The sequence below is a fragment of the Chlamydotis macqueenii genome, chromosome 4 (genome assembly GCF_036417535.1).
Source record: "Chlamydotis macqueenii isolate bChlMac1 chromosome 4, bChlMac1.mat, whole genome shotgun sequence".
In the NCBI taxonomy this organism is placed as follows: Eukaryota; Metazoa; Chordata; class Aves; order Otidiformes; family Otididae; genus Chlamydotis; species Chlamydotis macqueenii.
Genome location: NC_141559.1, coordinates 53,502,898 through 53,748,789, shown reverse-complemented (window position 1 = coordinate 53,748,789; position 245,892 = coordinate 53,502,898). Strand labels below are relative to the sequence as shown.

The window sequence follows — 245,892 nt, the reverse complement described above, 5'->3', positions numbered from 1 at the left end:
GTATCAGCAGAAAGCAGCTCTGAAGAGAGGCTGTGCTGTCGTAGTTTGGTCTCCCTCCTGGTTAAAGGTGACTGGGTGCAATGCTTGCCACCAGCAGCAAGACACTGCAAGGCAGCTGTCTTCTCTGAAGGCACCAAATTTAGGCACAGGTTGTAATGGCTGTTTTTCCAGGCTGACAGAAGAGCAGGCTTTCAGCCGGTTCATTGCCAGAGCGGGTCTCAGTTCACCGAGAGCAGCTGAGTCATGGTACAGGGCACATCAAAAGCCAAAGGTTTCTTGCTCTCAGACAAAACCAGTCAAATACCTTAGAACAAATACTTTTTGATGATCCTCAAGTTGTGGGTGCCTTTTTTTATTAACTTAATCTCCATACTTGAAAATAACTAGCAAGGCTTGTTCATCATTTTGGATCAAGTTCTGATCAAGTTCTCTTGTCCCAGCCAGGGAAACTTCTGGACAATCCCTCCTCTTGCACAGACATCCCTCCTTAGGCATTTTAGGGGAAAGACTGGTTGTTCAGAGCCTGAGCTCTCCAAGAGGGTGATGACAGGCCCCTTACCTCCAAGTGTTGCTAAACATAATGTAATCTATAGACAAAATAGGCCACCTTGCCTGAGCTGTGCCTATGCCTGTGATTGGGAAGCATTGGGGGGATTTTGGGTGCTTTTGTGAAATGAAATCTGCCTCTTTAAACCACATACAGTATGCTTGATTGACACTTAAGGTAAAGAAAGAAAACAGTATTTTTAGTGGTGAGGCCTAAGGAGCTCACCCCTTGGAAACATTTCCTTACGAAGAGTGTCTTGTAGGCTCTTCTGTTTCATGGCTTAAATTACTGTAAACAATTGTATTTTTTTTTTTTACCCCATTTTAAGACCCCCTGGAGTGTTCTAATGTGTATAAAATATTAATCTGATTTGTTTAAAAGTATTAATCCAATTTTTTGTTTAGTGGTACAAATCTGGGCACAACTGATAACAAAAACTTGCAGGGTCTTATCTCTTCAAGGAGATAGCTAAATGTGATGCCATTCATCAGGGTGATAAGTGGTTCCTCAGGCACAAATACGCACGTATCACAGTCCATGCATGATGACGACCAGATCCAGCTCTGTTTTCTGTCTGCTCTCCTGTGTGGCGCTATCGACAAAGAGCTATGAGCAAGGGCAAAGCAACGCTCTTGAAAAACCCTTCACACACGGTTGGGCGGCAAATTTTAACAAAGGCTAGAAATTTGTGTTAGCCACAGAGTACCAGTGTAGACTGCAAGTAAGACTGCTCTGTTACAAGCAGTCTAACTTTTTTTTTTGAAGTTGGATGTCCTGTCTTTTGGTCAGGCTAAAGCTGATGACTGAGCAAACGCATCCCCAAGGTTCAGTGCACTGAGAAGAGCCCTGGCAAGCAGAGGGCACCTGCAGCAGCCCAAGGGGTGCATGGGTGATGTGGTTCCTGTGCTGGGTCATGGTCCCAAGGCAATGCCGCGTTTTTGTCAGCCAGTGCTGACTTCAGATGCAGTAACAGCTTTAGGGTAAATATCCATCTGTGGCTTCAGCAAGATGGGACTGCTATGAATGGATATTACCAGAGAAATGTGGAAATACTTTAAAAAATAATCCTCATAATCTTTTGAATTACTGCATTTTCTTTTTTTTTCCAGTTTATCTAAGCATTCTTTAAACCAAGTTTATCAGCTCTGTTATGTCAAAACTTGTTACTGTGATTAGCATGCAACGTTGAGGTTGTTCTTCAAATACTTTAGTTGCATCTCTAGTTCCAAAATCCTTTATGGTCTAGCTCCCTATCACAAAATGGAGTTAATAGCACATCTGTTCATCTCTTGTCTATCAAAAGTAATTTGATTTAGAAACCCTTTGGAGTTGTGTGTAGGCAAGAAGCAGCTCAAGGGAAAACGTGTTCTCAGATTGGCCTCTAGGTATTTTAATTTCAGCTTCTTGCAAAACTTGCACTTTCAATTTGTGATTAGTGAAGCACAAAAATCTATTTTTTTTCCCTTGAAGTTCTGGGGAAGTCTGACTAGGGAAAGCAAGACACAGCGGGCGCGAGGTCCACGTGGGAAACCAGACTGAGGGACAGGCTTAGGCCATACAAAGAGCCTGGGCTGAGTTCCCATTTATGCCAAAGGTTTCGGATTATTCATTCGTGTCTGAGGCTGGGGCAAAACTGGCAGGGCAGTGGGAACGGAGCGGGTGGGGAACCAAGTCCTGCACAACCTGGGAAATACCCTTGCCCCAACTGCTACTTCTGGGTCGGATTCCTGTAAGAATTAGGCAGAAGGCAGAGTGAGCTTGTTTGTTTAGACACACAATGTTTGCCTTTATTTCCCTCTATCTTTTCTAAGGGCCGTGACGGCACTTCCTTCCTAGTTCATTTGTGTGGCTGCCTGAAAGGGATATGTCTAAATAGGGGTCAGAGAGACTGCAGGGCAGTTTACTTGTTTGTTAAACAATATGGGAAGAAAATAGAGGCCATGAAGAATACTTCCCTCCCCTCTGTGCCCTGGGGAACATTCTTTATAAAATTTGGCAGCAGCTCTTTAATCAGAAACCAGCAAACCACCGCGCAGAGTGGCTGGCCCTGGAAACGGTTTCAGCAGTTTAACAAGAGAGGAAGAGGAGGCACAGGAAAGAAGCTTTAAAAAAAAAAAAAAGTTTTATAAAGCCTCTTAGAAATATCTCTAAATCAGTAAGATGAAGTGTTTAAAGAGTAAAAAATATGTGGCTGTTTTCAAGGAATTAAAGAAGAAAAGCCTGTTGGGCTTGCCTTTCTGCATGGTGCATTATAAGCAGAGGCACAGTAAGCATCGTGTCATGTCCCAGATCTTGCTGCTGTGCTGATCAGTTTAAACAAATACTCTCTCTCTCTGTCTCACAGAGACCATTGCAAGACTGTTCAGAAAAACAGCACAAGAAACTTCCTGCAGGCTTCTGTGAAAAATACGTCCAGAGGTAAACTCAAGTGGCCAGTGCAGAAACTGAAGCATGAGAAAAATAGCAGGAACTTTTGTAAACACATTTGTTTCCAAGCTCTGCAAAAACCCCCACCTCTGAAGAAAAGTAGTGGATTCCAAATGTTAATGGCATACTGAAAGGAATTACTTCTGCAATAGAGCTGATGGTGCCAGAAATCAGCTTATTTTGCCTTCCTTCCTCAGGCAACTTGGTGCAATTTTGAATCAGTGCTTCTGGGCTCTGTCTCTAGCAGTAAGCTGGGGATATGGTTCTATCCAAGCCTGAAACTTTAGACACTTAAAACTCCCCAAGGCCTGCCAGTTGCTTAGGTTTTTATCAAATACACGTCTAACAGACTAGCCTGCTAAAACCTCTGTATGCAGCAGTGGTGGGGCCTCTGAACTCCATCACCGTTCTTGATGGGTCGTTCATTCTCTCATCGATCTCACCTGATTCGGTAGGAATGCTTGGGGCATAGCCTTTCCTCCTTCCCCAGTCCAACAAGTTTAATGAATCGAACCTAGTTTGATGACTATTCTGCCTGATCTTGTTTGCAACTAGCGCCACAAGGCGAGTGCTTTACCTGGAAGGTTATATGCTATTTTTATACACAAGCATTTATTCTTCTCATAGGCTGGAAAGGGGAAGAAAGCAAACATGATTTTTTTAGACTATGGTTCAGGCATTAGCTAGAAAAACTCTACTTTTCTACTTGCTTAAGGTCATTTTTAAAAGGCCTCCAAACAGAATTTTATGTGTTTTCAGGGGCTTCCAAAGCCAAATCAGGGAGCCTGCAAACCAAGCACTGTGTAGTGTTAGTGATGCTGGGTGCACTGTTACGGTCCTGGTATTCATGAGTGGTTATGACCCCTTCTAAATGTACTTTGTTTCCACCTCAGTTGAATACTTGCCCCATGTTATTAGGAATATGTGTTTCTATGCTGCGTGTACCATTTGATCCACTGAGGAGCGTGGCACAGAGATGGGATGCCCTTGGGGCAAGAGAATCCCTGTTAGTTCTCACCTCTGATTTTGTCTGCCTCTCCCCTCACTGGGAGGTGGATACTTCGTGGCTGACAAAGATTTACAGCAGGCACCAGTTTCAGTATTCTGTATGTGCTTCTCCCAGGCTTTAGACAACGGAGTATAGTGTCTGTGTAGAGGGAGGGCAGGTGGTGTTCTCCAGACACATTACCTTAATGGACCTCCTTTTATTTTTAAAAAGGCCTAGCAAGGCTTTCAAAACTGCTTTTCCATATATCACAAAGCAATTTTCACTGTTACCTACTGGTGAACAAAATTGTTCATGGGTAGTAAAGTTTTGCCATTTTCTTGCTTTTACTTGACTGCCAATTTTAAGTAGGTCTAGCTTTGTAGGCATGTCACTGAAGTGCAATATTCAAGATCGATTTGGATTATTATTTGTATTATCATTACTGAATGCTTTATTACTTCTTATATGCTTTAGAAGCCCTAATTGATAAACTAAGTAGGTGACAAAAGCTTCAACAAGAATTCTTATCCTGTGGGCAGTAGTAGCAAGGACATTTTAGAAATGTTAAGGGCAAAGATTACAAAATTCCCTAAACCATTTTTATGTTCCAACAAAAAAAAAACCCCATGCATTCCTGTAGTTCAGTGAAAAACCCCATGTGTGCTCTTAAGAGATTCTGTTGTGCTGCTGTGGTGTTGGCAGGTATTTAGAGAAATGAAAGGAGTACAGACTACTGGAGACTAAACGATTGAGTTAAAACAAATTATTTTGGTATCTTTGCATTCCTTTTCAAATGTTTAAATGGACTGCTTAAAATATGCTCTGTTGTACAACTTTCCCTAGTGTTAGGGGTAAAAAAAATGGCCTACAGGAACTTTGCTAACCATATCATCAACATTTCTATAAATTTGAATTATATTCTAGATGAAGATTGCATGTTTAACCACCTTACAACACTGCCTTGACCAAAATGTATTTTCTTTCAAGTGTTTCTGAAACAAAGGAGAACTCTTACCAGATGATGTGTTTTTTTGAATGGATATTTCAGACTGGTATGTCACTAAACATATCAGAAGTGTCTGGCCAACTGGCTCTTCTTCTCCCTTTGAGAAGAACCCTTCCTCTATTACCCACACTGTGCATACCATCTTAGTCTGGGCTGTTATGCATGTGATCTGCCTCTGCTACTAGCTGGCTTATTTTAAAAAAGGCAGTTTTCTAAAACGACACTCAAGTCATTTAATTGAGGCCAACATTTCTTGAAATTCCCATTTCATTTGCTAACAGTCTTCCAACTACTCTAACAAATGAGGCACAAGCCCCCTCAAACCAGAGCCATCTCAGCTATACTGTCCTATCATTATGCTTAAAACAGGCTTATGTCATCATATCATGGAAAATGCTATTTAATTTTCTCCCTGGAACACATACGTAACAGCACTGGCACTTCTAACACACTACCTTTTGAATATTTGATTTTTTAGACTAGTGATATTATTTTATTCACTGAGAATTCTATTCCTAAAGGGCTTTTCCATTTTTAGTGTCATAAAATACATGGAAATGTCTGTGTGGGTCAGGAGCAACTGTGATGCTCAGACCCCCCACATCACCCTTTTATTACTTGAGCTAATGAAGTGACTAGTAGAAGATTGGTACCTGGAGAAGCATATACAACACACTTGCTGTAGGGCTTTTTCTTCTTGTGACAAAATAAAATTGAGCCTATGGAAAAATGGATTTGATTTCTGCTAGGATAGGGAAATTGTACTTATTAATTATAGATATTTCTGGTTTTGAGTAAATGTCAGAAAAGCAGAAGACTCTCCCAGTTGTCAGGTAACCTGCCCATGCTGACCTTGATACTCTTGGCCCATAGAGTGAAGGCACTGCATCATCTCATTTAAATGAATATCCACTTCTACAAAACATAAGCAAACTGCACTCCACAACCTCCAGTGCAATTCTTAAAGAAAGACTTGCTCATTAGCAACTTCCAAAATAATTGAGTTACCTAAATTGTTAACTTATTTTTGACACCATATTGTTTCTTACTCGACAAGGCATTGCTACCTGACACTTCCAGGTAAAAACTTGTGGCATATAAGTCCTGTAATCATGTCAAATAATGAAGCGATGACCTTTTTTAGATCTTCATGATGCTTTATGGAAGCTAGTGCAGGAATGATTCCAGGGTTTTAGCCAGCACAGTTTTAAATGACATGCTTTTGCTGCTTCTCAGGGAGAGATTGTCCCACAGCCTCAAAGACCTCTTGCTGTGTGGAAAATGCCTTTTCCTTTCCTTCTGCCTCAAATTTTCCATTAACAAATTTTTCTCCCAACTTGTACACCCACTCATCTTCTGTGTTTTTATGACCTTCCAGTGCTAGTAGACATTTACTACAGCCCTCTTGTCTAATGGCCAGATTATGTGTATTGACTTTTTCTCTATAAATGTGCCCCTTCAGTGCCTTAATCTCTTTTGATGGAATTTTTTTCTTCTTTGAAATCTTTCCCATCCTTCATTGCTCTTTACTGTCCCTGGCCTCAGTTAGGAAGTTCATTTCTTGCAAGAATTCTGGATGCCTCAGGCAATACAGTAAAATACAGTAGGATGGTGCAGCGGAGAGGAGAAAGGGAGCAAGCTGTGCCTGGAATAGTGCTCAGTGAAGAACAAACATGGATACCAAAAAAGCCTGAATGCAAAAGTTACATATTAGCATCAATAATAAGAACAGTACTTCACCTTCACCTTCAGTGCTATGCTACTCATCATTTTAGACATTGATACCTCTCCTTGCAAGAGAATTTATATAGTTCTGGGCTCGCAGATGAGAAATGGTTGAAAGTAATATTTCAGAAATGTTTAATATGTCCTTGCACAATGGACGCTGTCAATGGCTGTGTTGACAACTTATGGTTTAAAATAGCCAAAGGAATTAGCATTTTGTCTTTGCAAATTTAATGTATTAAAACATTAAATACTATTAAAACAATATCTTAATTTCATTCCTTATGGTTGTAGGACACTGCTTCCAGCACTTAGCAGAAGATCTGTGTATAACACCTATTTCTCATGTGTCTTAAGTGGAAATTTCTGCCTTTTATTATGTAGCTCAAGTCATGGATACTGTTTTTGTATATCAACTTTCTCCTGGCACAGACTATTATGGCTATATACTAGGTCCAGCTCTTTTCAAGGTCTTGTAGCAGACTGCAGAGGTACTGTTCCGCATCGTTTCAGGCTCACTTGACTGTGTGTGTCAGTGACATTGCCTTCTGGCCTTTAAGACGAAGGCCACTATTTACAGCTTCGTAGATACGTAATATGTGGAGTGCATTACTTGAGGAATGGCCGTAAAACGTGACTTTTTCTATTTGAATGTGTTAGAAATGCTGTACTGAAATTCAGCATTACTGACACACTCAGCAGGCTCGACCCGTGCTGCACCGGGGATGCCATGGATGCAGCTAGCCATACCAGCACGCTGCTGGAATTGAACGGGGGCCCAGTCTGTGCTCTTATGAGGCAACCCTGCTTAAAGCAAGAGTGGCTGAGCAACAGCCAGTGCTGCTGTCAGTGACACTTGACAAGACATTTCCAGACATGGAAACTTGAATTCTGTTGTCCAGCTACAACGTGGGCACCTGCAAACGAAGGTGCCAAGAAAACAAACATTCAGGAGCTTGAGGCTATTTAGAAGAGTTAAAATTAACTCATGTTTTAGAAATATTAAGGAAAATGGTGATTTGAAAGTAACCTAAGCACATGTTAAACAAAACACAGAGTAGCCCCTTGAAGTGCCTGAGGCGTCTATTGTGCACTAGTTTGCTTCAAAACACAAACAAAACCATAATTACAGAGAAAAATAAATTAGCTCTAAGTTTGCGTATTCCAAGGGCCCAAAACTGTGAACAAACCTGTTTGCTTTTGTTTTTGTTTTTTTTTTTTTTTCAAATTGTGTAATTGTTTTATATTAACTTGGGAAGACAAATGATCCTGTAAGAACCAAACAAAGGACAGTCCCTTATCAGAAATGTTCTCCAAAAGACTTTCTGGTGTGTGAGAACTAGTCCCCGAAAGCAAGAGGTTTGCTTTTGCCAGACTGTGAAGCAGCATCCCTCACTGCTCCTTGGGGAACATCGGGGGAAGTGCTAGTGATCAGGACTTCGGGATGCTCAGGCAGAGAAAGAATACGATGATGTTGGTAACTGAAAGGCAGCAGGCCTCCTTCCAACTACTGTCAGACAAGCCTCACAAATCAAAATCCTCTTTCAGATGCCCAAATTATATTTCTGTTGGCTAAGACTTTAAAAACTTTTAAAAGTTGCTTAAATTAACAGCTGTCTTTGGCTTCATGTTTCACCTTAGTCAGTTGTTTGTATATCCTTCTGGCCTTCTCTTTGGTTTCATTTCCCTGTTGTGTGTGCTTTGACTTTCTCCAATTACTTTCACATTTGCATTTTTTAAAGCAAACCTATGACTCCACAACTTGCCCTGCCCTCATTCTCCTCATAAAAAAATAGGAAAGTGGCAAATTATTTTTCAGCATTGCATACTGTTGCCTATCAAGTAGGAGTTTGCTTTGCTCCCTCTTAAATTCCAGAGTATCATTCCACAAGACAGTAGCAACATGGAGGCTGCTTCTTACTTTTAAACGCCTTAAGAGATTGCCTGGGGAGTATTTCTGTCTAGCTGTCTGCCATCACGAAGGTCTGTCCCCCAAAAATTTTGAAATTGCTTTGATGCCTGCCTTTAACAATGCTAAAGGGAGAGGGCAGGGGTGGCTATGCAGTTGATAGTAGCATGTAAACAACTGGTGGTTAGGAAAATACCACCTCCTCTGGGCACGAGAGCAAAGGAAGCATGCAGAATAAAATAAAAACCATTGCACTTTCCCAATTTTAAACATTTAATAGTGCACTTATTGAGTATATTCTGTACAGATATCTATAGCAAGTTAAACATTTTCCTTTCTCTCACGTAGATCATAGTCATGTAAAGCACATTTACAATAGAAAACATACTTGAGGTACAAAAACCCAAAAAGAATATCTGAGGTATAAATACAGGTATATTTTAAATAATCTTTATCATGCTTTATCTATGTTTGACAGTACACTGTGGGCAAGTATACATGTTTACAATAGAATGGTATGTACAACATACAATTTTACAAATTCAAAAGTGTTTGATGTAGAAGAATATACAAGGTTTTCCTACTCACGAGGAACATTGTTACTGGAAGTACTACATTATTTGCCATAATAAAAAAAATCTTCATCAAAAAGCTTAAAATAATACTGACAATGGTAACAAAGTCTCAGTCAAAATTCCATCTTGCAACTCATTCATACCCTAGCCACAAAATACATTTATCACTTAATACTGCACCTCAAAATCAAATCTTTACCTTTACAGTAAAACCTACAGAAAGACACCTTTCCAGAGGACCTCAAGACTTCCTACAGTTCATACAAGTTGATTCTCAAGGAGGGGGGAATATCCCAAAGGCTTTTAAATGCAACAAAATCCAAGACAAACTCCCACTCTCCTCTCTGCCCCCAAATACAACCCTCCAAATTGCTCACATCCAGGTTCTGTTCATGTTAATGTGCAGCTTTTAGGAAAACAGGCAAAGGAGGGAGAGAAAGAGAGAAAGCTCACATGATGCTTCCTAGCCACCTCACCCCACCTGCTGCTGCAGGAGTTCTGCCACCTCCCAGCACCACAACTCCAGTGTTGACTTTTTCCTCTTGGGCCATTAGAATACATTAAAAATATACAAAAGCTCATTAAAACACTTACAGTTAATGCAGGTAAGAGTAAAAGCAACAAATATTTTTTGGCAAATTAACAACTGACATTACTGGCTCTCTTCACCAATGCATAGACATTTCATTTCTAAGCTGCTACGTTGCTCAAAAGTATATTTACTTAAAATTGCTATGGAATTGCTAATCACTCCTAAAAGATCATCTAGATAAGGAGTGGGCAGTAATCGCAGCAAGCCTCTTGTAACATCTGCTTGAGGGTTTTTAACAACGTTAGAGCTGAGGAAAATGCAGAACTGGCACATGGGAAGGATGGCTACTCCTAGGTCACAGGGGAGTCCTACTCTAGGTTGAACTGTATCCAGCATACTAAAATCCATTCTGGTTGCCTATCAGTGTACCAGACACATTTCAAGTTCGACTTCTGCTATCCTTTCAACCATTAACACACTCATTCACACTTTAATCTCTGTGCAAACCTTTCTCTGCTTATCTCAGTGAGAACACTTTGAAGAGTACCAACTATTCCAGTGGATACACCGGTCCCTCAACGCGCTACAAATAAAATGTCATGGGTATGTACATAAAGCTAAGTATTTCACATGGGAATGATGAGCCTTCACCATATTTCATAATATATTTTGCATTTAAAGAATTTTGCTTCTCAGAAGCAATTCAAACCATCTAATAGTACAATACTTTTTTTTTTCTTTTTTTTTTTTTTGCACAGTCCTCCTATGTATTCCAGTCGAGGTCTACACTATAGACCTTACACAGACAGGAAGCAGCTTTAAAGTGTATGGTATGGCCACAGTCCTATAGTAATGCTCACAGTCAAGTTCTCATGCTGTCATTCCTTCATGACATGGCTTACAGATGGTACACTAGTCCAGTCTGCAGGAGACAAGCCTCAGTTTTGGGTAATGTCTACGTTGCTGAGGTGTGGAGCGCATGGCTGTTCCTCTTCAGTAGTCACCTGGATTTCACTTCCTTGCTCTCAGGACTCTGATGACTGAAAGAATCTCGTATCTTAACAACTTCAGATGCACACAAGTGTCCAAAAGACTTGGTGTACCACTCTGGCATGTGACCCCTGATGTGTGAAGAAAGAGTAATGATGAAGTAGGTACCAGTAACTTTGTTTGCATTTTATTAGTCAGAATCAAGTACATATCTAGTTGGTTAAACACCTAACTAGGGAATCTTCTCGTTACTGTCTACTGCTCAGCTCAGCCTTACTAATATATAGACTTGCTCAAAAACAAGTTTGCTGCAGTGAGGAAAAGTTATCAGAAGTTCTGTGAGAACTTTGGCCTCTTTACTAACTTAACATCTACTAAAATGTCCTTGCACCCAAATACATCTGTCACAGGAAGGGGTGGGGTTATATACCAACAGCTATGGTGGAGCACATACCGGAGGCTTCTAATGCAGCAAACCACACCTGCTATTAGATGTGCACTAAAGTCAATTTTCTGTGACATCTTAGAGGCCTGTGTGCATGCCTTTGAGAAGTATATACTACTGGCCAAGCTAAAGCCTATTCAACCATCTAAATTTTGTGCTGACTACACGGAAACTATACAAGAAAAGTTACCACCAGAAAAGGACAAAGTGGAAATTCATACCTTAAATCAATTCTGCACATGTAAGTAAGTTTAGATTTTCCTGACCCGCAGGGCTCAATCAGATACCTAGACAGGAGCACATTGACTCTAACGCCTGCCACTGGAGCACGGTCATGGTCCACTGAGGTTGCTAAAAGCACACAAGCTCCTTTGGGGAAGTTTGTCCTCCATGTTCTAAGAAAAAAAAAGAAGAAAAAAAAAAAAAAAAAAAAAAAAAGAGTCTTATCTTTAACAAAAAGTAGTTCAAACATCTAGTAAGACTTAAAATCACACACCAGGAGATATTTACCTATACAAGCTACATTCTACTACAGAAATTGTAGGCAAGGTTGCCACATATGCAGGATATAAACACCATCGTGTATAAAAGTCTTACCTTAAGACTACGAAGTCCCTGGCTGGGTGAGGTGCCATGCTGTTCTGGACATACTGGTATATATCTGTCTGGCTATCCAATGGTTCGATTACTTTTGAATCTATAAGATCTTCATCCCAAAGATGCTGCTCTTTGAGTAAACGATTTAAAACATCCTCTGGTGTGGCTGGGATTTCAATGGTAGTTTTCCATAACCGGAGTGGAGGACCTTCGCACACCTGGGTAAAATCGGCACAGAGTCCTCAGTTTTATTCTTCCTTAGACTTTCTTTTCCTTTCTATTTTAGTGTTGGCTAAATACACCAAATTAAATACACACATATATGTATATATTGTACTAAGCTTGTCGTAAGCTCAGACTAAGGTTGCTTTCCTAACAGCCAAAGGCATCTGCACACTGACTTCCAAATTATTTTTAAGTTACAGTTATCTTCTCCAGTATGGGCCACTATTAAATTGTGACACTACAGAAAAATATCAGCCTGTCAAGGCTTTGCACATGTAAGTGAAGGCATTTAAATGCAATACAGCAAACATTCTTGGGTTGGATAAACAGAGGAACACAAATCAGTGTGTGTTACCTGACTACTGCTGGAGGACACATTGTTTTCAGACGTGTGCAACTATGCCAAAAGATTAAGGGCTTTTTTTTTTCTTAAATCTGTCTGCAAAGAAAGGTGTGCACTGAACCTCTGTAATATCCTATGTTGAAAGCCTGCTTATATTAGAGCAGGTGAGCTAAAAACTAGAGCTGTGGCATGAGTGACAGTGTACATACCTTCTTGTAGGCCAGCTCTGCTTGCTCTGAGGTGGAGCAGCTGACCCAGCCTTTAAACTTCTCCTTCATCTCCTTCAGCAAGTCGTCTACGCAGTCCTGGAGGTAGCAGTGGTAGTCGGATGGCTCGGCAGTGCTGCTGCCACCTCGGAGCTCCTCCAGGCTGAGGGGACGCAGGTCCTGCTCTGTGTATGAGTTCCGACCCCTGCTCATTTCTTCGGGTATCTGATGGACAACAAGGGTTAAATCATCCTCTTGCACTCCCTCCCCAAATCACAGAGTTCGTTTAGGAGCTTGACAGCCACAGAAAGACAGGGACACTAGTTTTGTAAGTGGTGGGACATGTACATGTCAGGTCAAGAGCTCAACATGAAGAAATGCAAAAATTAAGTTTGTGACTTTGATTTAAGTCAAATTAGTTTCTCATTTATGAGGTGTCTTTTTTATTTCCAGTCTTTTTCTTTGTTTCTTTGCTACCCAATTCAGATCCATTCCCACAGCACAGTTTATCCTGCAGACTGAACGAAGGAGGGGTCAGTTGTCAGCCCCAAGAAAAGAGACAGGCACGTCTTAAGTTGTGGGCTCTGAAAAGATTTGATGACGGTGAGGAAAACCAGGACTCAAAACATGTCTGGTTCTCCATCCTGGGCCCTAGAGGGAGCATGCTTTAGTTCCTACAGACCCTTCAACCTACAGTCTGACAGTGTCATGTTCCAGGATGCTTTTGTGGCCTCCTCTTGCTAACTCCTGGGAATTTAAGCACTGAAATTCCTGGCAATAACTTCTTGCTTTGTAATTAGAGCAGAAGTTCACAGATCCTCATGGCTGCACAATAAAAGCTTGAAAACATATTTCAAATGCAGCTTGGATGTAACAAAAATGTCCCAAATCCCACAACTGCCTCATGACTTTTGAGAGCCACTGCCAACAGAACAACCCTCTTTTCTTCTGGCACCACTTGTAATTCATGTATGCACCCAGATCACGATGCAAAGTTTTTTAAAAATGTATTAAACTTTACTTAAATAAAGAGATATTCCTAGCTCTCCATTATACAGCAGATCTAATAAGCCATGTTGGCCAATACTCCACCCATTAGTTTTGCAAATAGGTGTTTTACCTGAAAGAGCTTCTTGCATTCCGCAATCATATGAGCCAGCCCTTGGGTTGCAGCCAGATTTTCATTTAGGTCTTTCTGATCAGGTTTTCCCAGGCTTGGTTTTCTTTGCATCACCCTTCACAGGGAAAAAGAGCACAGACACACACAAAAATCCAGTTATTTAATGGAGAGCAAGAGAGATGCTTGGTAAGAAAACAGTAGGATTCCTAAATCTGCTGGTGATTTAGAGCACTGCTGCCTGGGACCAAATCTTGGCATGGTGTTACTGACTTCTCTTGCTACTCTCTCTAAACTTTTTCTTTGGAATCCCCCCACCCCCGCCCCCGTTTCTTCCTTCTTGAGGAAGAATGGGTAGGATCCCATAACTGTTCTACACCTGGTGCCCTCTGAGGTGTCCAAGGTGATCACAACTGGTTGAGTCAATGCTAGACTTTGCACAACACCCCTATCTGTGGTACGGGACCAGCAGCAATAAGCCCTGCTCCCCAGAGACCTACCTTGGGGAAGAATTCTCTCTTTTGAGAGTGTTTAAGTGGAAAAGGGAAGGTGCTAAGCAGACGGCCAGGTTTGTTGGTGTCATCTGGTTTTCCTTCACTGCAGCTGTGACATCACTCAGGAAATACAGAAGAATCTGGAGGACCTCCCTGTTCTCGTCGGGTAAAAGCATAATGGCAGCCTTGATAGCCTGGAGACGCTGATCCTTTGGCACATCTGCATAATATTAGTAATTCTCTCATCAGCTCATTGATTTTCCACACACACAGCATGAATACATCCCAAAGCAAATTCCAGCTTCAAATATTTGACTCCAGTTTGAAGTGATTTCCTTCAGGATGCATGCCATTCGTAGGAAACATGAAGGAATTTTTTTTAACCCACTAGTTTAAACTACCCTCAGCTATTTCCTGCCTCACAAAAAATGCAAGCAAGAAGAAGTTGTGCCTAGGCCAGTGTTAATTTTAGATTTAATTTGAACAGCTATATGCTCCTGCAGATGCATTAAAATGACAGAAGCCTGGAGTCAGGCAGTGAACAAGCTAACAGTCCAGCCAATTTAGAAATTCTTTGGCTTTCAAAGAAATTCAAAACACAAATGCATTTTAGAATAGGTGAATTAATTAAATAAATTGGCTAGCAAAGCTTTTCAATAATGATGTCATAAAATATCCAGAAAGCGCATTACCAAACACAGAGGGTTGCTTTATTGAGCAGATCATTCAAAGTCATGCGGTGGAAAAAGAAAGTCAACGCTGTGAAGCCCCATACCATTAAACAGCTCCTTGGTTACTAACAACAAACAGCCATTGGAAAAATTTGACGTGTGTCTTTATATAAGGCCCTCTCCTCCAAACTTGAAGGGAACAAAAAATGAAATAACCCAGATCAGATCTGCTTCTTATAAAGGGATTTCCAACAAGCCGTCTCTGAAAACAACATCAGAGTCCTGGAGCATTTATATCACCATTAGCACCACACCACCCTCACTGCACGTCTCGTAATACAGTGCTAACTAGATATTTAATTGGTATTTGCATTGGGCTTCAGCAACTTTGTAAGGCTTGCAGGTGAGTTTAGAAAGCAATTTTAAACAAAAGTCCACTGTTTTTCACACTCTCCCCTCAATTAGCTCAAAGCACAGTGAAGCCACATGCGGACAATTCCAGTGCGCAGCCTGGTGCGTAACACCGAAGCAAAGGGAAATTTTGTCCTTTGCAGGAAAGCAAGATTTACAGCTGCTTTAAGGCTCTTTTTGCTTTACACAGGGATAAAACTTCCCAACCACCTCTGGGGATTCCTCAGACCTACCGCCTGCAAAAGGAAAGGAACAGATACTTCTGTAGTGCTCTGTCAAACTCTTTCTGTCACTGAACCCACATAGACTTGCTGTTTAATATGCACAGAAGTGGAGAGTCTAACTAATTTTCTCCATAAACCTTCCTGGGAATCCAAACACACATAAAAAATGCGTACACTGAAGTAACAGTATGTATGTTTTCATTTTAAACTGTCACCTCCACCTACGGAGCCCTGAAGGAACTTCCTGTGACCTTTTTGTAGCCATCCTCATAAGCACGGCACAAAATACAGCAAGGGCTCAAAGAAGGTGTTTTTGCAGTAGGTTCTGTTGTAGCTGTGCTACCAGGGGAAGGATACATGGCGCGGGAGCTGGGCTGGTGTTAGGAAGAGAAACCACAGGATCAGCAAGGTGCTCATAGTGCTTGCATCAGTTTGGATCCCCATGAAAGCTTTAAATTTCCGGTCACCAAACATTAATTCATCTTTGGCCATTTTATAAAGTAGATTATTCCTAGTGAAACAATGTTGAAGAAAACTTCTGAAAGACAACGTGTTTTTTTGGGAAGATCCAGAACAAAATTACCATCCACACAGAACTCAATTTACCTAGCTCCCAAAACAGAATGTCTCCCTTGCTGGAGTTAAACCTGCCATCTCAGAAAGATTAATTATTTCTTTGCACGTGCACTGATAAACTCCATTTTTGATGTGACTTATTCTAAGCACTTTCTGTTATGGTACCTATCAGTTAAGTAGCTACAAGTTGGTAACAGAAAAGCCTTCAAATCAAAGGTTGTTTTCAAAACTTGTGGTGAAGGATAGAAGAATATGAATTATAAGGAAATAGGTATTTTTTGGCAGCCTTGCTCTTATAAAAAAAAAAATATCTCAGTAAGTTAGTGGACATCAATCCCCTCGAAAGCTCCAAACTCTGTTCGTGTAATGCTTGCACAGCTCCTTTACCTAGCCACATCAGATGAGGCTTATTTTCCAACTGTAATATCCAGTATGCTCACAGAAGAGAGGAAACTTTATAGCAAGTGATGGAGGATTTATATTTATTCCCAAGCTACAGAGAAAGATGAAATAAAAAGAACTTGTACTTGTTATACAATTGGAACATCAAAAATCAGTTCCTTATGAGGCAGCCTGAACTATAATGGCTGCTAGAGAAAAGCAAAAGATCAACATATACAACACCTGTAGTGCCCAGAGAAGCAATATTAGAAGGTTCCACCCTTGCCACACAACTGACCATTTGCCATCTAGCTGTAGAAATCTCAGTACTTACATTGGTATATCTGTAAGAAGGTCTCGGAGAGTTTGTTGGTCATGAGAGGCTCAGGGAGATCACGGAAGTATTGCTTTAACATGTCTGCTACATCATAAGCAGACTGGCCTTCGTAGTTGACGCTGTCTGTTGAATTCTCATTCATTTGACGCAAAGCCTGAATTCTTGATTTGACTCCAGATTTCCTAAACAGTCCAACCTATATATATATGGAAAGGTAAATACATTTATAATGAGTCCAGCAAATTTGAAACATCTAAGTATCATAAAATCATAGAATCATTAGGGTTGGAAGGGACCTTTAAAGGTCATCTAGTCCAACCCCCCTGGAGTAAGCAGGGACACCTTCAACTAGATCAGGTTGCTCAGAGTCCTGTCCAGCTTGGCCTTGGATATTTCCCGGGATGGGGCATCTACCACTTCTCTGGGCAACCTGTTCCAGTGTTCGACCACCCTCATTGTCAAATTTTTTTCCTTATATCAAGTCTGAATCTGCTTCCTTCTATTTTAAAACCGTTACCCCATGTCCTATCACAACAGGCCCTGCTAAAGAGTTTTTCCCCATGCAGTTTTTCCCTAAAGTATGCTCTTTAGCTTCTTGTACGGGTTCTAATTTCATGGAAAGCTTTCCTTGCATTAATTATCTATTTTGTCCTGTTTTGAGTACACTTTTTCAGTCTAATCCAGGAACAATAAAAATTAACGGAAGGCTGAGTTTTGGGTGCTGCATGCGTGTGGGATAAGAGTACAGCAAAACCCACCTGATCCAGGCAGTGGTTGCGGAGGTACCGCATGGCTTGCTGAATGCTCTGTGGAAGAGGCTGCCCTGTGCGCTGGACGTTGACTTGCAGTGGTACTCCAAACACATTTCGGTCTTTATAATCTGGCACCTTTATCCTCTTCATAAATTTCGGTACTGCCCTATTTAAGCAAATGGAATGACAAAATTAAATTACACCTCTGTTGACCATTTATCTTCTGTATTTCCAGTAATTCAGAAAGTCAGTGAAAATAAGTGAAACATTTTAGTAATATGGAAAGCAGTGACAGTACAAAATAGCTAATCCATTTAGGGTTGGGAAGGGGGAGAGGACAGAAAACAGAGTTTCTCTAAGAGAAAGGCTTGACATTCAGGGCAGTATGCTGCCTGTAAGTATTAATGTGGTGCTACTCCATCAATATTAGTAGGACAAAAGCTACAGGGTAAAACTGCAGGGGCCAGATTGAATTGCAAAAGGAGTCAAAATAAATTCTGCGGTCAGTGACCCCTTATAACACTGCTTCTTTAGGTTTCGGGAAAGATGGGCATTTGAACAATGAGCTTTTGTATGTCAACTACTTGTTCTGCAAAGTCCTCAAACTGGGTCCACCACCCACCAGTGTGCATAACAGCAGGAAACTGATGTAATACATTTGAGTTTGTCAGCTAAAAACTTCAGCTCTATAAACAAGCCCTTTAAGGGACCCCCCTCCTTGTCAGCCAGTGACTGTTTTTACCCCCACCTCCCACTCCAGTTTCAATGAGAGACCTTTCCATCTGCTTATGACTGCAAGGAAGAAGTTACTAAATTCAAAAGAATTATTTACCCCCAGGTCCCCGAGAGTATTGGTTTCATAAAGGGAGGAAAAAAAAAAAAAGCCATTAAAATGTGAAAATATTGAGATCATTTTCCTAAACAGGGAGAAAACCTAATGTCCAGTGCAACAACTAATAGGACACAGTAGCACTGGAAAACAGGGAGACCTATTTAACATTTCAATATACAGTACAGCTATACAAACAGCGCATTAGATTTACAGCTGACTAATCTGTTACATAGTAAAACAGAACCAATTTGTATTGCCATACGGTTAAGTTTAGGGCATTATTGATACATGTATGAATAATACTTGCTTTGTCAAAAAACATGCCACTGGAATGTGAAAAAACACATTGCGATCTCCACCGAGAATCTGAAGCATGCAGGGATAACCGGTCAATACTTATTTCTGTCTTTCAGAACAAACAACTTCTGTATTTAGAAAGGCTGACATAATAACAGCCTTTGAACAGGAGGTACTTTGATGCTGAAGCTAAATACTCTCTGTGACTCCTGGGGAAGGGAGGAGGCTGGCCTGTGGTAGGGAGGAGAAAAATTCTATTGCGTCTTTTGCATCCTGAAGGTTACACAGGCTGCACTGCAGATACAATATAAGCGCTTTCTATTTCATTCTTCTGACAAAAACCATTCAACTGGGTTACAACCACCTGGCCACAGCAGAAATTGCTGCCCGCAAAAAAATTCCACCATTCTCCCAGCTTTTCTTCCTCCTCTCATCTTTTTTGCAAGTTAACTGGATTTACAGAGGTGGATTTATTGTGCTTTAAAGAGAGGAGATAGTTTTCAGCTAATGAGACACTAGAACTAAAGGCAATTTACACTATTTAATGACATAATCATATAGAGAATCTAAAGCAAATATTTAAGGAGTAACTGAAGAAAAGCAAGCATCTACTGAGATCATCTGTGGTTTGTGCCATTGCTCGCTAACTGCCTCAATATACAACTAGTCCTTTTTTCGCTATGGATAGTGGACATCTTCCTGCTCAGAAAGCTGGCCTGTACTTAATTTCTCTTACTCCCTCACATGCCCCCTATAAACTTACTTCTCACGCCCAATAAGATTACACTTTACGTAAAGCGTTAGTGATTTTAGCCCCGTCTTAGGAACCACAAATCACTGTCAGCACAGGCTGGAGGAAGAAGTGCAAATATGGAAATAGAGAGATGGGGGGATTTATTGCATCTTTCTAAAAGTTGCTTAGGATGAGTGCAACTGTTGTGCTTGCACAGCCGGACTGTCTACACATGGCTCTGTGCCCTTACCAACTGAAACCGTGTTTGTTGGACGGTGTGTACTTCTCCAGGAGAGCAGTCAGCTTCAGAAGAGAGTACTTCTGCAGCAGGTTCATCTGCGCCACAGACTGGCAGTTGATCTGCAGCGACACTGAGCTGAGGCTGGGCCGGTGGGAGCTCTGGAAGCTGTGCCACCTCAGCCTGTGCCTGCAGAGAAGATAGGGGACAGCGTGAGGACCGGTCACTGAAACATCTCTATAGAAATTACCGCAAATGTACTGCTAAGCTCCTGCCCTTGGCCGCTGCTGTCTTCTGAGATTTCACAGCCATCAGCATCTCTGCATCACCTGGTGCAATGCAGCATATGCAGGTGCTTCAGATGGCAACCTGCACTCTGAGCTGACCCACAACTAAGTGTTAACCACACGGTCTTGCCCTATCAGATATCCTCTGAGGGCTCCAACACCCTTTTTCAGAAGCCCTTTCAGTATTAATGCAATGGGAATAAAAAAACTCCATTAGGAAAAAAATGGCCCACATTTTCAGGACACATCAAATGGGAACTAAGCGCTTCTAAAAGTCCCATTAAGTACACAGTAGCAGCTGTAGGCAACTAAATGACAGCAGAAACCAGGCCCCTAAATGACCTGCACCAGTTTTAAAGGAAAACTGGAAACAAAGCTAGAAAGAGTTCAACTCCTTGCTCCACTCACAATACAAAACATAGTAATCCATCCCACAGTAAAACTCCCAGCAGAAACTGGGTGGCCACTGGAGCTCCCCCAGTTCCCCACTGTGCTACAGTGATCAAGAGAAAGTAAACAAACCTCATTTTCCCCACAGATTTAATGCCCTAGCATGCTATTAAGAAACAGCTTGCTACCGAAAAGTGCAATTTTTTGAAACAGTCTAGAAATCAAAGCCTGTACTACACACTGACACAAACCAGACCATACTTACACTGGTTCTCCTAGCCAACTTAGAAAGTGAATAATCCTACTTGAAGTCCCTCTCCCTCCCATACACTGTTTCAGTTTGAAGAACCACCATCCCCCAAAACTGCCTGAACTTTGCTCCTAATGCTGACTTGCTGAGAGGGCTGTTTTTCAGTGACAACTCAGGTTGAACACACAAACATCTAGCTATGAAGTGTGAGAATCACTTGTCTATAAGTCTTGCACAAATATTGCCTTCACCTATAATTGTTTTGGGAAGCAATGGGAACAAGCATGTGTGTGCTTGAATGGCCACAACTTCCATTGCACCTTAACTGAGTGTGGTGCAGCCACCACACAGGCACTTGGGCCAGAGGGGACCTCACTGGGGCCTCCTTAAGTTCCAGAGTTCATGATCTCACCTGCTGGACCGTGTCAGCGATGCACCCACCCCAGAGTCCCTCCTGTCCTGCATCCCCGAGGGCTCTTCTGTTTCATTCAGTGAATTCCCAGTACTGTCAAGGTCACTCGGTGTTGTTCGATCGTTATCTACATCGAGGTGGATCTGCTTTGGAGAGGAAGGACACGGGGAGATGGAGTCGAGAGCCGAGTCGGAGTCCCCTTCATCTGAGAACTTCTCTGACCACTGATTTACTATTCTCTGCATCCCTTTGACGTGGTACAGGATGTCATCTAGTTCTGGAAATATGTCTTCATTTTCAAGGTCTGCCAGGTCACTCGTACTGGAATACAGGATTGAACCTGGCACGTTGTCGTAAATACTCAGGCGGCTGCTCACTGAGCTGGAGGAGTTTCGTCTTTTCCCCATGCCCAGCTCTTTTGAGCTGTCGCCGCTGTTTTCCCTCTGAAGGGTGAGATGGCCATGTCCGTGGAAACTCCCTGTCCTCCAGTTCACAGAGGCATTGCTTTCTGTCGGGGAGAAGTTGCCATTGGAGAGTGCTTTGGGAAAAGTGCCAGGCTTATGATCTTCAGGGATAAAAAACACTGTGTCTTCTGCAAAGCTTCCCCGGTTCTTGAAATTCTGCTCCATCACGTCACTGAACGTTGACTGGTTGAAGGGGTCAAAGCCTTCCAGGTACATGCCCACCCTTTTATTGTAAGCACTGAGGCTGCGTGTTCTCGTGACAGGACTGGGCGTGCTGACGGCACTGCTCGTCTCAGACTGACTACTGCTGCTGCTGGTCTGGGTCGAATTTGAGACGCTCCTCTTTCGTACCATGGGGAGGCTGATGTGATTGCCATTGAGGGCAGAAATCTCCACACAGTTAAGTTGTTTCAGTTTATCTTCATCCATGCCCTCCTGCAGGATGGGCCCGCTAATAATAAGGCCAAGCTTTGAAGGAGTTTTGCTCTTGCCATGGTGAGAGCTCTTGATTTTCAGGCTCTCCATTCTCTTGAGTAGGCTCTTTGTTTTGGACTTGGTGTTCTTCTCATTGGCTTTTGGGTTGAAGCTGAAGCTATTCAGCTCCCTGGGCGAGGGCAGGCTGCTGAATGAGTCATCATTAGCTATGAAATTGCTCGATGAACAAACGCTCACAACCGAGTTTGTCCTGGTGGTAGATGCCTCGCTCTGCAGGGTTGGTTGGTGGCTGCTGGTGCTGCTGATGCTCAGAATGGAAGCCACCTCCTGGCGTTCACTGAAGTCTGTTAGCACACTCTCACGGCTTGCCGCGTTAGTAAGGTGAGGAGCTTCTGGGGAGGGGGTATTCAAGTCTGGTTTTGGAGGGAACACATCAAACTCTTCAAGCCTTGACCATCTCTTGCTGTCCCTCTGAAAAGTCCATTTGCCACTTATTGCACAAGGTTCATCTTCATCTGAATCTTCGCTCTGCAAAGAAGAAAAACCCTGAAAGTACTGCTTACAAACTTCCCAAACAGCAAAGGCAGTTGCATTTAAATACAATGCCCACTAAACTGCTTTAAGCATGACCTGGTTCTCAGTGAATTTAAAGTGAAAATAGTCTTTTACTTCAGGGAAAACAAGATTAGGCCATTAAGCTCATCACAGGAAAAGATAACATGGGACAGGCAATATAGTTTAACAGTTTTTAAATACAAAAGATATATGCTTTGTAAAAAGAAACAAACAATACAATCTGCTTTAAATTGCTCTTCTCTAAAACCCCTAGTATCCATAGACTTTTAATTAATTGGTCACAGTGGATAGCCCTCAGATCAATGGAAATTCCTGGCATGCATAAAATTTTAAAATGGAGTCAGTCAGGGGTTGAGGTCCCTCTGGACTCTCTCCAAAGTTACACTCTGTTGATAGTGGCTGTGTGTTTATACTCCTCTTTGCAATTACAAGATGTTTCTCATACATTATGAATTGTAGCAGCTTAATTTCTTACCCATTTGGGAAGTCTGAACGGTCTCCTCGCTGTGACTAATGGGAGAGCAGAAAAACCTCTGGCACTGCAGGAGTGTGATGCCTCCAGGCTCTTACCTGGTCCACTCTTCCTCCCACAGGCTAGCAGCTAACATTTTAAGAATGTCCTGTGAAGTTTCTACCTCAGTCTCGCTCCAGGCAAACTTTAACACTCATAGATAGTGAGCAGCAAGAGCTCACTGACAGTGTAGCACGTAAGTAAATTGTAAATAACGTCTCCACTGATGATGTTTGATGTATGAGTAACGCCTGAGGGCACAATTACACGTACATCACCTACGCCTACAATCTTTTCATCTAAATACTGAAAGGGGATGATCCTGGGACTGACATCTTTGGTCTTTCACATATCTGGAAAATTTCACGTTGGAAGAATAAAACCAATTAAGATATTTTAATACAACACCATGAAACCACAAAATAACCTTTGGTGTTCAGAGTAGGAAACGCTAATTGCCACTCAGCTCCAGGAGTTACACTCCATTTGTTTAGATTGCTTTAATTTAAAAACAAACACACATGCCTGCCCCAAACTGTAACTATTTGTGTGCCACGAACACAAACATTTATTCTTTGAAAAATAAGTAAATAATTCATATTTCAAGTATTTTATTTATGCATACTTCAGCTCCTGATCCCCTCTTAGTTTTTTGGGGGGTGTTGGTTTTGTTTTTTTGGTTTTTTTTTAAACAGTACAGTTCATCAGCTCAGCAAAATAAGTGAAACACCATATTTATTTTTTATAACCAAATACACATGGGACACAGAGCAAATGTCATTTTCTTTGTTTCCCAGCTACTGCAAACTACTTCTGTCCATGACTCAGATGAAAACCTAAGAAGACTCACTTGCTTATTTAAAGTTTTCAGGCAGAAAACAAATCACCTGAAACTGCCAACAGATAATAAAGATGGTTCAGTGGTGAATGTAGTTTGACTGGAAAAAAAGGAGCTGTAAAGTGATCTTAATTTGCAAAGAGGTTAATGCAAACATAAGGAAACACATGTTTCTATCAGCACAATTTTTCCCTACTGTTAAAAAGCTTTAAAGGCTAAGTATTGATTTTAATTAAGTTAACAACAAAAGGGAAGAGGATCCAAGTCCATCTGCCAGAACATGGGTGGTGAATGAAAATCAGGAAGGACTGAAACAAAAGGTAACATCCAGACTCCGGAAGATCTGGTGTTTGGACCTGAAGTCGGGTCTGGTCTGACCTCTAACAGCAATACTGATCATTCCAGTGTTAACGAGGTTCAGGAACAAGGAGGAGGAATCTTCTGGTGGTCATAAACGGCAATCCAGCTGTCTACTCCTACATTTAAAGAGTTCCTATATATACTGCCTCAGAGTGTTATCTTCTGGAGCTTGGATGCTGTTTCCAACATACCACAAACAGACAGGGAAAGAGGGGATTAATTCCTGGTAAACAACCTCAGAGCATTTGTATGCATTCTTGTTAAGGGCAGGGCAGCATTGTATTGCCTTAGCTCAGTCATCTTTATCTCCAGTTGTCATATCCCTGGGGATGGTATCAACTACTGATCCTAGGACACACACACAGTTTTAAGGCAGCTATCGAGTGGTACCTTACTAGCAAACCCCAGCAACTCAGCTTTCTGTTGGCACCGCCTTACTGAAATTACAGTAGGGGCTCTCTTATTTCTCACCATGCTCCACGGGGATCCTGAAGAACTAGGAATTACTTATAACTCCTGCTGAGCTCCCTGGAAACATACACACTTTTGGAAAAGGTAGCTGATGTATTCTGTAAATATTTTACTTTAATTTTGAGCGATATAATTAAAACCCAAGAAAATAACGTGCCAAATCCTACAAAGGATTGGCTCTTTCCTTTGCAGGCCAAGTGCAGTCCAGTTGATCCTGCCTACATTATAACAAAATAATAAATTTCTAAAGTGATGCCAAAGAACCAAAACTGTGACGATGACACCAAAGATGACACTCTAATCTTCAGGTCAGCTCATCATGGCTGGTCAGGATCCAGCCTCCACCAATCTTTACAATCTTTACCTTTACCAAGTGCAGGTAATACACTACAACATGGACAACCTCACTGGCAGCCAGAGAAGCCCAGTGTCTTTCAGACTGGGAGCAGCATCCCGAGAAGAGTTAGCTAGACAAATAATCTTTAGCTGCAGCCAAGCCCTGAAGTTTTCATTCAACGAGAACACAAAATGAAATGTAAGCAGAGTTTTGACTGTGTGTCCTACTCAGATGCCATCCTAGACTAGCTAAGCAATCTGCTAGATATTTTTTCAGTTTTATTAACATACAGTGTTGTAACAGAAAATATTAAAGGAACTTACCCTTTTCCTGTGGGGACTAATTTCTAGCTTCATCACTGCACATTTGTTTAAAGTATTTAAGCGCCTGCAAAGCAAAGGAAACCATATTAAGAGAACACCCCGGTGTTTTGACACAGGCTATTCCAGTTCAGAAGCTTTTGTGAAGGCTGTCCCCAAACTGCTTTGCATACAAATAGCCACAAGCAGAGTTTCAATTAGAACCCTAATTAGACTTAACCATTAACCCATTACATTTAGCTCTATTCTAACTTCAGAGAGAGGGATAGGTGACTATTTGTCACAATTACCTGAATCAAAGTAAAGAGAAGTGAACGGAAACTTAGACTAAGTTGAGAAGTGCATTATATCCCACGAATTGTAATAATTACATCTGTTTAAACAGGAGACATCTGAAGCCTGAAATAGTCAATCTCGACAGACTGAAAATAAGGGAAAAGGCTTCTTATTTGATGCTGTGTACATGTGCCTGCGTGAAACAGTATGTTGCTTTAAAATGTACTTTGTAAGATAAAACCTCACAGAGAAACACTTATTTTCCACTTATTTGGTGTCTGTTTTGTTTGTGAACAATGATTATTTTCAATACAGTCCTAGGACAAGACAACTCACCAGATAAAAAAAGAAAACAACCAGAGATGTGAAACTCTCTAAACTTAAACGTTTCTTTTACACCTAAGAATGTTAGTCTAAAGGAGTAACACTTAAAAATAAATTGCTGCAGCAATAATAGTTACTCAGCCTCCTTGTGAAACCTAAGAGCAGTCTGGATGCGTATCTTGAAGTACTGTATGAACGTAGAGAAGCATCCTTCTAGTCCCTGATGTGAGCTAATGATCTGGTAGGTATCCCCAAAACAAAAACAAAAACAAAAACAAAAACAAAAAAAAAGAAAAGAAATCTTTCTTCTCCTCTCTACCCCAGAAGCTCAATGCACAGTCCTGAGCACAAACAGCTTAAAGCAGAGCAAAACCTGGCATTATTAAACACATGGCTCCATGGCAGCTTAGGCACAGCCAAGTGCAGGCCGCTCTGGTCTCCTGCCCTTCTCCCAGCCCTTGCCTTGCCAGAAACTGCTCCAGGGAGATGGCTCAGCTAAAATCCGCACTGGTAAAGTGTGGTTAGAAAAATGCTGGTGCTATGGCAAGGCAAAGTGCAGGAACAGGCTGGGTGCAATGCAGAAGGCGGAAAAGCTGAAGCAGCAGCTTCCTGGAAGCGACAGTTTGGTCCCTTGTGTTAATACTTCCCCTTGTGAGGCTGTGCTGACGGCTGGGTGAGGAGACTAACTGAGCTGAAAACTAATCTTTCAACACTTTGTTGGGCTGAATTTCTCCCAGGTCAGTTCTCCAAGTTGTGTGAAGGGTGGTGTGCGCAAAGGGGAGGCGGAGGAACAGAGCCACCCCTTTCCTTCAGCTGGACTGCAGCCCAAATTCAACAGGAGCAAAACTGAGCTGTAGAAAGCCTAATTCGTTCTGAAGGAAGTTGTATAATTTTCACATAAGTGTAAAGAAGAGCCTGTATCAGCAGCTTTGAAAAACTGAAACAAAACAAAAACAAAAAAAAAACCCAACCAAACAAAAAAGAAATGCTGAGTTGCCTTGTTGCTTCAGACAAGTCTTTTCAGATTCATTAAACTTGTAACTTGAATCTAGAAAATGTGTGCACAGGAAGAATTACTAGTTTCCGCTTTTTCCCCTCGCCTTTTATGCGAAGGATTGGTTGCAGATGGTATTTACACAGGGCTTGATCCTGAGGCTATCAAAGAAAATGGAAAAGCTCCTACTGGTGCTTTTGCTACAGTCATGAAGTGAAAAAAAAAAAAAAAATAAAAGGCAGTTTGATCTATAATTAGACCCAGCCACAACACAGCAGAAAAGAAGAGAAACAGGAAGAATTGCCATGGGTCAAACAGTAGGGCAGTGGCAGGTTAGGAAAGTTATCCAGATCTCTCTATTTTCATCTTTGCTCTCACTTCAAAAAGGCAGAAGGCTCAGTTCTGTTGGCTGCAGTTGGTGGGCACATGCACAAGTTCAGTGAATTTCAGAAGAACTGCATTTACAGCACGGCTGAAGGGTGAAAGTACCATCTACGTGCTACACAACAAAACTGCTATTTTGGTTTTTAAGAGGCTACACAGCAGAAGAAAGTCGGCTCCCTCTCTCTGCTGTAAAAAACATTCTCCTCTCAAACTTCTGGGTTACAAGAGCAGGGAATATTAAACTCTTTTCAGTTCTATATTGCGTAATAATTTACAAATTTCACAGTGTTGCAACCTTTGACTTAGGCGAAGTTGCCACCGAATCCCTGTATCAGGCTTTATCTAGCTCCAGCGTGTCTGACCGCTAATAAAGATGGTCTCTGATTTCACAAAGATTACATCCACAGACTTTTCTCCTACTCAAATTAAAACCTTGAAATAGATGGAAAAGGGTAGAGCAAAGACCTCTGTTTCCGCAGAGGGTGTTTAAGAAAAAAAATCCCCCAGCACACACCTCTCAAAAATGAGTACGAAGGCAAGATAAGGTAACCTCCAATGAGTGAGGTTAAATAACAATAGCAGCAAGGCAAAAAAAGGCTCTGTTACACATCTGACATGATTTCATCACAAACCTAGTTTCCCTTCTAAAACCTAAATGCTCTTCAGTGATTACCTCAAGTCTGCAACTTTCATTATATACATCACACAGCTCGCTTCAGCTTCCGCTTGACTTTAGCAGTGCCCAGTTCCTTGAGCTACAGGACACTGAAAACAGTACAATATGCAAAATTGCTTACCTATCTAACTGTCATTAACCTTCACTTCACATATGTTTTGCAATACTTTTTAAGCACAAAAGCACACATTCATTTTCTACAGATCTTCTCATCAAATTCAACTGCAATTTTCTCTTCTGCCTCTGGACCTTCTTCTTTGGTAATTCCATTCCTAGGTATAAATTCAACTTATCATTTCCCTACTGACAGTCAACAGGTCTGCCTCATTCTTTAGCTCCGTCTTACTTTGCCCAAACCTGTCTCAGCGACACCTTCGTGGGGACAAGATGGGAGACAGAGAGATGGGGCAGGATTGCTGCAGACAGCGGTTACAGCCGCTTTCACCGTCTGGCTATCTCAGTATCAATTTCTACAATGCCTCCTACCGTGGCCACTTTCTGGATGACAAGATAATATTCTTTCCCATTATTTAGATAAATGCCTTAGAGTCAGCCCTCTCGCTGTACATCTTCGCATCCAGATGGTATCTTACTCCTGTGGAGTGTTATGTCTCCAAAACGTCACTTTTCCTCACCCTCCACGTACACAGAAATCCTATCCAAGCTCTCATTCTCCTTCACCCTGGATCTGCAAACCCCTTCTTCCTAACGATGACCAACACAAGAGGACCTGCCTCTCAGTCCCAGACCCTGAGTGGTGACTGACCCATACCAGCCCAGAGCAGCAATTACACTGGAAGCCTGAACCTGCTGCACTCAGAACACGAGGCACTGGAGCTTCTCTCAGAAAGTGAGCAAACAATGTATTTTTCCTAGTCTTCTCCTCAGAAATGGCCAAGCTAGTTTAGCCTGAACAAGACATTCACTATCAAAAATTTCAACTTGAACACCTAACTTCAGCTAATTTAGAAAATAAAATGCAGCTTTATAACAGAAAGCCTTTGTTAATCTAGAAAACAGTCAGTTCTATGCCAGCGGTAACCACTGGTAATTCATTCTGTTCTCACTAGCAGGAGAAAATTCTCACCCCATGCACCCAAGAAAAGTTGCAGCAATGCAGAATATTATATTTATTCCTTTTAAATGACAATTTTCAATCTGAGTAACTGTATGATCTAGCTTTAAAGTATTTTCTTGATGGATTTAAATTCTTAATTCCTTCTTACAGGGCAAATTCCAACTCCATTACACCCGAAACTAATTGAAGACACAAGGGCTTTCTTGTCTCACTGCAGTGGACAACCTCTACGCTGGCTTCTGGGGTTCATCTGCATGTTCTAACCTGCAACAGAGGACAGCTCCATACAAATCAAATTATACGAGCAGTGGATGTTGCTCATGCCAATCCATCACAAATGACTTCTTGGATGAGAAGTCCTAATGGTAAAAGATTTAAGAAACCTCTTGCATAGATAGCGTGGCAGTTTTCTAGCTATGTGTAAGGAGATTAAATATGACTTCCATCATGGTTTGCTATGTATTTTGTACTTAGCAACAGCCTTTAAGCATGTTTCAGTACTTAGTTTCACCAGCACATAATGCAGCCAGTTATCCTCTGGAGATAAATTCCCAGTTATTAACTTACATAACGTCTTATGAAGCCAAGGCCAGCAGTACTTTGCACAGTCACTACATGAAGCATACTAGCAAATTAAAGTAGAGTCACGGTTCTTATGTTTTTAACCTTACATTTAATGATAAGATCACTAAATGACATTTCTTAACCATCTATCTTCTACTGTTACCATACGCTATCTCTGTAATTCAAGTCTCAACCCACTTTTCACTTAAAATTTTTCCAGAAAATTCTTAATGGGGTGGCTATTGATACCTTTTCCATTTAGAAAGGAATTTGGCAAAACATTTACTAATAAGCTGCTTTTAAAGTTACATTAGTTTTCCTGCTTCCACTAATAAGATTATTAAATGATAATTTACAATACTGTTCAGATGTAAGCTATCACTTTAAAGGCTTCAATTTTTAAAAAAATCCCTCATTGTGATTTCTAAAGTCTTTTTAAAAATTATTTCTTCACATGCAGCAATTAGAACAAGGTAATTAGAACTGCTGGCAGAATGTTGTTATACATAAAAGCAGATTCTCAGTGTTACCATTCACTGCATACAGTGTTCATTTAGCTATGTGCTGAAAATGCAAATAGTTCTAAAACTGTTCCGATTTTCAGTCAAGAAATAGTGATAGATTTAAGGTTGTGAAACAGCTCTAAGTCTTTTACTGAGTAAAACTCTTTCCTGGTTACATACTGTCTATGGTATGAGTCAAAATAAACCCAGGCTTCAGGCAGAAATGCAGCATTCCAAAGGATGTGCCTTCTCCATGTTTTTTAATGAGCTTTGCAAAATTAAACAAGGAGATGTGGAAAAAATATCAAAAGGTGGAAATGTTGGGATAATGTACTGCTTTGTCTAACACAAATGGTAAAGGGCCAAATTCAGACATCCAAGATGATTAACTGAATTACTACAGTTTTATTCTGAATGCTTCTAGAGAAACACCAGCTTCAGTTTTAAAGTTACCTTCTAAAAGATAACTCCGATATATACACCACAGGCTTCAGAATTATAGTTTAATATTTAAAATCTTTGTCTCAAACTGCAGTAAAACCCATGGATTCTTACACATATTAAACAGAAAAATTGAAGATGAAAGCAAAGAGGCTATTTTACAATTAGCAGACTTACATAAAACTTCCTAGTTTCACAAAATATCTATATACCCACACCATTTTGGTTTGCTTACCTTTATTAGAATGCTTAAAATATAAGCTTCCATTCTTAGGATACAGATCTTTTTACTGTTCTCTATGTTCAGAAAAAGTGCTAACTGCTTTTATCGATCACACTAGCAGCAAATCTCAGAGAGATATGGAGGACATATTCTTACTTGCACCAGTGATAAACAATCTACTACCTTTTTTTCCCCATATAAATAAATAAACCCAGGTTAAAAAGTATTCTTGCAGACGAGCACTACACTGAAAATATGCTGGCTTAACTGTATTTTGTTTTCCTGGCAAGGGAAGACCATGCTTCTGGGAACCAGCATTTATACACGTTGCTGTACTCTCTGTTCAATGACTTCACAAGTTCCAGAGCACACAAACAAGCACATCAGTGCATCACATTTTAACAGAGGGGACAGGTGCCCTACACTTGCGCAGGGCACATCTTGAGTGTGAATTTAAAATTAATGGGATTTTTCCCCTCCCAATGACTGGACAACAAATCTGTTTTCTTAGTTTAAAAATCTTGTAAATATTTCTAAAGAACTTAAAATTCCAGTCCCACTCTTTTCCTTCCAAGTATGGCAGTGACGGCATGAGAACACTATAAACTTAAAGCCTTTCTTAAAAGGGTTTTGTAATTCATTAGAATTACTGACATTTAGAGTTGCAGACATCATGCATGCAGTATCCAAAAGCATTCATTTTGCAGACAATTTGGAAAGCTGCCACAATGGAGGACAGAGGCAGAAAACTGCACTCATTTCTAGGTAACAGGAGACAGGAAAAGTTAAGGCATTTTTTTTTGCCATTTAAGATTGTAGACTCACACTAGAGGAGGTAACTGATGGATAAGTAACTGTCAGGCGGGGCCACTGCAATTGCTCTTATCATAAGATTGGTAATGCTGAGGCTGGAGATCTGTAAAACCATGCTGCCACACACCAAGTCTTGCTCCCTCTTTTTCGCTGCCCATCCCTCCTCCTGCCTGTGGGGTCCTGCCGCATCCTCTGCGCCTATTCTGAACTTCCCTATGCCTCTCCAGGGTCTGATCTAATTTATTAAGCCAGCAAAGAACTATCCAGACCTTTTCTGCAGGGTGAGTTGAACTGGTTTGTGGAAGGAGCCCATAAACAACAAAGATATGCAATGGGAGCACGTGGCTGAGGGCAGGTCAGCCTTTGCAGTGGTGGTAAACTCTTAGTATGCACTCACATTATCCCTTACAGCCATACCCACCCTCACTTTGCTGATCACGGTGCACACAGGGTGATGCGCTGAGGTCAGCATGAGGGTTTGTATACATAGCTGCTCATCAACGTAAGACAAAAGAGTAATGGAGTGCAGCAACACGGCTTTGCTAACACTGCTCCCAGAAAAGCATCAGTGCAAACTGATGCTCCGGTTGTACATGCAGATGGTTGTAGCCAGCATAGCTCTGCTTTTGCATGGCCAACTATTTTGGGAACTAGTAATGAAAGCAAATTAAGAATAATAATGAAAAACAGGCCTATGAAATACCCGTCACAAAGACTGCTGCCACTTTCCTCCCAACTTTGTTTTAAATAAGATCCCCAAACATTACTTAGCCCAATGTCTTATTCTAATGAAAACAGCATCCTGATAGTGGATAATAAAAAGGTCTCAAGCAAATAGTTATTTAATGGTACACAATTCAGTTGAGGTTATGCTTTTCCCAGGTTATACTTTCTATGACACAGGAAGAATTTTGTTTCAAAATGTAGTGTTATTTCTTTTCACCTACCTGCATAAGGCCTCAATAGCATCTCTGTCCAGAAAGTCATGCTCTCGCTTGACTAGAGTGATGTCAATTGGAAAAAGGAGATCTGTAAGAATAAAGACAGATGAGAAATCAAAATGACTCTTACTCCCAGCGATGAGTTATTTCAAAACGACTATCTGCTTCCAGTTGAGCTCACCAAGCTGCCGGTGATTGGCACTTCTCAGGTAAACACACGTTACCATCTCAAATGCCAGAGATACTGCCTTTTCTTCTACGAGGTTTTGATGTGCAGCTTTGATAACTGGAAGTTCATATGCAAAATGGGGGGAAAAAGGAGCAAAGCAGAGATGAAACAACCAGAGAGGGAAAGAGGCAAATGCGAGCTCCCTATCTGACATCAGAAGCATAAACTGACTCAGGCTGGCTCTATTTAAAATAAATACACAATCTCCATCAAAGTACTAATATCTCACATAAAAGAAAAAAGGTCAGTAAACTCCAAATATCTAGAAAAGAATGAAAACCAGAATCTCCTTGGCTGTTAATCAGACTATTTAAAAGTTTGACACTGTTATAGCATCAATGAGATATGGACTGAAATGAAAGCAAGCCAAGCTGCGCAGAGGCCATACCACCTCCTTTCCTTAGGAGATTATTTAGGTAAACAACTGGGAGACTGAGGGGGAGGAAATAATGTTGGCAGAGAGCTGAAAATTTACTATAGCTCTGAAGCAGTAACCACAATATATATTATTTACTGTCCTCCACAGATTCCTGACTGTCATACAGGTCCTGATCTGGCATTCCTTGCACAGCCAAAACTCCCACCAAAGCCACCGGGTGTTCAGGGCACACAGCAACACAGGGACAAACTACAAATACACTGCTGCAGTTGTGTACAACTTTGCTGGTCTAAGGGATTGCCTATAAAACATTTTCATTTCCAGAGACTAGGAAAGAATGAGCTGAAATGATGAAAAGAATAGGACCAGTGTTAATTTGCAGAAAGATAGCTAATATTCTGGGTTTTCCATACCAATAGAATATCTCTCAAATGAACTACTTGTCCTGGTTTTGCCTCAGGAATAAACAAATTATATTCCGCAAAATGCAAGAAATTCTGTCTTTTCTACAGAAAACTGCAGTTTTAGCAAAGCAACTGATGGATTAATCTCCATTTTAAATGGTACTGCCTGGGACCATGCCATATAGGTGACTTCCCAATTCTTCCATAGGTCTCCCCTTCACTATTTTAAGCCCAAGGTGCAAGTAAAGAGGGTGAGCACATTCAAATTATATTTTTCACCAGTGCTGATCTAAGTTTTTCCACTGAGGAAGTTACTACCTTAGAATGCCCACAAGAAAACATACGGGAGAACTTAAGTGAGAGAGGTGACTTGGAAGAAGTTCATAGTCTGCATGAGTCCTTTTTATTTTTTTTAATGCTTAATTTACACTGCTGCTGTTTTTGTTGTTGCTGCTGCCAGGGAGGCTTGCAAAGGACAATGGTATATTGTTTTCATATAAGGACAGCTGTCTTTTCAATGGGTATGGTTGGCCTTGCTCTCATCTCTTGCTCTCACCTCTGTGGTCCTTTTGATGTTAGGCAGGACATTGTCCTACGTTAGAAACTTTGTACCAGTTTAGAGTCTCTAGGTAGGGATTTTTCATTTTTTTTCTGAATGTAAGTAATTTCTTAGCAGATTTACAGCTAGCATAACATGAAACTCCCAAGCTCACATCTTCAGCTGAGAGTCTTGTCCCCAGTTTTAACAAAGAGTGGAAGTAACAGTCCCAGCCCTGCATCCCAAGAAAATCTTGGCATCTCCATTAGCCCAAAAAAAAAAAAAAAAAAAAAAAAAAAAAAAAAAAAAAAGGGAAAAAGAAGGAAGAGAAATAATAAAAGGAAATTTAATTTCTGAACAGGCAAAGAAAACTTTTGCCAAGTGCTGCTTTTGAAAGTGCTATTATCATCTCATATTGCCAATGCAGCTGCAAATCAAAGCTCCACAAGATCATTTTTCAAGGAGGTCAGCTCAGCATTTGCTGTAATTTCCAACAGTTATTCACAGTAAATAATGGACCTTCTATGCTCATTCTTACAAGCAGCAGCTGGAGTTTGTTTTATAAAAAGGAAGAGGCAGATAAGGGTGCATAATAAGTTCACTACAACACAAGTAATTTCAAATGGTGTGGGGGGGAAATTCTGAACAATAATATACATATATAAAAAGGAGGTCACACTTTAAAACAAACTTCTGTATGTTATTTTCCATCTGAGTGTTAAGAACTGTATGCCAAATCTGCAAGTTCCTAGTAGGTCAGAGAGGCAGTGAAGACAACAGTTTTAATGGAGCAAAACCTTTGTAAAAGTGGACAGGCGAAGTGAATCCATCCCGCAGAAGGCCCAGTGAGTGCAAGAGGCAGCAGTCTCTTCAAGGAGCTGCTGCACATCTGGCAACAATGGCTTGTATGTTCTTTTTTCCCTTCATAGCGAGCCTGTGTCTAACACCAACCCAAACTATTCTGAATAAACCCACACAGGACTTGGGAATCACAAGGTGCACAGATGCATCCATGTATACGCAGAATTTCCTACCTCTGCTCCATAAGGAGAGCTGGCTGGTGGAGCTGGACACAGCTTCTGTGCTTCTCTAAGACTGGGCTCGTAGCAGTGGACGATTACATTAATGAAAATATAGTTTGTGTTTTAACTACAGGGAATGTACCATGGTGTTGACGTACCAAAAGTGTTTCAGAGTCTCATTGGGTTTGGTACATCTATGTGTGTGGTGGGTAGCAGAGAACAGCCTAGACCCTAAAAATCATTGCAAGGGCTGAATCTTATTTATTGGTGAATATTACATCTTATTGCCCAGAAATTGCCAGGGGATGATCGACTTGCAAGCTCGAGTGCCTACCTTCATAAAGCTGCGCGTACTGTGGGAACCCAGCAGCCCGCAGCCAGTCACAAGCTTCTTTGGCCTCGATTTCTGGAAGAGGACAGAAACAAGACACCCTCTGATTAGTGATCTTCAAAGCAAAAATATCCTCTCCACCATTTCTACTATTCCTGTTACAAAATAAGCATGAAGATATTCAGCAACTTTGAACTGAGACACACGTTTGCTTATCCCAGTTTGCTTTTATTCTTATGATCAAATGTATCTCAGACTCTGCAAAGTCACTAACCTTCACCCATGATTTATCAACAGCTTGTAATTTTAACAGAAAAAACAGGCACAGACGAAAACTGCAGGAGTTATGGATTATTCCATACAGGTTTTGTTAATACTAGGGAAACCAGCACCACAAACAACTTGAGCAGCACTTGTTTAACAAATCTTATGATCCTCTTGGCACAACTACTTTGTCTGGACAGAAATTCCTAGTAGAGCTCGTAATACTGTGCACTTTAACATCTTGTAGATAGTATTGACAGGCCCAAGCCCAAAAACAACCAACGCACTGTATTGCAGCTCACTCAGGCGCGTATTTGCTACCCAACAAGAACCCAGTTTCACTGGAGGTCTTCAAGGCATTTATGAGTCACTTCATACATTACAGGAAATTCAGCTAACTTTCCCTCACACTGCCCAAAACAGCATGCCGCAAAATGAAATTATTCATATACATATACATGACACCGAAAGAAAGGAAACCTTCTAAATATGGGTTATATTAGTCTGTGAATAAATTATACACAAATTAATTTTTTAACTAATACAAGCAGAAATCAAGAATACGTTATTTTAGTAACTCAAACTAGGAAAATATAAAATGTATGTAGGGTATTCTCCAAGTGTTCAGGAAATGGATTGGGTTAACTTTGTTCTTCTAAAAATTCAAGAAAGTGCTACTGGGAATTTAGCTCCCTGCTTAGAACTGATCAAACAGACAGCGAGCAACCAGAAACTCTTAAAGTTCATCTGGCTTTCATTATATTCACTGTTCTTGATGGACCAGAACAGAAAAGCTTCATTATGTACAACTCAGTAGACAATTTTGCCACCTACTTGGAGAGGACAGTATAGCTACCTGCTGCAAAAGCCACGTGCAAAGGGTTTTGCTCAGAACTGCTCAGAATACAAGCAACTGCATACAGGGCAGTGAAGAGCCAAACATAACACAAGTAAAATATCTCAAGATTTTGGCACATTATGAAACATTCCCAGTGAGATATAAGCACACAGTTAAAATCGGATGAAACGGCCGGCACCTTTGAGCATCTCCAAAATGACGGCAACCTCCCTCTCATTTTCCAAATTGCGACAACAGGGTTAAAATATTTGTGCTTTGCCAGACTACTTTGCTAAGATACATACCCAAACCAAGGGGTTAAGGTGAGCCAAAGCACAACATTCCAGATAAATAAACAGCTAAAAATCCACTCTCGCTGAAGTCAGGACAAGCAGGCATTTGTGTAACTTGTGTTTGCTTCACCTTTGGGTTACGGGACCACATGAGAACAAGCACGTACAGACGTATTGACTTAGTCACTCATTAAGAAAAAGCATTCTTCAATTCCAATTGCAAACGATTGCAAAGTTTTGCTTAAAGTAGTATTTTAATTTCAGTATCCTACGGAAATACATGAGAAAGTTTACAAAGAAGGAAAAAAAAAAAGAATCTAAAATACATTTAAACTTGTACTGCTAAAGCAAGGACAAACAACAGAATATTACTGTGTCAGAAGCAATGAAAATACTAAAGTAAAAAACCCCACAATTAATTTTTAAAAGTACTTAAAATAATATGCACTGTCTTACAGGTCACATCCTGCAGAAGTGTCTGGATTGAATAAGAATTTTTCTTGATTTAAAACTGAAAAAAAAATTTATCCCCAATAACCAGTATTTGCGTAAAACATAGGTAGACGTGCAATTGAAAAAAGCATCAGATTCCTTACTACTACAGTGGCTCTTAAATGTGTTTAAATATTTGTTCGCAAGTCCTTTACTAAGCATCCCAGGTGTATGACCTGTATAATATTTCCAGGGCTAGAAAATTATGAAAATGCATTTATCAGACTTTTTTTGTTAAGGTTCTCTACGGAAGCTTTGTGTATCTTTTCTGCAAATGCACACGCAAGTTATGTGGAAATCATATTTTATGGGCATCCAGATGTCAGGTGCCTTTGGGATTTTCTAAGCATATTTGCTTTCAAAATACCTTTCAGAATCCCCTAAGAAGTCTATCTAGGCAATGAAACACTGGAGTTATTCCTGGCTGGCCACAAGAATTGCAGAGAATAATAAAACACCAGTGCACTTGTTCATCGATTAGGCTAGGCAAATGCCTAGGGCTGGGTACCAGACAGCACCAAGGGTTTAAAAGCAGTATTTGCCCCATTTCCACCTCAAATATTTTGGGAAAGCCAGGGCTCTAGCCTCTGACTCCTGTTGCAAGTCCTTGGAAGGCTGAGGGGTTTGGAGAGCTGTCTTGAAGAAGGGGCTAGAGAGTCCCCTGCAGCCCAGGCTCTCTCCATGTCACCTCCATCCACACAAAGCGTGTGCCAGAGAGGGACGTGGCAGGGGTATGGGCAACAGAGCAGAGGCAGGACCTAAAAAAGCAGCTCCTTTCATTCAACTCCAGTTGACCAAACCCAGGATTGCTCCTAGACTGTACCGCTGCAATGAACAGAAAGCTCATTTCCAATCCAGCTTCCGCACCTCAACCCTGCTGGTTACTGAGGAGCCAGAGTGTGAACAAAACTGTGTATGTATGTGAAATTCAGGCAGATCAAAATACAGCCGGAGAGAGAATCCAGCCCAGGGCTGCACAGAAAGCTGGGTACGCAGAACAAGCTTCCTCACATGAGAGATATAAACTTAAACAGCTGAAAGCTTGTATAGGTAAAATGTTCATTACTACAACTTAACTGGAATCTGCCTTTGGGAATAAAATACATTAGTTAAACCTGAGGTTCTGGCCAAATCATTTAAACTACGCTAGAGAAGAAAGCTCATTCCCACGCTTTCCAAATACCAACTTTTCTTCCAGCTCAGGAGCATCAGCCCTGGGACTCTTGGTTTGCCAGCTGCCACCGTTTCATATCCAGGTGGACATGGGAATATGTGCAAGTCCTTGTCATCTGGATCAATGGCAACTGGGATAACGAGGGACAAGAGAGAGAAGAACAGAGCTTCCAAAATCAGATTTTTCCACTACTTTTAAAAGTTTCAGAAGCGACAGGGCACCCAGAATCCTTTGTTCAGTCTCTCAGGGGACTCACGTTACAGATCATCACCTGAGCTATGAACTCACTGCTGAGCACAGCATCTGCCTGGTTGGGGCCAGCTGAGAGCCACAGGGAGGAGAGGAAGCTTGCAGAGGAACTCTACACTGCTTTCCAACCTATTTTAGGGAAGCCCTACTTCAGCCCCAACTACATGCAAAGCAACTTCCCCATCGTGAGCATTTTTCCGGTGGAGACCTGGCAGCTGAGCTGAGATACAAGTTGCTGCAGGCAAGGGACTGGTCTCACTCCCTCCTCCCCGCTCCATCCCTGCGGTGCCACTTCCTTTCTGAACCAAACATCCTTGCCAGTTAAAACCTTTACAATAAACTACAATTCAGTATACATTCCAGGCAAGAAATGTATGTGCAGCTTCTCAGATGTGCGTCCTGTGCCCTCCCCCAGCAGCAGGAGGTTCTTGTATGAAAGAACCACTGGCAAGAAAGTAACTGTGCTATTATTTCTAAATGTCCTGATACACAAAAAATTCTCTTAGAAAGTAAAACAGCAACAACAACAAAAAAAAACCCAACCCCAAAACAACAACAACAACAAAAAAAAACCAAAAAGGAGTACAATGAAGCCTTTATTCTTGGTGTCGTGTAAGCAAACAGCAGGCAAATGTGTTAAAGAGGAAACAGGAAATTTTTATTGGAAACAGCTTTATTTGTTAGTCTGTTTCACAAAGCAGGCCTCCATGCTTAAATCAAGGCTAGGAGTTCCTTTTGTGTATGGTTGGGAACCATTAGTCCTTATTTACCCACTTCCTGGGGAGTTAGGAAGACCCAATTCTTCCCCAAACTGGTAAGTGAAAATGGATATGTCTAACTTCCAAGATTAACCAAAGTTAAACAAAAAGGTTCCTGATCCTGCAAGTTCGCAAGTTTAAAACTTCATGGCAAAAATATCTCAGTTCACATCTTGTTTGATGGTGCAATTGCAGAAGGGAGAGCTCTAAGATGTCTGTAATCTTTGATTGGATAATACCCTCCTTCCTATAGAAAATAAAACCCACAGAGTTTGATGCTGCAATAATGCTCTTTGAGAAAAAAATAATCATAGCAGTCTAACTAGGAGCAGTAAGGTCTATTAAAAAGTTAGATGGGTTTATTTTTCATGTTCTTGTTCTTCCTTGCTTTTTGTTTCCATAAAATAACATTAAACTTAAGCACCAGGTCTTTCAGGGTCTTCAGGACAAGGTGCAAAGCAGATGTATCTTTGTACAGCCATGTATTGGCTCCATTTTCACCTAAGTGCTAAATATCATACGAACATGTCTTCCAAGCAGATGGTTTCCTCTTGCCTCCACTCAGACACCTTTATAGCCTTATTAGCACCTCCACACATCAGTTCTACTCATCTCACCTTTTGGCTCTGTTAACGGAGTAGATTGTAAAAATCTGTAACGAGAGTGGTCAAATCAACGCTGCTAAAATAAAATTTCAGCAAAAATGGGCTTCACTGCTGAAGGTCCACTCCAATGCCATACCTAACAACCAGTTTGTTTAGGGTTCTTTTTGGTCTTAATTTTTGACCAGGTCATTCTAGCAAAAATTAACTATTTTCCTTTTCCAGAAAATAAAATTAAAAAAAAAAAAAGATGAATACAAAATAATCTTCCTGAATTAGTTTGCAGGAGAGAGTCTCTCCCATTAGATACAGAGATTTCTTACCATGAATGCTACAGATGAACCTGATCGCTCCTTACTGCAAAGCATAAAACAACCTGCATGTTTTCTAAGGCACAGACGGAGCAACAAAGAGGATTCTTCCCCATCCAGGACTGATTCTCCAGTTTAAGGGCTTCAAAATGGCTTACATGCTCAGAAGTTTGTCCTCTTTTTCTGTCTTTATCAGAAATTGCCTGTCCCCATGTATGCCCCTCTGAAATTTCTGGTGCTTTGCAAAATTTGTGTTCAAATCCAAAATACTGTCCTGAGCTATTAAGAAGCTTGAGATCATTTAGGATCATTTTTTTAAAGACCATCTGTGGTATATATGAGAAATATTCTTCTCTGGATAGAATTCCACTGCCAAAGTACAAGCAATAATTTTTTCCCAGTGCTTGAATTACATCCCTGACATGTGAATTGTGGTCCCAACACCAGACTTGATCACACTATTCCAACCACTCCACCTACAGATGCATGAACATGGATGTGAAATCTGAGACAAACCGGGGAAAAAAACGGCACCATGGCAGCTGTCTACAAACGAGCAGGCTAGGCACTAAAAATGACAGATCAGTTCTGTGTAATGTCATATGCCTGCAGCCCTTTAAAGTTGGGACAGTATGACTTCCTAAGAGCTAGTCTGCTATGTGTCCATGACCTCAGATGGTTTTCACTTTGAAGACATGTAGCTCGAAAATAATTAAATTCCTTTTCATAAGTCCATTTTTTCTCAAACCTATATAGTTAAATATTCCTTAGGCAGTATCATTAACTTAGTGCTCCACACTTTTCAAGAAAGCAGCACATAGCAAGGACTAAAGAAAGTAAAAAATGTAATTCATGAAGAGCAGCATTTTATAAGGATAATGTCCTTAAAACAAACACCAAAACTTGGTAGTTTGTCAATAAACATTTAACCGCTAAAAGCTAGAGAATTCTGAAAATCCCATTCAAAGCTCTTGCCAAATGTTTAACATGGTTGGAATCTCTTCTTATCCAGTCTTACACCACTATCCTAAAAATATTAGTCTGACACAGTCAGTCGATGAAGCATTCATTTTTGGACGAACCAGTGAGCCCAACAGAATAATAGGCACGGCTTTTGAACTGATGACGAGCTTGCAAGATTTGAAGCGAAAGCTAACCACCGTCCCGAGGGGGTCCCTTTTCTCTTTTCACCTTTAAAGTGCAACTTACATTTGCATTAGCAGCTGCCTATTTTTATGTACTACTGTATTTAATTGGGCATCAATCTACCTTCCACAGTCAAATGATGCATGTCGTGATTTCCACTTAACGCTGCATGCCTCAACAGGCAACTGAAGCACATACAGATGCATGCAAAATTTTAAGAAAATATTTCTTACAGAAAACTTTGTGGGGGAAAAGAACCACTAGTTTTTGAAAGAAACCATATACAACACCAAATATATATATTGCTTTCTAGTCATAAAAACCCTAGAAAGAGATGGTGGTGGGGAATGTTACTCAAGCATTTCTCAGCTATGCGATGATGACTGAAAAAACACTCTCCTTGTGTTCCTGCTGCCTTTAGGTTAAACATGGGAATAGCTTTTTCAAGTTATGGAGCCTTGCAGCAAAACAGTAACTATGCTGCTGATGTTATGTATAAGCCACAGGACACTGGGAGAAGAAACAGAGTATGTTTGGAATTTCTGTGGGAACAGATGAAGAAGTAGTAAGGAAACAGATGTTTAAGATCATATATTAATATTTTCTCTGAAAAAAATCAGGAAGTTTGAACATCATTTTTTTTTTTTTTAGCAGTGCTTTTGGAAGGAGCAAATGGCTTCCACTTATGGGGTTTTAAGTTTGTTTATCCCCTTAACGATGAAAGTTAAATTAGGAAAAAAAAAAAAAAAGGTTTCCAAAACATCCGCATAGGTATATGTTGCCTGTATGCAATTTTCCTCCCTAATAACTGTACCAGGTTACACAATATAGAAGCTTTAATAGCTCACCAATCCTCTTGGCTAGCACAGGAAACACAATACCACTTTTGTGAACCAAAATCTAATTAACTTGAATCTCCTTTTTGTAGTCTTCAGCATACTGAAATTACTTCAAAAGTTTTTCAGCTCAAAACTTAACAAGAGAATCAGCATTTGATGAAAATGTTTAAAATGTTTAGTGATTGAGCCAACAGTTACTGAAACCTATGGGAGCCTCCATGAATTTCAGAGGAATCAAGTCCTTTCCAACATGGATCCATGGGTCTCTAAAACCCAACAATATTCTTTTTTCAGGAATAAAGGCAATTAGTTTCACAGTTCTCCTCATTATTTTTACCCCAAAAATATTTTAAATGAGACTTCTGCTTTCTCTAAGTCCAGTTTTGCTGTAAGCTCCATCTCAAGCATGTGGAACACCCCAGGTTTTTATGAAGGCACAAGGAAGGACAGTGCCTGATGGCAGGAGGGCAGAGAGGGGACAACCACCATCCTCAGAGCACCCTCTTCTCCTCTGTCAAGAGGATCTGGAGTAACTGTTACACTCAGAAAAGCATCAAAGTAGCACCATTTCACGATTTAATACAGGAGTACAGGGATAAAGGATACTTCCCATGTCTTTGTCAAGCACTTTCCCTATCCACTCTGTAAGACATTGCAATTACTGCTTATTTTCATGCTATTAAGTACGCTTCTAAGTGTCCAAAGTCAGCTGCATTGCTTCCTAATTTGCTGAAGGCTTTAGGAAAGCATATTCTAGGACACAAAAGAACCATCACAACTCCTGGTTTACACTGTAAATCATATTTTATTCCTAAATGTTTTTTGCATTTTGAGTATATGCAGGAGGATTAAGAAAGAAATTTAGAAAACAATGCAACAAAGTTAAAAACTAACTTTGTTTAAACAGAAAACTAAAGCTTCATACGGCAATTTTTCTGCCGAAGAACAATTCTTTTTATAGACTAAAGACAGTCTTCTCCCATTCGTTTTTAAGAAAGTTCAGAGATGAAGAGCAACAAGATGTCAAGTGACTTTAAAAAATCTTAAGAAATAATTGGGCACGTGGGTTATTTATCTGGCCTGATTAACACAGGGTGGTCTTGGAGGAGGATTATTTGGGGCAGAGAAAGCAGTTAGTCAAATCCTCTGAAGTAGGTCATGTTGACAGATTCCAGAGTGAGAAACGAATCCTCCTCCAAAGACTGGGAAAAGAAGATGACTTTAACCTTCTCTTCTCTCAGAAATGACTTGGTTAGAATGACCTTTGAGAACACACTGAAGGGCAAACATTAACCATTGCTATTCTTCCATTAATATTCTTCCATCGCACCCTGCCTGCAAGCTAGGAAATTTGCACATTGTATGCAAAGCTCAACTCAAAAGCTCATTGAACTCCAGAGGTAGGCAAAAGTGAGTGGGTCCAGTGTGACAAACACTACCCCTAAAAATGCCCAAAGTCTGGGTTACCTGTTCAGATCTATGAAGCAGCAATGGTGTGAGAGCTGATCTGAGCTGTCTCAATGGTTCATACAGAGGTAGGTAGATTTTATACAGTTACTTCTAGCTTGTTAAGCCTCAACCTCAAAACCATCCACACACATAGGAAGAATCGTATGGAAGAACCTTTGCACCATAACCATTTGGTGCTTACCTCACTGATGACCCAGTCCCCAAACTGCACCCTGCATGGATGATGCAACACTGGGTAAGAAAGGTCAGAAACGCCTGTGGCAGGGAAGCAGCCCAGCATAAAGCTGCCAGCGTCCCGGCTGAATGCCTCCTTCTCTAAATCAGAATTAAAGACGCAAACCTGGATTCTCCCAAAGCAAGTATTACTATGAACTTTCTATTTCCAGATACTACAGACAGTTACAGTATTACATCTGTGATACTGCACACTTGAAAATGCTTTTCTCAGTTCCTGATCACACCTCGCAACTTCAACTTTGGGGATAAGAGAATAGTCTAGATACAGCAGAGCCATGGTAGCACTGCAAAGCCAATGGAGAAGAAAGAAGAGAGATTGTGTATGGAAAGAAGATGCTAAAACATATCATGAAGCTTTACACTGGAAAAGTTTCTGGTATCTTGTAATGTACAGGAAATCTCTTACCAGAGACACATACAGAGAGCAGAGGGAAAGGCGGGCTGCAGAGCATCCAGTTCTATGGGCCCATAGGGTCACAGAAGTACCATCCCTAAAACACAAGAATGCGGGGGGATATATTTTTCTTAATCATGAATCTTCAGCAAATGACAAGAATAGGTTGGGGAAGCTCAAGCTTTGCCCACCACTGGCTTCAGCAAAAAAGTCTTTCATGTATCTCCTCAGGAAGTGTTCTTTGCACAGGCCAAGATGAGCATTTGAATAGACAGTTTTACATAAATATATTTAAAATCAAGTCTAAGGAATTCTGCATCACTTTGGGGCTTTAAAAGAAAATGTCCCCACCATAAGTGGGCCATCATATTGCATCTTCATTAGAAGAGAGACCGGATAATATTTTTCCTGATTCAGTCTCATCTAGCACAGTCCTCAAGGGAAACAAATACTTGCCAATATTTGAAAGAATATCCATCCTAACAAATAACAACATTTAGCATGCTCTTCTAAAGCCACCAAAGTACTTCAGAAAGGTGTGTAGTGTTACCTGTAACTTTCAGATAATTAAACTTGGTGAATTAAAGCTAGCTGGTTGAGTCATTCTTGACTTTGTTTTACTTTCACCAGTTATGTCAATGGTACAGTGTACCACGAGACCATGGTGGTGGTCAATGTATGTGGTGTGGGACAGGGTAGTACTCAGTGCCAGCAAGTACGGCAGAGTAAGTGTTCAGTGAAAAGAACCAGAAAGCTCCAATTGCAGCCCAGTCCTGTGCTCCTTTCATGAGACTTGCTTGTCACAGGTGGAAGACAGACTTTGTTTTTTCCTTTAAATAGAAGAAGGGCGAAAAATAGAAAACAAAAAGGAAAAAAGAAAAAAACTTGGAAAACACTTCAGAAATAGAACAAACACACAAGACGATTTTGATACCCTGTACCAGTCAGAATTACCAATAGCATAGGTACAAGCAAAAAACACACCTGGAATTGCCAAAATCACCACATTTAACAGATAACTACACTCACTACATCACTGGAGAGGATATAGTGATCTGTAATTAATTTGCCCTGGAACACTGAGAATTAGACTGTATACGGAACAATATGATACCCAATGAAGAGATATACAATATATAGAAGCATCATCTCTGTAGTTAGTGGAAACCAAACCAGCAAGTTTTCTGTGAACTGGAGATCATTTAATTGCTGTATTTCTATAACATGCACAGGAAGGAAAGGGAAACATCTGAAGTTATTTTTATTTCCCCAAGTCTTCTGGCTATACTGTATGAATGCTAGGGTGGGTCTGGCATTGTCTGAAACGTGTCAGGGTCCTTTTGCATAGCCTCATTTCCTTCTTCCTGTTGCTAGGAAGGATAGTTAAGCATGCAAAGCACTTGTTTACAGTACAGGACCATCCTGTTAAGCACATGAGTTTTCTTCCTCCATCTCCTTTTAACCAGCCAAGGGGGCAGTTGTGTTTATGCTGAAGCCAATAGCACAACTCCAATCAGAGGGGAATTGGAAGAGAAGTCTGAATCCCTAAAGAAGCCCAAACATAACATGCTGTGGTATTTTGACCAGAAAAAAACTTTATCATGCAAACTGCATCTCTAAATATTTGCAGAACTCATAAATCCACATGCCTCGAACAAACCATTGCCTAGAATGTAATGAATTAGAAGAACCAGAAGAGTAAAACTGAGTCACCTCTCATCCCCTTCTTCTAGGAATCCTCATATAAACATTTGAGTGCATAAGGACAACTGTAGCACTTTTTTCCTGCCCCCAGCAGAGGCAAAATACACAGGGCCCTTGTGAGTTTCCATGAGTAGCAACAGTCTTTCTCTCTGGCCCGGCAAGGGCTGCTGCACAGCGAGCTGGGAAAACCCTAACTCAGGAATTAAAAAACCTAGACTGAGATTTAAAACCCAAATAAAACCATGATAAGATATATTCTTGCTTTTAACTACCACTTAGAAATGAAATTTAACAACAGCTCCATGGTGTTTAAAACAATGTATCTGCACTTCCTTTTGAATAATAATAAAAAAAAAATCTATTAACTACGTTATTTTAAGATACAATAAAGAGATCAGGAAGTCCTAGAGATTACAAAAGGTGGCTCCAAATGCTTTGATTTCTATGAACTTGTAGATGAAAGGAATCTTCTCAAAACACCATCTACATCTTATTTTACATAAACTATATTCTGCAATCAATGCATCTCAGCCCTAATCAGGATCCCACAAGCAAACTGAAGTAGTAACCCAAACCCATTTCCTCAAGAGACAAGGATCCCACTTCCTGGCCACCTCAAGCCTCTCTCTTTTTTTTTGTTGCTCCTACTGGAGATGCAGATCAGGATGCCTACAGGACATCAAGGATACCTGGAAGCCAAGATAGCAGGCTACAGCTGTGGAATCAACAGAGGTGCCTCACAGCAACTTCGTGTGCTGTCAGCCAGCAACAGCCTGTTTGCCAGACGGATGCTGAATCCGCCTGGCAGTGAACTCCTGATAGATTCACACTCAGAGGCTTGAATGAAATCTGCTTGTCTATTATCTTCCTCAAGTTCCCTACAAAGAGCCTTAAAACATAAGCTGACTCAGAGCATTGCTACTGATTTGCTGCTGGGAATTTCTTAATCAGGGCAGGGCAATGCAAACAGATCACACTTACTCCTGAAAAAAAAAATATAAAAACATCTATAATCGATGGCTAAGAGAAAATTACATTACCCAGTCTTTCAATTCACATGTGTTAAGTACTGCGACACATCAGGCAGAACCTCCAGACCTAGTTAAAATGTATTGTTTAAACGTAGTTACTTCTTCCAGTGAATTTTCCCAAAGAGAGTAGGAGGGAATAAAAAATAAAAATAAAAAAAAAAAGAAGAAGAAGAAAAAAAGATTGTTGTACCAATAGCGAGTGCCCTTGACTGGCAATTAGGGCTCATTAGGCTAATTGCAACGCAGCGCTCAACAACTTCACAGTTACGGTGGAAAGAAGTCATCGGCGGTGGTTTGCGAAAACGGGGAGGGCGACAGGGAAGGTAAAACCGCCCGACGGGAAAACGGCATCGGTTTGCCTCGAGGGGTGGGCGGGGGGGGAGGTGGCCCCCTCCTCCTCCCCGACCGGCAGGATCAAAGGCTTCGGGGGTGACACCAGGGCTGGCCACCGCCGCTCGGCGGGAGCCACCGGGCTGCTGGAGGCCATCGGGCTAATTACGAAGAACTTCAAAAGAAACTCGACGTTTCCCGTCTCGCAAGGACTCCCCAAAGAAAAAAAAAAAAGAGAAAAAAGAAAAAAACCCGAAACACCAAAAAAGAGAGAGAAGAGACGGCCACGGTGCCCTGCACAGAGGGAGGCCCCATCCTGCGCGCCGCTCCGCGCCCGCGGCCCCTCCGCGGCTCCGTGCCTTAGGTCCAGCGGGTGTTAACCCCTTCGGCCCACGTCTCCCGACCAGAGCCGCACCAGACCGCCGCCTCCCGCCACGCAAGTCACTGTGGGCTCCCGCACCTCTCCCTCCTCACCTGGCGCTGCTCCCGCCCCGACGGCCGCCTTCTACCCTCGCAAACGCGGGGGGGCCGGCGGGGCCAAGACTGCACCGCACCGCGGGACGGGATGGGGCAGCCGCCGCCCCCGCTCCTGCCAGCGCTGCCTTTCCGCGGGCTGCGGGATCACGAAAGACGGACCCCCGTCCCCTCGAACCCCACCGCCTGCCCCATCCGGCACTGCCCGAGCTTACGTGTGAGGATCATGGTGTCCCGCCCGCCGCGGTGCCTCCGCGGGGGTGCGCGCCTGCGGCCCAGCCTCCCTCCGCGGCGGCGGCTCCCAACTGACACCCGGCACTGAAGAGCAGAGCAAAGCGCAACAGAGCGGCCGTCCGCCCCCCTCAGGCGCCCCCGCCCCCGGGGCCCGCCCCGCTCCGCGCCCCTCCGCTCCGCGCCCCGCCCCGCGCCCGGCTGCGCGCCCACCCCTCAGCCGCGGAGGGAAGGAAGGTTTGCGCGCAGGCAGGCGGAGGGCACGGTACCGCTTACCTGGTCACGACGCAAGTACAAGCAGAAAGCGACGTACACACACATACACATTCATACACACGCACTCTCCCTCGTTGCACACCTAGGGGGTCAAGGGGAATTGACAAACCAAAGGTGTCTTGGCTGAAGAGGATCTAATGGCTCATGTCCCCTTTGCTCCTTTGTGATTTTTCATGGCCATCAGCTACTGCGATGGCCTTTCAGGCGATAGTGATGTTTATAAAAAGCAGCCAGCAAAGCTCTAAATACTTTTTCCAGGAAATGTACAGAAGAGCGCTAACAGAGAAGGCAGCGTGGCTCCTTGGTGCGAAAGACTGGAGAGGGTGGGGAAGGCCTGAAGAAAGCCAGTGCAGGGTGGCCAGGGGATGCCAGTGCCACCAGCCCTGGGCAGCATGCCGAAGAGCGCTGTGAAACGTTGAAAATGCCTGCGCACCGTCAAAAGCCTCAAGTATGGGCCTGGATGGAAACCAACAAGTGTTTTCCCAAAGAGGACCACAGCGCAGCCGTAGGCACGGCTTGCAGGGAGCAGAGCAAAGCCTGGCTTCACAGCTCTGTGCCTGGGAGTCACACCCTAGACCATTTACTCCCCCGTACATTTTGCAATGATTGTTCAAATGGTTATTTCTTGGTTGATGCTCACGTTCAGGGCTTTAAAATGGCAGAAAATAGCCACCTTTGAGCAGCTGCCAAACTATCAGCATGGAAAAGAGTACTGTGAAATTTTGAAAATATCTGGGTCCCATCAGAGATCATGATTGGTGCATTTTCTTCCAAGCTAACATCGTATTTCATACTCACTGGTGTTATTCTAAGATTCAGTTGTCGTTTCTGCACTACGATCTGTCAGATATGGAGTATCTATAGTGTGGTGCCTGAGCAGGCAATTTGCTGAAGAATAAACATCTCCCCCTTCTATAGGCTGCAAACTGTGGCCAGTTGGCTACTATAGTGTTGTTTCTGGAAACCCCTACGTGGCTCCAGGTCATTAATTTACTTTAATAGCCCAGAAGAGGATGGAACTGCACTATATCTTCTAGCTTGTCTTTATGTACGTTACCCGCTTAATCAATTACCTCTTCATATCTAAACTCACTCCAGCTCTTTTTGGCACAGACACATTTAACCTGCATTTTTGAATGCTTCTTATAAAGCACCAGGATTTATGTTTACAAGGTAGGTCAGGCCCATCGAATGTGAATTCTTAACTCTAACACAGGGAAGACAAAGATATGCTACACCCCAGCTGTTGGACAAATGAGGTAATCCCAGTCTAACTGGCTCTCTGTCTTTACTGTCTATACTTTTGGGTGCTTGATAGACTAGGCAGTGACAGAATAGTCATGACAAGAGATAGAAAACTCTGGTTGCACATTGTGTGTGAGCTGTAGAGTCTGAATTCTAGAAAAGAGAGAAATTGTTTCTCCAATAAGCATCCTCAAAAGGGAGGGGAGAAAAAAAAAGAAAAAAAAATATCCGAAACTTGTAGGAAAGCACGCTGGTACTAAGGCGTTTCCATCACAATGATAAAGCTGGAACCAGAAGAGCACGTGTGTCAAATTAATACCCTCGGTAAAAAGCAGGGTTTGTTCTTGTAAACATGGGCTGCCTAGGCTGCTTCCTGGACCAAGCCTGCATCTCTGTATAGGAAGCTTTTGTATAGGACCCACAGGAAGCTTTTGAAGAAGGAAAGAATGGCCTTTTACTCTGCAGAAAAAAAAATGGGAGAGGTTTGGAGGAGTCAGCCGTGTGCAAGGGAATTAAAAAGAAGCTAAGAATAAGAGGAGGAGGTGTGTGAGGCGGTGAAGTAAAATCTGAAGCGAGATGGCTGTGTGATAGATGAAAAACAACAATTTGAAGCCAGAGTTTTGTTTGAGGATTCTGAAAGGGGTGAGTGACGAGATCGGTGAATACACGACAAATGTGGCCCAGACACAGGAGACGGGAAGCTCTTGGTAGTTAAACCAAGGGTTGTCATTCTCACCTCTACCACTTTGTAAAATAGTAAATGAATGATGCTGATGATAAAACCCTATGTTTGTGCCTTAGTTCAGCTCTCCTGCTCTGCTTACAAAGCTAATCAGCTCCTGCAATAAAGGAGGAATCTCCATCCTCATTTAGTCTTCGTGGATTCCCTCAGCAATGTCAGAACCAATGACTTTTGTGATGGAGCAGTCTGTCTGCTGGGATCATTGCTAAATAGATGGCGGAGGATTATCACTGACCTGGATTAGATTCTTGCCAGTAATCTGAAAGAGAAAGGCTTTGATTCTAGTTTGTTATCAACCCTTGAAGACATGCAGTCTCTCTGGCTTGCATTTTAACTTGGAATTCTATAGGGCTGCTTAAGCAGGCGTATTTTTGGAGCTGAAAAGCAAGGCACCAGTCTCGCATTTGCTGTAAGATGTGCTCAGAGGAGCATTCCACCTGAGGCATGGGTGTTTAGCCAGGCTACAACCGCTCTAATCACTCATCCGGCTTTAAAGAGCGTTGTGAAATCAGTAGAGGTTTGGCCTTTAATATTTTTATTTCTTTATCTCTCTGACTATTCAAAGAGCAGGCAGCTGCCTGACAGAGACACAGGATTTTAGAAACAGCCTGCCTAAGAGGATTGTTTCTGTGGAGTACTGTTATCCTTAATTCAATCAATGAGCTCTCCCTGGATGGTAAAATAATTGTAAAGGATTGCCCTGACAGGCACAATTACTCACTTTAAAAGGTGAATTCTCCTTCTGTTGTAACTGCATAAGGGAGTGATTCGCAGGACCCGCATCTAATAATAAGGACTTGATTGTCCTCTGTTTTCCCTCCCAGGCCCAAATGCCTTAATGGTTAACTGTACCCTTGTCATCCTTTTTCTCCTAAATAGTGCAGTACACAGAGAAAGTCCCGATTTGTAATTAGTCAACTGATCTGCTGGTACAAACACAGGATTGTCAGACACATGATTACAATTCTAAACACTAGTAATAATATCCTCTTAGCAACAGCGTGATAGATTATAGCGGAGTTTCGGCCCAAGTTTCCAGGCCTCTGGCTCTGGGCTTGGATTCCTTGTCGAGTGGGGTATTTCTGTGTAGCATTTCCACAGTCCAAATGACCTTCATGTTCCAACCATTGTCAGCGAAATAATTAAGTTTGCATTTTCTAGCACTTGACTTTACTGAAAAGTCATTATTTAAAGGACTCTGTAATTGTTCAGGCCTCTTGACAAAGAGTGTTTGCACTATCACTTCTCAGAGATAAGCGGTATTAACAGTGCCTTGCTTTCAGAGAAGGAAATCTATTGTTTCACCTACCAGAGAATCACAAAATGAAATAAAGCATCTTTCCAAAGTACTTTTTAAGAAAATACGTAGTAAAGGCATTATGTTGCATAAACATAGGTGCTGCTCTGCTGCTTATAGTTGATGAGGTCTCTGCTGTAGAAATATTCCTTTAGAAATAAACAGTACTAGAAATATTACCAGCTCGCCATGTATAGGGGACTCTTACTTGCATTTGATCCCAGGCAACATTTAGGGGTTTTTTTTAATTTTATTTTCTTTCTTTTAACAGCAAATAATAAAGAAAATTAACTTTGCTTTATTCTTTGTGGTGCATCTAACTGACTATTTTAAAAGGAGGGGTAAGTGAGCTCTATACATTTGTCTGCTTTACATGCCCTCAAACACCAAGAGTTCAACAGCTCAGGCTGAAAATAAAATTACCAGGTTCACACTGTACTTAAGAAAGGCTCTATTATAAGGATGCACAAACGGATGAGAAATAAAAATTGATTATATAATTTGACAAAGATACAACTTTGTAAAATATAAATATAGATAAACTGAAATAGTAGGAGGAGAGAAAATAAATATTTTCATTCCATTTTAAACACAGAAGGTAAGCTCCTTAGTTTACATGGAATACCATTGTTTTATAGAAATTGCTGGAGAGGTGGAGTATCTTTTTCATATTGTGTTTAAGACACTGGCAATGATTTATTTTTTGAAGGCTGCAGAATTTTCTACTGTTAATGGGTCTGCCTTCTCTTCAATTAAAAGCTATATTTTTACATTAAATAAAGTGATTCACCATTGGAAAAATAACCAACTGAAATTAACTTTCAAGAAAGTAGGGAAAACAGATTTGGGCAAACTTATTTAGAAGTGCTAGAGGAGGGTAGTTAGAATTTCTATACCTGTGATGAAGGTTCAGAGATGATCCAGAGTAAATATATAGCTTGTGGCACGTAGAAAAAAAATCCTCCTTCCTTTTACTCCAAAAATTCAGAATAACTGCTCGTTTACTGATAAAGACAACATCCGTAATCGATCGCTGCTTCACAACAAGGAATCTGAACCTGAAATTATCAGGACTAAAACCTCTGCATGTACGTGGTGGAAGCGGTCACGTCAGTGAGACCGAATGGATATGCAAGTCACAGGGGACCAACTCTAAAACACTCCATTAGAGAAAGCTGTAAGAAAAGTTTGGCCCTGACAAGGCACCATTCCTATGTTTAGCTGTGGTAGCTACCTTGGTGGCTGTGTGGCAGCAGAGCTCCATGGCACCAGGGGTCACCCCTGGCTCCTCTCCTCTCTTTGTGGGTCTTTTGAATGGCAGTGACTGTGCCCCGATTCACACCCTGGCTTCTCTTCCTCTGTGCTTACAAGTCAGGGTGTGCAATGAAGTGGGAGAGGAAGACAGCACAAAGGATCCATTTACTCAAAGTATATATTACAGAATGATCAAAAGATGAACAGCTTGATGATGGTCTATAATGGAGGCAGGAGGCTCAGCTTTGTGTTGCTTGGGAAAGAAGAGGTTTTTTCTTCAGACCAACGCTTTTGTTTTCACTCTGTGTTCACATTATATCATTACTAAATCAACCACTTCTTCCCTCCTCATTTTTAAGCATGTAGATTGTAGCTTCCACCTTTAAAACCACCAGTTTCCAAGGCATTCCAATGGTAAGATGCTTTTTTTTTAAAAAAAAAAATCTCATTCTGTGTTCACGCATGACCTCCAGTCTGATGAAGAAAAAAGGTCAGCTTTCACAGAGAGACAACAGTAACCTTCATTAAAACAAGATGTAAGATGCAAGTTGCCCAGTAAAATAGATGAAACTGAGAGACTGGTGCCTTAAACATGTCAAAACAGTGATTAAAGATTGGTTTATGAAGCAGCTGTGTTGTTCTAATACACAAGATGCTAGACTTTTCAGCATGATGCCCTGGGACAGACCATGCCATCCATGTGGTGCCCAGCTGGGGTTAAAAGGAGTAGAAGGGAAGGAAAGAAAGTGTTGTTTTTTGTTTTTTTTTTTTTTATCATAGTAACTAAAAAAATTATGAACAATGAAAAATTTCCTTTCAAGCACAAATTTTTTCTTACTTCCATCTCCCATCTCGTGTGATCCAAGGCTTTTTAGTTAAATGAACTCTATATTCATTAAACTTATTTCCTCTGGAGGAAATAGGCACATGCATCCACCTGGACCAGTTGACCCATTATGTGAAAGACTGCTGCTGTTTTAGCCTTGGGGAATCTCCAGAACTCAGGAAATCATTTTAAACCCATGACTCAATAAAGCATGATAACTATGGCAACTAGAACACTGTGATGGCTAATTTCACCTCAGCATTCATCAAGGGAGGTACCGGCTTGATGCTATAGCCTGGAGAGTAGCTATTGTTAATGTAATGTGAAGCTAGAGAGACAGGGAAGAAGGAAAACACATTAATAAGGCCAGTGAACAAAATCAGGCCTGATGTAAGTCAGGACAGATTCATAATCCTTGTTGGTCCTGGTCTTGATAGAGCACTAGACTGAGACTGAAAATATCTGCAGTCTTGTCCTGTTTTAACTTATTGGGCAGCTTTGGTCTATCCGTTCCCTTTCTCATACTTTGTTTTTCCTTAGATAAATAGGGAGAATAATATGTGCCTCACATGAAAGCCCTTGAGATGTACTGTGTAAAGAGATTATTATGCTGTTACTCTGCCTAATAAAAATCCTCTTGCAGATTGCCCATTTGACTGCATCTTTCATTGTCCAAGCCCATGCTCTTGCTTATTGTGACTGAAAAACAGCTTACAGCAGCAATTACCTTGCTTTTTACTGGGAGGTGAGATAGATGCGTACATGCAGACAGTTACTTAAGGGCACCTTAAGTAACTTGCTGGAGTGTCAACACCCGTAATGATGTCTGAGGAAAGACGAGAGAACTGGAGGGGGAAGTTAGCTGTCTTGACAGCAAGAACAAACTGAGTTGGAGAAGATTTATTAGGTGTATATTACTCAGATAAATGTGATCCTGACTTGAATGAGAGCCAGCAACAGCAAGGGGAGAGGGTCAGGCAGAAAGAAGTGGCTGTTTGGCCTTCGTCAACAGAGTTGAGACCTGATGGGGATTAGAAGGAGTAACAGAATTGTTTGGGTGTTCATTCGTCACTCTAAAATTAAGGATTATGAATTCTAAATGAATGGCCAGTTTGGCTGAAAAATGCTTCCACCTCCTCCATGCTACATTTCTCTTTTTATGCTGGCATGTTACAGAGAGTGAGAGTACCGTATGATATTATTTGTGAACATGATACGATACACAGAAGTGACTGACAGGTTAATAGGAGCTTGCATGTTTTAAAAACAAAGACACATATTCTGTTACACGACCACAAGAAAAAGAAACATGGAAAGTGGTTAGTTTGCTTTCATATTTCAACACTGTCACATTATGAAGGGCTACCTTTTTTACTCTGCTTGTTTCTGAGGTTTTACTTTTGCCTTCATATCATTTTACAAAGAGACATGGTAAATGAGTTTGTTCTTATAAGAGCAAATCTCTTCTATCCAACCTTAGCCCAGAGCAATTTTTAAATATCTAAATTCTAAATAAATAAAAAATATAGATTCTTTCACTATTCCTTATTATTGGGAATATATGAAAGAACATTATTTTTACTAAAGCAAAAAAAAAAAAAGTCAGAGTCCTCTCATATTGTGAAATGCCTTTTTCTTCATCAGACTTCGAAATGCAAAGACAGGTAGCAGTGACTGGGAATGCTTTTACCTAGATCTGTTTGTTCAATACACCTCACAAACTGAGTTTACCCGCCTGTTAGATTAAACTTTACAGTTCTGTCACTAAAGCAACAGAGCCAATCCTTCACTTGCTTTCTGATATGGATTCTATATGGATTATTTGGGTCTTCTCTTTCTGATGGTTTTACTGAAGATTTATTAACATATATGGTGGGTGGTACAAAACAATAAGCTTTAAACAGATATAGAATCTAATTATTTTGTCATGGACCCCAGTCAAATGTATGAACAACATTATTTATAGGCTGTGGTGCCACCAAGGGTACGGATCATTTCTTGGCTTGTGCTTCTAAAATGAGAAGGATCTGATTTGAGAAAAGCAACACAGGAAAAAAAAAAGTCTGATGCAGCTAACCTGCTTTTTGTTTGATCACAACTTCAGAGAGTTCAAGGCAGCCAGGGACCTGTGCTAGGATCAATGGGGCAAGTGATTAACAGTGATAGGACGCCCTGCACCTTTCATGCTCAAACCAGAACTTTCTCTCCTATGAAACAAGAGCCTTTACATCACTCAGTAGAATTATATTTCTCATGAGCAGTGTTAGAGTTCAGAAATAGTGTCAATTTTCTTTCCTAGGAGATCTTTATTTTTTCCAGATACAGAAAGTCTATTAAACTTCAAGATTAACAGTGCTCCTGGCATCCGATTTTCAGTCAGGAAGTATAAACAATTACTTGAAAGGTGTATATGCAGAACTTTCCATCTGATTTACCAGCAGCTCTTTAGAATCTGTCATGCATGTCATATTGACCTTACAAACTTAATTACCTAAGCTCCAAGAAACCACATGCTTGCCTCTCAGCTCCTTAACGTAAATTTGTGACAGTGCTAAGAAAAAAACCTAAAATAAAACATCCTGAAAATTTATTTTATTTTATTACAGGTTAGATTATAACAGGTCAGAATATGGAATTTCTTAGCTGATGAAGTGAACTGAATTCTTTGAAAATTATCTGGAAATAAAAGCCACATCCCATTTGGCCTAGGGTGCAAGAATCCTGTGTGTTAAAAAATTACGAGCCAGATACCCCAAAATCATAGACTGCCTTGAAAATAATTAGTTTTAAACATACATTGTAGAAATTTACTGTTTCTACATCAAAACCAAGAATTTTATGCAAAATCTGAGTCATATGCAAAAACTAGTGTTTACCTCTATGTTAGATAGGTATCTGAAGAGTTTGACAGCTTATCTGCTGTTGGTATTTCTGTTGCATTTCAGTTGACTTCATCATGCGATTTGGGTCACAAAGGAAACTTCCTGGCTAGCATACAGAACAAGAACGAGGAGAATTCATCCTTAGCCTTGCCTCTGAAGTAGCTAGCTATTACCCACCAAGGCAAGCTTTTACCTAACCTAGGATTCTTGGGTGCTCCGTCTGTTTCCAAAGGGCAGAACAGCTTCCTGCATTACCTTTTGGTAACACCTTTTTTTTTTTTTTTTCCCTAAGCCATGTAAAGAACTCAGCACCTAGAATAAGAGTTTCTCATCTTTATGTCTGTAGCACCTGTGCTGGATATTTCTTTCACCTGCTGCCAGTTTCGTAACTTCTTTTCTTTCTTTTCTTTTCATTCTATTTCTCTCTTCCTCTTATTTTCCCTCCTCATAGCTGGCTGCTACCAATAGCGATTGTGAGGGGTGGAAGTGCCCTTCTTAGCTCTTTTCTTCATCTCTTTTTCCTTTGGCCAACGCAAGTGAAAAGCAAGCGCAACATTAGATCCTGTTGAACAGTGTTCCCCAATGAGAGGAAACTGAAAGAAAAATATATCTAGTTGCCAGCAGGAATTGGAAATCTAGAACTCAAAAGGTAAAAATAGGAAGAGTGAGAGATGAGATCACTACTAGACTGAGTGAACTATGACTGAGTGAACCGTATCTGCAATTGTACAACTAATGCAAATCTAGTAACTAATTTAACTGTTCCATGGAGCCAGGTGATACCCAGTGCTCAGAACCCTTGGATATGAACAAACGTAATAAATGAAACAGGAAAGAGAATGATCTCCAAGTATCCTGCTGAATTTCTGCTAGAATTGCTTTAAATAGCAATTAGGGTGGAAATCATCAGAGCATACAAAGTAAAAAAATTCTGAGAGCTACTGATCATTTTATAGCTATTCTATAACCTAATGCAGAGCAAAATTGAAAGCTCAGACAATTAAGATGCGTTGATCTACCTGTTGTGAAATAATATTTCTCATCTTGCACAATCTCCTGCCTTGATTAGAAAGGGCTTTGTTTATTTCAGGGTAGAAAGGAATTTAAACCTCGTTCCTACAAATTCATGTATTCAACTCTATTTGGGTTGAAGGGTATATTGAAATTTGAATGCATAAATGCTTGCAGGATCATGGCCTTATAGTGTTTAGATGATGGATTTTCAGGGTCTTTCACAGACCATTTTTGTGATCTCAACCACACTTCATTTGAAACTCACATACTCATTGCATTAAGAATAGCTTCTCAAGAATAAAAAGCTGATGCTTTATCCTCTGGCCACTTGTACCTACTATTTCTGATTTGGCTGATAATGCGAGAAATCAAAGTACAGATTCTCGGAACAGTGAGGCTTTTCATAATGGTCTCTGCATGAAAAGTCCATGTGTCAGCTAAGAAAATGAATTTCTAATAATACTTGGCACTGAATGAGTGGCTTGTCTCAAAGGAGTGCACCAAGCACTGTTTATCTGATCTCTGTAACACTGAAATAGACTTAACCTATTTGAATTATCTTTGTCTTAGCCATCTTTATATCAAGAAGCTTATACTGGATATGATAACCACAAAATCAGCACAGGGATTTTTTTTTTTTAATAAAGAAATAAAACACACTGGGGATATTTGCATTGGTGTGCTCAATAGTGTTTCTCTGTTGGACAGGGAACAAAATTCTCTGTGCCTGTTTAAATCTTTGGAGAACTTTATGCTACTTTTTAAAGCCAGGCAAATATTATGCAACTTTCTCTATGTATGAGATCTTTAAAAGATGTTACCTATGAGTGTGATGTCATTTTCATTCTATACTTAAGTACTCAATATAATTTGCAGAACATGCTACTACGCAAACTCCGTGCAATGCTACAAACTTGTGAATGTGGTTCTGCAATTTGCAGTGTTGCCAATAAAGCCTCTTAGTCAGATTTCTTTGGAGTACTTTGACATAGACTGTGTATGCATATTCTGTAAAGAAACAAATATACTCTCTAAGACTGATTTAGAAATGAATACCTCTATTTTGCTTTAGATTTGAAATCGTAATCTGAAAAAATAAACATATGCATTAAAAGGCTAATTAGTTATTCTTGGTTCATATAGCAGCAGTTTTAAAAGACAAGCATTCCTTCACAGGCTAAAGATGAATCAAAGTTCTCCAATTCCTGTAAAAATGCGTGTCTCTACAGTCACAGTTTGTTCTGGATCAATTCCAGTGCATTGTGACGATGGGAGCTAGAAAGGAAAACTCAAGAGGGTATTTTTAATCACTTTTACCTCTATCAACAATATGATGCTATTTCTATTGTTCCTGTTATAAAAATAAGTAGCTGACATGTTCCCCAGAATTGATTATTGTGTTGTAGTCAACAGATCAGCCATCAAGACATTGCAGCCTATCAGGAAAGGGAGTGGAAAGGAGCAGACAGAGAAACCTCAAAGGAAAGGACAACACACTGTGTCTTTTGTCCTTTGTTCTAAGATGGAAATAAACTGTCTCCACTTTTGATAAGCTCTTCTTTTGATCTTTGTTTGCAATAATTAGTGTCAGGCACCAAGTTATTTTATGAATCCTTTTAGGTTTATCCTCCTCTAAGTTAAATGAGTTATTTGTCTTCCGCAAACAACCATATTAATTAACTTTTTATGATTAACTTTCATGGGGATTTTGCCTAATATGCAATTGAACTAGATATTGATAGATTTGGGGAAGATGAAAAGTATTTTTTTTTCTGTAGATTTAATCTCACTTCATGTTTTACAAGTATGTGAAAACATAAAAATGCATATAAAATATATAAAGATCTTTTTACTATCTGTCTGTAGTATATAAATATATAGAGATCTGTATATCTGTCTTTTTGCAGGGGGAGTCAATTTAGGAATACCTGTCACACTGTGCTCCCATGTATTTTAGATGGTCTGGAAAATTTGCCCCCTACTGGGTCTATAGATCAGTGCCCTCACTCATGAGTATGGGTAAGTATGATGTCAGATACCTTTGGCTCCAAAGAGAGCAGAGTTGTTACTCTAATTCATGCTGAAAGACAAATTGGTTTCAGTCACTAAAGGAAATCCTGGGAAATAAGGATTTGGGATTCAGCTGGACTATGTTAGAAACAAAACTGGAGCATTACCTGCTTCTGCTGCAAGCCTAAGAAGAAAATAAGGTGTTAGCTTAAGAGCTTAAGAACAAATGTGGGGTTTTTTTTTTGTTTTCTTTCTTTGTCCTAGGTAAAAAAAGAAACCAATCCCCAAACAACTCCACAGGAAGGTAAATGAAATTAATTGCAATCATCTAAGAAGTTAAAAACATTGTAAATCTACGCAGTTTTCACATATATGACCAGGAGCAGGGTACTACAGAGTACAACACAATGTTCAAAGAATGCAGGCAGCAAATGTGTTCATGTGTAAACATATTTGTGGTATATAGTAAGTTGTAATATCAGAAAACAGTTCAGAACTAAAAAGTATACATATATTTTCACATAACTGTCAATTAATAGATTTTAAGGATCATTGCAACAACCTAAACTACAAATCTTGCTCAGGATTCCTGCTTGAAGTTGTATCTCTGGCATTTTTATAATGACTCCCCTTGCTAATAAGATTTCAAATAAGAAATAACTTCAAAGTTTAAAATGTGACAAATTATTTCAGAGGTTAAAATATGTGCCTTAATCCAAACTTTGATTCTCTTAAAATCAACGTCTAGTCTTTCAATCTCTTTGTTTGCCAGCCCAGGTTCTTCTTTTGTGTCCTGAAGATCATGATCAAGCTGTGGGATTGCAATAAGAACTACGTGATGCAAAGCTGTAACATGTCTCCTGCTCTCAAGGACAAAAAAAAAGTTATCTGTGCTTTGCTGAGACACATCATTGCATGCAGTTTCATACTTACAGATTTAAAAATTGTCATCATTTTTAGTAACTTCCTGAAGCATGTAGAGGTACAGCTGGGAAATACCGAATGCTCCTTAAGGGATCTAAATTGCTGAATCTTTGTATCTCCAGTGGAATATAGTCTACTCTTATCAGCTGAATAAGTGATATAGTCTAAACAAAGAATAATAATGTTCAACTGGAATTCCAGGAAAGGAAGCTTAATGCGAACTTCCTGATTTAATCTTACAAAAATAGAAAGGTTGATAGGATAAATGAATCACTCAAAAGAGCAGATTTTGCTTCGGTTAATTAAAACAGACTATAAAAATGTCAAAGTAACCCCTTTGTAACATTTGAATGCAAAATTTGCATACAAAACTACTTGGAGTATTATTTTCATGTGTGAGACTGAGAAGAATCTCTTCAGAGAAAAAACTCAATTTTCTGAAAATTTCTTCTCATTTTCCAGCCTGGAAATCATGGTGACAACTACAGACATTTCTCGTACAATTTCCTGTGTCTTCTGCTTTTGATGGGCCAGGAAAAGTCTTCTCAGAAGTAAATTTGGAACTTCTGCTTCTGGAAGCTATCAGCAAGTCAGAGTTGCATGGAAATTAAAGAAAAACAAAACAAATGAACTATTTTGAGCCCTAAGAAAAGGTTTCTGTTAGGTTCAATTTGAGTTCACATTCGTTTCCTGCCAATGGTAGTCACTCAAGTGTGGAATAAACTCACAAGCAAAGTGGAAGGAACACTTTTTGGACAAGATACCTGGTAAGTTGCTAGGAAAAGAGCAAGAGAGATGGTCCTGCACTGCTGGGAGAATGGAAATGACAGTATTGTAGGCCTTCTCCATCTCTAACTTCTGCAAATTTGTCACCCACCAACACTTTTAAATATAGCCAATATGAAAAGTGTCTAAAATCCAAGTCAGGCAAGTGACAAATTGTGATTACAACTTTCTTCTTTCCCCCTACCGAATCAAAGCAGGAAAACATGTAAAAAATGTGTGTGTACTACCACAACCCTCATAGCAACAACAAGCAGGCTATCCATGGGACTGCCAGAGGCCATCCATTTTGGAGGAACGTGCTATGTATGTCTTAAGGTCCACCCATGATCAATCCTCGCCTTGAGTTGAAGGTGTTTATTTCACACTTGGGCATGAACATCTAATCTTCTTAGAAACAGCTTTTTTTTTTTTTTTTGCAGCAGCAGCCTAATAATTTTCAGTTTATAAACTCTTCCAGGAAGGAGCCCTGTTTAAAGGTGGATGGGAGTCTTTTTGTTCTCTTAGGCAGAGCCTCGACAAAGTTGTTGGCATTTTTTTTCCCTTATCATGGTTTAATCCCAAGTTTTTGGTTTGTTTGTTTGTTTATTTGTTTGTTATCAGTTTTTTGTTGCCTTCCAATTTGTTACTTTCTTCTATTTTGTTTGTGGTATTGTGGGTTTTTCATCTCTTTCTTACTAGCATATGAAGTTGCTCAGAGTGGGAGATCAGAGAGAGATGTCATACGATAGGGCTGCTGTGTGCTTTTATGACTGAGACAAGTGCCGCCAGAAGAAAACAAGAAGAGGCAGACCTGGTGAAACCACGCATGTAAAAGATCTTCTGAAATGTGCTAAGGGTGGATATGGATGACTGATAGCATCTGCAGTTGGAAGAGGAGCAGCTCCAAGTTAATATTGAATTCTAATTTATTAGCTAACACTGACCTCTATTTGATCCATTCCTGATCCCTTGGACAATTCAAGGACAGGATTAACCAAGTTTATGATAACTACTTTGATTTTATTTTTTTTTTATGCCAAGAAGTGAAGAATAATGTGAGGAATCACTTCTACAGATAGAATCACATGGGAAGAGGAAGAAGGAAGAGGTGAAAGAGTGGCACAAAGGAATCCTAAACCATATGGATCTTCTTCCCTTGCCTGGAGACCAATTCCATAGTGAAAGTTAGAGATTATCTCCCACTACAGATTTAAAAAGAGATAATCCTGAATAATTCTGGAAATCATGTCAGTGTTTTGAGAAGGTGGGAAATAGATACCAAAAGAAGCAAGTTCATACTGATCAGCAAACAATGCAGTCTCCTCACTCCCTGTTGTGCCTGAGCTATCTGGGTGTTTCAGACAGCTGTGAGTGATGAGGCATCCATCTGTGATGAGCTAAGGATGGGATGTGAGCCTTGGAGTCAAAATGGAATTGCCTACTTTTGACCAAAATGTGCTTTATGGGCGGGTGTGCTTCAACTGCCAACTATCTGTTTTGTTTTGGCACTAGAAATAACAGTCTTGGATACCTCCCTTTGGAGGGTTAGCTGCAATTACAGATATGTTTCAGAAGATTCTTCCATTTCATAGAAAAAATTGATGAAAATTAGGAGGAACATGCTCATCATTTGCCAGACTTGCAGGATATGTTTTTCCTACATACTTAGTGGTTTGGGTAATTATTTTCTTAATGAGGAGACTTGTCCAAACACATTATGGTGACTGCTTTCACATCATCACTGTTTTTCCTAGCAGTTTCTGATTAGTGATTATAGGATACAGGAAAACACTTATTTTTAATTACTGCCAGTAATTTCTTAGAGATCATTAACAGCCAAACTGCTATAGCCTACCTAAGTATTTTACAGTTTTCCTAGGGAAAAGAAAACAAAAAAACAAATAGCGCTTTTTTTTAATTTTGGTTTATAGTTGTAGTTTGAGTTTAGAAAATGGAGTGGTTCTGTGTTTGATTGTACATTAGGAACTTAAAGGCAAAAGATGATGAAAAAGGCCATGTCTGTGGTTACTGGACTAGGGAGCCTACAATACTGTACGCAGAAACATGCTTGTTTGCATTACTGTGATACCTTTCAACTGAGGTTCACAAAGCATGCTGCAAACAATGTATTTAGTAATTTTAATGCATAAACTCTCATTTTACAGTTAGAGAGACTGAAGCATATCACAGAGTATGGGTGTTTTCCACAGCTACGTTCTGAACTGGCTGAGAAAACTGTGAATGAACCCTGCAGGTTTTTTCTCCTTTCCTGGGCTTTACCCTTTGACACCACTCACAGCATCACATAACCCCCCAGGATGCAACTGGCTCGTGCATCACTTTTGCACCATTTTAGCAAGAGGAAAAAGCTCAACTGATCCCAGAACACGATCCAAAATTGCTGGAAGTTTCTGTCCTCAGCATGGATCTGACTACTTCTTCTACCACACTTCCAGGGCTACCATGGCCCAGAAAAGGGAGCATCTTCTTTATCTCAGAGAGGGGAGCTCATTGCTCCTAACACAGGTCAGTGTCTTGACGGTGACATTAAATATAGTGGTTATACCTAGTATGCCATGAAAGAAATTAAGTTCTGTGTTGTTTTAGAGAAGGAGGAGAAAATACAGATTGCATTTGTTGTATGGGCTTGTATTTGATGTATGGTATGTATTCAGTTATACATCCCACATAGTTTACTCTTACCTTTACACTAACATTCATAGTCTACTTGTTCAGGAATAACCTCTGTGGTTACGTTATGTTATCTGAATTCCTTATTGTAAGGCACAGTCTTGCCAGTGTAGCTATACCATTCTGTACCACTTTACCAGAGCAATTATAAGTATCCAAGGATATGCATTTTTGGTCATTTTAATACAACAGTTATCTGCAGCTTGCATTCTCTGCTAACAGATGTTTTGTTACTAGTGTCCAACATTATGCAATAAGACAGTGCTCCCAGAACTCCCTGTCAGGAACACAAAGTACTCTAAGATAGATCACATTCATATTTTCTGGCATTCAGTGATGGCTAAATCTCCAAATGGTTTGTAGGTCCATTTAGTTTAAACTAAATATCCAGAGCTCAGATTCCTAGAGCTCAGTTTTCTCAGACTGCAAAACCAGACTAGTTATCTAATGGGGGTAATGGTACTGGTAAGATAAATGAGAGAGAAAACCACTTTTTCATCTTTTCTAGAACTGTCCTGGTTCAGCTTGAAATCAACAGAAAATTTCCTTTCCTTTTCTTTTTTTTCTCTTTTCCCTTCTCCACTCAGTTTTTCACTTTCTGTATTTGCTGCTGTTCACATATTTGGGATGCAGTTCCTCTGAGTTACTTTCACATGACCGCTCTGAGCTGTACCTTTCATTTATACCTATATGCATAGGCCAGTACCAAAGACTTGTTCGAAAATAAAATAAGGATTGTCTGAGACATACAGGCTTCAAATTTACCTTGATCATAATATTTCTAAGGAAGACAATTGAATAGAAAGGACTTCATTTAAGGTCTGGCTGAAGAAGTCTTCAAAGTGCCAGAAACCTTCCTGTTAATAATCACCCATGTCAACTGGGAAGAGCACAGGCTGCAAAAATATTTTTTTTTTTATTTACAACCTCAGTGGTATCAAATATTAGGAAAATGAGAACTGTTCTATTTTGCGAGAGTAGGACAGCAAAACAATTTCATGTATGTTGACTGATTTTATCTCCTTTGCACACATAGTATAGTACATTTTCTTGAACGATTAAGCTTAGATAAATAAATTCTTCAACACAGGTGTATGACTGTATAATTGACATTTTGACACCTTCACAAAAAAAAAAAAATTCCTTACTGAGGCAATTACATTTGAAATACTGTGTAGCAGATTTTTTTTTCTTCTAATGACCGATAATGAAACATAATTAAATTACAATTTCCTCATAATTTTGCAATACTAACATTTTAAAGCCTGTGTCATTTGCTTTTTGCAGCTGTTATTTTGTTCAAGGAGTCAGTGTATGACTTGACTTTTCTGTAAGATTTCCAGCTAGAACCACTTTTACTTCCTTTAATGTTACAATATTTGGCAGTCTCATGTGAATAAATGAGTGAAGAAATTGCATAAATTTAAGTGAAAATGCAAATAATTAATTTTTCTTCAGATTGGAACTTGTGCTAAAAAGCATCAAGCACCAGGGGCTAACAAATGAAACTAGCTGTTTAATGCAATACCAAAATATAAATAGAGTAATCAGAGTTAATACTGCAGAAACTCTTCAGGGCACAAGGAAGAGTAAAGAAATTATGGAAACAACAGAGGGAATTTTAGATGATGGTTTAAAGGATGTGAGGAAGGACGCTGAAAGCATTTTCTGTAGCACAAGCAGAGGCAAAGGCTTTCTCTCAGACTTGCGTGGCCTCTGGAGATTCTGTGGGAGGGTCATCCATGACAGCAGTCATGCAGGTTGTCTGCACAACACTTTCAGGGACAGGGACCTGCAGTGAGCACTCGTAGGGGGCACCCAGAAGAAACGGCCAGCGGAGAGATTACAAGGGTTGTATGATTTCTCCTGTCATTGCTGTGTGTACTGTAAACACCCATGAAACAAACCATAGCGTAAGTCCAGACAAACCAGAGTTTCTTTGATAACCTTTTCACCCTTTACCTTCAAATTATGTAGGGAAAAACAATCTCTGCCTCCTTCGCCTCCATGATCTACCATGGACTTCAGATCCTGGTTATTAATTTACTCCAAACTCAAGTGCCCTCCCCTCCAGGCGCTGCCTCCCAGCCATGTTTGCTGTCTTCATTGAGTCTTCTTGCAGCTCAATTGCTGGAAAAAAAATCTTCTCTATTTCTGGACTCCTCCTTGGTCAGAAGGAAAGTGGCTTATTCATACTCTGCTGTATTTTCCAAGCAGATGTTGCTGACAGCCTGTAAGTCCCACAGAGGCCTTGCAGGAGCCTGTATCATTGCTCAGGGTCCTGTGCCCCATGCCACTGGCTGAGAGGTCCAGGTACTGCTTCAGCCAGAAGACTTGCATAGAAAGGAGGGAGAGATAATTGCACAGCAGACTGATTTACTGGTGCTGGACCTTGGATTTGTATCTCCAGCCTTCACCCTCCACCCTCACAAAACTTGGATTGTAGGAGGAATGCCTTTCTCCCTTACTGTGTATGTCCTCGGGGTTGTATTTGAAACCATGCAATTTCCATGAAGTCATTTCATGGCACCTAGCTAACGACTTTTAAAAATGTTGCCTCCTGTATAAGGAGAAAACAAAATTAAGGACTCTCTCTTGGGGCTGGTGTGCAGCTGGGTTTCTGTGGGAGCTGATGCGTGAAAATCGATGCAAATATGTCTGCTCTCCAACTGGATTGAGAAGCATAGGACATAAACATGGGAGTGGGAAAAGGCAGAGTGAATAAAATAAATGTGCTTATTATTCTGCTGTTCAGGGCAACATTCCAGTTTCAATCCCTGAACTGTCTATTCCACTCAACCCAAATACAATTCCAATTAAAATGGAGATTTTTTTTTTTAAGTGCAAGGAAAGGTCATCAAACCCTTGTCACAGGCCAAGAGATGGCCACAAGTTAGGAACTGAATGGTAACATGTTGGGGAAGGAGAAGAAATCTCCTGTAGCCATTTTTGTTGTTTAATCACACTGGTGTGGTCTTCTGAGGGCTACAGCAAAATTAACATGGGCTTACTAATAATTGTAATTTATCCTAATAAAGTCCAGAAGTAAGGGATTTAGTTATATTCCCTATTAGACTGCACTGGCCTGGGAGAGAATCTAGCTCATATTGTTTTATTCACCTCAGAAAGAGAGAACTAAACACATTTGCTAATAGAAAAACTTGACCGTGACATTACTCTGTAGCTTATGTTCAGCTTTACTATTTTTCTAAAAGCATACAGAAATGTTTAGTAGGAACAGACAAAGAAATTATTTCTCTGGAACAAAGATCCCAGAAAAGCAAACAAGGAAACTGTTCTAATGAAAAACCTGAGATGGGAAATGCTTCAGCACGTATCCCTTTTCCACAACTCTGTTCTCTTATCTTATGAAACAGACAGGTGCTGGAAAAAGTGAACTAAAAATGGGTTACTGAGAGTCGTGCCAGCCCATTCCTTGCTGATACATCAGTGAGTGCTTTAGAGGAAGCAGAGCTTGATTCTGCTAGGTTTACATCCAGATTATTCCAGAAAAGGCAAGGACTCCTTCCTTTTATAGACTGGCAAAAATAAGTAGGCCATGAATATTTTCTCTGATAAGCTTTAGCCATGCACACATATAATTCAGAGAACCTGAAAACAGTATATTTGCAAACACATATGCAAGTTGTCAATATACCCTCTGGAAATTCTGCTACAGCTGGCTGATAGTCTTACAATATTATTAAATGTGGTGTTATTATTTCACTATGTTTAGGTCACTTTTGGATACAACATACAGGAGAGGGAAGTATTTGCCATATTATATTAAGCAATGAACTTTCCATATGTTGGAAATAGCGTCATGAAAAGAAGCTGCCCAGAGAAAGAAAACTTGGTATTTATGAGAGGGAGTGCTCAGAACATCACCAATGATCCCATCCAGCACAGATTCTCAGACTCTGCCTGTTACCATGCTGTCTGGTCTCAAAAAAGGAGAGGGATGTTATTTCTCTTAAAGAAATAAAAAATAAAAATAGTTAGGCCATCCATCAACTAAAATCAAGACAAGTCTTTGGTTCTCACTGTTGAAATGGAATATTATTATTCCCGTGGGGATTAATAAGCCTAGCTGGAGGAGTCTGACCCTTTGGGAGGTCAATAGAGGAATGCTTATGATTAATGTTTTGGTCTATGGTCTATCTCTATGCTAAGTTAATAAAGCTACATCATCTTTTAATATCCCTTATTAACACAACATTAAATTTCTACTAACATTGATGTTGCAGACTGCCCTTGGCTCCATGAAGTAAAATAATATTTTGTGGAAAAGATTTTACTGTACAAATAAGCAGATTTAACATCCCAGTTTGTTCCCAGCTCTCAGATGTCAGCATTGCCTGTAATTAGCTGTGAGCTGGAATGCGTGTTGCTGTGCAGTAACCACACTAAGCATCTTCTTTCACATCTTGATTTCCCATTTCAAATATCCTCGTAAAGTTTAGAAAATGACTTGTGGATGCAAAAGAGAGCAAAGGAGAAGAGATGCAGAACCAGTATTTAAGGTGAATCTAACATAGAATCAGCCTGTTAAATAAATACTTTTAAAAAAAATTCACTTGGCTTTACAAAAAATCCGAAGTGTTGTAGGAAAGCATTGCTTAAACAAATAGATGCCTTGAATAATAGTCACAGGTATTTGGCAGTTAAAAATATATTTAAAAGAACAGTTTCCACTATGAAATTCAAAATTCTCAAAATGAATGACTGGAGATTACAGTGACATATTTCCAGCTGCTTTTATTTTTTATAATCAAGATTAATCTTGATACGAAAGGTGAATGCTTGCAAGCTCTGCATGAAGTCCTCCTGTTTTCTCACCTGACAGACCTGAGATGCCTGTGTAAGCCTCCCCAGGAAATCCAATCCTAATCAGTTGCTATCATGAGGCTGCTAGAACACGTTCTCCTATTTAAAGCAAATCTAGTTTTCAGACTGCCATCATTCTCCTGACTTCATAGAATCATAGAGCAATTCGAGTTGGAAAGGACCTTTAAAGGTCAACTAGTCCAATCCTCCTGCAAAGAGCAGGGACATCTCCAACCAGACCAGGTTGCTCGGAGCCCTGTCCAACATGCCCTTAAATGTTTCCAGGGATGGGGCAACTTCTTACAGTGTTTCACCACCTTTATTGTAAAAAATTTCCTCCTTATCTCTAACCTAAATCTACCTTCTTTTAGTTTAAAACCATTATTCCTTGTCCTACTGCAACAGGCTCTGCTAAACAGTTTGTCCTCATCTTTCTTATAAGCCCCTTTTAAGTATTGGAAGGCTGCAATAAGGTCTCCCTGGAGCCTTCTCTTCTCCAGGTGGAACAACCCCAACTCTCTCAGCCTGTCTTCATAGGAGAGGTGCTTCAGCCCTCTGATCATCTTCGTGGCCCTCCTCTGGACCCGCTCTAACGGGTCCACAACCCTTTTATGTTGGGGGCTCCAGAGCTGGACCTAGTACTTCAGGTGGGGTCTCACCAGAGCAGAGTAGAGGGGCAGAATCACCCCCCTTTGACCTGCTGGCCACACTTCTTTTGATGTAGCCCAGAATGTGGTCGCCTTTCTGGGCTGCAAGCACATGTTGCTGGTTCATGTTGAGCTTCCCATCAATCAACACCCCCAAGTCCTTCTCTGCAGGGCTGCTCTCAATCCCTTTATCTCCCAGCCTGTATTGATACTGGGGGTTGCCCTGACCCATGTGCAGGACCTTGCACTTGCCCTTGTTGAACCTTATGAGGTTTGCACATGGGCCTACCTCCCCAGCCTGTCCAGGTCCCTCTGGATGGTGTCCCATCCCTCATGTGTGTCAACCACACGACTCAGCTTGGTGTTGTCTGCAAACTTGCTTGAGGGTACGCTTGATACCACTATGTTGTTGATTAAGATATGAAACAGTCATGGTCCTAAAATAGACCCCTGAGGGACACCACTTATCACCTATCTCCATTGGGACATTCAGCTGTTCACCACTACTCTCTGGATGTGACCATCCAATCAATTCTTTGTCCTCCAAACAGGCCACTCATCAAATCCATACCTCGCCAATTTAGATAGAAGGATGTTGTGGGGGACCATGTCAAAGGCCTTACAGAAGTCCAGATAGATGACATCTGTAGCTAGCTCCTCCCTTATCCACTGATGTCACTCCATCACAGAAGGCCATTAGGTTGGTCAGGCAGGACTTGCCTTTGCTGAAGCCATGCTGGCTGTTGCGAGTCACCTCCCTGTCCTCCATGTGCTTCCACAGAGGTGCTCCATATTTGGACTGAAACTTCAGAGCAGACACAGTCTCCCTTCACCATTTTAATACTAGGAACAGTAATGTCAGCTACTGCTATCAGTGAGCATGAGAGATCTGTTGATTAATTTCCCAGTTTTATTCTGCCACTTGCCAATAGCCTACACAAATAAATGCATTTATTGCCTATAGAGAAATGTAAACAACTTATGATATGGGCTGTCATTACTTCCTGGCTTTATTTTCCAAATGAGCAGAAAGACAGTCCTGAAAGCAGCTCTAGTTTCCACCGTACTTCTCTGTGCAAATGAAGATGCTCATTGAACTCTTGAGGTTTTAATTGCGGTGACACTGGATATCCCAAACACTAGCACTCCTGTTAGATGCAACTGTTATTTTTTACAATAATTAAGGCAGCAACACTAATAGCCATTGCATTTAGTCATGTGGGAACTGTAGAAGTGCTTTCCGTAAAGGTGTCTTCTTTTCCTTGCTCACTGTTCACTTTGAGCTATCTCTGCAAGGCCTACGTGTTCTTCTAAATTTTCTGTGAGAAATCTAAAGAAAGGGGGAGGGGGACAGGAGGCAGACGTATGCTCTGAACTCACTCTAGTATTGTACTAATCCTCTTCTCAGATTGCTAAACAGGTATATATTTATTAAACAGAAATAAATTGTAAAGTAAAATCCTTAATATCCAAACCTCGTTACAATGAGTTCTTTAAAATATATTCCTATAAATGTGCTACATACACATCATTTTGGGAAAAAATGGTAACCAGAAAGCTACCAGCAAGATGACAAATGCTGTGATGTTTACAATACACCGTCTAACAGAAGGAGTGTTAAATACTAAAGCAAGCACTGACAGCCTCCAATAAAAATTGCAACAATGCTCAAAATGCATTGCAAAATACATGTATTTTCCAAAACTGGTTAGGAATTGCAGGCCAAGCATCCAACAGCTTTCTCAGGAAAAATAGTCACCCGAGGGGCTGCTGCTTTTGCAATCACAATAACCTTCCCAACACACACAAGCTGTGTTAGCGGCAGAGCGACTAAACTCGAGATTTAAATGTACGGCTGTGAATCATCCCCCAGCCTCTGGACAGAGCATTGCTAATCTCTCTGGAGTATCATGTTAAAGTAATACTTTGCATTTCCATGCAGATCGCTCTGTCTGACAGAGGTGGCTACTCCCAGAGTAGCAGTGGAGCTGGGCTAGCCCTGCATTTTGAAGTTGGAGCAAGGCCAGCGTTTCTCCTCATGCTTCTCAGAGAATGAGTCAACACACCTGCTCTAAAAATCTGGATGGAGCCAGCAGCCAACGAGATCATCTTTGGCACAGTCACCAGAACTCCATCTGAATTATGTTCTTTAATTCAAGTTTTAACGCTTTTAGTACAAGACACTTGGAATTTTTCATGACCTGAAGATTTTTTTTTCCCAAAAGATGTGCAATAAGAAAGTGAAAACACTGCTTGCCTTAGCTAAAAATTTAATCTTTCTTGTGAAAACTATCATAAATGTTACTTTTAAAATACAAATAGGGTGGGGTTTTTTGCAAGAAACAGTATTTTTTTTTAAATTTTATTACCAGTATTTTCTCAACAATAGTAGGACTGCATTTTGTAAACATGTATTCCTATGAGTAATTCAATAAAGTTAAGGAAGTAACTCATGTGAATAATGTTTTGCGGGGCTAGGCCCATAATTTTTGCATGATTTCTTAGTACACACAAAGCAGAAAGAGAATTTTAACTGAGGAAATTATCTTAACTCCACAACAAAGAAGAATCAAAATGTCCACAAAATTATGTTGGTTTTCTGACCTTAAAATAAAATGGCTACTAATCTCTACAGAAGGATAATGGTGCAGTGTGGTGCAGTAACACCAGCAGTTAGCACACAGCTAATGTAAACCCCACTGAAAATATTTTTTGTTGCGGTGTGTACGAATGGGCAGCATTATGTATTTGCAAATAAGCAGAGCCCATTCTACAGCTCAGACCTAGCTATTACCAGCAGATAGTGTCATCTGCAGGGTGGTTTGGAAATGCTGAGCTCTCTATTCCTCCACAGTCAACCATAAACAGAAGCAGCCACTAAACTTTTCTTTGTTTACTGGCACACAGTTGCCAAGATTTTCCAACTTTCTCCTCCTGCTGTAATAGAGGTTGCTAAATAAACTCTGCCCAATGCCTGAAGGAAGCTGCTCAAGTAACCTGTATATCTTCCCACTGTTGTATCCTCCCACTTAATTGGCCATACTGGGAACTAGACCAATATGCTGATGGAGCTCTCCATGTTTCAAAGCCAATAGAGAATTTGGAGCTCTTCATGAATGTTACCTATTATCTAATGTTGCAAAACAGAATTAATTAAAAAACAGAGCAAATTGATATCACAAGTGCAGAAAGAAATTCCCTTCTTATCCAAAATAATACAGTGCTGCTCCTTTAAAAATAAAGTCCAACTTTGCTTTAGATTTCTGGACAGACAAACCACAGCTTCTACAGAGTTTCCTCAGATGCAGTATGGACCGTGTTATTTCCTAAGAAACATTTCAAACAAAGTGGTAAGGACATCTAATTCTCTAAGACTACTACCCATCTGATGTGTTAGCATGCAAAAAGCAGAAAATTGCACTGGAAGATCTGAAGTGCATGATCAGTTAGACTGGAGTTCAGTATACTAGGAGGAATATAGAGTCCCTGGGATTCTAGGGTTGATTCTAGATAGAATAATATTTAAATATATAACACATCAGCATAGAGTCTGTCTCCAGATACATCAAAACTGTAGTTGCTATAGTAGCTGTGACTCATGCAGGCAGTCTTCGGCAAGCTTTAATCTAGTGAGCTCAGGCACTACGAGCTGTGTAGTAATGCAGCACCCCAGGAGAGCTAAAAAATCTCTGAAGAGAAGTCCTGTTCAGAGGGAGGCCAAAGATATTTTCCTTCCTTACTTGGTGGACACAGCATAAGGGGAAGGGAAAGTGAGGAAGGGAGAAAAATCTAGATGGGAGACTGAAAAAAGGTAGAAATTGAAGGAGGGAGGGGGAGAGAGGGAGAGAGAATAAAAGAGAGCAATGTACAGAGCACTATGAGGCTTGGCTTCCATTTCTACCTCACCCCTGGAATAATGCATGACTTTGAGAGAGTAACGTCATCACATTTTTTCTCTTTTCCATTGTCTTGCCCAGTATTAACTCTTTGGAACAGGAACCATTTCTTAATGTTTGTAAATAACCTGCCAAAATAGGCTACCATTTTCACTGGGGGCCACAACAAGGAGTAGAAGGCTAACACAGGGAGAGGAGGTATGGCTGAGAGTGTGCATCAAATAGTCTTCTTAAATATAGAAAATAATAGGTATACAAAATGAATGTAGGCTGTGAGCTCAATGTCCCACCAGTTAAAACAAAACCGCAGCCCTCCTAATGACTGTGTCAAGATTTTGTCATTGTCTCTTGCTTAAAATCTTGTTTTCCTAACAGTAAAGATTCTCCAAGACCTTGCCCTGTCATTGGTTAATTACTACACACCAAACCCACATTACTCCTTGTAGAATAGTTCACATACTGTCAGGAAGCCTTTCATTCTAGTGCTGACCCTAAATCTAAGGATATCCCTGAATGAATGTGCATTGTATAAACAAACAGGCAAGTCAGAGTTATCCTGTGAACCTCAGAGTGGAAAATCTTCATCAATGCTGCACCCAAACTGGTGAAGGAAGAGGTCCAGGATTCCTTATTCAGCCTAGAGTGCTTATTTAGCCAAATTCCTGGTTTAGCCCTTGTAATCCTCAGGGGAGAGACCTGTGAAGAAACTGTATTTATGTAGACTGCAATACAGAAAGAGAGAAGGAAGGAATAGTACATAAAGCAGGACCAGTTTCAGTAACTTAATTTTCAAAGGGGTATTTTCTTTTCTTGTTTAATCAATCTTATCTGGTCAAACTTGACATCAGCACTGAGGTACCTCCACATCAGCGCAAGGAAGACTTGTCCTTGCTTTAACAAATGCAACTATACTACAGTCATTGTTAGTAAACGGCAACAGGCATTTTCAGAGAATGATGTATTTCATGTCTGCTGTCACATCCCCATACTTCCTCTCCTCCTCCATCTACCTCAGTTCTGTCCCAGATTTCCTCACAACCCTCTAAGGAACAGACAGCACCTATTCTGGCCTGTTCTCAGTCCTGGGTGTGCTGACTGGCCAGACACTAAGCCAACAGGACAGGCTGCTGTACTGCCCACGCAACAGCTTTGTCATTTGTGGGTACTGGTCTGAGTCTTCTCCACCTGAAAACTGCTTTTCACAAGGCTCAAGAGCCTCCTCTGGTATCTCAGAAATATCTGCCCCATAATCAAATTCAGTTACAGTTGGAGGAATGGATACAGATAGAAGGATGAAGGGCTAATATTGTCCCATAAGCCACTTTTCTTTAGCAAATTGTGTTGAAAAAAGTATGGTCTTAATATTTCCATTGGCAACCACAACCTTCTGTCCAAATGGCAGGTTGATTAAATCTTAATGCTGCTGTTGTTGCTACGACATCCTGGAGAATTCACACTCATTTCTGTATTTGGCCAAACAAACTAGTTTCATTTGAGTATATTTTGTATAAGTAGCATGTAGGAAAACCTTGAAAACATTTCATGATTGCTATTATTGGTTGGAAGGAATGTACTTAGTATTAAAATCCATGTAATTGAGACAAAACCTTTTAAAATTTAATCTCAGACTTTTAAGCCACATAGTAAACTAATAAATAAATTGAACATAAATCCCAACCACCTGTCTTTTCTTTATTTAACACAGATAAGCAGCTGGCTTGGGCTTTTGTCAAGACTGTGGGAATGAGTTAACATGTTTAAGACAAGCATTTCCACGGCTGACTTGCCGTGCAAGTTGTCCTCCATAATTCAACAGCCGCATCAACAAAATGAATGCTAGCAAAACAGCATTAGAAAATGCATTCCTCTCAAACTGCTGGAGCAAGGAGTCTTCAGGTCAAGGGTCCTAAGAGAAATGTGGGCCAACTTAACAGCGCTTCCAAGTGAATAATTTCACAAGCTACTTGCATGTTCATCACTGAAGAGAAAATCAAGTTTTTCTGTGAAAAAGCAAGCCTCACATATGTTCTTTTCTTGTTTCACAAAGAATTACATTGTCATGTATCAACAGGAGTTAAATTAGAAAGAGCAGAATGTTAAATAAAATAAACTGAGAAGGGTTGTTTAGAAATTGCAAGCTTTCTTCCACAGCTTCAAAGTTCAGTCATCTACTCAGGTATCAAACCCCCCCTTTCCTTAATGGTTTCTCAGTCAGTTATTTTAATACTTGCTGGTTTGGCTAGGACATAACATGACTTTTGCATCTAGGAGTAGCATGGAGATGTCCTGCATTGTGCACTGCCATCAGCAGCTCTTGTTAGCTGGGAGATTGCTGTGAGTGAGGGTTATAGGAGATTATGGATGATTAGAAACAGGAAAATGTACTCTTAAACTAGGACAAACTGGAGCACAGAACAGCTGAGTCTGCTGCCAAGATGCTTATGGGAACGTCAACGAGGCTATGAAAAAGAATTGAAATAGCCAAAAATATTCAATGTGTCATTAATATGTGGCGTGTTTATTGCGTAGGAAGATGAAGTGAGACTGATGCAAAATTTCTGTTTTATTTTGGTTTCAATGGATTTTGCTTCTTTTAAAGAAAAAAAAAGAAATGTTTTCCTCTCTTTCTCAGTCCGATTTTTCAGTTTTAGTTCTGAGACGTTTAGATTTTAGTAATAGTTGAGTATACTATATAGGAGCTGAGCTTTTGCTAGAAAAATGCTCACAATAAAGAATCACTATGCTGTATACATTTCTCATATAAAGAAGCAACAGTCCTCACAGTCCTTACTAATCTGTCTCTTAATGTTGAAACCCTTACTCCTTCATCCAGTTGCACAATGCCAGCGTACTAACTACAGCTTACTCTTTGCCAAGGTAACTGCCCTTAAGGCTTTCACCCTTCCAGTCCTTACTGGGCTTGGTAGGAAATCTACACCGAGTATCATGAACAGGAAGGCTGGGTCCAAAGAGAATTTAGTATGGTTAAGACTGCTGGATTGGATGCTGGCTTCTGTTCCCACTATCTGTACCCCAATATTCAACACAAGAAGCCCACAGGGCCAGTCAGTAAATCAGCAGGAGAAGCAGATGGACAATGTGGTTAACATTCAGACTCTAAGCAGCACATGATTACAGGACGTCTAAATTCTGCAGTTTTGACTCATTTTGTGTGCTTCTCTGTTTTTTTAAGGCGTAATTGTAACAAAAAAATTCCCACAGAAATTAACATGATGCAGAACTCATTGATGAATGAGTGGTCTATTAATTAGATATCTTTAGGAAAAAAAGGCTGATTACGCTCAACAGATTAAACTGAGCCCTTGAGATATTTGAAGTTTGTTCTGTCACTATCAGATAAACACAACAGAACATGCCGACCTGCAGAGGTTCATGACTAAACTGTTTGCAAGGTTAAAAAGAAAGGGAGAGGAAAAGCCTTGTTAATCTTCTCCATTCCTAATTTTAATAAAAAGTAAATATTTTTGTAAAAACATTTCAAAGGCTTCCACTTTCAGCTATGTGGCAGGTCGAGATTAGGGAAAACCCAAGCACCTCCTAAGGTTAAACACACTATTTATCTCTGTCTTTCAAACTACATCTAAGTATATTTTGCAGATAAGTTTAGATAGGGTAAAGCTCAAACTCCTTTCCTTTGACTTTTTACCTAGAAATATACAGCAGTAAGTTCAGAGCAATATTTTCCTCTCATTACAGATATTCTACTCAGTTCTTAGAACTAATAAAAAATTTTATTACATGAAGGGTACAACGATTTAAAGCTCCTATTCCATCACAGACAGAGTACTTTACAAGTAAAATAAAATTTCTGGCAAATGGCATGCATTTGAGACAATTGGAAAGCTTTAAAAGTGCTATTAGATATGCTTTGTTTACCACATTCAGTCATTCAGATTATTAACTCATTTATTAGCATCACGGAAGAGTGGGACAGTTTAATTGACTTCTGGTAGATAATTTGCCTAGTGTACTTTTATTCTGAGGTATGCAAACTACTATGATGATTTGCACTATATTTTGGAAAGTCAGCTTTTTAGCTTTGACTTAGAACATGAAATTGGAGTGGGGGCAAAGACTATTTCTACAAAGATCGAAGAAAATTGTTTTCACTTCACCAAGTCTTGTGCTTGGATGGTCCCCCTAATGTGAGTGTGGTGGCAACGGAACTAAATGTCATTTTCATTAATAGCATTCAAGTTATCTATTGGGCAGGAAAAATCTACAACACTATGTAGCAAAAATGGTATTTATGACTGTTACAGAGCAATCTCTTCCAGCCAACACAGGACAAACTCCCCGCAGCTCCTCTCTCAGGCACGATTTTTAACATATTCAGACCCATTTTGTATTTTAAAATCTCAGCCTGGGAATAGACTGTGTAAACATTTGTATCTGCCTTGAGTAGTAGGCCTAGATCTCGGCTTCTGTGAACTGGCAAAGTGCCAGCATCGTAAGAGAAAACACATTTATTTATAATGATTGACTCTCTGAGCCAGGAAATCTGTTTGATTTCCTTCACTGGCAAAAGAGACTCAAGTACAGGTGAGGGTGGACAGGCAGGTAGGCACACAGACAAATTTTCCTTAGAGCAACACTGAAAGATTTGCTGGAGGAAGAGGACCCCAGTAAGAGCTTCTTCCATGGAGAGTCACGGGACTGGTGCCCAGCTGCCTCCTCTTGCTCTGGGCCCCTGAGAGCCACCCAGTCAGGGACGCTGCTGGTGTGGTTACCCTAAAACCACATCAAAGAGGGGTTTATACCAGAAAAAGGAAAACAGCACAAGCTCCCAAAGTGTTTCCCTGTGGTGGGAATGGTAGAAATATCTCATCCTGCCTCCCAGCAAGAGGAAGCCCCGCAGCAGCAGCAGCTCTCCCTTCTTTCTGCAGGGCACAGCCTGCTCAGGGACCTCAGAAGATGATCTGGCCACGTAACCCAGGAATGCGGGTAGCAGATGTCTGGGAGCCAAGCACCCTACAGATGGCTCACACATGTTTTTCACTTCCATGCCCCGGTGCCGTATGGTGGCTGTCTCGCCACTGCATTGTCTCAGCAAATTAAATGGGTAGGGGTTTAAAAGAAGAAACAAAGAAGGAAATGTAGCACTCTACAGGTGCAAACCCTACAGCAAGGGCAAGATTTGAGGGGATTACTACAGAAACCATGTCAGTTAGCTCAGGCAGGGTATACGCTGCCACAGAGACCATTTTCTGCAAGGCTTGTTGACTAGCTCTGCAATCAATCCATAGTTTGAGAAAATGATTCCTTCCCTTGAACATTTATCCAGTGAAATGTTCCTACTGACAGTATCTCAGCCTGGAGTTTCTTTGTGAAGAAAGCAATTGACTGCTCGTAGTTTCTGACTAAGATAGTTATGTCTTATTTCCAACCTTTGTGTAAATCTTTTTTCTTCCCTGCTGTACCTTCATCCTTCCAGGGAAAGGTATCTTTCTTTTTGCTTTGTGGTCATAGATGGAAACGTCAGATAGGTTCAGAACAGCAGTTAATCCCCACTGTAGGAGGAAGCACACTCCACGGTCTGTTTTTTTAGGAAAGCTTAATTTAGGAATAGCTCTTTTCTGAAGCAGCTAGTAAAATGTTGTGTTCAGTTACCTACAGAAACTGTATGTGGTTCTCAAGTCACAGGATGTAGTCAGTTCTATCCTGCCACAGTGTGGTCAGGAAAGATGCCTATTCCTTTCATCCAAAAGTTTAAAATTAAAAGCTATTTGTCACCAACGTGACAGCTGTGATTCTTTCTGAATGGAAAATAAAAGTTGAGTGTGCATTTTTTAAAACTTCATATAAATCTATATGAACTCCTGGCAGGGAAAATAATCCTGTGTGTATGTCAGCATTCCACAGCAGGGTTTTAACAAAGATCACATGTTGCACGCTGGAAAGCCAAAGCACAGAAATGTTGCAGTTAAAAACAAAGACCCTGCATATCTGAATAACGTAGCCTAAAAGCTATTAATCTGAACAGCTGTCCTGTGCATGATAGGCAATAAAGTACAAGTTAACTCAAATAAAGCATAAAACCCAAAACCTGCTACAAGAATATGCTTAACTAAACATAATTTCATCCAATTTTTGCACAGCATATATTTCTCTTTGATCACAGTAAACAAATTCTTCCATAACTTTTCTTTTCTTGCTTTCTTAAGATCTGACCATAGGAAGAATTTAACACAGTGCGCTCCTAACTTCAGAATTAATTAGTTATAGAAAATGGGAAATAACAAACAAAATTACTTATTGAAATTGGTCTATGACGAATTTTAGTCTAGTCATTATTTGAGTCAGATTCACAGAATGCACTTTCCAGAGCATATAATTATGTGATACGCTCCTGTATCACATGAGTAAGAAATGATGATGTTGATTCATGATCCTAAGGAATTTTTTTTTTTGCAAAGATTGGACCATGCGCTAGTGTGATGCACAGAAGGAACAGTAATTAAAAATATGTGGGTTTTTTTTTTATCAGTTGTGAAATTTATTGAGAGCTTTGGTATTTGAATTTCCATATTTGTTGACAGGAGAGGAAAAGCAGGGGAAGTGGCTATGCATGTTTGTTCAAAATGCCCTCCAAATAGTCTTTTACCCTATTTTGATGGGCTTTGGCAGTAATTCAATTTACCAATCCATACCCTTCAGCCAATTAGTGCCTGCTCTAGCAATATGTAGATGTTGTAATGTGCATATCAAACAGTTAGGATGGGATCTGACAGCATAGATATTAGGAAAGAGAAAATTAATAGTTATGATCTAAATATAATTCATTCCGTATTCCAGTTTTTCGTTATCACACATTTGCCCATAAAACACAAAAAGCTGAAAATGGTCAAAATACTTATTCTCTGCGCTCCTCAGGATAAAAGATCCAAGTCTGTTCGTACACTGGATGGTCTGGCAAAACAAGTGACCCACATACTAGGATCTGGCACATTTATCCCTTGCAGCAGCAAATTTCAAGTTAGTCAAAAGCCCTTGGCTTCAGTTTCACTGCTTTTAGGAGATCATTTATAGTTTGTGACTTCACTGGTGCAATGCTGTATAAAATATAAGATTACAAAGCCAAATTTAAAAAAATGCAGTTATGTAAGGAGATGGTTAAATTCTGCAAGCTTTACTCATTGCTTAGCCTCCATTAATTAAGAGAGAGTTCTGACTGAGAACAATCTGTGTAAGGATTTTGGGATTTAAGTTCTGAGTATTTTCTCCCAAATTTCTCTGAATATCTTTTATTCATGTTTGGATACTTAGTGAACATCTGTGTTTGGAGGTTTGTTTTGGTTGAAAGAAGAGGATTTTTTTTTTGAAGTGCAGTTAAACGTAAGTAGTTTAGAGATAAATAACATTCCTGCTCAGTTAAAATACTCTTCTATTGCTTCTGTACGTGACTTGGCCCAGGACTGATTATTATTCTCCCTGCCTCACAGAAGTGTGTAGGAGATATTTTATGGCTGCTTAGAACTGTCAAAAAAGGCAAAGGGTAAGAAGAAAAGACAAAAACATCATTTGGTGACTTGGCCCTTGGGGGTTTGTCTGGAGAAGGAGGGAGACTTGGAAGTCCTTTGAGGGGATCCACACATTATGTTCACATGAAGAAACTCTGTGCTATTTAGTAGAGTTAAAGCCATGCTTAAGCCAAAAATAAAAGTTATGCCACTCAAAGGAACAGAGGCTTTATAAACACTACATTTAGGATGAGACTTGCTTTAAACAGATTGGGAGAAGGGGAATAAGTGAGTGAGTAGATGACCAAGCTCTGCTTAGAGGTAGATATTATATTTGCCTGTTTTTGAGGTACAAATCAAACCTAGAAGTTGCTACTTGCCTGATACCCATTTTTGAAGGAAAAATAGTCAGCCTCAATGTAAGATAGGAAAGTCATGCCAGTCCCACATGGAATTCCATTGGTTGGTGTGCTAATATTAATATCATTTCACTAAGTAGGATATCCATACTATAGCACACTGTTCTGGGCATTAGAGGGGAAAAAAAAAAAGGTAAGTAATCAGTCAGAGGAAGTACATACTCCTTACATACAGCCCCAAACAGCCAAATAAAATGCCGTGGCTGCAGCTCCTGCAGATTCCCTGTAAGCCCAAGTCATAGCCCTTCTGACATTAGTGATTTGAGAAAAAGAATAACTAGCTGTATTTTAGTCCTCCACATCTCAGGAGAGATATCTGATCAATTTTGGACTGAGGTGTGTAATAGAAATGCAATCCATCAGTCCGTGTCTGCACCCATCTCCACCATTAAAATGAACATGGTCTGACTGTGTCTCAGTTTACTCCCTTCTTCTTTCTCTGCCACCTGAAGACACTAGGACCCATGGCTTCCAGGCTTAACGCCAGTAAGCTTGGCTTTTCCCACTGGAGACTGCATGACTTACGTAAAGATGAAGCTTGCACAAAACACGAAAAAGCTCGCTGGCTATGAAATATTGTCACCCATCTGTCCTCTGCTCAGTAGGTTAGGAGTTCAACAAAGTGCAGTTGAGAAGCAGTGCAGAGATGTGAGCAATGCTGTGCTGAGCTGTTATATCCATGTGATGTGGTGGAAGAAGCTGTATGTATGTCTTAATTATCTTGGAGTGATATCATAAGTCCTGGGCTACTGACTAAAAGCACTCAGGAGTAACACCACTGCTGCCCTCTGGTCTGTTTTCTTCTTGTGACTGATGCCTAAAATGAACCTTTCACTAGCATAGTTAGAAATGTCTACAAGAGAAACAAAACTCTTTCCTGATTCAAAGTGAGAAAAGTCTTTCTGTTTTAGCATAAAACAGACATTCCTTTCTGAATTGTTAATCTACTTCATTCAAAATTCATCCTCCTCGTGCTTTGCTTTGATGGTTAAAAATCATACAGTTCTGCGAGGTTGTGGGAAACCCTGAAAAACGTGGTATGGGATGATTTTAGGCCAGGCATGAGAAGATGTGTGGGGAGCAAGATTTCACAATGGTGTATGCCCCTGTTTAGGAAGACTTAGCAGTTGCTTGAGGGTAGAACAAGATGCTGCAATGGATACAGGATGAGTTCCACCTTGCTGTCAGTCTCCTGCTTGGAAGAAATGAATTTTGATTATCATATCTTTTCTACCTCTCTGAGTCAGAGCTTCACTTCTAGCCAGAGCATGCAGCTGACATTCCCATCTGAAAGCAATTTATACTCCTAAATGTTAGCTAGTAACCAGTGAGCAAAACCAAATGCTGACATTTTATTTTGGCTAATCTTTTCAGGTAGTTCAGAACTCAGTGTAGCAGCACAGATGAAAACAGGATAATTGTTTAATTAAACTTCTCCTAAAAAAAAAAAGAAAAGAGCTTAAACATTTGTTATTTGCTTCTCTTGGAAATACAGGGACATAGATGGGCAACAGCTGAAGTGAGAGTTTGCTAATAAATACTTCGGCTGTGTTTTTTTTTTCCAACTAAATAAGTCTTAAAGAATAAAGGGACACAGTCTGCAAACTAAATGCAACCAATTCCCCCTTTTCCTGAAATCCGCAGTACAATGCTGTGGCTTGGTTGTATTTTTAGCCAAAATAATCTTGATACAATATCTGTCTATAAGGCAACAGGGCTACGAATACATATTCAAAATGCATACAAAACCAGAAATTGTCATTAATGAGTCTTTTATACTTCAGCCTCTGGAATAAATCTTGTTTCTTAGATTCATTCTTTTCTTCACTGAGCTTTAAAGTGGAATATGTTCACTTTGAGTGAGATAATAAGTCATCATCTTTATAGTAACTTTCTTATTTCATGCCTGACTATTACTTCCTAGCCACACAGCTGTAGTCATTCTTCACAGAGAATAGAAAATTTGGGGAAAAATTCTATCCTAACTTCAAAGTATTAAACTATGGCTTTGAGGGCTACAAACCTGGCCAGATTTTTTTTTTTTCCCCAAACTTGGAGCTCAACATTTGCCTAAGATCTCTTCAGAGCAGGGAAACAAAGCAGCCATTCATGCCCCAGAAAGCCTTTTGTCCGGGTCTCAGGAAGAGACAGACAGATCATACAGACAAATGATGGAGGCACGATTTGGACTTGTATGAAAGCAGTAAAATGGTCAAATTTTAGCAGGAAAACAGAAGACTAGAGAAGCGAAATGGTTTGCACTAAACAGTAACTAGTGGAAGCTCCTTACTACTCCCTTCGTGATGGTACAGACGATCTCTCCTCATTCTTCTGTGCCCGCCTACAACATGCAGGGAGCTAGCAGTTGTACAGAAGTTGCATTTGGCCACCAAAACTCAAGGAGTGTTTCCAGGAGGGGAACACAAACACAGGAGATTGTCTTTGGGCCTTTTGCTCCCTGGCGTGGAAGATAGCTCACAGATTTCTCCATACGGGACTTACTACCACTTCCAGTGAACCCGTGGTTTATTAGCTGAGTTTGTCCCTCAGAAAATGCCTGTGGCACATTCAGCTGCAGGAGCGGAGAAATAAATTGTTTCAGAGGGAGCCTCTGTGGTCTCAGTGGAGGGGCTGATAAACAAATCCTGTTCCATTCAGCAGCTTGGTGTGCAGACATACTTCATGCACGCCTCGGGCTATGGGATGCATTGTTAATAATCACTTCAAAGTACTCTATGGGAATTTAAAGTTGCTCTCTGTTTGCAGCCGATTCTTTGGTCTTTTGGACATTTTTTAAGTTCTGGCCAGTGGTATGCCAGCACTGCCAGCAATACAAACTGCGCTATTGTTGCGTGGCGCTGCCACCGTGTCTCAGATACTCCAGGCCTCCTGTCTTAGCATATCAGGGGTGTTTGTGTGTGCATGTTTATTAAAATTGAAGAGGCTTGTACTATTTGGGACACATTGGAAGACCTTTGGCAGTATGTTCTCTAATGTAGGCACAGCATGCTTGTGTAGCACGCAACTGATTAACAGACGCTTTTGAGGGGTGGAGATCCCAATGATGAGTGTCTTATTTTGTATCTACTTACATCATCCTTTTCGCCTGGCAAATTATCTTAAAAATGGCTTATGAGGAGTCTCAAAGGGAAAGGAGTAATTTGTTTTGTTTATTTGATTAAGAACATTTTAAAACATAGATAATATTAAAAAAATCCTAGGCTCATATGACAGGGCTCATAGCTACCTGACCGCAGGTCACATATATTGCGTTATATTGCAAAATCTGTTGTGAAGATCTTTACAACAGAACTACCAACATCTACTTTGAATGTTTTAACTGCAAGGCAGTGTAACTGTGGATCACCTTGCAGTGTAGATTTTATCCTGTGTAATAGACCCGCTAAGTAATGCACATATTTGGACAACATAGAGAATGAAGAGGATGACATGGGGTACAGGAGATCCTGATCCTTCATTGTAACAAATGCTGCTGCAGATCTTTGGTTAGTGGTGAAGCCAGGGCTGGGAGGGGATACTTTATTTGCACTTCTGACCATATGTGGTAACATCCCAGCAGTGCTCACGTCCTGGACTTTTTTTTACCTGTGTAAGAGTAGGTATGGTTTCATGGTCATGTAAAGCTAATAGAAATGAGAGCCGGGACCAAAATGTTACCTCCTTCCTCTGCTTTCCATCCCCACCTATGCACTCCCATTCCTGCCTTTTTTCTGCCACAAAAATTCACAAGGCCACACAGTGACTTGGGATCAGAAACCACTGTGGCTGAAAACTAACCTGACAGTACACAAACCAACCAACCAACCAATCAATCAATCAACCAAATCAACTCCACCTTCAAAAGCCCTCACTGATTTTCAGCTAACTCAGTTTCCTGCTTCAGCTCAGCATCTCACAACAGGAACATTTACATAAAGGCAGGGACGGGAAAGATGCAGCCCTTGTTTAACCACCGTTACTAATTTTTCAAGTTAATGGACTCTGAATAAGCACACTATGTCAAGTCTGGCCATTTCTTCACTTTTGTCGTCTGGCTAGGACTAGCCAAGAAGGCATGTGAATTTGCGGCACTGACAGTAAAACCACCACGGATTATACTTATCAGTTAAAATCTTCTTTAGTCACTTCAGCATATCTGTTAGCTGGTGAGGTGATCTACGTATCCTTCCACCACTGTCTTAGATTTTAGGCTGTTTCAGAAATACATCTTTCCTACTCCTATCATTAAAGGTTCCTCAATGGACACACAGCTGTAAGATCTTCCTTCCTCTTCTGTCCTTACCCAAGCTGGAAATGGCTAGCATCTCTTCTCTTTCTATTGCAAAAACCGTCCCCATATCTTCTGCAACTGATCATTAGGATTAGGATGTAATTCAAGCAATTACATCATTCTGCTCCCTTTTTTCTTCCTTAAACATTCTTGATTAATATTTTTAATTCATGTATGTATCTGTTCCTGGCTCCCTAGTTTCTTTTCCATCCTCCCATAGAAGTGGTCATTAAACTGCATCATTGTTATCTCAAAACCCTGTAATTTTGTAATCTAATAGGTTTGTCAAAAGAGCCATGCTCAAATATAGCACAGAATAAAACATCTTAGGTCTTAGAAGGATGCCCGCCATTATGGCATTTACACCAACTGTTGTAGGTCTAATAAAATAAATGTCTGCTGGTAAGGTGAAAGCCAGTGTTATGTGATACATAAACATATGCCTCTTCATTTTAGGTCAACATCTTGCAAGATTAGGTATTCTGATTTCATACCAGCTGCTTCCCCTAGTATCTCCTCTCACCTGCGGATGGGGCCAGGAAGGATCTTGGCTATGTTTCAGCCAGACGGTGACTTTCCTTTGCAAAAACAGATGTTCACTGGTGTGCCACATTCAGCTGCCAGTTCTGGCCTCATCATAATGGTTCACTCAATGGAAATAACAATTTCAGATCTATACGAAGGTATACAGATACCCTGACCAGCTTTTAAAAAGAGAAGACTGAGAAAACATTAGACAAGACTGATCATTCAGACTAGTAGACTGAAACAGTTGGTATTTATTAAAGAAAATGTATTAAAGGAAGTGACAGAAGCTGGTTATGTTAAACAAAACAAAAGCAACAGAAATAATAAATAGATATAGTAAAATGCTCCATAAGAGACTGAGTCTGCTGGATTACATTTGAGCATACATTTGACAACCTGATGGAATTTTTTATTAAACTTTGGGGTGAAATATACTTATTCTTCCTGGAATTATGAGGTGCAATTCAACTAACAATAACAGCATGATGGTAGAATATAAAGGGAGATATTAAGAAAAGAATTATTTTCTTGAGACCAGAATTTATGCAGCACTGAGAAAAACATTCAAGCAAGAAAGCCATATTTGTGATAGGAAAAGGTCTTGAAAAGGAAAGTGGAAAGAGTAGGTGGTCTGAGAACAGGCATTTGGTAACTCAGAGGTGTTACTAGGATTAAAGGAATATTAAACTGAAACTTATGACTGTGTTCCTCCTGTTTGTATTAAAATAATCAAATTCAGTCAATGTATAGATGTGCAGTTATGCCTTAGTAATTTTTAGGCACCTCCAAAATCAGAAACAATGTCTCTCAGTACTATCACAAATTATTTTTTTGTGGTTTCATATTTTTCACGTTTTTCTCCCATAATGTTGGTACAGGAATGACATTCTACATTATTTAAATAGGATATTAATCTATGTGCAATTCAGTATGAACATTGCATGCACGTATGTGTGTCTGATCAACCTTTGATTGATTATGTTACTGAATTTCTTTCTAAAATGCAGAAAGTCTAAAAAGAAAGGACAGCACTCTCTGCTAGTACTTCACAAGCTGGTCAATGAGGCTGGGACGTGTGAGAAGGCAGCTGCTGACTGACACGCAAGTGACTGCAAGGAAGGTGTGCCGGGGAATGTCAGCAAGACCAGAGGGAAACTGAGTGATGAAATGCAGAAACACAACAAAAGGTGATAGCTGATTGCTATGTAAGCCTAACAGAGAGCTTTATGTCAGAGTGGAAATGCCACAGAAGAAAGTGCAGTGAGTGTCTTTTCGTTTTTTCTGTCCCACTCATGCAGCGTACTAACAGTAGAAGATATTTTGAAATAGGTTAAAATGTTCAGCAGCCTGATCTTGGAGGACATAAATAACATCCCTTAAAACAAAGATGTCTGGAAAGCTATTTATTCTTAGCATAAGGGTTTGTGAAAAAGAAAATACCCTGTTTCGTAAATGCCTTGATGACGCAGGGAGGGTCAGATGTGATCAAAATAAGAGTGTGGTGGGAAGGGGACCTGCTTCATGCAGTTACATCCAAGGACTGTACTGTCACTTCTTTTGGATTAAATTAACCTCAACCTAAGCTACAGAAGATCATATAATGACAGCTAAACACACGACCAGTATATGGTATGATCAGACTCAGCTTGTATTCAGAGAAATGTATGAAAAATGCTGGGAAATAATGAGATATTCTAAACACTAATTTCAGAAAAATCGTACACTAATCACTTCTTGTATCTACAATAGGACAGCACAGTTGTCTGTGAGGAAAAAAAAAAAAAATTACTAATCAGGGATTATAAAGGGACATACCAGACTGTGTACTCAAATCTTTTATAAAATGCAGACCAAAATCTTTCTCAATAATTTTTACATCAGGCCTAGCTTCCACTAATCTATGTAGACAGAAGTTGTGCACTCTCCTTAAAACAGGTGGTCCATGGCTATAGAAAGCTTGGACACATTAGTCACTGAGTATTCTGCAGACCCAAGATGAAAATCTGTATTGGATCCAAAATAAGTTATTCAGACTAGTTTTTTTTTTTTCTTGAATTTGTTTGTGTAACAACTGTGACATCCATGATACAGGTTTAAACTTGGTTCTTACTCTCCTATCAAAGCTGGAGTACATTATAAAGTCTGAATGCTTGACTCTTAGTTGAAATATTGGGAGGATGATCGCAGAGGCTAAGTTTGCTTTTATGCTGTCCTTTATCACTGCATTGCCCTCACTGTCCTCTGGATCATATTCTCATTTGGGTCTTGAATTTATGTTTTATATTTTCTCTAATATTCTTATATGTGAGAGAAGAATAAGAAGTCCAGATTAAACATACTTGCTTTTGAATAAAGGAATATTCTCCTTCATCTTTCAGATAATATTTTATTCTTATCCTTTTGTATTTATAGTATTGCAGAATCAAATAATAATAGAGTAGTTTGGGTTGGAAGGGACCTTTAAAGGTCATCTAGTCAAATCCCCCTGCAAGGAGCAGGGACATCTCCAACCAGATCAGGTTGCTCAGAGTCTCATCCAACCTGGCCTTGAATGTTTCCAGGGATGGGGCATGCACCACCTCTCTGGGCAACCTCTTACAGTGTTTCACCACCCTCATAGTAAAAAATTTTTTCCTTATGTCCAGTCTACCTCCCTCTATTTTAAAACCATTCCCCCTTGTCTTATCACAACAGGACCTGCTAAAGAGTTTTTCCCCATCTTTCCCGTAGGCCCCCTTGAGGTACTGGAAGACCGCTATAAGGTCTCCCTGAAGCCTCATCTTCTCCAGGCTGAAAAGCCCCAACTCTCTCAGCCTGTCCCCACAGGAGAGGTGCTCCAGCCCTCTCATCATCTTCATGGCCCTCCTCTGGACCTTCTCCAACTGGTCCATGTTCTTCTTATATTGGGGGCACCAGAGCTGGACGCAGTACTCCAGGTGCGGTCTCACGAGAGCAGAGTAGAGGGGCAGAATCACCTCCCTCGACCTGTTGGCCATGCTCCTTTTGATACAGCCCAGGATGCAGTTGGCTTTCTGGGCTTTGAGGACACATTGCTGGCTCACGTCCAGCTTTTCATCCAGCAGTACCCCAAAGTCCTTCTCTGCAGGGCTGGTCTTGATCCATTCTCCGCCCAGCCTGTGTTTGTGTTTGGGATTGCCCCGACCCATGTGCAGGACCTTGCACTTGGCCTTGTTGAACTTCATGAGGTTTGCACACAGGCCCACCTCTCCAGCCTGTCAAGGTCCCTCTGGATGGCATTCATTCCCTCCAGCATGTTGAACACACAACACAGTGGCGGTGTTGACAAACTTTGTGAGGCAAATCCAATCCCACTGTCCATCTTGCTGACAAAGATTTTAAATAGGGCTGGTCCCAATACTGACCCCTGAGGAACGCCACTCATTTTATCTTTAACATACAACTTTTCAGGAAGACTATCAAATGCAATTTCTTTTTTCCTACCTTTTGCATGCTGTACCCTATCCGTTTCAAGCTATGACTAAGATGTTTTGTTTGTATCATTTACTTTTCATTTCAGATATGAGCATCAGTTGGGACCATACACAATTCTGTGAGGAATTCTTGTTCAGTTTCAGCTAAAGTTGCATAAGTGTGCAGACTTAGGACATAGCTTTGACACTAGCTTAAGATTTTGGGTCAGTGGAAAGATGCTCAATGATTTTAGTAAGCATTTGAACCAGATGTTACATGATATGAATTTAAAGTTGGGATGTCATTGCATAACTGCTGGTGGAGAGTTTCTGAAGACATTGCAAATTTTACCACTAAAAATCACAACCATTTGAAGACCTAATAAGAAATACACTTTTGTTGAAATCAAGAACCTCCACTGAGGAACTATTGAAATATTTACATTCAGTGATTTGTTAAACATTATAAAAGAAAAGGTACTAAACTAAAATTTAGCTTATATGACTCAGAACTCCAGTTTCAAATACCTACATCCATTCTGTTCTTTTAGAGCTGTTTGAAAGTGTTTAGTAAGTCATTATATAAAAATCTTGTTTTATTCTTTACATAAGAATCTAAAGTATTGAAAATTATGTAATATACTTGATAGTTTCAATATCAAATGATGATATTGAATATTTACTAAACATTTGATCCTCATTATGCAGACTTTGTGAATTTTTTAACATTTGTAATCATTTCAGACTACTTCAGATTACATCTGTTCTTTATTATATAGTCATAGTCTGTTCTTTATAATATAATATAATTATAATATAATAATTTATAATATAATATAATTCCAGAAAATGGAAAGATTTCCCATGAAATGTTGAGACTGTCTGGAGAAATCAGCCCTACTAAGAAGATGCCCTCATGCAATATGATCAAGACGTAATTTTTGATTGTCTATATTTTACCTTAGATTTCCATCATCTGATTAGGTACTTTCTTGGAGAGGGTTCAGCCTGGGAGAGCTATGAATTATTTGACACAGGGAAACTACTTTATGTTACAAACATCTTGGGGAATGTGAAGTCCGACCATCCAGAGAGACCGAAGAAAAAATAACTTTCCAGAAATTAAGGCCACTAAAACGTAATTCTTACATAAATATATTGTCATAGAGGAGAGATTAAAAAGCTAGAAGAGTTTTTGAGTTAGAAGACATGAAGCTAACTAAATGAGTCAGTCTGTTTTGCTCCCTATGGTTTGGCTTTTGTGCCTAAATCTCCTCCTTGTGTTCAGAAAAACTGTCCATTAATCAGTTGTTGCAATCCCAAATGTATGAAATATTTTTTCTTGTTGAGGAATGTGACATTCTTTGCAAAGTAGGAACAAATGGTGCAGATTCATTTGCTTTAATAAGGACTGGCAATCTGAAGAGCGTCTGAGAATGCCTTGAATGCCAGTGCATTTTAGAAATGTATTTTTGGTGCATTCTGGGGCGTGCTTGCCCTGTGTTTTGCTTTGCCATATTGGTAGTATGATGGCAACATGATGTGGTTTAGGTTAATGCTATACTTGGAATTTTTTTTTGGTTTGTTTTCCGCATTCCCTTGCTTCCTTCCTCAGTGAAGCTATTTCCTTCCAAACAGTGTTTAAATCAGTATAGACTAGCCAGAGCATAGTCTGGGCTGGTTATCAGCAGGCCTCACAACTGGAACGAGTGTCTCTAGATTTCCTTATCCACCTCCCCAGCAGTTACTGTCATCAAAGCAACTGGATGGGACACAGATGAATAGCTGCTCTTAGAATAGAAATCTGCAGCAAGGTCAATGGTGTTCAAAACAATCTGACCAGCAGCAGGAAATTCCCTCCAAGATTGCTAGATCTTGTTTACAAGAGATGTCTTTCTGCAGGATATATGCTACCCAGTGCTGTGCTGAGAATGTCATGTGACCGTAGCACATTTTCATGGGTAGTCTCAGAAAGCAGATAGGATGAAGTCCTGGAAAAATTCCCACTTCCTTCAGTGCAACAGGGTTTCAAATGAAATGTTTCATTAGAGAAAGGGTAGAAATTTTTGGCATCTAAAATCAGTGTTGTCAGGCGGTATCTAGGCTGGCACATACACGGAACAAGAAGTTGGCATATAGAGGTTCCCTTGCTGAGAATGGGTTGTAGTTAATCACACTGATAGGTATACAATAAATCCTGAACTAAACTATCTTGGAATAATATTTCCCAGAGAATGCTGAGTAAGGACTGGGAAACTGTAGCAGCCACATCCCACTACGAAATACTCTGTTAGGAATGCCAACACAGTGGCTAATCACTCATCTTTTGGTAGGAAAAAAACCCCAAAAAACAAACCAACACCACACACGTTTTCTCAAAACAAACTTGGTGAATACTTCTGTCAAAGACTTTCAAGAAAGCTATACATATTCACTCTGTCATAGATATTGACAATTATTTTATCTAATTGAGAAAGGTGTGGTTATAGAGACACTTTAAAAGTTCTGGCTGTTCACAACCATTTTATGAAAATATTAAGATTCTGGGCATCAGTGTGACAGAGTGGATACTAAGTGCCTTAATATCTGAAAGTGTATTAAATGAAACATAATAAAATCCTTCTTTTCTGTAACTACCACATATCCTCAATACTTGGTTTATGTCCTCCAAAAGAGACTATAGAAGTTCATCTTAAGGGACAGATCACTTGGAAGTTCACCAGATTAAGGGAGGAGAGGACCGTAGATAATACACAGGAAAACTGACATTTTTTTCATGATTTCTTCTCAAAACATTCACAAAATCACCACATTTATAAGTATATGACTTAAGATCCCCCTCAGATTCTTTTCTTGTTTTTCAGTTCTCTTAAGATCATAAGAAAAAATGAAATTCCTAAGACAGAGGTGCCCAAGCTGTGGCCTAAGTACCACTACTGGCATACAAGATACTTTATAGCAATACCCCAAAGCTATCCCAAAAAGTTGCATACCTCTTTTTGCACATGTGACTCAGCAGTGTGGACTTAGGAACTTTAACAAAGTCAGCTCAACAGCATTGGCATTCAGGAAGTCTTACTCTACATGAACATGAAGACCTCTTTTTATTTGGAATAGCAAAAGACATGAGGCAATGTTTATAGATTACAGATTGCATCTAACAGAGGTGTCATGAGTTGCCAAAAGTTAGCCAGACTTCACACTTTCTTTCTCATGTATGATTACGTTGCTATCCGAGATAAACTGCTAATCTCTCATGAAGATTAGTAGCCGAAATTCAGTGAAAACTAATGACATCAAAATACCTTGCTATTTGTTAGTCTGCTCTAAAGACAAAATATCCATTAGCACTATCATTTAGGTTTAAATAATAATGATGAGTTCTGAAAAGAAAAAGCAGATTCCAGAAATATTATGGATGTAAAGTAATACTCATGATATAGCTGAAAATAAATTACTCATTTTATTGGGTGATAAAGATTGTTCAACGTGTACTTTCAACACATAGATGACGAGTTTGCTGCCTCTTATGCTTCCAGGTTCTGGCTTAATTCTGCTGACAAATTTAAATGCACTCTTTATAGGCAGCCTTATATATGTAGAGTATGTTCAAATTTATTTGGAGGATAAGCTTTGTGCTTCTAAGACACTACCGTAAATTCTATATTCAGATTCACCCTAGGATGGTCTCTGACTGTAATTTCTGTCTTTGGGAGGAAAATTCAGCTTTATATATACACATTCTCTCTCCTATCTAAAGTTAGTATTAATCAAACAACTGTGTAGTTTTCTCCTTTAAACAAATAACAAATGAACATGTGAACAAAGGAGAGCTAAATAAACAAACAAATAAACATTCTTCATGCATCCATTTTCCTTGAACATTTTAATAAACGTTTGTGCTATTTCTAGTTTGTACTTAAAGCATATGATATGTAACATTTGCTATTGGTCAAAAACCCTGGTTAACTTGTCTTGTTGACTTTCTAAGTGAATTGGATGACCTAACCTTCATAAATAAGAATGAATAAGGATATCACTCAAACAAGGATAGGGTGGAGAGCACTTCGGGGAGTGATATGGACAAGAGAAAACAAGGAGACCTATTTAAAGTCACTGCTTTCCTCTTTAGCTGAAGAAATATGTTAGGTTACAAATAGAAACACTAGAATTAAAATTATCTGTTTTCCTTCCTGAGTAGAGAGAAGGATTTCTTGACGTGTTTTACACAAGAGATTTATTTTTCTCAAATTGTTCCGATTTCTCCTGCATTCTCAGAAGTAAATAGGAGTCAGGGTTTTTTTTTGTGTGAGTACTTCAATAATTCCGAAATAAATACACTGCAAAGCTTGATCATGAAGTCCTGGAGTGGACTTGACTCAGGGATTTTCAGTATTTCATCATCCTGCAAGTACTGTTTCACTGATCTGCCAAAGCGGGAGGAAAAAGTCTAATGGACTCAAATGGACGTTGGGTCATACCAACATCAGGCACTGAGCACTGTCTTTAATCACATACGTGCAGCACTACGCAAAAATATGTGACATTTTTCATCTTGTTTGATCAACTCCCTCAGTTCTGCATGCCAGATGGAAGCAGAGGGACAATTTAAAAGACTCTTCTCAGACAAAATTTTGCTAAGTGAATTACTGGAGTAGCCTTTCTCTCATTTTTTGTCACTGCTTATTATAATTACTGTTCATCACAATCAGATTAGTGTTTTATAGTTTTGATGGGCTGCTCAGCTGCATGTATACGACCACTTTCAATACTAAAACATTTGTTCACAAAGTAGCTTCTAATACATTTTCTAATTAGCAGTCTACTGCCGCATGACAGTCTGTGCTTATGGAATATGGATAATATTCCATAAAAATGTTCTACTCCAAAATCTTTTGTGGAAAAATATACAGAAAAGAATAAGAATGGTGTTGGGTAGGCAGTGTTTTAATTTGATACTGTAAAGTTCTTCCTATTTGATAAAAAGTAGGAAAAAAAAAAGCATTTTTTAGAGATTACTGTTAAAGAACACTATGTTTTGAAAACATTTCTGTATTTAAATTGGTTCTCTCAGATTCCAAAAAAAAAAAGAAGAAATAAATGAGATTTTTGCTAAGTAATACTTAGCTCTTCAAACTTGATCCCATCTAAGTAAGATCTTATGAAATGATGATTTTATTTAGGTTTTCTTAAACTACACAAAGATTATACCATTCTTTACAATTTCTCTCTGTTTTTCAAAAGTGGGAGCACACCTACTGTTATAATAGCAGATCCAGTCCTGGGCTTGTTTGCAGCTGGATATAGTTGCAAAAAATACCAGCTTTCGGTGTTATTTTGAAGGAAACTTAACTCCAGCACAGTGTCGTCTAATCTTTTTATTTACATCTAGTATAGCCAGATGAGAAGCATCCCATCTCTCAACATCCTAGTTAAACTTAGACACAGCTTATATCAATCAGACCAATAGCTTCATGTTAAATCACTTAAATATTTTTAGAAAAAGATGAGTTGAAAACTGAAGTCAGCATATATTAGAAAAACAGTAATAGCAAAAAGCTTTGTTGTTGTCAACCAGCAAGCTTAACCACACATTTGCTATAACGAAAACAGATGTGCAGGCACTACTGAAGGAAGTGGGGCACCTTTGATCTCCTGGCTTCTGCTGCTCCCTCACAAAGGACAGTTGCTTCCATTAATGAGGCTTTTCTAGTTTATTAGGTTCACTGATTCCATGTGCCCGGAGCAGGAGGGAAACTCCACTACTCTCTAAGAAACCACTTTGATATCTTGTAAATACAGAGCTATAAAGCACTCATGTCACTTATGGCCGTAAGTAGGACATCTTTGTAAACAGTTGGTATGACTGCCTGATGATATTTAAAGAGTGTGAATGGTGAGAAGGACAGAGGTAATCATTGTTAGATGAGCTGATATTTGCTTATCTGTCAGGAAGGAGTCTCTCAGGTGAGAGAAGAAAGAAATGATGCTTCAGAATGAGTCAGGATTCTTCAGAATAATTTTTGCAGAAAACAACACTGAAGTCTACCAAAGTGAATGTAATTTCTGGCATAATGAGAAATACTCAAACAAATCAGAACAGATGGCTGAATAAACTAATGGTGTCTTATTTGCATAAGTCAAGGGGGTCCTATTTACTCCTATTACACTTATCAGTGTGGTATACTGCATGTAGTTAGCTCACCTAGTTACACAATTTAATGAGACCTGTACTGACCACACACAGTGTCTGACAGTCATGACAGTCCTGATGTACATACAAACTGCTTTTTGAAGACAGAGTGCCTAAATCCTGGTAATTTTAAAGTTCAGAATTCTAAAGAGGCATGCAGAACTTTAAAGGTCATTCTCTCAGGAGCGCTATTTACTGTAGCAGCTGCAAAGAATCTGTGAACAGTCATGCCAAAGGCAGGTAAAATAAGATTTATCAACATTGCTCTTTGTCTAGTTCACTAGCTGTTGCTGAAATAACTGGATTATTTAGATTCTCAGTTTTATTGCTGTTTCACAAGGCTCTACAAAAAGCAATAAGTTAAATAGTGAGCTCCTTTTATTCTCCTCCAGTGAATGTTAATGCTGCATCATTTTTATTCAAGTGTCTTATGTTCTTGTGCATGCCATTTTGAGCTTTTCTCTTTCATTTTCCTATTTACCCTTAATTTACAAACCTGTCTGCTTGATAGGTAAGTCTCAGCACAGTTTATTCTTTTCTTTTTTTTACCTATAGTGACATTCCAATTTACTATAATTTATTTAACACTACAGTAATATTTAAAACATGCCTCCAGCTGAAATTAAGCTACAAATGGCAACGGGGTGATATAACTCAGAAACAAGATCCTGATTCTCCTGGAGGTTTACTGTGTTTCCACAGAATGGAATTACATTTTGACTATAGAACTTGATTTTGAGCCCTGCTGTATTTTTTAGACACAAGACTATTTCCTACCTGTAATTTCTCACACCCAGTGGAGTGTGGGTGCACTCATTTGCACCTGAGATTTTCAATGATGAACCCCTCTGCTCACACTGAGTTAATGGGTAAACCCAGAAACCCTACCTTCACACTCAACCTGCCTTTAGGCCAGGAGATCAGAGTTTCATTTACCTGGCCCCACAGGGAGAGGAGTAAGGTAAGGCTTATATACTCCCTACCAGCTGATCGCATCCACAACCGGCTGTGGAGGTTCAGCAGTTACAGTCTTTTCTTAAAAGAAGCCACTCTGCCCAAAGTGCTGTGGTTAGCAGCACGCCTCCAGGCATTGCCTCTGCTATGGTACAGTGCGCATCCCCACCTTGGGCAAAGAGTAAAGCTGCATGGAGTTTCATTGCTATTTGTACCATCACGTTGAATTAAAAGGGACTTCAAAGGAGCAGGGTATTACAAACACACTGTCAAAAGAGCTAAAGTGTGAGTGAGAATAATGTTTGAAGCCTTTTACTATCACGCACACAAATAGATACATCACATAAAAAATGCTTCTGAATTAATTTGTGTAACTGCCAGTAACTAAAGGATGGAGTTATAGATAAGCGTTAAGAAAATTTCCTCTGCTCTCATCTGAGACAGCGAGCTCTCTGAAGCGGTGGCTGTACTCATACCCTGTGCACCTCCACTGGGAGCTGATTGAGCTGGGGGAATTTTTATGGGATGACGTTACTGCATATGCATGTTACAGGGAAAGCATTAAGAAAGGAGATCCTGCTGTCTTACGTGAAAAGCATGGTGTTTGCAAGTAACGCTCTTCTGGAAAGGGCAGTCCTATGTTAGCTTTAGAAGATCAAAACTGCTGGATGTGCAGATTTTTCTTCTCTGCCTTTCCTTGGACAGCTGCATTTCAAAGTTGGAATTGTTATTTCTGTGCGCGTATGCAGAGTACTGGAATGGCAGCAGAAGTACACATGGAGCTTTAAAAATGAAAAGACTTTCTGTGTCAGTTCTGAACAAGAGACAAGGAAAACTTGCTTATGTATTATGAGCCTTCTCTAGTGTTATTATCACTTTGCTAATGAACATTTGGTGTAACTCCATTAAAGTTAATGATGCTCTCTTTGATGAGAAATCCAGTTCAACCACTGTATGGTGTATAGCATGCTCCAGACTGAGTCTGAGAGAAAAAAAATATTTCGGAGTAGGACTTCTCTGCAATATCTAATATGATATAGCAGAACATTTGATGTTCCAAACCTCTGTTAAACTGTAAATTATACTAATAAATCCTTAATGCTGAAGAAAATTCAAATATGATTGAAATTGGTGTCTTGCTAATGAAAAGGTTGTTTGAAGCTTTTTTTCCTGCTTACTCTGATTCACCAGTTCCAAGCACTAGTTATCCTATATTCATAAACCAAGTATTTTTATATAATGTATCAGGCCTTTTAGTAGAACAGATTAATCTGCTAAATAAATTAAACATTGGGGGAGGGAAGTGTGACTCTTTCCTGGTTATAAGTTAGTTCCAGTGTACTGCTTTATTTGTACTCATCAGAAGAAGCAGTGTTTTCAGGATGACAGAAACAAATGCCTCTGAGATTGTAGTTTTTTTTGGAGAGGCTGCAAACCCTTCATGAGAAATTTGTTGAAAAGTTGTAGGGAAATGGGAGAGTATGTCTCAGTCAGGCAGATGAGATTCAGTCTCAGTGTAGGAATTTTATTTCCATTTCCTTTTTTTCTAAGGGTTATCAGTCTTCTGTTCTGGCTTTCTTCAAAAAGCTGTGCTGGGGCCCTCTTCTGCCTAAAGCACCATGTTTTTGCCACACCCCAGGAGGAGTCAGCTGGCTTTTTATGTACAGTAAGATGTGACTAGTAGCAATTAACAATTTGAAAGTTGCAAATACAGTTTTAAAGGATTTCCTGTAAGAGTGAAAATGACCCTTCTTGCTTTCTGCCTCAAGAGCAAGTACACCTAAGTGCCTGTTTTGATCTTGCCTTTCATTTAATTATGTGCCAGCATTCACACAAATGAGAAGAAAAGTCAGAGAACAAATCCACACAGAGACTTTAATTCTGTTGCTTAATGTACAGGAGAAGTTATTCCCATTCCCTAGCTCTCGTAGCGATTTAAAAACATGGAAAGAACTGACACAAAAGATAAAAAATCCCCGCTTGTTGGGTATAAAACGCAGTCTATTTTTCAAGAACCAATATAAATTAGTTTTGGTCCCATTAAACTATCCCTGATTTTTATATTTTCCTCCTATATTTCTGAATAATATTTTATTTTACTTCTCATGCTTTCTAGTAAGCATTAATGGTAAAACAGGCAAGTGTGCATTCTAAACTTGAAAAACAAATAACAACAAAATAATAGAGAAGTATAAGATGTACAAAACAGTAGATTTAAAAAATATTTTAAATTTGACACTTTTTTCATAATAAAAGTAATCATATGTATTTTTAAGGACTAAAAAACTATGTTATCAAAATATGCTTATAGTCCTCTATGTTGGTTTTTTTTTTTTTTGCTATGCCTATTGTGATACCGGAGTTGACATTTTAACTGTACTGTCTTTAAAATACAGTCTCTTTAGAAATAAAATACATAAAAATCATAGTTTCTAACATTTTTATTTAGCTAATTTGTTTAAGTATTCTTATTTTTTTAAGACAAACCTTCCTGCTGGTCTAATTCTCATCTCTTTCTTGCAACACATTATACAAAATAAAAGATTTCTCCCATTCAGGAAAAAAAAAAAAAGTAAGTTTTGTTTATTGCTGTGAACCTTCTACCTTCAGGCAAAACTTCACGTACAGCACCATCGCTGGGGTGCTCAGCACCTGTTCCAGGCATTGCATGAACACATGGTTGTTGTCTATCCTTGAACTGAACAATTATGTATCTAATATTGTGCACTGGCCCCTGGCAGAAAAACTAAAATGGTGAGGATGAAATGGTATGGTGCACTGAAGACAAAGGAGGAACTGAAGTGAATGATCTTAAATAAAGGGGGCAGAGAAGAGTTAAATCCCTGTGGAGATTTCCCCAGGTGGTGGATACTGAAACCTCATGTTTGAAATTACATCTTGCTGTGGTAGCTCCAAAGAAATGGAACCAGATGTGCTCATCATTACCCATCAGGCCACCATGGCAAGCTAATTTTGCCAAATAGCCCAAATATACACAAAGCTGTAATCACTTTTAATTCCTAACAGCTTCAGTAGATCTTATTAAAAGCAGTGGTGGGCTCAGGGATCAGAAACTACTGGTTTCGACTTTCAAATGGACTGTCTGAGGACACTAACCCCAGTGACATTACAATATAAGATGTCTATGAGCAAAAGAAGTATTATAAATACTACTAATTAAAATATGGAAGAAGAATATGAACCCCATGAAAGAAGTAAAACAAGTTTCTTGGCAATAATTTTTGCTTTCTGCAGTCTGAGAAAAAAAAAATAGAAGAGATTGTAATTTTTTTCTGTTCTTAAACACACAGATCCTGATGGGATGATAGTGAGAACAATATATGAATTCAGATGGTGGGATATTGGGAAAGGAATTAGGTTTTATGGTCACCCATAAATGCTGCAATGGCAGTTAAAGTGCAAGGGTCCGAGTTACAAGCTTTTCTATGTAGGTTTGCTGAATTACATCTACTTCTTATGGTAGTTGGAAAGATTGAGGAATGTGGACTATCTTTTTATTGATCTTTGAAATCTCATCAAAATACCTGTCTTCAACTTGTCTGTATTCTTCTGTTGGACGACATTCTTTCCTTAGTGAAGTTATTGTTGCTTCACATCAGCAAAATTCCTTGCTCCTAGTAAGACGTAAGCTATTTTAATTCTCTGCAATGGAAAAGTATTTCCATTTGAGATCATCTAACTTTATTGCTTCACATCTAATGGCCTATTACAAGATACTTACAAAACTTCCCAAGCTAAGTTAAAGTTAGCAATATCTACTATTCAATCAACAAATTGAGATGTTTTGTTTCTCATCTAATCTCGCTCTCCTTTTTTTTTTTTCATTTTCACTAAATGTCCATTCTTTCAACTGTTCTACATATCTGTCCAGTCGAAGAAAAAATCTCCAGAGGATTGTACCATAGATGTACACTGGTCAGCTTCAGTAAGATTAAAATATCATGGAACATAACTATGCATATACTTCACTGCACTTCTACATTTCTAACAGGTACAGAAGGAAGTTTATTTTGAAATGATACAAAGTGAACATATGTAATATTTTACTATGTCAGGTTGCAGGCCAAACACTTAAAGCCTATAGATGACAACATCTATAAGAAATGGAAAAGATTTACCAAGTACTTTCAAAGAACAGATTCAAATTGAAAAGTGGCTTCAAGTTTTCTCTTAAAAGCTGCCATGGCTGGGAAATAAGCCAAGGAGTTTGTGTTTCTATAATGCTTGTGCTGATGCCAGTGATAAATATTTGTGCAGTTATTTTCTGTCCTGCTTGAAGTATCTGAGTGCTTGCTTGAGGGTCCTAACAGACGACAGATAATTTTATCTTCCAATGAATGGAAGAATCAAAAATCAACTATAGAAGATATTACTAGAGTATGAAAATTCAGGAGATAGATATCTGAACTCTTTAAATTAAAATAAAACATGTAGCTTTCTCAAATAACTGTGGGAGATTTTATGGCAATTTATAATGTAGAAGGTTAGAGCTGTTGATCATAACAGTCTTTTTGGCCTTAGAAAAGAAACCATGGCTTTTCCATATGATCTGAGATGCAAAAAGATGAACTCACAATTCACCAGCAAAGAGCTCTCAGTGGACTCTGGACTGACTCCAAAATTAGATCTAAATGTAAGGAAGAATCACTAGTAGAGAACCTTAAAAATTCTGACTACAGGGTTATTTTTGCTTAAAAATACTTTTAATCTCATTCACTTCACCCTATTATAGAAATCCAAAAGGTTAATCAACATAGGAAGAGGCGTGCATATATCTATGTATGTATGCACTGTATGTACTAATACATACTAGATTGAAAAAATCACATGAAAACATTATCCTCCTTTTTCCTCATTGATACAACTGTGAAAAAAAGAACTAATTCTGGCTAAAAGATTGAATGTCAGGATTTTATCAATAGTGTAAGTCTCATTAGGTTTCTTAGCTTTCTAAAATACATGGTGTGCGGAAGAACATGGTCAGCACTTTTGTATTAAGGAGCTGGAATTGTGAATATGTCCATTCAGCAGATTCTTACAGCAGAAAAACAAACAAATTCATCAACATAAATGTCTGATCACAATCCGGTTTCTCCTGGTTCCGCACAATGAGAGATTTTTAGGCAGCACCTTCTCATGTTAGGAACAAGATTAGAGTTTTTCTTCTTCAGATCCACTACATGAATCTCTGTCATGGCATCACCAGTTAAAAGCAGCAGGAAACAAAATCAGTGTTCTTCCTGACTTATGCAACTGTCCTCAAAATTACTATCCAAAGCTTCTTTGCCTCTTGAAACCGACCAAAGTCCTGTTTTAATCTGAACTCTCTTCCAGCAAGATCACTCAATTTTATTTATTTATTTTTTTTTTCAAATTATTGATTACTCTTTAACAACCTAATTGAGAGTAAAGCAAACCTCTCTTTACCAGGGTGCTCAGGAAAGGGGGTTGGACTAGATGACCTTTGAAGGTCCCTTCCAACCCTAACCATTCTATGATTTGCAGTGAAAAAACTTTTTGCCTTTCTCATCACTTTAGTACATGGTTGTGTATGGCAGTGCTCCCTGAAGATCATCTCTCTGTAGGGTTCAACAAAATCCATACATATTTGCTGAACTACTAATCAGCAGAGACATCATGGCAGATGAATCTCACATGCTTGAAGCTGATGAACAGAAGTAGGCATGGTGAGTGGTAGTATATCAAGGCAAACACAACACACTAGTAAGCTGTGTACCTGTCTGAGGGCAAAATAGAGATGTTTGACAAGTGACAGATATCAAGAGAAAACAAAAGATTGAGGCCAGGCTTCTTTCGCATCAGCCTTCTGGGAACACTTCACAGCTGTGTCTCTGTTCTCTCAACTCTGAACACTGACTGCAAAGATGTGCAAATCACATTGCAAAGCACAAGTGCTGATAAGAAGACATGTTATACAAAAATCATGCCTGGAAGAAAATTGCTTACTGCCTAGCCTTTCAAACTGAAGCTTTCTTTTATATATTTCAAAGATTCAGCTACCTTGAAGAATATCAGATTACTGAATGAAATAAAAGCAAAAAGAGCATATTGTACATTTAATGTTATATAAAGTATACACCAGACAACACAAAGTTCCATTTTCCTCAGCCTTATGGACCAGAGCCAGTTTAATGCCTTGAGATTTTCTGCCATGACGGGCAGCAACAGGTAAAGGCATGTGGCAAACCCTTCTTGTCTGTGGCTCACCAGGGCAGGGCAGTTGTTACTTCAGCCTGAGTGGCAGATACTTTGCTGCTGTAGGATGGCTGCCAAAATAGAGCTTCATCATCACGTAGCAAGAATACCATGGCAGAAACTCTGAAAAGATGCTGTGAAATTTGAACATGAGCTTAGAATACTGATAGAGACTAAAAGCCTTTTGGAGCATCAACAGAGAGAAAGAGACAATTAATCTAAAGCTGAACATAGTCTTGTGTTGACTCTGTCTTATCTTTCTGCCAAATGAAGTTGTACTGGTACACAATAGAGACCTGGAAAAGTGAAAGCACAAGAGAAAAGCAGAATGCAGATTTTCCTTTGTCCCTATGCCTTTTCAGCAATTGGCTTTCTATTGGGCAAGTTCCCTCAGAGAAACATACAAAACTCTCACCCCCTGTTTATGAAAAACTGCAAAACATAAACCATTCTAATTTATATTAGAGTATAATCCAAAAGCTACTGTCATGAATAGGCTCTATTCTATTATTACATAAAAGAACATGAGAAATTAAAGATGCAACTAAAGTCAAATCACATGAAAGACGAGGAGTGAAGAAGTAGGATGAAGTCACAAAATTGTACCTTGCAACCTCTGTACCTTGCATATCTGGTCACAACTTTTTAACACATTACGTTGAAAATTCCTTCTCAGATCTTACTGCCTACTTGTGCTACATTCATGTTTTTTTTCTGCTGTCCAAGTAACTGACTGGCTAGCTGCTCTCCATTTCTTATTTTGGTCATTGCTTTTGTATGTTTGATTTACCCTTTGGAAGCAGAATCTGCCTAAGCATTCCTCTCCTATTATTTTTATTAGCTGCCTCTGTATAAGATTAACACAGATATGTGCACATTGAGCGCCTTCAGACAAACACATCCATAATAAAAAAATAAACTATATTGCTAATTGACCTTCTCACAGCCTGAAAATACTGATACCAATGAGCAGCCTCTAGTACAATGAGATACTTTCTGCACTGAGACAATTTGGCCCATTTTTTCTCTCTCCTATTCCTCCACAGAGCCTCAGCCCCATTTGGGTCCCCTGCAAGCTAGTAAACGTGGGATTGCAGGAGGAAGCTCAGTGGACTGATAAGTTCTCTGCCTGTCCAGGTCTGAGTGACCTCTGCATTTTTTTGAGTACATAGTAAATATATTAATATGACTTCTGAATTTATCTCCTCCCACTGAGCATTGACAGTGATTGTTTTACAGATGATAATCTCTTCAAAACAGGACTTTCTTGATCTCAGTTTCTTACACAGCGCAAAGGATGCTGCAAAGTTCAGTGAATAATAGTATCAATTAATCAATCAGTGTGCTCTGATGTTTGTCTCTCTTTCACCCCCTCCCCAAATTTAACAGCATGACTACATAAAATACAAAATGCAAGTTTAGTCAGTTTTTAAAAATCTATTTCAGCCTCTTAATGGGATGTGCGTTGCAAGGGAAGCTGTTCTGCCAGAACTAATTCTATTGTCAGTGGGAAAAAGCTGAAGGAACTAGTCTTTGGAAATGGTTGAAATTCTTGTAAGTTGAATTCAATCATATAAAATTAGTGAACATATAAAACATTTATTGCCACAGAGATACTATGCAGCTGCTTGGATCTGGTTGTTTTTTTTTTTTTTCTTTTTGTACTCAGTTTATTGCCAACATCTTCCTTAAAAGAAGTATTCAGCTAGTTCCTAATGTGTAGCCTACAACATAACTGGGCTCCCTCCTGTGTCTGCTGCAATAGTGGCATTCCCTCAGAGTAATAAATATTCTCTATATGGCAGTTAGGTTTAGGCATGATTGTAAACACAAAGTTCAGGAGGTTGCCATTAATATTATCTTATGTCCTTATTTCCTGTTGTCTTCATAGCTTAACATGTTTACTCTTAAATTAGAACATAATTAGCAAATCATATAGCTCATTTTTACTGAAAATAGCAGCTCGGCAAAATGTTTCCTATCATCTGGGGCTGACCTTCCCACAGGCTGCATATCCTGGAACAGCACACTGTAATAAGAGAAATCAGTTGTTTTGGATCTCAGCCAAACACTAATTTCATTTCTTTGGCTGCCCCCCTCCTTTCCAGCTCTTCTTCCCGCTCTCCCCAGTAACATTCACATATGTGAGCTGGAGTTAAGAAGTTGCAGTTGGTAAACAAAACAAAGACAAAACTGCTAAGAAGTTAATGAAAACATCAGTAAGTCATAGCATCTGGATCTCATCATCCACCTCTGACGTAAGGAAGATGTCCAGATGTTAGCAGAACTGTAGCAGTTGAAATATTTTGTGAGCAAGGCTCCTTCCAAATAATCAGACGCAAAGCAGTTCAGCACTTTCAGCAGTTTTTAGGAATGTTTCAAATATATAATGGTCTTTCAGATGTGTGAAATGTCTGCTCGGTGCTGAAAGAATATACAGTCTGGGGAGTCAGGTCTGGGAATCGGGAGCTCTCACTTCTGGGAAGTGCATACAAACATTCAAAGAGCAGGAGAAGATGAGGCCTCCTGGTTGCCTGTCATAAGGAGAGACTGCTAGCAGAGACACAATGCTGCTCATCTGGTTGTATCCAGCATTTAAGACTAGAGTTTAACAGTATCCACAATGACGAATTATGAAACTGGGCCCGGAGAGAGCAGACCATAATTTTCATCTTTCTCACTAATTTTTAATCCCTGCCTGACAACGTGTACCACATACAAGCCTTGCATGCTGAAAAGTATAAATGATGAGGCTGGTTTCCTAACAGGTGGTTGCCAGGTGTATTGTATTTTTTCCTTCCCCTCACGTCGAGGCTGCCTGATGGAATAGTGATGTTTTTCACTTTTGGGCACTCATTCTCCATTTGCGGAGTGACATGACCACTCAGTTCCTCTCAGACATGTTTTGTGGGCTGCTCTGGGTGTGCTCTGTCCCCCCACAGCCCATGCTTATAGAGAATTGGTTTGGAGTCCCCAGGAAAGCAGCAAAGTCATTTCTAAAAATTCCTAATTGCTGAAGTGCCCTGGCACTGAATTCCTCTTATGCACATCCCTAAAATTCTAGGCATAGGACAGGACATGGAGTGGCTGGCTGATTGCTGCAGTCCTAGAATTGGCGGCGATGACTGTGGAAAAACAGAATGCTGCAAAAGGGTGTATTTCCATAATCCCCTCCAGCTGTTGAAACTTGAATGCATGAGGGTTTAGCAGCAACCACTTTTATAATATGCTTAGCATACTGTGTACTTCTTATTGTAAACTTGGACAAAATAGTGCCATTGTTGTAGCCTGATTACAGAAATGATGGTGGAGCTCCATGAAGTAAATGTCTGAAATTTCACTAATGGAGGAAAATGTGAAACCCGTAAATAAAACTTTCTGATTGTCCAGTCCACCAACAATGTAATTTAGTTCTGCCATATGAAAATATCCCTTACAAATACCCAGTGTGACAGAGAATGTGCATTTTCTTTTCCCTATAGGTGCTTTAACCTCTACTAGCATAACACTTCAAATTAGAAGCATGAGGGTATTGGAAAGAAGACATTGCAGCAGCTGAAAATAAACACCACCAGAATCATGCTACAGGCAGCTATGATCTTTCTAGCACTTCTCTACATTTTCATATAGATAGTGAGAAAAAATAGAATATGGAATAAGAACCTAACAATGCATTTAATTCCAAATGCCATTTTAAATGATGATTTTGACTGCAGGACTTTGCCTTAAATAAATTCCACGATAAAAACAACGGTGCTAAAAAGGGCATATAGTACTCTATATATCTTACTGGAAATTTAAGGTGGCAACCTTTTAAAAAAATAGGTGAACATATGCTGTGTATGAAATGTATTATTTCTTATTATATTTGATGTCTGAATTTGAAAGATGTGAAGAATTATAAATCACATCAGTGAAATTGATTTTTTTTTCAAATAATTGGTAATACTACAAGCTTGTTTAGCAATTCCATGGATAACAACAAAGCTCTTGAGTACTCTCAAAGGGAAGAAACTTTAACATGATAAAGATATTTAACCATTCAACCAAAATAAATTATAATTATGTTTTGCACTGGATGTGCTGTACCTGGTTTATTATACAAATAGCTCCTTTTATTTTCAGACAATTGTTGTTTACTGTTTTGCTGTTGCTTTTCCATAAATAACAGTTTATTTACAAGTGCATATCAAATCAATACCAGATCATTCTCTACCTCATGGCAAGTGACTATTTTTAACATTTATAGCCTGAACAAAGCATCAAACCTATAGGAGGTTGTTTCCGGATCAGGGGTCAGTCATTTCCTAAAAATGCTATTATAGCCAAACAGCGACATATCTGAAGCGATATATCAAGTGGACTCAGGCTCTACAACATAAAAGTTCTCTAAAACCTTATTTCACCTACACACACACTGTATATCTATTTCTCCGAACTCAGAACAAAGGAGACACTTAAAGCAGTAATTTATCTTCTGCATAAGAATAACTTTTAGGGACAGCTAAAATGTATTACAAAACACTTTACCATAACCTGGGGCTTCAAAAATTTCCCAAGGATGAAAATTCCTTCCTCTCTGTGTGTGTGTGTGCACCCGTGTGTGTATATATACATATATTAAAAAACCACATACAAGAAATAGCTGGGAATTGTTAAAAGATGAGTAAGTCCTACACTCACAGATTTTGCAATCCAGAAAAAGGCATCTTTTCAGGCATCAGAGTTAAGGGGAAAGTATAAGTGAAAATAGCAATTATAAATCCAACGGAAATACAGGGATGCTGACAGTGAAGAACACATTCTTCATCAGCAAGAGCAGAAAGCGTGTCTCAGATGCTCCCAGTGATCCTAGACAAGTCATGCAAAGACTGATATGGCCAACACTAAGACAAACTTAAATAATTATATAATTCTAGGCAATTATCATAAATTAAAAAATAAAAGCCCTACTCAAAGGGGCCTGCAAAGAAAATCTTCATAAGTAGATTCAAAATGAATCTAACCATTATTAAACACATGAAAACGGGATAAAAGCTGACTGATAGTCTTCTGAAAGGAATCTAAATGGAAAATAATTGTTTGATGGAATTACTTTTTCTACAGTTCCAGAAAACATCTTTAGCAATAACTTAGAAGGACATATATAATCTTTCCACATGATTCAAACACTAGCAAAGTAGGCATAATGAGAAGTGGTCTGTAACAGATCTTTGCAAGTGAGTCATTTTTCATTTCTTTGGCAATTAACAGGAAATGAAACCAAGAAAAATAAGGATGGCAAAAGCCCATTTTATTTTTAGTGGGCCAAAAGGTACAAAATGATCTTAATTCTGGGGTGAATTAAATATTGTGAAGTTTTAGTGAACTTTAATGAAGAAAAAAAAAGACATAATTGAAAATTACATATGGTAAGTAAATAAATGATAATATAATTTCAAATAGAAAAGTTGAAGGTTTATTTTTAAAATACCAAATAAGTAATGTTTTTCCCTGAAGCTTCACTGCAGCAAAACTGGCAATAATTCACCAAACCCAGACTACCTACACATTATTTTTTTTTGTCTATAATACCAGCTATTTCAGAAGACAATTCAGTTTTTTTCATCATAAAAAAAAATAAAAAAGAGGTATATGAGTAGTCCTTTGTACTCTGTGTCTGAATATGTTTTCTAAAAAATGCTTGTGAAAATGAAAAAGCCAAGATCTTTTAGTCATGTCGTATAGTGGATGTACTGGGTCTTAGTACAACGCAGACAAATGCTACACTGGGTTATCTACAGCCTACCATGCAAGTAATTCAGCCAGCTGTGGAGGCTCTGGGAGAAATCTGACTACAATGTTTTGAGGCTATGTATGTTTCAGAGCTGAGGATGATGCTTGCATGCTCTGGGGAAGCTCATCTTGCACTGCTCCCCTTGTTGTGCGTAAAATCCTGGTCTCCATTGTGAGGTCTGTCCACTGAAGAAGGCACAATGTGCTTCCCTTCCTATCTGAGGATGTGGTCTGACATCAGTAAGGGGAATAAACAGGGAATTCCCAAGGAAATGTTTCTATTTCTCTTGAATGTAGTAACAGGAAAAGTTTACAATTTTTGTATCACCCATTTAGGGAATCTGTTAACTTGAGTCTCATTCCATCCTCTTTCATTCCATTTCCCCAAATTGTATCCCATCTCTACTGGACATTTTTGATGTCCCAGGACTGAGAATGGTTCCATTGTGTTTAGTGATTTTTTAGTGATTAATTTTCCACATTTTGAGATCACCAGGCATGACTATAAACATGTGTCTAGATTTTCTTTGTCTGGGTAAACTAAGAGAGAAGAGAAAAAACATTGAGCAGAAAACCATGAGCCATGCTGCCATCAAAAGTACTTTGGCCGTGATGTGACTATGCTCAGCTGCAACTCACTGCTCCTCGGGACAGGTATTGTATAAATACATACCATATTTATACATTATACCATATTTATACAATAATAAGAATATACTGCAATATGGTATAACAATATACCATATTTATACAAGCATGTTTGGCCCCAGCTGGCTGAACCACAAGCTGTTTTGCTATGGGATGAGATGGCATATAGAGTAACTCAACCCTGGTGTTAGGGTTCAAAAGCAACGTCAGAGTGCTGCTCTGCAGTACTCTGTCATGGTCATGGTAGGAGAGCATGCAGAGGAGATCTGAGAGGACAGTCCATATTCATTTGCATCCCTTTACTGTGCCTGCTCAAAATTAAAGCATCTTTAGCTACAATCTTTTAGTTCCATGCAATTTTAATAGCATTTTAAATACTTCTGATACATTTTGTCCAAGACTAATGCTACTGTTCTTTTGTGTCATTAAGACTACATGATCTAATGGAAAAGACATTTTCCACTATATTTTCCTAGGGTATTTGTAGGAGGTAGATAGTACTGCTTGTTTGATGATTGTATCAGATTCTATCATGAAGATGATCAGAGGGCTGGAGCACCTCTGCTGTAAGGACAGGCTGAGAGAGTAAGGGCTGTTCAGCCTGGAGAAGAGAAGGCTCCAGGGAGACCTTATAGTGGCCTTCCAGTACCTAAAGGCGGCCTACAGGAAAGATGAGGAAAAACTCTTTAGCAAGGCCTGTTGTGACAGGACGAGGGGTAATGGTTTTAAAATAGAAGGAGGAAGATTTAGACTAGATATAAGGAAAAAATTTTGACAACGAGGGTGGTGAAACACTGGCACAGATTGCCCAGAGAGGTGGCAGATGGCCCATCTGCCCCATCCCTGGAAACATTCAAGACCAGGTTGGATGAGGCTCTGAGCAACCTGATCTGGTTGGAGATGTCCCTGCTCCTTGCAGGCGGGTTGGACCAGATGACCGTTAACGGTCCCTTCTAACCCAATCTGTTCTACGATTCTATATTGTATGATTTGCTATTTCTGCGTGCAGGCTAGCAGGTTTTTTAAAAGGCAAAACATAGTTCAGATTACTTTTTCTTGACTATGCCATGAAGAATGCATATTTCACATTTTCTTCTTTCTTTTCCAAATATCATGTGCTTTTTTAAAGGTGTGTCCTGATAACACAAATTGCTGATCTAAGAGAGTTTCTTACTTCAGAGTCATGACCCTTCTTTACCGTTTTTAGCTAGTCAGCAATTTAAACTGCTGATATTCCAGAGAACAAACAGAACAACAACACAACTTGTTGCTGTTTTGTTTCTCTTCCTGAGCCTGTTATTCATTAAGTATTTTCAGGAATACACACTGATATCTACTTCAATTATATACTGCACTGCTTGCTGGGAGTTTAGCCTGATGGTTTTCTGACTTTCTGACTGACAGCAGCCCAAATATACTAACGGACTGGCAAGCCTACATCACCAGCACAGCCTGGAAAATGGAACTGTCACAGCTTTCAAGGGTCCTCTAACATCTAAGCCTTGTTTTGATAAAAACTGTGACAGCTCATAACCATATGCCAAGTAGAATAAAAACATGCCGACCCTTATCAGCGCAGCTACAGAGGCTAAAGGGTTCACGTTCACTCCTCATTTCTAGGAATGTGACAGAGTCTCAAGAAATATAATTAGCAGTTGTCTATCCACCAAATATTTGACGATCATATTCAAGGTTAAATATATACATTTATCAAGGCCTTTTCATATCCTGATAAAACCTGCATATTTTCATATGTAGGTCACATAGAGGAGGTATACATTACATGTAATTATATGCTTTCCTATGTGAACTAATGAGAGGAAAACAATTTTATAGAAGACAGTTGGTGGTAGCTGTCTTATGTGGACACAGGCCGGAGATACTTGGAATCTGTTCGTGCAAATGCCATTCTGAACTTAACCATAAATTAAAAAGCTTACTTCAAAGCATTCGCGTAAACATCTCTAGCAGGTGGAATGGAAATGAATGCCATGGTAAACAAGTGTCCAGCTGACCGGGCAACACGCAGATTAAACAAAGGCTGACTTGGCCCCACCAACTTCCCTTTTATAGATCTGTCTAACGTCCATGCCTTTTTATTCAGACTCTCTTTCCTCTTGGTTCTCTTTCCAGTGGAGTTTCAGCAACGTCCCAAACATCAGGAACCACATTGTGACTGCTAGTCCATGCAGTGCAGCCTTTAAGTTACCAAAGAAATCCAGTTTTCTAATTCTAACACACTTTAGAGAAATGAAATGGACTATTTGCGCAGTTCAGTCTGCCACGGAAGAGAGGTTAATGTCCAGCACTATCACAACAGTGCCATGTTTGTGACTAACTGCTGAGCACTAAAGTAAATATAATGTCCCCATCTCCTGTGACCATGAGGCTTTACTGTAAAACAGTGGTAAAGCTGAAGTCCTCTGCTCAGGACACTCACTGTCCTTTGCCATGCAGGAATAAGCACAGAATTTATCCAGCCACTAACACAGCAGGCAGAACAAGGCTTTTTTTTTTTTTTTAACGAGTTGCTCTAATTTAAAGCAGGTTTCTGCCCCTGTGTTTCTTTACAGGCCATGGTCACTCAATGCCTGATTACCTAATGTAATCAGTTTTGTAATCAGCACGCCATCACCAGTGTCATGCACTCAGCTGCTCTTATTTCTCCCAAGCATAAGTGTAGGAGAATGATGTAAAAGTTCAGTTTATGTTAGTGAGCCATACAGTCTGCCTCTTGGTCATCTCATCCATGATCTTATCATTATTCACATTTCTCTCCCCTCCTTCCCTCTCCCTGGGATAAACCGCCCCCACTGTAAGTATACAAACAAACCAAAGTGATCCCTCTGGCATGTCACACCCATTGTGCATTTCTGCTGCCTTTTCTGAAACCTCCAAATGCCACAATAATAAAAGTAACAATCCCAGCAGGGTGAACAAGAAGCATTCAATCTAACAGACAGACAATAACAAAAGAGGAAAATAAAGGGAGTTAAATTATCTTCTCCTCCAGCCCTCTATTATGGCTTGCCTCAGGTTTTTGAGTCTTTGCAAGTCAAAATAATAATGTGAACTGTAACCATATAGTTGGTTGGTAATTTATATCTCAGAAGCCTAGCTCTGGCATACCTGACACTCACTTGGAGCTCACAGCACCGAAGTCCTTGCCAGAGGAAATACCAGTAATCGCTCAGTGCACAGCCCAAATATTCCAACTGACACACTCCTTGGCTGCAAAACACCCCGTAATGCAACTCACTGAAGCACATCACAGCACTAAAGCACGGGGTCTGACCTAACAGGAAAATAAAATGCTTCAGCACACTTCAGTCTGAGGAGTTTGCACTGTAATATCAGACCAAAATTCACTGCTCCTTTCTTTTAAATGATGTTTATCTCGTCTGGTTAGAGGAGCAAACGCAGTCCCACCATAGGCATAGCACAGAAGTAACACAACACAGAAACAAAAAGCTAGAGAAATACTTAGAGGTGACATCAATACATTATGCAAATGATATCAATAATTACCATTACTGATTAAGGTCCCTTACAAATCTTAAAATATGTTTATGTAATGTCCTTCTCACCTGCCAGTCGTCTGTCTCTCGTGTTTTTCCAGATAACATCCAAGGCTCTGGCAGTGGAGTCCCTGATATGATCACTAAATGATCTCCTCAGAGGGGCTTTCACTGGGTGATGCATAATGCAGATCGATCACACATCCACAGTCAAACGGCTGTAGCTTGGCCTCGGGAAAAAGGGCATTCTTTGCCCAGGGATCTGTCTGAATTTCTCTTCGCCAGGCAGGCAGGTTGTTACTTTATATAATTTCTCGTCAGCCTTGTGGAGCTTTTCCTTGAAGAGTCAGGCATTGCAGTTCTCACTGCGGATGCAGGAAAGCACAGACTGCAGCCAGCCTACTGGAAAGCTGCCAGAATCTTACATCTGGAACAATTTACAAATGAGCTAACGATACAGCCATTTAGATTTGGGGCTTTATTTGTGGGTATCTATAGGATTCTAGCTTCCTGTTTAATCAAATAACTTACCGGGCACATACTTGCATGCTCATTTATTAGGATAATATTTCCCTGCTTAACCGATATTTCAGGTAATCTTTCACATTTTGACATGAAAAAGGTAAGAAATAGAAAAGAGATAAAGTAATTTCAAGTATCTGCAGTTCTGGTATTTTATTTCATTACCATATTTTTCTTGCATATCACCCTATCTGTGGCATAGAAAGGGGCCTGATTCTGAGTTTCTTGTGTGTAGTACTTTATGCCAATGAAGTAATGAAGGGATGGAAATATAGAGGAAAAGAGGAGAGAAGAAAAAAGGAGAAGGAAGTAGGCCTCCACATCTTTGCTGACTGGAAAGATAAGGTCCCATATGTAAAAAGTTTATGCATGTAACTGAGATTAATAGCCACAGTAAATGAAGCCATTTGACCTTGCTTATTTTGACCTTTTTAATTGATTACTGTGTTCTGTGGCTTCCCTGAGGGAGGGAGGAAGGAATAAAGGAGCAGCTGAGACTCTCTTTCCCTTCCTCTTATTATGTATGATAATATGTGAAGAAGTGAGAGATCCCAGCCTAATCCTCTTTGTTATCAGGGAAGGCAAGAACTAATAAAGTTGTCTGCATGTTAAATCAAGGTGGAGTCCTCCATTTTCACACCAGCTACAGCCATTGTACTCAGATACCATTATTTTCTTGAGAAGTATTATGTTATCATTAAAATTGATTGATTAACTTATCACAAGGTTGGAACACACAGATGAAATAACAGAATTGCAAGTTCCACCCTGTGGATTTCCACTCACTTTGAACTCCTTCCTAAGAACAAAACAGTTTTTCTTCTCATTCCATACTAGATAATGTATTTCACACTTTCTTATTTGTTGTAAGTTTTTTTCTGGTGCCTTCTCAATTGCCTTCATTTTCTCTAGTCCTCATTTCCTCTAAGGCAAATCATGGTCTCATTACGACAAAGAAAAGAAATTTACGGGATTTGCAATAGTGTAACTGAGGGAAGAACTGGCTCACCATCTCTTTAATGCAGAACAGAATTTCCTCCCATCTAGGCCTTTGTTTTTTTATCTTTATAGAACACTAAGGTCCTGTGTGCATCTTTGAACAAAACCAAGAGCAGCAAGGGATCTCTAGAGTTTGTAATTGCTTTCCTCGCTACACCCCTCCTGCTTTTTGAGGCCAGATGGACAAAGAAACAGCCAACTCTCTCTTGGAATTCAATATGATTACACACTCCTGAAATGCATTTTAAAAATTATTATTATTCTGGCAAAGCTTCCTTGTAGAGCAAGTGACAATGCTTACATAGGCAAATGCTGACATGGTGTAGCAAGGTGTAATCTATCTATCTACTTAGAAACTTGGAAAACACGTACACCCTGTTCAGGTGACATCTGCCGCTGTTTTTATTAGTGACTAGCTCAGAAGAGCATTGGTTCATTTTTAAATGAGGATGCAGTAAGCAATATCTAATCTGGAGCTGAATGTGTATACCTCTGTATTTCAGCTGAGTACCACTGTGAGAAGAGAACAGAAGGCAATGAGGGAGAAGGAAATCTCAGCAGATTTTTAACTATCAGTGGCTATGCCACTACCACGTGGCCCAGAAAGAGTGGATCTATACAGCAAAACAAATGGTACCAAAGTTCTGACATGTCTTGAGATGGGATTACTTTGAACTAGGTCTACCTTGGTCTCATAAACTAAATGAATCCTCACTAGGGGTTGGAGATCCCTGGGGCACTACGAGGGTGCATCTTCTGGCTTAGTTTCATCTGAAAGCCATTCAATTCACATGCTCAAGAGTGCTTGGAGATATGAACCAAAGGATGGTGTTGGGAGATCCCTTTCAAAAGCATACGCCTGGTCCAGGCTAAAATGTCGGTAAAAACACACTCGCTATTATTCATTTTAGCATTAAACCAACTTTTTAAAATTTAAAAATAAAAAAAAAGCAATATATATATTGCTGATCAGTGTTTAATTCTTTGAGAGTTACTGTGGGTCCTGTTACACATGTAGACATGTCACAGCTCAAAATATTTAAAACAGTCTGTGCAGCCAGAAAGGAAAAAGGCTGGAAAATGTCAGAATGACCCAAAAAAGGGCAAAGGAAGAGTAAAGATAAACTGTAACAAATCAGAGGAAGATGGCTAAGGGAATCTGCCTGTCTGATGTAACAACATGTATAAATAGATAATCTAAGCAAGACTGTGTAAAGAATTTAAGTAAATGTAAGAAAATTCTTAATGAACCATGGACAGAAAAATGATTAGGTATAGATAGGCTAGAAATATGGATAGGAAATAAAAATACATTAATTTTAGAAAACTGTAGACAGAGAGATTCTAGTGGGGAAGACAGTTAAAAGCAAATATATACAATCAAAGACAGAAATCTGAGATGCATGACATCCACTATGGTCATAAAATGAGTTTGCCATTAAATATGAAAGTATAAAATGATTTTTAAATCATGTTAAAAGAAGGCATCAGAGCAGAGCTGTGTTTCAGTCTCTGTTCTTGCATTATTTAAATAACACCCCTTGCAGAACAATGCACTCAGTTTTGGTCTAGACATCTCAATACCCAAAAGATGTTGAAAAGGCATCCACAAAACCCAGTTTGATGAGATACCGGCAGTGGCTCTTAGCTCTGTGCTGGGGAACTCTCGTGTTTTCAGGGGAAAGCTGCCATGGTCGTGGTGCCATTATCTGATGCTTCTGTTGAGAACCCTACGCTGCATCTTAGGCAAGCCCCTCCCACGTTCACAGACATGACTCTGTGTTTGGAGAAGAGTTACTGCCCAAACGTGACCTGCCCATGTAGAGATATTTCCCCTTTCAGCTCAGACATATTCCTTCTTCCCTTGCAGGTGTAGACATCAACCTGAATCGCACACATGCAGTTACCTTCAGATTTCTCCATTACTCCGGTAAACTCATGCTCACAGTCTGAATCGGGAGAGGATGCCGCTGCTGCCAAGTACATGTGTACAGACCTCAGCTGGAGAATCTCTGATGTTAGTCAACTTCTCCCCCTCTACTCTGCCCTGGTGAGACCCCACCTGGAGTACTGTGTCCAGTTCTGAAGCCTCCAACATAAGAAGGACATGGACCAGTTGGAGAAGGTCCAGAGGAGGGCCATGAAAATGATAAGAGGACTGGAGCACCTTTCCTATGAGGACAGACTGAAAGAGTTGAGGCTGTTCAGCCTGGAGAAGAGGAGGCTCCGGGGAGACCTGAGAGCGGTCTTCCAGTACCTCAAGGGGGCCTACAAGAAAGATGGGGAGAGGCTGTTCAGTAGGGCCTGTTGTGATAGGATGAGGGATAATGGTTTTAAAATAGAGGGAGGTAGATTTAGATTGGATATTAGGAAAAATTTTTTTACAGTGCAAGTTGTAGAACACCGTCCCAGGTTGCCCAGAGAGGTGGTGGATGCCCCATCCCTGGAAACGTTCAAGGCCAGGTTGGATGAGGCTCTGAGCAACCTGACCTGGTTGGAGATGTCCCTGCTTCTTGCAGGGGGGTTGGACTAGATGGCCTTTGAAGGTCCCTTCTTACCCTAATCATTCTATGATTCTATGAATGTATTTGATTAATTTACAGATTCAAATTACAAAATTTAATTTAAATTGTTAAACCAAACAGTTAAACTGGAGCACTGGGAATGACATTAAAGGAAAAAGGATTTAATGGTGAGGTTTATGAACTGGCAAAGAAAACGTTTTCAAAGAAAATGGCAAAACGTTTTGCTGCTCACTTCGAAAATGTACTGGAAATCTGAAAACAAACATATTTAGCTGGGAAATGACCTATGCAACTTTCCTCATATTACATACACAATTCTGTTAGCTATGTACAGGTACCACAGCAAAATGCATGCAAAAGTAAGGAATGTCCTAACCCCTGAATCAGCATCTAGGTAACATTTATGATGCAGCTCTATCTCTTGGCTTCATTGTGTCTGGATACTTAATCAAGACCCCCAGCAGCCAGAGGTTTTGTATTTGAATAGTGCTCATGATGATCACAGTCACAGTACAGTCAATATTCCAGCTACCTTCCAGAATTATTTTATTTGTTTCAGTATTTCTTGTTCAACGGCTGAGATGAAAAAAAAACCCATAGAAATAGTTATGGTCAAAAGGTAAATTGGATGGGTCAACAAAGACATGTGCTGGACTAAAAATAATATGACAGGAATCTGAAGGAGAGAAGTCTGTTGCTGACAAGAGAGGAATGCAGCAGCCAGTGTTCGGGGAGAAAGGTGACAGTACACCCTCAGGAAAGAGGCGGCTGTGCACACGTGCAGAGCAGCATGCATGCCCAGGGAAGAGTCTTTGTGGAATTCCAGAGACAAATATTTATAGGGACCAGATCCTTACCTTCCCCTCCGTGCAGGCTTGGAGCTGGGCTGAGCCCTGCCCTTGCCCACCGCTCTCACCAGCCACGATCGGCCCTGCCACTGCTGCGCGGCGGAAGGCATCTTTCCCGTTACCCAGACCTAGCCTTGTCTCTGGACTGCAGCCATTGTCTTCTCCCACTTCTCTTTTCAGAAATATTTTTAGAAATGTCTTGTTAATATAAGCAAAACTGTGCCTCTCCAATCTTCCTCTCAAGACTGGATCTACTTACTTGTGAAGTGCTGCTCATGGTTCTTAAATACATTGTTCTTAAACCAGCCGAGGGCAGAAGGCAGAGGCTAATTCCTTATAGCCTTACCATTCCGCAGCAGTTCAAGCTGAAGGATCTAAGCTTGCCAAATGTATCTGTTTTCTGTCCTTTAGTGGTTCTGTCCATACTTTGGATATCTTCTGCAAAGATAACATTAAAGATCCTTTTTCCTCTTTAAGGCAAAGAGCAGACAGAATGCATCAGGTACTAGGATGGATGGGAATGGTGATCTCATTTTCAATTCTGGCAACATCCAGCTCTTAGGAAGTAAATAGTTATACAAGCCTCGCTCTCTTCAGGCTTGCTCAAAATGCATCGACTTCCCTTCGGAGTGTTTGTGAATGTGCAAATTCTTATGTTTATCTCTGGTTCATCTGTGTGATTCTGGTCCCTTGAGTCTGGAAGGATGTATGCAACCAAAATATGCATAGCCAGTCAGAGACACATCATTTTTTAAATGTGCTGCCAGTTTGAGCTTTGCTGTGACTTCTGTACGGGCTGAGACAAATGGTATGGCAAATTCAGACTGTCTCTGCTAGGTGGTCTATGCAACTTGCCTGATCTGATCCATGCAACCATCCTTCCACTTGTTACAGAGACAGAAAGGTAATGCCATAACTCTCCAAAAGTATCACAAAAGAGTGATTCAGAATCAAAATTTTATATCTAATAAAAAACGCCTGCTGAGCGCATAACGTGTCATTGTTTCATCTCTCAGCAGATGTCTCCAAATGCTATCTAGGAGACCAAACTAGGAAAGGAGCCCTTTGAATTTTCACTCTGACATATATTGCTTTCCAAAAGAAAACCTAGTACTGCAACGTCTGCAGTATCCGAGAGATCTGATACATATCAGACCTTTAGAAAAGAAGCAGCCACCAAAAAGAGACTGTAAAGATTCAGAGAAATTCCTATGGAAAGATAGGCAAATAAAATTTACTTTGTTGAAACAGAAAAGTTTCAATAGAAGTTTGACAAATCTCAACAAAATGTTGGATATAACAAATGCTTGATATGACATCCTTATTCAATTAGATTTGGATTTTAAAAAACTACCTCTATTCTTCAATCAGATAAGGTAAAAATATTCAGAAGTCTCATTTAGCACATAGGTGTCCTTTTGCAAGGATGCACACAGCTGGGCAATTTATTTGTCCCATGCACTACTTCCCAGTGTTCAGCTTTCCCCTTGCCTCTTTAGGGAGCAGCCCTGGTATCAGGCTGCAGGTCAAAGGACTTGACTTTGCAGTGGCAGCCACACTCTGTCGTCATCATTTCCTCCCTTCCATCACCGGAGGAAGGGGAACGGTGGTATTTCTAAAGAGACACTTTAATGAAAAAATCCTTCCACGACAAATTTTGTTTTTTTTTTTTTTTTGGTTTCAAATTAAGAATAAAAATTTAAGAAGGACACTACTTTTCTCTTTTCTTGTACTAGGAGTGAAAATCAGCATGTTATGGAAGCCCAGACCTACAGTCTGGGAAGGCAGGCAGAGTAGGGGTTATAGTGAGGAAGACAATTCTCTCTTCCCATGTTTTGGCCTCTTACATGGTACCAAGGGAGAACGTTAGGATTCTTTCTTCTGTCCAGTATCAGTGCATGATAAAGATAAAAGGAAGTAAAAATGAAGATTAGCCATTGAAGGAAGAAAGTGTAGAACAGATTGGGAGTCTTCCCAGCCCACAGACTGGATTTGTCTGCTGATTTGTGCATGAGGCCCTCCCAATTTCTTTTACTCCTTCCCAAACTCCCTTACAAGTTATTCCTTGCTGCTCTTTTTCTCTTCTGCTTTCTAAATCTTGCTCCATCGTGCTCTATACAGTTTTGTCCCCACCACTGTTCCAAATATGTTGTTCTCCATCATCTGACCTCTGGTTCCTACGACTGGCTGCTGTCCTCTGTGTTGCCACCTTCACTACTCCCTGCTTGGGTGGGCAAGGGTTTATGAGCCTTTTGTGCTAGTGGGACCATTGCTGCACCAGACAAAACAGACTGGAGTTGCTCTGCTTACTGATCTCAGGAGGGACTGCACATAAGATAATAAAAGTTTGAGTGTTTGTTGCTGCAAAGGTGCTGACAACCTATGTTACCGTGCGTCTCACCGTATTTTGCTCTTAAAAAGTGTCCTGTGCCAGATGTCAACACCCTGTAGTTAACCTTGAATAGCCTAGGAGCAAAATAGATGCAGTCTGGAGAAGAGATAGTTAACGTTTAACAGATACAGAAATTTTCCTGAGCTTCCTCCATGGGTGGAAGATTGCACTGCCTGCTGCCCCCGCACTGGCTGCTTCCCTGTGGTAGCAGTGGTGTGGAGAAGCCCCAAGGACAATCCTCCCCTCACTACATGACAGTCATTGCCTCCGTGCACACTGCATTTTTAAGCTGTGTAGGCTTTATACTGTTATGCCGTGGCCTAGATTTGTATTTTTGAACAACCAGCATGTTTCAGTAGTTGGAAGGAAAATACACAAAATCATAGAATCACAGAATCATAGCATGGTTAGGGTTGGAAGGGACCTTCAAAGGTCATCTAGTCCAACCCCCCTGCAAGAAGCAGGGACATCCCTGACTAGATCAGGTTGCTGATCCACCAGGCCATGATGCAGACCACAGCAACCGTTGCTTTCATGGACTTTTGAATGTCTAAACAACCAGACTTCTTTTGGTGAAACACTGGGAAGATATTTTCAAAATATCTACCTTAATTGCCTTTTGTTGTGTGATAAATACATGCTGATGGGTTTATGTAAGCTGAGTAGCCTTCTATTAGACTTTTATGCCTCTCAAATTAAACATGATCCCAAATAAACACTAACAATATTAAACAAACTTGATGGTGTGATTATGACCCTGCTTTGCAAATAGCTCCATAGTTTAATTGAAGTTCTGTGCACTTCAAAGTGTAAGCTTATCTGGCTGTTTCTGAACTGCTATCTCACTGTCACTGTGTGCTCCAAAAATAATAAATAAACCAACACAGGAAAGCAGAAAACATTTCTAATCGTAGCCATAAATACAAAATAATAAGAAGTAACTGAAAAGCATGAAACTGGTTATTGTAACTGGTTATAAACTATCCTTACATTATTAGAAAATCCAGTCCTACCCCTGCTGCCAACTGGTTTCCAAAATACTGCATATTAATGAGAAAAAATGGGACATGTAGTGAACATTGATGCCATAGTTTAAAATTCAAAGGAGAGAAGAAGTGTTAAAGCTTCATTCTGTTTAGCCATATGTGGGGCATCTGCCTAGAGAAGTTTACAGAAGTATTCGTCTATAGGGGTGTCCAAACACTTCCAAATACCTAACTTGAGCTGCAGAACTTTCTCAGTTATATCTCTTTCATACAGAATAGTTGATGGCAATAGGCTGTGAACTGGGATTAGTTTTCAGCATTAGCCATCTGTTATGCTTTACCACTGCAAAATAATATTAAACAGCATTGTTTCCTCTTCTTTCGCAGTGACCTGACATGCAAATGGCCCATGCTGAGATATTTTTTTTGTCAGCTGAGTAATACATTACAGCTTGAGTCCATCCATCAGGGGGGCTTAGCGTAGGATGAACAAAATTTCATAGAACAAGATACATGGCCTTAGGTACTTCTTTCTTTCCAGTGGAAATGCAAATGTGGCTTTATGTGAAATTGCAATAATAGAAAATTGTAGCTGCCACCAAAAAAAAAAGAACCCGAATAGTCCAACACTTCCCAAAGAAACAACTCCTATTGTTATTCTCTATTCAAATTCTTTCTCTATAATTTTCTTTTATAATTAGAAATTTTCCTTCCTTGTCTCCTGTTTTTTCTCTCTCCCAGTCTCTGTTCCCCTCCCTCCTGTTCATGTCTACTTGGTCATACTAAGATACTGTGTTCCTTGGATTAAAGGTCTTCCTCTTTAGAAATCCCTTGAATAAATGGCACAATACAAATAAGACATTAAAGCAACAAATTCTTTTGAGTTTGTCTGCAATGACCAACATGAACACTGATTGTGAATAAAACCAATTTTCTTGTAAAACATGATTCAATGAGTTTAAAATAATCTAGCAGTGGCTGGCTGGTGTCTGTGTACATAGCAGCGAGCAGAATGGGAGTGTGGGGAGTGTTATGTGAGCCGAAGTCATCTAGTCAGAGGGTGAGCAGGGAGATAATTCAGGGTACAGACAGATCATTCTAAATGGAGAGATCAAAGAGCAGCAAGAAATTTTAAACCAAAGAAAAAGTCCCAGTGCTTGCAGGGTAAGATGGAAAAAGCTCATTCCTGAGAAGATTTAGTGAGGTTTAGGAGGCTCACGTAAGTCATCTTCATTAGTACTGCCCTGTGTAATATGTATTTTCTTAAGTGATGTAAAGAGGCTGAGCTGTCCTCCTCCCTTCTCATCCCTGCTGCTGCCATTGCGGCACTGTGAAACACAATCTCTACAGAAGGTTTGTTTGTCAAGGTGAAGACAAGCAGGATATAACCCTTCCTGAATTGCTGGTTTGTGCCTTCAGTGGCAGAGAAAAGAGGAGAAAAATTGGCATTTTCATAGGAAGCAATGATGTAGAAAATAGGATCCAAACTGAATCTAAACTTTTGGATAGGTATTGGAATAGACCCTCAGTAGATTTCAAGATTTCACTAATCAAAGCACCGCTGGACAGTTTGTGAATGGTAACTTCTCCTTGCTCCATTTTTGTGCAAATGTTTATTTGTATACTTAGATTGATGACTTATTTTTAACACTGCCTAGCTTCCTCAAACTCCTGGTTTCAGTTTCTGGTATCTGCCATGCTTTCACTGTTTGTCCTGGAGTTGTTTGTGACATAACTCCTTTGAGGTGCTTTATTTCTGTGTTCATTTTAAATCCAGCTCTTTGAGGAAAATGAACAAAAGGATATGTTATTTTCCTGAGGTGGAAAACAAATTCTATCAAGTTTTCCTTAAATACTTGGTTATGATTTGGTATAGGAATTTTTTTTTTTTTTTTTTTGTAGATGTATTCCTTTTTTCATCTTTCTGATTTGACAGGCCATTGACAAGCCTCTGAGAAACTCTTATTTCACAGCAGTTCAGCAGCATTGGATGTTAATGGCCAACAGCCCAGAAAACATTTTATCACCTAGGGTATGTGCATTCCCAGTAGCCCGCAAACACAGCTCTGGGCTGCTGCCAGCCCTGTAACAGGCTGCATGAATGAGAGGAGAGAATCAGTCTCACCTGCGCTACTGCTGACCCCATTGCTTCATCTCAGTACAGAGTGGAAAGTGGCCCCTCATGAAACGTAATAAGGAAGGAAAAAGTTGTACTGGGGTTGGGAGGGAGATTGGTATACACGGCTTTGTGAAGCAGAGGCAGTAGAGATGCAAGGAGAGGAGACAGCAAGAGTATCTGTCATCTACTGTAGTTTTAATTGCATAAATCCATTTGGCAACTAAAATTAAGCTATTACATAGCTACTGATTTTTTTTTTTTATGTAATGCTTTGATGGAATGGAATAAACATCCCTTTAAACAATTGCTGTCTTTGCTCTGAAGAGAAGATCATGCATTCTTGGGGTCTTTTCTGCTGCAGAATTTTTTTAGGATATTTGTTATAGTTCTATTACTTTTTAAAAAAAATAATAAAGAAACACCTACGATACTACATTAAGTGTTGCATGCTGTTTTACAGGATGTCTTTCTTCTGGGGTTCATTATTTTAACTGAAGTCTTGCAATAACTGCTGATTACAAGTTCTAGTGCCTAATCTTTCACAGATAAAGAATCTAATGTTTCACTTCACCTTTTGTAAGGTTAATATATCATAGATGCAAATTAAATCTTTATGGGGAGTGTCTAACAATTATCCTGAAGATTAAAGCAGTCATCATATCAACCAAAAGATACATTCTGTTAACCATAACAAAGCCTTTGTGAATAATGAATGTACACAGCATAACTTAAACGCTTACAAAAGGAAATCTAGAACTCCAGATGAAGTTATTAGATGTTAATGTTTCATATTTACTCCATGAAGTTAGCAACACTATTGAATGAGGTTTTAATGAGATGCTCTGGTTTGCTATTCTAGGAATTGGATTTCTTCATATCTTTACTTAATTTACTTCACAGCTAATCAGGCAAAATTGCTTCTGCATGCACTTTGTTGTTCCTGCTGGCATCTAATTTTAGACATGGCATATCTGTCCTCTGGACCATCACTGCGCGGAAAGTCTCTTAAGAGTCAAGTTACTACACTGGTATTGAGGGCTGGCTGGGGAAGAACTGTGAGCTTGGCCTAGCTGGTTTTGGGACCAGGAGGCTGGTAGGATGCAGCAATACTTATCCTAACTTTTCGGTCCTGAGAGTAGCTACTGACTGGCAAGTTCCCCTAATTTATTTTACAAGGACATTTCATTATTTTATCTTCAGCAAACTTTGCACTTCACAGACTCAAGAGAAAGGTGAAAATGTGAAACTTATGTGGTGTTTGTAGGACTGAAATCCTGGCCTGTGTTTTCTTATGGCTCTATATCTGATCTAATATTCTTTTACAGTCAAGTTAAGTAATTATTTTGAAAGGTAAGAGATATGGTGGCATTCCCACATTAACTGGTTCTGAAATGAAAATTATCTGCTCTGGTCTTCTTCAGTCTAAGAATACTGTAGTCATTTTTTGTTAAAAGATATCTAGATGATGAGGTGAGCTCACAGGAGAGCTTAAAATTCTGTTTATGAGCAATGCACATTATTTTCTATGAACTTAAAATTCTCAGAGCCATTACACTACTGGATCATACAGTTCTTAAAGAAAATAGGAAATAGTCTTACAAACTTGTAATGGCTCTGGACTAATCAAAAGAAGGCTTTGGAAAAACTGAATATCTAAAATAGCAACAGCAACACATACGTGGAAAAACTACTTACAAATCTTTATGTACAGTGGAAGCAAGGTAAGTACCAGTGTTTGTCTAAGTACTTTATAACAGAATGGATGAGGGAAACAATTAAGGAGCTGGTGAAATAATGGAGAAATTATTTCATGTTTATGAATAATTGATGTAGAAATTTTTAGAAAAAAATGTTATAATCATAAGAAAGTAATAAAACATTCCCAAAAGAAATGGAGGAAGCAAACAAACAAGAAGAGAAAGCTTGCATCTGAGATTGATTGGTTAAAGTAATATTTTTAAGGTATTTTTATTAATGGTGAAAAGGTATACAACTCAAACATTTGACTGGGAAGAAAAGTGCAGTAAAAATGTATGGCATTTCTTCCTTACTATTCCTGGTATTTTAATGGTAACGTTAAATCTCTTACCTACAGAACAGAAAAAAACAACTATATTTACATTTTCAGTATTTCCACAAACAACAACCAGATATTCTCTGTTTGGCACAAATGAATGCAGCATGTAGTTTTAGTCTCTCCAGTACCACGAAGATATCAACAAGTTTTGAAGGAATTCAAATAACAGCAACACAAATGATTAAGGAGGGGGAGAGTTTGATTTATGAGGAAAGATTAAAACATGTTCTGCTTAGTGAAATGACAGCTAATAATGCAAGGGGAGAGTAATAATAACAGCCTACAAGTATTTAAAGGGTGAGCACACCAAGAAAAGAGTGGAAGTGTTTAAGGTGGTACAAGGTTTCAAAAAAACAACCTGACATTGAAGAGAGTGTTGTGTTTGTGTATATTTTCCCTTCAAACTAGCACTAATTAATCTGTGGAGCTTATGTAAGGACAAAATAAGATCTGTGAGTGCAAAATCAAGGAGAAAGAAGTGCAAATGTAAAACAGAAGGACTAATATATCAGCTATGATGCAAGTCCTCAATGTAGTATGTATTTAAACATAGAATTCAGCAAGATTGTATTTGGAATAGCAAGATTTAATGTGACAAATGAGCAGAATATAGTCCTAGAGGAAGCATATACCAGTATTGTAGTTCTTACCCTCTTTAGAAATAACTGACCCTAAAAGTAGGTTTGCTTTGTTCAGAACATTTTGCAACCCCTTGATAATCTGCTACCTCTTCCTGGTGAAAAAGGAGCTGCTATTCAGACATTTTGTCATGTCTTATAACTGAAAAGTGGTCTTCTGATACGCAAGTGATCAATAGGATTCTGTACTCCTTTCAGTCCAGTGTTACACACAGAAATACATCAGAAAAGGACAAGAAGGAAAAAATATCAGGGGATGGGAGATAGGAAAGAATGGAAGAAGTGTCGAATACTCACATACACTAGCGAATACCTAAGTAATCAACTCAATAGATGTCTACTGAGAGGTTACAAGCTGTGAATCTCATTCTTCCAGGCAGTTTTTCCAAATAGTTTATCTAGGATATTTCTATCATAGAATATTTAACTTGATATCAAAGCTCTTGCCAAGATGCCTGTGATTGTCACAACTGACAGTCCATGTACAGCACTGAGGAGAGAGCTGGAAGAGTGTCTATGAAGCTGCTCCATCAAAAAGTCTCTTTCCCAAACTCAGGCCAGTGTGGTACACACAAAATAATGTATGCACCACTATGTTAATCATCTGCAAACTCTGGAATAACAGTTTGTCAGGTTTTCATTTCTGGTACCTTTTCATCGGTTATTTTCTGATTCACACTGATATTCAGTGTGAGCAATGAGCCTAAATCCCTTTTAAATGTTGAAAATCCCCCTTTAATTAATGCTTCCAAGGCACCCTTGACATGGAGGGTATTTTGGCAGGGCTGGGTTAGCTATGCCTGATGGACAGTAGCAGAAGCTTGGAGACCTCATAAAAAAAGGGCTGAAATACAGTGGTTCTGCCATGCTGAAGATCACTACTGTAAAATTTTCTGGAAAAGGGTAGGCCTCACAACTATTCCACACAAATTAATCAACAACTTTAACCAATTGTTATATTTGCACAACTTCTACTTAGCATCTGCTTCCTTCTGGTCCCCTGATCCCTAGGAACTGAGAACTGATAGAAAGGAGCTGTACCAGCCCTAGTCCTGTTGCTTCTTTCATATGATTGATATGACATTTGTAGAATAACAGTGGCTCTGATTTGCCTCACTTGTCTGTCCCAGTCTCGATCCAGAGCAGAATTTCTACAAAGTTCATGTCATCAACACTGAAGTCTTTAGTTCAGTTCTCATCTTGATTTAAAAATCGGACCAAGAAATGGAATATCACAAGACATAGGGACTTAAGACCATGAAACAACAAAGATATCAGCAGATAAAAGATATTCAAACATAATCATTGGACTTTTACTTCATCATTTTATATTGACAGACAAGGATATAATTTTTCTTTCTTCCTGTGCATCATATTTGTGGATAATTTCAGTGAATTCCCCATGAAGACAGGGGAACCAGTCATCCTCTGAAAATGTTTTGGTAAACTACTTCACCTATAAGACCAAACATCACTCTCAATATACCTTATTTGTGGTTAAATAAGGGCAGTGTACAGTCTAAAGCATATATGAAAACAGAGAACATTATTTTAGGAACATTATCTTTTAAAGTCCAAATGATTCATGCATGAATCCACACATTATTTAAGCAATACTTAAAGAGCATTCACAGACATGCATCTATATACACACTCATATGTCAGTCCATCGCAAGAATCTAATCTCACTTATCAGTCATTATTTGATCAAACAGCAAACACAGATTGATAGGGAATCTGCTGTACTAAGTCTTAGTACTTGCATACTCAATCTGTTTACAGGCTAAACATGGGTACTGTTGCTTGTTGTATGCAACAAACCAAAGAAAGAAAAGGAAGCAGCAGACACTCACTGGATGTTTTTTCATGGGCTAAATCAGCTCAGCCCTGTTTGCTCAAATTGGTAGCTTTCTGAAGGCACTACTACAGAATAAATGTGTCTTTAGGTGACATATGAAGGAAAAGCAGATTTTTTTTCATGTCAGTGACACTCTTTAACACTTTATGCATAAGGTACCAAATGAAAGAGAAACACTGAAGTTCTTTAGAAGAAGATATGACGGGATGGCATTTTTACAAGGATGCTGATAAGTTTTTTTTTCAATCCAAATATACTACCTTTTAGTCAAGTACTAGAAAAGATTACCTATGTGGGCCAAAATAAAATACTTCTTTAAGTTCAATAAAAATTTCCACTATAAGTTATAGGACAAAATGTACTCTTGTATGACAAGAAAGTATACTCTTCTACTCCTATTGTACTCTTTTTTTAAAGACTGATTCTAGAATGTTTGTTTGAAATTTGGGGTTGATAGTGGAATTAGCAGCTATCAGTGTACTAATAACAAATTTGAGCTTGGCTAACTGGTCATAAAAGTCAGAAATAAAACAGAAATGTATTTCAAAAGATCAAAACTTAAATCTATACTGTATATGAAAATGCATAAGGAGAACCAAAGGGGCAATTAAAAAACAGATTTTAATACAAATCCTTCAATATTAAACAAGCTTTAAAAGGCTATGTCCCTACAAAATCAAGACAGCTCTTAGTTTCAAATAATAAAATTAGATTCAGTTACCTAATTAACCTCATTTCAACATGAATAACCTATTTATTTGATTTTGAAAACCTACTCCTCTATGTAAGAACTGTAACATTTCAGCATCTGAACAATCAAATTGCTAAACAATTCTGGCAGCTAGGATTAAGAATGATGTAGAATTTTAAGTAAACTTTCAAAAAAGCTCTCAGATATGTTCTTGATAGATATTGACAATTAATTTAGATCAAAGATACATTGAGTAGATCCTGGGTTTCGGACTTGCAAGATTAAAGATCTCTTACTAGTCTTTATCTAGGGAAATCATGACCTTTTTAAAGCTTACCATGCCTTGGAGGCGAGAAGACTACAGAAGAAGTGTTTTCACTCTAATTTCAAATGAAAATCTTTATATGCATCTTATGCATCTATGCATATGTCCTTGCTACAATGTTATCAGTAACGTACTACTGGTCACCTACAAAAACAGGGTCCCTATATAGTTCTCATACCTGCCTATGAAATACTAAACATATATCTCAACAAAACCCTCTGTATATTTTGATTATCAGTAGTTATATATTTTCTCTCTAAGAGGCAACACAAAGTAAATGTAAATATATCCCAAACGAAATATTTTCTATTTTACCAAGGAAGTCTAGGTTGTCTCCAGTTTTCTGAATATTGTAATTTCTTAAAGTCCTTCCACAAATGTCCTGCTCACTTGTCACTTCTAACTTCATGCTTGATGCAAAACTTCAGCTTCTGGGGAAGATTAGATGTTTCTGCACCATTTTATGGAAAAAGAGTTTCTCCTTGTGATTTTCACATTGCTGTGCATGGTGTGTAAAGACAAGAATGAATGTGTGGAACACAGAGAAGGTCATGCAAACTTCTGCAATTACTCAATGACTATCATCCCACGAAAGGAGCTCTCTTAGAAAAATAATGGGAGACCAGCTGCTAACCTCTAGCAAGCAATGAAACTCATAAAAGGCTAGATAAGTGTGAGGCTGAAGCTTGAAACAAAGAACTGAACTTCGCATGGATTTCAAGAAAAAGGCTGCTCTCCGAGAAGTGCGTGTAGGAGGGCAGCTGGAATCACGTACGTTCACAAAATCTATTGCATTACAAGCAAGCACATGCTGACCTTAGGTCCATTCTGCTCCTCCTTGCTTGAGACCCAAGGTGGTGGATTCCTGTCGGGCAAAAAAATGCTGACTTGTTCTGAAACGGTGTCTAGTGTTACTGTAAACACACAGTGCTTTTACAGTTCCCAGCAGAGCACTCTCTGCACAGAGGTTACTTGATCTTTATACTCCTGGCAGGAAATAAAAGATGTTAATGGTCGGGATCTCTGTTAGGAACAGTAGCCCTTAGCAAGAGGAGGAAGGACTAGAGCATGGTTATGTATCAACAGTCTATGTAAAGACATGGTTTGCATTGTGAATGTGTGACGTACTTTTAGAAATGCGAAAGGATCCACAGTAAATTCAGTCCAGCAGGAACAGATTAGAATACTAATTCAACGGATGCTGTACAGGTGGGAGAGTTGTAAAAAGCAGCAGAACTGAGGCAAGTCATGCGTCTTGTAACAGGGGAGTCCAGATGAAGATGGCTACATAGCTCATAAATATACCTCATGACCACACCAGAACAGCAAACACAAGGGTAGAAGGGGGGATATTTAGTCTGCAAATGGACAGTCTGTAACAGTCTCAAATCTCTGACGAGAATTCATAGTTGCTGTTAAATACCTGAGACTGCTGTAGTAGCTTTTGAATGGCTATGTGGCCGCTTCAGGTCCTGATTCTAGGTGAGTTAGAATTGCATCTTCTTAGTATTTAAGTTTATTTTCTATGCCAAATTCTCTACGCCTGTCTGCATCTTGTGCAGCCTCTTTAAGGTATTTATTTCCTAAGACACTAACAGTAGAAAGCTGATACAGGAAATATCTAATTTCTTTCTTCATAGCTTTTTTTGTCTGTTTGTCTTATTGCACCAAACTATTCTCTCATTTGGTCCTGGGGCAACTGTTTGCTTACTGAAAGCCAGCTCACTAAAACAATGTAGGTTATAAAATAGATAGGCTTAATGTGAATAATTTCCATGATCCAGTTTACAGCAAATGCTTGAATTCCTGAACTTAGAAGGCAGTGAAATACAGTTGGGGAAGCAACACTGTGACTCACTTTTAACATAAAGCTCTCTTTCAGGCAATTACAACTTGCAAACTGTCTGTGCAAAGGTGAATCACAAGCTGGCCCACAGAATACATGAAGAAGGATATATATTTTGCAACCATAGCAGATTCATGCATAATGAAAACCAGATATTATTGCCTGAACTGTAAGCCAGGTAATAAATCACGTTTAAAAATTGACAGCATGCATTTGAACAGAAATCCACATCAAGATCCACAGCTAAACAATTATTACAACTTTTAGGGATTCACATGCCTCTCAACATTTCAGGTAGGTAGATTTCATACAGGTGGGTGAGCATACTACAGCTGACCGCTGTAATGCCAAGAGATGAAAAATGAAGTATAGACACAGTAAGAATGTGGTGAAAGTATTCAATTCTCATTGAAGGTCTGCTTTGTTCTGCAATTGGGTAAGTTTTCCTTATGAAATAGAAGATAATTAATCATGATCACCTGGTTACATGATGAATGAACACTTTAAAAGGACAATGAGAAAATGTGTTAAAAGCACACAGGAAAGGAAAACAAGGGATGCAATCATACTGACCTAAGATATACACTTTAAAAGAAACAGTATACTGTATTGGCTGCTACATTTGCTAACAGAGGAATGTGGACAGGGCTTGTGAGTCCTTGCAGGTGCTACTGAATAAGAAAGTTTAATTCCAGGCTCTGGTTCAGACTCTAACTTTTCTTTTTGGTCAGCTCTTGTGGTCGATACTTCATGACAAATAGCACTAGAACTAGATTTCTTCCCTATTTGTGAGGAAAATGCTTGGAGGCAAAGAAACTTAAAGAGGAACCATGAAGGAAATGAATTGTTGAATAGGTGTTGAGAAAGCTTTATCAGAAGATGGTAGAGAAGAACTTAGTTTGACATTTTATCATAGATTGAGTCATTGCTTTCTGTTGACTGTGCTAATGAGTAGGAAAACACTCTGGAAAAATCAGCTGGAAAGACTCCCCCATTCAAGTGACATTACATGACCTACAGTAAGATCCTAAGCTATTCAAGATGACCAGATTTAAACCAGAAGAATACACTACAAAAGTGGGGAAACCAATGCAAGAAAAAGAATGCTGGATGTTATTTTTGTATTTTCTATGTAATCAAGCAAAAAAGAACATTATTAAAAAATACCCCATATACTATGCAAAATGGGTTGGCTTTCTTAAACACTTAGAATAATTAAACTAACAATTAGAATGAAGTAATGAGTTCACGTCCAGAAGACTGTCAAGATAGTTGGGGCCAGCTCTGAACCTGGAGGCATGAAGGTATACAGATCTTCTTTGGGAAAAGCCCAGTAAATGCATTCAGGAGATGTTTGGGGTAGGGCAGAAGAGCTTGGAGGGAAGCACAGACTTGGAGGGCATGGTGGAGTGGAATCCAGCTTTATCCTCATAAACGCTTTTGATTTTCAGAATGGATTCCCTATTTTTAATGGAACTCATATGGGTATTAAATCCAGAAAGTTCCATAATGTTCAGTAAAAGTTAGAAGGGTGCGTAGGAAAGTTAACTGAGTCTCATTAACAGTGAATCGGTGACCTCCAAGGTTTGGCACATTCCTTCATGGGTTTATGCTGCTCTCAACATAAAGCACTGCAGATTAAGCTACAGAGTAGCAGGCACCCTTCTCAGGGTTAGATGTGAAGAGATTTACTGACTTCAGCCTACAAGTGATGCAGTATTTCTCTCAAGGGATCCAGAACAGTCAATGAAGGAAATAAAAAAAATTTGTATTGCACCTTCAAAATCAGGTAACTATAATTAGGTATTATAGATGTGATTATAGTTTAACCATAATGGTATATCTATTTTATAACATCACTGGAGAACAGAATTATGACTCTTTGGTTTTCTTACCTTAATCTATTTGATACTCTTTAAGAATAGCCTTTAATTTAAATTTTGACAGCTTATAAATTTTGGTTAGGTGATAACTGCTCCTCTGAAATGCGTTTTATCCCTCAGTTACAGATATGTGAGGTCAGTTGACACGTGTTCTCTGCTTTCATGTAGGGATTTTTTTTTCTGTCTGTGAATATAATTTAGCCTTTTCTTGCTTAAGGAACTTTATATTTAATTGATAAAACATGAAGGCCATTAACACTTCATAAATTAAATTACTGTGCACCTAAATTCCTACTATGATTTACAAATGTTGTTTGCTCCAATAATTAAAAAGATTCAGTAATAAACACTAATATTTAACAAATCAGATTGTTTAGCACAATGACCAGAACTTCTCTTGTTACAGGCTGTGTAATTCCTTAAAATGTTGAAAACCGAAATGCTTTAAAAATTGTGAGGGAAGAGTATGTGAAGAAAGAGGATATCCTCATTCTATGATAAAAGTGTACTCTAAAATTTGTGCTATTTACAGCATAAACTAGAGTTGCTTGGAGTATAGCGCACTTCTTATTTCTTTAAGGACTGTTTTATTAATGGACAAGTGTCTAATTGCTGCAAGCTCAGGAAAGTATTATGCCTTTGAGTTCATCTGACTGTCACTTGATTGACTCAATGAAATCCGCTGGTCCTTATCAGCGAGATCTGCTGTTCAAAGGTCCATCAGGAATAAAAGCAAATCCTGACTCCTGCTGTGTGACGACATTGGTAAGGCAATGCCTGCTTACTGCGATAGGGTTGGGATGTTAAAAAGGGCTGATTTTCTCCCAAATTAATGCGGAGCCTTGCCTCTGAGCTTCTTTATTCTCTGTCACACAGATGTGAGGTTTTGTCTGGTTTAATCAATTTGTAGTTAGGTTGCTGACAGATTGAGCACTCATGCAGATAATAATTCGATATTCAAGCTATAATTATGGCTACAACGACTTCCACTTACCCCTGCTAATAACCCAGCATGCTATCCAAAATACGATTGGTACTGATACAGGAGCAGCAAGTGCTAAGCATGTCTTAGCACAACTCTGCCCATTCCAAAGGCTTGTTCCAGAAGAGGGGGAGTGCTGGGAGAGCAACCTCTGTTAGAAAGAGATGCTCTCCAGGGACCATAACCTATGGCAGTCATTATTGCCTGCCACATCTCTTCTCTACCATTACACCAGAGATTACCTGGCCCTACAATTTAAGGAAGCGTAAAGGCAGCTGAAAGTAATTTGCATCCCACTCTCCAGGTATGTGGAACAGAGCAGCAGGACAGCGAATTTTCCAGCTCACTGTTTTTTCCTTTTCCCCTCCTGAATTAATTACTGTTGGATGATAGCTAAACAACTAGAAGTGCAGAATCACCATGCTTATTTGTCTAATAAAAATAATTAATTTCCAGAATCTCCTTTCCAGTAAATCCTGAAAGACAATTTCAGTTTGTAGGAAGGAGCGAAAGTAGAGGGAAGAGTTAGGTGAAAGCAGTAGTTCAAATCCTTATACTAGGGCATATTTTCCATGCATTACAAAGGGTGTTGCCCTTCCTAAACCATATCTGGGAAGCAAGAGGCTAAAGGTGTTTCCACTGATAATGTGATTTACTCATAAATTCATATTTGAATCCTCTAAGCAAGAACTAAAATCAGAGAAGTCAGTGGTAGACAAAGCACACCAAAATGAATTCATTTGATTGATCTTTTTGATCAAGACGTCACAATGAGAGTAAGCTTGAATCTCCTACTGCTGTTAGCTTCAAATAGTCCCTGGTCCATGCTACCTCCCAAGGTGTTCATCGGTCTTGTCTAAAAAAGTGCCAGGTGGCATAGGCCAAAACTACAGCAGGAAACATAATAATTAAACAAGAGGGATAACTGCATGTCAGTACCTGAGCCCATGTCCTGTCTAGTTCACTTGTACAGATGCTGCTGTGTGACCAAGTTCTTGAACGAGGTGGCCTTCAGTCCTTAGCGACTGGCTGCTGGTTGTGTGCACTCCAAGTTTGATTGTCACTTAGCCTATGCCTTTCTCTGACAGTAGAAATGAAACAAATTGATGTGACTCAGCTCAGGGTTTCAAGAGTGGAAATTCCCAGTTTTGGGAAGTACTTTGGTTGTGGTACTTTGTCATCGTTGGATTTCTAACTCTACTTCCTGCATTTCTACATGGAGAAGGAAAGAGCGCTTGTCAGCAATTGTGTAGCACTATATAGGAAACAACCACGAGGGAATATAGGAGCCAACTCTTCTGGTTGTCCGGACAATACAATTCAGATTTTAAGCAGTACTGCTACTGCATGGTACATGGCGGACAAGGAGTTTTGGTGCTGGAATCTCTCTCATCTAATAGCAGCTTGCTGCTGCTTGCTGAACACAGCTGGAAGTCTACAATAACAACACATTTACTTGTCTGTTATCTTTGACAACAACAATTCTTCGTCTCACTCTAGTCTATTAAAATGGTTGTCCATACTGCAGAATACTACAAAGACACTTCGTCTTTTTTTTTTTTCTTATGTTGCCTTATTTTTAAGGGTTTATTTTGGTTTGTTTAAAGAAAACAGGTAAGGAAGCTTAAATAACAGATCTCAGGAAATGAAATGATCGCTACATCTTTAGTTGAACTGGAATGCACTTAAGAAAATAAGAGAGAGGTTTAAGTTAGAGTCATGGGAACTGGTGAACAAAGCACCAAAAAGCATAAAACCCCAACACAGATGTAGCAAAGATTTTCCAGATGTGGAATTCTTTCTATGGCTCAGTAGGGCTGGCTTAACTTACTTAAGCTATAATGATTATTCTGGGGGGAAAAAAGGATGGCTCATTTCTTATCTCTCAGTCTTTTAATATAACTAAATGCAACTTACTTTGCTGAAGATTTTTATCTAAATTTGCTTTATGAAACAATGTCTGTTTCTTATTCCTCCTAGTTTGTCTAATGTGGCATAAATTGTCTCTCTGGAAATGCCTTTGAAATGTACCGCAAAAGTTAATATATGTAGCAATTTCTTAGGTTAGAACCTTTCTTGGCTAGTTTTTAAATGCCCAGTTCCTCATTAAAAGTTCTGATTAAACTGTAACAATTATATATATCTTTACAGTTTTTTGTTTGGTCTTTGGTTATGTGGTTATGTTTGTGTTTTTATATTCTTATGAGATAAGCTCATACTTTTTTTTTCTTTGTTCTTTATTTAGCTGAAGAATTGCCTTGACTTACTGTATTCTGATCATTGATTGATTTCTGCAAATCTATTGCTAGAAAGTTTCCTAACACATAGAGGACTGTTGCTGTTGCTGTAGAAGTCATATAGTATTCTTAATGTGATGATAGATAGTTGGTACTGTTTCCTGGAGAAAATACTTGCCTTTTACAAAACACAAGAAACAGTCACATAATAAAGTTACATTCAACATACATATTAGGGCTGAATATTTAAAGTATTTTTACTACAAAATACTAATTCTGTCACATTAAAAACTAATTCAATATTTGAATAGTGACTTACCAACTGGAAATATCGCAATACTAATTTGACATCTTGGACAGGTTTTGAATTGGTACATAGAGGGTTATGATTTGGGTAAATCTTACAAAAATCAGTAGTACTGTCATTAATTTTGTTGAAGAAAGGATTATACTAATCAATTTCTCTATCATTAGTTTGTCTTTTTCTAAACCTGTGTAAAACTTTAGCATCCACAATGTACTGAGGCAAGGAACCTCATAGTTCAGTTCTAGATTGCGTGGAGAAATGCCTCCCCCTGTTTGTTTGATCCTGCTACCTTCATTTGATGTCCTCTCGTTCTTTTATGCGAAGAGACAAGCAATTGCACATAACATCAAATTGTTATTAACACAGAGTAATCAAACACGGACAACTATTGTACTGAGAGACCAAAAAAAAGAAATGAAGTGCAAAAACTTCTACTATCAGAAGGAATGGCACATATTAAATCCCTGACTGAAAAAGGCAGTACCACTTCTAAAGTAGCAGCAAATACTACTCTAACTTGTATGCTAGAAACACTGTGTGCCACCTGACTCATTATTATTGTTTGATGCTGCAATAGCTATTTGAATGGCTGCTAAAAGGCATTTTTCCTACAAATGCTAGTCTGGATCCATGCTTCAAAACATGGAGTCGGACTTAAGTTGCAAGGGTGACGTAATAATAAGCAGAAGTCTGAGATCTTCCTCTAAAAGTGTGAAATAAATTTTAGGAAAACCAGAGATTATTCCCATGAGTCTCCTTCAACTTTCCAACCATTTTCCAGCCACAAATGCTCTGATAATGATGAAATTATACCTGATAAAATTGATTAAAATTATATATGCTTTAAAGTTTTTCCAGAGCGGGTGTATCAGTTATGAATGTGAAATAGAGCCCTGCTAAGACAAACTGGTGCTGACACAAAATATGTTATTCCAGTCAAAGAGTTAGCATGAGCTATAACACCAAAATAAGTCCTTGACACTCTCCGAACAGTCAGGATTTTCATCCCTACTTTGAGAGCCTCCCATGGTTACTACAAGAGGAAAATCTTTCTAGTGTAGGCATGGGCTTTGTTCTACAAACAGGGCTCTACGTAAGTCAATTGATAGATAACAAATTATTGACAAAAGTCTCAGTCTTTCTTTTTCTTCCCTGCTACATGAAGAAACATTAATTCCAGGATGAGAGTGTAATTAGGCAACCTGCCTGGAGGAAACAGTGCTGTATCTTATTATTTTTTTTCTTGCCTTTTAACAGCTAGAGAACAGCATTAGATTTGATTGCCACTTCCCGATACACGCAAAATCCAATCTAATTTGACAACAGTATTTGCAAAGGAGATTTGAGACAATGGCTAGACTTGATTACTAGATATTACAAGGTATTTCAAAACCTTCAAGATAATGAAAAACATCTTTTGTCAGATATGGTTAGCATCTTTGAGTTTATAAACAATAAAAGATGTAACTGCTCAGGCTGAATGTACTACAGGCAGTTACAGCAATTCTCTCAAGCATCACTTGCTATACCAGAAAGCATTTAGAGCAAAAGTCAACAACTTTAATAAGGAAAAAAAAAAAGCCAAAAAAATCACCGTCTGAGCAACCTTTGATGCTGCAGTTACATACAGCCCTATCATTGTGCTGCCGAGGACTGTTTCACATCAGGAAGATGCTTTGCCTCCAGGTGTGTCTAATCCAAACTGTGCTTTTGGTGTCTCTCACCTGAGTTTTCAGCATGTCCTTAGAGGAATGTAAATAAGCATGACTTCTTATAAAACATCAAAGAGCTCTTTCACTTCCCTAAGGATTTGTTAAAAGGAGCTTTTTATTCTAATAAGACAAGAGTTTCAAGTGTGCATGTAAGTATCTAAAATACATAAACAACAAACTCCTATGTTGGCTTTGTGAAGTAAAGCCCATGTCCTGGGTGATCTGGAACTGAAATAATTTATTCCTTTTTAATAGGTACAACAAGAGAAAAGTTATTTTGTCACACTTTCTTAAGTGCCCTAAGCTCTTCATATTAAAGATGATTTAAAATTGTTCAGCTCATTGGTTCATCTTTCGCAACTCTGAAACAACCCAGCAGTCCAAGTTCTATTTTCAAATATGAACACAGGAGCATAATATGATCTTACAGATGTTTTGAATGTTGTCTAGGAACCCAAAGAAGTAAAGAAAAGCTTATGAAATTTTTCAGAAGTTACTAGGTACCTTCATAATTCTGTGCCATGTACAGATTTTACTGCCAAAAGGTAACCTCTACTGGGAATCAGTGCACAGTTAGCTTTGTTTTCATCTAGAGGTACCTAAATAACCATGAAAATGTAGACAAAAAATAATTTTAAAATTTGGCTCTGGGAACATCAGCTTTTCAGAAGCTGATTTTATTTTTGGACACTGAATAAGAAAGCCTGTCACCTGATTCACAAACCAACAGTCACGTCACTACTTTGGAAAGCGTGGCCTAATGATTACGTGTCAGTATCAATTAGGACCAAGTGAACTAGTTTATATTTAATCTGAATCAACACAAGTCTTTACCATGAACTCAGTCTGAACAAAATTAGGCTAGAAATAACTTGATTAACTGGTCATCACCATTCTCTGTTATTCTTATTTTAGCCAAAAAAGGACAGGAAGAACAATCTGTTCATGTTTGCTTTGATATAAAAGCCATTTTTGGTCAGGGACTACCTCTTTTAGAATGTTTCTGATGTCAGATACAACAAGAGACCACAGTTTCAAACAGGAGAATATAAATGCTACTGAACAACTGTGTAACTGATAATTTACTTCATATTGAAAAGCAACTTGATTAAGATTAAATATATGACACTACCTAGAATATACTGAGTACCAGTTTAGTCTGTATGGTGATGTTCTAGAATGTGAGCATATTATTAATATTAAATTAAATAATATTAATTGAGTAATATTAAATTGAATTTACAGAAAGTAATACATTCATAACTCTTCTGCTGTATTTTCTGCTTTGACAACAAAGAGCTCAATCATGAAACATTGTTTCCCACAATATTTTTGTTTGTGAGTTAGGATTTTACAGTCTGGAAGGGTGAATAAATAAATGACAAAAAAGAGCAGCTCTGTGGAAAAGGCCCTGGGGGTCTTGGCAGACAGTGAGCTGAGCATGAGTCAGCAGTGTGCCCTGGCAGCAAAGAGAGCTGGCAGCATCCTGGGATGTATCAATAAAAGCATGCCCTGTAGATGGAGAAAAGGGATTATCCCCCTCTATTCAGTGCTTGTTAGACCACGTCTGCAATACTGAGTCCAGTCTCAGGATCCTCCCAATGCAAGAAAGACAGTGATAAAAGGGAACAAGTCCAGGGAAGGTTCACCAAGCTGCTCAGGGTCTGGAACACCTGGCTTGTGAGCAGAGGCTGCAGGACTTGTTCAGCCCGAAGAGATGGCTTTTGGGGTCCTACCAGCAGCTCTCCAGGACCTCATGGGCAGGCAATAAGAAAATGGAGCTGGGTTCTTCACATCGTGCATGTGAGAATGACAAGAGATAGCAGGCATAAACTGAAACCAGAAAGGATCAAAATGAATCATGTGGAGTTTTAGGGGCCATCCTGCTTCCAGTGCATTTAGCATGCTAAGCCTACAGAGGCTGCACATCCTTGGAGGTTTTCAAGACCAGACTGGATAAAGTCCTGAGCAACCTTTTCTGACTTCAGGGTTGGTCCTGCTTGAGCAGAAGGTTGGAGAAAGGACCTCCAAAAGGTCCCTTTCAAGAGAGTTATCTGAAGTTATCCTTTGTTTAACTGTATTTCACTAACAGGTGATGAAGTCCACTATGAGAGACATTCTTACAACTTATCGATCTGCAATGAAACTTTTATTATTAATGTGAAAATATGTTTAAAAGCCTTCAATGCTTTTTTTTTTTTTTTTTTTTTTTACCTAATCACATGGTTTCCAGGATAAAAATAACTTGCTTTAACAAGGAAAGTGTATATTGCCTTAAAAACGCACTGGATTGGACAGAAAAATGACAGCTGAAAGATTTAGCATGATGGCCAGCAGCAGTAATCACTCAGTTGGCACTATATAAATCTTTGTTCCTATAGGGGAATATCTTGATTAGAATAAGCTAGTTCTATTACAGAACTTAAGAAAAGACAGCAAACCAGCAAAGAAATCAACATTCAATTGCTCATCTCAGGTATGTAAGGCACTGAGGCACTGCTTGTTTTCTCTAAAGTGAATACTGACATTTGAATATTTGTTGAGGAAATATTTAGTTGTTTCCACAATTAACACAATCATAAAATAATATAGAAAAATATCATAGCTATAAAAGCATTAAAGTGCATGATAAGGACCAATGCAATGTAAAAATAATGGCTTATCCTTTCTATTAGCTTAAAATAATTCAGTTCAGCTTTTAAGTATTTTAAAGATCAAAATGAATGAGACTATATTAAAGAAACCAACAAAATTAAATGCCTTTGAAGGTAACAACAGCATATTTTGATTTAAAAGCTCTTCCAAAGTAGTATAAAAGCAGATCCATACTAATAGAGCATATTAATGCAGGTGGAATAAGAAAACAGAAGCTGGCTAAATACTTAAGAACTCAATGCACAAGAGGTTCTGTTAGTTCTCAGATACTTCAGATGTATTTCCATCATATGTGAGAAGTCATGGCAGTCTGGTGAGGTTCCCGTAGTCTGGAAAACGGGAAACACAACCCCCATTTTTAAAAAGGGAAAAAAGGAAGACCTGTGGAACTACAGGCCAGTCAGTCTTACCTCTGTGCCTGGCGAGGTCATGGAGCAGATTCTCCTGGAAACCATGCCAAGGCACATGGAAAATAAGGAGATGATTGGTGACAGCCAACATGGCTACACTAAGGGCAAATCATTCCTCACCAATTTGGTGGCCTTCTATGATGGGGTTACAACATCGGTAGACAAGGCACGACCAACTGAGGTCATCTATCTGGACTTGTGCAAAGCAGTTGACACTGTCCTGCCATGACATTCTTGTCTCTAAAATGGAAAGACATGGGTTTGATGGATGGACCATTCTATGGATAAGGAATTGGCTGGATCCTGACATCACTCAAGGAGTTGTGGTCAACGACTTGATGTTCAAGGAGACTAATGACAAGTGATGTTCCTCAGGGGTCAGTACACAGACCAGCTTTGTTTAACATCTTTGTTGATGATATGGACAATGGTATTGAGTACACCCTCAGCAAGTCCGCTGACGACACCAAGCTGTGTGGTTCAGTCAACATGCTGGAGGAAAGGGATGCCATCCAGAGGGACCTGGACAGGCTGGAGAGGTGGGCCCATGCAAACCTCATGAAGTTCAACAAGGCCAAGTGCAAGGTCCTGCACCTGGGTCATGGCAATCCCAGGCACAAATACAGGCTGAGTAGAGAATGGATTGAGAGCAGCCCTGAGGAGAAGGAATTGGAGGTACTGATGGTGAAAAGCTGGACATGAGCCGACAGTGTGCGCTTGCAGCCCAGAAAGCCAACCATATCCCAGGCTTCATCAAAAGAAGGCCAGCAGGTTGAGGGAGGTGATTCTGCCCCCCTACTCTGCTCTTGTGAGACCCCACCTGTATGTAGTACTGTGTCCAGCTCTGGAGCCCCCAACATAAGAAGGATGTGGACATGTTGGAAGAAGTCTAGAGGAGGGCTATGAAGATAATCAGAGGGCTGGAACACCTCTCCTATGAAGAAAGGCTGAGAGAGTTGGGGTTGTTCAGCCTGGAGAAACCATATAGCAGTCCTAGTACCTAAAGGAGGCTTATAGGAAAGATGGGGAGAAACTCTTCAGCAGGGCCTGTTGTGACAGGATGAGTGGTAATAGTTTTAAAATAGAGGGAGGTAGATTTAGACTAGACAATAGGAAAAATTTTTTTACAATGAGGGTGTTGGAACACTGGAACAGGTTGCCCAGAGAGGTGGTAGATGCCCTATACCTGGAAACATTCAAGGCCAGGGTTGGATGAGGCTCTGAGCCACTTGATCTAGTTGAAGATGTCCCTGCTTCTTGCAAGGGGGTTGGTCTAGATGAACTTTGAAGGTCCCTTCCAACCTTAACTATTCTATGATTCTACTTTATTATTACGTATTGATTTCATTGAATTTGTTTTAGCCTTCCAGAAAACACCTGTTTTCCTGTTCAGGCATGAGACCTGAACTTTTGCGTCCTTATTCAATGTTATACAGCCTTCTTGACTGCTGGCTCTCCCTCAGAGTACATTTACACTACCTGGACCTACCCTTCATTTTTTAAAACTCAAGGAAGTAATATATAACAGACAATCATGAGGAGTTTTAGGGGCCGTGCTGCTTCCAGTATATTTAGCACGGTTTAAAGTGGACTCTCAGAGGAAAGCTGCAGTCCCAGGATCTACTATTTCCTCCAAAACCTAAAGAAAATTGTCATGGCACCTTAAGATTAATGAGACTTTGGTTTCACACAGTGCTACGTGCATTTTAAAGTTTATGTGTTTATATCCACATGCACACAGTGAATATGGTGTGACTTTAAAAAGCAAAGTAATTTATTCAGAAGAACAACTACTGTAGTGTGTGGTTAATAAGCCACTAAACATCAAATACCAAAAATCATGACATCAGCTATTTTACTGCAATTAGAAAAAAATAAAGAAAACTCAACAACTAAACAACATCAGGAATCTTAGCATGAAATGTCAGTTTTCGGTATCCGTTGGCATCACAAACCTTTTTTTTCTAGTAATGAAATACATGACAGTGGAATAAAAATACATTTGTTAGCATCTATTGGTGTTTGGCAGGCATCCATGCATATTCTGGCAGAGTTTCTGTAACTGCTTTTTAGTATGACAGATTGAAGTGTGAGTACTCACCTGACATTTTTATTTAGAAAGCAAACACTCAGCTAAAACAAAATTTCATAACTATTGCAACATCAACAGTAAAATAAAGGTTACCTAGCTAGGAATTGGTACTTCACACTAAGGTCTCACAAAAACACTAATAAGGCTGTTCTACTAAAACCAGACACAAAACTTACAAAAAGCAACAATTAATAATTAATTTTGCCCACTTTATTCTAGAATACTTGCTAGATATACTGTAAAGCAGCTGGAATACCAGTAAATGTGCCAATTAACTTGTATTTCTTTCCAGTTTATATGGAAATTGATATTCTGTAGCCAGTCAGATTATATTTTTTTGATCTTTGCTCTAGGTTCAATGTAAGTTATACATGAATGAACCTTTATTGACTTTATGAAAACAGAGTATACAGTGAGTACTGCTCATAGAAAGAATTAATTTCTCTGGATCTAGAATATGTTTACAAAAATCTAGTGGGGATTTTCTTTTTTTCCTTTTTGATTAGAGCTCCAGTTAAATTAAATGACATTAAAAGAGCTATACCTAGTGTGCCAAGCAGTTGGTCTTTTATGTGCCTTGTTTACTGACAGTGAACCTGTTGCTACTGGATTTTCAAGGTCATCCCACTGCGAGTTCTCACAGACTGGCTTGACCCGCCTTGTCATCACTCCATCACTTCCTGTTCTGCAGCCCAACTCACCAAGTGTCCTCCACTGCCTGACACCAACAACTAGGGTCTGCAAGAGGAAACACCCTACCGCTAAGGTCTCTTTAATTGTCTACGTATTTGTCTTCTCTGTGAATCAAAGGCAATCAGGGAAATTAACATCAAAGGACATTGAGGATGTACTTTATTTAATAACATATTTATCAGAAATCTAGAGGAGATGGAGGAAAAAAAAGTTACTTGTTCACTGCTAGGCCTGGATTGTAATACTAACACCAGGGAGCTTTCAAACACTTTACATTGGCCAGCAGTCCAATGAGGCTGCTGTCTTCAACTGTGCTTAATATTTTATTCTCATGTTTGCTTGCTGATTACCAAAACACAGATGAGAAATGGGCTATCAAATCTGTTCTACTCCATGTCAAAGTCTGGCACTTTTTGTTCTTTTGTGCTGAAGTAGACTCCTCTAACCTAGTAGTTAGAGAGACTACTGACTTTTACCCAAAGAGGTTGTGCACTTTTTCCATAGTATATCTTTAAAGCAAGGGGGAATATTTTGATAGAATCATGAAAGATGTTAAAAGTATATTCACTTGCTGTTCTGATAGGGAATTTCTACTGCTACAGAAGAGTAGTTTCACTTGCTTTTTTATAACAAGTCATGTGTTCTGTGGTTTTTAATTAATCCAAGTTTGTACTTAACTAAAATTTAGCACTCAATGACTTAAAAAAACCCTTTATTTTATTTTTAGAGCAGCAACTCTTCTAAATATGTGTTCAACCAAAATACCACAGGGCAGTTTTATGCACAGGAAAAAATTATTTATTATAATGCTGAACATTATGGACCAATGGTGTTAATATTTATTTAGGTCTAGACTAAACCTTCTGCCCTGTTTATGTGATAGCACACAGTTTCATCACCTCAAAGGAAATAAGCTGTGCTAGTCCCTGACCAGATGTGGATATTCATTCTACCCCTCCCGCTGGCTCTGTTGTAGCAATGTTTCTAAGTCACAAACAGAGTTCACTATTCCCTACAAATATTTGAGGATAAATTGAGAAATCATGAAGTAGGTCCACAAAGAGACTTAGGCAATACTTCTAATATTGACTTATAGTTGTTTCACCTTTGTTATGAAAACACCGCTCCAGAAACTGAAGTTAGCCCTGAGCTAGGAACCTCACAGTGGGTTCATCGTACTGAATATTGGTGTCTATGTTAGGAGTCACCTTGACTCTGCAGTTAGTGGGCAGTTAACCAATATTATTCATGAAGTCTCATGTATGATTCACATCAGTAAATCAAATGCTGACATATAGCCGGGTGAACCAAAGGCTCATAACGTTGATTATTTTTAGACTGTGAATTTAAGTCAACACCACTAACTCTGACATAGACACCTTCATTATTGTCAAGTGAGATGAACTCTCCATCCCTCAAACTTCATAGTTTGTTGACAGAATTTGAGAATAAAAATCACAACAGTCAGCAAGGTATGTAAAGGCATGAGAACACATAAATTACTCAAAAGAAAGATAGATGCATCTGAAAAAACAATCTTTTGAACCTGGCTGCTGGCCTACATCCCTGATTTAGGTGCCAGTAGTTCCAGCCCTGACTCATCTCTTGGCTTGAGCCATCATTTTCCCTGACTGTGCATGTTGCTTGATCTTAACTTCTGCCTTAAAAAAGTTCTTTTGAAAGATTGGCTTTTTTTTTTTTTTTTTTACAATTGCCAGAAACATCAACAATATTTAGAAGTCTTAAAAACGCATTTCTCACAAATAGCTGATGTCACAGTACATTGTTTGCAATGCCCTAATTCACACAACTTGAAGCAACAGTGTACACAGTTAGGCATGACTGGTGTTCTGGTCAAAAAACTGATCATTTATAGATTTTTGCCTAAGTGACTCTGCAATTGCAAGTTTTACTGCACTTTCCACTGTAAGAAAAAAAAAAAACCAAAAACCACCAACACAACTGGTTATACAACTTTTGAGTTATTAATTGACAGAAGTAGCAGTGTTTTCAGATTATATTTGGCTTTGCTCTAAATCTAAAAATAGTGTGTGTGGTTGATTTTTTGGGTTTGTTTTATACTCCATCTGAAAGTTTGTGTTTGATATAGTAGAAATTTACTGCTTTTTGGAAAAATATAAAATTAAGAAAATATTTAATTTCAAGGATTAGCAACTGCAATAAACATAGCCAGTAACATGTGAACTTCTAAGTTGCTTAAGCAGCTTGGTCTGTTTAAGGATCTAAATATTTAGTTGCCTATAGGAAAAGCACTTGAAAGTATCCAAGTATCTGGAGTCTATAGAATAGAAAATCTTGTAAAAATAGATGAAAACATTGAAATAACAGTCTTTCTACTTTATTGTATTTCTCATTCCAGACCCAGATGAAACCAAATACTATTAAATAGGAAAGAAGGAGCTACAATAAATTATTAATTCAAATTCTTAAAATGGGAAAAAATGTTTGACTAGACATTTTGAGTGCATTTAAAATAAAATTTTAAATTTTAATACAATGGTATCCAATCTCTTTAGCCACTGTGTTATTAGCATTGTAAGTCGTAAAATAAACAACTCCTTTTTGTTCTGTAATATATTTTAGTCTGTAATAATACATACAAGAAAGAGTTAGATTGTTGATATTTCCAAATAAGTATCAAAAATGGTATTTGTTCTATTCTCTTACAGCAGACATGCAAATACGGTATATTCTTTTTTGAAGGCTTTCACACCTTACTTACGGCTTTTTCATTCATGATTCCTATGCAATGTCATTTATCTGGTTTACTATAAGCAGCAATGATCTAACAAAGGCTAGTTAAATTGCAAAACATCAGACTAAAATGTCTCAATCAAGATCCGATTGCATTTGAAAAAATAGCACCGACTATCCCTAGAAACAAGTTACTTCAGTGAAAGCGCCTGTTTTAAATAATCATCTCCCTAATGCATGCTTAATATTTAAAAAAAAAAAATCATAACGTCATGACCTCCTGAGCTGCAAAGAGTTAAAATAAAAGCCAAAACTGATTAAAAGGCAACTGCATTTCCATTCACAGTCTAGCTTGCACTCATGTACATGGAAATGTCAAGAAACTGGCTCCACATGGCATGAAGTTCCACCTAATATTTGTAATATTAAATATAATGCTGTCCACAAAAAAATGTAACACTGAAGTCTGGGCGGGAAAAAAAGAAGAGAGAGACAGATTCATATGCATATGTACAGGTTATAAATTTTATGTAAAAAACACTTTCATTTCATACCATCATCAGCACTAACATGATAGGTAGTTTTGACACTGAAGAAGTAAGCATAGAGCTTTGAGTTTTATTTCTAATTTTACAAGCTGTTAGCTACAACAAACACTTGTTGCAGCTCTATTCCTCTTGTGTAAAATTGAGGTTGTTATATCTCTATGCCTGAAGATTTTAAAATTATTTTCAGATAGCTTTTAATCTTGTATGATATATGATTTCAAAAAATGTACAAAACCCCATAATGTTGGCTGGCTGCTTGACAAAGTACTTGAAATTAGATGTAAATAGTAGGGCTAGTTTGCATGTTTGATCATAAGTTAAAGGATGTGGCCAAATATGAACTGCCTTAGAAAAAGAAATACCAAATAATACCACTTGCAAAATCTACAAAGAAAATGCTTATTAAACATGGGTCACAGTTTGGGAATTATTTATGAACTTCAAGAGTTAAAATAGCAACATCCTGACCAGATAGCTCTGTAGATTTTACAGTGCTCATTAGCACTGTGGCTTTTCTCTCAACACCTTTTTTTTTTCAGCCTATTCCTCTCCCTTAATAAACAAAAGAAAATAAATAATCTGAACCAGGATAATGCAAGAAAATGTCACCAACAGAAATCAGACATAAATCAGAACATCATTTGGTGGCATCTGGATATTCTGAGGTATTTTTCAAACTATATTTGAAGTACAGTACCAAACTATCAATTAAAGTAAATGAAGAAGAAACCAACAGAGATTCTAGAGATCTCCAGTGCTAAGAGTGGAGCATTTCCTAGTGTTTATCATGACAATACAGCCATTTACCAGTGTCTAGCAGACAATCACTAATAGGTTTTACATACCAACACCAAAGTACATATAGCATTCAGGGAACAGGTATAACACGAAAGAATAGAAAAACAACCTTTCAATGTTCTGGAAAAACTTAGCCAAAATAAAAGTTATTATCTCCAGTGAAATACTCCAGATAATTGAAATTTCCTGTTGTACTTATAAGACAGATTTTAAAGTTCACACTAAGTCATCAAATTCCACTGACTTGAACAAAGCCATTGGCAACCATGTTTCTTAGTCAAGACATTAAATAAATCAAAATAGATTTTAACACCAAGTAACAAGATAGTATCTAGAGGAAGACTGACACGTAAGGGGCAGCTGCAATTCAGCAGAGTACTTTGTAGGATAGTTTCAGACATCTTTCTTAGTATCACACAGAAAGCTGGACTGGTTTTCAGAAAGAAAAAGTATCCTACTCAGGAAACAATAAATAACCTTTACACAGACATTAGTCAGGTCTGTAACTCCTTACATTCAAAACTCTACAGTTGAAGCCCATCTTTTGTCAAAACTCCACAGCTGAAGCCCATCTTTTGTCACAATACAGTGTTACAGTTAAATAACACTGTATTTCACAAAACAAACACAAGAAAAAGAGAAAACAAGTAAATAGTTACTCACCAGCCTTCTCCTTCTCTGAAATAACTGGCATAGCCTGAAAGAAAAAAATAAATGATACTACTATTAAAAAAATAAGAATATTAAGGAAACATTATAAAATCTTAAGGTACATTTTATAGTATCCAGAGGGTCTGGAGAGAACTGAGGTCTCACTCTGTTAAGCACTCTGGAGAGAAACATACAGATCCCATTTGAGTGCCTTATAATCTATTATGAAACTAATTCCTGTTGGAAAAAAAAGAACTAGGAGAGAAGGGAGGAGATGGAGTTAATAAGATATTCCAACAATCACATTTTGAAATAATCATCCTAAAATACATGCCCACAAAATTCCACTGGGAAATTACTAAATCATTCTGAAGGAGTGAAGACAAAAACTGTGTCAAAAAAGATGAGACCAAAATGCCAAATCTTTCTTCTGCAGAACTGAAGTCGAGTTCTGCCATTGACTTCATATAGTTAGGACTCAGATTCAAATTTATGTTGTTCTGTAGTATACTAGCTTGTTACTTTTTATATAATTTTTCAGAGACAAGTAACAGAAGTGTTTTCATATTGTCTGTAATTGTTTTTGGACATGGAAATTTTTATATTTCTTTTTGCAATAGATGTAAAATCTTTCATATTATGCTTTTGTTCAGACTAATGCAGAAGAACTTTCTGAATGTATTTTTCATAGAATCAGTAGGTTATAAGTTGAATGAACAGGGAAATGGAATTTATATGGCATACATATAAACAGAATTAAAGAATGCACAGATATCATAAAGGTAAGAATGGCTGGATGAGAAATCAAAGTGAGTATGCAATGTATGCAGAACTGCCATCTGAGTTAAAGTATCAGTTTTACATGCCTTTCACTCATGTCAGTCTAGCCTTTGTTCAGCAGATTTTGCTGCTGCAGATTTCATAGAAAAAAGAAAGAATGGAGTGATGGACAGAAATCACAAAATAGCCAGTTTCAGACTTTGAGTTCCTAAAATAGACTTTAAAAATTTCATTTCCAGATTTGATATGTCCTGCCTTATAAAACAGTATTTTATAGCATTTCCTGGATGATAATTTGTACAAAATTTCAAATAGAAAATGTCATAAAAATATATATATTAATAAATGCCTTAAAGATTGGTAATAGCCATAGGAATCCTTTTATGATTCTGTTTCATCTGTACTCTGACTAGTTAAATATCTGTTGCTTGAGTTCCACATTAAAAAATGTCGTACCGTCAGACTAATGTTATTGAAAACAGCAGCAGCCCCTTGCTTGAAAAGTGTTTCCCCTGCTTTGTACAAAGGTATATTTGTTCAGAAGAAGCACCATTTTGCTCTAGTAATTCAATGAAGGCATTAATTTCCATAGACTGAAGAAAGTTAACATTTTTAAGAAACAATAAAATCACAGAACAATTCAAGGTATCAGTTGCAAAGAAAGAAAAAGTGCATCGTGTATAGATTTTTAAAAAACAATTGACAGAATAAAATAATTGATAGAATTGATAGAATTTTGAAAAGCAGTATATAATTTCCTTCTCTTTCCCAGACCTACATGGTTACACTGGCTAAGAAAAATAACAAAATAAGGAAGAAAATCCCAGATTCACTATTATAATTTGTCCAAGAAGGAGATTTGTAAAGAGAGAAATTTATAAAGAGGAGGGGTTGAGGAAACAAGCAAAGAGGAAAAGAAAACCAAACAGAAGAAGAAAAAAGAGTGTCGGAACAGTAGTGTAATGGAATGGAAGGGTCAGGACAAAAGAAGGAAATACGGTGGCAGGTAATTATCGTGTTTTAATTTTGAGCTTTCTTAGCTGTAAAAAAACTCAAAGAAGGTGTGATGGTGTCCTTTACAATAAGCTTAGAAGACAACATTGAGATGACCAGACAGTGTCAGCATAGCAATCACAAACTATGTCATGGAAAAAGACAACAGTTTGATGGGGACAGCCTTTGTAAGGTCTGAAACACAAGACCAAGATGACCATCTGTGATTCAATGCACTGGGGGGAAGCAGTTACAGGACTAAATGGGGATATGACAGCGACGAGTACAGAAGATAATTTTCTGGTGGCTCTATGACAGACTTAAATGAGCTTGAATAATGTTGTCTATAACTGCAGTGCAAGGTACTTATAGTGACTTTGCCCAGAATGAACACTTCCAAATCAGCTGCCATCATCATTCATATCAGCATATAGATTTTTTTTTTCTTATGAGCATACCAAATTTTAAAATGTTAATCCTGCCATTTGGCATGTCAAGTAATTTATTGGAAATATGTAATATTTCTAATTCATGATCACTGAAACATGTTGATTTATAACCAAAGATAAATTTTAGTAGATTTGTTAGATGCTAGTCTTAAAGGTTGTTAGAGCTGTTTAGCGGGTTTAGCTCAGGTAAAAAGCTGTAGCTGGAAATACAAAGAATCATAATGCCTCAGGACAGACGTGTAAGTCATAAAATGAGTACCTTCACTTAACTAGGATGAAGAAACACTATAAGTTCCAACAATTTTAAAGCAGTGAGGTTTACAGATAAAAGTACTTCCTATGTTCCTATAGCAATCTTCAGTAATTCATTAAGATCAATACTAGAGAAACCAATACGGAATATACAACCTACCAAAACTAAGAGTTCTAAAATCAAGTCAGGTGCACAGGAAAAAAAAAATGCTACTAGAGTATACAGATAAAGAAATACATTCAAAATGATAGCATCGCAAAGCATATAAGTTTTCCTAGAATAATTAGAAGGACCTCATATAGTGGTGAGTACCTGTCATTATCATTTTTCACTACTCTAAGTCCTCCATAGTGCATTATATAAATACAGAGATTTCGTTTTATTGCCTCACTTTTCTTCCTAATATCAGACTTGGCCCACTTTTTAAAAAAGACATGGTTCAACTTCCTGCATATGCTTTTAAAATCAGAACAACTCATTTTCTCTAATTTGATCTTACTGATAGATTGCAGAAGAAAAAAGTATAATATTTTCCAAGAACCAAATATTTTCTCAAATTCATGTGAATTCAAGTAAAAAAAAAAAAAAAAAAAAAAAAAAAAAAAGAACTTATCTCTAAACCAGTCCTTATAGTAGCAGCAAATTAATGAAAGTAAAATATTTTCTTTAGAACAGAACAGGAGGCATATTTTTTTTTCCAAAGAATATCAATATTCTTCTCATTGTAAAGACTACAAATAATATGAATGTTTGATCAGAAAATAGTACTGTGGCATACTTTTAAATTCTGAATCCATTATAACAGTTATAAAAGGTGTTTTCCTTGAAATAATATATATAAACAAGCAAATCTTACTCATGAATTCTTTACAATTTAAGGAGAACTCATATATATATATACACACACTGTCTTTTTATTCAAAGGTTTGGATTTGCTTAGTTTACAGAAAAATTGTAAATCTTCCGATTTTATTAAAATATATAGTAAATGTAAAGTCCCCGAATAATAAAAAAAAAACCAACAAAGCAAACCACACCCCCCAAAACTACCCTTTTTATCCACAAAATACGAATACATCTTGGATAATACTTTCAAATATGTCTGTTTTCTAAAGAGAGTGCAATTCTGCTGAATCAAGATGTACGATAAGCTAAAAATTCTGTCAGAATGTTCCATTACTGCTTAAAAGCTGAGAAAAAAAAATCCTAAATGAACATAGTATTTCTTGAAAATTTGAAATAAAGTAAACCACAAGCAAACCTTGTTCAACAAGACCTCAGACAGTCCTAGTATTCATTTAGTTTTTGTTAATACAGCTACAAATACTGCTTACATGCTGCCCAGTGGGAAAACATGATTGTTTCTTATGAGAAATGCTCTCATCTCCACTGCAGTTTTGAATTCACTGGAGACCTTCTTCCAATGAGTTCCATATGTTCCAAATGAATTGCATTCCCAGGAAGTGATTTAACATCTCTGGCAATGGTGCAAGTAAACCGGATTTTCCTCCTTGGCCAGATGGGTTCACTGTAACTTCACATTATTTCTCACTCTCCTCATAGAACTGAAGAACTGGACTAACAATTTCCACATGATCAGATCACATGTGTTAAAAGAAAAAAAAAAAGAAAGCAGGCACATGCCTTTTTTACACGTCTTTCACAGCTTTCATCAAATATCCTCCAAAGTTAGGCTCCTCTATATTTGTAAAAGTGTATGCTATTAGCAGCACCAAGAAAAAAAAAGAAGAAAAAAAAAAAAAAAAAAAGAGGAAATCCCTATCAGACAATTGCTGAAACAGACTCGAGATTTTCTTTTAAATTAGAGAATGTAATTTTAACCTATAAAAATCTTACTTGAAATGTCATATTGAAAATTTCTGTATACATCCTTGCTGTATTGCAGCTGATTCCCTGTAAATACATTATGACTGCAAATATGACTATAAAGTGTATGTAAAATACTATAATGGACATTTTTCTTTAAAGTTGCAGTTGCCTTGCTCAGATAGAAATGATTGCCAGTAATACTGGGTAAAATAACTATTTTCTTTGAATTTCACTAGAAGTTAGGTGGAAAGTCTGCCTTCCAGCACGAAAGAAAATTGTGAAAATTCTCATAAATCAAAACTTAAGATAAAATTTTTGCACAAGTGAAAAGTTTTGTTTGACCAAAGTCAAAATATCTATTTTATTTCTGAGCTTTGAAGAATATTTTAACAAGGAAAGGAAGTAAACATGTAAAAAAATACCATAATTTCAAACAACCACCATTCATTTTGGGCATCCACAGTTCTTCATTTTGAAAATTTGCTTCCTTAAATTTGCTTCCTTCCATTACAGAGTCAAAACTCACATGTTTCATCTCTAAGCTGGGCTAAAAAATTAGCATTCTATCTTCCCAGAATAGAAGAAATAGTTAGGAGATGTGTGCAGTATCTTGGAGGTGAAAGAGGGAGGCATTATCTGTTAAAGAAGACAGAGTATGTTTGGGCGCAGCAGTGAGGGTAAGCTGAGCTACAAGAATGCCATTGCAAAAAGCTGAGGCACATCCAGTCTGAACTGAAGATAGTTTGGCCCTTCCTCAACCGCACTGCAAAGTTATCTACATATATCTATATCTCTCTCTATATATATCTTTTTGTTTCCTTGCACTCACAAAACAAGACAGCTCCCTCATGACTGACTCATCTGCAAAGGGCTACCATAGATGGCAAAGGCTTGTATAAACTTGCAAAGTTACTGTAGAGAAGTATATAACATAAAATTTCTGAAATAAGGACCTAGTGACATCTATTTATTTTTATAGTATCTGATAAACCAACAGGAGTCAGTCTATATTTCAATTTTGCAAACAAAATATACCATCTTTAAGTTACGGCCATTAAATCCACACTTTTTTCCCCAGAATAATACTTCTGGGGTTTTTTTAGATGACAGAGGATAAAAGTGCAGTTGACATTACGTGAATCACATTGTCAATGCTGCCATCCAGCCATGATGGATATTCTACAAAGCCCTTCCATCACAGAAGGCTGTCAACTATCCAGCCTTTTTTCAGGTATGCGTTTGAACAGACATGCTGGGAAATTTCCTTGCTAGTGATCTGATACATCTTGATTTGCAAGCATTTCTCTACAATTTTGCCTGCAGAGATAATATCTCCTACCATCCAAGGTGAAGGGAAAACTCCAGGATAAACATTAGCATACTGGGATTTGACTAGAAAGGGAAAATCCAGCCTTCACAGTAATTGTGAGCAGGCAACCAGTGCTGAGCTCAAGCTGTTATAAATCCCACACCTCATTTTTTGAAGTGCTTTTATGGTAATCACCTTTTATTCCTGCAATTAAAAATCATGGTCTAAATTCTTGCCTTAGTGGATGCTCCTTTTTAGCAAAATGGTTTTAATAAGAATTGTATTTTTCACTGAAATGATCTGCTTCAGGACCGAATCCACGCTCTTATTCTAAAAAACTGGACGCTTTATATTGCATTAGAAGCAGAAAAGAGACCAACCTTCCAAAGCTTGCAAACATAAAAATGAATGTTATATTTAGTTTTTCAATAGGATTATTGATTTTAAAACCAGTAATTACTATGTAGATTGAAACATATCTGTTGTCTTCTTTCTACTGAAATGATCCAAACACACAAAAATCTAAAGTACTCTAAAGAAGAGCCATCCACTGAGCTTCTGACAAGAAAGAGAGAAGGTAATGTAAACACAACATATAATTACCAAGGAAGGACTAATAAACTGAATGACAGATAACTATTCCAGGAAACAAGGGCAATCCTGTACCTGAAAATGGAGGTCAACAACACTCAGAGAGAAAATACATTTTAAGCATTATATAATTTCTCAAACTGTGCATGTTCCACATCATCTGGAGTCCTTAAATAGATATTTTATTTTATTTAGAAGGTATGCTCTAGTTTTCTTTATTTGGGATACATAGTACTTAAAATTAACTGGATTATTGTACAGAAGAAAAAAAACCCACAATCACTCAGGTGGTTTGAAGTTAGGGAAATAATGCAGTCCATAACCAGAAATTTCCTGTTATATCATAGAATCATAGAATGGTTAGAGTTGGAAGGGACCTTCAAAGGCCATCTAGTCCAACCCCCCTGCAAGGGGCAGGGACATCTCCAACCAGATCAGGTTGCTCAGAGCCCTGTCCAACCTGGCCTTGAATGCTTCCAGGGATGGGGCATCCACCACCTCTCTGGGCAACCTGGGACAGTGCTCTACAACCCTCATTGTAAAAAATTTTTTCCTAATATCCAGTCTAAATCTACCCCCCTCTATTTTAAAACCATTACCCCTTGTCCTATCGCAACAGGCCGTACTGAACAGCCTCTCCCCATCTTTCTTGTAGGCCCCCTTGAGGTACTGGAAGACCGCTATCAGGTCTCCCCGGAGCCTTCTCTTCTCTGGGATGAACAGCCCCAGCTCTCTCAGCCTGTCCTCATAAGAGAGGTGCTCCAGCCCTTTTGTCATCTTTGTGGCCCTCATCTGGACCTTCTCCAACTGGTCCATGTCCTTCTTGTGTTGGGGGCTCCAGAGCTGGACACAGTACTCCAGGTGGGGTCTCACCAGGGCAGAGTAGAGGGGGAGAATCACCTCCCTCGACCTGCTGGCCACGCTTCTCTTGATGCAGCCCAGGATGCGGTTGGCCCTCTGGGCTGCAAGGGCGCATTGCTGGCTCATGTTAAGCTTCTCATCCACCAGCACTCCCAAGTCCTTCTCCTCAGGGCTGCTCTCGATCCATTCCCCACCCAGCCTGTATTTGTGCCTGGGATTGCCACGACCCAGGTGCAGGACCTTACACTTGGCCTTGTTGAACTTCATGAGGTTTGCACGGGCCCACCTCTCCAGACTGTGAAGGTCCCTCTGGATGGCATCCCTCCCTTCCAGTGTGTCCACGGTGGTGTCATCGGCAAAGTAGCTGAAAGTGCACTCTATCCCACTGTCCATGTCGCCGACAAAGACCATTACAACAAAATGTTAAAAGAATATCTCTACTGGAAAATTTTGATTTTTTTTTTTTTAAAGCTAAAGCCTTTTGTGTAAATCATTAAGAGAGGAAACATGTAGAAATACCTTTTGGAAATAATAATTAATTTAGAGTAGAGTAATATTTTGATATTAGCATTGAACTGAAATCATAGCAATAACATAGAAGAAAAACCAAGAATGATTGGTTTATTATTCAAAATTATTTACAAAACATGGTTTTATTAAACTAGTAAGATTTTAGAGTAAGTTTTCAGTTCTCCACAAATTTTACAATTTTGATTTATTTTCATCTGGATAAGGAAAGAGAAAAAACAAAATCATCAACTTTCAGGTCAAGCCCTCTTTGGAAGGGGAATTTAGCAAGGTCTTTCTTCTTTGTAGTCTTTTATTTTACTAAAGACTGCAATTACTAGAAGTAGAGCAGAAGGCAATTAAAATCCATCCAACAATAAAGCTCCATCAATTAACTCAATTTTAAAAAGAAATTAATGTCACATTCAAAGGTCTCTGGCTAAGTTTATGAGAACACTATGAATTTAGTCCTACTGGAAGTACAAAGCTGTATGCTTGCCTGGATATGTTCTCCTCCAGTCAGTTGTTTGCCTCTCCCCAACTACTTTGTTTTCTGACTAGATGTTTGTGTTTGCTTGAGCCTCTTTGTGCCACTGAGGTCATGCACAGAGACCCCTTCAAGTTAGAGCTGGCTGGTTGGCAGTTCTCCTTCCACAAGGCCCTTGCCAAGAGCCTGCACTTGGGGTGGTCTAGTAACTTCCTGCTCTTCATCATTGAGCTGGCATAGTGTAACTCTTGTTGGACTGGAAGTGCAAAACAAAGATTTAGGATAGCTGTCCATGCTCTGTTTGGTGTTATAGACTTCCCATAGATCAGAGTAAGCTCCCAGTGCTCTGAAATCTGTCAGGACTGCACACAGCTGGTTTATATGACAGATAAGACAACAGCCTGTCTGCAGCTTGCTGTCTTGCAGAATTCAACCATTATATAGAATTAAGTTATTTCTGGTTAGGGATGCTAAAGTCTTCACAGCAGCAGCTGCAAGTTCCTAAATAACCCGAGAGTTACCATCACACATTTTGTGAAACATAATTATGATTATTTTTAATTAGCAATTGTTAGACCTCAGCTTATTTGCATATCAAGACTTGGAACAAAAACAAATGTATAAAATAAACTTGGTTTTGATACTTCCCAGGAGTTTCCCAGATAAGGAACCATGTTTCCAATTGAGCTGCTCTTTAATTACTGCAGTGGACATAGAGTACTTGAAAGAGAGGTCAGTTAAATTTTAGTTTAATGTCAAGGAACATTTATATAGCTTTTGGTAATAACAAAACCTGTGCTTCCTCTAGTTCCACTAGACACACATATCTCTTCCGTAAAGAAAACATAGCTTGAATGTTAACACCAAAGCTGAGATGTGACATACTACTACCTCTAGAACTGGAGCAGCCCCAAGAGTGCTCATGCTTTTCATCAATCACCAGAGGTTCTATTAGGGTTCATTTACACATAGAGAGCTTTTTCCCAAGCTCAGAAGTCATTTGTTTAGCTAATGTTTATCTTATAAAACCTTTTACAACAACAAACACATCAATAAACCCTGAAACACTGGCAAAGCTAAACTACATGGGAACCAGAGGGCACCCAGCTCTATAAGGCAGCAGTAAAAGATAATTAAACTCTCATGTTTCCCACTTGCTTCAACATCATGTAATGTCTACAAATGTGATTTTTGCCTTAAAGCCCTTAAATCTGGGGAATGCTTCTACACGGCTGACAGGAATCCCAAGTGATTTCAGTCTTTTCTCTTCTCTTTATACATAAAACTTACAGCCTTAGAATAAATCCATGTTTCACATAAATAAAAAATTATTTCAATCATGTGATGATAGAATATAAAATTAATTACACAATGACTCTAAGTTACCAAATACCTTTGAGCACTTACTTGCAGAATAAAAGGAGAAATTAAAAACAACAACAACAACAAAACATTCCTATCTTTCCCTAGACACCTCAAAGAAAACAAAGGAGCCCTGTTCCTTCATCCCAAGAAAATAAAAATCTTAATAATTTTGAAGGATGCAGACATGAAAATCAGGAAGCTCACCTCATTGCTGCAAGTGCCAGAGTCTATCATAATGCAGAAGCTGCATATTCACAAACTAACTAAGAAAAGGTTAGCAATACAAATAATCAGATATGTAAATGAGCAATCTTATTCTAATAATCTTTCTGTGAGGTCAGCCTAAATACAATGACTGATTGCTATCTAAGTTTTTGAATTCCACTAATGTTAGTCTCCTGGACTCAGATTTCACTGAGGTTAGCAACAATAAAACAATATTTCAGTTTCTTAAATATTATGTAAGAAGGATTGGTATTTACACTGGTCAAAGAAGACCTCACTGTGTTCAGCTTTATGTTCTGAAGAAGAAAATCAGGTGTAGCGCATTGCAGCAACTTATTGACACCTACTGGGAGGGCAGCAACTATTGACACCCACTAACACTCAGATCCTCTGTGAGCTTGCTCTCTTGAATCTCTGCAAGCAACCCCAGCTGGCTACTCTTCCTATTGTCAGCAGCAGCAGGCTGCTACAACTGTTTAGAGATTTCTCTCTCTGTCTCAAAATAAAATGGCAAACCTCAAGAAACTAATTTTTAAAACCCATTATGTATGCTTTGGCACAAATCTTTATGCTCGCAGTCTCATGTGAAGTCAGTCACTGTGATATTTGACCAGGTGGGAAAGGATCAAAAGCAGATCCCCAGGGAGGCTCTTGATCTTGAGCTTTATCCAGGCATTCAAGAATAAATTACTACAAAAGCTGCATTTCTTCTATGATGATGAAACCTTTACTTTCTGCAGAACATCATAGTTCTTTGCTCAGGAAGCTGAAGAATCACATAATAGTGATGCTAATCATGAGATGATGGAGAAAGGATGGGGATATCATGTCCAAATCAGTAACAGGTTTGGGAGAGTCAGTGTGATGTTTTATTGTGGAAAAAAGTGCATCTAACTTTGGAAGGTAGCAGATGTGAGCACAGAAAGTAAGTGCCAAATTAATGCATTTCAGTAAGTTATCACCTAGTTAGCTAGGTGTGATAATTACCACGTTTCTTCTTGGTTTACTAAAATGCAGAGCAAAATAGATTAACATAAATGACCCTATCTGCTTTTACAAGGAGAAGACAAATAGTAAGGAGTAGAAACACACAACAAGACAGTAGCTTTATCTTGGGCAGCAGGAGGAGATAGAAAGAAGGGGAATAAACACTGAAATATGCTATCTGGACCTCATTTGCTTATTTGACCACATTCTTGGAATACCAGTTTGTTTGTGCTCCAACATATAAATGTAAGTGAGTGTGAGCTTAAAAATCACCAATCTCCATTACTGTGACCTTGCTAAGTATGTTGTGCTTTCAGTTATCCCAGAGAAAGACAGATGAAATTAAATAAGTTCTTTCAAGTGTTCTCTGCATAGATAGTTATGCTAACCTTAAGCACCTGTCAAGGTTGTGGGTGACAGATAGAGGCAGTAAACCAAAAAGACATCCTTTGAGTGAAGAAGTAAGACACAGAACTTCTGTTTCTTTCAGGATAATTGATTTTTTTTTTTAGAGTAGGAAAGATATTGCTTATAGGGAAATAACTTGCTTTTTTTTTTCCCATTAGGGAGAAGATAGAAAAAAGAAATAAAAATATATATAAGAAGTAAAAATGAGAAATTTCTTTATCACTGAGGAAAGAAAAATGAGGTTGTCTCCTAAAATGGCCTAAGGAAACGATGCAAAATATTTTTTTTTTAATCCAAATAGAGAATCATAGAATCATAGAATGGTTAGGGTTGGAAGGGACCTTCAAAGGTCATCTAATCCAACCCCCCTGCAAGAAGCAGGGACATCCCTGACTAGGTCAGGTTGCTCAGAGCCTCATCCAGCCTGGCCTTGAACGTTTCCAGGGATGGGGCCTCCACCACCTTTCTGGGCAACCTGTTCCAGTGTTCTATAACCCGCATCGTAAAAAATTTTTTCCTAATTTCTAATCTAAATTTACCTCCCTCTATTTTAAAACCATTACCTCTCGTCCTATCGCAACAGGCCCTACTAAACAGCCTTTCCCCATCTTTCTTGTAGGCCCCCTTGAGGTACTGGAAGACCGCTATCAGGTCTCCCCGGAGCCTCCTCTTCTCCAGGCTGAACAGCCCCAACTCTCCCAGCCTGTCTTCATAGGAGAGGTGCTCCAGCCCTTTGATCATCTTCGTGGCCCTCCTCTGGACCTTCTCCAACTGGTCCATGTCCTTCTTATGTTGGGGGCTCCAGAACTGGACACAGTACTCCAGGTGGGGTCTCACCAGGGCAGAGTAGAGGGGCAGAATCACCTCCCTTGACCTGCTGGCCACGCTTCTCTTGATGCAGCCCAGGATGCGGTTGGCCTTCTGGGCTGCAAGGGCGCATTGCCTGCTCATGTTAGGCTTCTCATCCACCAGCACTCCCAAGTCCTTCTCCTCAGGGCTGCTCTCAATTCATTCCCCGCCCAGCCTGTATTCGTGCCTGGGATTGCCACGACCCAGGTGCAGGACCTTGCACTTGGCCTGGCTGAACTTCATGAGGTTTGCACGGGCCCACCTCTCCAGACTGTGAAGGTCCCTCTGGATGGCACCCCTCCCTTCCAGCATGTCAACGGCACCACACAGCTTGGTGTCATCGGCGAACTTGCTGAGGGTGCACTCTATCCCACTGTCCATGTCGCCGACAAAGATGTTGAACAGGGCCGGGCCCAGCACGGACCCCTGAGGGACGCCACTCGTGACCGGTCTCCACATGGACATCAAGCCGTTGACCACCACTCTCTGAGCGCGGCCATCCAGCCAACTCCTTATCCACCGAGTGGTCCGTCCATCAAACCCATGTCTCTCTAGTTTAGAGAGAAGGATGTCGTGCGGGACAGTGTTAAAAGCTTTGCACAAGTCCAGGTAGATGATGTCAGTTGCTCGTCCCTTGTCCACCGATGCCGTCACCCCGTCATAGAAGGCCACCAAATTGGTCAGGCACAATCTGCCCTTGGTGAAGCCATGTTGGCTGTCACTAACCACCTCCTTGCTCTCCATGTGCCTTTGCATGGTTTCCAGGAGAATCTGCTCCATGACCTTGCCAGGCACAGAGGTGAGGCTGACCGGCCTGTAGTTACCTGGGTCTTCCTTATTCCCCTTTTTAAAAATTGGGGTTATGTTCCCCCTCTTCCAGTCATCGGGGACCTCACCAGACCGCCACAACTTCTCAAATATGATGGCCAGTGGCTTGGCAACTTCATCCGCCAGTTCCCTCAGGACGCGCGGATGGATCTCATCAGGACCCATGGACTTGTGCACCTTCAGGTTGCTCAGATGATCCCGAACCTGCTCTTCGAGTACAGTGGGCAGTTCCTCATTCTCGCAGTCCCTGCTTGCACCTTCTACAGCTTGGGCGGTGGGACAGGAACTCTTGTCGGTGAAGACTGAGGCAAAAAAGTCATTGAGAACCTTAACAAGGTTCTCAATAACAAGGAAAGTTATAAAAAATACCCCAAGACCTTGAAATACCTCTTCAGAAAACAAAACATTCATCTGCACAGCTGTTTTGTGCTAAAATGCTTTAACCAAATCCTTCTTTTTCTTTTGAGAAAGACCACTGGGGTGCTCATGGTCTGGTACTAGAACAAGAATACTAGTTGGACAATTTTTTTGTCAGTTACAAATATTAAAACCAACTAATTTTTTTAATCTTTAAATTGTAAATAATAATGCTTTACCATTAAATGGGATGTTTGGGGGCTTTCAAGTGCCCAGAAGAAAGGAAAGGTGGGGAGAAACTCTTCAATAAGGCCTGTTGTGACAGGACAAGGGGTAATGGTTTCAAAATAGAGGGAGGTAGATTTAGATTAGATATTAGGAAAAAAAAATTTTACAATGAGGGTGGTGGAACACTAGAACAGGTTGCCCAGAGAGATGTTGGATGCCCCATCCCTGGAAACGTTCAAGGCCAGGTTGGACGGGGCTCTGAGCAACCTGATCTAGTTGGGGATGTCCCTGCTTCTTGCAGGGAGGTTGGACTAGATAACCTTTAAAGCTGCCTTCCAACTCAAACCATTCTATGATACTGTGATTCTATTCTGATTGTTCTGTGATAGACTTTTCTATGCATTATGTCTAACAGTGTACTATATTACAAGATTAATACATAAAAATAAATTAATCTTAACTTTTGAACATATAAACACTATTTTCTTACAATTGCTAAGTTTTTTTTTACTGTAAATCATCTAGCATGCTATGTATTTCTATAGCTTGCATTCTCATAAAAAAAATATTTTTGAGTAAGAAGTTCCATATTTTAGTCCATTTATTTCTAAGATGCTGATAATTAGAATCAAAAGGTCTTAAAGTAGACACAGTTCCTTATATCATAAAAGTGACACTGCACTTTTATTCTTAATTAATAGGTGTAATAATTTTGTATTTAAACAATGGCTGGTGAAGGATATGCTTTGTCTGAAAAAACCTTTATTTTATGAACTTCTTCTATGGGACACTTAAAATTGGATATATTCAATATTGCCATTCATTTATCCAATGTAAGTTCCAAACATTATTATTTTCTATACATGATATATTTCTAATTCATAGAAAAAAGAAATCATTACTGATACAAAGTGCAATTCTGCTAAAGTCAGTAGGAACTTTGCCAACTACTCCAGTAAGCAAAGGCTCAAGTGGACACTGTCTGACTCATAGTCTTCCTGTCTATGCTGTGTCCATTTCCTTGTTGAAGACACAGTGCTGTGTTTGCATATATGGATACACATAAAAGACAATAAAATCTACTATTAAAAGCCAGGATTTATATAAATCCTTTTACTAATTGCTCATTAACTATGAAGATAGCCCTTTTAAGATCCTTACTTTTCCAGAAGTTCTAAAATTGCTCTCCTTTCAGGATAGCTTTATTTATTTTGCTCTGAATTTTATTTTTGGTTTCTGCAGGCACTAAGCAAAGAAGTATCTCATCAATGTTTTTGTTCCCACGCTATTCCCATGAAAATGTCACTCAGGCTTGTGGACAGATGCGCTGCAAATCCTGAGAGCAGTAAGTGGGTCCAATTCTGTGAAGTGCTGAGCATTTTCTGTATTTCCCCAGGACCATGCCCTGATAGTATAGTTTCCTTCTGAGTTGTTCCAACTTTCCCAAACTTTGTGTGGCATATTACAAAAATGTAGTTCACAGTTTCTAAGCTTTCAAAACTTTCCAGAGGGAAACAGCACACAAGAGTCCAAGTACACTCTTGGCTTTCATACAAATACCAATCCCCTAAGGAGAGTTTGAATTATTCCATATTCTAGTTAAGAGGGACTACTACAAGTATGAAACATTTTCTGCAGAACTACTTTTGACTGAATCTTATGTTCACACTCAACTCTCCTAGAACCAATATTTCACAAGCATTCAAAAATATTCCTGACCATTAATGATGGTGCAAACTCTAGGAAGCCACAAATCCTATTTCACGAAGGTGAAAGAGTAGGTGTTTTTTTTTAAAGCAGACAGTCTACAGAATGGCGAAGTAGATTTCTGACAAAATAGCTGTATTTCATATTAAAATATTTTGTGAGAAGAATTTATGAGTAGGATAAATATAAAATTTTAAATCCATCCACATTAGTCCCTAGTTTTACAAGTAAATTTAAATTACAGAGTTGCCACAGGAAGGACAGATGGGTTTTTAAAAAAGTATTTCTTTCTTGTGTCTTGGCAGCAAAATAAGCAGAAATATGACTTCTTCAAAATAAAACACTCCACCACCAAACAAAACAACATCATTGTACCAATTTTTCTACCAGTGCCTGTTTTTCATTGGAAAGAAAAGAAGAATGCAGTACCCTTGACCACCCATGTACACTAGACCTTCCAAACTCGCTGTTTGCATGCTGAACTTGATGAGGAAGGAACAGTCTGTGTATGAAGAAAGTTGCAAAAAAAATGGCTATGTGTGTCAAGACAGAAGTATAGAATAAAAGTTCTAGTTTATATTTGTCTGGGTTTTAATTTAAGAATAAACCTAGTGATAGAAGTGTAGGGTACTCCTCACCGTGCAGGTGCTGAAAGAAAAAAAACTTTTAGTAGTTAGTGCCAAAAAGAGTGAGAGAAAGAAATAAGCCAACTTACAGATAAATTAGATAGAGATTTTTCAGTCTGCCTTTTCAATGCTCATTTCTCCATTGTTTTGTACTTCTATTCTAATAAAAATCTAGACCCTTCAGATTCACTTTTCACAGGCAAATCCTACTCCCTGACATCTGGGCTTAGCATGATTTAGAAACAGAGATAGCTTTAGTACTTCATTATTATACAGTGTCCTTGCAGATAGCCTCTATCTTCAAGAACTCTTCTCTCATGTGAAGCTATATAAAAGCTGCTGCAGTTACCAATTTCTGGCTGCCATTGAAAATCTCAATGTTCTGATAGCAGTTAAATTCTCTTAAGACCATCACTTATCACAAAGTACTCAAAATTATTACTCGCTGTTGTTCTTATTTCTTTTGCAACTTGTTTAACATAGTAATTTAGTGCTGTAGGTGTATAAAGAATTTCAATAATGTAGTTACCTTTTCATTGGGTTGGTTTTATTTTTTGGTCTTGTCCTTTTTATTTTTTTTTTTTTAATAAGACACCTCAAAATTTCCACCTGAGTATTTTCAGCTTTTATGAGCCTGGATCCAATATAACGGAAATTGCATATAACAAAGTAAAACAGAGAAGCTAGTCTGATCTCTGTGTCTTATAGGCAATTATCTATCATCCAGTTCAAATAAGTAATCGTCAGGAGACTAAAATGTTCAAGGGAGATTCAGGCTGTAGGTCGTAAGTGTTCAGCAGCACATTAATTTAGTAAACGTAACTTAAATAACCCAGATACAAAAAAAAAAGGCATATTTTGTTTAGGACATTATGATGAAGGGGAAAAAAAATCAATATTTCTGCCAGTTGTCTCTAGAGAGTCCTCTTGAAGATCTACTGAGAGTAGATGCTAAATAGGAGAGAACAGAGTCTCCATAACATCACTGCTCCTCTCTGCTCTGTATCGTATCTCCATTTGTGATGAATATTTTCAAGAAAAATATAACTGGTCCTCTGCCCTCTGACTAGCCCTAACCAGCCAGGGGAAATCATCCTGTTCTTAGGCCTAGAGGCGTCGAAATCAAGTGTGAGGTTTTATTTTAGTTCTTGTTTTGCAGAGAAACTAAAGCAAGATAGTTGCAGGCACACTGATTCAGGACGAATCTTGATATTCCCCTAACCTAGGAAAGAAATGATTGTGCGTGGGAACTACTGGAACAAGAGAGACCTTTGCAACCATGCCACACCTTTTCAAAGACAAGCAGGAAGGATGGATCCACCCTTGTTACACAGGCATTAACCTTATTTATTCTAAAGACTTAAAATGGTTCCAATCTGCGACCTTTTCTAGTAAGCTCTATCAACAGTTAACTACGCTTTTGCTATGAAAGTGAATGTTATTGCAAGGTTGAACTTTAATTGCATTCCGTAGCAAATGAATCTTCTTACACCTTTGCTGGCAAGACTTAAAAGCCATCCACTCTTAGATATCTTTTCCACATTCCTACATCCAGTTATTAAACCACTCATTATCCTTTGGGCTGATTCCTCAGTGCTTACCAGGAACTGAAGATATGATATGCTATGAAAGCATTCACTTCTCCTGAAGTGGCAAGTACTGAGTTGTGTCCTAGATCACTAAAGACTGTTTTTACGCTGTTCTTTTCTGACTTGAAATGCTAGGGCAATTAATGTTTCATTGGTCAATTCAATCTCGCCTTCATTAGGTGCTTTATCGGCTCAGTCAGCTTTACAAGCTGCTACTGAAATAGAATTTGAGAGAGCTGGGACCTGGGAACCAACAGAATATACCCCCTTTAAATAAGGGTCACATCATGCCCATGTCATGTTACATCTCATGGGGGAAGGAGGTGGAACTGTTGGGCTGCCTCATGCTCAAAGAGCCTTCTGTCATCCAGCTCACAAATCCAACAATAAGACAAAGCCTATGTCCTGCTGCCAGCTATAGAAAGGAGTCAGAAAACATTTATCCTCCACTCCTCTCCAAGTAACAAGAGTAGATCAGGAGGAGATAAGAATTCTGATTTATCTTGTAGTATTTAGTTAGAACAGCCATATAAAAAAAAAAACCCCTCTTGAACCTTTGTTTAAAATATCTTCTAACATGATGCAGCCAATGATAACCAAAGTATATATGCCTGAAAAAAAAATTTCTCATGGTAACTTAAGATCTTCTTATAAGTAATCTGTGTTATACAGACTTTGTGATGAACAACTTACCTACTACCTATAAATGAAATTACCAAAATTATTAAAAATTACTTAAAATAAAGTAATTTAAAATAAAATAAGCAGCACAGCAGGAATACTAAAATTAAATGCTCTGTTAGTCTCTCTCATTTGGATGAATTAATCGTGTAGGAGAAGAATACAGTGGGATCAGTACAGTTTTAATGAACAGCTGATAGGGCCAAGATTTGGAAGAGTCACAGATGGAATTGGTATGATTTTCCTCACGTACTGCCTTTTAATGGAAGGTCAGCTGCACTGTTTGGGAAAATACTTGCTCAGGCTGAGCGAAAGTCACTTCCAGAATATCTGGAATCTGACAGTCAGAGCAGATCTGTTTGATGCAGCAGTGGAAATAGAAATGCTTGTTAAACAGCAGAGCTCCCACTGCCGAACTTTAGAGCTGTCCTGCACTGATGTGGGAACTTCGTATATGCACATACACAGCCCATGAGACAAAAAGATAGTAACAGCATAATTACTAGTTTGAGGAGCTGAGCTACTAGAACTTCAGTGAAAACAACAAGGAGAGATTTAATAGCTTGTGCTGCTTCTGTGGGAACTTCAGATGACCACACAGAACTCAACGGGAATTAGGAAAGAATTTCCCATGCATTTTATGGAACAAGTTACACACTCCATGTGGATTCACATGGAATGATGATTTACTGGTTGGAAGAACTCAGTCCATTTCTCATTTTGGAAGGTGATATTGACGGTGTTTTTGGGGTAGAATTGGCTAATAATACTGTCAGACCACAAGCCAGCAGAGAATGCAAAAACATGCCAGGTTTTTCCAGTAAATCTTAAAGATTATCTGCTGGTAGATGACAACGATGTGTGGTTTTTGAAGAAGACAAAAGTATAATTTCTTCACAGAGCTTAATGATAAAAAGCTACTCTTTAATAGCTAGGAGAGTGAGAATCTTTAAAAAGAAAAATCAAACTAGACAAAAATAAATGCAGTCTTTTTTTTTTTTTAAAAAAAAATCTCAGTCCATTTTGTATCAATAAAAATGGTCTTGTATTTTAACTTCCTACTTAATTCTTCACTTGCACTTTCCTATCATAGTTATGTATCGTGTGTGTTTCTAGAGTGATAATTTTACTATACAATTTCCACATTTCAAAATACAAATTACTCATTGTATTTGCTGTCTGAAACTGTTTTCATCTTCTTCTTCATTTGCAGAGAGAGCCAAGACCCACAAATTTCAGATGGAAATTATCAGTCACCATCTGCATATTTTACCTGACACAGTCCAAATCAGTATCTTCATTGCTATTCTTTCATTCTCTGCTTCTGGTCTTACTCTGACAGAGATTTTGGCCCTGCTGATTTGTTTCTTTCTCCCAGTATTCCTTCTTTTCTGGATGACAAAAAATGTGAATAGATGCCTTGCCCACTGGCTTTATTCATGTCTTTCTCTATTGGTATACAATGAATTTTCAATTCTGGTTAACGAAGTACAGTCAATAATTGATTTATCTGAACTACTATTTCCCCAAAGACTCATAAACATCCCTTCCCATGTCAAATGCTCTCCCTAGCCCATTGTTATTTGAAGAGAAGATAATGAGAAAATGGTTTAGAAAATGTTGTACTCACTAATAATTCCGTAATTTTTTTTGGTCTGTCTCCTAGCGTGAACTGCCTTACCTTGGTCTTCAGACTGAAAACTTCTTGAAGTAGGACTGTTACCAAAATAAGACAGCATACTTGCAGCCATTTAAAAAATAAGAATAATGATGATATTGGTAGCCTACTAGTATTTTTGCTTTCATTCTCATCGAGATCAAACATGCTTACACTTCACAAACCTATTTTTAAGTGATGACAACATTATTTGTATTACTGAAGCACTCAAAAGCCACAGACTTGGACCACAGCCTCATTGTGCAAGATCCTGTACAAACAAGGCAGAAGAATTACCCATACACCAGAAGGAATGTAACCAGTATAAAGCAAGAATCCTCATGCAGACTGATGTGGGAGTACAAGGAAAATGATCATTTGTATCATATAAATAATGTTTAAAGTAGCCTGGTAACACTGGGATCTTGACTGATATGAAACTTTTTCAGATGCCCCAGCAAAAGAGTGGATTACAGAAAGCATTAGGAACAAATGATGAGATAGCTTTGCTGATGTATGGAGTAGGGTCCTTATGAGGAAAAATGTGAAAGAATCCAGCCTCCCATATTCCAGCTTTATCTGCAGCTGTGAATGTTACCCTATGAGTATTTTTCTGAAGCATCTAGGATCTCATAATCCTAAACATATACAGAACCTAGGTTATATTTTTCTTTTAAAAGGATAGTAGTGCTTACAGATTCTTTCCAAAGGTATGCTTATTTCCTTTTTTTTTGGATATTACTAAAAGTCATAGAAATGACCAGATTATTTTCTTCATGAACTAGTCCATCTTTTTATTTGTAGTGAAACACAAACTGTCATTATTCTTTCCTTTTCTCCCACTTCCAATTTCCTCTCAAAGAGTTCTGAAGATTCCCACTCAGTCCCTGCACCAGAGCCAACATGCCATTACGCCTCCTCTCTCTTTTGCCTCTTTAATATATAAGAGGCTTAAGAAAAACACTGACAATTCTGGAGCTTTTGAAGACAATGGATGAATTTTCAAAACATTTTAATGCATTTTATGTGCTGGATGAACTATACTGAAATGCCTCTTCAGCTTGTAGGAATAAGATATTTTCTAAAGTTCTATCATAGCTATGAAGATGACTTTTATCAAAACCTGTGAGCTGCCAAAATGTGTGATAGAGCCCATAGAAATAAGCATTAAAGATTTTATTATACCATGAATGGTATCTTTGTTAAATTAGGTAATACTACTTAGTAGCTACTACTCTGTACAAGTCACAGATCACAAGACTGAAGCATGTTTTTATCAGTGCAGGCTTACATGCAGAATTTGTTGCAAGATTAGGGTCTGAAATGTCATTTATTTCCCTACAGCAATCTTTCACACTACTACTTTACAGTCTAGTACACTCACTGCAATGTGATCATTAAAGGCAATACTAATAATTAAAGGAGACTTAACAGGAAAAGGGCATTTATTGACAATGTTATCACTGTGATTTAACGAAAATTGATTTAAAACTTAAACTGCTTACACTAACATCAATTAATGCCAAAATACAGTATTAAAAGCGTAAAAGGTATGCTAACTGGAAGGGATCTTCTGCCTGTGCTATTAACTCCACCTACACCATTTGCAAGAGATTAAGGAAGCTTAGAATTAGAAAACACATGCGTTACACAAGGATGGTAGTCCAAAAGTGCATGCTGACAGGCAGACACTCATGAAATGCTGCCTTGGAATTCATGTATTCCAGCTTTTACTCCACCCGGTAGCCTGGACAGAAGCAGCGGGAGATCTGATCGGACTCACGTTCTGCAGGGCCCTGCAGCAGAACCGCTGATGACCCCAAGTGATTAAGGGTCAACAAACCCCAGCCTGAAGCAACCGTTCTATGAACTTTGGCACATTCTGAATCGGCTCCTGCTGGTTTGTTGCCTTTGGCCCTTATCTTGGAGTTTAGCAAGGATTGTGAAATCCTGAATAAAGTTACAAGACAGATCGAGTCTGTCTCAGTGACTCAAGGTCTTGCTCTTCAAATGTTCTCAGTCTTCAAAATTCCTTTGGCAAATAATCTCATCTATCAGCTAAACATTTTCCAGTAGGTGTGTCAAAGGACCCACAAAAAAAAAAAAAAAAGGAAAAAATAAAATTTCTACAAATATCATGTGGAGCAGGGAAATATTATCAGAGATTCTCTTATGGTAGCACTTTGGAAAAACTACCTGCATTCTGTGTGTGCACAAACTTCATCTCATAACTGAGAAAACTCTGTTTTAATTCTAGTAATATGTGTTGTTTTCAGATGGATGAAGGGAACAACTACTTCAGAAAAGTGCAAATATCTTTGGAACATGAAAAGAAAAAGAAGAAAAGGACCCACTCACTTTCAAAAGTACTTTTAAGTCTAACTCCACTGACTCCAAATGTCCAAGTTGCCTACAAAAAAGGACTTCTAATATAAAGTCAATTAGACTTCTGAAAATTTTGCTGTGAATTTTGCTTTCAAGGCAGAACTTAGGCCTTTGTCAGAAATTACAAGTTCTTCCACCTTAAAAGTACAAGGAAGAGAACATATAAGTCCTTGGGCTCCTTTTATCTTGGTGATGTTTCTTCTGCCATTGAGGTAGCCTCAGTGCTGTAATGGAATACTTACTGAATTAAAGATTTTCAGTGAGAGGTAACCATAGGTAGATGTGTAAATAAAAAAGAGTGCAGAAGTCATAAAATAAAATGTTAAACTTGTCTATATTTCTTGGAAAGAGAAAACTCTCTATATTCAAATATTTACTATAAGACCTGTGACACCTTTCAGCATACTTTGAGATGTAAACCTAGTCAGATTCAGCTAAATAGTCCTAGTGCTTCTCCCCTGATCTTTACCTTCAAGAAGGCAGTTCCTACTTGTAGTGTGTATTTGAATATCCATTCTCCCTTCCCTCTCCCCTTGTCCTTTTTCTGGGCAATCAGGACCCCATTTTTTTCCTATAAAATAGTCATAGGAAGAATTTCATTCCTCTGCCTTCCTGCTTTCTTAGCTGGGGTAGTTCCTGGAGAATTTCTCATTCTAGCAAGGAGTTCTGGAAGAGTACTCAGGTTAAGGTTTTTAGTGTCTACAGTCAGATTAGTGAATACATAGGCAACACATTACCAAGACATTTTAAAAAGTAACTCAGAAGCATAAAACTTAGTGAAAACTGTTCAGCTACAGAGGTAATGCAAGTAGATACAGCAACAGGGTTTGCCTTCCTGGAAATCATCTTAGTCCTGGAGGTCACATGAGATGTAGTTCACAACATTCAGTTGCAGGCAGGATGCTGCCTTTAAACATCTAAATGGTTTTTAAAAATCAATCATCCTAGTAATTTTCAGAAATCATTAATTAGTGGCTCAATTAAGAAAATAATTTTTGACAATTACATGTCCTCTTGAAATGCAGGATAGCTTCTAGGCACCCAGGATCTCTGAATTTTTAAAATTAAATCTTAAAGGTCTATCTTTTTTTTTAACATAGAGTCCATGTGCTCTGATTTTCTCTTCTCACAGTTTCTGTATTTCCCAGAGATCATTCACAGGATCTCCTAAACAATGTGAGAAACCCATTAAAGATTTTTTTTCCTCTCCTAAGAACACAAAGGTCTCAAAACACTCTGAAATCCCTAAGCATGTTGAAACATCACTCAGTGATGGCAACAGCAAAACTGGATCTTTCTTGAACTTCTTTTGAATTGGCAAAGCAGCAAAAGAAGAATTGGAAAAATTTCATGTGACTGTGTAGCAAAGCTCAACAATGAGCCAATATAGTTCAGTTTTAACAGTTTGGAAGCTGCATATAAAATTGTATTACTCTCTGTCACGTTTTTGCTATCTTCCTTATACCTGTCATCCCACAATTCTTCAATGAGATACTGAATTACTGAACTATTTGTTCATTCAACATACAAACCATGTGAGTTTATTGTGAAAATAAACGCATTGCTCCTGTTCAGCTGAATGGTCTATACTTAATGTCACTCCTAGAAAAACATGCCACTTACAGCAAATGCTGAATATTAAATTTTGTTATCTTAAAGTTCCTTCAGACTTACAAGGAGATGTAGCTTGGCCAATAATTTGAGGTGCTTTGAAACTCATCACATTTTAAAGAAACAGGACATTGAATCTCACATTTATCTAATCTCGCATTTACTCAATACTCATAAGCTGTGTTGAACATGCCTAAGGCTATATGACTGCAATATAAAATATGCTGGGCCAAGAATTACAGCTTTGTAAAGAGAGTGGTAGCATTCTGAAGGATCACGGACTATTGAGAGAGTAACTGTCATCTACTCCTCTTCCTTCTCTCCAATGAAATCCTACTTTGTTTTCACATTGCAGTCTTCAGTCTCAATGGCCTGTAATTCTTCACCGGCTACCTCTCATGTAGGGTTTTTTTCACCTAACAAACTACTATGGAAGAATAAACTTCCCAGCCTAGTACCATTCACACATACAGACAACAATGTCTTCTCAGAGTGGGAATCCAAAACTTCAGAATGACTTTAGAAGACCGAAGGATCTCCCTGCTTTCCATCAAGCAGTACCCTGTTTGCCTTTCTGCATTCTGCATGGCAATAGGTTAACTATTAATATCTACTTAATCTGTTTAGTATTATTTAATATGCAATAATCACATTTCACTATTTATTGAGTTGTAGAATATAGGGAACCTCAAGTGCCATGACAGGTTTTTTTGGATTTTACTTCTCCTTTAAAACAGGGATAGTACAAAAATACCATAAAGAAGGTTAGGTAAAAGAAGGTACATAGAACAAAATTTCAGAGTGCAAGCTATGTTTTAGGGAATAAAACTAGATGAACTAAAAACCTCGCAAATCTTTATGTTAGAACACAGAAAGGTTCAAAGTATGGTAGTTAATCTGAAGAAAAAATAAAAAGTGGCAACGCACTGGAATGTACAGTTTCTATTTATAGAGAGCCCAACAAACTAGAAGCCCATACCACTCAATTAACAATTTACAACACCTTCATTGTACAGTGCAGTGCAGAAAGTGGAAGGCTGTTTCATTTCTGTATTTCCAGACGTGTGTCATTTCCAACCCTATATTTAATAGTGTGTAACTGCCTGAAGGGGAGAGTTCAGAATGTGTGGCATGTCTCACTGAGAGGAATTTTGTGCATTAAAAAACCCCAAACCAAGCTCTTTCAACTATTAAACAGAGAGCTAACCAGTTCCCTTGCTCCCACCCTGGCTTTGAAGAAAGAAAAGAAAAGAAAAAAAGAGAAAAGAAAAGAGAAAATTAAAGAGAAAAGAAAAGAGAAAAGAAGAGAAAAGAAGAGAAAAGAGAAGAGAAAGGAGAAGAGAAAGGAGAAGAGAAAAGAGAAGAGAAAAGAGAAGAGAAAAGAGAAGAGAAAAGAGAAGAGAAGAGAAGAGAAGAAAAAAGAAAAGAAGAGAGAAGAGAAGAGAAGAAAAAAGAAGAAAAAAGAAAAGAAGAGAAAAGAAGAGAAAAGAAGAAAAAAGAAGAAAAAAGAAAAGAAGAAAAAAGAAGAGAAAAGAAGAGAAAAGAAGAGAAAAGAAGAGAAAAGAAGAGAAAAGAAGAGAAAAGAAGAGAAAAGAAAAGAAGAGAAGAGAAAAGAAAAGAAAAGAAGAAAAGAAAAGAAAAGAAAAGAAAAGAAAAGAAAAGAAAAGAAGAGAAGAGAAGAGAAGAGAAGAGAAGAGAAGAGAAGAGAAGAGAAGAGAAAAGAAAAGAAAAGAAAAGAAAAGAAAAGAAAAGAAAAGAAAAGGAAAAGAAAAGAAAAGAAAAGAAAAGAAAAGAAAAGAAAAGAAAAGAAAAGAAAAGAAAAGAAAAGAAAAGAAAAGAAAAGAAAAGAAAAGAAAAGAAAAGAAAAGAAAAGAAAAGAAAAGAAAAGAGAAGGAAAGCACAAAGTGAAACATTGTAGAGAGTGAGAGACAGAGAGAGCAAGAGACTGGGAGAAAGGGAGCACAGGAGCAAAAGAATTCCTTATGAGAGAGGTGTATGTAAAGAACAAGAAGAAATGGTTTTCCATTATGTCACTCACAGCATGTCTGTGTCTGGAAAAGTGCTTGAAAAGGCAGACGTGGATTTATTCCATTCCAGTAACGCAAACTATTCATGCCACGTTTTCAAGCTATGTTGCAGAAGTAAAGTATGCTGCGCACGAGGCGTGAAAGAAGATAATTTAGATATTTATTCGCTACCAGCAAACTGATTTGACCAAGCTGATACTTTATGTCTTGCCATTTCCTCTTTACCTTTTAGAATCCAGTTTTTTCCAGTTTTCTCCTACTTTGCAATCTGTTCCCCCCTCCTTGCTTTTTTCTTCTTTCCTCCCTCACCCCCTTCAAGAAGCTGATGCAAGGTTTTTCTTCCTTCTTCATGTGCACGCTTCTACTTTCCTGTGCTCTCCATCTACTGGTAGAGAGATTCAACTATTGCTACTTGTCTAACTCAAATTCTGTGTCTTTGTCCCCTTGTTTCGCACTCCCTTACTTGTCTTGGACTCAAGCCTGAAGTTCTTTCTTAGATAAAACACAGGAAATTCTCACCAAAAGGCATATTTACATATTACATTGTTTCTTTCCCCTTCAATATAGCTTTTCTTTCTTGAGGTTTTGCATATTCCCTCTTCAGCTAAATGCACATTATTTCAGACATCACAAATCCCCAAAAAATCACTTAGCTGATAGCACACTTAAAATAACCACAGTTGCAAGTGGAGACATGGATTCATGGAGGCTGAATTCAGTACAAGACTGACAGCCTAAGCAATTATTATTAGTGATGTACTTGTCCCCCAAAGGCACTGATCTGTAGCCAATGGCCTGGAAAACATCTTATATCTCTGTTTGTTATAAATGCCGATATTTCTTGTTCAGGTCACAGGTAGACATTTTATACAGCTGCATAAAAGCAGAGGAAATACTTACAGGGACAGGCAAAGTTGTGGCTGTACAACCGTGCCAGTGATCGTGCTGAGACTGATCTGGTGAAAGACAGCCATGGACCACAGGGAAGACAAAATGTACTTTGGAGCAGGGTGGGCACAATTTGGTGTCAATAACTGTTCTGGCTTTAATGCAAGATGCAAACCCAGAATAAAAGTCAGGCAGATGGAAAAGTCAAAGAAAACAGAAGAAAAAGAGAAGAAAATCAAAAAGAGAAAAGGAGAAACAGAAAAAGACGAAACAAACAAACAAACAAGACAAAAAAAAAACAGGGGAAAAAAAAAGAAAAAAAAGAAGAAACAGCAAAAAAGACCACTTTAAAGATTCAGGAGCATAAGCTGAGCTCAAGTAAAGCATCATTTTAAAGTCACACTGTTCTTTCCTGTTTTCATATACACAATTCTGCCAAAAGGCATTCAAATGTCATACATCTCAACATGGGCCAAAGTACCATCAAGCACAAAACTTTGCATGTGAATATTAGGAGATTAGTTGAAAACATTTTTACACTAAGTAACAGTACTTTGTAATAAATAGAACAATTCCAATCTTGTCAAGACAACTGTTTTAGTTTAAATAGCCACTAATAGTTATTATCACTTTGGAGATTAGCACAGTGGATACTCCCAGCAGTAGGTTTCTTGACAGTTTTTAACTAGCTCAAATATGATTGTTATACCTGTGATCATAGTGCATCTCACCTGTGCTGCATGACAACACTCTCTTGGGACAGCTGGGAGATCTGAATACCCTCCCTGTATGAATGTGACACAAAAGAGGAGAAAAAAAAAGTACTATTGCCTGGGATAAAACCACACTCCTAAACCAGTATTACCTTACAAATGAGCTCCTGAGATTTTTTCCCCCAAAATCTGCAACCTAGCTTTCTGCAGCAAGTCTCCAAGCAGCCCTCTCCCTTTCTACTCCTTCACACTGTCCAGCAAGAGGACCTACTGATCTTTTCTGGAACTCTCTTTCCTTGGTTCTTGGAGATATCATGCTATTACTGAACAGAATGGAGAGAGTCACAAATCTATGAATATTTCTGTTGCCATGGTGTTTATTAAAGGCTTTTACACAGAATACATTCTGCTCATTTCAACACAGGAAGATGCTCTTTGACACTATTTTAAGGACTCACGTGATTAAAAATCCTTATGCTAGTCTTCTGCATGTCGTGAAATTTATCTCCCACCATATCTTCCAATTATTTCCTTTCAAAGAGACAGAAAACTAAAAATGGTGAGACGTTCAGATGACATAACTGATGCAATACATCTCAGTACAATTTTAAGACGACATTTCAGATTCCTTCTTTTCAACAGAGTTTCCCAGTAATGTTTGGCATTTATAACTTGTTCTGAAATGCTCTAACTAGCATGAAACAGAGAAGGCATGTGTCACTACGACAAGTTATATTGAGATAAAGCTCTATGCAAGAGAAATAGCTTCCATGTAAGAGAAACAGCCCACGTAAGGGCTTCCAGATACAGCTGCCTATGGCTCAGAGCATGTCTATGGTTGTGTTAGATCAATCTAGACCGATTTTCTCTGCCCGAGACTTGCAGTAGATTAGAGGATGTGTACAAAAACATGGCAATCCTAATGGCAGTTATAGGGCATATGCACCTATTGCAAACAACAGGCCCAGCAGAAGAGGTTGGCAAACTGTGGCTTGAGTCAAATGCAACTTCTGCATTAGGATTTCATCACGACTGATATTAAGACTGTAATGAAGAGCAGAAGCTTCTGTCTGCTGTTTTGATGGGTTATAAACGTTTCCCCCAAATACATCCAAGTACTTTTTGAGACCAATTTACTTTTACCTTCCAAAATATCAGTAAGTTCCACAGACTTAATCTTAAAAAAACATTGTCCTTTGTTTTTAAGAAGTAATGATTACTCCCTATGTACCTCACCTATACTAATGATCTCCTGCAGTGATCTCTGTTGCAAGTGTTGGCTCATACCAAAACTAATGCAACCCCATTCAAACGTATGCACTTCTGCAATATAGCAATTTAAACAATAACAACAAAAAAAATCCATTAATAAAACTGCTTAGTGAACTTTGTTTTTCTTCAGAGAAAATAAATTCATTATACTGTTGACATTAAGAACGAGTTTACATCTTTTTCAGCAATTTTCCACTCGCAGACTTCTAACTGGTAGTAATTTAAAAATTTTACTCATGTATACAACAATTCTGAGCTGGATTATGGGATTCAAGTTCTTCAATGCAGAGATGCACTATATGGATCACATGTTGACAGAGAAAATTTACAAAGTATTTTTTTTTAAAAAAAAAACCACAATGATATAAATGTCATATAAGCTTTTCTTGGGAGGTGCTGAAAAAAAGAGTTACAATTTTGTACTGACATATAGTTAAACATATTCAAGTAACATCAAGAATAAAGGGGAAACTTGACAAGGATTCAACCTGGTCTGTGTGGAAGAGCACTGAAGAGATACTTGCACTATCAAACTTATCAGGCAATAAAACCGGAGAACAAATGAGAACATTTCATGTAGTGGCTGACATTTAGAACATACTGCCATGGAAAGCAAAGCCCAGCAAGCCCTCAAAAATTAAGACTCAGCCAGTTTCATGTGAGAATTGTTTAAGTTAAAAAAAGACATTGATATTCTGTCATTCTATCAAACCTATCATTTACAAATAGCTAGTGAAACTGAGCCTTCTACTGATTTAATGTGAGAGAAAGACTTACTTATGAAGCACAGCATTTTTAGATAAGCTTTAACATTAAAAAAAACCCATAAATACACTGAGGTTTACACAAAGTGTAATTTTGCTCGCTTCCTTGACAGTTTTATATCTAGTAAAACAGGCTGAATCCCTGTCCTCAACACTACCAGTCTGCAAAATCAGCCTATATTTGATAAAACAGAATATTCAACATGATGTCGATGCAAGTCCATCTAAAATTTGCCACTTGCTAAGTTTTTAAAGTTCTTCAGGCTATTTATCTTAAACTAAAGGAATTTGAATGTCCTCTCACTGTTTCCATCACCATAATATTTAAGCTAACCCTTTAACCTCATGGTTACAAACAGCATTTTGAAGAAATAAGTCATTTGTTTACAATTTTCACCCAGAAGATGCTAGCAAATGAGACAGTATGAGCATATCTGCAAACTGCTGGAGGAAGAAAAGGCACCTGGCAGTAAGCGTGACATCATGAGAGGCCTCTATACGATCGAAAGGCGTGCAAATAACTAAACAGGATATTTTATCCATGGATAATAGATAAACCAGTTGGTTTTTTTTTTTTTCTAATTGTAAATTGATGTCTGCATATTTCTTTCCTTTCACGATATAAACAACACTTTGGGAACATCAGGCTAGTCAATAGGTGACTTATAAATTTTCACTTACACTTTTTTTTCAGTCAAAGCATCTGATTATGAAAGTCACAACGTGTCATTTCTAAATATTGACTGAAAATAGACAACTAAATAAAAGTGACTTATTTATGCATATCAATCTTTTTGTTAGATATTATATACAACAGTCATTGCCTCCAAATCCAAGTCAGCAATCTCTCACCTGAATCTTCATTAATACTAGTTTCAAATAGCAATGATTGAACTATGTTATTCAGGATAGAGATTTGTGGTCACAAATGCTTTTTGCAATACTTAAGCCATATTATTTATTTAATTTTGCATCAAAAGGTATATTCCTCATTAAAAAAAAAAAAATAGTGGTACATTTACCTAAATGTAATACTGAAACATCAGGGTTTTTTTTTGCTAATGTCTACCTGTTTGTAGAGTGAGCCTCATCTGTTCCCTAGACAGTCCTGGGACGCATAGCAGTAAGTCAGAGGCAGAATCATAAGTTGGTGGGGTGGGGTTATTGTGGTTATCATAGTCGCTAGTTTTGAAAAGATACTGACGTCCAAAAGAAATGCTCTGAGTAATTTGTTCTTTATTATTGGCATGTTTTTTTCCAGAACATCTCTATTCATAAGCTGAATAGATGTATCTTTTTTCCCCAGTTTCACAGTAATTTAGAGTATCAGCCCGAACTATTATATTTCACAACCCAGCTCTTATGATATTTCCGGATTCCAGACTGAAATTCAGCATATTGTCACTTTTATGCAGAAGCTTAACACATTTTTTAGACCACAGTTCTTGGCAGCACTGAAGTCACAATGTTATCTTACTGGTTGTGGCAGTCAAATAATTGACACACAGAATTGACTTCTCTTGATTCTTGTAAGATGAAACACCATCAATTCTTCTAGGCACCACACATTCATTTGGAATTGGAGGACATATGACTTGTCATTTGTATCATGAGACTGAATGCAAACTCAGGCTGCCGTGTAGTGAGTGTCTACATAACCATTATTTATTATTCAAGAAGCATGAGTCAACTCTTTGAATATAGTCATAGCAGGGATGAAGGAAGCTTCTTCACGCTTGGGAAAGGTCACTAATGATTTTTCTGTGTGTATTTTTTAAGATACCAGGCACATGGCATTGGGAAGGAATATTCTGTATCCTTGTGATAATTCATTCTGGTCAGTAAACCTTTTAGCTCTGACACAAGGCCTTAATTCTGCAAAAAATATATCCACCTACCCATGTATGTGACACTTCTGACACGCCTAGTCTTGTTAATGTAAACAGGTTTATTCCTGTGAGAAAACACATTTAACCGATTGCAGAATGAGGTTTAACGAAACTAACTAAACTGTGGCTGAAATTTTAAATTGTATGACCTTGTATGCTTCAGATGATTGATGTTCATATGATTTGTTCTCAGAGAACCTGGAAAGCTCTCCTTCTCTGCATCTGCTCGTGGTCATTTAACAACATAAATCATTTCCTGCTATTAAGCTTTCAGTATTTAAATTTAAGCTACTTAGAAGGATATTGGTTCTGAGAGCAACAGAATAAAATTCCTCCAGTCACAGATTTCAGCTCCCATTTATCAAACACAGATATGGCAGTACTCATAAACGCAATGTTGATGTGCAAGAACATAGCAGATTTGATTCCAAGAGTCAGCAAATCTGAATTGCAGTGAAGAGATAGTAGTGCAAAGCATGAGTTACCGCTCCTTTCTGAGGGGTTTGGGAATTGTCTTGCCGAGGCTCAAATGCAAACAGGATGTCAGAGAGCCCAGACTGCAGTTTTTAGATTCCCTACCACAGTAACATTCCTGTAAGCAACCAGAAATTACACTTCCCTCAGGTGTTTTTTTTTTTTTTGCTCATGCAGAAATGATGCAAGATGTGTTCACAGATCTGAGCTGATCTTGAAAAATTTCCACCTCTTAGCTTGTTAGATTCTAGGTAGACATAACCATAGCATATTAGACTGTAACACATTTAAGCATGATACCTCTAAATATAAACACACTCTTTCTCACACTTTTCTGCTGAGTTACTTGAATATTGGCAATTTCAGGTAGGATTATTAGCTTAATGTGATTTTTTCTTACAGAGAACAAGAAGTTTCCTATTTTCAAACACAGAAGACTTGAATAATATGAGAAACATGAAAACCACTCTGGATTTTGCAAAACAGAGACTATCTTCCAGGAAGACTCTGCAACATTCAGTATTTTTTCCTCCCAGTTGGGCCCACTTGAAGAAATAAGCAACACGCCAAGAGGAACCACAGCACTCCCATATAATGGACTTGATGTTCTCAAACCCAGATGCCTCTTATGGTGGTACATATGCAGTTGTGATGTTATGTGGTGTCAGTAATTATGTAGCTGGCTGAAAATGGGATATAATTTTTATGAACATCAGCACTTAATGCACAAATAAATTATTGCATGTGTGAAAATAAAATGAGGCATTCGTAATGTGAAACTTACAGATCAAGGGATTAATCTAAAAATCTTTCAAACATCTTAAATCCATTAAGAGCTGAATTTTTCCTCTGTTATTTGAATTCTTTTTAGCAGTAAGCAGAATTTTTTTAACATTTCTAAAAGTATCCCCATCCACTATAATCCCCATCCACTATAGCTGACAGGTTGACATTCCCACAAAAAAATGTCAACCTGTCCACCTTTAATTTATCATATCTTATAAATAATTGGAATGCATCTGAACAAGATGAAAAGTTTTTTTTCTTTTTTCTTTTTTGTAAAGGTGAAAAATCTATCTGTTCGATTATGAAATGTTTTAATCAGCATGACTGCCTGACACGGTGTAAGTGCCTGATGTCCCCTGCCCAGTGCCCTTCATTTACAAGAGAGAGGCAGCAGATGGCAGCATATAGTGAAATAAAAGTACTTATCATTAGAAACAGTACAATCTGCAATGTTACCGATGAAGAAGTCATAAACTTTTGCTTCTGTTTATGAAAAACGGTTATTGTACATATCCAGACTGATATAATGTTGAAGACAATGTCAGCAACTCTACAGAAAGGTGGAAGACATGAGGAAAAAACTGTATGTAAGCATAGCTGCTATAAGCCGGTTGCGAGAAGAGACAGAAATGAAGATGTACAACTTGGTGTCTTGGAAAGACTCAGAAGGCATCCTGCTTAGCACTTCACAAACTGGCTATTTAGTTAGAGTCCCAGTATTGTGTCGGGATCAAAGCTTGGAAACAAATGTGCAAAGCCTAATACATGTGTTTCCTGGGTCACACTGCAGCTATATAAAATAGCAAACATTTTAATGCACTGTGAATTTCCATACACTTTTGTCACACAGGAATCAATACGGACCAGAACAGCACTATCAAAGATGTCATAACTTTTTGTAGGGTGAAATAACAGGCTATTAGAATTCAAATGAAAATGTGATTGTATTAAAACTTGCTTTCATAATTAATTGTCTTACCCTGTCTTCCAGAACACTTTTTAAAAAACACAGATATAAAAGGCAATACTAACTTAATCAACATGGTCAGATCCTGAAGTCTCTTCATCATCTACTATTTGTAAAAATTCTTAAGTTTCAAAGAAAAAAAAATTGATTAATGTTGCATCAAAAGAGTCTTTCTCCTTAATGCTTACCAGAATAACTTCTGGTTTTGCCGGAATGAGTAAAAGAAAAATGTGAGGAACACTGTAATATCAACAAAATTTAGAAAGTGATATGAAGACTTTAATAAATAATTAAGTAAATATAAAATAAAGGTTTGATTCAGCAAGATCAAAATCTATCACTTTTCAAGTGGCATGACTCACCACGAAAAATTTGTCTGCACAAATTCATTGACATATTCTGTGTATTTGCCCACCTCATACTTCATTGAATTTACTATAAAACATAATGCAGTGGGAAACAAACATTTGAAACAGTTGCTGCCCTGATAATTCTTTATGAATATTTAATTCTGAAATAAAAGTTTCCTTGAATTTACCATAAATTTTAGCTTCATTTCCTAAGTTAAAAAACAGTGTAGTGAAGTAGCAAGAAACTTGAACTGTATTTCTTAATCTATACATGTATATATTATTTTTCACAGAATGATTTGGCTTTCTCTAAACAGCTGAAATTTTAAAAAGTAATATGAATCAAAAGCATATGTGAAAGGCTTAATTATTTTAGTACTTAGAAATGAACAGTTTGCAAAATGGTAATCTAGGTAATACAACCTTTCGTCCCAATCCAGTAACATGATTTGTGAAAGTGGACTCCTGAGCTCATCCAGGGCTTCACTGAAATTGGTAACTGCACCTGAATCTCGTTCTAGTGCACAGCCAGACTACATCATTTTGTACTTGCAGGCGTAACTGGAGCCTAAAATCACTCTGAGAAATGAATGCATTTCAAATGAGTCATTACAGCTAATCTGAAAAACAATCTTCTTCTAGATACCAGCTATTCTGGTGATAATAGATTTCTGATTACCTTTGCACAGCGCAATTAAGGCTAAGTTGGACACTGTTGAAGCAAGAGGTGTAGGACTGCCAAGAAAAACAGTAGAAAATAATCACGGCTGGTTTTTTTCACCTGAAGAGAAAATAGATAGGCTTTGCAGAGCAGATGTTCAAGGACAAAAATTTGGCCACAACTTTTAGGCCTTAGTTGCTATTGTCCTTTAGCCAACTTTTTATATTCAGGAAAAAGGAGACAATGATAATTGATTCAAGCTTTCCTTAACTAGTCAGCTTGTAACTAAGCACTGGAGAAGGCAACTGTAACTTATCTTTTGTTATTAAAATACATTTTAAATTCTGAAGCCACATATTGTATTTATAATAATCAAGCCAAATTTCAAAACAAATTGTTTCTGGTCTTTATTCTTGAACAATATTATAAGTGTTCAGATGTGTGGCATTAGCTCACAGAAGGCAATGACATATAGGATATTTACATTCCTTGTTCTCCAAATCCAGAACAGACACCCCTATTTTCCAGTGTTTCTCATTACCACTGGGGCAAAAGCCTATTGATTTCACATTTTTTAAAATCTGAATTCAATTCCCATGTGATTAATGCTTGCCAAGCTTATATATTCGAGTGTTAATATTAAAAAACCATTGTCTATTTTGGAGACTGGTGATAGAATCCCAGAACATAGAGATGTGCTAATTACAGAAGCATAAACATTCTTTACTCTGTAAACATAAGTAATATAAAGATGCCAAAACCATTTCTCACTATTCAATCCTAAATTATGTGGGCAATATACCTGTTCAATCATACGAATCCTTATTTCACAACGATTGTCCATTTCCGCACCTTGCCAAACATGCACATTTTGAGTTAGTTGTTATACTGTGGACCAAACATGCTATTGACCATATTATGCTATTTAACCCTGACCATGAAATATAACGGTGGCAGAGTCCTAAATGTATTGTGAAGATTATTCAACTGTATAATTCTCATAAACCCAACATACCATGTACATCTGAATATCACAGGCTTTCATGCTCCACTCTGCAGAATCAGAGAAAAACCTTTCTAGAGAAATAACTTTCTACAATGCTCTGGGGAGAATCCTGTTCCTCCTTGTCATGCCTGCATTCAGTAAGAAGCATTCTATGTGCGCATGCATGCATCCATATGTTTATATATACGTGTACTGTGCACACGCGTTCACACTAACAAGAACAGGTTTGACTATCCATAAGCGATTTTTTGTGAAATGTTAAATAACTTTTGTATGTAAATATGCACACTCCCCTAATTTTCTTGAAAGGAATATCTACTATTAATTTGCAAAGAAAATGATACTAAATACTGAATTTTAAATACAATTCTGAATACCTCTGCTACTGAAAAGCTTGTTTAACTTTTCCTAAAATCTGCCCATGAAAATTTTAAATGTCCTGCTTTTCCATAAACCAATAAGTGAATTTTTTTCACTAGGATTATCAAATCAAATTCTGCTTATGGATATTCCAGCACATTGTGACATTGTCAGATATTTGATTTTACTTTAAATCCATATGAAGTTGAATTAACTTGAATGGACATAGTTTGTCTATACACAAATTTTCTATCCATAAGATAAGGTCTTGTGTAAATATCTTTTCCAAGTTCTTTATCAGGGACTAGATTTGAACTCCTATCTCCCTGCCTTATTATTCCCACATCCCGAGTCTGCACATGATGTCGTGTTTTAATTGTACAGTCTGTTTTTGATGCAGTCAACAGTTTGCCATAATTTATTTTAAAAATACCATGTATCATTCTATAATGTAACTAATTGCAGTTATACTCTTGTTTACATATTATTAACAAATTCAACAAAATAAGTTGTCCTTGGAGACTAAGCATCTGGGATCCTTGAAGATTTGCAGTTGCAAACACCAAAAGGAAGTAAAATTGTTGAAACAGGCCATTACCATTAAAAAGTAGCTCACTGATTTTCCAATGAAGAATAAAACTATTCCTACACCAGCTACTCTTACAAAAAAAAAAAAAAAAAGAAACTATGACAAAAGTCTCCCTTGAAGATAGAACACCACACCTTGAGGATTTTCACAGGTGATGTCTATGTGGAAATAATCTGTACAGAGACATCTCTGATGTCTGTTCTGGGCAATGTTTCAAGGAGATGCCATTCAATATACCCTTTTTAAAAATTCACTCTGAGTAGAGTCCAATGCTAAACATGACATGAAAAGTAAGGGAACATCTTTTCTACTAGTATGGATTTGCAGTCAAGCACCTAGCAGCAGACTATCTAGCCATGCAGACCAGATGAACAACAGGGCTAAAGAGTGAGAACTAAGGCTTATTTTCTCCTAGTGTGTTCCAAGAAAATACATACTTTCAAATAAAGTTTGACTGCAGGTAGGGTGGCAGTTGAAGTTTTGAACTGCTGAAGCCTCAGCACACGTTAGCACTGAGCTTGTGGATCACAAGGATACACAGTTAAAAATGATGCACATTTTTGTCCTGATCAAACCTGCTATGACAAAAATGGAAATATGGTCTCTATCTGAACATACTTACTAAAAAAAGCCCGCCCCCAAATCCCACTATAGAGTGTGGTAAGTTTCAGCATGCAAAACTTCAGGAGAGAGAATTGAGTTTGGAAGAAATTTAGCTTCACTTGTCAAAAAGACTAACAAAAGGTGACTTAGGATTGTAGCTCTACAACCCACACATCAGCAGAGATTATTTTGAATACTCATGGTTACTCTACAAAGTGAAAAAAAAATCTCTCCAAAATCATATCCATTAAAATCTATATAATAAAGCAATATTGACAGACATGTTCAGAATGATATACCTATCACAGTAAAAGAGAAATAAATACCTACTAAATGTGAATTAACACATAATATGTAACTCCAAAGGAGATGACCGACACTTCTGCGAAGCTAGATGTGAAGAGTTCCCCAAGAAAAACCTAAATTTAAAAGGGATACTTAATACCTTAGAGAGTGTCTGTGCTCTTCTCAGGATCTGGTAAAATGGGATACCGCCTTCTAGCATAACATATGTACTTATTTGAGAATTTGTGTTGCACTGTACTCAATGACAGAGTGCAGAGCTCTCCATTTGCTATAGTTATGCACTGATGATAAATTACAAGTGAATTTATTTTTGTACAAGTGAACAATCCTAAATGTAAATGTTTATTAGAACTTTTGTTACTGCCTCAATCGAAGGCATTAGTTAACTTGCTATTACAGCAGTGACAGTTGGCCTCTATTTTACTTTTTATAAACTTGTTATAAACATATATATTTATGCTAACCACACTTTATATTTTAATATTTTATCCCAGATTTTCTGCTGGCCTGGTTAGCAGCAGCGGCTGAATTCATGAACAGATGGAGACAGGGTTACGCTAAGACTTTTCAACCTGGGCAAAGTTGAGAAGAGCCTAGACTTCTCTGCTTCATGAGGGAGTGGAAACAGCAAGGACAAGAGAGGACAGAAAATATGTCAGGAGTTTCTAGGATTTCCACTTTTTTCTGCACATGCTGATGGCTGGAGAATTATGAAGAAGGATTCTTCAGTAGATGGACAACATCAAAATAAAGGATCATGCTCCTGATTGCTGTGCGTATCTATGAATGGATACAGGAGACTCCTTGCCATATGTGAGCTCTCAGACCTGCCCTTCCTCACCGCCTGTGTGCACTGGCACCTGCAGGAAGGGGTCTGTCTGCTCAGTGGCTTCCCTCCGATCCTCAGGGTATGAAACCACTTGCCAAATTTGTCCTTAGAAGGACATTCTCCCTTCAGTAGGGTAATACTTCTGCTCATACTACACAACAGTTTAACCTCTCAAGAGGACTAGGGGTGACTGGGTTTGGGCATCACAAATCAGGCTACATGATTTAACTGTCTGTTTCTCTGGCTGCGTCCTCCATGAGATTTAGGAAATGTTCCAAGTGATTTCAGGAAATCTTATCTTTCAAAGCAAAATGGAATAGTGCCATTGCTTTATTTTCTCACATTAAAACTCACTTTATTATAATCATTAGCTGATAATAGTGTGTTTCTAAATGTGAAACTTCTAGGATTGTTTGCCATTCAAATGGCACCTGGAGACAACCTGCATTATTAGACCTTTTTTTTTTTTGTCACACACACTGCCTACAATTCATGCAGTGAGCAGTATAAAATATCTTTATTTCACTTCCAAACTGATATCACGAATGACGTTAAGAAAATGTAATCTTTGTACTCACCCCAGCCTTTGGTTTAGCTCCAGAGCTGGCTACCGAACAGGGAGATGCTAGGTCCGGAACATGTATGTTAGGAGACAAGTTTGTTTGCGAGTGACTTACTGAAGCAACATCCACTCCACTTTCAGAACCAGATTCAACATCCTGTAAAAAAAAAAATGTTGCAAGCCTCTTTATTAAATGTGAATATGAAATAAAAATCTAGTTATTCTAAATAATGGAAGTATTTAGATAAGCTCACTCAAATATATATGCTTAATTATCTGTACAGGAGTATTTGACCTTATTCTTTTCCATTACCTACACATTCCCTTGCTGTTCTTTTCAATGTGGTGGTTTGCATTAGCTGCTGTTCTGAAATTATAAATCACCACTAACATCAAAGCTATAATTCCCCTGAATGTTAGAATGTAAGGTAAGAAAAATCAGTTTGGGGTTGCAGAAGTCTGACATTTTTCTCTGATGTTCAGTATTTCCTGTGTGCTCCCACCTTCTGTCTCCGGCAGCATTGCAAACTCAGTGAACATCTGTAAACCGTTACACAGCTGAAATGACATCACCATCCAGCAGTTTATACAATTCAGAGGTACAGCTCCCTAGTTTTTTGGAATCAGCAGACACTTATCAGCCAAATGCTATTTCTGGTTAAAAGCTCTTACTTTTAATGACACTGATTACATTCCTTTTTTTTTTTGAGAATAAAAAGAAGAAGAAATATAGCATGTTTTATTTTTGAGGAAGTAAAAATATAGCACATGGTTGATTTACTGCGTAGAGTGAGGGCAGAGGATTACACTGCTTGCAGATAAATTGTGACACATATCTGGCAAAGAGGCGGATATGTGTAGAACCAGCCATATACTGTCAGGATTATTAGCTGAGGTGCAGCCTGTGTGAATACAGCTACACAGTACACAGAAAAAAAATATGAACTGTTAACCCCAGCCAACTCTGTGCAGACAAAGCCTCAGTTTCCTAATACCAAGTTCCTACACTATGAGGCAGAGGCATGTAAGGGGTTCTGCTCCTGAACTGGAAAGAAATGGCAACCCTTTGATTCACTGATATCAGTTAAGTCTCTGGTCTGGCAAACTGAAGCTGCCAATTAGACAGGTGCCTCAACATCAGGTATGCAAGCATGCTGTTTTCTGAAAAGGGTTAGAAATCAGAGACAAAGCAGCACTCTAGGTAGGACCACGCATTTGTGTCAGGTATTTCCTGCCAGTGAGTCCTCTGCAATGGGAAGCATTGGGAAAGCAGCAGAGCTATGGAAAGTTCTCTGTAGAAGTCAGCTTGGGTACCGCTGCTCTTAGAGGCTCTTGCTTAGCAGAACCATGCTACCACAGTGCAGAACCATGCTCCTTGCCCCACTACCCACGCTTCTGCATCCCATTCAAATGCTTTGTTACTATAAAATCAACATGTGACAACACAATGCACAAATGCCCTGAAAACCAAATATTTTAATCTTCTGATTCGTAATACTCAAAGGCTAAAAAATTCCTAGAAAATCAGTGTATCTAAATAGTATATATACCATGTCTGACACAAGCTGTCCTTCTGGAGAGCTGCTTCACAGCATGGAAGGAGATATCACCTCTGATTATCATGCAGGCTTACTTATACAGATTGTCCCAACTCTCTTTATTGCTGTAAGAAATTAGCTAAAACACTGGCACGCATTGGCGAGATATGGAGAACAGATGTTAGTGTTGTATTTCAGCTTTCCTCTTCGTTAGTGCTCAAGGACATACAGTGAGAACTTGGATATTGAGGGGGAAAATGTTTAACTATTAAAAATGTAATCATGTTGTGCCCTTTAAAAATGATATATCATATAATCTTAAGCTGAGTAAACCCACTCAAATTTAAATACAGCTTTTCTCACCTACAGACCACTCACTTGACTAGATAGCAATAATGAAATCTGTCTTTAATAGGAAAATTCCCTCATTATTTAAAAGAAAATAGCACTAACAAAAATAAATGACCTGAATGTTAGCCTAGAGAACTTGGGGCAGTATTTCTCAGGTTTCTTAAATTGCAAAACAGCTGCAGCACATGTGGGTAAAATTAACAGGAAGCTTGCATGAGAACACCTTGGGTCAGCCATTTCATATTCTTCACAGTTACACGTGTAAACATTTTTCAGGGAAAAACCCTGCATCAATCATGTTTGTGAGCTGTCTAATCTCCCTTTGGACTACTCTCAGCAAGACACTCTTGCATTTAAATGAATAAAATGATTAAATAAATTTAAATAATTGAAGTGCACAGTTCTGTCCAGGATATAATTTGAATGACAGAAGATTTTGTAAGTGTGCCTCTGTCAAAAATTTCACGGACCCTCCCACTAGCAGAAAAACAAGACCTGTAGCTCATACTTTCAGTTCTAACTATTTAATGTCAAGTGACATTAAATACGTTTGTTTGTCATATGTGAGACTGGTGTGATGGTGACTTTGTGCTGACTCTACATTTACAGTAAGTGATAGAGACCCAGACATTTCCTGAATCTTGTTGATCTCCCTTTCGTTCACCTGGGAGCTCTGAAGCTCTCATTTATGAAATGATGCCAAAAGGAAATAATTGATGCCAATATTACTGCCTTCAAAACATACATACACACAAAGAAAAATACAAGACAATTTCTTTACGAGAAGGTCTTCAGTTCTGAAACTAAGGAGCTGATAAATGTGAGGACTGAAAGAAAAAAAAAAAGGTGAAGTAAAACCAGATTCTACTTAGAATAATACGAAAGATTAAGCAAACTGGCTTACGGGTATATGTCTCCGCTTGTATGTTGGGGTGCTGGATGGGGAAGAGCCTGCACTGAGAGCATTTTCAATATCCTGATCAAGCTGGTCCAGTTTCATAATTAACAGCACCATTGAATCCAGTCGTGATCGATCTCGATCTTCTGTTATTTCCTAAGGAACAGAACATACAATTGATAAATCTGAACTGACATTGCTTGGAAAGAATAAGCTTAAATTAAGAAAGCTCTGTTTCTTAATTTTGCATGAAAGTACATTGAATAACTTCTTATTTGGGAAAAATACTGTTTTGTGCAATCAATTCACTGAGCATTGACTTACTGCTGGGAAAACATTTTATATTAATATTTAATATGCATCCATTATAGCAAGCAAATTTTTTAAAAAGCACAATTTTTTGGTACAAATGCATCACTACCATTTCCTCGATACATATACTCTTTAAAGAGCTACTGATTCTAAACAGTTCTCTAAATAGTCACCCCGAGTTAATTAATTTGATTGTACAAATACAAATGATGAAGGTTGTGATTGAAATGGGAGAGAAGGAAGTTCAAAGAAGCCATTTTCCAGCTGAGGATAATCACAACTGCTTTTCCTTGTGGAACTCATAAATATAACTATGTTTTGTCAATTCTTGGCAGAGATTTCTGTCTTAGTTGGAAATTCTTGATATACATGAGTTACATTAACATTATAGTAAACACAGCATGGTAGATCTACTAACTGGAAAGACAGAAGGATGAGGGGTACTCACATCACAACCTTAAACACCTACTTTATGCCGTCTATTTCCCTGTACTCTATTTACAGGAAACGGAGATGGAGAAGATCCTCAAAAGAGCAACTCAAAGCAAGATCTTCAGTTAGATGGACTAAATAATGCTCTCAGAGTTCCTCCCTCTCTTTCCTTTTTATATAGAGAGTTAACACAAAAGTTAGCCAACTAGCCTGCCTATAAATTCAGGAATATGAAAACCCCCACTGGTTCCTGTATGGATTTCCCCAATAGGAAATTTAAAAATAGGAAATTCATTAACTCACTTTAATATTTTTATAAGTCCTTCTCAAGAAATGGAAACAAAGGCATTATAATTACTTCATGGTGTAGAACAAATAGGTAATATAAATGCCCAAATCAGCCTTTTTTGATAGTCATTAAAATCTTTATACTACACAGCAACTTGTCTAGTTAGTTAGGATTCTATTAGCGTTTTTTTATAGACTGCTTCAACGACATTGCAAAACATGAATTAAATTATTTCTGCTAGAATTAAAGGAACTGCATAAATAAAATAGTCTTATAAAACGTGGTCTACATGATCTTAATGTGAAGACAGAGGTGATCGAAGGTTAGTTAACTAAATCTTAGAAAAGCACAAATACAAATCTGTCAGTACATAGCAGAGTTAATGAACAACATTCATAGCAAAGGCCAAACCCAGGAAAACTGTGTATTTCATTTTTTATTACAACATAATACTTTGGATTGGTTTGCTGAAAAAGCTGATGAATTTGCAGGACCTCCTGATGAACCTGAACTAAATATAGAATGACCCTGAGAGAATATTACCTCAAAACAACACAGCAATCAGTGAAATAGGTTAAGTTTCACTTTCTTTCAAACTGAAAACACAATGTCCCAAATGGTTGACTGAAGCTCCATGCATCTTCATTTTAACTGATGTCAAAGTGGTATCTGAAGTTTGCAAATGTCAGAACAGTTATTTCATCTAATCTGCATGGGTGCAGAAAGCCCAATGGAGCAAATAAGGGTCTGATAACAAAGGAATCATGATCTCCTTTGTGGCATGGGGCTATGCTTGCCATAGTGGGTGAGATTGAAGCCAGTTTACGCATCCAGAGGGGGCCAGTGCTGCTACCAAAACTAGCCTCCTATACAATCCCCTAACTGTGTATTCATTTCTATCAGTTGGAAATACAGCACTAGAAAGGCTAATCAAGCTAAAATTTATACTTGAATTAAAATCCAAAAGTTAATTACCACATCACAACAAAATGAGTGGTGGTGACTGGGTGGAGTGTTTTAGTTTTTTTTGGTTTGTGGTTTTTTTTTCATTTTGTGGGTTTTTTTCAGACTATAGAGATAACATTCATTTTACATGAAGACAAAAAAAAAAAAAAAAGACTTTTCCCCAAGCAAATTGTTTGACTTATCCTGCTAAAAACGTATAAACTTGGTCTGCATATAGTAGATTGAGAATGCTGGAGAAGGATCTGCTGAAGTGAAGCAGTGGCAAAATACTGCTCTAAGTGATATTTAGGCTTGACACAATAGGCTGGCTTTGCAGGCAAACATCTCTTTCAGAAAACAATAATATTATCAGTGTGAAATTTAGCTGTTCTTCTGTTCAGAAGTCATAGAATCATAGAATGGTTTGGGTTGCAAGGGACCTTAAAGATCATCTAGTTCCAACCCCCCCATACCCTGAGCAGGGACACTTGCAGATAGATCAGGTTGCTCAAAGCCCCATCCAACCTGTCCTTGAGCACTTCTAATGATGGAGTAATCCACAACTTTTCTGGGCCACCTGTTCCAGTGCCTCATCACCTTCATAGTGAAGAATTTCTTCCTTATATATAGGCTAAATCTAAATCTACCCTCTTTCAGTTTAAAGCCGTTACCCCTTGTCCTATCACTACATGCCCTTGTAAAAAGTTCTAGCGGTGGTTTGTGGTTCTGACTGCTATAGACATCAAGCTTGTAATGAGAGGTTTTAACATTTTAACTGTAAGTTCTACTTTTACAATTTACTGAATAAAACAATAACCACCTTCTGTTTGGCTAGGGTGCTATTAAATTATGTACATGCAAGCCTAAGCATTTAACCAAAAATTTAACATGCACAAATAAAAAAGACTAATTTTTAGTTGGAAATTCAATACAACATATTAAAAAATTATTATAAGATTAATTTACATTTAGACAGTTTTAGTCTTGATACTATCTAATACATTTCCAAGAGCTTCGTCTTTTTTGTATCTCCCATCTGAGATTTTATTACTGAAGTGTGATATGACCTAAAGCCAGCAAGATATTAGCAATTCATTTGTTTTCTTTTGAAAACACAGTATTTCCTTTGCATGCAGTCTCTCAGATTTTTCCTCTGAGATTACCTTCCAAATTATCACACCATAATATAAATGACATTTATAGAATTACATAAAAATCCTACCTTTACCGTTATGAAGGTAAAACTCAGGCTTAAGAATGTGCCTGGTCAAAGACTACCCTTACAACCTTAATTTCTGCCTTTAGGCATTTGCATTGGGCAATTCAGGCATCTATCACAAACTTACACAGTAGGTCAAACTTGAGATGTTATTTGCCTGGAAATTTTATTTTTAACATATCTCCACATAAGGAGGAAATGCTTTAGGTCATGAACTGGAAAAACCAATATTTCTTTTAATTTGTATCCTCACTGGTGTGATAAAGGAGCTAGTTAAATTTTAATGTATTCATATGTTTAGAACAGAAAGCATTGTAGCTGTTCCCAGAATTACAAATGTTTGAATTACTCCTAAATTAAGTATTAAAACCCTGAAGTTAAGGTCATATTAAAATAAATCCAAATGTTTTTACAAAGAAAACAGTTCACAGGCCCTGTTGCTGTAATCAGGACACAATGCCAACAAAAGGAAAACATTTTGGAGGACATAGTTACAGATGAGATTCAGCTACTTTTTAAGATACCTTTGTCATTTTGGAGCTTATATTGTCATTGAAAAGAATAACACTATTTTTTCCTCCCCATGTACTCCAAATCTACAAGTGCTTGTTTGTCTTTTTACTACCATGCAGCTTTGTGCCTGCATTTACAAAAGGAGGTTGTTTATTAATACGATGTTTCTATAGCACTCTGCATTTAGAACATCTGGCAATTTCTGAATATAATGTTCTTTGTGCATAATGTTGTATTTTTCATTTTGAACGTTTGACAGAAAGACAACAAACACTGCACAAAGGTAGCGTTAGTCAGAGTATTTCTAAAAGGTATCTCTCCTTTTTTTTTTAAGTTTGCAACTTTTATAGCTATATTATCAAAAGATTCTGATGATTTTAACCCACTCTGAAATATAATAAATCAGTCAAGGTGTACAACACTAGTTAAGTTTGCATTTAATACACTCATTTTGTCTTATCAGGGCAGGAAAAACAAATGCTAAGAATAATGCAAAATATTATATTTTGGAATTATCTGTTGATTTTTACTAGCAGATGTATATATCAGAGGTGTAATTTTTATCCTTCTACATTGCACTGTACCATTCAAAAACTTTGAGAAATACCTAAGAATTTTATCTTTCTCTAAGGAATGGGGAATCTACCAGCTCTCTGGGCAACCTGTGCCAGTGTTCCACCATACTCATTGCAAAAAATTATTTCCTTATGTCCAGTCTAAATCTACTTCCCTCTATTTTAAAACCATTAGCTCTCATCCTATCACAACAGGCCCTCCTGAAGAGTTTCTCCCGGTCTTTCCTGTAGGCCCCCTTTAGGTACTTGAAGGCCGCTATAAGGTCTCCTCAGAGCCTTCCCTTCTCCAGGCTGAACAGCCCCAGCTCCCTCAACATCAGGAAGTCAACCTCTGACAAATATAATCTCTTAACAAAATGCATGCTTTTTATACTTCCAGACAAAAGCTATTGCTCTTTCTGTGGAGCACAGTGCTTACAGGGGTAGTTCCACACTCTGGGGAAAAGAGGAAAATGGTTGGAAAAAGAGCAGAGAGCATAAAATCGAAATATACTCAAGCTGGTAAATTCCAGGAACTGGAAGATTTCAGGACTAGAAGCGAAGTGAATCTTGTCCATTTCCCTGACTTTTCACAAGATCTTTCAAACTCGTGTTATTCACAGGTAAGGTCTCCTGAATTTAACCTGATTTCCACTGCAGAAATTTGCCATCTTTCAAATTCAAAGCTAATTTAATCTAAACAAAAGCATTCCTCTATAGTAACTTCCTTTCTACAGCTGTTTTTGCCTAAACACACACTCAACCTGGAGGCTGTACTCTATTTTACTTCAGGCAGTTTTGGTTGTAGTTTTCCATGTTTCATGGGTGCCAAGTAAACTATCTAGCAGCGATGTAATTTTAATAATGAAATTTAGCGATTCACTATTGATTAAATGGAAAATCACTCAAAAACCTTGGGACAAAACAATCTGAGGAATCATCGCTGTGTTAACTCGGCAGGGACTGCAGGCAGTAGTTCCTTATGAAGTTGTTGCCCTTGAAACACAGCAGCTGTGTAGTAAGAACTAAGTCAATCAGGGTCACTTTCTAGTTAATGCCATGTTACCATAGGTAGATATTAATAGAAAACAAACTTCTCAAACTTTCATTACGGCATTAACATTATATCAATTTTCCAGCAGTACTAATGAAGAAAATAATTGGTGGCACTAATTAAGGTAACAAAGAGAAGCAAACCTAAACCCCAAATTAACAACTCTAAATGTTATATCTTGTCCAATGTAGAAGATAATTATCTTACACTTAGAATGCAATTTCATAAACCACAGATGATGTGTGAAATCCAGTTTAGAGTTATTCTTGTTTACAGTAGCTGGTCTGATGACACCCAACTCCCAGTAATCATTCCTGATTTAGGATCATGTCAGGATTATGACTCTGACAATTTGCCAAAATCAAATCCCACAGAGGCACAGAGCACAACATGAACATAATCTATCTTCATTGAGTGAAAAAAAATACAGTTAAAACATAAAATCATTAATCGCGCTTTTTGCAGCATAAATAATATTCAGTTACTTTCTGATTGTAAATTAGCACTATACTTATTATAAAAGTCACCTTTTACGACTAAACTTCTATGGCTATGACTTACAAAGTAAGCAAAAACCAAGTTTATACCTTTACTGGACCCCATTTCTGTTTGCTATGATGGGAAAGACCGCTATTTCGTAGAGTATATGACAGTAATCTAAGCACTAATTATCAGACTGGGAAAATACTGTGATTAAATAGAACGTGAGTGAAAGATGTCTGATGCTGCATTTTTTTTTATACTATTGCAAAACTACCTCTTATCTAGTAATTTTGTTGAAAATCAACAGGAGAAGACTGCAGTGAACTTCTTATTGCCTTCCTACTATCCTATAAATGAGAGTCAAACAGGGTAAAATAATGACTATTTTAATAATCGGAAATGAAATCAGCATCAGCGACATTAAGAAATTAGCTTGGATATGTGGTCTGTTGTTGGCATGAGTTTTACAAATACACAACTAAGTGAATGTATTTGTGTACTTATATATTATATGCCTAGCTTATAGATTGGTGGAAAGGGAGCTATTTTGGTTTGGTTTATGTTTGCAATTAAATCAGAGGGAGAGTTTCCCCTTCAGGAAATCCATCCTGTTCTTTGTGATTTTGTTTAAGCCTAATTTTTGTTTAAGCCTAATTATTGATTTACCAAATTAAATATTCAAAGTAAATCAAGAGAGAGGAACTGATGCCAATGATCACTCAAGAGGTCCTCATATCTACTGAAATCAAATGAATTAAGAATAATTTCTGTTAGACTGTGTAAAGTCCAAACTCCAAATTGTGTCATCTGAAAGGAACAGCATGTGAGAAAATACAAGTAAAATGATCACAATTCACTGCATGTCTTTGAATTTATCTATTCATATTTCCATACATAGATATTTGTATAGGTATCCTTTGTATTTTATAATATTTTAAAATGTTCTATCTCAGTTTTGTTATAACATAGTTAAAAATGCTAAGAATTTATTAATACTTCAGTTTCTATGCATTTACAAGTCATATAAATAAACACACACGCATGCTTACACTCTGATTTGTGCAGGGAAGAGATTCTGTATGTTGATAGGTTTTAATTTGACATTTTCTAAATGTAGAAGTAAATATTACAAGTTTACCTGGGGACACTGATTAAAAAATAGATTGGATTAGCTCATTACCAAGACTTGCCTGAGAATTTTTATATATTGAATGACAAAATGTAGGAACATCTTGTAATAGCCTGCAAATTACTGAAATCAGCCCAGTGCTTACAGCTTCTGATAATCTGGTCATTTATTTAGATATCTAGTTAGAGATACAAGAATTTGCATTTCTCATTCTGGTTTTGGTAACCTTGCTCAAGTTAGCGGTTTACATGAGAGATTCACTAGGCTTGTCCACCACACACAGCTTCCAATCCCTCTCATGTCTGGATGAGGTCATTAGAAGAGAAAGCAAATAGAGGAAAGCTGAGATATGGTGCATTCAGCAAAGAGTATTTTCTTCCCCCTGGAGGATGACTGGATTACGGAGACTTCTGTAAAGAGAAGAAAATATGGAACTTTAGAGTTGATGGTGGAGAGAAAGCCGTGGGGGATTGAATGTGGAGAGAAGAGTTCAAGTTGCCAACTGCATCCTGGGCTGTATCAAAAGAAGCGTGGCCAGCAGGTCAAGGGAGGTGATTCTCCCCATCTACTCTGCCCTGGTGAGACCCCACCTGGAGCACTGCGTTCAGTTCTGGAGCCCCCAACATAAGAAGGACATGGACCAGTTGGAGAAGGTCCAGAGGAGGGCCATGAAGATGATAAAAGGGCTGGAGCACCTCTCTTATGAGGACAGGCTGAGAGAGTTGGGGCTGTTCAGCCTGGAGAAGAGGAGGCTCCGGGGAGACCTTATAGTGGCCTTCCAGTACCTAAAGGAGGTACTTATAAAGACAGGGAGAAACTCTTTAGCAGGGCCTGTTGTGATAGAATGAGAGGTAATGGTTTTAAAATAGAAGGAGGCAGATCCTGACTAAATAGAAGCAAAAAATTGTTTACAATGAGAGTGGTGGAACACTGGAACACGTTGCCCAGAGAGGTGGTTAATGCCCCATCTCTGGAAACATTCAACACCAGGTTGGACGGGGCTCTGAGCAACCTGATCTGGTTGGAGATGTCTCTGCTCCTTGCAGGGGGGTTGGACTAGATGAAAATGGTAGGTGAAAATGGTATTAAGGTAAGGCAAGGGCTAGCAGAGTGGGAAATATTAACGCCAACACAAACAGGACACTTTTGTGGTACAGAAAAGAACAAAATTACTCCTTTTAAGTCTTTTGGTATTACTTCTGGTTCATTTCATCAGAAAAAAAAAATGAACTAACTTAAGTTCTTTAAAGTTATGCAAGTGACCTGAGAGGATTGTTTAAAGATTTTCTTAGGCTTACTGTGGCAGATGTAGCAATGGATGACAAAGGCTGCTGCTAACTTCTAGAAGTTATAGCAGAGTCATGTTTTTCTTGTGCAGCCATTTCGTGACAGATAGAGGCATGAAGCTGAGAATTTAAACTCTTCTCTAGTAAGACTGAATTTGTTTAGAAACAGTGAACTTCAAAATAGCACTGTTTCTTTCAGAGGCCATATGTTCGTTGCAACAAAAACACTGGAGCAGATTCTCAGAACGTTACTTATGTTTGCACATGACTTGTGTGACACAATTGATTTAGTTGTCCGTACATAGAGAAATACATTTGTAAAACTGAATGACCTTTTTACTGCAGGGCTTAATCAACATAGAACCTTCCAAAACCATTAAAGCAGTGATAGTATTTAGAGCACACATATCTCCAAGAACAAGACCTTGAATGGGGAGACCAGTCTCTCTTCCTACAATGAAGGACGATGTTCAGAAAAAGTTGTGGTCAAACTTTATTTGAAAGTGCCAAAGCTCAAAGATCTACTTGCTTGCTTTCCAGTTTTACCCACCACACTGCTGTAAGACTGGTGCTTTGCTTTAAATCCAATTATTCTGCATAGCTTCTCTATATTTACTACCTGAAGACTGACAGCTATATAAATGCACTTGATTTTGCCTCTAGCAGTGAGCTGAGTGAGCTTTTTCACCACACCTCTCCATGGATTGTGTATACTGCTCATTTCTTTCTTGCAATACTTTCAATACTAAGACAAATTGATGTCCCTTGCCCCTCAATTTACTCATATACCCTGCTTTACCTCTACCAATCTATGCAGCTGATGAAATGCCAAAGATATTTTTTATGTCATAAGTTTGCAGGAGAACATGATAGCATGAGAAAATCTATTGCTAATTTTTTATATTCAGTGAAAGGTGTTTAAGTGCCTTGTGTTCTTGGAAAAGAGCTCATTCTTTCCCATGTGAAAATGGGATTGTCCCGGTGATAATTACTTTCTTATTAAATTACTTCTGCACAGGAAGATTTAAACTAAGGATAGTTTTGCATGACAAACCATAGCACATTGTTATTGGTGACTGAGGAGGTGGTGGTAAAAATCTCAATCTTGATCTTTAACAAGGATAAAATTTGTATTTGTGAATAAGATGGAATCAAAGTTAGAGTCCAGGTTTGGGTTAAGAGCCAATACTCTTGAATGTTCAGAACTTGTCTCAGCAAAAGTGTTTCAACGAAACAGTTAGAAAATTAGATCTTCATATCAGACTTATTAGCTTAACTATATGGAAGCCTAGTCACAGGCAAATCAAGCCCCTCAAACTGGGATTGAGATCAAATATATGGGGAGTGGAAATGTTGATCAAGGGAGCTGTTATTCCTTTTCAGCCACACAAACAAAGATCACCCTTTATACAGCATACACCATATTTTACAAGTAAGATATTTCCTGGATTAAATAGCCGAGATGTTGCAATCATGTCAGCTTCTCTGAAATTCTGCACCAGTTACAAGATACCTTCTGCAGAGCTGATAACGGCCCAAATTGGGTAAAAACTACCAAAAAAACCTTGTTTATCTCAGACAGCCCTCAACAGCATCTGTCTTCTGTATATTGTTGTCTGAAATTCATCAAAGCTAACTGTCTGACCATGTGGTAAGTGGTTGGCTGGAATTTTGTAAAAGCCTGTGGTTCAGACAAGGAATTCCACTTTTCTTTATAATATATTCAGCTATTTCATGTATGTCTTTGAAATATGTCTATGCACACTGGAATTATTTTAGCTATTAAACATTACTTAATTGGATTGATCTGTGCACAGTGTACAGCATTGAGAGCTTGCTCAGACACACGCTGGCCTGTAAACTAGCCTTTAGGACTGACTCTCCATTCACATCAAAGGATGTAATTCATGTAACAAACAGACAAAAGACAAAGTTACTCTGAAAGCCTTATTCTTCTGCAGCTACCTTTTTGAATCCTTGAATTCATTCACCCCTAAAAAAGTTTAGATTTTTCTGCCATTCACTTTAAATACTCATTTCCCTTTAGCATTTCTATCCTAAATCCTTAGAAGCACACCTAAAGTTGCACCACGTAACTGCTACTAAAGCAATTTTCCATAAACATATAAATGAATATATATTGTATACTTGTTTCTAAGCATTCACTACTTTTTCAACAGCAGTTTCTGCTTCCCAAGTCTAGTGACCATTTTCATCTGAAACCATCTATGCTAATTTCTTTAAAATATTACACATTTATATATATTATTAATGAGCTAACAATAGAAAGTCATAGAATGATAAAAAATACAACTGGAAGAGATCTTGAAATGTCATGTCATCTGTCTCCCTCTCAATGACAGGACTGTCATACTTGATGGATGGTTCTCCAGCTCCTCGTACAAACCTCCAAAACTGCCCCAAGCAAATAAGGTTTTATGCCAGTGCTACCTTCCTTAGCAATAAAAACCTAATTCTAATGTGGAATCACAATCTTTCTCTAGCTTGAACTCATTAATTCTTATTTTTGCCAATTTTTGGTCTCTGTGATAGACTTATTTTGTCCTTGGAGATGGTATTATATACCCCCCACTAGTCTCTTGTTCAGGTTCATTCCTTCCCCTATTCTGGGAGGCCATCTCTGGTGCACAGGGGTAGGAAAAGAGGCAAAGGACTTAAGTTGAAACAAGAAAGGATCAGGAAATTTTGCTCCCCCAGGACAGTTCAGCAGTGGAGCAGATCACCCAGAGAGGTTATGCAGGGTCCATCCTTGAAGGTCTTCAAGATCCAACTGGATAAAGCTCTGCGCAACCTGGTCTGACCTCAGATCTGGTCCTGATCAGTAGAGATCTCCTGAGGTCCCTTCCAACCAATCATTAAGGCTGTCTTTAATTTTTCCATTGCTGGATGGAAACAAATTATTATCTACAAGAATTACTGGTAAAGTAAGATTGGGTAGAAAGTATTGTTACTTTTACTGAATGCAGCTAAGCATTTTGCTCAATGATTTACCTCTTTACTGTATTCCACTTAGAGTTTGTACTGCTGTTGGAAAGGTATTGCTGCTTTTGTATATAGTCTTACACATACAGGGTATGCTTGCCAGTCATACTCTGGAGTCACCCTCAGTGGAAACTAATTACACTGCATTATATGATAACTAATACTCTTTGAGAAGCAAGACAAATAGGTTCAAAATGGAATAGTACTGTATATTCTTTTTAAAAGCACCCATAATTCACTGCAACTAAAGTGAAAATTCAGCACCGATAGCATTCCATGGGGATATCACTAATTCTCTTTCACATCATATCACAACACAGCTGTGATGAGTATTGTGTGACCTATACCAAGACTGTCTAAGGATTTTCACTTCCTCAATCAGCAACAGCAAAAATACATTGTTCCAAATTTTCTGCACAGTTATTAGACGGAAAAGGAAGGAATTTTAAAAGTCTCAGGCACTGAAGGAATAAGCTGTTCAAAGAAACTCCTTCATACTATAAAGTCTGAAAATATCTTGTATGAATATACCAACGTGAGGAAAAAATACTAAAGGAAACAAAACAAGTTAGAAATATTGATGTGACAGGTTATTGCATATCATATGTGAATTCTTAACACATTTATCTAAGAAACACAAGCTGTGTTTACACTGTCAAATCAAGACAGTAATAAAGAGTAAATAAGCAGTAAATGACAGCTTGAGCTGAAACCTGAGCCCCTACTACCAGGCAGAAGCTAACTAGCAATGCACTAGCTGAACTTGAGTCCAGCTGAGACTGGACTGTGGCCACAGCCTTTTCCTTTTGATTTCTGAGAGTTTCAGCTAGGCTACAGCAAATAATAGCATTAGTGCTCAGCCCTGACAGTCAGGATCTGGAGGAAGGAAAAGTGTTGTGCTTTGCTCAGATCCCAACTGGGAGGTGAGCTCCTGCCTTCCAGCTCAGCCTGCAGCATCTCTATGTGCCTGCACATCTCCCCTTGCTTCAGGGAGCTGATGACTGACAGCTTCCCTTCACCACTGCTGCCTCCCAGAAACAGAAAGGGAGAAGTGCGGGTCTCTCAGAAATGACACGCTGCTCAAATCAAGTTCAGTTGGTCAGTCTGGGTCCATGTGTTCATCCACAAAGGGCCCAATGGCCTACAATTAGAAGCTTGGAAATTTGGATTGTAGGTGAGGTTGATTACAAGTCTAGTTTTGACTAACATTCAATGTATCTACATTGTAAGTATGACCACAGCAATCCAGGAGATACATAGATATACAACCACAAATTATACATGTATATGCACAAACACACACACATATATTTAAAAGGGAGGAAATGGTTACAAAAGTTAATGTTGGTTCCAAGTGTGGCTTTATCAAATAGGAGGTTTAAGTGCAAGAGTTATCTCAAAGAGGAGACAGAATAAAAAAGACAAACATGACAGAGTCAGGATTCAATCAGATACTTTAACTAATGTTCAACAAACTTGGATTCCATTCCAAACTCTTCCCCAAAACAGTTACTGGGGTGAATACAATTTCATTCTTACAAAACAATTTGAAAATATCTTAATGATTTAATTGTAATATGATTTTAATTATTTTCAAAATTTTTCCACACCTGAATCTGTATTTCTTGCTGGAAGTCAAGATTTCACTAATGTGTTGGCTTTGTTTAGTAGGGAGGACTATGGTGGCAGCTTCTGCAAGAAGCTGCTAAAAGTTTCTCCTTTGTTCAGTGGACTCGGACGGGCCTAGGGCGGACCCACTGCTGGCCAAGGCTGAGCCAATTGATGGCAGAATGTTCAGTGATAACACCTCTGTGATAACGTATTTAAGAAGGAGAAAAATAAAAAAAAAAAAAAAAGGAAGAAGATGTGAAGAATGGCAGAGACGGGGAGGTGCAACTTTGTGGGCCTTGCAGGCCTCACCCTCTGGCCTCCTGCTGGGCGGCTGACTGGGCCTGACTCAACCCAGCCTGCCTGCAAGAAGTGGAGAGGAGGTGAGATGTGAAGAGAACCTGAGAGGCATCTGCCAGCCTGTTGTGAAGAATTTATTCTGAGAGGAACGGCTGCAGATGCCAAGGTCAGTGAAGAAGGAGGGGGAGGTGTAATGCTGCTCCTGGCCAGAATTCCCCTGCAGCCTGTAGGATGACCATGGTGAGGCAGGCTGTGCCCCTGCAGCCCATGGAGGCCCACGGAGGGGCAGAGATTCACCTGCAGCCCATGGGAGGGACCCCACGCCGGGGTAGGTGGATGCCTGAAGGAGGCTGTGGCCTGTGGAGGGGCCATGCTGGGGCAGCCATTCTGGAGCAACTGCACCCCATGGAAAAACGACCCACGCTGGAGCAGTTTAATGAAAGACTGTAGCCCATGGTAGGGACCCCACAATGGAGCAGGGGAGAAATATGAGGAGTTCTTCCCCCGAGGAGGAAGGAGTGGTATAAAGGGACAAGTGATGAACTGACCATAACCCACATTCCCTAATTCCCTCCCTGTGCCACTTCATGGTGGGAAGGAGGTAGAGATAATTGAAAATGAAATTAAGCCCAGGAAGAGTGAGAAGTGGGAGGAAGATGTTTTGTTCTCTTTCTCATTATCCTGCTTTTGGTTTTATTATTAATAATAATAATGATAAAAATAAATAGTTTTCCACAAGTTGAGTCTGTTTTGCCCGTAAAAGCAACTTCAAGGATCTCTCCCTCTCCTTATCTCAAACCTCGAGCCTTTTTTTTGTTATATTATCTCCCGCTATTCCCTTGGAAGGTGGGGGGAGTGAGTGAGAGACTGAGTAGCTTGGTCCTGAGCGAGGCTAAACTACGACAAGTAACTAGAAAATTCCGGTAATTATAGTTAGAAATATTACAAAATCTCAGAACATGCTGAAAAAAATTTTGAAAAATAAATATAACATTTGGAAATGTCCTAGATATGTATTAAGATTTGATTTTTAAAAGACTAATTTTGAGTGAAAATGTAAAAATAAACTGGCCGTAGAATAAGAGTTGAAAAAAAAAACCACAGGAAAGGAAAATTCATTATGAGTAAGAAAATAGAAAGATATGAAAGGAAAGAATAAGAAACTCAAAGTTGCTCCAGCACAAACAAAACAACAGTATTGTCAATCAGCACCTTGCTATGATCTTGGCACTGCACTTCTGGTGGGTTTTAACGGGATAAAAAGGTAACTATAAAGACTCAAGCAGGATGTTACTAACAATGAACAAGCTGCATTGTAAAAAAAGCAGATGGAATGAAATTCATGCATGCCAAGAAGTCAGGATACAAAAGGCCTTAGAGAAAGTAGTGTTCAGGATAGGAAAAAAAAGAAAAAATATGAAATTAAGTATTTTGGATTTTCTGTTATTCTTCACAAGTATTCTGAAGTTTCATGTGATCAATGAAATGTAAAAAAGTTCAGATATGTACAGTAAATACTGAGAGGTATTTTAAAAATACTGAACATTACCATTTTGAGAAACTATTCAATAGGGTTACTAGCTTGGATATGTTGCAGGGAAAAATTATTCATCTGGATTTAGTTGAATCTGTTTGGGAAACTCAGTTTGGTGTGATTGCCATTTCTTAACGACACGAAAACCATATCAACAGTTCAGGTTCAAGAGAAATAAATAAAGCAAATTACATAATTTATTCAAGCATTTTGAGAAATGTTAGCTTGCCCATTGCCTAAATGCTTCCTGCTTCAGGCCAGTGGAAAAATCTTAACCAACTTTTGTTGAAATGGGCCTACCTGACATAAACCTCTTCCATTAATTCTGTTTGCCTTGAATCACTAAAATAGTTCATTAATGATCTATGTGATCTTTCTGAAGGGCCTGTTGGGCCGGGAGTAAGAGATTTCAAGAGGCTCTGGGATTAATAGGCAATGATGGCAAATCATGGCTCTCTAATTCAAACTCCTGCCCTCAAGTGAATTCCATGACAGTGTTCTTCCTTTTAAGGAAGGGATCACAGATGTAAGGACGAGAATTGCACAATGAAGTTTCCTTTCAGTTCCTCAGCTTGAAATATTAAAGTGAGTTTCTGCAAAATAAATGTTTATTATGAAGCATATAATTATCTCTCAAAATTTGGAGAGCACAGTTTTCAAGAGTACTGGAGGAAAATATTGTTTCTAGGTCTTTTTTGAGTCTGTCTTCCTAACTCATTGAGTTATATGGTGTGTTAGTCTGTATGGTGTAATTGAAAATATGAGTCTGATGTTTGTGGTTTATTAACGATTAAGCTAAGAAAAAAAAAACAGCAGCAAAATCACAGATGCAATGAACAATGAGCGTACATTAATGAAGCAAGGGAATAGGAGAGCACCTGTGGGGCATGTTAAGTCTGGCTTTGCATCTTTGATCCAAAAGAGAATATAAACATAGACACAAGGAAATAAACAACAAAAATTATTAGAGCTGCAAAAACCTCAGTAACCAAGCTGTAAGCACCTGGTTATAACCACTAAGCCACAGTAAGAGCTAAGTCAATGTCCACTATGATACATCTGTGGCTGCAGATGAAACACAGTTTGTGAAATAACTAGAAATTATTGCCTAAACTAGGTAAATCTCTCTTTTTCAATGATGCCACCCTACTTTGAGGTAGAATTTCCGAGAAAAAAAGAAAACAAAAATAATCCAAACACCCCAAGATTTCCAGGTCAGGGATGACAAGGGGTAATTTAGTCTCTGATAATAGAAAACACTTGAATCTCACTTGAACAGTCCTCAGAGGTTAACTTATCAAGTTATGCAAGTAGGATGACGTGTAATCCATGCTCAATACTATTGGATGAGGGCTAGTAGGAAGTCCTGGAGAAAGGATCAGATTAATGTCTCATGCTAATAAACAGTGTCTTCCTGTTCAATTGTATTAATGCAAGGACTCAGAGGAGGTTTAAAGAAGTTGTAATGAAACGGTAGAGGCAAAGTAAAACAATGAGATGAATAAGTCACATTCAGGTCATAATTTAGACAATGACAATAGCAGTCTGATCACACTGGGCCTTAGATCAAAAGTGGCCATGCAGTCTCAAGATTCAAGGAAAAAGAAATGCTTGGGATGTTCTGAGAACAGCTGCCAGTCTGTGAAAGCAATTGCAGGACTTGGGGAGACGTGGAGACTGTGAGCAGGACAGGTTGGTCAGCACTGTTCACAAGGGTGGGGTATAAACCTGGGCATTGTGGGCACAGGAGTAAAATTCTTGCCCGGTTCAATGTGAAAGGTGGACCTACTCAATAAGTCATAGCTCTCATGGTCTGAAAGTTGTGTCTGATTTAAGTCTCAGCTGAGTAGAGACTGAGTGGTAAATTGGTGAGTAAAGCAATGGGAAGGAGTATGGTTTAGTTAGACCAGTAACCAGGATATTTATTAGACACTCATAGACTGCTGTAGTATTACTTAAATTTCAAATAATGCAAAAAATACTGTAATCTATACCTACAAAAGGATGAGACAGATTATAGTAGATGCTAGAACAGATCCAATTAAAATATGTGAAAATATTTTCTGTACTGTTAATGAGCACCATGGGAAAGCCCCTGCCAGGTCTTTGAAATTCAAATATAAGCCCCAGGAATTCATAATGTTATATTTTTTGATCAGTTAGAGCATGTTGGTGGGCCTATGTAGTGTCACCACTAAACAACAATGATGGTGCTGTAGAAATTCAATGCAGTTAGAGGGTAGTGCTAAGTGAAAGTGGTGAAACTATTGTAATTATTTGGTTTACCAATAATATTAAGGATTGTGCCTTCTGGACCCTTAATTATTTAAGTCAAGAGTACAATACCCTAATTGACCTTATAAAATTAAAGTGTAAGGAACTGCAGAACGTAAGAATAATTATTTTTTTTTTTCCTGTAACTGTGAAGTTAGATTTGAAAGTCTGGCAATTAACCTGACCTGATTTTCACAAATCCTCAGCTTCTGTTTGAACTGCATTTTCAGTAGTTTGACTCTTCAAGTTAACAGAGTAAAATAATTTGCTTGCCATTTTTTCACAATTAGTGTTACTGAAATCAGTGAGACTAATCTCTGAATATAGAATCATAGAGTAGAATCACAGAATAGTTTGGGTTGGAAGGGTCCTTTAAAGGTCATCTAGTCCAACCCCCTGCAAGGAGCAGGGACATCTTCAACCAGATCAGGTTGCTCAGAGCCCCATCCAACCTGGCCCTGAATGTTTCCAGGGATGGGGCATCCACCACCTCTCTGGGCAACCTGTGCCAGTGTTTGACCACCCTCACTGTAAAAAAATTTTTCCTTATATCAGGTTGGTAGAAGCTAGCTATTAACAATGGGGACAGTATCAGGATCATATATATAAAAGAACTATTTGTAGAACTGAAAAAAAAAAAGAAGGGAAAATGTCAAGATTCAGTGAGTGTTGATAAACTGAATTACCAATTAATAATGTATAATTACCATGAGGTAGAAAGCAGACTGTATGCATTACTGTTTCCTGTCTACATATCTGTATATTCCAGCTTAACTGGATTGCAGTAAAGTACACTTTAAATGTTAAATCTTTTAAGTAAAACATTATGCTCATATAAATTCAAATAAATCTCAAATCCTGGATAAACTTTTGCACTTATATTTGTATGGAAGTATCTGACAATCCTAAGTTTTTTAATTTCTTAAGATGCACAAGCACATGCCATTTTAATTATTAAGCTTTTGTTTAAAGCAAAATAAAAATGAAGTTTGAACACTTCTATTTCAGCTGGGCTGTCTCCACAGTTTCCAGAAGGGCTGGCTTCTTTTCCAGGTGACTCATTCCCCTTTGCAACTATGCAACAGGCAGCATATGGTATGTCACTAAGTGTCTGCTTACATATACAGAAAGGAAGTTTAATGAATCATGAAGCCATGATGCAGTAACAATAGCATGTCCTCAAGCAAAAAGTATAAAACCACCACAGAACGGAGTAGAAGCACTTGTCTCAAACTTTGCCCTAAATGGAAGCATTTATCTATTTTTTACCTTATTTTCCCTTTTCATAGAATATATTTTGTTGATAACAAGCTGAACTGCCACTCTTCATTTTAGACCTGATCCTTTGCTTTTCAGGATTAAAATCTGACTGGCTTTACCATGATTCACACTTCAGAAATGTGACTCTTAGAAGACTCTCCCAGTGCAACACAATAACTTTTGGTAATAGGATATTTCTTGAACAGATTTTTTTTCAAACATATACATATATACCCCATATCCCATATTTAAAAGTATTGCCTTGCTTTTGTGGAAATACTTTTTGAGCAGTATGACCTGTTAGCTGGAAATGCAACTACAGGATCGTTAAAGCCCAACTTATTTACCCTTGCAAATGCACATTAAGGAAGCGCACTGAACAAAAACAGACTGCACATTTTGGAGTATATAATCTTTGGGAAAAGAATGTCTATAAACTTTGGGAAAAGTTGTATAAGACAGTAGGGCAACACTGTTTCTACATCTATTATTTCTAGGCGCATTCATAAGATAAAAAATAGTCATCGCGTCCAGTTAACAAGTAAATGTGGTGAGAAATTAAAGGAATGGATACATTCTTGATTGAAACTTTATTAACTTCCTTAAAAATAATAGCTCTTCTTCTGTAGGATGAAACAGTACTATTACTCTGTCTTAAAACTCTCACTATGTTCCTATAACTATACAGCTGTATGGTTATTTACCCTTCATAAAGATGGAAATAATAAGATGTTTTGCTACACTTTAAAAAAACCTTTTAGATGTAGGGTTTCCTAGTATTAAAAGAAATAAACACTGTCACCGCATTGTGTGACAAAAACGTAAAACATCTTTAAAGGTCGGCATAGCTTTTGCATGAAATATGTCTGCAGAGAAAAAAAAATTGCTTGAGAAGGGATAATGAGACTTTTGGAATAGTTAACTACAGAGCAGCTGGCACAGATTAGCCTATGTCCTCATACAATCAAAATGTTTCTATTAGAGAACTTGAGATAACTAGCTTGAGAGCATTTAAGTGTACTCCAGTATTTTTTCTTCCCAATTTAATCAAGCATTATCTCATGAGATATGACTGCATTATCCCAGTAGAATTGAAGAATTACCAACCCTACATTATTTTTTATATACATATATGTATTTAGTATCAGGTTATTTGGCTTGATTTTTATCTGTGGTGTATGCCAACTTTTATTGGCTTAACAAAAAACACACCATGACAAAATCAGCCCAGAGGAAGAAAGAAACACTGCATGAAAACTCTGACTACTGATTCACAAGTGGGGCCAAAAGAGTGAAACTACAGTCTCAGAAATGCATAGCAGAAATACACAGGAATACATGTCTGGGAAAAGAACCTGACTCAGTCAAGAGCCAGTGCCAAGGCAAGCTGTAGTGAATTTACAGTCACCACCAGCTGGCCTTCTGAAGGAAGAACAGCACCAAGAACACTGCAAGTGCAGTCAAGGCACCTTGTAGTGAGAGGTGCTGGAGCAGTGATTGATCAATTTGAAAAATAAAACATTAGCAATCTAAAAGTATTTCTCACTGTACAGAAATTTAATATTAAAATAAATATTACTATTATCAAACATGCCCTTATATGTGTTGGAGAAAGATTAATGCATAATTGTGCTAGAATTCCCAATAAAATATGTATAAACTGCAGTTCTATTGTTATTGGAGTTAAATCCTGCTTCCCCTGACTCATATCAACATGACACATAAATGCCAATATGCCTGCTTTCCTAAGTCAGTGTGTTTATTAACATGAGCAATATACCATTTGGCTCTTCTTCATTAAAAAAAAAATGGACAAAATAATAGAGCTTACTATCAGGCCCAGAGAACTAGATGACTGTAAGTGAAATCTGTGGCCTTTTGAAGTAACCAAGAGTGTCCTAGCAACAAAATTGGGATTTCAGCAAACTGATCTGCATCCATCTGTTATGTGTGTCATCCAGGGCAACCATGCCCAGGAGAAGTCTTTTCATTCTAAGAGTTTATTTTTCCTCTTGTCCAGGGCTCAGCTGCCTGTTTTAAAGGAATGGTTCTGACTCCATTTATGCTAGGTTCTGCTGCTGCCACAGATAATTATGCTTATGAGGATAAACATTTTTAAACATGCAATTAAGTTCAGTAGTACATACCCTCAAAAAAGGCTGAGCTTTTGTGCAATTTCTGAAGAGAGATGAATAGAGAGCTGAAAGGAACACTTGCTTATGGAGACGCATGACAGAAAAAGGCACTGAGAAAAGGGTCATACAGTTGTCATAAAGGTCATATAGTCCTCAAGGTGCTGTATGGAGACCTCAGAGAGACAGAAAGCACATGCAAATGAGTAAAAGTACACTTACAAGTTATTTTACATGGAACTATGTAAGTATTAAAATTTCATCTAAATCTGATTTTAAAGTATGGGTGCTGCAAAAATGGGAGACTTGTCCTCACTGGGAACAAAATGTGAGTTTTAATACTGAATGGAAGGGAGTGTAACAAGCAGGAGCAATACTGCAGCACTGAAAGTTATTTTTAAAGCTCTGAGGAACTTCCACCTGTGTATCTCAGCTAAGAATATGGCTCCTATTAACACAACATTTCAGTGCATCTTTAATACAGTTAACCTCACAATAAATGTGACAAGGGAAACAATATTTATTCCATTTTAAGGATGTGAAAATGCTAGGCAGGATAAGTGTTTTTCCCAAGGCTAAAGCAGGACCTGACCTAAGCAACAATGCTGGCCACTTGGCTAAGATCCCCTCTGCTTTTAACCCTGCATCTCTAATCCATCCCTTGAGTGATAACATTTAGAAGTGTATTTAATGCTCTGGTTAGTGGGGTAATGACTGTGTTTGCTCTGACTGTGTCTGTTAAGCGATGTTTCATTACTGATTCTCAAGTTTCAGGCTCAGTTCTGACAGCATAATCAAACTGGAAAAAATGTAAATCAGTTTTCCTGATATTTATTGAATGCATGTACTGTCTTGCTACATTTAACAACAAGATTTTTTTTTTTTAACATTCTTCCCCCACCTCCCTTCATGTCCAGAGATTTCCAAAGCAGCTCTGTGTAGCTTTATGTTTATCAGATTTTTTTTTCTCCTTTTCCTCTTTGAGACAGGAAGCTGAGGGCTTTGACCTCATCTGGATCTTTCCCAGTGTCAGGAGGTGGTCTGTTCAAAAAGATTCCATGACACTGATCTCTTCCTGATTTATCAGATAGCTAGGTCAATAAATAAGGTCTCTACTGTTTTTTCCACAGCTGTAAAATAACCAATGGACTCCTCTGAGAGCTAACTATCAAATCTTTTGAGTTTTTCTTTCAAGGAACAAGCGTTATCTTTCTGGTTAGTAAATTCCACTGCAGTGCAATTTAGGAAAGACTGCCTAATTGTAAGAGCCCTGGCTCATATGAAGCAGTTCATTTAAGTGAAATGTTAACACTGGATATGGATAATAATATAATAATTATTATTATATGTATTATATATAATGAACATGAAGAAGTTCATTTAAGTGAAATGTTAACACTCGTGGATATGGATAGCAAGGGTAAAACAGTAAATGATAAACAGGCACTGTTCCAGATTTGTCATTTTTCTGTTTATATCCTCCTCACCAATACACCCCGCCTTGTAGTGCTATTACCTCCCCATATCACTGTGTCAGGTGAGGTGGTTCATTTGACATCAGACATAACCCAGCAGAAATATCTCCAGCACTAGTTAGAAAGCATCTTTTATGACAGGCATTGAAACCAAGGAAATGTGGAAGGCTCCAGCAACTGCCAAGACGACTCTCTAATATCTGGTGAAGTACGTGCAATTAGAATACTCCTAAAAGATCATAAGTCCTGTTCTGAACTGATCTACTCTTATTTTATTCCATAGGAAACCTGTAGTTTAAAAGCATAATTAGATGGTTATTTATTAACAGATTTCACTGAAAGCTCAAATTTTCTGGCTACCAAAGGTCAGACGATAGGCTTAAGGTTGCAAAAATCCCTAGCACACAGCCAAACTCTTTTTCTACTGTCCGTCTTTTAGTTTATATTCATCATAGATTTCAACTGAAATATTCCTTTTATAAGTTACATACTTAATATGATTCTACTTGCTATTGAAAAAATGCATAATAATAAAATGCTCATTTTGCCTGCATGCTAAACCCTCAAGATTTAATGACGTATTGGAATTCAAGGAACTCCCAAGTCCTAACACCAGTTCTGGCTTTGACTGAAAACAAATAAGATTACTTCTCTATTTTGATTTATTCATGCTTGCACTGATGTTATTATCAGTAACTCTTTTCAAATCTGCTAAGTTCCAGTTAGATTTCTGAACAGCAACTCAGAAAGGTAGGATCTTTCCTGGATATTGTAATAAATATTATATACTTTTTTTTTTTTAAAAAAAAAAAAAGCTTCTACAATGATTATTTCTAGAAATTCTCATACTGCCTTTTAAAACATAAATAATACACAGATGGAGACTGTTTCTACAGAACAGCCTGAACTAGAACAAATGAATACTTATCTTAATTCCCTACAGAACACGTGAAGTAATATAATCACAAAGCAACTGTTCCACATGCTGCCCAAACTGTTGAAAACCACTGCCACATAATACATATGCATGCAGTATCGGGACTCCCAGAGAAAGGTAGAAAATTTTATGCTTTGGTCATGGCAGAGAAGACAAATCTCACTATTTGTCATGGAGTAAGGGAACCACTCAGGCAGAGAATGACCAACAATGTAGTGAAGTAGATGCCACAGATTCCTCTCGAGACAGAGCCTCCTCATGCATTACTTGGTTAAGCCGCAGTCCACACTTGCTGTGCCTGCTGGAATTGTGGCCTAAGTGTAAATCTCAGTCAGTGTTAAATAAGAGAGAGCATCCAAATTAGACAGATGGCCCAGATTCAAAATACCCACTATAAATTGTACTTACTATTACACAATCCTATACACAACAGAGTTTTTTCCTACTCTGTACAGAATTACATTTCAAATTGAATCCAAGCACTGTATACCACTGACTCAAATGTTAGGCTTCACAATAAACAAAGAAAGAGTCTTAAAATAAACTGCAGACAAACATTTCCTTTGCGTTTTTTCATTAAAAAAAAAAACAAAACAAAACACCCAAAACTGCCTGGGGGTGACCAGGAGACAGCAATGATTTCTTGCTGCTGAATTTCTCTTTTGTCTTGAAGAATCTAGGGTAATACCAAGGGTAAAACCATCCCTATTTTTAGCTCCCTTAACACTTGGTATTTAATAATCCCACAAGCCATTTTTGGTGAAAAATGTGTCCCAAGAGGGAATAAATCAGCTATTTCTGTTTTCGTCTGCTCATACACTTTCTATGTACAGACAGCCCTTACCTTTGTAGCTCACAACTCTATCCTTACCAAAGACTGAAGCTAATACTAATGGCAATGATGGGGGATATTATTTGCTACACTATAGCGTCCTACTATCCAGGGCGCCTACAGAATGCAACCAAAGAGTTGCCTTCCACTACAGGCAGTAATTAAGAAAAGCAAAAGAAAGCTAATTGTGTTAGAGACAAAAAAAAAAATCCCTAGTATACAAGACATAGCTTCTCTCTACCTTTATTTCAAACACATATTGAGAGTGGTTTGGTGCATATACTGCATAATATTTGTTATTTCCTCACTCATCAGTTATTCAGCCTGAGATTGATTATGCTTGCATTATGTTCCCTGTCTAGATCCCCAGTGGTATATAGTTCTGTTTTCGAAAAAGTTTTATGTTGAAGTGGAATAGGACACTGACTTGTAAAACACTGGGAAATGCACATCAGGAGGATGCATTCATGGAGAGCTGAACAGCTGGCCAACAGAATGAACGCATTACCACAAGACTACTGGGAATTAGTGAGAGAACTAGAAAGCACAAGTACAGGGGGGAAAATACTCTTCCCTACTTTTACATTGGATCTGATATGTTTCCAACAGCTGAAACAAAAACTGTAAAAATCTCAAGAGACTGCCTAGTTTGGTTAGGGGCTAAATTTTAACCTGAAGTCAGAAACACTTATTCTTCTACTGGTGAATATTTATCAAATCCACCTAAAAGGAAACTGTAATCTACAAACCTCTTTTAAAAATCTATCTTCAGAAGATTTGTTGGTAGTTAACACTGTCAGTCATAACAATTACGTATCTTGTAGTTAGATTGGTTGGGGTAGAGGACAGAGTCGAACATCTTCACATTACTGTCACTACATCTGATAACTAGCCTTTCAATTCATACCTCTTGCACTGTGCAGATGTGAATCTACTACCCTCTGAGATCCTTTTTTTCTTCCTAATATCTGAAAAACTTTCCCTGGTTATTGGCAATCCTAAAATACAGTTTTTCTTTGTGAAGCACTGCATTATCCTCTATGGAATTAGCTACGCAGCTATCAAATCAGGTAATCCACATTGAATCTCACCATTCCACATCTTTCACCGTGTCCTCATCATGCTTTATATCATCACATCAATCAGCAAATTCACATCAAAAGCATGCTCCTGGCCCAAACTAAAACACTAGAGCATGTATGTGCTTTAACCCAGTAGCACAAACCTCACTAAAAACAACGGGAAAAACTTCCGCTTCTTTGCAAACTGCAACTCATTTTTTTAAATTTCAGTTGTTGAGTAACACATACACTTGCATATTGAGAGTATAAATTCTAATTTCCTTAGTTTAGGATTCCAGATAATTTAGCAGGAATGGGAAAGAATAGAGAATGGCTGAAAATTCACACCTGTTCTTTTTCACAATGATGTGATTTTGCTCAAATATAAAATAGCTTACCATATATATGCAGTTAAATAGAAAAGTTATACAAAAGCCCCCAAATACACAGAATGCAGTTTGAAATACACATCAGAACTGCCAGATTAAAGGGTTCAGTAATACTTGTAGTTAAAACAATGTCACATCTCATACAATTCTACTAGTTCAAAGACTCAGAATTTCTAAAGCAGAAGCATCTGTGATAGGCCTATATAGGATGAGCCCCTTCAACCAAATATAATGAACAGTGAGGCAGGTAAAAATAGATAAGGCAGGAAAAAATGCAATGATAATAAGACCGGCAGAGTGGGGTTTTTTTTTTAATTCTTTAAGCAAATCAAACTGCTGCATTTCAAAGAGGATGCTTTTGATGCCTGTCTTTTACACCAAGCTTGTTACTCACAGAATTATTATTTTGGTAGATGGGATCAAAAGACATCTAAGCATCAAATATGAATCAGCCTCCATGATTCTTGAGGATCCTTGGTGTGCATAAAAGGAAATTTAAAATGTACCCACAGAATACATGAAGCAAAAACATCAACCAGTAACTGTAAACAAAAGTTAGGTTTATGTACCCTGACATCTCTTCCTGAACGCTTTTCTCTTTTTTTTTCTTTCCCAGGAATTGCTTGTGTTTGTGGCCTGTGTATTCATATCAGTACTCAGGAGTGATATGCAGACTTACAAACAGACAGGTTGCTTAGCGTTTTGAAGGACCATTTACTTCAAAATTGAGGTTTTTTTTTTTAAAAAAAAAAACAACAAAACAACAACCCTTTTTTTCTCCCTTTGCAGTTGCAGAGCTACAAAATTAAGGAAATATATCTGTACCGAAAGAAAAACAAATTAATTTCTCAAGTGACTATTTTTTAATTAGAATTCAGTACTATAAGAGTAATTAAAATAACTGTAACAATAATTAAAACAAGCCCATATTTTAAGCTACTGGGTCTGTGAAATCCTCCTTTCCCTCCCGAGTGACATGCTTTAGCAACAGTAAGGTGACATCATTAGAGGTCACAACTGGAACTTCAGAGTTTGGTACATGGGCTATAATTGAGCTACCCCCCTTTGGAGAAAACAAAAATTTCATAAGTTTTTACAACAGCACTCTCTTAAAGCCGGTGGAAAGCTTAGGGACGGAAAATCTGTTTCTATTTCAGTTGTGTATCTGGTAAGATGGAAAATTTTTCAAGTCTACACAGATGGTAAATAAATTTCTGCTACATGAGACAGTTCCTGGAATAAAGAAATTTTCTCAAATAACAAGTGCCAATTTTTTTTTCAGCAAGACTTATTTTTAACTTTCCCAGGGACTTGTTGAGAGAGCTGGAGAAGTGTCCTTTCACCTTCAGAATCCTGGTCTAACTCCAGAAATAGCCTCTAATGTCGTTCTCAGCATAGATGAGTTTTCTTTACACTTTAAAAAACATTTCAAAGCAAAGATCAAAGCTCCACAATTATACTTCGCCACTGTCAAACACTCCCTCTGAACACAGCAGCTAGAAAATAAGAAATTTCTATTTAAACCCTAGGACAATCATCAATGACTAACAGTGCTGACATTTAAGTTGTTACTATGCTTCATGAGGCAATGCTGTTGACACAAGAGAGCTTGTCCTTTATGGAGTAAGCGTAATGGAAAGGACCGAGAGAGGAAGAGGAATTGGGGACCAAGTCACTGCAGACTATACTTGCTAAAAAAGCTGGGAAAAGACAGAATAGGTCGGTTTTTGTCAGCCTCATAAAAGGATTTGAGTAGAGATTTTACGCAATTGTAGAAATGAGCGCTGGGCAAGGGGACTAGGAACTATTATCACCACTACAAAACTAGCTCCCCTCCTCATACAAGAGTGGAGTCGGAGTCCTGAAAGTGGCTCAGCCTTTTCTCCAACAACTTCATATTCCCTTCCTAATCTGCATGTGACAGCGTGGCTCTGCTTGGCTGCTGCCTTGAGCCTGAAACCAAACCCTGTGAAATGATGATGCTTGCAAGGAGAAAAATGCACATTATCCTGAGTGATATTTCCCTTATAGGCACATAAGCTCCAAAAGGCTAAAAAGTTTAATACTGCCACACTGAGCTTAGTACATGAAATGAGGAAAAAGAAACAATCAAAGTATTTCTGAAAAGGCAGGAGCTGGAGGAAGAATTAGTGATCTTAACATGCTGACTAAAAGAGTACAGGTAGGATGAAGAAGGATTTTCTTTGTTTGACAGAAAGTGTGGATGACCTAGAAAAAAAAATTCATTGACATCCTAATCTAAGGCTTCTGTTACTATTCCCAAGAGAGGAAAATTCAGGAATATATGTATTTTTTCAGAATCTGATTAATGCTGATTTCTCCACAGTCATAACTATTCATAGGCTTCAGTCTGCAACAACAAGATTGATTTAAAACATATATTGCAAAAGAAGCTACAGTAAGAATTACAATATGACTCTTCTAAAAGCTTAATAAAATGTCTGTGAAATGTGCTCAATTACAAGTCCTGCAGAATATTTACTCACAAAAATATTAATCAAGGTACAGTTATGGAAGAACTTGTCCCCAAATTCTCTTTGACTCTGTTACTAGCAGTACTGAGGAAGGCCTGGAAACAGACAAACTGATCAACTGGGAGTCGTTCTTGAGAGCTGAGAAGGCTTTGTGCAATTAAGAGTTAAATGATCACTTTACAGGGAAAAACAATTAATTCTGACCTACTTATTTTTCAGTCTTATTCTGCCTATAAGACAGTCATCTTAATATCCCTCTCTTTTTTGTCCTATTTCTTCTCCTATTCACTCCCTGGCTATTTTACTTCCTGTGTACGTGTAAAGCCTAAACAGGACAGTGCTCATCTACCAAATCATCTTGTCATCATCTATCAAGCAGTAGAGAATATTTGTAAACAGGTGAGTTTACCGTGCTGGAATAAATTCAGGGGATGTAGTGAGGTGTGATGTACACATACAGTCACTACTAAATTTGTGTGACATAAATACAGCTTGGCATTTATCAGAAAAAAAAAGTGTAGTGTTTTAGAAGATCTGGATGTAGGAAAGTAGTTCAGTTTACATTCCCAAATTTTTGCTTGTGGCTATGCTTTTTCATTTTCAATGGTGTAAAGATGTCAGCTTTTAAAATATTTTGAAGCTAAAATTACATGCAGCACAAGCCACGAGCTTTAGCACTGCTGATTTTTTTTCATTAATTTCATGCCCTCATATAAAACAGCCATGAATCACATATCAATGATTTTTAGTGCATGCAAACCATCTTTTTAAAGAGGGTTGAGGATAGCACCCAAGAGATTAAACATGTAGTACGAGAACAGAATCAGCTCCTTAAAGATTTTTTTTTTGAATGGGTAGATTAGATTATACATTTTATGTTACAGCAAAACTATCAACATGAGTAAGAATATACTCAGGATATCCAGATAGAAACTCCTGTTTAATTGAATCTGTTGTGTGCAAAAGGAGACGTCTTACAGGAAAGGATAAATAAACTTCCATTTAACATAAATATTTTATATAGTGCATTTCCTATTCTAACTCTTATGTAAAGTGAAACTGCAAAAACAATGTGAAATTTAAGATATGAAAGTTATTGCTGTAATACAGCAAATTATTGAAGGACATCTTCATGTAATACCGAGCCAATTCTTCATTAACACAGTATGCATAAGGCAAGTTCCTTATGTTCCATTGTTGTAAAAGCATGAGTTGTCAGCTGTAACAGAGTTATGAAGGAGAGCAAGGATCTGGTTTACATTTGCCATACATTTACCCCATCTCACACAGATACTCACACATATATAGAGAGAAGCTGTATTGCTGCCTGGATTTTTTTTTCATAGAAGGAAGAATATCCCTCTAAATTTGAATTCATAACCATTTTAGGCCATATCCTTTGGAGCTTGGAATGGTTTTTGGCAGCAGAAACAGTATTGTTGCATTTTGCAAAGCCATATTCAATACACTCTATCTGTGGCAAAGATCCCCCTGTCTTTAGAAACCTGTGCTGCCATTAAGAGAGAGCAGTAAAAGGACACAAGCATGAGCCACACATTTTCAGCTGTTTCAATCCTATATACTACCATGATGGGAAGTAAGAAAAAAAAAAAACAAAACAGAACATGACAAACAAAAAAAACCCCAAACCAATGGAAAACACTTTGCATATGGCTCCCACCCTGGGAGTTCAGTCCATGAGGAGGGTTCTCTTTTATTGTTTGCTTTTAACAATTGCGTGGGAATTGGTCAGATACCTGTGGATTTACACACCACCGTACTACTACGGCCAAACGCTCCTTGAGGCAAAGATCTCATCGCTGCAAAGCCTCAAGCCCCAGGGCTGGCCAGAGTGGGCTGCTCTCCTGTGACTTCTCCTGAGGCACAGCACCACTAACAGAAAATATTCTGCTTTTAGCACAGGTCAGGTCTGCAGCAGAGGATTGTGCTGAAAAAGCTTCTCTGCCATAGCCATGGCTTCAAAGGCTGCTTAATATAGGCAGAGGTGCTCTAATACTGACTTTCCAGTTACTGCTCTATTTACTGGTTTTTGATGAAAGCTGTATCTCTGTGTGCCTCTCAGATCTCCCAGTTTTCACTTGATTGTTAATTCAAAGTGAATGTTATGCTTGTGAAGGTGCCAGATGAGCAGTTCTAGGGAGCACAGTCCTTTTTAAAAATTTTTCTTTAACCAGTGGATAAGTGTGTTGTGCATAGTGATGTCATGTAATTCAGAAGGTTTTACCCAAATGTGTGAATTCCACTTCCCATTTGCTAAGCTGTTAAGTCAGGGGTTTTTTTGTGTACTATGCCAATTCATTTCTTCCGAGACAGCTTCCCTCAAAAATGTGGTGTTAATTACAAATCTAGTGTCATTTGAGGAAGTGATCCTCAGTCCATTTAACATGACCTACGACTGGGAATTTATAGACTACAAAAAGCAAATAATTATCCCTTACCAATCAAACTTTTAAAAGATTCATTGTAAAAATAAGTTTAAAAATGTTTTAAAAGTTTTCTTCCAGACAATTATTGCAAACCTGGACAAAATCAGAAATTTCTGAGTATAAACTGCATGAAACTAAAGCTCTCTACATTGGTTCCTGGAAGCGTGTAATATCACTGTGGTGAAGCGATAGTGCGTGACTATGAGCTATGTATACATACAAATACCTTCATGACCATTTTAGGTAGCTGAACTCAACTAATGCGTAACTTGATGGGCAACAGTCTCTTGGTTTGCAGTCTAGACAACGCTGGCAGCCTTTAAAATTTATTGCTGAACACTGTCACAAAAATGTGTCAAAGGAAAATTTGCATAAAGGTTATACTGTAATGGCCTGGCAGTCATCCCATCCTGTTCTGAGCTTGTTTTAAATACTTTTCAGATTGTTTGAAATACATCATACTTCAGTCCAAACACAAAGGAAGTCTGTGGGAAAGCATTCTTTAGCTTTCCAGATGGAGATAATATTTATGATACATATTTTTGTGAGAGCAACAGAGAAAATTCATGGTCATCTGACCACAATAATAGGAGTGCTTTATGACCACCACTTTCTACTAATTATCATAGATAATAGGCATAATTTGAAAAACTTAGATCCAACTATTTTAGTGCATTTATATTTTTGAACCACATCTTCATTATTAAATAGTACATTTAGGAAGCAAGTTTTCAATACAGAAAAGAGAAACAAATATTCCTGACAGCCAAGAAGATTTCGGCTTTTTAAAAGAAATCATACTATTTTTTTTGTTTTACTTGCAGCTCTTGCCAGATTCTTCCCAATGCCTTAAAAATTATGACCATTTAATAGCAATGTGCAAATGCAGCAAATTCTTTGTGGTGAAGCAACTGTGGATCTCAGTAATGGTTGCCCACTGTACTAATACTACAGGCTGCAGCTCTGAGACATGTGGGTAGCAACTAACCTTTCAAAAAGCTGTTGTGGCTTAGGATCTCTCATCAATACTTGATGGTGTTCATATTCACATTATGAGTTTGGAAAAACAGATCCATACTCTTTCCTAAATGCTTTAGAAACTAAATCTGAAAATGAGAATTGATGCAGAAATGGAACAAAAGCAAATCCAAATTCCGTACGTGATAAAACAGATTTCAGTGTGAATGATCATCTTTAAAAAGAGATTATCAGATTTCCAAGATTTGCCTTTGCCATTGTCCTTTACAAAACTAAGAAAAACCATTCCCTGGTTGCCAAGATGATATTATTCATCTCCATATATGAAAACAAAGCTATTCTGGAATAACTGCAGGTCTGAATTGTACAGGAAATATAGCTAGAGAACGATATGATTTGAAAATAATGTTGCTGTGATAGTTCTTCTGTAGTAACTCACTTCTGTAGTCTCTAAGGTTACAAATTATTCTAACACTCAAGTTCAGCAAGGAAGTTAAACATACTCTGACAACACAGTATTTCCACTGACATCCATTCATGCTTCTTTGATGTCTAGATTAAAGCAGTGAAGCCTTGGTCTCCTGTGATGGTTGTCCACATTTTCAAAATTTCTAATGATCATTATAATTTGAAAATGCAGATTTTTTTCCCGGTTGTTGGATTACTCCACTAGAATATTTGCAAGATGATAATCTTTAAAAAAAATACTCAATGGAAAAACATAAACTGTGGGAAATTAATGCATTTATATAATCATATTTTGCAAAAATGCAATTAAAGATAATTGACTTTGAATATCACCAACTGTCATCTTCCTCTGGCTGGCACAAATTTGGAGACTGAATCTCAGAAAAAAGGTAAATTTAATTTCCTATGACAAAATCAGGATACAGCAAAATGCATGTTGCCATTTTTAATTAAGGTTTCCTGTGCATTCCTGTTGGTTTTATTAATACTTTTACCTCCTATGCTTGTCTTTCCTATGTTGATCTGTCTGAGTTATTATTACAATGCAACACTAACAAGTGCTCACCACTGACAAGCCTACATATGCCTACATATTACTGCTTACATAGTAATAGTTTAGACTGGATCGCTACTAAGCCAGCATCTATTAAAAAAAAAAACCCAACACTTCAAGAGTCTTAAAAGCTAAATTAAAAATTGTTATGAAAAAATAATTAATCATTAAATTATCCCCATTCAGCAAAGACAGAATTGAGGTAAATTAAGACTTTAGAAAGACATACTTGTGACAGATTTGGAAACTCAGTCTTTGGTATTTTAACTGCAACAGAATATGAAAAAGATCTAAAATCCTGGATACTATTGTTCACAACAAGCTCACGTTACTTTTTACATAAAAATCTAATGCTGACAAGTGAGTGCTCAGTTGAAAAGGATCATGCAATGTGAATAGTAGAGAAGTCAGGGAAAAAAACTGTAAGGAAACCATAAAATAGGTAGCTCTCGTGATTTTTGGGAAGCTTTCCTACTACTTCTCCCAGGTATGTTGCTGGGAGGACTAAGCCAGCAGGCAGTGCTCCATAGGCTTCCTGTGGAGTCAATTTACAGGGTGATACAAGCAGAAGCTCCTGGAAGAACCTAAGTTTGTAACTCGCCATAAAAAGCATAGTTTTAGCCTTGTAAAACAGAATTTATTACAGATCGTAATCAAAGAGAACCAGCCTTCATCTCTCACGGGCAAGCATAACACTCAAGTAGCAAATATGGATGGAAAGGCCTGAATAAAATTGCAACAGTACAAAAAATGCAAAATCACACTTTAAAAACTCAAGGCTTCCATGTGGGGAAAAGGTGCCGCTACAAAGACCTGTGTCACCCCAGATAATCCTTTACCTGTACCTCTTTCTGCATTTACTGCCATCCTTCTGATAACATTTTTCTTAAATTAATTTACTTCTCATTGAGAGTGGCTGCTGTTGTCATGCTGACATTAGCTGTGTCCTTAAGTATCCTTTCCAAACCACACAGCATTTAATCTAGAAATCTCGATTAAAATAGCAGCAATAATAGTGAGCATTAGGAAATAGCCCTGACTATTATACTCTTTAGTCTTGTAGGAATGACTTTGAGATAACATCAACTATTTGAAACTGGAAAGTTTCTAAGCAGGCCACCATGAAGAACTGCAAGCAGCAAGTACTAAAAGCAAAAGTCTCATAAAAGAGAGGTGAGGAATTTGTACACCAAAATGTTCACTTACTTCATTCCTTTTTCAGTGATGCACATGCAAAATGCTTTAAAGGACCAAAATGCAGTCTGAGATTACTTGTGAAGAGAAACTGATACAAATTCATCACATACACTCCAATTAGTTTGATACCTCTATTCCTGAAGCAGTATTCTAGTCTAGAGCTTTTCTTGGAAGGAATACAGCTGATTTAAACTTCAAATCACCGGGCACAATACATCAATTACATTTCCCGAAACCAATTATTATGTATTGAGTACTTATTTCATCGCACTGTGTGCAGTAAATTTGCCAATACTTCACAATCTCTAATCTTACAGAATTTATTAATACTTTTAACCAAAAATCTCTGTAACAAACCAGAAGTTTTACATCAGAAGAAAACCCCAAATGTTTCAGGTTCAATACTTAATTTAGATAAGCAACCAAGACTTCAAATTTTGATCCAAAGTTTCTCTGAACTATTTTGAACTTGATTTCTAAGTCCAAGAGAATTTACTTTTGCAGTAAGTAACTATTCGGAGTCAAACGTCATAATGATGACTTTCTATTCCTTTACTGATGCATCAAGTAAAAGTGCTGTCTTAGCCTTGTTTTTAAAATTACATTTATAAAATATTGATTACTATAGGTTGCAACACCACAGCTGTAATTGTGTTCAGGAAGTGAGTGGTGAGAATTTATTGTGACACTACATACAAATTTTCAAGATGCTTTACAAGTTAATGGCCATTTTTTTTTTTTCATTTTAAAATCAATGCATAACAAATATTCTCCTTTTGTTGGTATTCCTTTAACAATGAATAATTGATACCCTTCTGGTTTTCTATGATGTTGTTCTCTAAAAGTTCCATTGCATTATACATGTGAACACACATATGAGCTGTTGGGACGCCTCAAGTTATAAGCATTATAGCTTGCTCATTAGTTCCAAAGATTATGCCAATCTTTGGAAATTCATCATGTGTAAGTCTTAAGTGACTGTTTCAAAATTTAAAATTTATTTAACCCAGGAAAGCATATAGGAGACACTATTTGGTGTAGCTACATACAGTTAATCCATTTATGCTTTTGCTACTCTGAACCATTAATAACCATCAACTTCATGTTGTGGATAAACTGAATTGATTATCAGTCGACACAAGGACAGGACAGCTCGATAACTGCGGGGTCTTTCAATTAGACCTAACACCATTAACTTCTTACAATTAAACTCAGGCACTTCCTATTTCCAAGCCTTAGGAAGTCATTCTGAGAAAGCAAAGGAAAAGAGGGTGCTGTGTATCAACCATCTGAACCCGGGTGACTTGAGGGAGCAAAGAATTCTGTAACAGCTGGACCTGTTTGCAAAAAGTATCTTCAGTGTCAGTACATCCATCATGACTAAAGCAATTTACTGAAACGGAGGTAATGCTGGTCAAAGATTCTAAACTTTAAGCCCTTAAGCCCTCGAACTTGCATTCATCTGCAGAGCAAGCACGACAGATCCACACTGTCTCACCTCAGCTTCGGTTTGAAGACAGCAGATCTAAAGATAAGAGCAGAGGTCATGCTCTGTTGCCGCAATTAAAAGCAGTTTAAAATATGTTAATGAGGAACAGGTTTTCAGAAGAATTTAGTACCAGCAAGAGCAAAATGATGTCTCCTCAAAGGTCTTAAGATCTTAGCTGTCATGGAAGTACCTGAAGTTCAGCGCCTTTCTATGATCCCCCAAGGTGCCACCTCAAGGTTTGGGTGCCCAAATACCTTTAGCAATTCATCTCCATGTGACTTTTCCCATATTCTGACCTATATAAGCACATATTTATGTGCAACTACAATTGACACTGAGCATTAATCAGACAGTGGTGTGTTTCAGGCCTTAACAGCACTGTTTGAACTGCTGACCTTGAGAGAAAAGGTTTTATACACCATTCCCAATCCCTTAAGTCTTCCTGTCACTGCAAAGCAAATACTTGACTTTTATGGATGGATTCAGTTTCAAGTGTGTTGTTTTTCTAATGTTGTGTTAAAATTACAAAAGTGGCTTTCAGGGAAAGTTTGTAAACATGGGCACATTTTTCATTATAGATGATTATCCATACATATAGGCTTTTGTAAAATAGTGTGTGATTAGAGACAAGTGATAAAATCCTGCATGCAGGAACACTGTCTGTAGAAATATCCTGCAAACTTAGAGATAAATATTATCAGAAGCAACAGCAGATCATATATTTTCCCTTTTCCCAAATATTTTACAATTGTTGGTAAAGACTTCTTTAACCAAAGTGGTATGAAGTCACTCCTCCTACAGACTCCATCCCTTTTTACAGTGCACGCAGCTTTGCAGTTGCTGCAGCCACTCAACTCTCAACCTTCCCTGAAGCAACTCCTTGTTTTGCTCCTTTCTATGCTCACGTCCTTTCTTACTTTTTCTCACTATTAGTTTCACTGGAATTCTTATATTCTGTCTTTTAAAATATTTAAGGGCTCTAACACAAGTCACAAATACATTCCTAAATATAATTCTAACGAGTGTACATTTGAAAGATGAGTATGTGACCTCAAAGCAAGATAAAAGGAAATGGAAATTAGCAACATTTAAGCTATTGAAAAATATAGCATGGTACACTGAAAGCTAATGTGGGCAGAGGCACAGCACACTGACTGTATCTGTACATAATAAAAAGAAATTTTATCTGTATTTTCAAATAACAATTATAGGACTTTGAAATTACATTATAATAATTAGTCTTGCTAAGAATATGAAACATACGCATCAATATTAACTGTGCTTATAAAAAGAGAACAAGAGGCTAAAGTAGAGCAGTTATAGTAGTCAATTAGTTCTCAAATATGATGTTAATTCCATTAAAGATTTGTTTTAAACGTCAACTGTTTTCTACAGATGGGTAAGTTTAGCATTTCTGGTACTGCTAGTCAGGTTTCTGTTTCTTAACTGTGACTCAGAGCCATGCTTACTGCAAGATCAGTTGAACAGTTACCATGTTAACTGTGATGGTGTGAACTACCAAAGGAAGACTGGCTTTGAGGGCTTCTGACAACTTTTGCAAAAGCTGCATACAGCTTCCAACAATATCAATCGATTGTTAATATTAGCAGAGGTTTTACACAAGGAAGCAATGGCCAGCAGCTCAGGATGCTGTGCTGACATACAGCACTTTAGATCTGTGAATTTGTGCTTTAGTGAAACAGCTACTGAGGCACTAAGCTGTTAGAAAAACAAAAACAACCACAAAATTAGTAGAAACTAGATTTTTAAAAATAGACAGGAGAAGCTGCATTATATCAAATGAAAAAAAAGGCAGAGAGAGGAGTAAACGATTAAAAATTGGTTATTAGCAAGAATAAGCAGCACAGCTGGGAAAGCCAGACTTTAAGATGAATTCTGTGGTGCCACAGCCAGCACAATCTCCTCCCATGAAAGCCAATGGGAGTTTTATTGCCAGGGAATCTGTCCATTTAAGTTTTGTAATGATACTCTTCCTTACTCTGTGTAGACAGTGAAACTCTCTGGTTGCTTTAAAATTACAAAACATTGTTTCAAACTCAGAAATACTTCTTTTTGCAAGAACATATACTCATGGGGCTGAGCAGAAAACCAAAGAACTACTGCAAAATGTTTCCATTCCTTCTCTCCCTTTGAAAGTTCTGTTGCACTTTTTCCCTGTTCTCTTTTTTAAATAAGGCTTCCAAAAACCTCTAGACACAATCTTTTTTCTAAAAGGGGTAATGATATCTGATAGCAGCAGAAAAACATAAGTAAAACCAAACCCACAGAAGATACTTATTAATTTAGCCTTGAACAACATATATGAAATATATAATTATATATATATGAGATAAAATGGATATAAGGCACATTCCAAATTGACAGCCCAGCCATTTTCAGACCTTGAAAAGAGCTCATAAATCTCAGTTGTTATATAGACACATTATTCTCAAAACCTTTTGAAGAAAAATCTGACAAGTTATTGAAAGAAGGCTGAGAAATAAATTTTATCTTCAATCAGTCACAGAATCCGCTTCATAAGAAATTGGGGGAAAACATTAGAAAAAAATCTCTGCATTTTATGAGCATCCTACCTTTCTTTTGCGCAGTTTCACTTGACTGTTTGAGTATTCTTGTGTGGTCAAATGATCCCTTACATGTAAACACTGAATGTCTTCTGCTGAACTGACATTTGAAAGGCATTTGTTTTCAGGGGCCACTTGAGGTTCTGTGAAACCACTTTCATCCAGACCATTTTCCACTGCCAGGATGACAGAGTAAGGAGAAGATTGCATAAGGCATTCGCTGGATTCCACTGCTGAATGTAGTTGTCTATCACTGCTGGTGCATGATTCAGAAGAAATCCCACTCTCTACCACATTAAACTCAGACTTTCCAAGCCTGTCTTTAAAAGCATCAGATTTCCGGCGCTGTTGTGCAACTACAGCAGTATGAAGCAGCTGCTTCCCAGGCATAATAATTTCTTTCACATTTGGAGAATTAGAAAGATTTTCTTTCTCTACATCTACTACTTCATTTAAGCCTTCATAATCACAAACCTCCAGGCTTTGGCTAATACTGCCACAAACGTTGTCTTCTTCCATCTCCTCTTTAGGAATTGTGTCACAGGAAGGTTCCTTACTTATATTCCAAATTATTTCAGATGCTTCAGTTGCCTTGTTACTCTCTGTTATTGGTACTATCTGTGTTAAGGAGCCTGCTCCATTTACATTTTTCTCTTCATCTTTTGGTTCTCTTCCTACAGCAGTGATGTGGTAATTAACACTATCCAGGTTGAGTCCTGAGTAGTCATCATCGTCTTCAGACACATGAACTAAAGTTTCTGTGCTGGCCTCCAGAAAATGCTCCTCATCCTCGTGGTTATCGTTTTCATCCACTTCCTTTGAAACATTTCCGAGCTGCTTTGCAGGGAAGCCAATCAGCTCTCCAGTATAACAGCACTCAGGGAATGAAGCGCATTTTTCTTTCCGGTCCACGCTCAAAACTTCATCTTTTTCCATACTTGTCTGCAAGTTATCAGCTATGAGTCCGTGACGACATGCTGTATTATACTCCACAGACTCCAAAGCCAATCCCATCCACTGGGTCACATGCTCTTCCCAGCTTTTCTTTCTGATTGCTAGAGACATGTCATAACAGTTCAGCAGCAGGCTGCAACGTACCTTCCACGGAGGACCAGAGGAGATGTCATGGCTGCTGTGCAGTGCTCCAGAAGGAGAGTGGGTTTCATCATTTTAACATCTGCAAGGAATAAAAAAAAGAACGGGTTATTGAATCAACTCCAAATGAAAAAAAAAAAAAAAAAAGAAGGGAAGGAACAGTTTAAACAAAAGTGTAAAAGCAAGATAAGACTGTGAGACCAGAAGGACAGGAATTCAGAAGACTGTTTTGTTTAAAGTTTTAATACTTTTCATACAAAACTTGACAGCACTCATAACTCAGTATAATTTTTTTTTCTGCTTACTCTCTGCTATCAAGTAAACAAAAATGGTATAAACAGGCACATGGACAGGCAAGTAGCCCCAGAGTCAAAATTTGATAGTAAGTCTCTCTTCACCATGTCTGTCATAAGATACTAAATTTCATGGGTATAAATGGCATTATGTCTTATGATTGTTTCGCACATAAAGTTCTTTTGTATTTTTCCTCATTCAGAGATATTCATGTGAGTGCAGAATTTTGGCTGTTTCCCAGTGAGGTGGAGCAGAACTTGAGGGTTATTCTGAATTTACCAAAGTTTTAAACCATTTGTCTTACAATTAGCTTTGGCCCATTCAGTGGCTCTCATTTATATTGTTATTGTTTCACTCTCTTCAGGACAAGATGTAATTACAAGCATTACATGAAACTGCAGGAGGAATCAGCTGTTGCGGGGTAAAAAAAATACAACCCTAGAATAACTAATTTAAGCTTTTGGCATGTTTCTTACCTCAAATACATTATGAAACCTGAAAAAATTTAATTGGTGAATATACTCAACATCTACTAGTGTGGGGAAGGCAGGAAATCCTTATTTAGGATGGGCTCTCCAGAAGGGTAGCTTGTGAGCCACTGTGGTCAGCCCTAAATGTGCCGCTCACCAGGACTGTTGAGCTCTTCCAGAGCTTGCTGTCCCTGCTCGATTATCTATGTATTTTTCATGAACTGCTGTATTGGGCCTTCTGGATGATGGCATTTGAGATATATCAGTCTTGCAATATTGCATGTACTAATTAGCACAGAAGAGAATACCTCACTATTTTATGCATTATAAAACAAAATTAACAAGTTTGTTGTCAAATAACAAAACAGAACTTCTGGCCCGTAAAACATGAGAGGTTCAAGGAGCAGACACTTCTACTTCTCACTCCCTACATAAGAACTGTCAGCACTTAGCATGGATCTGCTTATTGATTTCAGCAATAAAGAAGATTAAGTACTGAGTTTGTTCTGGGTCATTTCAGTCCACTAAGGCAAATTCTGATTGCCCACCAGGCCACAAAGCTGGCTTGACAAATCACATGCCTGAAGGTATAAAAGTATTCATCTTGAAAGAAATGCAGAATTATGCCTGTGCAATTGAACCTTTGTAAATTATGTCTTGACAAACTGACGTTCAGGATAGAGTTGTACACACTCCTAGATCTTTAACCTTCTTTGAGGATGGCAAGCTTCATTTCACATTCACATTTTCCACCTCTGTGGAGACTGTGCTTAAAAAGAAAATATATTCATAGGGTAAGAGAATTCCATGCACAGGTCATTAGCGTGTGGGAGGCTAAGGAAAACGGAAAATAACACACAGAGCCAGGCCAAAAAAAATTATCTGGTTTCAGAGGCAAAATTTGGTAGTAAGAAGTTAATAAAACGTTAATATTCTCTTTTCTTTCCTGGTTGAACATGAGAGCAAGTCTAAAGATTAAAATGTAAAGTCAAATTATTGTATAAATTTGCAGTGCATTTGAATTCTTATTCCGACTTAATTTAATATTTTTATTCTCCTACTATTTCTAAGTGTGTGTGATCCAAAATTACCACAGGGTGCAAATCAACAATAATACTACTTTAAAATTCTGCTGCACCTTTTCCTGATAGACCCTAAAGCTTTTCAGAAGCCATTAAATTAGTTTTACAACACCACTGTGTTTTGTTTGGAACTCTGAAAAGGGTCAGGTTTACTAAAAGGGACTCTGATTTCTGGTGCCCTCCATTAGCACTTGGAGTTGCACCTGGGTGCAACTCATTTGTAGCTTCCCTCTCTCTTCCCCTACTAGAGTAGTAACTCCACCTACTTTACAGAAAATTAAATACGGTTGCTACAGCCATGTAGGGAAATTTCTGACAAAAATCAAGACACCAGTAACATTAAGTGTAAAAAGCTAAAAAATACAACTTCCTAATGACATACATCTAGCTAAGATTTAGGCTGCTCTGAATGTGCAGAAGGCAGGCATTCAAAGAGTTAATGGATGTATGTTAATCTTGCTGCTGCTAAATGGAGTTACACGTGTGCAGAAAAGGGAGAACAGATCCTTTACTGTTTTTCATTTTTTGGATGTGGAGAGTTATATTTCATGGGGGATGAAAACCAAATAAATTTTACTTTAGGAACCCTTCTGTTTTACTTGCACTATCACTAGTTTTGGCTGCCTCATAGACTGCAGAAAAAAAAATGATTAAACAGAATACCAAATACCTTGCTTGAAATGTAAGACAAATAAATATATGACAAGGGCACTTCCATTGTTCTCTATAGTATAAGCTTATGTTAGCACTGAGCATGAAAAATTTACCTTCCATACACCCCCTGTCCAGGCAGCTTCAGCTACCAGTCCCTGAAATCCCCTTATTCCCATGGCACGTGGAGGAGCCTATATTTTGGTGGAAGCTTACTTTTCTTCCACTCCCCCTCCATTCCTTTAAGTCTGCGTTATCTGCCACAATTCAGCTTAGAAATTCTTTTTCTGCTGTAAATGCTTGACAGTTTTGGGCTAACAAGGAACTTTTTCCTCTCTTCTGCCTCTGTATTCAGGATAACCTATTTCCTTTGCACTCACATAAGCTGTGCTTTGGAGGATTCACCACTCCAGATCTCCAAACGAGATTTGTAACTGTGCTGCTTTCTCTGCCAGAGAACAAAGTGTGCTGCCACTTCGCAGAAGAAAGGGTTCCTGCCTTGATCACTGCTTTTCTACTGTTGCTGCTCACTTTTTTTCTTGACGTGCAGCATCTTGTGTCCTCTGAGAAACGCCCCTTTCAAGTCATTCGTACTCTTCACCAAGGGAAGAAGCATCACTCTTTCTCCCTTTCCATCATTACCATCCCACAACTAGAAACTTTTATATCTGATTTTTTTTCCCAGATTTTTAAGACAGGCAGATGAACTTATAGCAGTCTGTTAAAATGTTTTGTAGAGTGAAAAAGCTTTTGTCTACTGGTCAAAGCATCTGTCAGTGTGATACAGTCCACTCAGCTGCTCCCATAATTCAGGCTCATATTTTGCTTTTGCTTTTCAATAGGACTAAGTTTGGTACTGCTTGGTACTCTTAAATTTTGTGAAGAATAAGGTTGGAAACAAAATATCAATGATAAAGAGTTCTCCTGGATAAAAAATAAATCTTGATCCTGGGTGTGACTTAAGGAATATTGGTAATATTGACTCAGTAGGCAATTCTTGACCAAAGGAAATGGAAGTGAGCAGTGGGCTATCACGCTGCAGCAGAATCCCCTTCAAGCAACCTCTGTGATGCTTTACAGTGTTTACAAAATACGACGTCATTTTAGATGGATTTTGTAATAATTTATTGCCTGTCTCCTTTCACTGTAAAATATAATGGAAATGAAAAATAGGGCAAGCTTTTATGCTTGCTTATTTTTGGAAGTTTTATGTCAAGTCTCATGGAACTGACAGTTACTTTGCAGCAGATAAAGCACAGAGTGAAGTGCCATATAAAATGAACTGGTAGGCTCTCCTATAATTAGATTGTCTAGCATATTCCTTCAAGGAGGATTCCGGTGATTTTTTTTCTGAAAAGCTCAAATTAAACTGTTTCAAGCAGGCTTTCAAAATTCAGACAGAGAAGCATCCTTTCTTTATCTTAATGAAATTCCATTCAGGTTGTGCTGCACATTTTTCAAGATGCATTTTACCTTCTCTTTTACCTTCCTCAAGGAAATGTGATGGCCTATAAGAAGCATCTTTAAACAAAACAGCCCCAATACCTATGACTGACACCCTGTGAAAGCTGCGCAAGCTGCAGCGTGAAGACCTAGGAGTTGGAACTAAAGCGAGAGTGGAAAGAGGAGGAAGGAGACTTACTTGAATGGCTGTATCTGTGACTACCCAGACCCAGTTAGAGACCCTCGCTCCCCTTCTGGAGCACAAGACAGGACAAGAAAACCTCCCAGCTACAAGAGTGGGGAGGTAGAGGCATATGACCAAGGCTCTGCGGTCCTTCACTTCCTCCTTCAGCATCCTAGGACACAGGAATGGAGCCCACCCTGGTTTTCCCAGGGTGGAAGAAACAGGTAAAGAGAGAAACATCGAGCCATTCAGCAGCAATAGCCACCCCACGAGCCAGGCCCTACACACCATGGATGGAAGGGCTATGGCAGAAGCAGGCACAAATAAGACATTGTCATGCAGGAGGACACCTTGGTGGCATCCCTGTCTGGCCAAAGCTAGGACAGGTCTGACATCCCTGCTGGCTCCACCAAATTCACCACACTGACAACTCATTGCAGCACACAAGACCTCCTCCACCTTGCAATACATAGAAAGGTCGCAAAGAACCCAGGAGAGTTGACTAAGTATCAGCGGTATGAGCGTTTCAGAGAGGGTGGCCTAAGCAGTACAGCTGTTACCATCCTGCCAGTGGCATTCAGTTTTTGCTAATGCTTTAGACAGGATGCAAATCTTTTCTGCAGAAAATAGGGCAAAGAGTTAGCTTATGAACTTGCACGGAGATGAAAGACTATTTCAGTAAATTTTTTACATAGCAGGCGTACGTAAGCAACGGAGATCAAGCAGAAATATTTATTTTGTTATCATGATTTTATCTTTGTAGGTCTGTGACCCCAGTCAGCAAACTTTGTTTAAGGAAGTCTGAGTGAACAGGGTCTGCTTCCTATAAACTCATCTCACGTCTTCCTGGTCTGGCTTACATTCAGCTCTTTCAGCAACTCCATACCAAGCTCTGAGACAGAATGTTGTTTACAAATAATTTGAGATAAAACATAAGCCTCTAGGTCTTCACTCAGCTAGTTATTTTAAAATATCTCCTTTTTTAGAATTTACAATCCTTTCTTCTCTTATTTCCTGGATATATACCACCCTTTGGATTTTACTGATGTGGAGGCTCACCTTGTCTGCAGTGTCTATATATAAACAGCCCTTGTAGTGCATAGGTATGGACTGTTCTAAACCCCGATGTCCTTGAATAGAAATAAGGATTATTTGTTGTCGGGTAATTAGTCTAGTGAATACCAGATGCATTTTTCCTAATTTCTTTTATATATAAAAGATAACCACGTAGGATCAAATATTAAAAAGTGGTTGAACTAATAATTATTTTGAAAATATTTATAACTTTATTCTAAAAATTAGAAAAGATGTAGCACTTGTAAGGCAAGTACATCTTCAGAATGAGATCATAAAACAGTTGAAATCTTTCATATAAATTTAAATGGTAAGATTTGCATGTATATGCCTGTGATGCACTTATAAATGTGAAGACAAGTCAGTAACATAGCTGTTGCTAATTTTTGTACAGATAAACACAAACATAGCCCAATAGTGTCTTTTGATATGGTTTTCCTTTTATTTGAGATGTCTTTCTGTTTTCACCCATGAATACGTGAAAAGAAATAGAAGTACAGTCTTTGTGTAGCAGTGAAACATAATAAGTAATTAATACTTGACTGAAATCCATAGCCCAAGTCCCATTTTCTCCAACAGAAGAGTTGAGGCTTCTGTGAAAGTACGCATACTTGATATTTTCATTTTTCAAGAAAAGCTAAGGAAGTCCTGCCTACAGTAATATGAACAGCTATATTAAAATTGACTGACTCAGGTACATTGTATGGCTGTGCTTTAAAAATGACTTTTAAAGAACTCAAATTAATGTAATCCATATAACTACAGAGACAGCACAGCTTCCTAGGCACTGCTCACCTATTTTTTTTTTCTCTTCTGCGTCATTCTGCAGGCCTTTCAAGACAAAAAGTATTAAAAGTGAAGTGAATGACAAAAATGAAGAATCCTAACCCCTCTCCTTCCTTACACTTTATTTGCTGATGGATTTTTATTCTGAGAAAGCCATACTAGCAGCCATGTTGGATACATAACATTTAGGATCATAGCTTGTCTCCTAACAGAAGTTCCTCTCACCTCTGAGATAATACAAATCTTGCTAACAGTTTGACTTAGTTAAAACTATCCGAATGGAAATTTTTCAGCAACTTAGTACTCTGGTGCATGCAAGGCCACACAGATAGGGAGAGTTTCTGAATGTATTTATAAAACAGTCTTAGGGAGATAAGAACTGAATGACACATTACACTGTTTAGGATTACTAAAAGCCATAGGCTAAGTTTTTGGTGATACTCCAATACAACAAGCGTCAATCTCAAAAGTTTTCTAAAAGAAATAGAATTAATAACAGCTATGGACAGAATATATATATTTATATATTAAAGATTTCTTTTAATGAACTATTTCTATGCAATATGAGAGTGTGACATTCTACCATATAAACGATGATAAAAAGTTTTTTTTCTGGAATTATTCTCGGTCCTCATTTTCTGGTAAAATACTTCAAAATAATAAGAAATATTAAAAAAAAACCTTATGAAACACTCTCAAACACTACTATGGGAATGATATATATATTCCAGTGCCTCAAGGGGGCCTACAAGAAAGATGGGGAGAGGCTGTTCAATAGGGCCCGTTGTGATAGGATGACGGGTAACGGTTTTAAAATAGAGGGAGGTAAATTTAGATTGGATATTAGGAAAAAATTTTTTACAATGTGAGTTGTAGAACACTGGAACAGGTTGCCCAGAGAGGTGGTGGAAGCCCCATCCCTGGAAACGTTCAAGGCCAGGCTGAATGAGGCTCTGAGCAACCTGATCTAGTCAGGGATGTCCCTGCTCCTTGCAGAGGGGTTGGACTAGATGACCTTTGAAGGTCTGTTGTGGTTTTGTTTAGTAGGGGGGGGCCTAAGGTGGTAGCTTCTGTAGGAAACTGCTAGAAGTCGCTCCCCTTTGTTCAGGGGACTTGGCCAGGCCTAGGGCGGACCCACTGCTGGCCAAGGCCGAGCTGATTGGTAGCAGAATGTCTCGTGATAATGCCTCTGCGATAACGTATTTAAGAATGGGAAAACGGAAAAAAAAAAAAGAGAGGAGAGAAGATGTGAAGCAGCTGAGCGGGGGGCAGAGAGGGGGAGGCGCGAGCCTCATGGGCCTTGCAGGCCTCACTCTCTGGCCTCTCGCCAGGCAGCTGACTGGGCCCGACTCGGTCCGGCCTGGCTGCAAGAAGTGGAGAGGAGATGAGAAGTGAATAAGATGTAAAAAAAAAAGATCCTGAGAGACATCTACCAGCCTGTTGTGAGGAATGGCTGCAGACGCCAAGGTCAGTTCAGAAGGTGGGGGAGGAGTAATGCGGCTCCTGGCCAAGATTCCCCTGCAGCCTGTGGTGACGACCATGGTGGAGCAGGTTGTCCCCCTGCAGCCCATGGAGGTCCACGGAGGAGCAGAGATCCTCTTGGAGCCCGTGAAGGACCCCATACTGGGGGAGGTGGATACCTGAAGGCGGCTGTGGCCCGTGGAGGGCCCGCTGGGACAGCTGTTCTGGAGAGACTGCACCCGTGGAAGAGATGACCCACGCTGGAGCAGTTCCACGAAGGACTGTGGCATAGGGGTGGGACCCCACAACGGAGCAGGGGAGGAATGCAAGGAGTTCTTCCCCCAACCATGAAGCAGCGCCGTGAAACAACATGTGATGAACTGACCACAACCCCCATTCCCTCTTCCCCCCTGTGCCGCTCGGGAGGGGAAGGTAGTAGAGATAATGTTAAGCTCGGGAAGAGGGAGGGGTGGATGGAGGTTATCTTGTTCTCTGTCTCATTATCCTGCTGTTTGTAGTAATAAATGAATAGTTTTCCCCAAGTCGAGTCTGTTTTGCCCGTGACGGTAACTTTAAGGATTTCTCCCTGTCCTTATTTCAAACCTTGAGCCGTTTTTCCTTATATTTTCTCTCCCTATTCTCTCGGAGTGTGGGGGGAGTGAGAGAGAGACTGCGTAGTCTGGTCCGATCGGGGCTGAACTACGACAAGGTCCCTTCCAACCCTAACCATTCTATGATTCTACATTGCATTGTGCCTTCAATACACACCAGAAAGATGCACTGCATTGGACAGCATGGCTTTGATGTCAGTGTTTATGATGGAGGTGTGAACTAAGAACAACATAAAAACATTCCTACCAGCACATACCCTACATGGGAACAAAAGGGGACAATTATGCTGCCTGCAAGGCAGAGAGTTGAAATCTGGGGATCTGCAAGAGAGGTGTTCTTCCAAACTAATGGCAAATGCCTCCGGAGTCAGAGATAAGTAAAGTAAAACCCTTGCTTGACAGTGGAGATGCAAAGAGCCAGCAAGGATCCTGACCAGGGCTTGGAGCAAGTATGGGAAGTACAGCCTTTCTAGGGTAAGAAAGAGATTCTTTTTCCAATCTTCTTCTCTCTGACCATGAAAAGGAAGAAGAATCAGAGGGATTTTGGGGCCCACAGATCTCCATTTCCTTAGTAAGCCTTCATACTGCGGATGGTATGTCAGGACAATGAGAAAGCTGGAGGAACAGGGGGAATTGCTCTGCAAACTCAGTCTTGCGGTGCTGCAAGCAGCGGTGGGATGCACCAAAAGTTGGTTTTAAAATCAAATCACATAAGGACCACTTGGTCCTGAACTATATACTTGCAAGTCTGATCTCCATGTGTAGTAAATTGGCTGAAAATCTAACAAAGAATGAAAATTTCAAAAAAGAAAACAGAAAAGTGAAAATATATTATTTTTAAAAATTATTTTTAAAGAGGGAGATTATTAATAAATTTGCAAAGGTAGCTATTGAAACCTATGCTTTTTAGGTTATTCAGGAGAAAAGCGGTGAAATGACAAAGTTTGTTAATGATACAGAGGGACCCAATTGCAGTGGAGAGCTAGGAGATAAAATTGCATATGAAATTTCCTGTCAATAAATATAATGGTATGCAGTTATTAAAAAATAATTCTAACTATAAATACACAATAAAAGCCTCTATGATGTCTGCTACCAATCAGGAAAAATCCCCAAAACTAAGAATTACTGTGGCTAGTAATCTGGAACTTAATTTCAAGCCCAGCGCAAGTTAGAAATTATGCAGCACAGCAGGCAAAAAAGAGACTGATCATACAGTGGCTTAATAATGTTTTCTAAGTCCTAATTATGCCATAAACTGAAAACTGTATGCAGTTTTGCTCATTTAAGGGGAGAGAAAGAGAAGGGGAGCAGGAAAAGGTATAGCAAAAAACCAATAAAGAGAATGAAAAGTATGGTATAGCTTCTATCTGAGGAGCAATTAAATAGGCTAAGATTTCCTGCCTGGAAAAGAGAGGATTTAGAGCCATATAAAAATCAACAGTATTGTGAAAAAGGAGAGCATTTACTAATTGTGCCTCATACTACAGGAACTCACAGAGGATCAAAGTAGAAATAGAAAGTAGAAATATTAAAACAGAAATAAGGTGGCTTTGTTTTTTTTTTACTTATGCATGTAAAGAAATAGAAGCTATCATGTATAGTAAATATAAATTGTACACTGCAAAAAGTTTGTGATTTCTCATAGAAGAAAAACCACACAAGATATTAATCAAGCCATCTACCTGAAGTAATTTTTGTGACTTGATAAGGATTTCCTTTTTCCTATGGGAATCAGTTTCATTATCCCTTTAGCAAGCTATTTTATTTTCTCTTTTATAGATTCTGACGTATGTCAGATATGCTCATTACAGTTTACTGTCAGTGAAAATGTGTAATACTGCTAAGGTTGTTAAGATCCTTTCTTTAGAAGACATTTAACATTTTACAAAAATTGCAATACTGTCCAGCAGTGTTTTAAGATCTCAATACATTAGACACCCCAAACTACAAACTTAAGTTGGCAAGTTGTTCATTCAGACACATCCAAAGTCTTCCATGTTTTGTGAAAATATTATTGGTTCCTAAGATATGAGTCCAAACTTTGTCAATATGCCTTAATTTATTGTTAGAAAACATAGAACAGCATGGAGTTGCTGTATTTTCTATTCCTCCTCAAAAAGTAGCTGCCTTACCAGTGCTCATTATCATACAAAGAAGGGTTTTTACTTGTAGCCAATATGTGATTACAGGGCGCTTTAGCTTGGTTGCATTCGTATTTGGTTCATTTCCAGTACTGAGCCTCAGATCAACCGAGTCTCTTCCTCAAGGATGAGAAAGGGGAAATGACAGGATCCAAACTGATCCACGGTTATCCAGGCTTACTTAAGATCTATATTATTTACACCCAATTTAATTAACAAATCAATACCAATTTAAAAGACAATTTAAAATACCCAACCTTATATTTTTTTTACTATTGGTGATTGATGAATAGTCAATAAAACACATAAATACTATTTTTTTAAAAGAATTTATAATATAGTTGTATTACTTTACTGTAATTTTGTTAATGGCATTTTAATATATTAATGATCAGCATTAAATTCTGATTAGCTGTTATGATAATCTACCACCTTCACCACAGCATCGTTCCAGAGTGACAACAGCTACTGAATTTATAACTGCCTGCTAGAAAGAGAAGAGGTTTTAAGACAAAAAGCATTTCTAGCATGGGATTTTTTTAGAAAATCAGAGCTATAATATCTAGCAATTATGATCTGTGAGTCTGATCTCTGAGTCCGCTGGTCTTAAAAATTCAGTAGTCTGAAAGATATTATACCATCTTGATTTCAACATAATATAAATTGCTTATTTCTTTGGAATGAAGAAAACTAATCTAAGATGTAAAAGTTCTTCTTTTTGTGGTCTCTTCTTTTTGTGTAAGATTTTCTTTCCCTAATGGAATTTATTTTTCCTTTTCCAAAATGGAGGTCTTCTATATGGAAATTTACATCACCCTTGCAATCCTCCCCTAAAATAATTTTTACTCTCCACTCCCAGAGAACAGAAAAAATATCACAGCTGGCAGATTGCTCACACCTTTCCCTCACTTCCTTGACTGGAATGTCTTGAAAAGAAAACATGAAATGAGAAAAGGCCATCCCATAGGACATGGTAACCCAGAAAATCATGGCTATTACTTTTGGTCCTGAATTAGAATAATTTTTTTTTTCCCAAACCTCTTTGGTTTTGTTTAGTTTTGTTTTTTTTTTTCTCCAGGATGAAAGAAATTCCATTTTCTAGCCAACTCTAGTAAAAACTTAATTTTCTAGCTACAGGAGGTCCTTTTGAAAGCAATATAAATTGACCAGATTATATTCCTAATGCCTTTTAGATTTAAGGTTCTGATATAGTGTTTCCATTTAAAGAAACATTGCTGGTGCTCATTATAGCCACAAGCTATGAAATCCAAGGCACTATGGACAATGACTTTTGTCAACAATCTGCCTACTGATTAGTAGGAAGCATGATTTCATTCCTGGTGGAGACAGCATTAAAAAGTATTTTTGACATTATTATGCATATATTTTGTACACAAAGAGTTCAAAATTATTTTGTCCCATTGATAAAGAAATACTTGATCATCAAGGGTCTAGAGAGAATGACTACTGAGATGGCTGTGCTTTTTCATGAGAATGAACCAATAACAGTGTAACTTAGAACCTCATTTTGATGCACCTGTAAAAAAAGTACTGAAAGTAAACCGAGCAATTATTTCTGGAATGTAACTGAAGATTTGAAAAGCAAAAATTAATCAAAATGGCTGCTCTACCAGGTCTTTCTTTGAAAACAGAGAGAGAAATAATGTGTAGCGCACACTGAGTGTTTTGCAAATGCGCTGGAGGACCCCATTAAGTAAACTTCCTTCAAGGAACGGAATGCCAAAATTTAATTTATTTCCCAGGTTGGTGAAATTGGGGGGAAAAAAGTCTGCATCAGATCAAAACCTTGCAACTGACCATTTTTCATTATAATATTCTTATTTCATTATTCAGGAAGCTTATCTTTCAAAGGACTTGTGTACAGTGTGGTTGTATCTCATCTCTTTTTCCCCTTTCTCTCTGCCTCTAGAATAGCCATAATGTGAATATGACTGTTACAGGCATAGTAAACAGACCTTTTCCACAGTATTTTCCAGAGATAACTCAATTCCAAACTCATCAGCTGGTCTCCCAGTTTTATGACACTCGCCTATTCAGCATCTGTAGCCTGCCTGGAAAGACATGCCCAATCCTGGAAATGACTGTTTCTGAGTATGATTACAGGAAAAATAAAACAGATGACTCCTGAGCTCAAGCAAATGTCTTCCTTTGATTTGAGAACTAATTCAGTCTATTGCCTTTAGCAGCTGCTCACATGACATGCAAAAAGCTTGCTTAAAATCTTTACTGATATATCAGTTAAGCTGACAGTGACTCAACGTTTGGAAGTTGCCAAGAAGACACTGACATCTCCTGCACATAAGTATTTAACAGAACTAAAATGTAGATTTGTCTCTGCATGTGGAACCCTCCAAGTCCAGCTTCTGCTGTGGAGGGTACAACCCTTTGAGACCATTCTTTTAGCAAAAACTTCTTATGTTAGTGCATTATTATTGAGAGCTGCCATCTCTCTCTGATTAAACAGCATTATCCAAACATAAAGAATTCAAGCAGAATGAAAAGGGTTATCTGCCCTATAGCGGCAAACAAAAAGTGTATAATGAATCAAACAGTACAACATCCGGTGCGCTGAGCCTCTCAGGACTGCTGAGAAGTGGAGAGTTAAACACTCCAGACTGACCCAGTGAATCCAAAGCAAGTCTTCCTTGCTCATTACATGTCTGTATCTTGCAGGAGAGGATTAATGAGGAGAAGAAAACAGGTTCATATTTTGCGACAGTCTTAGCAAAGATCGTAATAATACAAAATTCAGGTTATTGGATGCTCTTTAGTAAGTTGCAGTTGTACAGCTGTAATAACGTAACCCTAACTGTTTTGGCTAAGCAAATTTCTCACTGGTTCATCTTGCCTCTTCCATTTTCTCTTAGGTCTCTTAGCAGAACAACACTTTGCTACAATCCTCCATACCACTCTAGATTTTCCTCACTTCTCACTCTAGTGAAGTTTTCTTTTTTAATCTCACAATGACTTCCCATCATCCAAAGTGAAATTTTGGATCATGAGGCAAACTTTCCACAAGTACAGTGATGTTCAAATTGGAACATGCATTTATTCTAGCATTAAAGAGTATTTGTTGCTGCTGAGATCTAGTGCAGTAGACTGTACAAAACTCTCACCAATAAGACCAACCTACCGTGGAAAGCCTAGAGCTGGTAAAGAGTGAGCTAGAAGGTAGGAGAACCACTAGAGATTCAGAGGTGACAGAAGTTGTTTACAAACTTTCCTGAAGTTCAAGGGCATATAATCTAAACCTACTGGATTTTGACACAACTTATAATAAAATAGCTAGTAGGAAATACCATGAATCAGAGTGAGAAAAAGAAGAGCCTAAAGGGAAGTGAAGGCTAGAAGTAAAGAGTACATTGTATGACTTACATTGGTTTTAACGTAGATACATACAGCCTAAGGCAGACCTCTGTATTTGTGGTCAGTGGCTGATGTACAACACACCAGAGATAAAACTCCAGGCATTTCTAATTTCAACATAAATGATTTTCCTCATTCAAGAGAAGCAAACAATTATGGTAATAGTGGATTTGAAATTCTCTACCAACAGATTATTCTGAAAATAAGTACCTTCTAAAAGCATCAACAAATATCGATGGTGAAATATGGGCTGCAGTCAGTAGCCCAAAACCATATTCAAATTCAAATTCAATACAGGTAATTATTTCCATAAAAATAATATTCACAATCCTACTATACATAGGATTTCCATATGAAAATTCTATGTAAATTTGGTTTGGGGTGTAATTTTTATATATATATACATGTACACATATATACACACACACACGTATAAGAAATACACCTCTGTATACAGCCAAACTTAAAGTCCTTACTAAGTATTCACACTGATCACCATCTTTGGAGACATTTGAAACCCAAGTGGACAAGGCTCTGAGCAACCTGCTGTAGTTGGCCCTACTTTGAGTGAGGAGTTGTATCAGAGACCTCCAGAAGCTCTTTCCTATTAGGAAGGGAATCAAGATCTATCCCTTCTGGATATGTTATTTCAATTGCTCTTACCCTTGTGTTACTCCATTTTTGTCTTTTTCCTTTTTCCTTTGTAAAAGGGAGAGAACACCAACATAAAAACCATATTTTAATTTCATCTCCAGACAAATAAACAATAGGAAATGGAACCAGATGACTAAAAGAACCCGGAGAATACTCTAAACTCCTTTCTGAGAAAAGAGAAAACTGTTCCTAAGTTTTCTTGCTCTTTCTGCTACTGCCCTCCTCAGGGAAGGTTTATATCAAAGAAGATACCTTTCAGTAACAAAATACATGCTAAGAACAATAGAAAAATATAATATAAAATTCAGCTTCACGTTTCTGACAAAAAAAAAAAAGAAATAACTTTTGAGACACATGAAAAAGTAAAACTGGGCATTCTTTTCTTATTCCACCACCTAAAGAATAATTTAAAAAATTATTTTCAGCTCAGCAATTTAAAAGAATTACTATAAACCTTACCTATTCAAAAATTGCCTACTCAATCTTCATTTTTCATTTTCTTTCGTGAAGGAATATATTTTGCTTTGTGTTACAGAGATCTTAATGAATTAGGCCCAAATAGACAAACTTATTTTGTTCAAATGCTCTGATTAAGGAATTTAACATGGAGGTCAACAGGTACAAGTTTCAAAAGAAAATAAGTTTGCTGGTACATAAAATCATGGTGAAAGAAAGCTATTTGAATAATTTATATTACATGAATGTAATCACTTGCATGAATTTTTCTGAAGGCTGCAGACATTAATTCATGTTCTAATTGTTCAAAGGAGCAATACAATATAACTACTAGGGCTATTTTCTTGTTTCAAATTAAGAACGTTAACATTTCTGAAGAAACAGAGCAAGGTCAAAAACTTTAGATGCTGAGTGCTAAATTGCATCCTTCTCATTTTCCATGTTCATTATTGCTATATATCTATTAAATATTTTTCAGGGATTTTTTAGACAGTAAGCTTTCTGTGAATTCTTTTTCTTGAACAACATCTTAAAAAACAAAAACAGGATAGCATAACAGAGAAGTTAGACTAAGCAGAACCACGAGTTGAATAGCAACAGTGATTTGTATTCAGGATTTTAAAATAAATGTCTTAAATCAAAAAGGCGGGGAGCTATTTGTGCTACATTCTCTTATAGTCTATCAAAAACTTCGAAGTTAAATGAGAAAATACTCTCTGGGTTCTATTCTGTTGTCTACCCTATAGTTCAACTGTCTCAGGTGTCAAGCATTTTCATCTGCAAATGCGGTCAAACTAGGTCATTATATCATTTAAAACTCAGAAGACAGTGCTGCAGAAGGCAGCATGCCTTGATATGGAATAATTATTTTTATTATTTGGTATTTTCTCTTCAGTTTAACTAGAATACTTGCTAATACTAAGTACGTACACGCATACTTGCAGAAGCAAGTATGAGAATACAGTGCAGTAAAAGGCACTAACACTAAATCCCTTGAGACATCAAAGTTCCAGCACAAATTTCATGGGAGTGACGCAGAGACTCAGCCATTCAGATTCCTCTCAACTTCTCAATCCCACCATCGACCTACCACAGCTCTCCCAGCTTAGGGCACTGAACTGCAGAAGGCTCTCCATAAGCAAATGAGTGGTTGTAACTTTAAAATTCACCCCAGGATGTACCCAGGCACAACTTGCTGCCTACCAGCTGTTCCCGGTCCCTTTCCGACTCATGCCCATCACAGCTCAGAGTCACTTCTGACCACCATGAACAACTTCCACCCAAATGGCAGTAAAGTGTACAATTCTCAATCTATTGCAGAGGAGATATTTGACCCAATTCTGGACTATTTACTGGTCCTTCATGTTCTTTTACACCACAAAGTCATTTAATTACTCATCAACTATTTTGAAAAAATATTCAGTAAAAACACAGTTAAAAACTTCCTGAAGTATGTGAACAGATGACTCCTGTTTAGTTACCAGTCTGGCCAATAACTATATGGAGCCTCAACGACGCAGGTAAGCAAGAGTCTCTCATATTACTTACAAGAAACAACTGTCATTTTAGATTTTCAGAACGACAAAGGATACTATATAGATTGCCATGAAAAATGCTTCCGATGTCCATAACGATTTAGTAATTAAATTATCACTCTACGTAAAATAGTGGCAGCTCCATTCACATATCAGTTAAATATCCCAAATTTTCTCTAAACCCCTTAACAGCAGATTCTTGTTATTTTTAAGAGTTAAGTGTTTACTAGGTGAAGAAAAAGACCAAGTAAATTCGTACAACTTCACAGAAAATTACAGTCAGCTGACATTTACTGAATGTTGCTTTCCCTCTTCTAAATGCTCGCACAGCACACCCCAAACTGCATATCTAATCATAGGTTACTAAAAATAACCTAATTTAGCTAATGCCAAGAAATAAACCTTAGGATTTCATACGTAAAGTGTACTCATTTAAGATTATTGTCAGTTATACCACAAACTTCATCTATGACTGAGAAAAAGCTGGAATCCAATCCCAGCAGAGGTATAACTGAATTATCTACCTAAAACACTCCTCATCATTACTGCTGGAAGGGAGGGGAGGGGAGGGAAGAGAAGGTGGGGGGAGAGAAAAAACATAGCCCTAAATGCCCTCCCTGTTGGCAAATGAGGTGAAAAAAGAAATCATTCACATGTCTGGCTTTCCTATTTAACGTCCATTAAAAAATGTGCAAGCAAGACCATGCAGCTGTATTTATATACGAATGCAAACAAACAAAGTTCAGCATATCAAGCATATTTTTAAAAGATGAAGAAAAATGCACAAGAAGGTTTTGTTATAGATCTGGCACACTTTGATAAGCAGAATTGGCACAGTCTACAGATAAGTGTACATTTTTAAAGATTATTATGTTTTTTTACCTCCAGTTTTAGTGCTGAGATCCTGAACGCAGAAAGCTCCAGTGCTGGATACTGATTGTTTCTTTGCTGATTTCTCTTCTCTTTCCTTTTTTTTTTTTCTTTAATTATTTTTTTTTTTTTTATAGCTCAAAGTACAGAAAGATTCCAAGACAGCCTTACCTAGATGAAGAGAACCTGGAGTTCAGACATAATCTCCCTAAAAGTTTTGGTCAATAAAAGAAAAAAAAACAAAACAAAACAAAACAAAATGAAGGAGCAAACAAACAAACAAAAGAGCCCAGTCCCAGTTAGCTCCTGCTAGCATAAAAGTTCAGATTTCTCTACTGAGATCATTGCTCTATTCTAAGAAGTTTTGCTCAATGTGTGAGTCGAACAAAAACACCCTCTGCAGCTGGAGGGAGCCTTAGCTAAGCACGAGCCTGTCAAGCTTTTCCCAGTGACTTCTGTCTACTAAATTCAGACTGATGTTTTGTGAAAGGGGCCTCAACAACCAGGCCCAGATTGCCTGAAAAGTATTTCCTGCCTTTGAGAGAGAGAGGGAGAGGGAGACGGAGAGCGAGCTCGCCTGCCTGCGCCAGGGAGAGGAGA

The 245,892-nt window shown here is 38.4% G+C and overlaps 1 protein-coding gene across 4 annotated transcripts; it reads right to left on the bottom strand.

Annotated features, from left to right (window-relative positions):
• Window positions 1-8,857: 8,857 nt before the first annotated feature.
• DLC1 (DLC1 Rho GTPase activating protein) lies at window positions 8,858-245,662 on the bottom strand. Of its 4 annotated transcripts, XM_086746475.1 has the most exons (18): window positions 245,305-245,662; window positions 227,105-228,272; window positions 189,869-190,018; window positions 187,092-187,232; window positions 148,479-148,512; window positions 35,353-35,424; window positions 32,453-32,534; window positions 25,233-25,296; window positions 20,918-22,344; window positions 19,591-19,767; window positions 17,485-17,644; window positions 16,724-16,922; window positions 14,133-14,346; window positions 13,636-13,750; window positions 12,519-12,740; window positions 11,742-11,959; window positions 11,366-11,539; window positions 8,858-10,830 (listed from the first exon to the last, which is right to left on the bottom strand). In XM_086746475.1, the coding sequence occupies exons 2-18, from the start codon at window positions 228,158-228,160 to the stop codon at window positions 10,710-10,712; spliced, it is 4,626 nt and encodes a 1,541-aa protein (XP_086602601.1). In that variant the 5' UTR covers window positions 228,161-228,272; window positions 245,305-245,662; the 3' UTR covers window positions 8,858-10,709. The 4 variants fall into 4 exon arrangements, with proteins under 4 accessions (XP_086602601.1, XP_086602602.1, XP_086602604.1 ...); XM_086746476.1 differs by lacking the exons at window positions 148,479-148,512; window positions 187,092-187,232; window positions 189,869-190,018; window positions 227,105-228,272; window positions 245,305-245,662 and adding exons at window positions 44,429-44,513; window positions 48,171-48,206; XM_086746478.1 differs by lacking the exons at window positions 148,479-148,512; window positions 187,092-187,232; window positions 189,869-190,018; window positions 227,105-228,272; window positions 245,305-245,662 and adding an exon at window positions 113,027-113,045.
• Window positions 245,663-245,892: the final 230 nt, after the last annotated feature.

What these genes read in the sequence shown, in the direction of transcription:
- DLC1 (XM_086746475.1), bottom strand. Translation starts at nt 228,160, where the DNA reads ATGTCTCTAGCAATCAGAAAGAAAAGCTGGGAAGAGCATGTGACCCAG. An exon ending in AACAAACACGGTTTCAGTTG is followed by an intron (nt 17,645 to 19,590) that starts GTAAGGGCACAG and finishes TTGCTTAAATAG; the next exon opens with GGCAGTACCGAAATTTATGA. An exon ending in GCAACCACTGCCTGGATCAG is followed by an intron (nt 16,923 to 17,484) that starts GTGGGTTTTGCT and finishes ATATATATATAG; the next exon opens with GTTGGACTGTTTAGGAAATC.